This window comes from Strigops habroptila, chromosome 6 (genome assembly GCF_004027225.2).
Source record: "Strigops habroptila isolate Jane chromosome 6, bStrHab1.2.pri, whole genome shotgun sequence".
Classification (NCBI taxonomy): Eukaryota; Metazoa; Chordata; class Aves; order Psittaciformes; family Psittacidae; genus Strigops; species Strigops habroptila.
This window is the reverse complement of record NC_044282.2, coordinates 12,680,007-12,968,364: the sequence shown is the minus strand read 5'-3', so window position 1 is coordinate 12,968,364 and position 288,358 is coordinate 12,680,007. Positions and strand designations below refer to the sequence as shown.

The 288,358-nt window shown below is 38.7% G+C and overlaps 2 protein-coding genes across 4 annotated transcripts; both read right to left on the bottom strand.

The window, feature by feature from the left end:
• Nucleotides 1–10,311: 10,311 nt before the first annotated feature.
• Nucleotides 10,312–33,735, bottom strand: HDAC2 (histone deacetylase 2). 2 transcript variants are annotated; one of them, XM_030489638.1, is made up of 14 exons: nucleotides 33,498–33,735; nucleotides 25,909–26,021; nucleotides 25,342–25,459; nucleotides 24,343–24,417; nucleotides 23,893–24,031; nucleotides 21,801–21,942; nucleotides 18,321–18,413; nucleotides 18,091–18,199; nucleotides 16,479–16,619; nucleotides 14,895–15,003; nucleotides 12,623–12,753; nucleotides 11,651–11,806; nucleotides 10,851–10,908; nucleotides 10,312–10,640 (listed from the first exon to the last, which is right to left on the bottom strand). In XM_030489638.1, the coding sequence occupies exons 1-14, from the start codon at nucleotides 33,703–33,705 to the stop codon at nucleotides 10,610–10,612; spliced, it is 1,623 nt and encodes a 540-aa protein (XP_030345498.1). In that variant the 5' UTR covers nucleotides 33,706–33,735; the 3' UTR covers nucleotides 10,312–10,609. The 2 variants fall into 2 exon arrangements, with proteins under 2 accessions (XP_030345498.1, XP_030345499.1); XM_030489639.1 differs by lacking the exon at nucleotides 16,479–16,619 and having other exon boundaries at nucleotides 33,498–33,714.
• Nucleotides 33,736–82,716: 48,981 nt separating this feature from the next.
• Nucleotides 82,717–280,588, bottom strand: HS3ST5 (heparan sulfate-glucosamine 3-sulfotransferase 5). Of its 2 annotated transcripts, none has more exons than XM_030489640.1 (4): nucleotides 279,969–280,588; nucleotides 176,549–176,756; nucleotides 89,093–89,231; nucleotides 82,717–84,449 (listed from the first exon to the last, which is right to left on the bottom strand). In XM_030489640.1, the coding sequence occupies exons 3-4, from the start codon at nucleotides 89,197–89,199 to the stop codon at nucleotides 83,519–83,521; spliced, it is 1,038 nt and encodes a 345-aa protein (XP_030345500.1). In that variant the 5' UTR covers nucleotides 89,200–89,231; nucleotides 176,549–176,756; nucleotides 279,969–280,588; the 3' UTR covers nucleotides 82,717–83,518. The 2 variants fall into 2 exon arrangements, with proteins under 2 accessions (XP_030345500.1, XP_030345501.1); XM_030489641.1 differs by lacking the exon at nucleotides 279,969–280,588 and adding an exon at nucleotides 279,692–279,809.
• Nucleotides 280,589–288,358: the final 7,770 nt, after the last annotated feature.

The following is a 288,358-nucleotide window of genomic DNA, read 5'->3' as shown; positions in this document are numbered from 1 at the left end:
TCATGTCTGCAGCTATTTTCACTAGAATCTTTATCTATTGTCTGCTTCAGACCATAAAAAGGACACTCGGTGGTGATATACAAACTTAAAAAGATGGGAGGGGAGATGAAAAAAAAAGAGAAAAACTAAGTAAAAGACTGTCTTCATTTTGCACTGGGTTAGGACTTGCTAATTACTGCCTCCTTGTCCAATCAACAGAAGGAAGCAATAGAACTCACCTAACTTACAATGGCTCTCACAGAAGTACATGCCAGGTCATCCCATCAAGTTTTATAAAGAAAAACTTGTTTAAGAAGGGACTTTACATTGGTAAGTAAATAATTCTGCAGAGTTTCCAGGACTGTTAAATTTGGATTCTGTGATGAATCAGAAAAAACAGTCAGCAGTAAAATTAGGGATAGTAATTAAAAAAAAAAAAAAAAATCACAAAGCAGCTGCAAGAAGCTTAAGACAATAGAACGTTTGAGAGACATGTCCAAGTATTTTTGGCAGAGAAATAACATACCGAACCCCCATCCCCTACAGACCTCACCAAGCTGAGAAACTCTGAAGGAATTTACAAACAAACCCTTCGTCCATAACAAAACTTCAGGCAGAAGTGAAACAATAAACAGGACTACGCATAGTAGCAGCACCACAACAGCAGTTTGTAACAGGTCTTCGGTGCTCCACAGGTAACACACACCAGCATTTCACTGGCTTTGTCACCTGGGTTTGGAGAATGTGGACAAAGGGAAAGAAAGCTGAAATAGTGAAAAGATCAAACAAGACAAAACATTTTGCAGATACTTCACTTTGGTTTTTTTAACGTAGTATGTAAGGTTTTACCCTGGAAAAGTAGTCAAGTTTTTATCACCAGACTTAACAAGTTGTCCTTACTAGAACAGCAGCCTGGCAATTCAACAGGAGTTAAGCATCAAATGCTCAAGATTGCTTTAAACTGGGAGCTGTTCTCCTTTTAAAAATCAGATAACATTTTCCACTTGTCTTACTAAGCAAGGTCTCATTTACTCACTACTTGAATATTAATACTGAAAAGGCTGGGCACCTTCAATATGGAATACTTCAGTAATACTGCTTTTAAATGAAGGTAATTTGTACCCTGAAAAAATGAATCTTATAAGTAAGAGGAGAAAGAACACCAAAGAAAACCTGCTTGATAAAGCCTTTCTTTTAGTACTGGTACCACATTAAGTGACCTCTGCCTTTTCCTGCCTACTGTCCACATCAGCCTCATAGCAGTGCCAGTCCCCGAGAGAACAAGAGTGCGGAACCTATTTGCTGGGTTATTCCAGGTCCCAGATCAACTCCCCAACCCCCAGCCTTGTTATGTTACCTTTGGCTGGGTTATGGCACAGGCTAAGGAGGTGTGAGGGGAAGAGAAAAAGGAGAAGTAAAGAAAGCAGTGCTTGAGCTGACACTATAGAGAGCCAAAGCTCATCCAGGGCTCTCAGTTGCTGGGACTTGCCTTATTCCACCAGGGTGAGATGGGAATACTCTGAAGGCAGTTTAGCCTTAAGAAACACATTTCAAATTCCTTCAACAGGGCAACAGTGATTTTAATGACCATTCAGGAGTTCAGGAGAAAGGCTTCAGTAGTTCACTAGGTATTTTCTGAGCTTCTTTTCAAAGAAATCAGAAGCATGTTGGTTAAGTGCTTGCTAATGAGGTTTTTGGCTTCAATGTTTTGCTGAACGGTTTCTCGAGGGCCTTGCACATCTTTTGTATTAGCTGTGTTTAGATTAATGAGAACTATCACATGCAGGCAGCCCTTGTTTACAACACTTCATTGCAAAGGAGCAGAGCTGAGTGAGGTCATACTCCTCTGTTTGTCCTGGAGTCAGTATCCTGTGTCCTAGCGAGGGTGACAGCCTAACAAACTCCCACATAACTTCCTGCATGGGGAAGAGGGAAGAGGGGGAGACCCCGATGCCTCTTTTGCTGGCTCCCACTCCCTCAGAGCCACAGATTTGTCCTTCCCAGAAATGACTCCGGGTTCTGCTTGGGCACAAAAAACTTGGTCATGCCCACCAGCTCATACAGCACATGGATCAAATGCAGAACTAAGCTGCATGCTGCCCTGGAAACAGAAGTGATCTGTCGAAAGAAAGGGAACGGAAGAGTGCAGCCTAGGTAACCTTGCAACATCGGGAACGCCATAACAACCTTACCCAAAGGCCCTTCATGCATGGTTCAGTACTCTTGGTAGCTCCCATATCCTCTCGTTGGAGAGCTTGTTCTCAAATAGGAAATGCCATAGTTGGGACAGCACAGGTAGGACCTGCTTGGTTGGGAGAGGAGGCAGCTCTGGTGGAGCAAGGTCTCCAGGACTAACAGTGAGAGTGCTATTGTTACACCCTCTGATGTGACCAGCAGCAACAAATTTCCCTTTTATCTATTTCCTTTTTATCACACATCTTAGTTTCAGTCTTAACATTAGGGTTCAGCTCCTGGCTGCTGGGATGCATTCCACCAATCCCTCAAAAGCATTGCTTCATTTATACACAAGCTCAGCCTACCCGAGACCTAATTTTACATAAACCTGAGCTGAACTCTCTCTTGGTGAGACTGCTACTGAAAGATGAGCAAGGTCGTTTCAAGCCAGCGCGTTAGAAGAGACGCGCCTTTAGTTGCGATCTGTCTCAAAACTTGTCCCTGCAGGAGCTATCCCAACCATTTTTCCAGGTTTGTATCACTCTGGGCTTCAAAGAGCCAAACCAGTCCCGGTATCATGCACTGTTGTTCCTTTGTAACATGCCTAAACATGCTTACCACACACTAACAATGAACACAATAGGGACATGCCAAGACCTGCATTACAATTCTCCTAGCTTGCTTTCAGAAGACAATTTAGCAATCTGAGAAAAGAAAACAAACAATGAACCCATATCAAAGTGAATTTGTAACAGTACTGGACATCCTTGTAATATTAAAAATAGAAATTAATTTGAAACTTTTCATGTCATCATGTAGCACAGTGAAACCAGAAGAAGCATGTGTGCAGTAAGTAACCATTGTTGCTGTCACATAAACACTTAACTCATGTTCCAAAATTTCAGTTCATCAATTTAGAAACTACAAGATGTTCAGGCTCTCCATAGCAACTTTCATTTGGAGGTGCTGATTTGCAGAACTGCTGTTGATCTGCCTCTCAACATCAAATCCCAAATGGTTCTTTCAGATTAGGCACTCAAAATAGCTCATATCTTAAATTTAACCCACCAAGACTTAAAGCACCAACCATCTGGGAACAGAAAACATCTAGCAAGGTAAACAACAGAAAACACTTTTGTCAAATTTTACAGATATCAGGGGTTGAATTTTTTTCTTCCTCCACGCCTGCTTCCCCCTAATATAGCAAACACTGCTTTAGGCAGAGGCATGAAGAATGAAGTGGGTTTCCAAACAAAATGAGTTTAGGAGCTTATGGGAGCCTTAGATCTGACCCTTGCATGCAGTTCAGGCTAAGAAACACACCCTGTGAGGGGTAAATAAGAGAAAGTTTAAATTAGGCCAAACAGAGACCCATATTGTCCCACATGGACTGCTGCTGAAAGCTGAGCAAGCCTTTTTAAAGGTACCAGAGAGACCTTCACTAGGGTCTGCTGAGCAGAACAGCCTTTGTAGTGGTGCTGCTTCTTCATCCAGTACGTGCAGCAGAAGTCCTTACTTCTGCAAAACACAAAGCCGTGATCTCAGCACCAGTGACCAAGGCACTGTTTCGTCATGCCCTTTGTGCACACAGAGTCATGGGCTCTTGCTGGTTGTGGATAGAGCGAGCAGTTATTAACGTATCATTCCCATGTCATCAGTGGTTTAGACCAATATCTGGTCTGATGGGAACGCGCCACCTTTACTGGTTTAATGTTTCCCTTTGGATGGAAGAAGCATGTAAGATTCTGCAGGGCAATTTCAGCAATACCCAGCTTTTTTAGTTTCTTCATTAAAAAAAAAAAAAAAAAAAAAGAAAGAAAGGAGAGTGTTGAGGTTTTTGATGTTCAGGTGCACAGCGCAATTTTTTAGGCTGGTAACATATGTATCTGCAGTTACAGCAGCACAGTCTATTCATGCATTCCTTCAGTATGTTACCACTCACTGACCATGGAATGAAAACATGCTGCCGAAAAAATGCTGCCAAAAAAATAGGAAAAAAAAAAGGGAGGGAAGGGAAACAACCAAGAAACCCTGCACAGTGATGCAAGTAGGGAAGCATGCCCCTTTCATTCACATAATTAAAAGGTTAAAGTGAGGACTGTCAGCACAGAAAAAGAATCCATTTAAAAATTCATGGCGTTTAAGTCTTTTTCTTCCAATCTGAGCTGTCAGAAGTCTCCCTCATAATTTTGGTCTCCACAGAAAGGTACTAAGTAGAAACTTTAAAGCAATGTTGCTATTGTGTTTAGAAACCTTCCGGACCAAAAGAGGTCTCAGTCAGCCACACAACAGCGTGGTTTTCTGACTCAGAACTCTTCTCGCTCGCTCTGATTTTCCCTTCACTTCAAGCCCAAATGCAGATTTATCTGTCTTCAATTGCTTGCTAGCCAGAAAAAGAAAAGAAAAAAGTAACTGCTTTTAAAATACTGAGTCAATTTTGTTCTAAGCTTAATACAGCAGCATGATACAATCTGCAATGATATAGAATTTTTTCCTCCACCAGCTAAGTCTCTGGGGCATTTTATGGAATCAAATATTGTTAAAAGCACCATCATATAAAGTTTTTAAAATAGATTTAAAAAACAAAGAGCAATTCAGCACATGCATTATCCATGTGGAGCTGGTTTGGCAACTGCAACATGAAATTACTTAAAGCTTGCCCACAGCCTTTTCCTTTCCCCCTTTTCTCCCCCCACCCCCACTTCTGGCAGCATGATCATGGAAAACATTAGGCCTAGACTATTATTAATACAAGTTTCTAACCTAGGAAGTTATTCTTTATTTCTGCCTGCTGCTATCCAGCTTCAATAGCTAGTTTTGCCAGGTCATCTGTTCACAACAAACGCCGTTTTAAAAAGATAACGTATGCTCTAAGGTAAGCTGAAAAGCATTAAATACTTCAGTAATTTACTGCTGACTGTGGTATATAACCTCTTTTAAAACAAGCTGATATAATTCCCTGTTCCATTTGCATATACTCTTACAGAGGTGATATGACTAAACAGAATGGCACAAATGAGACAAAAAAAAGTAGATTTTTAAGGATTCTTTTACCAGCAAAAAGTGGCAACACTGTCACTTAGAAGACAACATTTTCAAATGGCTGTCTCCATTCATAGCTTTAGTGAGCTAAAGAACAATTTTCAGGTGTGAAATTCTCACCTAAAAGAAACCAAAACCAAACCAACCAACCAACCAAAACCCCTCCACAAAACCAAAGACTCAAAGAGAGCTGGTTAAATCAAGGTACAGCAATAGAAGGGGGAATAAACTGAAGCTACTCTTTTGCTGTGGGATGGGGAACAAATAATGTATTTGGAGGTGCTGAGGAAATGGCAACAGAAGGAATAAAGGCAATGCCTGTAGCTTACCTAATTCCCTCTCTCTGCACATCTATCATTCCTGTCAGTGCTTCAGCCATACCCCAGAACAGATGTATACTTTTGCATTCACAATTATATTTATTGAAGTCAACTTTCAATCATTTGGAGTGAATTATAATATGACCAAATAAGAACATACATTAGTCTCCATGTTTGATGTCTTCACCGCATAAATAATTATTATGTTTTTGGACCCCCCTTACCCTCCAAAAAAACCCAAACCACCCCATGGTTGGTAACTGTATTGATAAAAGGTGCTATTTATGTTGCCATGTTCTGAATAGTATTTTACAGATCGTATGTTTGCAATGTCTATTAACCATATATAATAATCCTTTCTAATATGGTTCAATTTACAGATTCCTAAATCCCACTGAAAAGTTGGCTAAAAAGAGCCACATCATCTGTCTTAAACCACTAGCTTATATGTGAACAGCAATAGGCAATTCTAGGCTCTGGGCAAAATAAATTCTGGACTCTGACTTCTCTTTCAGGTTTTTTTTACCCTCCCCACACACAAACTCATGTTCCCAAAACACTACTTACTGAAAGAACAGAAAGCTGCGAGTACATGAAATGTATTTTCAGTAGGGCTTGCAAACACATAAATGCAAACCACGTTATAAATTCAAGTTTTTTGCCACAATTTCAAGTGCATTTTGAAGTAGCTCTTCTGCTAAAAGGGCTACTCCTCTCCAGCTACTTCTGTCCTCCCAGAAAGACCAGCCAAACATTGCACAGTTGCTTGGGGAACAGAACAGAAGACGGAATACATATTAAAAGTAAAAAAATCCTACCCCTTCTCTTGTCCCTCTCCAAGAAATACCTGTTGATAGTAATTCATATTTATATTCCTGTTGAACAAAGAAATCAACAATACAAAATTGTTTCTGCCTGTACACAGACCTACAGCGTTTCAAAAAATGTCTTGGTATGGGTACTGCAGTTCATGAAATAGCAAAAACTTATATTTCTGAGCAGAAAGTATCTGTTTACACCAAAAAGCAGCCTGCAAAATACCTGACCACTGCATTTTGGAAATACTCCCAAGTATCCTGAGCTCTTCCCAAGACAAAACATTCACAAATTCCTCATGAAGTGACAATATTCATGTTTTATAAGAGCCTTCATAAAATAGAGGGTCATAATAAATGAAATACAAGAAAAAATTACTAAAAAACCCCTTCAGCATGAACATTTATAAAAAAAAAAAAATCTATTGTTATTCTTAGCTTTCAGGTTTTTAAAATTGGATTGTGACCACCACTGTTAGGAATAAGCAAAAAAATCTTTTCTTGGATAAAGCTAAAAGCAAAATATGCTTGAAACATGGATCAGTTCTTTAGAGAAACTTCCCTCCTCCAGGCACAAACACTAAGCATAAACTAACTTTACACAAGGCATTAGAGATGGTCAGATCTTATGGAGCAAGTCTGCATGAGCAGTAGAAGTATGAGCAACAGCTTTTCTTCAAGAGGGAAGAATGAAATGCTTGTGCCGAGAGAACTTGCATAGTTAATTCAAGGAAAGTTGACCGAGTAGTGAAGCTATGTAAAAAAATAAGGTTATATATTTTAGTATTACATCCCCCTTTAATGATAGAAGAGAGATTCATCAAACTTCACGATATGAGTAGCACTATCATTTTCAATAGATGATTGAGGATGAGGCAAAACAGTTAACATTTTTGCTTCTCTTGAGTGAGTTGAGGGTATCACTCACAGATACTCCTGGATTTCATTCATACGTTACGGTCTCTAGATTTTGCTGCTTTGTGCTGCAGTGAGCCAAGTCACAAGCTTGGATCTTTTCAATACCTTTTTCCAGGAAATCCAGCTCGCGAAGAACAGTTCTTGATCTACTTGTAATGGTGGCAGAAATTACAAGGTACTTGACCAAGAACCCTGTAATAGACATGAAAAAGGTGTATAACAACTTTTTAAAAATACTAACACCCTGCAAATATAGACATATATGTTCAGTTCTATAAAGTGAAAACTTCTGTAACAAAATGTGGAGTGCCAAACTCCTTACAAATACCAGTGCACTTACGGTGTCACTGACCTTTCTCCACCCTCTTGGTACAATCGTACAGCTTTCCTACAACTTCTACAAATCCAGCTTTTATCCTGTTTGGCCTAGAGAGCTGGCAGGTATCAGATTTACTTGGAAGACTGCAGACCTGCTCCCAGATGTTGTCTCCAAATCCATAGTTCAATTGAGAAAAGAAAAATGCAGCAAGTTCTTCCCAAGCCTGTTAGGTCACAAAAAGCATCTCTGAAATTCCAGATGCTCTAGGAGGTGTCCAGAGAGAGTGTATGATCTGCTGAAAGATTAAATAAGTTAATTTTCACAGCAACCTCCCACCCCTCTCCAAGTACTCTTCCCCATTCTTTTTGAAGTCAGCGGCGATCAAGACTCTTACAATACACTAAAGCTGCAGAAGGGCTATCTGATGTTAGAAATGTTAAGTGAAACAGCTTTTTTCTTCTTATCAAAATTTAAAAAGAGGGAAAAAAAAGAATAGTGAGCTGATCCAATTTGGGAAGAGGTAACATGAGACCAGAGCAAGGCAAACACACCATTAGGCCAGAGCGTGGTCCCAGAGCATTTTGTACCTTAACTATCCCACTCAAATAAAACAAAAGCAGCAACACTTCATTCCAGTATGTGGAATTCACCCATGTGGTGAAGAGGTACTCAGTCTGCCAAAACCAAACTGATATGTCAAAGAATTTACTGACAGCAACAGACTATTTCACAATAAAACCCCCCACTAATTTATCCCTGTAAATACTTTATTTCAGTCTGCTAATTCTACTCACATACTTGGTCTTCATGCCCAATGGAACCAGCAATTAATCCACAACCTCCTTAAAATTAACAGCATCTTAAACTACAGAGAATCACTATCTTCCTGCTAAATTTCAGGCTCTAAAAGGCAGCAAAGACTTGAAACAGGTAGTGATGAGTTCATACAACTCTATAAAACTGAATTGTAAGGCTTTTCTGTAGTCATATATAGGAACAAGTTAGCATAGTACTTAAATCACTGGGCAAATATACTATTAAAAGATTACTATGCAAATATCAGGGAAGCACTGGCCAGCTTAACTGAACTGCAGCAAAAAAATTAAAACTGACTTTCTAATCAGCATCAGACAAACCCTAATGGGAGTCTTACAGGTACTTTCCTGGAAAGAACACAGCACTAGTACATGGGTGTTGAAAAATCCCATGTTTAAGAATCTAACCCTTATTAAGTTTACCTGAGAGTCCAAATGGAAGAGAAGACTTAAAGATGAAGTGCTCAGAAAGATTTTAAAAAAACAAAAAACCAAAACCAAACAAAAAACCCCACAAAAACCAACCAACCAACCAACCAAATCAAAACCAAACAACTAAAAAGCCCCAGCTATATATCAAAAAGGCATTAACAAAACTTTTCCCCTCCTACATATTCAAGCAGTCCTAGCTTTAGTGAAAGTTATTCACATTGTGGGGGGAAGAGGGGGAAAAGCCAAATTACTCAACACATGACATGCCTTCAGAAGAGACTTCAGTGAATATACCATTTGGACAGAACTGATGTGGTTATGTTTGGCATGACGTGCTGTGGTATGGAATAGCCCTTTGGCTAGTTTGGGTCAGGTGTCCTGTCTCTGCTCCCTCCTGGCTTCCTGTGCCCCTTCTCACTGGCAGAGCATGAGACTGAAAAGTCCTTGATCAGAGTAAACATTACTTAGCAACAACTAAAACATTGGTGTGTTATCAGCATTGTTCCCAGACTAAAGCCAAAACACAGCACTGCACCAGCTACTAAGAAAGAGAAAAATAACTGCTACAGCTGAACCCAGGACAAGAACAAATGCACAAATAATTTAAATTACTGCACTGGAATTTTCACATGAATTAAATCAATGAAGCCACAGACTACAACCCCAGAATTTAATGGAGAATCGGTTAAAAAAGTAGTAAGATTAACTTTTAATTTAAAGAGGGAAAAAGATTGGGTAGCAATGTAGTTCTGTGAGCTTCTGTGCTCACTGCTCTGAAATCTTGATACCAAAGCTTGTGCATTTCATTAAATGCCAACCTATAAGACAACTGTTGTAGACTGAGAAACAAAAAAAAGGGATGTGTGGACTCAGGTCTCTGTTTCAATTCAGGCACTAGAACTAACTAATGAATCAAAGACTGCAGCAGGTAATAAACCCCTTTTTAAAGAGGAAAAGTTTTATGTTGCTCATAGTTTCAAAAATCAGAATGGGTTTTAAGATAAACAGCAACTTTCACTTCCTATCTTGCAAGCTTTGAAAGGTGATCATACACAAATTTCATGAACAGCAAATGAATCAGTCTTCTGGGTAGATTGTGATGGTGGGAGAGGTTCTTGGAAAGTACAAGGCATGTGACCGCAGAGTTTTAAATCTTTAAATTAAAATGCAAGTTCATTCAAGCACCTTATGCCAACATCTCTTCACCCATTTATTCAGCCTGTTCAAATCTCATGTACTCATATTCCCATACATTTGTTTGCACCCCATGCAGAAGGCAGTGAAATGTGTGGAGTCGATGAAAGCACCACAGTTCAATTTGTGTGCTTGCCAGCTGTCCACTTAACTCCACTACTTACTCATAGGCAAGTATAAGTCTGCTTATTTATATATAGTTTTTCCTCTTTGTGATTCATTGAAAGACAAAGGACAACCAAGTACAATTTTTTTTTTTTTTTTTTTAATAAAGATAAAATTACAAAAAAGGTAAAATCAGCTCAGGAAAGGCAAATTACTTTAATAGATCAGTTTAGACATTTAACATAATAACTCACATCCATTTTTAAATACTATTACATAAAGCATGGTGAAGAAAAGAATTTCTGCCTCATAATTAAAAAACTCACAATACAACTTGCCAAAAACCAGAACAAAGCCGTTTGAAAATAAATACGGTCCATGCCAAATAGTACAAAATGAAATCAGCAGTCTCTCTCTGTATGAAAACTTTTCTTCTTTTAGGTATTCTCCAACTCTAGTATTATGTTCTGCGACTGATGAGAGGCTATCTTTTGTTCAAGGATTGCTGAGCTGTTCTGACTTTGCTCTATAAAAAGGCAAAAATAAGCTATTAAGTTGTTTCATTTTTCAATGAACTGCTTTAGAAACACTATTTTAATTACTACTGTCATGAGTCTAAAATATTTAGTACTATGAGGAACTGAAAGTGATCTTTTCAGAATTTAAGATACTATAAATTAATGATTTAAACAAACACTCTTCAAAAAGGTGACATTCATTATTAATTAGTGTTTACCCTTTGGCATCTGTCTTTTCACCACTGCTGTCCTTGGATTTATCCTCCTCCTTAACATCTGAAAAATAACAAGATTTAAAATATTTCAAAAGATGCAAGAAAACCTGAAAATACTTTGGATTAAAAAAGTGACCTTTTTTCTTTTATTCTTTTTTCCTTTTGCATATACTCCTAGCCAGAGTGAACTAGCTTTTAAAAGAAGCCACTGGTTACATATTAACATAGAGCATGAACTGAATCCGTCCAAAGGAGTGACCAGGGCACAATGCCAAGTGATTCAAAATACCTCGAAGGCAAGGTTTCTCTTGACTAGCCATAATCATGGTATGCAATAAGGAGACCTGGATTTCCCCCGTGGTCCTTGTGGTAGTCTTTCAGCCCTAAAACGCAGCCTGTTCTTGGACAAGTCAAGAGTCCTTCAAATTACACTATCTCCAGAACCCCATCCCGCTTCTGTTTCAGAGAAAATCAGTTGGGACCACCCCACAATAGCAAACAGGAACAAACCCTTTGTCTAATGTATTTAAAGCAAGAACTTTAATCCCCATTGTCATTAAACTATACAAATCCCTGGCTCAAAGATTTAAAGCTCATGGGGAAGCAATAACCCTTGGCAGAAAATACTATTCTAGTCTGAATAGCTGTATGTTGAAACTTACTTATTTAAAATAGATGCTTTAAAGATGATGTAAAAAATAAATCATCTCAACAGCTAATTAACTATTAAAAAATGCATCTTTCTCCTGTAAGAACTGACGTGCAGTTCTAAAATACAGGATGAAATCACACCAGAGTCCTACCTGCTTTTTTGTCCTCTGTCTCTTTTTTGTCTTCCTCTATCCTGGCTTTCTTTGCTCCTTTCTTATGATCTGCAACATTTCGTCGTCCACCTTCCCCTTCATCTTCAGAATCTGAAAATTCTTCATCACAGGCTATGCGCTTATCAGATGCTCGAACTAGAATTCAGAGTTAAATTAATTGAGTACAAAACCAATTACAACAGGTCTAATAAAAAAGAACTATCAAATTAAGAATGAGTAATAATAAAATCATTTAATGCTGATGAACCAAATTATGGATACAAATACTACCTTTCAAGATACTCTGGGACTCTCACAATGACTTATGAAAATAGCTTTATAGAGACACAGGGGGAGATTGGGAGTATTTTAACATGTAACAAATTAATTTCAAATATTGAAAACTAAATCACAAAAGAAAATATTGTTTAAACAGTTCAGAAAACAGTGCACCAATAAGTAGTTAAGATGGTTCCAACCACAATCAAAAAAAAAAGGTTAAATGTAGCAAGAAACCTTAACTATAGCTGAAGAACAACTCATTATCCATACAAAGGCTGACAGTAATGAAATGAAGGGTAGTGTTGCAAGTGTGGAAAACCTCTTAACAAAAAAGCAATTCCTATTTTTTGTGAATAGCAGAAGACAGAGGCTAAGTCCTGTATTCCTTTAGTTAAAATTCATCTGAGACTTCTGGAGTATCTATTTTAGATTTGCAATAGCCAGAGTGTTTTGTAAGATGCAAACCCCCGTGTTCTGTCAGCACTTCTTTTGACCCCTTTAACAGGTTCAGATTTGTGCACAGATACCACCTTAAGACCAGGAAAACTGGCAGACCAGTGGCAAATTTTTTTACTCAGGAAACAAAACTGCCAGTCTTCTGATACTGCACTGCTAGGACTAAGATTCTGACCAATTAAATCTAAAAAGACACTACTTGGTCATGCTCTATCATGAAAAGGTATTTCTTACTAGAAATGCGTTTGTCTGGATCTTCGCCATCCTCATCACCACTGTCTTCGTGAACAGCATCTTCAGGAATGGCCTGCATCTGTACACCAGGTGCATGAGGTAGCATACGCAAGTTTTCAAATAAGCGTTGCCTACAAGTAACAAGCAAGGGAAGTTATTGCTACACAAAAGTAGCTTCTCCTTGGATGTTGTATTAAATTCTGAAAATTCTGTGTTCAAAGTTCACCTGCTTTGCTATACAGTCACTGTTTAATTTTTCAGTTAAAAAAAGGCATGCCAATTTCAGAAAGTTTCCATCCTTAAGAGATCATTAGTATCCACAGTGTACTTGAGCATCAATTTCTTTGATCTTTTTAAACACTTATTTCAATCAACTTCTATCTTTAGCTCCCCCCAGGGTCTGCCTAAGTCCTGCCACTTGGGCTGAACCAAGTGACAGTATTACTCTGTTTATAAGAAGCTAAAGTAGCAAGTTAGATAATAAGCTACCCTCTAGTTTCTCAGAAAGTCAGACTCTTCAAGCATAAAGACCTCCCAACCATGTGTAGCAATGATATCAGGGTCAAAAGCAATCCATCTGTATAAAATTTCTTATTGGCTGTTTCAGGGAGAACAGAGAGGCATACTCTCCATCCAAGCAGCCTTATGCAATGGACTCCACACTCCAAAGCACAATGTGCAGGAACAAGAAGGACATTGGGCTTCTCTTGGAACTGAAGACTATCATTCTGAAGAAGCCCAAGTAGGGAGAAAGGTTTGGCAAGTATCAAATATCGGCATTTGTAACAACTATCTTAGTATCCTTCTGCACAATTTGAAGAGCCAAAGTGTAACCGGTGTTTTTTTGGAATCCTTGCAGTCTTTGCCTCTGTTCAAATCACATGATCTGGCAAAGGAGTTTTGCCAATCCAGGGAGTCCCTAATGCTAGGTCTCTAAGAAAGCATACAGCTAACTGAAGGAGGATTCTCCGAAATTACGGGTCATTGCTCTTCTTGTGGGTGCCAATATGAGGATATGAGATCATATCTCTGTCAACAGAAAACACACAATCTGTGCCCAGGAATGTGTTAAAAAACAAGTTTTGCACCCTACTCACACCACAAAAGCTCAACAATACACAAATACACAGCAGGCAGCCTGGCACATCATCAGCTGGAGCACTTACACTACTACAGAGAAATTTTGCAGAATTACATCAATGAATAGGTGGGTGTGTCCCCCTGCCCCTGCACATTATTAAAAACTAAACTTCCTTCATTTGATTGTGATTTATACATTTGCATTATGAATACCAATATATGAAGTGGTTGGTCTATGTACCAACCACTTCAAAAATTACTATTTTAACTAATTTGGTGAATTTTGCAACTTGACAGTTTTACAGGTTATAGTAGTACTGGCAAACCTATACAGCTAGTTTCACATCTTCATTCAGCTATTTTTAATAACCAGAATTCCTGTACACCATTAACAGCCTGCTAAAACTTGGGGCAGGTTGGGGCTTTATTCTTTTAAACCTAAAGCAGGAACAAGCCACAGAAAGCAAAGAGTACTTCAGGCTAACCAATTATCTCTTATCAGTTGAGTATGGAATTGATTGTATGTATGCATTACTCCACCCTCAAGTAAAATATTTGTTTACAATCAAAACTTCAGGATGTGAGGAGGAATAAATGAAGTATCAAAAGTGGTATGGGCTAAAACACATACCTGCTACAGCTTGGCAATGAGCACTTCTCAAACCATGTGGATTTGTCAAACCACAGCCACTCAATTGCCTGCACACATATCACTATCTTTCCATAGTTTTGGATGTCCAAGCTCACATATGACTTTTTATTTTTACAGCTGACAGCTACAAAGAATGACAATCTCAGTTTGTGTTTTGACATGGAGCCGAGAATTAGAAATCCTAATCATCACAGCATACCAGCCTCTTTCCTGGTGGGATAAACTTTCTACAAAGTTATAAGGGGAAGCCAAGTAAAACAGTCATGTCTCTAGATGGTGGAAAAAGTAAAAATCCAAGCTGGGTCTTAAATTTTCATATTTATAGACATAGGACTTCATAAGCATATCTACCGTTATAGGAACAGACTGCTAAAAAGTTCCTCTTACAGAAGTGAAAAATATATGTAAAATCTATTCAGCATTTATTTTTAGAGTGTAACAGAGAAAAGCATGCAGTTTTAAAAAACAGCCTAACAATTAAACCTCTAGACAAATGCGATCCACATGACCTACTTGACAGATAAGATAATCACTACTTACTTGATCTTCTCCATATATTCTGGTGTATTCTGATTAGTCATATTCGAAGGACTAATATGAAGCTTGAAGTCTGGTCCAAAATACTCAAAGTAGTCATTGTATGGCAACTCTATAAACCAAGACACAAAAGGCATCTTTGTGACCCAAAAGATTTTAAACATTTTAAATGCAACAACTGTTCTGACAGGATTTTAGTTGGAGAACAATCAAACCTGAAGCATTCACGTAAGCAATACTTCAGTACTGCCTGAACTGTTCGGTGTTTTTCCTCAGTGTTATTCAATAGATGAACTCAAATTTGTTAGCAAAATATAACGAGCAAGTTCTACTGTAATCATGTTAGAACGTACACTGGAACAACACACAGATTTGATAAAATAATTAAAAATGCTACTTCTGCAGAAAAAAGAAGATCAACTGATGATTTCTTATAGCTGTTTTCAAAGTTAATCCAGTTCAACAGGTTTAAGTGAGCCATTCAAAATATTCCTTCAGTAAAACCTGTAATACGCATTACTAAGCTGACAATCACAGCTAGCTCAGCATCCATGGTAAGCAAATGCTGTACAGCGATTCGGTGATGCCTTTGTCTGTTAATTTCCCCCTTTCCCTTCCCTCGCTTTTTATGTTTGCACAGATAACTGTCCCCTGACTGGAACACCTCATCACTAAAATTAAAGACTCTCTTCAAAAGCTTTGACTGACAAAGAATATAAATTTACATGCACAATGGAAAATATACATCTTGAAAGGTACTGTCCAAATACTCTTTTCTCACTGACAGCAGCATTCCACTGAAGTCAGATGGAAACACTATGAATCCAGCAAGAGATAAATGAACAGCAAAAGGTTATCAGGAAAAGCTGTAGTCCAACATGAAAAATACTGGTGACCGATGTGCAACAAACCAGTCCAAATAATTTTGCAAAAAGACATTCCAAAAACATGTCCAGAAATATATTTGGCCAGAAGTAAAGGGAGTGCAGGACCTTTGGGGATCTTCCTTAGAGAAACTACTTCATTATTCAACTATGCAAAAGGAGTCCACAATTGCTTTTTTGGTTTTTAAATTGTTTTACAATAGCTTGTATAGGCAAAATTGAGTCAAATGGACAAGCAAAGTCAATATACTTTCACAGTTACTTTTAAGTCATGGATACAATGAAACGGTTGTTTTACATAGTAAAATAGACACCTGCATACTCATTAATTTCTTTTGAATAGTATGTCTGTGGTGCCCAACTTACTCAAATCTACACCGTTACGATCAAAATGCAGTATATATTCTATCATACTGATGACATTCATATTAAAAATAGTTATAAGTAAGGTTCCATAAGTTTTAGATGTTTTGACTTTTCCAAAAATGATCCAACCATTTAAAACTTGCTAAGGCATAAAAGAAGCCCCAAATTCTTAAGTTTATTTAGTGCATAAGCTACTGAAATTTTATTGTTTAAATTTTAACAATAACTTTCTACATAGTTAATTCTAAACTGATGCTTAGAAATATGTTATCTGTTCACTTAAACACTCTCATGATTATTCTTTTAAGAAAATATTAACTTGGGTATTAATATTTACCATTAGGAATTTCACAATCTAAGGCAACAGCAGTTTCATATGTCCAGCATCGAGCAACATTACGAATCGTATATCCTCCTCCTCCCAACATCAGCAATGGCAAGTTAAAAGTCTTTACCACTTCCACACATTTAGCATGACCTGTCAAACACAAAAAGAGTTGACAATATATGCAAAATATCTATTAAAGAGAAAAATATAATTAACTATTTAATAAGATATATGCAGTTGCACTTATCACCTAAGAACTGAATTGATTCAAGTAAAACAGAACTGTCTCCCCCTAGAGCTAAGTACAACCTCACAAGAAGTTGAAACCTAAATATAAGAAATGTACAAAATACATCAAACATTAATTATTCACCCCAGTCTTCAGAGACTTTGCATGATGATCTATAGCTGCTCTTCTGAAATGCTCTTAGGAAGTTTAGCATTTTGTCTTTTCATAACTGAAGTCAACACACAGTGACAAATCTAGGGACAATTTCTCAGGTCAAATGCAATGGGTAAAGAAGGGAAAGCAGTAAATCAGTACTCTGTCCTTTCTACTTCTAAATTTGACCTTGTATTAGAGGTTGCTAAGTCTTGCTTACAGAGTGAACTGGTGCAAAGACAGTACACACTCCAGGGACATACAGCATACTGAAAGGCATCTGTAGGAGGCAGCAGCTCTCTTGGTTTCCAAGATATGTAAGATGGAAAAAAATCTGAGCTGTGTGGGCAACTGAAGTAGCTTTGCCACCGGAAAAAAATCTGAGCTGTGTGGGCAACTGAAGTAGCTTTGCCACCTGGTGCAAATCAAGAAAAGAACCCTGAAACACTGCACACCCGACAGATACTATACTGCATTTTGTTGCCTATAAAACTCTAATTGCCTCATTAAGAAAACACAAAACCAAGAAAACCCAGAAAATGAATGATTCAAACAGGCTGGATTCAAGGCTTAGCAAAAGTTCAGCATACATGTAATGTATTATTAATTACAATCAATAATAATAGTAATACTTATGTTGTTTGCTAAATTAGCATCTCAGCCCAATTTTGAGAATCACTTTTTTTTGATAGAAGTGTAAGTAATACTGAAGTAAATTAATTCTATAAAAGTTCATAAAAATGTTAACATAAGGCTCAGTGTAACAATAAATACCACTACAAATTTAACAATAGTATTTTCATTTCAGGAATACCTATTTTACACCCAACAGTGTTTGATGTTTAGTATCTGTAGACCTGTTAAGTGAACCACTAGTTTTTATTATTCGCCCATCATAATAAGTGTTGCAGTAGGACAACTCTTGTTGTCCTGTCATTTCAGAACATTGCTTTAAAGCTACAGAAAGCCTGTGCATAGAAGAAAGGGAATCACTTGAGTGGCTAGGAAGAACATAGAAAACCAAGCTTAACTTTTTTAGATGGACAGAACGAAAGAGGCAACTTCTGGGTTTCTTTTGGCCATCCCTGTATAGCAAAGAAAGAGGTGACTAATCATAGTAATGAACAAAATCTTTGTGACTCCAGTCCTCATCATGTAAGTGTCTTGAAAAACAGTATGAAGGGTAGAGGTCTCTATTAAATAAAAAGTTACAGATGACACACACACTTTTCTGCTTACCTTTAACAGTAAGATTAAAACATCCCAGCCTGTCACCAGACAGTGAATCTGCTCCACACTGTAAAACCACAGCACTGGGCTGGTACATCTCCATTACTTTGGATATAATCTATAATCAGGATAAAACACCAATTAATTCATTCATTAATTCATGTTATGGAAATATATTTACAAAATTGAACAATAATCCTTCTAGAGAGCTTAAAAAAAGAAAAAAAAAAAGTGCTTACTGGTTTGAATATCTGTCCATATGATTCATCATCTATACCATCCCTCATTGGAAAGTTGACAGCATAGTATTTGCCTTTTCCAGCACCAATGTCCTATATAAGCAAAGATGACAAAATGCTTTATTACAAACACAGAAGCACATGATGGTATCATGGAAAAACACCTACACAAGTCCACTGAGCCATTTTGTACCATTATTCATGTCTGCGAGATAAAAGAGGTGAAGTATCTTACTTGATTCCCATTCTCCCATAAAATCATTTTGTAGTATAGGAGTTGTACACCAAGACCAAGTTTACAGTCAGTACACCTGATTTTTTAATTCAAAGATTTAAGACAAAAAAAGGCAAAATGTAACTCATCAGTTTCAGACAGTAAAAATAGTTAAGCAGAAACAGCTTAAAACCTAAAGATCCCTGCTTGCTGCTCATTCCTATTTCTTCCCTTTAGCTCATCACTAAGACAGACAGAAACTGATCCAGTACACAGAGCAGTTCTCTGCCACTAATAAAGATGCAGTGGGGAAGATACTAAGATTTAACCTGTTCAGTTTGGCTGTAAACTACCATCAAACACCAGCTTTGCAGAAAGAGCACACTTCAGTCCAACATCATTGAAAAACTACAAGGCACCAATATGACGGCCCAGCAATACAAATACTGAACTTCTCAACACTAGCTATTAAAAGAGTCATGGACTTTTTCCTCTTCCTGAACGAAGCCTCCTTAGCAGTGAAGGCAAGAGTAACATTTCACTTCCAGTAACTACCTTTTACTGGGGAGGGGGCGGGGGGTGGCGGGAAGACACAGACAACATGGGATGGGACATAGACATGAGGACAGGGACAAATGGCACAATGAAGCATAAACACAATGTTAGCAGTTGACTTTTTTTTCTTCTAGCACGTTATTATTTCATAGTATTGGAAGATTAGTGACACTGAAGACCTCTGCTGAACTAAAAACTCTTGCTGATTTGGAGTATAACAGTGACCCAGAATCTCCCAAAATGAATTACCTAGGCTTTCAGGTGCTGATTTTTCTGAGGTGACAATGCCTTCCTTTCCAGACTAAAAACAGCAAGAAAAAAAACCCTTTACCCAGACAACACAAAAAACAACCAAAAAAAGAAGTCATTTAGGATTTTATCCTAAAACATAAAACAGCCAAACGTTCACAAATTTCCCACCAAACTAGGTAATTGTTTTCCAGCCTGAGCTACTCAAGGGATGTTTTCTCTGATACTTCCATTGGTTGTAAACACTAAAGAAACAATACAGCATTATGGTAGTTGCCCATTCACCAACAGATCAAATTTCCAGAAAGAACCTGGGCCTCTGTGTAGCACTACAGTCTCAACTGACTTATCTACGTATGTATAAGATTAATGCTATTATCTAAGATATGTAGAAAGTCAAATAACTTAAAGACATTGAAAGTTCAGACTGACCAATACCTTCAGAAGAAAAATGAATGAATGCAGCTGAACTAGACAACCTCTGTGAGCTACACTGATGGAGCTGCAATCACAAAACCATCAGCTGATGCGTGATTTGTTCCTGCATCAAATAAACGTAACCTGATAAGCAAACTAAACCAACTAACTAAAGAATTACAGAAACAAGCTTGAATGGAGCCCACTGACAAAAAGCAAAGCTAAGATTTGGCTGTTAAAGTTGATGCAAATAATCAGGAACAGTAGATCAAGTTGAGCAGAAGCAAGCAGTGCAACACCAGTTTCCAGAAGGAACACTGACTTTTCAGAGAATTAGTTCTCCCTTTAGTTCAATTAGTTTAGCAAGTTCTGGAGATAGGAAAAAGCTAATGTTTTTTTTCCTATGGGGATATAATAATTGCAATAAAGCCTGCTGGTCTGTATGCAGGCAATGCTCATTTCAAAATATTAGCTAGCAGCACAGAATAAAAGTTACTATGCCTGAAGTACTGTTTGTCACTGACACCATACTGAAAAAAATCCCAGTAACACACAATATTCATCTATTTATTTCAACTGTGTTATCTTTAAATTCTTTGTCCTGGGTGTGGTGAGGCGACGAGTCCATAAACTTCTGTGTCAACGGGAAGTGCCGTTTCTAAAAAGCCAAGATATCTAACCCCGCCCCCCCCACCCCCCAAAAAAAAAAAAATCTAGCCAAATTCAGCAACAACAGCTTGCCGTGATAAACATCCTGGTCTGAGCTGCTTTTTGTTTGAAGCACCACTACCACCTTGTGGCCAGAGAAGTTAAACCACACGGATAAAACAATGCCTTATCTGATTTCTACCTAAATCAATTTAGAACACACTTTAACAGAATCTAACCATCATAATAACATTCGGCTCCAACAACCACACTGAAATGAAGGCTTAGCACCCCACTGATTTAAAGCTCAACTTTCATTTACTTCTGGGTCCTCTGGGTACCATCAGCACACTGGGAAGCACACATTTCATGAATATTAACACAAACATTAATATCTACATCACTTGAATCAATTTAAAGGTAGTAGGAAAACAGTGAATTCTTTCCCAACATAGCAGTTTTGTAGGTCAACTTTTCATAAGTGTTTACAATTAAAATAAAAATTACTAACTGTATGCACAAACTAATGTACAAACTTGCTGGTACCAGAGGACTGACTTACCCATGGAGAGCCTCTGGTAAGAGGTTTAATCTAAGAGTTTAAAGCTAGGCTTAATTATATATCAATCCTAATACTTGAAATACTCTTTCAAGTTGTGAAGTGGAACAATTTCCTGTTCTAACAGACAAGAGTCTAACATGAGAAACGACTAACAAATTTAATACAAAGGGCCAGGAAAACTGGTTTCCATTCTTAGCTTTGCCAGAGATTTTACAGCATCTTAAATGACAATTCTTCACAGGCCAATGCTAAAAGGCTCAATACACAATTGTATGTGGGGCATGCTAATGCGAGCATCATGAGAACTCAAAACACACTTTGACATAAGAAATACTCCAAAAATGAGTCAACTATATTACTAGGCAAATAGAACACAAGCAAATTCAAGTTGCAACTAAAGCTTTGGGACTCTAGCATGAAGTTATTCTAAGATTTGAAACAACTTTTGAAGCCATGTGATCTCGAAACAGCTACTTTTCACTGCATATGCAGAACTGAAATGCAGATGGGCATTATAAATATACCACACTGTCTTCCTAGAGACATTTCCAAAATCTGAGTGAACTAATCATACATTTGAACTAAGATTTCAGACAATTTATCCAGAAGTGAAGGTGTCAATTTCACGTAGAAGTAATTTACTTCCCCGCTACCGTGTATTTTTTCCCCCTAAGGTTCTTCAAGTCTATCACTTTTGATTAACATACTTTCTGAAAAGTTGCTGCTGTATGTTATTACTGGACACAGTTACTGTAACCTAGTATGAAAACAGTATCTATGAGCAAAAGCATAAGGAGGAATTTATCACCTAATGAAATTTCATATTCAACCTTACCCTAAGGTCCCCTGTGCCTGGAAAATATTCACCATACTTATGGAATGATACTGTCATGACACGATCTGTGGTATAAAATGCTTCTTCAACACCATCACCATGATGGATATCAATATCAATGTACAACACTCTTTGGTGATACCTAAAAAGAAAATATTGTATGAGAAATCATCATTATCTGTTATGTTCATAATACACCCTTACCTAATAAGGAAAAACCCAATGATAAAAAACAAACAATAAAACCCAAGATTATGATCACTTTGGTGACTTTGGTAGAAGTGACAATATGGTCTCAATATAGTTTATTGAATTCTCAATATAGTTTAGATAATAATGAAAGTAAGTTCATCTTCATCAAAATAATTTAAGTATGCAATTATATTAGTATTTACCCCAAGTTGTATCACCTCATAGAAGCTATACCTTGTGTTTCTGTCCACACCACTTTCTGTTGGTCACATCTGCTGAATTCATCCCTTTCACAGGGCATTTCTTTCTGCCTTCTCAATAATTATCAACACAGCCTACACTAAAACATCTCTTACCACATGCTTCAAACAGCATAGTGTCAGGAGCAGGAATAACCCATGATCCATAAGCCCACAAAATATTAAATTTAAGTACTTATTTTCTATTGAGTTTTCTTCTTCACCTTTGCTACTTGTACAGATGTGCGCATTCTTATTTCCAAGTGTATCACCCTTACTATTAGCATGAAATTATTACACTACTGCTTAGTAGAAACCAGTTGTTTGAAGCCTCAAAGCACTGGAAACAACAGTAAGTATCCCTTAAATTCTATCAACATCAAAAGATATATTTCCATTATGCTTTGCATAGTGCTAGAGAATGTTAATCTGAGCAACCATAATTTCAGGTGGGCTAATATTTTTCACTTCACATGACACTGAGCAGGGCAGTTCCCTATGGATACATAACCCATAATTATTTGAAAGTTTCCTTCCTTCACAAGCACATTAAACTAAAAACTTTGAGACTGGACCACAGAAAATCATATAGCTTTTCTCAGACTACAGAGACAGACCCTGAATACATGCCGTACATTAAAATTATGTTTAACTATTTGTTAGTGTATTTAGAAACTTTTTCCATCTTTAAAAAACACTTCCAGATTACAGCTGCTTCCCCCATCCCTCACCAGCAGACTCAGCTGTTACATTCAGAAGAGTCAAGTATCTCAAATATTTTTTGTAATAAATGAGATTTATGTGTTATTAGAAGAGATACAGTCCCCTGAAGCAGTACAAGTAACACTTAGGATTTGAAATTTTAGTGAAGTATTACTGCTTGAAGTTAATTATATGACCACTTTTTCATTACTACTCATTTTTTTATTTTGCAGTCAAAGCAGCACAGCTGTTATTTCATTATTTATTCATAACAGCCACATCAATTCACGTAACAATCCAAACAAGCTTAGTGCATGATCTTCCTTGAATATTCCTGTTTGGTTTAGCAGTGACTCAAATGATAGGGAACAAGCAGGCATATTGAGAAACCAAATGGGTGTATGATTGTGAACATAACGATTGCCCTAAGGGGCCAGGGTAGCGATCCATCTAGCCCACTATTCTGTCCCCATGAGTAGCAACAGATTAACATTTACAGAACGCATGTAAGCCTGTCGATTTTCTGCAGTCTGCTACCCTCATACTTCCCCCACCATCTAGAATTACAGCATATGGCATTTTAGAGGGTGCATCATTGCTTGGATGTTTAACATCCATTTACAGACCTCTTGTCCATGATTATGTTTAATCTCTTTTTTGAATCTGTTGTTGCTGTCTGCTTCCTCCAGCCTCCTGTAGCAGCAGGCTCTGGAAGTTTAGTATCCTCTGTGTAAAGAAGTACTTCTAAATACCTGTTTTAAGCCTATTTCCTATTAGTTATCTTTTCAGCTTGTCTGTATCTTCTTGCTGAAACCCAATTTGGCAAAGCTTGAAGTTTTCTTAATTGAAACTGTACAACATGGGCTATGAAAGCTCACTGAAATAATATTACAATCCATATCTTCAGATACTTAAATACTTGAATTTGACACTTTATCTTGTACCCATTGTACGCTTACTTCAGTAACTCAAGGATAGCAAGCACAATATCATTGACATAACAGAAACCAGATGCCTCCGATTTCTTGGCATGGTGAAGTCCTCCAGCCCAATTAACAGCCATGTCTGTCTGTTGTCTGTTCAATTTTACTGCCCCAGCTGTAAAAAGACAAACACAAAAATTAAAGGAAATGCAATTAGAAACTTCTAACGGCCTTTAAATCTGTTACATAAAATAGTATATTAATTTTTAAATAAATTGATCCTAGATCTGATCTCTTACCAATACAGAGATACTTGATACATTTCACATTTGAGCCTGTAACTGACTTAAATAAAGAGATTATTATCTTTTTCTTTAAAAAGAGACACTTATCTTTGCTTCAGTTTTAAATATGGTATCAAAGTTTTAGGTTGCTGACATAAATGTAATAAAGCTGTAAAATAGCTGGCAAACAACCTGTACTTACCAACAGAGCCTCCAGTTGACAGCTGACAAAACTCAAACAGGCCATCAAATACAGGACAATCTTCTCCAACATTAACTGTGTAAGAAATGTATTACTTTTCAAAAACACCATTCCAAAGCCATTTGTATATGCATGGATAACACAGATGCAAGCGTAATTCATTCAGCATTTCAACTACTTCTGCTGGCACCTCATTTTTGTCAAATTTTATCACCGAAAACAACGTAAAGTCTTTTTAATCAATGATGAGATGACTTTAAACTATTTTTATTTTCAGTTTCCATGGGAAGCTTTGTCTCCTTGTTAACAAGAAGTTAGATCATTTTTAGATTTTGGAAGAAGTCTGATTAACATAGGTCACATTAAGAAATGCACAATTACTTGGAAAAATAATTTGCTGAGATTAAGGCATCATAAAGAGGTTACAATACTGCCTTTTAAATTGATGTAATAGCTGTCAAACTGCATTCCTAACAGTACTTTGAGCCTATTCCTATAATTAAAGGAATAAATTAACAGAAAGCGTGAACAGTGAATAACTACAATTTTTACTATCTCATTCCAAGAGGAATATCTCCTTTTCTTGATGTAAAACATTTTCATACATAGATTTTTACTTCTCTTCTAAAAGCCATTCTTTTTTTCAGAAAGATTTTGTATTAGAACAGATTTTAAGACACTTTCACAAACTTAAGTTTAATCTGTGCATTAAGCCTGCTGAAATTATTACTTCACATCTAGAATACACCCTGTGAAAGGGGAAGCAAAAATCATTCTATATACTTAAAAGAACATTTTTGCCAAGATGGCTGCTTTTAATAGAAAAGTCCCCAAATTAGTGTAGCTAAAGGTAGGCATGTGTTAGTCTTGCTACAGCATTTCTCTAACCCACCGACATCATTAAGCCATGTTCATACCTCTGTATTGGTAAATACTGAGTTTTAAACCATGCTAACCATCAAAATATGTACACAGACTTAAGCTAATGTTGACACTTACATCTCTGCATCTGCTTGCTGTACTCAGACATATTGTCAGGCCTTATTGATCGGAGAAATTTGATGTATTCATCACTATGGTACTTGGTCATTTCCTCCGCAGTAGCTTTGTGGGGTCGCTGATGACAAGAACAAGTTAGAGAAATAATCAAGAATGCTCTGCAAAATCAGTTAACTTGCTAAAACAGACAGTTCAAAAGAAATCTAATTTGAAGGGAGAACAGTTAAATTGATAGTACTGCTGTTTTACACAAAGCATATTCTGTTGTTAGTATACAACTTGATTAATCACCCTAATGTCTTCCTAACACCCCACCCCCCAATCACAGAAATACTGGCGAAAATTTTCTCTACTGGGGCTCTAGACTTCTTCCAGACATGGACAACAATCTGCAGTCCTCACCAATTACAAAAATACTGCTCCACTTCTAACAGAGAGCACCGAACACACTATTTAAGTATATTCTATTTCCACTTCCACTTTTCTCCATTTATTTGTGTGAGAATACTTGAAGCCCTTTAAAATAATTTAAAACGCATCAGTGGACATTCTATTGCTTATACTCACATAAATTTCCATCTTTCTGTATAAGCCATAATTTAGCAGCAAGTTGTGGGTCATTCGGATCCTATGAGGTTTCATCGGATGCCCTTGTCCATAGTAATAGTTTCCGATATCACCTGTCAATATCACACAATAGCTATTCATATTACAAAGCAACTTTTAATTGCTACTTACAAGAACCATTCTCAGAAGATAAGCAAGCAGGTGTAATTCCAGAAAAAAAACCCACAACAAACCATCCAATAAAAAACCCCAAACAACAAAGGGACTGCTGTCTATTTCAAAAAGGCTATGAGAAAAAGGAAGCCAAATCTAACAGTTTTACTACAAGCAGACAGTAATGGGAGGGCAAAGATACCTACAGGATGTGGTTTCCAATCAAAAGTGAAGAAAATAGTGGGACAGAACTGAAGAATAAATTATGGGAAACAGAACTGGAATTAAGAGGGGAGGAGAAACTACTGATGACATAGCCATATTACACCACAACAGAGGCTGTAGCAAAGCCTACCATTTGCAGGAGCTGATTTGAAGACACCATCCTCAGCCTGCCCTTAATTACTAGCCCTGGCAGTTACATTCCAGAAGCTAGCTTCAGATACATCACTGCAATCACATGCACAAACATTCCCCAAAACACCTGCTGCTAGGAATCCACAGTAGTTTATTAACAGAACCTGTAATCCAGATTAGCCCAGCTCTGTCAAATTGGAGAGCAATTAGACACACAACTAAGATAACAAATTTGACACTTATATCCAAGAAAAGAATGGCTACTATCAAGGGCTAGTAAGTTTTCCCCCAGCTCGACTACTGTTAGAACATACACACCTCTCTCCACTTTGAACACTGACATTACTGAGACATGATCCTCTTTAAACAGAACTAGCAACCCATACATTTCTGGAAACTTAGAGAAGCCCAAAAGGTATGTCCAACTGTCAATGGCCTTCAGCTGGAGAATTCTTCCATAACAACTATTTGCAATAGCACCTCTTTTTTTTTGACCGAATTTCCTTGTAGGAGTAGTGAACTTCTACTTTTGTGAATTTACATAGCGAATTTTTACTTTTCTTTCACATCCTTTAACATGCTCTGCCTTGTCCACTGGGAATGAAAGAAACACTGTTTTCACAACGTCATACTATTTTACAAATTTTGTTCATCAGAGGTAAGAAGTAGCACTGCTACAGAACAACTTTAGTTTCATCTCTTCAACATAAGCTTCAGTCCAGGAAGAAGGGAAAATGCCAGCTTGCAGTAGCATCAGCAACTACCAAGAAAAGCAAGCATTACAGTCAGATTGTAAATCTCTAAGCTCCCTAAAATTCAGCTTTCAAAGTGACAAGGAGAGTAAGGACACTTAGGAAAATAGATATAATCTAATGTAATGTAAGGTGAAGTTATCTAGAAAAACAGTCACTCAACACCTAGCTCTCAGTTGTCCCATAACAACAGAAAAATCAAGTTTTAGCATTAAGAACTTTGAAGAACTTGGTCCTACTCCTAATTTAGGAATTGAAGTGGATGATTAGAACTTCCTGTCAGTTATTAAGATCTGGCATCTTGCAGATACTTCTTGCAAGCTTGCAGTTTTGGTCACATGCAGGTCAAGAGCAAAAGGTATTAAAAGCATAACCACCTTCCTTCCTGCCAGTAAAAAGACATTTCCAAGCATCTCACAAAACAGTACAAATTTGGAGTTAAGGAAAGATCTACCACAGCTCTTTGAAACTAATGACTACAAGATATAAACCAACCATTTACTAGGCCTGTTTTTCTTTGTGAAGTTACTGTTAAGTCTCAGATTTACAAAACTTCAAGCTATTAACAGCTTAAAATTTTGAAATGTTTAAGACAATAGTGACTTCCAATAACATGATGCTTTTGAGGAAACTGAATTCCAAATGCATTTGTGGTTTAAAGAATGTGTATGTATTTCATACCTTTTTTTTTTTTCTTAAACCGGTCATTTTAATTTTAAGTTCAGCTTATATAGTCACTGACATTTTACTCAGAACATTGATGGATAAATAAGCAGACCATGAAGAATGATTTTCTGTCTTATGTAAAACATAAGATCTGTTATTCTCCCTTATGTAAAATAAAAAAAAAAAAGTAACAAGCTTCCAAAATATACTTGCAACCCATCCTTTGATATACTGCAATTGATCAATTAAACAAATTCAAAGTTAAGCATATTATGCCATACTCTGCAGTATATGTACACTTAAAAATATAATCAATCGATTAAGCATACCTTTTAACCTTCACTTTATTTTTTACCAAAAAGGAGAACTTTTAAAATAATTTGCAAGTTGGTAAATTAAATGGGAGCTTATTTAATCAAGTAGACCTGTGGGTGAGTATCTAGCAGAAGCATATTAATCTTTCCGTATTAGATATCATCAGTAATGACTAACAATAGATATTAATATTATACATGTCAGCAACAGGCAATACCATTTACACCTTTCAGGTCTTAGCATCACCAGCAAAAAAACCCCAATGTTTTGGCATTAGCCTCATAAAAAAATAAATTCAAACGTATGGACAAAAAGCCCATGAAGTTTCAAGGGACTGTTGCAATGTGCATGTTAATAGGGGTGGGGAAGGAAAAGGTAGAGGAGGTTCCTCTTTCTTCATTAGCACCTTGATTTCCACCATATCACAAAAGGGAGCCATCATTCTGTGGTGAAAGCAAAGATGTCAGAAGTCTCTCCTCCTTTACTCAGTGAAGGAGAAGGTGCCCTTCCTAGTACAAACACTTCATCCACAATTGAGCTAAAGTTCTGCACATAGAGCCAGATGAACTTTGACTAGAGTATGAGTATATATGAGTGAGACCAAGTGCACAAGACTAGTATTGCAGATAGCATGAGTATTTGATCTTACACTTGTCAATACAAAGGTAAAAATCATACAGAAGTGTTACGAGCATGTTTTGTATCACTCACCAATATGGGTGCACACTGGAAGTGCAAAAGAACATAACTGAAAGAGGAAGCGGAGGGAAAACATGCAAAGTAGTATATGCAGAAAGTTGGCAAACCTATTAACCTTTCACAGAAAGGCTTCAAAGACTCGAATTTACTGGTTTATACCCGTAAAAATATCAGCTAAATGGCTCTCATTAAGAAGTAACAATAATCTCCAAGAAGTTGAATCCTTAACTAAAAAGAAACAAACCAAGTGCCAATTTAATTCTAGCATGAGTTTACTGTCCTGCAGTGTTCACCACATGATTCAAAATATGATACCCACGAATGACCAGAAGAGTTACCTGAAAACTCGGTTGTTGCATACACCATCACGTTCTAGGTTCAGATATAATAAAAAAATATAAAAAATATTACTTCTCAACTCATACAAGTCACTTGCCTAAATTCTGAAGAGAGCTATCAAATACACTTACATGATTCATTTGATGAACATAAGTTTTAGACTAGTTTTAGAACTTCTCTATCCAAGACTTCAGCAAGGTCTACAGATGTCAGATACTTTAATACATAGAAAAATACAAGAGGCTACATGCCCTAAAGTAACTTCAGTTATGCCTGACAAGCACACAACCAATTAACAAAAGCTGCTATGCCCCACAAAAAGTATGTTAGTCTCTCTAGTTATGCAAGCTACATAGAAAAACAGCCCCTTTAAATTAACTATTACAGAACAGTCTTAATGGCCTGAACAAAGAGGCAAGATAGGACACTTACTTATATTTTCTGATACTTTGTAACTCATAAGTTATATTACTTTGTAACTTTGATACGGATAGATTGTTATATACACTGACCATATCTCTGCTTATTTTGAGTTACTATAAAATCATGAGGTATTTAGAACTGCACCAACTGCAGAGAAACCTACCTGTTGCAATAGAAACCACATGAAAAAAAAAAAGCACAAAGAAATCTTAATAGCAGTAGTTATATTTGGACTGACTTCAGCAATACTAACGGGTGAACTCATGTAACAATGAAAGTAAAAAGGATCATTAATGCCTGATCAGTCCAACAAACAGCTACTCAAATAGGCCTAAAATTACTGCACCAGCATCTGAACAGTTGGTTTGTTTTGGGTTGGGCGTTTTTTTTTTCCTCCCTAGTTTTTAAATTCAAGCAGACAGCAGAAGACTAGCAAAGTTCTGACTTTTGATCTCTGAGCAGAGGTTGGACATCTTCAATGCGTTTGGAAGCCACTGTGCAAAGCACTGATGAATTTCTGTGAAACCATTTTAAGTTCCTTTTATCTGCAGACATAAGCTTTAACTAGAAGTGCTAGAAGTACTTAAACAATGTCTGAATATAGTAGCATTCTGCCCTATTAAAACAGGTTTAGTCTTGTTTTTATGGGTGGGACCAACCACATTCTGAAGCAGACCTCAAAGTTTTATGAAGGTAGAGCCTTTTGAACACCCACATTAAATTATGCACAAGCAGCAATTCGAACAATACTGCTAGTGCACTGGCATGGAATAAATACGCTTATTAACTGTAACCATGTTAGTTGTGCGATTCCCTAGAACTGTGCTTTGCTGTGCAAAAGCAGAGTTGGAAAGACCATCCAGGTCCTGTCCTCATTGCTACAGGCAACTGTACAACACAGACCTATCTTAGAAGAGGCCACTGAACTACCTGAGCCAAATGCTGCAAGACAGTGGCAATACCCTAAAGACATATGGTAAGAGGCTAAAATAAAATACAATATCCTTCCCTACTAGCATGCTTCTAAGCAGCGTGAAGAACAGACTTCGCTAAGCTATGGCCATATGCATATTCAGACTAGAAGCATCTATTAAGCATATTTCAGACAAGATGACTAAAGTATTTTAATCTGCACATTTTTAGTTCTTTCCATAGTATACTGGCTCAAACTTTAACAAAATTCTTGACGTGAGCACGCTCACAAGCAATGCTTCTACAAACTGGATGTGGCTGACAGTCTATTACAAACTGCAGAAAATTAAATTAAGCTTCACCCACCCTAAGTTTTATTTTTTCCAGGTACAGTGTGAAGGCTATTAAAATTGTTAATTATCAGAAAGAGTTAACACACTCTGAGAAAACTTGGTGACAGGCTTATTTAAAAAAGCAATTTTAGATGACAACACTGAGTTTCACTAAAGTATGTAGGAATTTATTGCATCTTAGGAGATATGCATATACGCTTCCAGTACTTTTCAACACTTTCTAGTGTATGCTTTTAAAGAAAGAGAGTGCAAGTATGCGTGGAGGGACTATTATGACCAAAAAATACTCGTTTACTTCAGTTATGACAACCTTGGAGATATATCACTACCTCAGCATTGTGCTTGAGGTATCTTTGGGTTCTTTTGGTTTTAGGTTATTAAGGCTTCTGATGTTCCTCGTGCTTTGATTCAAGACTTTGCTGGTACAACACAGTTACAAAATACTCAGAATTGCCAGATGAGCAACAAATTAGCATCAAAAATACTTAGTGCAGGTATTAACTCAAAATAGAGTTATTAGGAGAAATTTTAGTGTTCAAAAACAGTGTAGATGCCCTCAGTGAGATGCTTTAGCAGTGGACTTGGTAGTCCTGGGTTAGTAGTTGGACTTGATGATCTTAAAGGTCTTTTCCAACCTAGTTGATTCTATGATTCTGCTTCCAAAAGAAGTGTAAGATAACTATTGGCTTTGGCAGTAAATAATATCAAAAACATTCCAAAGCTGTACCGTTCTGTCACACAGAAAGCATTTTATTTTATTTTTTTTATCATTTTTACAACAGACACTATTATTGTTAAACCTAACTATTCTATGATTCTATTTGTCCTGGTCTACATACTTCGGCAAGATATGAGCTTCAACTGCTTTAAGTCGCCATTATCCTGCCACCTTCAAACTTCTTCCTTCTCCAGTTTCTCTCCCCTCTTCAGTAGTATAGCTTTTTGGTTGCTAAGAGAGTCTGATGCTCGCACCGAGTACCAAAATCCAGGGATAACAGAAAAACTGAAGCTATCAAGAACTAGTAAACTACATCCACCTGACTTTAACACTAAAAAAAAAAAAAAAGAAAAAAACAAGAAAAAAGCATACTGATTAAAAAAAAACAAACCTCAAACCACAAAACAAACTAAAACCAAACCATACAAACATTTGCAGAGAGAAAGCTTCTAAACTATCACTGCAGTCTTCCTTTCAACAAGAAAGGCAAAAAGAGATTTCTCTTCCCCAGGCAAAGTAAGATCCTAGCCTCACCAAAATTATCCCTAACAGGGGCCTCCTTTCCCCTTTAGGCTGAACAAAGAACCAGAGCTAGCAACAAAGAGAAGGGGGCGGCAACCATCACTCTGCCTCCTTTAGTGTGTTAAAAAAAAAAAAAAAAAAAGGAAAGAGACAGGCCCCACAAGGTCTGCCATTTCTAAAGAACGGCAGATTTGCTACAGCAACAGACACCTTTGATATCTCAGTGGGTTTAGCCATTCATCTTCAGTTCCAAAATGGTCAAAACACCAAAGCAACCTTAACCTCCGCTTCCTGGCTACTACCAACACCAGTCTCAGGCGCCAACGTAAAGGACTGTTATAATAGAAGGCAATTTAAAAAAAAATAAATAAAAAAAATAAAACTCTCAGCTAATTTGACCGACTTTGCCCTCCTAGTACGAAAAAAAAAAGGAAAACCAAATGCAAACTCAAGAAGCAAACGAAAAGTTCTCGCTGCTGTGGCCAGACTTAACCACAACCAAGTTGCTGCAAATAGCTAAAACTAAGCAGAAGCTTCATGTGCTTTTCCGACGTGACTGACAGTGCAGATCAGAAGCCACTGCGTCCTCACCAGACAAGCGTGCAAACTTAGAAGGCCTCCAAGCAACTCCAATTTCACTATTATTAAACACCTACGCACGCAACTTTCATGTTTGGCTAGAAGAGAGGCCCGCGGAAGCCAGAACTCCACCAAACCTCCACTCCAACGCATATTCGCTTGGGGAGGTTGTGCAGGGAGGCAGAACCCCCACTGCCCCCTCCGCACAACCGACCTCTTCTGTACGAAAGCCGAAGGAAGGGAAAGGCCTCAGCGCAGGAATCACCAGGTGCCGGAGCTACACATGGCCTAGACTTTTTTTGCAGGGGAGGAGCTAGACACGGCAGCGACTCCAACGCCTCTGTGCTTAGCGGATGAAGGGGAGTGTCCCAACTTTTCCTCTTTTTTTTGGGAGGGGGAGTACGTGGTGGGGGAGGAAACAATAGGCACAGCGTTCACGGCTGGGCCTGGGAGCCGCTGCGCGGCAGGACAGGCAGCCCCACGATCCACACTTTGCCCTGCTCCAATCCTTTCCCCCCTCCTCGCCGCCCTTTCCCCCTCGCCCGGCGGCACCCGGGACTCAGCCCCGCGGCGGGTCCGAGTGCGCAGGGCCGATGGCGGGAGCGGGGCGCGGCGGCGCAGGTGGAGGCGGCGGGGACCCCCGTTCGGGGCCGCTATGGAGCCGGGAGGGGTGCTGGCTCCGCGGGGGAAGGGGCGCTCACAATAGTGGGGTACGGGGGCAGGCAGCCCGCCCCAGGCGGCCGTTGGAGGGGTTCCCCCTATCCTCACGCATACACGCGCTCCCGCGCCGGCCCCGCTCACCGTCATAGTAGTAGCAGACTTTCTTCTTGCCGCCGCCCTGACTGTACGCCATAGGGCCGCCGCGCCGGGGCCGGGGGGAGGGAGCGGGAGGCCGAGGCGAGCGCCGAGCCGGCACGGAGGGAGGGCGGGAGGGGGCGGGAGAAGGCGGACGCGGGAGAGCGCGAACTCGCGACGCCGGGCCGCGGGCAGCGCAAGCGGACCCGACCATCGGCAGCGGGCGGGGGGAAGCAAGCGGGGCGCGCCCAAGCAGCAGCCGCCGGGGGAGGAAAGGAGAAGAAGGAGGCGGAGAGAACACGTGCGAGCGAGCGAGGGCTCTCCCTGCTTGTCCTTGACCTTGTGGCTTAGTCAGACACACAGCCACGGAAGGAGCTAGCGGGGTGTACTCATAGGCGAATTCTTGGAGGAAACTCTTTCCTCACTCAGCCCCGCGCCGCGCAGTGGTGCGGTCCGCCGGCGGGCTCTGTCCCCGCCCCTCAGCGGCTCTCCCCCCTGGCGCATGCGCTGAGTGGCCGCCCCATGTGGCGCGGCAGGGGCCGGGCAGCCCATGGCGGCCGCGGCGGGGAGCGGGAAACGTGCACGGCGGCGAATAGCGGGGTCTTCTCCTCCTCAGCGGTAGAATCATGGCGACTCCCTCAGCCACCCCACCTGGGAACGAGCGTGTGGGAGTGCGGGGCGGGTGGTCGATATACTGCTGTGGAGGTGGGGGAAGGTCGTGTGGTGTCTCCCCTCTCCCCGAAGTGAGAGGTCACGAAGTCTGCCGTTTTCCACGACAAAACTGTTTATGTTGGGGTGGGTTGGTTTGTTTGCTTCAGTACTGGAGTTGTGTGCGACTTCTTTTTTGCCTTTTTTTTGTGTTTTGTTGACTAGCAAAGTCGGGAAGGGGGTTGAAGAAGCTGCTATTTTACCCTTGTCCGGAAAGAGCCCATTTGCCCCCTCATCCGTCTGCGAGGCGCCTGAGGCAACAGGCGGCTGCAGCCAGGCTTCAGGCTGAGGCGATGCTAGGAGTGAGTACTCTGACCAGTAGTATCTGGGCCCTGTTGACACTGTTGCTGTTCAGTATCCCTATTCTAGAAGGAGTTCAAAGCATACTTCACAGTATGCATAGCATACTTCTTCCAAAATTAATTACTTCTTCCAAAATTAATTACTTCTTCCAAAATTAAGGCATGCTACACAAGATGAAAGTAGTTGTGGTTTTGTAAAAAGGGCTTCAGAAGTGAATCAAGTATCAGAGGTCTACCAGTGGTATACAGTACAAACACAGGAGGAAGAAACACAGAAAGTTAACATGATTGCATTTGGTCTTAGCCAGTAACTACAGCTTTCTTGTATTTGCATTTATATAGGGGTTCACACTTGCTAGAACTTGAGTCTGGGAATGTGCATCAGTTACACAAAAGCCTACTGTCAGCTGAGTTGAAAATGCAATGTCGAGGGACTTGCACTCATTGTAGAAGTCTTGTCCAAGGTTCCTTGATTTATTTGAGTCTAAAAGTACCTAGAAACCCTGATTGTTGCCACACGTACCTTTATATTAGATTATATAAATGCCTACATGTTATCGATGTCATTCATCAAAACCGGTACATGACAAACACAGGATAGATCTTTGTTTCCAAAACTAAGTTATTTTCACTCCGATACATGTGTTATTTTCATGCCGGCAGTGTGTGCTTGCAGCCCAGAAAGCCAATTGTATCCTGGGCTGCATCAAAAGAAGCGTGACCAGCAAGTCAAAGGAGGTGATCCTGCCCCTCTACTCTGCTCTCGTGAGACCTCACTTGGAGTATTGTGTACAGTTCTGGTGTCCTCAACATAAAAAGGGCATGGAACTGTTGGAGCAAGTCCAGAGGAGGGCCACGAGGATGATAAGAGGGCTGGAGCACCTCCCATATGAAGGCAGGCTGAGAGAGTTGGGGCTGTTCAGCCTGGAGAAGAGAAGGCTGTGTGGAGACCTCATAGCAGCCTTCCAGTATCTGAAGGGGACCTATAAGGATGCTGGGGAGGGACTCTTCCTTAGGGACTGTAGTGGTAGGACAAGGGGGAATGGGTTCAAAGTTAAACAGGGGAAGTTTAGATTAGATATAAGGAAGAAGTTCTTTAAAGTGAGGGTGGTGAGGCACTGGAATGGGTTGCCCAAGGAAGTTGTGGATGCTCCATCCCTGGCGGTGTTCAAGGCTGGGTTGGACGGAGCCTCGGGCGATGTGGTTTAGCGTGAAGAGTCCCTGCCCACGGCAGGGAGGTTGGAACTAGGTGATCTTAAGGTCTTTTCCAACCGTAACCATTCTGTGAGTCTATGTATACACACAAAACCCTGAGGGTAAACTTAGGACACACTGAAATAAAAACGGGCTCTGGATTCCACCCGCCCCTTGCATGCTGTAACAAAGGGACACTATTTTGTCACATAGCCAGGTGGTGTAGCATGTTTAAAAAGTGTTTGCCATATTCCATTTGGAAATTTCTCTCTTGGAAATAAGAGAGAATTGGTTTATGCAGCTTATCATACAGCTGATAAGTGCTTCTTGCTGCAAACTGCAGCAAAATACCTGCATGACATTATAAGCTATAATAAGCATGTTATTCACTTACCACTAACTTACCACTAACTTCTCAGCTTGCTTTATGCTGCTACTGCTTCAACAGTTAGATTGGACTCCAGAAGCTCCATGCATTGGTTACTTAATACAAAATAAAGTATTATACACTTCGACCACTGAAGTTCAATGTTTGTGAAGTTACTGCATATTTTGTGTTTGCCTGATAAACACTTGCATCTAAGCAGTGTTAGCTGAAGTTAGCTGGCTCAATATGAGGAATACTTTCACTTGTCAAAATTCTTCTTGAGGACTTTATCTAAAGTTCATAATTACACTAATAAGTTACACAGTTGGTTTCAGATGGGTATTCAACCTCATATAAAAATAACTTATTTTGGTGTAAATGAAACTGAAGTGACATTAACTAAATCAAGAGAAGCTTCTTTGCTTTCAGGGTAAAAATGACTACATGTGTTCTTCTAACACCTGAATTTATGTAACTGTAGTTCCCATTTAGAGAAGATCCTAGAATAGTAACTCATACCTGAATTAAGGAAGTGCAAACAAGCATACAGAATTATCCTGTAGTCTGAGAGATAAGAATTAGTTCACTAATAATTCAGTATTACAGTAAGGACACCATTAGATTTAACAGGTCAGAAAAAATTAAATACCAATTTTCAAAGGTATATATACAAGGGTGATTTCCTATGCCAGTCTCACTTTCAGAAATGCAAGTTCTGCAGATATGTTCAAACCTGGTTGTTAAGGAAACAGCCTGGGAGCTGTGCTACACAAAAGCTAATAATACGGAAGAAACTCTGGAGCAGTCACTCCCCACGGTAAGCACACATGAACATCAGCTATTTGAGTCCCAGGCCAGTTCTGAGACAGAAAAGAGTATATAACAAAGCATCAGTTGGAAAGGTGACTATTCAGTTTTAATAGGTAGCTGCATACAGATACGATTTTACAACATAATGGGGATATTTTTATACCTTCCTGTAGTTGCTTGTGCAACTACAAGTTGCAAAAGTGGATTAGTTTTAGCTTTATGTCACCCTTTCTCTGCATCATTGTACTAGCACTAGCTTGTTCTTTCACACAGTATTTGTTGTACCTTAGATTGTGTTTATTTAGTAAGTAAGTGACATGAAAAAAGGAGCAATAAGGGTCTTTTAAGCAGAAGAATAACTTTCAGCTTCAGCATTTGCAGCCAGCATTACAATAGGAACTATTACTGTTTATTAAATATCTGTCCTAAAGCACATCTACTGTGGAAGCTTAGTGAATGCTTATGTAAACAGTGAATGAGAAATCCTCTATAGCTAAAAGTTTAAATTTTAATTTTTCTCCTCAAGAAGTGATCAATATGGCATTCTCAAAACCAGAGGACTCTCCCAGTAAAAGCCAAGCAGGCCAAGATATTTTAAAACAGAGGGCTTCAGTGAAGGCTCTATACCACCTTTATTTCTCCTTCTAGCAGCTGCTGTAGAAAAGTGGATTACTCATATACCACAGAAATCATCACCTGATGACCTTCATTCTCTTTCCTTGTGGAATCTAGAAGCAGAAAGATACAGTTAGAAAGCTTGCCATCACCTAGCTCACTACTTACCCCAACCGTGCAACCCCATGCACACTTGCATACATACAGCCACCTCAGCTCACTTGAGCAGAACTGAAATAATCAAGTTGACCAAAAAAAAAAAAACCCAAACCACCCCTCAACAGAAAAATTAAAACTACACCAAAAAAAAGAAAACCACCCCCAAGAAAATTTAAAGAACAAAGGAAATTGTTCACCTAACAATTAATGAGCCTCCTCATTATCAAGGGACAGAAAGAGACTTCCAAACTACCTCACTCTAGACCATACACTCACCACCCCCCCAAACTAATTTAACCTAGAGATTCAAACCCTTCTTTAACTCATAGCCATATTCCTCCTCATTCCCCCACCCCCTTTTTTATCTGTGAAAAGTAAGCATTTTCAGGTGCTACCTGCTAATGCAGCATTTACAGCCGCAGACTTGTAATCACACATACGTAAATGGAAGGAGAAAGTCACAACACCGTTGACTTGTCCCAATATCTAGTAATGCTAACAGTCTCTTGACAGCACAGAAGAGCGCTACCATGGAAGAAGTAGTTTTCTCAGGCTGTTTGTAGACCTTACAAGAGTTCTAGAAAGCATAAGAGTAAATAAGGATTTGGGGCTGTTTTCCTGAGAAGGAAACACAGGTTTCATCATGCAGATACCTTGCTAATGAAACCACTTAATGAGGACTATCGGAGTCATTAAAGAACAAATGGATAAAGAGAGCTAAATAGAAAATTAACTATGAGGTTCAGATTTTTTTTTCCTTTGCTTATTTGTGCAATAAGCACTGGTAATAGTGCTATATACTAATTGCTTTTGAATTTCAAGAGGGTAGACTGCTGAATATTCTTCCTTAATCATTGCTGGAAAGTGCTAGGAATCAGAGTGGTTTTGTTCTAATGCTGTACTATAGTGGTTACTGTCTGTGAGCTATGGGAACTCGCCCTACTCCTGAATGCTCATGTCAATAGTAAAACACGGCAGTGATTTCAGTTTCAATGGTAGGCCAGTATATTGTCTTACATGCCCATAATTTCTCTGTGTAGTGTCTTCATCTCTATGTGATATGTGTAAACGTAATACATCAGTAGTATATTCTGCCTGGGGCTGCTGTACCCACCCACTGAATCTCTTCTGTAATTGCCTGAAACTGGTTCCCTGTGCAGTTGTGCACCTGGCAGTCTGATGGCCAGGAAAACTCTGTCTTCAGTGCTCAGTATATAAACACAGATGCAGTTTTTATGCAAAGCAGCATGATATAATGCAATAGCTCTAATGCTTGTCTGTTAAAAAAATGGCTATGTAAACATTTTAAAGCACATAATCATTAATGTTCAAATATTTCCTTTTAAAAACTTGCTTTTAAAAAAGTTGTTAGGAGTAGGAAGGTGGATTGCAAGAAACCTGCAATGCTAGGTATAGTATAATGAGAGTAATCTAATTAGCCTTTCCTATTTATATCGAAAACTCTCAAAACCCTAAAGAAAATGGTACACGTTCACCTTTATAAGAACTTAGATGTGTGTCTCTAGCTTTTGCAGTTAAAATACTTTTTCTTGGTGACTGCTAGAGTGCCCAATATGTACAGTCTTCCAGAGTTCATTGTTTGCAAAGAAAAGATCAGTTTAAATTATGCTAGCTTTCGGTGAGACGGCTGAATGATATTCCCTGTATCTGGTAATGCCTGAAGAAAGATAGACATCTTTTTAAAGGAAAATCTGACAGATAGTTATGACGTTGAGAAAATACAGATTAAAAAAGTAACCTTCCATCACAGTATATTTCCTAGAGCCACAGACCTCTGTATCAAGCACAGTACTTGTGACTTAACCGGTTTCTGCTTTGCTGTATCCTAGCTGCTTCTGAGCTAAATATTGGAGTTGGGTGGAAAGTAAAACTTGTGTAAAGTAGCAAACAGGCCTTCTCAACCTGTAAATGACATTTTAATAGCTCTGTATGCTTACAGACTGCTAGGGTTAAATGTTTCTGTTTGTAGCAGCAGTCCAATTTACAGAAATTGGTATGAAAAACTCAGATAAGTTTTTGTTTTCAGTAAGTAGTGGGGTACTTGTATCCTGCTAGTGGGAAACAGTCTGCTAGCAGGAAGTCCCTGGATGAGGAGTGTATCAGGACACAGATGAGCAGTGTGCTGAGTATCACTGTTCTCTGGCAACTCCTGAAGAGTGAGTCTTGAACTGCTATAACCTATAAGTCACTTCCTTATTTCTTCTCTGTCTAGGGGCTGAACAGGTCAGAGCTGATAAGACATTCTGGTCCCTGCACTCTCCTTCCTGATTCCTTAATTAACCCTTGATATCTCAAGCAAACAAAAAAAAGTGAGCCACTGGCCATCTATGCAAACACCCTGCCAGTGCTAGTTTTTGCCTATCAGGTGTACCATATGAAATGTTATTAAAATAAAGCTGTATTTGCATAAGGAAATGCACCAATATATTTTAAATAAAATTTAAAACCAATTTATACTGTAGTGAGGCACTATATAAACACTATTTCAATTCCACAGTGGTGGATTAGCTTCAATATAAACTGATTCTAATCTTTGGCAACTAATCTGTTATAAAGCAGTGTCCACATAGTTATTTGTATCAATTAGAAAACAATTTAAGGTAAGCAGGGACAAGCGTCTCATGTAACTGGTGCCTATCAGTTTGAATTTCCTATCTGTCTGAGTCTTGCCAATGAATAAATTGCCAATGAATACAAAAACTAAATGGAATTCTGGAGTCTGTAGACAGCTTGTTGCTTGGAGGACAAGACCACTCGCCACTTCATTAGCCATACCATTGCAAAGTTAAAAAACAAAAAGGGCAATCCGAGGATGGATGTGTCTGAGGAGACATGCACTTTTCAGCATGCAAATGAGATCCTTGGCAATTCTCTTCGGTTTTGTTTCCGCTGTGCAGGAATTACCAGCAGACTGTGGATCAGCAATCTCATTATTGCAAACTCATGAATGTTCCTTCTCTCCTCATCTGTTCTTAGCGTGGATATATCAAAAGTGCAATGTACCATAGCCTTTCTTTGCAGCACAGCAAACCCGAGTGTCAAAGAACAGAAACAAAGGTGAGCAAAAGCATTTTTACAAAATGGGTCCTGAAGAAATATTTGCTTGTTACTGCTCACAAATCTAGTAAAAAATGGCTGGTGTTCAGACATTTTTAAGCAACTGTGATATTTTTCAGGAGCCCACTGAAAAAAAAAATAATTAAAAATTATCTCTTCCAAATACTGAAATACCCATTCTACCCCACTGACACATCTTAATATTATATTCTAGAAACGGTATTAATTTCACATTTTAGGACCTGTGATTTATTGGTAGCTGTCTGTATTAATCTATCGTATTGTACCAAGATGAAAATAGTGCATTGTATATACTGTACATATTCTGTCCTTTACCAGCGACACTGACTTTAGTAAAGGAAACAAGTTCCTCTCTACACCTTTCTGTCATCATTTTTCCTGGAGCCACTGATGTTGATGTGCTGGCTATATACTCACCTCTCTGCCAAAATTCCTGTTTCCTCACGTCATCCTACTTGATATGCAGATTTCTTCAGGACTATCACATTCATGCAGGTGGTGGTTAGGAGATCAAAGCATTTAAAGGGCAGGCTGAAACCTGCTTCTTTGCACTGAAGTGATTGAAGAGCAAACTGAAACAGAGCTTTTAGGTTCTTGCAAAAGAAAAAAAATAAGAAAGTCCCTGTTGTATTTTTATTCCCCATTAAATTGCCCATGCCATTTTATTTGCTTTGTAATCAGTTTTAGCCCTTCACATATTCAATATGAGGGTTAAATAACATATCTTAGAAGGCTGTCTAAGAGCTGGCATGGCCACATCTGTCTTACTGGCAGCACTTTCCTGTTTCCAGATTTGGCTGTGCATCCCAACAGTAGGCCAGCTGGACCAAGAAAAGTATTTCCTTCATGCACCTCCTCAGCTCCTCAGGCCCTTCCTTGGTTACTGTGCAGGCTAGTGGGTCCCTTGGCACATCTGTCAGAATGCCATTCTGGCAAAGATCTGCAAAGACAGGCAGCAGCATTGGGAAGTGCCGCAGGGTGTTTAACTGGTGAGAAGACTATAGGGACCAGCGTTCTCCAAAGGGAAGAGCAATATGGTCAGTCTGATCTGCTGAGTGGTCATATGATATTACAATAATATGTGGTGTCCATTAGGCTGAAAGCTAAGAAAAAAAGAAATATGAAATGTAATGGTGTAAGACAGCATAATAGAGGGGTTGTCCTCTAAAATGACCAGAAGGAATGACGAGGAAGCAGTCTGCTTTTGCGAGATTATAGCTGAGAGGCTATGACTAGTTGCATTTTACATATACCCTGACTCTAAATCTAGCCTGATTCTTTCATATCTCCAAACCCAAGTGGGGTCTCTCACTTTTCCCAGTATCACAGATTCCAAAGTCTCCTGGCAGGAAGTCACTTCTGTAGTGTAGGTTTTCCATGGTACTTCTTACCTGAAAAGATGAGGCAAGTTAAAAAGATGCATCGATCTGATGAAAGATGCAGAGGAAGAAAGCTGGTTCAGAGCCTGAGAATGAATTCTTAAATTCTAAGCTTTAGCTAGCTTCTATCAAGCATTTCTTTTTTTTTTCTCCTTTTCTTCAGATGTGATTTACTTAAGCCTAAATGTCTACACAAACAGCTGATTTAGCACCTAAGCTATTTATACCAGCTGAGGATCTGGACAAGTTATATTCCAATGATTCCCAAACTACCTACTTTCACTGCAGTTTACTTAAATAGCCAAACCTATTTTGAGAATACTGAGTACTCATTTCTGCTACTGTATTTATGTCAAAAGTTTTAACACTTCTAAATATATCTTCAGTCTCCCAAGAGACCTAGATTTTAAAAGCAAAATATAGCAGGAACCAAAGGCTCTAGTTCGGACATGAAAAGCAAATAACAGAACTAAATCTCATATCTTTTTTCAACTCAGGTATTTAACACTCTGTCATAGACAATATGAAAAATTGAGGTTACTCTGTCATACATAACCTAATGGCCTAATTCTCCTCTACTTTAATCTTTACGGAGTCCTGAATTAAAGCAGGATTTAATACTGTCCATGAAGTGTCCCTTGATTCAGACTTTTAGGTGACAATGATTAAACATCTTGAGATACTGATATGCAGCCTTCGCAATGTTGTGATCTGTATTTTTGAACTATAGAATAAACATATGAAGCTGCATCTGCCTACCTTCTATTCCAGGGGTGGAAAAGAAGTAGTTACAGATTTGTTTAGCAAAAAGCTAAGGAAAGAAGTATTTTTCAGATTCAGCACTTAAAAAGAGGTGATAGTGAATTTACCAGTTAGGAGAATCCAGCCAATTACAGTTACTGCATTATGGACAACTGGCAGATTCTCTACCTTGTCTAATGTTCAAGGACTTTCCAAAGACTGATAAGGACTTATGACAAAACCTGACAATTTTTCAAGAGAACAAAAACAAATTGAGTCACATTTCTTGGTGCTTTTTTAGAAGAAAAATATTGACTTTCATTGCATCTGAAGGCAAGTCCAGTCTCATTTTAAGCTGTTACTCTAAGCTTTAAAGTGACTTTCTCAGGGGCTGTGTTTCACAGCAAGTGGATATATATGTAACTGAAACTTTAGTGGTGGGAAGTGTTGGGTTTTTTAATTATTGTGCTGGTTTTAGCCATGGCGAAGTCTGTTTCAGTGCTCAGTGTGCATTCTGGAGTACAAGGAAGAACTTGCTGTACTTCTGTCCCTGCTGACTCTTGAAACAGTATAGACAACTAGCTGAATCATCTTCCAAAAAAGAGAAAATTGGTTGCTACTAAACAAATCTGATAGATGTTCTCCCCAAGTCTGCAGCTGAATAAGCAGAGAGAAGGAAACCACTGGTAGAGACTATTATAGTTTCTCAAAGTCAGAAGATAGGATGAAAGGCCAATAGGTTTCATGAAGATTATCCACTCCACTAACCTTCTTTCTAGTTAGGGACATTTGGAAAATTGTATTTGCTGTTAGAATTTTCCCATGGAGCAAAGTGAACAATGAATTAATTTTTTCAGACCCCTGCCTTACGGCTCTGATGAGTAAGAAGTGGTGATTGTAATAGAATCACAGAATCATAGAATGGTTAGGGTTGGAAAGGACCTTAAGATCATCTAGTTCCAACACCCCTGCCATGGGCAGGGGCACCACACACTAAACCATGTCACCCAAGAGTCCGTCCAACCTGGCTTTGAACACTGCCAGGGATGGAGCATTCACAACTTCCTTGGGCAACCCATTCCAATGCCTCACCACCCTCGCGGTAAAGAACTTCTTCCTTTTATCTAACCTGAACTTCCCCTGTCTAAGTTTGAACCCATTACTCCTTGTCCTAGCACTACAGTCCCTAATGAAGAGTCCTTCTCCAGCACCCTTGTAGGCTCCCTTCAGATACTGGAAGACTGCTATATCATCTCTACAAATTATGTTTCCTTTTTCTTATTACCATAGGATCGTAAGCAGATAAAATGCTGATACATTTGGACTCCTTTGCTAGATTACACCTGGGGTATGTCCAAATGAGAGGGCTACAGGCCATAAACCCTTGTTCATGTCCATGTTCTAGCCCAAGGGATTATACAAACCATTTCATTTATGAACAGGTAAGTTAGCATACAGGGTATCCTTAAGGAGGAGCTGTATCACTGTGCCTGTAAAGACTTTCCTCAGCCCTTTTTTTGTTTTACCGTGCATGCTCTGTGTCCCCTCTATTCAGTGCCACCCACTCATGCAGCTCCTCAGCACCTACTCCGATCTCAGTGCATCAACATCTTCTAGCAAGCACACCAATATGATATATGTGGTAGCACATCATGGTGGGAGAGATGAGAAAGAACAAAATATTTCAAAAGCCTCAAAGGAGGGTGCAGCATACTCACATCCAAACCACTTTAGCTCATTTCGAGGTCCATGTCATCTTGTCTGGTGCCAGCCGTAATCTCAGGTCAACTGCTCTGACATAACAAGACTGTAATCGAGTCCTTGCTGTCAAGACTTGGTTCACCATCTTTGACATTTCCGGAAGTATGTATTGTGTGATGACTAACAAGAGTTAATTTCCAGATGGTTGCGACTCACTGCTAAGTGAAGTCGCCTGGCTGGTGAGATGGTGGAGGACAGCTGCTGGCAGGAGGCAGTGTTGCCTGCTGACTCTTACGGAGAAGAGCCTGGGGGACTGGACTCTCTGGGGAACGGGATCCCACTGCTTGCTCCCTGTTGTCATCTTTAGAGTTTCTTTGGCCAAGGCCATGGCTGGGGAAGGTCCCTGCTGCACAAGTTTAGTGCCTCATCCGCTGCTTTGTGGATACTTTTAATTTCTCTGCCACCCAGCCCAGGGTTTATCAGTGGCTTTTTTGTTTGTTTTTTTTTGATTTTTCCCTGCTCCCACACTCGCACAGAGGCTGCACAAATTGCCCTCTGCTGTGGATCTCCTGAAACACTTCATCTGAAGTAGGAAAGCTCCCTGACCCTGAGGAGTTATTTTTGTCCTTAGTCTGATTTACAGCCTTTTTCTCCTTCCATGAGCACTGCCTCCATGTTGGTGTATACGTGGCTGAGACATCTATGCATTAATAAACTCAGGAATATTTGGCAAATATTTGTCAAACTACAACTCAGGTTTACCTTGGCAAAGCTAGGACCTTAACAAAAATCTCCTCTAGAAAGAGGCTTTTGTTATAGCTTTAGTCTGAGTTGCAGGCTGAAGACTTCCCACATATGGCTCGATACCAAGTGAACTGAGGGTTTAGAACAGTGTCTCATGCTCGCAGTGGACCTTGGTGTGAAGCTTCAGTGACCATATTACAATGCCTTGTGAGATGTGTAATGGTGAATTTGAGCCCCTTCTGGAGAAGGAGACTACACTTTCAGAACATATCTAGGGGTTTCTGGAAGCACTCTGAGGACTAGGTAAAGAACAACTCTACAATGTTCCCAAATAGCTTTCCTAAAGTTGGGACTTTATTTAGTCTTGAAGCCATCATAAGGCACATCATTACATTAACCACCACAACTCTCCTAACATAGTTTCTTGATTTAGATAATGTCCTTGTATTAGGAAGGAAAAACTCTGAAAGAAGCTATTGCAAGAGAGTCTTTGAAGTACACTTCTGGCAGTACTTTTGCTGTTGACAGATATGTAGAATAGAAACAAAGGGCTTTTGTTTGTGTTTCATACAAATCCTGAGGTTACAAACTTTTATTAGATTAGTAGTTCTTCAGAGAGACAGAAAGAAGGAAGAAAAAAGGAAGTAGAAAAACCTCCCAAATTAAAAAAAAAAAAAACACAAAAAAACAAAAAACCCAAGCCAACTTGGTATTTTTAATTTCACCCTTAACAACAGTTGCTAAATACTTGCCTCCACAGATCTGCTTGAGAGAATTTGTCCTTATGTGAGAAGTAGCTATGTTAATAATTGATAGCATTTGTTATTTATAACATAAAAAAACCTCTCATAAAAAATATCTCTTCAGACACAGAAGCGTCATATGATCAGATGACCTGGCATGGGAATGACCTCCAAATTAATGTTTGGATTCCTGAGCCCAGTCCTGCTATCTGAGCTTCATATGTCCTTGGCTCAACCTTGGCTTGCAAAGGCAGAATATCACTGGTAAGTATGTTAGGGTTCATTTTGGACTGGCTGCTGGGGAAATTTAATGGTATATTGTAGTCATTCCTCTTCTGTCTCTGATAAGCAGTGATAGAAAGTTGTTGACATTTAAAGCATTACCAATGGGTGGCTAAGTTGGTGCTCACTGAGAAAGATGCAGGAAATTGTTTCTCAGAACATTTTTACTTAAGGTTCTGAAAGTGCAAGCAGATGCCACTACATCTGTTAAATCCTCTTCCCGTGCCTGAGTGCATCTCTCCGACCATGTTAGCTAGAGATTTCATTCTGAGCAAAACAGCAACAAACATAGATATTTCTCCTCACCTTCTAAGCCTTTAGGATCTGGAGAACAAAGAAATAACATTTAAAAGATGCCAATATATCTTACAGCTTACTTGCCAAATCTAAACTGTACATATATTAACTATTAATATTTATGCATGTGACGCAAGAGAAACTTATTTTAATATATTTTGGTTAAATGGCTAAAAATGTGTGTGCTAACAAGAATGTGGCTGAGAGACCTTGGAATCTAGGGAAATAGCTTTTTTCTTACATGAGAAACACAAGGGACAAAATGCATTACATAGTTTATATAGACAGTTTCACAAAGAGAATAGCAAAGAAAACAAGCAGTAAATGACTAAGTAGGAAGTAGCTTTTCTTCATAATACTGCTTGCAATTATGGAATAGTTATAGGTCATTCATAACAAAAAATGAAATATGTGCTTTGTTATTTTGTAGATGTAACCCAAGCATTTTTAAATATATATTTGTTTAGCATGTTGAATTAGTTTTCCTGGCTTTGAATTATTTCTGTGTATCTCTTAGTAGCATTGTTCTCATCATCACATGCTTAGAACACACACATGCTTAGAACATGTGATGTTCTCATCATCACATGCTAAGAGCTGTGAATCATAATTTAAAATACTATTTAGGTTCTACTGCTAATGTTGATTTATCAAGGCAATAATTTTCAATGGCAGCACAAGTTCTGTTTTTTATTATTTTTTTTTAATCTTCCATAGCATTGATAACTACAGTAGATCCCAATGGAACAAATTCTGTTTTGCAACCAACATAACAAAACCAGCACAGTGTTTACAGACGGTTATTTAAGTGCCCGATATGAGAGAATATGTTATTAAAGTCCCCAAGAAGCTCTGCTAGGCGTCAGGAGCATAGACACATGATAAAGGAGAGCCTGGGGAAGGGAACACTTATTTCATAGTTATGCACTGAGCAATACCTTCCTGTTTAATTCCTTTAAAGCAAAGTATGCACACCAAGAAAACAAACCACTGAGTCTGAAAAGGAAGGTTGGACTACAGAGACAAGAATAGGCTCCTCTTTATACTTGCTCTTTCAGTTTCAGGAAATCCTGAGTCTCTTTCTGCAGAGCTGCAACAAAAGACTTGAACAATATTACTTTTCTCTCCTCCAGACTCTTCCTGTGTCTATAATTTAGGTGGCTTCTAGTGGCTGGGAGGAAGTGGGAGACTGTCTGAGGAAAAGGAAGTAAGCCTTTGCTTCCTACAGGTGCAGTTCCAAAGACAGATAACCCCCACCAAAGGCTGCAGCCATCACCTCCTTGCAGCCTTGGGGCATGCTGATTGTCTGGAGCTGCCACTGTACTCCTCCACCAGCCGATTCAAATCGCTTAGCAGAAAAGTGAGCCTGCCGAGGCACCAGGTAATTTTGTGTTGGATTTGTGACTTGAACTGGGTCATAGGAGAATCTGGTTGGAGAATTGACGCAAAAACATGATGTGCCTGGGAATGGGGAGAGGAGCATGCTCAGGTAGCATGAGGAGAACAGAGTAATGGAAGAGATCAGGGGACAGAGGAACAGGGAAGGGGAAAGGAGAGGAGAAGAGGAGGGGTCATGAGATGCAGTGACAAGCAGCTGTTAGTGTGTTAACTACTAAGCAGGTCACCACAGGTGAGAAGACCATGAGGATCATGAGAAATATGACTTTACTACCTTTGCTATTCAGTGTCTCCAGTATCCCAAGTGCTCCCTCACCTTTACTAATTTCAGGACTGGTCACACACCTGTATTTGTCTTGCACAGGAGTTTTATGTCTCAGTATTTAGAATCATAGAATCATAGAATAGTTAGGATTGGAAAGGACCTTAAGATCATCTAGTTCCAACCTCCCTGCCGTGGGCAGGGACACCTTGCACTAAACCATGTGGTCCAAGGCTCTGTCCAACCTGGCCTTGAACACCGCCAGGGATGGAGCATCCACAACCTGCCTGGGCAACCCATTCCAGTGCTTCACCACCCTCACTGTAAAGAACTTCTTCCTTATATTTAATCTAAACTTCCCCTGTTTAACTTTGAACCCATTCCCCCTTGTCCTACCACTACAGTCCCTAAGGAAGAGTCCCTCCCCAGCATCCTTATAGGTCCCCTTCAGATACTGGAAGGCTGCTATGAGGTCTCCATGCAGCCTTCTCTTCTCCAGGCTGAACAGCCCCAACTCTCTCAGCCTGTCTTCATACGGGAGGTGCTCCAGCCCTCTTATCATCCTCGTGGCCCTCCTCTGGACTCGCTCCAACAGCTCCATGTCCTTTTTATGTTGAGGACACCAGAACTGTACGCAGTACTCCAAGTGAGGTCTCACAAGAGCAGAGTAGAGGGGCAGGATCACCTCCTTGGACCTGCTCGTCACGCTTCTTTTGATGCAGCCCAGAATACGGTTGGCTTTCTGGGCTGCAAGCGCACACTGCCGGCTCATGTTAAGCTTCTCGTCAACCAACACCCCCAAGTCCTTCTCTGCAGGGCTGCTCTGAATCAATTCTCCGCCCAACCTGTAGCAGTGCCTGGGATTGCCCTGACCCAGGTGCAGGACCTTGCACTTGACTTGGTTAAACTTCATAAGGCTGGCATTGGCCCACCTCACAAGCGTGCCAAGGTCCCTCTGGATGGCATCCCTTCCCTCCAGCGTATCAACCGAACCACACAGCTTGGTGTCGTCGGCAAACTTGCTGAGGGCGCGCTCAATCCCGCTGTCCATGTCGCCGACAAAGATGTTGAACAGGACCGGTCCCAACACCGATCCCTGAGGGACACCACTCGTTACAGGTTTCCAACTGGACATCGAGCCATTTACCACAACTCTTTGCGTGCGGCCATTGAGCCAGTTCTTTATCCACCGAGTGGTCCATCTATCAAACTGATGTCTCTCCAATTTAGAGACAAGGATGTCATGCAGGACAGTGTCAAACGCTTTGCACAAGTCCAGGTAGATGACGTCAACTGCTCTGCCCCTGTCTATCAGTTCCGTGGCTCCATCATAGAAGGCCACCAAATTGGTCAGGCAGGATTTCCCCTTGGTGAAGCCACGTTGGCTGTCACCAACCACCTTGTTGTTTTTCATGTGCCTTAGCATGTTTTCCAGGAGAAACTGTTCCAAGATTTTGCCAGGCGCAGAGGTGAGGCTGACTGGTCTGTAGTTTCCCGGGTCTTCCACCTTCCCTTTCTTGAAAATGAGGGTTATATTACCCTTCTTTGAGACAGGCACCCTCTCCAGTGATTTTTGGTGGCATTAGAGCCTTCTCTGCCTGTCCACATGCAGTGAATTATAGCTGACCAGTGAGGAGATTAATACCCTGTGGCACAGATCACCACCAACCATGACTGGCTGCTGCAGAATCTGCTTTTAATTTCACCACTTCTAGGACTAAAGAAGAAATTGTGAAGCTTAACTCTGGCAGGAAGCATTGTAGAGAACAACAGTCAGGGACAAAATCTGCTTACATTTCCATTGCCATCAGAAATTTTCTCCCCCGTAAGTGTTCTACCTGTTAAGCTATCATACTGGTGAAGAAAGGCATCTCCAGACATGACTTAGAGAAAAGGCTCAGGAAAAATTGCAATCAGCAGCAGCTTTTAAGAGAAGGCTGTGGCTGTGGGTTCCAACCAGACAGAGGCTTTTTTTTGGATATCCTTGTGAGCATAAGGTCATATTTCAGGCAAAGCTCTTTCCTTGGTGTTTCTTACTAGCTGGCTGTAGTGGCTTCCCATCAAGCTGGTTTTCTGCAAACAGCCCCTATTCACCATACAACCTGATACTAATCCCAGTCGCAGCTACCTTATTTCCCTGTCAGTGAAGGAAGTCTTACTCAAGGTTCTGGTTTTCAGAATCTTTTCTGAGCCTCTGAGCTGTGTCGTAAACTCACCAAGACTACATGGCAAGCCTTTTGTGCTTGCTGAAAGGACAGTGTCTGCAGGCTGCAGCTACAGTAGCAAACCAATCAGTTCCAGCGTGTGTACCCAAATCCTGCAGCTCAAGTGTCTGCTGTACAACTGCTTGTACAACAGTTGTTTGTTTTGAGCCAGACTGGTCATCAGTCTTCTAAACATAGGCCTTGTGTATGGGTCAGAAGTTAGTATGGTTATGGGCCAGTTCCAATAGGCAGTTTGGATAAAGTCATTTAGTTTTGAAGGGTAAGGTAAATTTATGTTATGAACATGGGCTGTACTGTTCCGGTTGACTTCAATGCCACAGGCCTGTCCTGAGCTTGATGAACTTACTAGCAGAAACACAAGAAAAAAATTGATTGTATTTTGGGCTTCCTGTGTTAATATGGAGTATTTAGTATCAGCGCTTGTTTGGACAAGTCTAAATAAAGTTCCTTCATACGTAAAGTATATATCTTTGCAGGTTTTGTTTCAGAAGAGGCACGCCAGGAGTTTATTATGTTGCTTCCCCATGCATTGTAAGAGACATCTTTCGATTGACATGACAACACAATTAAGCAAAAAGTTTCATGCCAGTGGGGAGGGAACAAGTGGTGTATTTTTATGTATTTTTTTTTTAAGCCATTCAAAACAGAAGTTGCTAAAGCTCTACTTTCTTTTTCATCAGGAGGAAGAAACTTATTTCATTATTTTTATTCTCTTCATTGTCCTTAGTGTCAATTCTGACTTTAAAGTCAATGTCTTCCCAAGACTTCGCTAATGATTTTTTTCCCTAGACCATGCAACTGCTTCTTTAGACTGCACTTCTTTTTAATTGTCTTGCTAAGTTTTCTTCCTTAAGCTTCTTTTCTTTTCTTCTCCCTTTCTTTTGGAATTCAGAGAAGGCAATTTGAACTGATTTCAGTCTCTTATAGATTTTGGAAAGATTCCAGAGGCAAAGATAGGACTAAAACAAACTGGCAAAAATCGATTATTTTAAAGTTTTAGCTTTTAGTTTAGACAATTTTGACAATAATGCTGAAAAGATGTTGGAAAGTGTCAAGAGTCTGGTCAGGAAACAGCACTATAGTGTTTGGTGAATAAAATAACACACCAAGTGACACTGATAAAGGAGTTCTGGGGAAAATGATATCCTCAAAATGTTTTCAAATTATTACACCCCCATTTCTGCTCTCACATCAAAATAAGTCTGCAGCAATTTCACTGACTTAATGTCAAAACTGGGTTCTTTATTCCCATACACATTTTTTTTTCATGTATGGGGAGCCTCATTAGAGTTATTTCAGTAAGAAATTGAGATAGCTCAAGCTTTTAGTGAAGGAAGGGACACCAGAAGCTGAGTGATCGCTGTGACCGCATTTTGCCCAAGCAGTGGGTGCATGGCACAGACTGCTGGCACATCTGCTCTCCTGTCAGCCAGCAGCGTGATCCCAGGTATTGGAGATCTGGATGTCCAGGCTTCTTCCCTATGAGAGCAATAGGGAGAGGAGAAAGTGGGCTGAGACATTTCAACATCCCCTGCTACCGATATATTTACTAGTAAATATATCTGCTAGTGCTTTAAAAGATATAAAAGTAATTCATCAGCTCAGACTAAGAACTTCACATGCATATTGCATGAAAAGAAAAGGGTTCAAATATGACCCTTAATCATGAGGGTTTGGATGTAGTTCTGAGATTACCACTTTTTCTGCAACTTATATCATCACAGTTCTCTGCCACTGTAATATCTTTAGCTTCATAAGCTGATGTGCAGCTGTGAATCAGGTGCAATGTTCTCCCATCACCCAGCTATTCACTGGGACAACAGGTATGTACAAGCAGTCCCACATCAGTCCTCATGGGAGGGAGGCTGAGTTAGTACCCATCAAAGACAATGATGTTCAAAGGCTGTCCTATTCAGCAGTATTGGGGATAATTAAAATCCATAAAATTACATTTTAACAGACTTTCTGTAAAGAGGGCTGTGGTAGAGGTTCACTTACATGCATGCTTCCCAAGAGACATGTCATTTCTTCTTACCTGTGACTCTGCTGTGAATTTCTTCAAGCACCACCTCCCAGTCAAACAAAGAAAACCCCAGGCCTCTTAGGAATTTTTTGTTCCTTAATGCATGAATACACTAGAATACATAGCTGGACATTTGTAAAGCCAGGAAAACAGAAATAATATGGCTTACATTAATCTCAGGTGAAATGTTGTTGGCTCTCATGAGAACTGAGTTTCGTTAAAGGCAAACAGTGAACCAACACAATAAATTACTGAATATTCCTATCCAGCCAATTTCATAGCAGAAATATGTCATTACTTTGTAATAAACCTAATTTGATCATACTTGAATCCTTTTCTTTCCATGCAAGGTGTACGTAAAATGCTCGGTCTGAGCTGATGAGTTACTTTTATCTTTTGCAGCACTAATAAATGCAGCAGCTCTTTTTTGTTCTGTGTTCGCCCCCTAAAAGGTTGCCTATCACTACACACTTTATTCTCAGAAGATGAAACAAATATTTGATTCACACTGTCTGAAGCAGCAATCCTAAGCCTAACATTTTTCCCCAATATAGGTTAACCATGCATTTATTTTAGTAAGTGTATTGTGTTTGCATGGCAGTGTTTTGGTAGCGGGGAAACTACAGGAGTGACTTCCGTGAGAACCTGCTAGAAGCTTCCCCTATGTCTGATAGAGCCAATGCCAGCCTGCTCCAAGACAAGACCCACTGCTGGCCAGGGCCGAGCCCATCAGCAACAGTGGTAGCCCCCCTGGGATAACACAGTTAAGAAGGGGGAAAACCCCCTGTGCAACAGCAACTGCAGCCAGAGAAGAGAGGAGTGAGAATATGTGAAACAGCCCTGCAGACTCCAAGGTGAGTGCAGAAGGAGGGCAGGAGGTGCTCCAGGTGCGGGAGCAGAGATTCCCCTGCAGCCCATGGTGCAGACCATGGTGAGGCAGGCTGTGCCCCTGCAGCTCATGGAGGTCCATGGTGGGGCAGATCTCCACCTGCAGCCCATGGAGGACGCCATGCTGGAGCAGGGGGATGCCGAAAGGAGGCTGTGACCCAGTAAGAAGCCCGTGCTGGAGCAGGCTCCTGGCAGGACCTGTGGCCTCGTGGGGGACCCATGCTGGAGCAGGGGAAGAGTGGGAGTAGTCCTCTCCTGAGGAGGAAGGAGCAGCAGAGACAACCTGTGATGAACTGGCTGCAACCCCCATTCTATCTGCAGGGGAGGAGGTAGAGAGATTGGGAATTAAGTTGAGCCTGAGAAAAAGGGGATGGGTGGGGGAAGGTGTTTTCAAGATTTAATTTTTGTTTCTCATTACCCTACTCTGATTTGACTGGTAATAATTAAATTGATTTCCCCAGATCAAGTCTATTTTGCCTGTGACGATAATTGGTGAGTGATCTCTCCCTGTCCTTATCTCAACCTATGAGTTATATTATATTTATATTTTTTTTATATTTTTGTTATATTTTCTCTCCCCTGTCGAGCTGATGAGGGGAGTGACAGAGCAGCCAGGGTCAACCCAGCATACTGAGTAACAAAAAACTCCAATAGCATAAAGTGCAGACAGCAAAAAATGGTAAAGGCAATGCTTCCTCCCCTGCTTTTGAGGAGGGAAGTGGGTGCTATTTTCTTACCTTTATCTCCTCATTGTTTACAAGCTCCGAGTTTGTCGCCTGTCATCTTTCACTGGGAAGAAGCTTGGCAGAGTCCAAATGCCACACACTGCTATTTTTGCCAGCAGGAGAACTCCTGGGTCCCTGAATGGATGTCTAGAAAAATTGCTTTTTATGATATTTTGTTTTAGCTAGCTCTGCAGTGGAGGCCTGCTGCAATTGTTTGAACAGTTTCCAATGAAGAGGGCATAAGGAATAAATGTTCACTGTCTCCCTTGGGAATATAAGGAATGCATCTGCCTGTTAAATGTCTCAGAGTTTAATTCAAAGAGTGAACTGATCCACCCAATAGTATGCACCTTATTCTCAGAATTTAAAATACATAGTCCCTTAGGTTGTTCAGGTTATGCGTTTACTTTAGCTTGTTGTCCGCTTTTGACTCTCCAAGGATTTTTCACCATCAAAATGAACTCCTGTAGTGGATGTAATATAATATCCCCTTCTCTTTTCCTGGTAAGTGGTTTGTACTGCTTATGAGTAGATTAGCCTTCCAGCACCACTGGGATTCTGGTTGAGATAGCTGAGTTGAGCTACAGAGGGCTAAGGGAGCCTGTTGGATTATTTCAAGTGACTTCAGCGTTCACATGGCCGTTTGGTTAGCTCGAGCAGCTCCAGTACTTTTCTGCTTGGGTTATGGCTTGGAATTCTAACAGAGCAATGAGCCAAATCCTTGACTGATCCTTAACTGGCGCAGCCCCCTTGATTTTAGTAAAATAATGGTAAAGTGACAAACTGTCCAATACTTACCTTACCTTGAAGCTGCCTGTGTAACTCCAAATTGCATTTTCTCAGTCTATCAATATTCCAATCTAATGGATTGGAAAGAACTAAGCACAATTCTAGTGCTAAGCACAAAACTGATTTTTCAAGGTTTTTTTTAATTAATGGCTATTTGGATGTAAAGTGTTACAACTACATCTCTGCAACTTCTTGCTAGAACAGGCAAAATTAATAGGCCAGGCATTTAGACCTAGAATAAAATGCCATTCTGTATCCAAAATAAAACACTGTTACCTGTGGCAACCTCATTGGCTCTTTCAGCAGACTGAGTGCTGGAGAAGGGGGAGCAAACCATTCTCTCAACATGGGAGACGATTCTTCTTTGTCAGGACAATGTAGGAAGGATGCTCAAACTATACTTGCTTTGTGTAAAATGGCAGAGCCAGAGCTTCTAACGTGAGTTATTCTATAGTAAATTACTTTTAGAGCAGGCCAGAAATAATCAGAACAAAGCAGGTGCTTTCACACTCCATGGGAATCTAATTCACTAAAATGGTCTGTAAGAAATAGCAGGGGTGACTCTGTTCCTTTTCACCTACATCTGAATAGCTGGCTTCACCCTTCAGGTGGGTTCAGGAAAATTAGGCTGTTGAGGGCAATAGCCGTCTTCCATTCAGGCTGCTCGGAAAAAAAATTTAAATCCCTTTTGTTTAGAAGCAGTGAAAGCTGCAGAGGCCATTCACTGCCACAGCAGTTCTGTGGGGGCTAAAGGGCTGGGAAATAGGCTAAGAAGTGATAAGAGCAAGGCATTGTCCAGTGGAATTCTTTTTATGCCCAAAATGCTTCTGGCCTGAATTCAGAAGAAGGAAATGCTGGATGTCGTGAGTGCAGGCCTCTGGGTTCACCTGGGTGCTAGCAGAGGGGATAAAGCGCACCGGATGGAGATGCGTGTGTTCGTGCCACGTACACTAGTGCAACACGCACAACAGCCAGGCTGTGAGCTGAGATATGCAAAGGAAAGGGGCAGCAGCACTAGGCTGGAGGTCTGCAGGTTCATCAGGACCCTCTGAACCGGCCAGTAGCCAATACTAGAGCAGGAGGCTTTAGGTATCAGGTATGGAGCATTGCATGAAGCTGAGGAGAAGCCAGGCACTGCAGCTACAACAGGGATCATGGGGGCAAAAGCAGGAGCACCACAGCAATGAACCCTGAGAAGTCAATATGTCACCACAGCCATCGCACATCTGCCCAGCCCAGTCTGGGATGGACTTCGCCTTTTCTGGCAGCACAGCCTGCAGTATGGATTTGTGCTGGTTGTCAGGAGACCAACAGCCACAGGATACCTGCCATTGCTGCAGCTGCTCCTCCCTCAACACCCCTCTTCACCCACCACAGGCACAATAACCCTGAGTAGCCCCAAGCCTTCAGGCATCTGCTTGTGCTACATGCACTCAGGCAGAGATTCTTGGCCATTACCACTATTACTGTCTTTCCATTCTTGTCCACCTCTGGTCTGACATGTGAGCCAAAATCTGTGCACGCTTCCTGCAGCAATCATTCCATATATATTTTTTTTTTAAGTTTCTTTCTTTGGTCTTTGCCACTGGAAAGAATGGCAAATTTCTCCTCAACAACATTATTGCTACACTCTGTATACAATTGTCTGTATTTACGGCCTGTATTTCATCTTTTCTCTGCTGTGTCTCAGAAGCACATGCCTGAGAGGTCATAATTTACTCAAGACAGTAACAAAATAGTTTATTGTGTTTTATTTTAAAATTATAATGAAGAAATGGTGCCTCAGGCCAGAGGTGCTGGAAGTTTAGCCATGGATTATTTAGTGAAGTAGTTGATATGGGAAATTATTTACCTCTGAAGATTACAGAACAGATGAGGGATCGTTTTCTGGATTTATAGTAGGATGGCATCAATCAATGGAAAAAAGTCATTCCATTGACAAGCAATTACTTAGCAAGTCTTAAAGTAAAAGGCAAAAAGTTACAGGGTGAGTGAGGAAAGATAACAGGATATTTGTTCCACTGAGGAGGCTTATTCACATGAAAACATTTCAGGCAAAATAATGGGATTGGCACATAGGTAGGATGCTCACCTGTCATGTGCATAGCCACTCTTGTCCAAGACAACTGACCTTCAAGTACTGAACCACATACCGACCAGACCCAAAGTCTTTTTTAAGTATTCTGTACTTGCTACAATCACAGTTGTTCAGGAATTGTACAAAAGAAGGACATTTATTCAAAGTGTTTGCTAATGTTACATATTCTTGTACCTGCAGACATTGCTCAATCTGCAAACTTGATTTTGAATAAATTATTTAGCAGTAATCAGTCACATTCAATCAAGAATAAATCACTGGTTACATATTTAATTTTACTGTCATGGTTCATCTTGGATTATAGATAATCCAAAGGATGAGACATACTCACATTTCCACCTCAACGGAAGCAAAGACAACTTCGCTGCATTTAATATTCATAAGAGAGCACAATTCTCTCACTTTTGTGGAAATTTCACTCATAATGTAAAAAAAGACTAATGGCAGCTCTCATCACCTGACAATGCTATAACTAGGGAGCAATCTCTGAAATTAGAAGATTGTTTTAAAACAAGTAAAAGAAGTATTTTTTACATACTGGGTATAAAAAATATAAAAGGAAGGCTGACAAACTGGAGTGAGGAAAAGGAAATGGGAGAAATTCTAGTTAGAAAAATATTTTTCACAATGAGCATGGTTAAATCCAGGAACGTGTTGCCCAGAGAGGCTGCAGAATCTCCATCCTTGGAGATTTCCAAAGCTCAGGTGCAAAAGGGCCTGAGCAACCTGATCTAACATTGAAGTTAACCTTACAAAGAGCAAGATATTGGACTAGGTGACCTCTGGAGATCTTGTCCAACTTGCAATAGTCTATGATTCTGCATACTTCTGGAATTTGTTGCTGAAGTGGCTGGAGGGATGAAGACCATATCAGCAAACTCAAAAAGGGATTAGACAAATCCATTGACAACGTGTCCATAAACAGATAGTAAAGATGGTAAAGAAACAGGCAGAGATGTGCCCTCTAACATCCCAGATGATTAAGGATGCTGGGGGTGGAGAAAGGGAGCAGTGGATAATATTAGGCTCATGATGTCTCCCTAAGTAGCACCCTCTATTGACATAGCCAAGGGGAAAATACTTGGCAAATAAAGAGCTGTTCTGATCCACAGAACATATCTTTTTATCGTTAGTTCTTCTTATCTAACATATTTCTTGGCTGCAGTGCTGTTGCTGTGTCTCTTGATACACTTACTTCCACTCATATGACCTATCTTGAGTCCTTTGATGCATGTGTTTCCCAAGTCTTTTCTGGTTTTCCCAAAAACCTCTAATGAAAACTACACTCAAGTGTCTTAAAAAGCCTGTCAAGTCTGACTATACTGAGTATACAATGAAATTTGTAACTGAAAAAGGAGAGCTGATGGATTCACCTGTGTTGTCTTTGGTCTCATGATAATCAAGCTTTTTTTTTAACCAGCCTCTCCTTGCATTGAATAACTACTACTTACTGTCCTCTGCTAGTGCCTTGGAAATAGTATAGGTTGTGACTCTGAGAATGATTTTGAATCATGGTCTCATCTGACATCACATCAAAGTATCCAAGGTACTTCAGTATGGGCCTCTGCTGGTTATTAGTGTACTCAGATATGGAGCTGCCAGAAAGCTACATGTATGCTGTTTGAATGCAGGAATGGAGGGGCCCTATGCAAAAAAGAGCTGCAATATGAAGTCACTACATACAGAATTACAAATTATGTCCAGTGAAGAAGGTGTGAGCATGGATATACAGGCTCTGGTGGGCTGGAATTTACTGGAGGACATCAGAGCTCTGTATTTTGGGATTAAGCCTGTTTCCATTTTACGAAGAGATTAGTTTCTCAGTTGAGATTAGTTTCTGGGCTCTACATCAGGAAATAGGATCAATGGATGTTCAATGGACATTTAAAACTTTGCAAAAGATTTTTCATGCTTTGATGGTTTGAGCTAAAATCTGAATGAAAATCTTAGGTAGCAAAGAAATATCTATAAGCATACCATCTCTGCATACATTTATTAAGAAAAGGCTATTGCCAATGCTTATATTTAAAGTTGTGTGTTAGTCAAGCTGACTTAACAATACGACAGGTCTTAAGTGCCCTCCTTAAAAGGCATTCTTTCTTGAGCTGGGATCTAAAGCCTCCACTCTTTAAAAGAGTTTGGTCATACTCAGGTTCCTCCAGCCCCACCAGAGACATTGCAGTTATTGAAGCTATGAATGCCTCCTGGAACTTCTGCTAGGCTAGCATGAAATCACAGCCTCTCTGGAGTAGTCCCATCTGTCTATAGCATAATGATTCACACATTATTCCTTAGTAAAGGGTAGGGAAAGTCATCACTCTGGGAATTTACAATCCCCTTTGGTCATCCACTATGCGAGAACCATAACAACAGCTTTCATTATTGTGCTCTAGTTTTAATGGATTATCCTTTTTATTGCTGGCTACAGTTGCAGTTCTCAGAAATAAACCAAAAATTATTCATTATATTAAAAAATTCTCCAATCTTCATTAATGTTGCTCTCTTTAGTGTTATTTATTGAATGATTAAATTACCATTAGCAGATGGTAACTGAAGTATATAAAATGCAAATGCCTACAATATCAAGCAAGCATATTTTACTGACAAAATTTAATACAAGTGCACATCATGATTGCTCTTTTTTGTGCACAGAATGGAAGATAATGGAGATGCTTACCATGTCTCTCTTAGATTAATTAATCTATTTATTCAACAAATCAAGCTGATGCCAGTAGTTTAGTTAACAATATGGAAAGATAGGTGATATTGGAGCATATGGTCTGCAGTTAAAATGAACTTTGTTGCTCTAAAATGGAACTTTTTCCTAGCATTTCTTAATTTTAATGGTACACCACCAGAGGCTTAAGGCATATTAGAGAACAAGGTTGTAAATTGTTTCTCAGTTTTATTCTGGAGCCTAGATAATCCCATTTTATAGATGAGACTCAAAGCACTGAGATATGGACTCTAAATACTTGAATAATACAGAAAATGTTCTTTTTCCAGTCACCAGGGTCCTCTGCATTCCCCATGCAGTTTGTTTGAACTTGTACCCTAAACTCCCATTGAATTCAGTGGGAATTGGACAAGTAACATGTATTCAGAACTGTAGCCTTTGCAGACTATAATATAAAGGTAATGGGAATCATACAGAATATCCCCATTGTCTCATTTCCTGATTCAGCAGGATTAGTTCTTCCTTTATGCATTTAATTCAGTGGAAGCCATCTGAAGAGTCCTGAAAACATTAGGATAACTGCACAGTGGGGGCTCCCCATGTACACATTCTTTCTTAATGTACCTGGGACTTAGGAAGGCTCCCTTTCATTACGCAGACAAATGAAAAGTGCTTGCTTTGGCAGGGGTAGCAGTAGCAAAACCAACTGCATTTTCTGCATTCTTTTCTAATCAGCCTGTGATACTGCAGCCTTTGCAAACCACAAAGCCAACTGACAAAGGGCACAGAATTATTCCTTCTTGTGTGAATAGAAATTTGTCATGCAGCCTGGATGTTACCAGCTTGCGTTTGCTTAGTTGCACATTGCTTGTGACAAATCAGAGGCTAGCAATAATGAGGATATGGGGTATAAATATAATGATAGCATAACTGAACTCTTTGCAAAGTCTACATGTTGCATATCCATGGGAATAAAGCTGTGGGTAAGGAAGGAAAGGTTTTAGTTAGCTAGCACAAAGACAGTAAGAAGAATCAGGCATACATTCTCTGGAAAAAAACCCCAATCTATATATAGTGTTACTGTCTATAGGCTATTTCTATGTTTTAAGGCCAGACATGGATCCCTTTACTTAAGGAAATTAATTTACATTAAAAAAATAATCCTACTTCAATGGCACTGCTTTCAAACTGTGAAGTATGCCTTCATGTGGCTGTGACTAGAGACATGCCTGGCTGCTGAGCATTCCCTCCAGCTCTCCTTGTGCAGGCTGAAGCATTTGGACTTCTTAGATCATATCCCAGAGGCCATAGCGTAGAGAAGAGATTGGCAGCACTGATTTTTTCCTAGAAAAGTGTGGGTGGGCAGAAAAGGACTATCAGCTGTGGAAAAGTATAGTTTCTGCTGTCCCCTCAAAGTGTTGTATTTGCTACTTGAAATGCAGCCAAGAGCCTGAGGGTCCATACTGCCACAAGGAAAAAGAGCTGTTGAAGAACTGGGGGAGAATTTCTTGTGCTGGGTGGTTATAGAAAAGGGGTAACATTACAGCTGGAAAGTAGGCTGAGGCCTTGCTTTGGTGAAGAGTCATATTAAGCATTAAGGTAGCTCTTGAGAGAATTGGGAAATGTGGGTATTTAAGTTCTACAGAGTTTGTTGTAGCACGATAGAACCATAACTTTCCACTAGGTGAACAATAATTACTGAAATTTGACGTAATTATGTCAATTAAACCCCTTCTGTCCATTTAACTGCAGCATATTTCACTTTCAAACAGTTGCTACTCATTTTTTTAAACTGAGCAAAAGCAACTTTTCTGTCTCAGCAGACTCTACAGCTGTATCATACAGGGTTGGTTGGTATAGCGGTTCCCAGGAAACCCTCAGGTTACACTGGCCCTGTCCTCCTGCAGTTTCAGTTGAATAAATAAACATAATTTACAAAGATTAACGATTAGATCTCTGACAACCTGGCTCCTGAATGACTGAATATTCACTCTGATGGCTTAGGAGGACTAAGGGGCAATACCCTACAGCCAAGGTTCCATATTGAGCAACCGGTACAGGGGCAGGCAGTTACCTCTCTCACAGCGTCGCTCTATGTGCAGCACCTCCTGTTGGCTGCAGCAAAGCTGAGAGGGCCTGCAAAATACAAAATACAATTATTGTGCAAGAAAGATAACGTGCAACTTTTGGCTTTTAAGGGTTTTGCTGAATGAATGGCAGAGTAACATTACTGGGGCCAGTAGTGTGTGTGTTTTGCTATCTACCGTACAACATTAAAAAGAAAACCAAGTGATAGATACTGTCTCAGGTTAAGCTTTGTGACTTCGTCCACCTTCTGGAAGAAGTGAAATTAAAACCAGGTTCTGGAGCAGCTAATCATGCCATGCTGAGCTGTACCACAAAGTGTTAAGAATAGGATCAGCTCCCTAGAGAACCTGAAAAATTGTATTTCCCAAGGTGTTGTCGTAGACCTGGGGACTCCAGGTGCATCATAATGCACAGGTCAGACATAAGCTTTATTAACTATGATCAGAGTCAGCTAGCATTCAGCCAGCATCTCCCCCTCTCTGTCTCTGCCAAGTGATTGCAGAGACTCAGCCTATATGATGTTTCAGAAGGAAAAAAGAAAAGAAAAAAATTTGAGGAAAACCAATCATTTCAATGTTAACAAAACTAGGTATCCATCCCTGGGAGGGATGGACTCCTTAAGTGTCTTGCTAACTGCCACAAGAAATGAAACAGTAAATACTGTGACAATATGGAGAGACAGCTGTGGGTGAAGCCTATAGGGGTGACACACTCAGTATTAGCTCAGCTCAGAGTGGGGAGGTAGAAACCGTCACACTGTTAGCTTTTAGTAAATAGGAATGTTCTTTTATTTAGGATAAAATTCTTAGCCAGACCTCTCAAAATCTTAAATATTAATAATTTTGCCACCACAGTGTGACTGAGCGTGAACAGGCAGAGAAAGCTCTAGTGCTACCAAAACTATTGCAGAGAGTGTCTTGGTCATATCCTAAGAGCCATGGACAGCTTCTCCCGTCTAAGATAGTTTCATAGGTGTGTGACTGGCCCTATGACAAGCCAAGGTGAAGAAGCACTGAGGATACTAGAGGCACTGAGAAGGAAACAAATTAAAGTCCCATTCCTGCTGATGTTGATGATTTCTCTCACGCTCATCTGCTCAGTAGTAAAGACACTAGTAGCTGTTTGGTACTGAGTATTCATCCTTCTCTCCCTGTATTTAACTAACACCATTGCCTAGACCTCCCTGACATGGTGCAGGTGTCTCATCCTGCTGTGTCCTCCCTTTTTGCCACTGGAGATTTTCTAGCCGATCATCTCTCTTGCATGTGCTTCCTTGGCAGACAGTGGTCAATGGGGCTGCTGGAGAGGTGTTCTGCTAAGAGCTCCATGCAGTGACCCATCTAGCAGCTCTCATTAAAGTTTCGCTGAAGTGTGAGGGACAGTTCTTGAACAAAGGCTTTTTGTAATATAGCAGTGTGGGTATCAGCCATTTTATGGTACAAGTATTGTAGTTTGAGTAAAATCATACTTAAAGTCCCCAAAGTCACTTAACTCAATGTTCTAATCTTTTCTGACCTAGGTCTCTTTATTTAAGAACAGCCTCACTTCTACATGAAATTGCTTAGCAAACTATGTATCACCCATAAGCAAGGCAATATGCTGAAGAAAATCTCTAAGATTTTGTAGGTTAGGATATAGGGATTGTTTTAGTCAAAATGAGAAATCTGTCTCTTTTATTGCAAAACTGGTTTCCCATTGTATTCCTTGAGGGGGAGCTCCAGTTAATGAAAAGAACTCAAGATGAAATCCACTGAAGAAAAACCTACAAAGTAAAAGAATGTTTTCAAGAGATGCTAGTAAGCAAACTGATGGAACGAATCTCTCACTCGTATGTAACAAGCTTAATTTTCTAGCTGACACACTCTTTTTCCGGCTGTCTCTTTTCGATTAGTACACAGTAAAGTTTTGTAACCAGGATTTCTGTGTCATCTTCAGGGGGGCACAATGGTCCAACCGTCTCCTGTGCTCTCAGCTCGTGCTCCTTATGTGCACAGAATCTCTCAGCCTCTCCCAGCTCAGAGTGAATATATCACTTTCGGTGAGTTCCCAGATACTCTCCAGGGAATAAAAGTTTCCATTAAGTTAAATTAAAAAAAATAAATAAAATTGTGACACACAAAGATAAATCAGTTAAATCTTTTATATTTTAAGGAATGTTATTCATCTCAACCTTTGAGAAAAAGGTACAAAAGTGCTACAAATTCTGTATAGAGTATTTACCATGGTCTTTTTGAATGTAGTACTGCATTGTAAGCTGCAGATTTAGCAGTTCTCATAGTGAGATAGAATCTTCTAGATGCAATTTTTCTTCTTGGAACATCTTTCTCTTTTTATTGAGAGAGATTTTTCCCTTACTCCTTTTTTTTTGTTTGTTTGTTTGTTTTCTTTTTGTGAGTGTGTTTTTTGTTTTTGTTTTTGTTTTCGTTTTTGTTTTTTGTTTTTGTTTGTAATTTAAGGTTCATTTTAACATGGAATTATAATTGCACTCTAAGAGTTAACTGCTACAAAATTATTGACATTATTAAATTATTAAAAAGAAATTGACATTATGGAAATTATTAAAAAGAAAAACAACTTACTGCCTTTGAAATGGAAATCGATTACCCACATAGGTGTGCCTGGGCATCACTTTTGCCTTTTATGCTTAGGAAAAGGCTAATTTGCTAAAAATGGAGACCTCAGGGATTGCTGTCCTCATTATCCTGTATTTCAAAATAACAAAAAAATCCTAGTATTTGGATAAGAAAGCCATGAATCATCATACCATTGACTTGCCTCTACATCCTCTGCAATGCGTCAGAAACAGCAAATATTTAAATAATTTTATGCTCTTTGTTAATCACATGGTTGCTGTAATACTGTTTTGGAGAGGCTTTAGGCATCAATGAGCTTCAGTAAAGCTGGAAAGAATCTTTACTTCTTTAAGATATACCTATTACTATGTGAAAAAAAGCAACAAAATTAATTTACCTTATAGCAACCTGAATATGATGTATTACTCTTTTATTCCTTTTCACTTGCTTTCCATATACAAACATAAGAGAACTGAGCAGTGATAAGGCAGTCATTTGTCCAAAGATGAGCTTTGCCACCATTCTTCTATTGTGGAGGATATAGTCACAGTCATTGTTCATCGTGATGAGGAAGGCTTTATCACGAAGGAAAGTTGCTGGGCTGAAACAGGCCAGGCTTAACAGGACTTCCTTAAACTGTATTTAGATGGTACTTAGTCTATTTTAGTTATTTTTCACCTTTTTCTGCATGACTTCTTCTGATTTCTTCCCCTTACCTCACACAAGGATAGGACATTGCCTGTAAAGGATGTATCTTGCTGAACCTGGTGCTCTTCCACATTTGTCAGTATTTCCTGACATCAGTTATTTCCTTGATGAGCAACTCAGAAATGATAAATTGCTTGTCTAGCTTGCTCTATAACTATCATCTTAAGTAGGTGTGTGATCCAACTCTTGAAGACTTTATTAACAGTAACTGAAACTTTTTGTGTTCCTCTCCCATGAATATCTCTGAGACTTTTCATTTGGCTACTAGGCTGTAAAAAATGGCAAGTTAGTCTTCCCTAACCTCAAAATCCTGAATGTCTTTTTTGTAGGTTATTGGGAAAGTAATATGAGCTCTTTTTAATGTGTCAAGTTTTAATGAAAGATCTTGACAACCATGCCATTGAGCGCAGTGTACATTTTACAGGACACTCCACAGCTGTAACAGAGCATAAAGGTTTCCTGACAACTCTCTGTAAGTAAAAACATGAAACGATTCTGTGATGACAGCATTACAGTTCTTGCAACACAAAGCCAAACAGTCTCGTCCTGGCTGTTTGTGGTGAAAGCTGAAAGATAGAATAGCTTCTTAATAGTGACTAAGTGCTCACACTAGTATGGCTGGCTACAACATTCAGAAATCTGTGACCTTTTAGCCTATGGTACATATGCAGCATGGACAAGATTTCAGCTTCATTTCCATGGTTCTGTATAATTATACCTTCATAACTCCATCTGTGAGACCTTTGAGCACCTTCAGTCCAGAGTGCTAGGCATATCTAGGGTCTGGCCCTACCTCCTTGGTACTTCACTGACTTTGATGAAGAAGGTGCCTGTGTATAGTTCCCACTGCACAGTTAGTAAAAATCTCTGGACTATGAATTCTTATATGTATGTAGAGCCCAATAATAGTAAAAATCAATAAACAATAAACCTAGCAATTGGGAATCTAGTATCACTTACAAACAAACATAAATCAAATGGAAACAGAAGGCAGCAGCCAGAGCTGAATTGTTCCTTTTCTCTGCAGACGTATGGTTCATTAGGCATGCTGTACAAATTAGATTCAAATGTGAAAATATGAAAAACATAAATATTTCTTTGCTTTTAGTTTCAGTATAAATGTATATTCTTTCTGTGTATCGATGCTTTCCTTATGAAATATTCACTGGCCACATTGCAAAAGATCCCTAAAAATTATTTGAGCTGTTTTTCCAAGTGTTACAACTGCTGCCAATCTTCAGGTTTGGCTATTAGCATACTGTTCTAAAATGAGCAGGAACAGCTGGTTGCATAATGGTACATAGAACAGAGTGAAACCATTTAGCTTGATTTTCCTATGATTTTCCTTGATTTTCCGATAATTCTGCATGTGGTGGTGTGGTTCAGGTAGGTGATGCCCAAGCCTTTGGTATCCCAAATAATTTGTAAGGTCTTAGTTGCAAACACAAAAACTTTATATTCTCATTTTTACTGTCTTTACATTCTTTATCTTTACTGATGTGGTGGTAGAGTTATCATAGGAAGAAACTCTGTTGAATTTGCAATTACACGTGGAAAAGGAGCCTGATGGGAAAGAGGCCCTTAAGCAAACTTAAGCATTGAGCCATGGAGTCTCTCTCGATCCTGATGCTCTTCAAATCTGATTCTTCAAAGGCACTGACCACTGTGACTGAGAATACAAGAATACGATCCCAAATTCTTGAAGTAGAACCCCCTGCAGAGGGGATCATGACACTTGTGTAGTTTATGGCATGCTACCACGGGGAAGCCAGATATGTTTGTTAAACAAGTGATGAGATTAAAAGTTGACATTGCTAAAACAAGCTAATGAGAAGGAAAGCTGAGATTTCTACAGAGGAATCTCAACTAAATATAAAAGTGTTATCTTCTTCATTCTGAGGTACAACCTGTCCCAGTCAGTCACACTCACTAGCTGAGTCAATGCTATTGACTAGAGCCAGTTGTGATCTGGGACCTCTAGGGCCAGAAAGCAGAAGATGGATCATTTTCTCTCTCCTATTCCTTTTGCAAAGTAGCAGAAATACTACTGTGGTGACACTTACTGACCTAATGTGACATTTTGGCATTTCAACCGTATGTCTGTTCGACCTTATGAACTTTTCAGTTTATAATATTTCACCATCTGGCTCCAATTCACTTACACAAACATGAGCTTGCTGTTGTTGCTTCATCCACCAGCTTCTTGGGGGAAAAAACATTGTATCTGTGAATCTATAGATTCACACAGAAACAGATGCGCACACACTTGTAGACACGTGCACCAATTTCATTGAGGAGCTATACTTCTCTTCAGATTCTTTCAGGACACTCTCACTGCCTCTATGAGTAGCTCAAGAAGTTGACAGAGGTAATGGTTTGACTTTTATGGATTACATATCTAGGTTGCTTTGCACATAATTACCTAATGCAGGCATAGTGCAAAACAGGTGCCTTCTCTCATGTGGCATCTGCTACCTTATCAGGCTGAAGCTAAGCTACTGAAGCTTGAAGGCATTTTGCAGTTTGGTAAAAGTCTAGAAACTCTAAATGTCAAGGGAAAAAGAATTATAAAACATGTTTGTGAAACTGGTTTTCTGTCACACTAACACAGATTTTTGTAGCCACCAACTTCTCTGATACATGTCTAATTTATTAGCTCCTTACTGCTGTGCAGTCAGGCTTAGATGTTAATGAATTTACCTAGTATAACCTCTACACAGCACAGAAACATGATTCCCTTGTTGAGAAGAAACCAAGACACAAGTGACCTGCCAAAGGTCACTCAGGGAGGGTGAGGCAGAGCCAAAAATTCAACCCACAGTGCCTGCATTTTCAGGAGGAGCCTTAATAGTAAGATGAGCCTTCATTTATATTGGATCATATATGTTTCTTAAAAGCCAATAATTTCTAGCTTGAATGCCTAAGCTTGGAAACATACATCAATATTTTTTGTACTTTCATAAATATCTTGCTTTTCAGCTGCTTCTTCAGCTGCTCACTTGCTGCTTCTTTTGAGATTTTTGTTGATGTTTTCTCCAAGTTGTGAAATAAACTCTTGAAAGTGGGAAAGCCACCTGTAAAAATAGTCTTCCTATATTTTAATTCACAATTTAGAAACTGGCACTGATGTTAATCGTGTGGAGCAGTTTGTTTTCAAGTTTTAGATAGACAAACTCATACAGATAGTCATGGAAGTATCATTGTTGCCAAAAGCTTGTACTACATTAATACCAGACAAATTTCTTCCATTTTTCTCACAACTTTTAGCCCTTCATAACCACTGTGAAACTTTATTATGCACTCACTGAAATTTTTATTATGCTATCAGTGTCCTTCTGATCTACTCAAGATTAATGGGAGTCAACTGCCTCTTATTACCTTTCTAAGTGAAACATGGCTATGATTCTCTTCAGGAAGGCTGCCTGTCCTTAAATCAAGACATTTTTTATTTTTTAAAGTGTTACCATTTGATGTCTGAAAAATGGTACCTAATGCTTTACTAAAAAAGAAGTTAGAATAACTGTTCTATAATCTCTGGCATACTCATGGGATTTTGTCTTAATTATGACATTAAACTAGTCCATTTTCAGTCTTCAGGGGTCTCTGTTGAACTTCTATTCAGTGATCTTTTATTAAAAACTACCACTAAGATTTTCACCAGTTAATAACTACTATTACACTTAGAAACCTTGGCTATGAGAGCTTATGCCCTTATTCCTGGCTCATTTTACTGTAATAAAATGTTTGAGAATCGAAAGTCTTATTCTTTATGAACAGGAGACCTTGTCACATGAAACAGCTGAAAAGCAAAGGACTGAAAAAGGAATGAAGACTAGATCAGTCTCTCTCCTCTAGTCCTGCTTTGTCCTGCAGTTATTGTAACTATAGTGAAATTCACACTGCTCTTGGCTATTTGGTGCTCTTCACAGCAGCTTTCAGTCAACGGGGCTGTCAAACAAACCTCTTTCATGTGCTTTGTGGGATAAGTTCTGAGGCTTCTTCATGAAACAGATGAACTAACTATTCTCCTAGAGCATGTGCACTTTTTTTTTGACCCAGAAATTTCAACCCAGTACAAACAGTTTTGACCCAGCCATGATTTAAGGTCCATTGGGTTGGGGTTTCTACATATCCAGCATGTGAAGTGAAGCTGTTGTGCCTGAGCCAGTTGAGCCACCAGATGTTTGGAAATCCTAGCCTTGTCAGCATAACTGGTGTGCACAATGGAGATATCTCATATGCTGAAGACATTTGCTAAAGAACAGAAATATAGTAACCCCCAGAGATCTATGAAAACTACCTTGCATCCTGATAACTCATCCTGCAGATGACGCAGAAGGGACTTGTGCGCTATCGGATAACAAAATTGGAAGGAGAGATAGTGATACTGAAGGAGGCATAATGTAAATGGTCTTGACACTGATGGAGCAATTCTGCATAAAACCTGATCTTGATCTTTTTTTGTCAGGTTCAATAAACCAATGATGTATTTTTGGTCAAAATGACAAAAAAGGCAATCATTGGGTAACAGTATCTGACTTCCTGATTATTTATTCTCTCGCCAATTTTTATGTTATCTGGAAATGGCTGGGAAAAGACTTTTATGCTCATCAGTGTTGGTAAAATATTAAATAGAACCATTGAACTTTCTGTTTAAAAATGTAATTAATTATTTAATAATAATGTATTTAAAATAACATATTAAAAAGATGCACCACTGAAGTTATTTTCAATTTGTTGAGCTTTCCAGCAGAAATGCCCTTGTACAAAATCATGAGCTGTGGTGTTACTTTGCCTTATAATTTTTGGACAGATTGCTAACTTCTCTGCTTCTTAATGATGAGCAGAGAGGTCTCTCCACTTGCTCTGTTGAAAAATCCAGCTCATTATTATGACTATTATTGTTGTTATTATTATTAGAATTACAGCTGTGTTAGTTCTTCAGAATTAGGACTACCTGGCTTTGTAACATCTTAAAAGTGACCTAATTGTTAATCCAGTTCGGCAGGCACTTCAAGAGCAGACAAGCAAGAGGCAGGTGCTATTCCAAAGAGACCTGTGTTCAGCACCGTTGTGCTTTCCTTTGCTATGAAACCCTGGTGATGGTGAGAGCTGCAGGTGGAGACCAAGACTTCAGATTCCACAAGCTGAGGAAATTCAAGCCTAAATATCCAGCTGCTGGCAGATGCTTTTTGGTCTCTCTGCTGGAGGTGACCTGAGGGCAGGAAGGTTTGGAGGGTTGCTGGGATCAGGGGGGAAGCCCAAATCCCACAGCTGAACTGGGGCACTCAGCTGAACAAGTGGATCCCTTGAAATTTTGGCTTATAGAAAGAAAATAGAAAAAATATCTGGTATTACACTGAATGTGTCCACTTCAGGTAGGTCGTTCTTATTTGCGCTAAGAAGGAATAAGACTTTTGTAGACTCCTATATTCCTTACTGGAAAGCAGAATAGTTGTGCTGGTGGACCTCTGCCCTCATTCACACAAATACAAGGGCGCAGAATTCAGTCAGTCTCATCAGATAGCACAAACCTTGCACAGGTGCTCATGATTATGTAGGGATGCATAACCTACATGGCAAAGGTATATATCTAGAGAAAAAGATACCAGAAAACGCAAGGTACCATATGTGTCTTCAGTTTATTTCAGTTCTTATTTTTTGAGTTAAATTTCATTTTCAAATCTTTCTTTGGTATTTTTTCAATTCATTGGGGAATATATGTCCTAGTTTATTTATCAAGTTATTTTCTCTATAATTTTCTTGCTCCAATATACCTGTAAAAGCCTTTTTGATTCCTCTTAAATACTTTGACTAGCATGAAATGGTTTTGCTTTTTTCCATCTCTTATATTGTGCTCTCACATATGGCAACTGATTTGTTTTATTTTCTTTCTCTATGCTAAATATAATTCTTTTCATAATTGCAGCCACAGATTTTTATTCCTATTTCTTGTCAGATTACATCTGTGCTTGCTTCTATGCATTCTTTCCTTCCGAAGTAACTAGTGCCTTTTGTCTATCACTTTTATTTTCTCCAAGTTTTTTCCTGTGGCTTTTATTCTGAGATACAGTAGCTGTTTATCCTTCCAAGATGCAAGCTGCAGGGTTATAGCAATGATTCATTTAGACAATTCAAGTTGGCCAGCTCAATACATAAAATTTCTCATCTTTTTCGTCAACTTTTGCAGATTCCCTTGCATCCTGCAGCCTAATGGCTTTCCAGGTGTTTGAGAAATAACATAATCCTTGCCTGAAAGGCATGCATGAACTGTCCCTGAGTAAAATTCATGTGGGTCAGGAGTCACAGCTTGGCAATGCCTGCTTTAGAGTAGCTCAAAACATATGCAGACATCTCCCTTCATCTGCAACATTGAGCTGACAACTCGAATTAGCTCCTTTTTAAGTGGTTAATTTCTCCTATATTTTGATTAGGAGAGAAATAACCTTTGTCAGTCATGCTCATGGTACCTTTGGCTTGACATAAAGAGCTGCCCTTTCTGCCCCCCTGGAAATTTGTTGAGTTACCAAGCAAGAAACCCAGCAAAAGGGCAAGATTATTCTCATGTGAGAAATCTGAGCAATTACGTATCTACTGCTTTACAAAAGGAGAGCACGCAAAAGTCATGGAGTCCCTTCCGTAATGCAAACCCACAACAATATATGTGAACAAACAAACAAACAAATAAAATCTTACCGAAACAAGAGATTTTTTAAACAGCCTCAGGGAAAGACTGAGAGAAGACCCATAGCAGGTGTCTATCTCCCAAGCGGAAAGAGCTTAGATGTGATGGAGGTGAGCTCTGGAGACTATGAAAAAGCAGATGTATATGAAAGATTTAAAATAAGACTAGCTCTGCATGTACATATACAGAAAGGTTATGTAGCAAGGGAGAGACCTGCATTATATCCCTAAGCAGAAGATGAGAGCAGCCCACCCCAAGAAGCACACCTCTTTACTGAGTGATGGGACAGGGTGCATCAGTAAACGAATCCTCTTTGCTCCTGCTCTCCCACCACTGAAGATTTGGGTTCCCACAGCAAAGCCAAGCTTCTCTGCTGGCTGGGAAGCATAGCTCAACCCTGTGAGCTGCACTGAGGACAGGAGCTTCCCTGTTTTCATCCGCTTGTTGTCAGTCAGCACCACCCACAACAACCTTCATGGGAGACATTGGATTAGTCATTATTCTGGATTTGTGTTTCCTTTCTGGTAGAGATTATGGGGACCCTAATGATGCAGATTCAGATCAGGAAGGTGGTGGGATAGGTAAAGCAGAGGAGAAGGAGAATGGGTGCACACATGCTCCCAGGGGTTGTATGTAAGTCCTCCAGAGAGGCTTCTGTCCATTACCTGACTATACTCAGGGCATGTCAGTGTAACACCAGTGGAGTTTCCCAATTTGGGTGCAAGCAGAAAATATGCTGGGATACACTGGCTGGATATGATAGGACCAAAATCAATATAGACAAAGTGTATTTATTACACATCCCTGACCTGTCTTTGAGAATACATTCTTTCAAATAATGGCTCCAGCAGCTGTCATGCTCCCCGCTTTTTCACACCTGAAACTTCCTTCTTGTCTCTACAGGATCATAAAGTTTGGTTTAAAAGCACTATCTCCCACTGATTTTGCTATAGACATGGCAGATAGCATCTCTTAAATTAAGGCAGAGGTGTTTCATTCCTGTCGGCTCTTCTGTCTTGGATTTGGCTTCTATTTCTGTGGGAGAAAATGAGCTCCTTCTAGATTCTCAGACTGCACTTCCATAAAGCTGCAGCAGAAAAACTGGAATTAATGGAATATAAAGTGCTACTACACCTTCGGCTTGATTACACAAAAAGCTGTGCAAGTTAAAAGGACATCAGATCTGCTGAATTGTAACTAATAAAAAGCCATAAAAGAAAAGAAATGAGATCACCAGTGTTACTCATACGAATTCTAATGCTATTTTCATAATGCATTACTAGGTTTGAAGATTGCTTGGTGGCTAATAGAGCAATTCTACCACTTAACCATTTGACCAAAACAGTTAGAGTATTTAGGTTTCCCCATAGCATGTGAAGCCTATAATGTCAGCCGTGAAATTCAGAGATGAAATATTGCAGAGTATCTGGTCTCAGCTCTCTTCTGGAAACAGTGATAACACTGGTTTCACTGTGCAGGCTGCTACAGTGTTCATAAGCTTAGATGGTTTTAACTGCTAACTTTCAGACCTAAAGCATGGTTTCTCACATAAGATTTTCTAGCTCAAGCGTGTCACTCCAAGACATTTGTGGTACTGGGGATCACTTTTGCAATGCCTAAACTTTGCAATCACCTTGTAGAATTTGTAACCCGGGAATAGGTGCTAATTACCCTTACTGTGAGTAAGGACAGTGCCTTTAGTGATTCAGTAACCAATACAGTCTCCACCAGAAATATCAGTACAGCCTTTTGTGTCTCTGTGACTTCATGGCATTTGTCCATTAGACTTCCTGAGGAGGCTGTACAAGATCAGCTGGTGCTGAGCAAGCCTAGCAAACATTCATAGCACACAACTTTGCTTCACCAGCAGTTCTGTTTTGTACTCGCCCAAAAAACTGGCTATCTTACATCACAGAATTTTCTCAGCTTGGGGGAATTTGAATACTTGTCTCATATATTCAAAGCATATCTTAGCCACAGTGTAAGTATAAACAGCCTTTGGAATTAGCTCAGTGCATTTTTGGTGCTGAACAAGAAAGCTGGGATGAAGAGTAGGATAACACTTAGGAACAACAGGAAAAGAAGGTACCTCCAATTTTAACCTACTCCTATGATTATTTCTACTCTTTTATGCAATATAAAAATGCATTGCTACTACTTTTATTTATTGAATAACTCAGCATTTTATGTCGTTGCTATTCCAATCCATTAAAATTGAGTAAAAGTAGAAATTTGGAGTGTTAAGTAGCTCCAAGGCTTGATCTTGATAAGATGTCTGAATAGCTATATTCTGGATTTCTTTTAACATCTAAGTGTCAAAAGTGAAAGTGAACATGACAACTGTGAAATATTTAACGTCAATTTACAACATTTTAGGATAAAGCCTTTGTGGCTTTGCAAAAAGAGATTTTACTGGATCTTAAATATAAATGAACTTGTGTAAGTAGCTGTACTTGTTCCCCTTTCGTTATCAGTGGATAGAATGGTAGTCCACTGTACCAGGGCAGACCATGTGTATGCAGGTGGCAATTTTAGACTTCAGGATGGAAACATAGTCAGACTTTTTCCTTAATCAGCACTGAGTGCAAGTTTCTCCTGTTAATCCTATCGGCCTTCAGAGCAAATTGGTCCAAATGAGCCTGAAGGTGTAACGTTAACTGCTGGATATGCGTTGCTAATTATACTGATGGCAGTGATAATTAAACATGGCTACCTCTTGCAAGACTGGCCTTACCGTTCACTTAAAAAACCAAACCAAAACGAAACATTATTTTGTTTATCTCCTTGATAGAGGCTGGCCCTTTCAATGCATAGCAAATGCAGTGCTTTTCTTTTTTTAAGACAAATGATGGTTTTGCTTCACCAATCCTATAGGTTTGGGCTGCTGCTTTGCAAAGCACTGTAGTGCACCACAGCCATTCAAAGTAAAAAGGCTTTTTTCTGCTCCTTTAAAGTGGAGCTACACTGAGGAGCTTGTAACAGCTGGAACAATTTTCTGAAGATGAAGTTAGTAATAGTGCTGCTGCTAGTCCCACCTCTTATGAAATGCCTATCACTTTTTTCATATAGTAGGGAATTGTAAATTAATTCTTCTGTCTCCATGGGTTTGGAGTAGAAATGATGCCTTCACAGTTCAATGAAGTGGAAAGTCTTTCATCAGTAGAAAATCAACCAAGGAATTGGATGGCAAAGGCCTCATACATTACAAAACAGTTGTTTGCAATTAAGGCCAGGAGTAAGATGTGCATGAGTCTGTCATGTTTCTTTTTGTTTATTTAATCAGCCTGCAGCATAACATTAAATAGTTTGAAGTGGCATTGTTTCCTTGCCATGTCTTATGATTTGCTTTGTATTATGTGTACAGTGTATGTACTGTATCAAAGGACTGCAATCTGTTCAAAATACAGATGTTTAATATTTTGCCCAAATCCTGATCAATAATCAGGATGTTTTCATAGAAGCATTAGCCTTCTAAAGTAGTGATCACTGCTGCTGTGGGGAGATTATTTTGGAAGTTTAGAGAATCAGCTAGAAAACGCAAGGACGTCAGCAGAGTTAAATTCATTGTGCTGCAATGTTTCTCTGCAGTCATAGTGGCAAAGATGGTGTCAGCCTCTGCTGATGTTTCTTTTTCAGTCTCACGAAGCATACATTTCAGGGACAGTGCACCATGAGAGAGACCTTTGTAACTGACTTGAAGTTGAATAGAGTCAAATCTGAACTGAAAGTAAGCTAGAAAAAGAGTCATGTAGCTTGGTCAACATCAGCCCCTAAAGTCATGCTATTGCCAGTTTTAATAGGGATCTCAGAACAGCAGGTAATCTTATTTACCATATGCTAAGCACGGTGCAGCAGATGGACGATGGCATTCTAGTGTTTTCTGTGCTTTCCTTGCACTTGTCAATTCAAACCCTGGGAAAAAGGCTGGTATCCAGATTGATAACACATGGATGTTCTCTAAGGGCTTGACTCTTTCATCGGTGCAGTATTGCAGAAAGAATTGAAAATCCTTTCTCTATAAATGTAAATGCAGTTAGTGATAGCTGGTAGTTCTGAAGACGAGTTTATTATGTCTGTCTCAAAGTTGTCAGAAGGTAAATCAGGCTTTAAAGAACAGATTAGCCAGAGCTGATCAGCTGGTAGAAGAGTGCTATGGAAAATCACACATAAAGCATCTCCTCAGAGAAACTCATAAACGAAGGAAAAATCAATTTATACGTAGTAATGATGATTAGCCAGGGCACATCACTTTTTCAGTAACATGCATGAGCCTTCAGTAACAAAATTAAATTCTTATAAGGCAATCTGAGACTGAACAGATCTATGCTGTTAATGTTTTTAAATATTTTTTTTTCTACTTCATGACGTAAATCTTATACAATAGACTCTGAACACTGTCACTGAATTAGAAGACTAAGTGCTGTAGCCCAGTAGCCAGTTGGTGTCCTTGGAGTTTACAGGTACAATAACAAAAATTGTTGGAGATTATAAAAATATCTTTATCTATAAAAATATATTTAAAGCATTTATCATAAGTCCTTTTCTCTGCAAAAAAGCCCTTTAAAAAGTAAAATTTATCATAACTTATTCTGTTTCTGCAGTCATTTACAAATCTGAGAACCACGTCTGCTCAGGGATCTCCAATGAGTCTAAAGTAGTGTGGTAAGTATTTTTAAGAAACTAATAAAACAAGTCATAGCATTTTCAAAGTGAATTAGGAAGGAAAATAAAACTTCTATTACCATATCATATTCATTATCAGATTTTGAAGGTACTACTCAATCTTCTCTGTTTCATTTTATACATCCAGTCTTGCAAAACGGTAAGAGGGGAGGATATAGAGTATAGCTCAGGAACACCTTGTCAGTGGGTTCAAGGGGTTTCTAGCTACATAGAAGAGGAAGGCACTCAGTGCTGCTACATCTGAAGACCCCGCTCTCCCAGAGGAGACATCCGATGACTGCAAACTGTTGGAGTTTGGAAATGTCTTCATGCTTTCCTTGTCTTTATGTCTTTCCTGAAGCATTAGCTGTTGGCCGTTTCTAGTGACAGGTCATGACTTGAACATACCTTTCTTTGACCCAGGATATTTTTAGTGATGTTACTCACCTTTTTAGGATAAGTTCATATATCGTCCATCCTATTCGAAAAATCCTGGCAGTCAGGTGAAGTTCCCGATGACTAGAAGAAGGGTAATATAACCCTCATTTTCAAGAAGGGGAAGGTGGAAGACCCGGGGAACTACAGACCAGTCAGCCTCACCTCTGCGCCTGGCAAAATCTTGGAACAGTTTCTCCTGGAAAGCATTCTAAGGCACATGAAAAACAACGAGGTGGTTGGTGACAGCCAACATGGCTTCACCAAGGGGAAATCCTGCCTGACCAATTTGGTGGCCTTCTATGATGGAGCCACGGAACTGATGGACAGGGACAGAGCAGTTGACGTCATCTACCTGGACTTGTGCAAAGCGTTTGACACTGTCCTGCATGACATCCTTGTCTCTAAACTGGAGAAACATCAATTTGATAGATGGACCACTCGGTGGATAAAGAACTGGCTCGATGGCCGCACGCAAAGAGTTGTGGTAAATGGTTCGATGTCCAGTTGGAAACCTGTAATGAGTGGTGTCCCTCAGGGATCGGTGTTGGGACCGGTCCTGTTCAACATCTTTGCCGGCGACATAGACAGTGGGATTGAGCGCGCCCTCAGCAAGTTTGCCGACGACACCAAGCTGTGTGGTTCGGTTGATACGCTGGAGGGAAGGGATGCCATCCAGAGGGACCTTGGCACGCTTGTGAGGTGGGCCGATGCCAACCTTATGAAGTTTAACCAAGCCAAGTGTAAGGTCCTACACCTGGGTCAGGGCAATCCCAGGCACTGCTACAGGTTGGGCGGAGAAGAGATTCAGAGCAGCCCTGCGGAGAAGGACTTGGAGGTGTTGGTTGACGAGAAGCTTAACATGAGCCAGCAGTGTGCGCTTGCAGCCCAGAAAGCCAACCGTATCCTGGGCTGCATCAAAAGAAGCGTGACGAGCAGGTCGAAGGAGGTGGTCCTGCCCCTCTACTCTGCTCTTGTGAGACCTCACTTGGAGTACTGCGTACAGTTCTGGTGTCCTCAACATAAAAAGGACATGGAGCTGTTGGAGCGAGTCCAGAGGAGGGCCACGAGGATGATAAGAGGGCTGGAGCACCTCCCGTATGAAGACAGGCTGAGAGAGTTGGGGCTTTTCAGCCTGGAGAAGAGAAGGCTGCATGGAGACCTCATAGCAGCCTTCCAGTATCTGAAGGGGACCTATAAGGATGCTGGGGAGGGACCCTTCCTTAGGGACTGTAGTGGTACGACAAGGGGGAATGGGTTCAAACTTCAACAGGGGAAGTTTAGATTAGATATAAGGAAGAAGTTCTTTACAGTGAGGGTGGTGAAGCACTGGAATGGGTTGCCCAGGGAGGTTGTGGATGCTCCATCCCTGGCAGTGTTCAAGGCCAGGTTGGACAGAGCCTTGGACCATGTGGTTTAGGGCAAGGTGTCCCTGCCCATGGCAGGGGGGTTGGAACTAGATGATCTTAAGGTCCTTTCCAACCCTTACTATTCTAGGATTCTATGATTCTATGATAGGTTAGTCTTCTGCTTGCATAGTGGACTGAAGCAGCTCCATGTGGAAGAAGCAGCTAAGCATGAGAGTCAGTGCAAAGGAGAGGGAAAGAGTACATCATGTGGGCAGGGAGGTTGGGACCTTGGCAGGCATCAGTGGGTTGATTTAAACTGCCATGGGATTGTAGGCTTTTTCTACAAACCTGGTTTCTAATGTTTTTACACAGAAAAGAAATAACATTTTATCCTATTTAAATGAAAGCAGAAATACTACTACCTATAACATTCAACTCCTGACCCTTTCTTCATGAAGAAGGGTTATTCAAGAACTTCCTGGTCACTCAGTCATTATACCAAAACCAACAGCAGTGATTTGTAAGATGTCATTAACAAACAAGGCTTCTGGATAATCCTTGCTCCAGTACTAACAGCTTTAGGAGAAGCTAGGCCTGGAACTTTTTCGAGTGGGTATTCAAAATCCCTTCCAAGGATGGCTCTGTCTTTGGCCTTTTCCAAGGAAGCGTATAATTTATTTCAGACATATGCTATTTCTGGAACATTCTCCAGCACTGCTAAAACTTCAGTGAGATATATCAGTTAAACTGCAAGCACACTCCTTTTGCTAGAACACTCTACTGCATGGGAGATGAACCAGTTGCATGTGTGAAATCATCTGCAAAATAACTGTATTCAATGGCTTCAGCATGGGATTTAGGTACTGCAGTTTAATAATCAGTTTATTCCATCAAACTGAAAAAGTCTGGAAACAGAATTGTAGAATTCAGAAAAACCTCAAAAACTCATGAAATTTCTGAACTAGCACCTTAGACAGGTGTATGAGCATTTAAGTAGAAAAGTCTCATCTGTTACAAAAGCATCATTTGAAAGCTTCACACGGTAATTTCATAGGAGCTTTATTCTTTCACTGTTGTTAACATTTGATTGTTTAGAATAAAATAGATATAACTTGCTAAATAATGATTTCAACAAGTCTCATCATTATCAAGGAGCCTACACTGAGGACAGGGAAATGAAGTTTCTCTAAAACTTCATTGTCATGTGTTTGTGGGTTGATTGAACTTTTGCTTCTATTTTCTTCAAATTAAGATCTACACTTTGATCTTACATATTACTAAAATCAAAAAGGAGAAGCAATATAAGTTAAATCTTTAGTACATACATTCAGACGTGAATCTTTTGCATTCACTCAGCAGTCTGGATATATCCCTAAGGCATGTGTCCAGTATAAGTAGCTGCTAATATAATTAGGTATTGCAGAAAATTTAAATAATAGACAGCTGTGAAACAAATTTTAATGGTTCTATTGCCCAAGTTTCTGAGTATACCTCAGTGTCTTGCTGTACAGAATTCCATGCATGGCTCACTGTTGGCTTCTTGAAAAGAACTTTTTTTCTGGAAGTTTACCTGCTGTGGACCTTGTATTATGGTATCCTCTGCCACTCAACATCACTGCTGAGGTCATCCAGGGTGGGAAAAAGGAAGATTTCTAAAAGTTACTTCCTCATCTTTTCCAGTTGGATGGTTCCAATAAGTTGCATAGGCTCCCAGTATGAATTACATCAGCTCACCAGGGAGTAAACATGTGCACAGTAGTGTTTTCATAGCTTGGGTTTGAATGGTGATTGGACTGGCTTGTGACATTGGGCTTGGACCTTCTCTGTGGTCTGTGTGATGCTGAACTAATGGACAATACTTAAGATGAATGTTAATGGTGGGAGAGATCTTCACAGTGCCACAGAATGGTTGAGGCTGGAAAGGGGCTCCTTCCCCTTGCTCAAGCAGGGACACCCAGAGCCAGTTGCCCAGGACCGGATGGTTTTTGAATATCTCCAATGATGGAGACTCTGCAACCAATCTGCGCAGCTCGTGTCAGTGCTTAGTCAGCCTCATAGTGAAAAAGATTTTCCTGATATTCAGACATGCCTTCTGTGTTTCAGTTTGTGCCCATTGCCCCTCTTGAACTACTGTAATTTGTTGCTAAAAATGTTGTCTCTCCTGTATTGTTAGACATCATGGCAAATAAAAAAACCCCAAACATTAAAATAGGGCAAATACATTTTAATTATGCTTATTTTTCTTTGTTTAAGAAAAGGCAGTATAGTGGGCTAACTGAATCACTGATCTCCAAATATCAGTCCTTTATCTACCTATATACTAATTTCTGAAAATACAATTTCAAATTCATCTCAGATATTCTTTTGTGCTGCAAATTATGGTTCTATGTAGTTTAAATAGCAGCTGGGAAAATTTGATAAAAATGCACAGAAATATTAGCAGTTTTAATCCAAACATTTATCAGAGCTGGGAAGCCTGCAATTTTATGGTACAGAAAATATGAAAGATGCAAAGTGTTTAGAGAACTTGAATGCCATAAGTTAACAGCTGCAACTTCATATAGCTGTGCATCAGTCTGCAATCATAAACTCAAGCTAAGAGTGCTCTTTCCAGTCTGAACACTCATGATCAATTTGAATAGAAATGATTCACTCAGGATTTGGAAAGCAAAGCATAGATGCTGAAATGAATTATTAACAAATTGCTCCTGAAGAGGTAAATACCATAAGGTCAGAACTTCTCAAACTCGTTATGAATACTGCAGCAAAATCCCCATTAACCTAAGTGTGTGCTTTGGGTGGTGTGTTGAATCTATGTATTAAGATTCAGTTTTGAAATTTTCTTTTCACTAGGTCATGTCAAAAAGACTCGAGGACATTGCATTGCAGGCTCAGTGAAAGTGAATGTCTCTCCTGCTCTTTTAGGTTACTTGATACATTGCAGTGCCTCTGAATCCTCTTTCCTCCCCTGCTATTCCTGACTATTCCTCTGTGCTTTCTGAACCAGATTTGTATAAGATATCACCTAAATTTATCCATGTGTCTCCAAAATTGCAAATGATAAACTGGAGTTAAGCCAGCTGACTTTAACGGGAATGTGTGTAGTCGTGCCTGTTAGATCACAGTCTCTGTAATTTTTCTGATCAATGCAGAGAGATATTCATTTCAAATGGATATTTTATGCTTAGAGGTAGCTTTGGCCTCATTTGTCCCTTTCATTGAATATACTTCTCAGCCTTCAGCCATAATTTGTAGTCAGGGCTATATGAAGCCAGTAAGTATCACCCAAAGCCACTCGGAATCTGTCTGCTTACCTGAAAAGCATAAAAATGTTAAATTGGGTAAAATCTCCTCACTGAATACTATTAGATGAGTTAAATATCTCAGCTTTTATATCTGGACATGGGCAGGATAAAGGACTCTCATCCAGGAAAACAGTAAGTAGTATTGTAGCTACTGGGAAAAAATTCACATATGTTCTACCATGTTTTGTTGGCAAGGCTTTGAAGCAGCATGTAGAAAGGGCACGTTGCTCACAGTGCTAGCATGTATGATTAAAGATATAGCAAGACAAGTAGCAATCTCTCATAAGAGTTTTAAAAATCACTTATTTAGAAAACTGATGCTTCCAAATCACTGAGCAAGATAAACAGCCCACAGGAAAAACGTGATCTTATTATAATCTGAACTACCAGCTACTCTGCTACCATAGCTCAGAATATTCACGTTCTGGATACTTTCCAAAATGTGTGTCCTCATCAATCTTTAGATGTTGATTTTGAAGTGGTTGGTGCTTTGTTTTTGGGTTTGGATTTGTGGGGGGTTTTTTTGGTTTCTTTTCCTCTTTTCATTCTTTTTTCTTCTTTTAAAAGACATTTTCCACTTGCTTTTATTCTTTTGCTTATGAATCTTTAAGAGCCATACAATGTATAAAGCATGAAAATATTGATTTCCTGAACTAATTTCTTGACACTTACTGAATGGAAACATGAGCTGTACGTTTATACCAGTAATAACAACACTGTGGTTGGTTGTTTGGAGCAGGTGCATATGTTACCAGATAAAAGCAGAGGTATGACAACTGTTTTCTTTGACTTCTGAAACATCACCAGCTTTCGGTGCTGAAATCTCTCTAACTCTTCTTCTAATCTTTTTTTTTTTTCTGTCTGTCGTTTTGGTTTTAATAGTGTCTCTGTTTTTTTTGGTACACCTGGTTACAGTAAGCTTCTACAGTCATTCTTTAGCTCACAGGCTACGGCAACTGAATTAATTATAGCAAAGTGCTGCAGCAGAACATCAATGATGTTCTTTGAGGTGTGTGTTAAACCAGATTCCCAGGTGGATGAGTTTTTTAATAAACTCAGCTTAACCATGTGTATCAGTTTTCTCAATCATGTAGAAACCAAGTTTACATGTGCAGTGCTCCCTCACACACATACACATGATCTGTCTGGGCTAAGAGACCACACTGATGTACATCGAGTAAAGGTGAAAAGCCATTGCACGTATAGGTAATTTTAATCCATTCCATTTTTAAATACCACAATAAATTTAATTTTCACAATAAATTAAATAGCCATATTCAGTTTACAAAATAGAATTACTTAGTGTGAAACCAGTATTTACAAACATTGTACACTATGTACATGATGTTGACACACAAGCATAGAAGAAAAAATTATTTGACCTTTTTTTGACACGATTGACATGCTACAAGTGACACTATGGTCCATACAATAAAACAATAGTGCAAACTCACCACAGGAACTCTGAAACAATGTAGTTTTTATGAGATAAGATATTAATTTCAAATAATAAGAAAATAGTACTATCCACTCTCATTGTAAAAATTCAGCACTGTGTTTAAAGTGTCAGTATTCCTTTAGCAATATACATACCAAATATAGCCTGAAGATTATGCTTTCTCACAGCTTTACAGACTTCTGACATGAATTTTTATGGCATAAACTAACGTTCTGCTTAGATCAATAAGTATGTCACATAAACACTTCACTAAACGAGAGGAACACTGACCCTTTTAACGGTGTCTGATTTTATTTCCCTAAATACCTCCTTTCCCTTTGTTATTATATCTTAAAAGATGCAACTATGCTGACAGTAAATTTATGTTAGTTACTACTCTGTAGAAAAAATTGTTCCCACATATATTTGGTCACACACTGCATATGTATACATGAAAAAAAGTTACTTTGACAGCCGTGTCTATGAAAAGTGCATATTTTAGCAGAGACATTTATTGCATGTCTCGGGTGCAACAGAATGTGTTGTATGAAGTTTAGTTTAGGGCCAGTTAAATGTCCTCCCAGTGATCTGGTAAAATTTTTGATTAAAAGGATGAAAGAACTTGCGCAATTTGGTAATGACAGAGGTGTCCACCTCTGGATGGATGCGTCCCTTGCTACCCGCCAGGCACTTGTTAAAGACAATGTTAAATCGTAAGCAGTAAAACCCTCTGGTGGCATTGAAGTATAAATTGTACTGACTTATCCTTGGAGGAAGATTTAGGAACTTCTCAACCAGCTGGAGTTCTGGCAGTGGTTCTGTGATGAGCCGGTCTCCATCCACAATATGAAACTGCTCGATTGGGAAGTATTTTAACCATCTCTCCAGATGTTTTGTGTAGATGCTGGTTCTCACCGCCTTATACTTAGTGTTCACTTCGCACGTATTAGGATCAATAGCCAGCTTCTCAAATTTGTAGTAAGTTTTGTTCTTTCTTTCCTTACCTTCCAGCACCTGAGTGTAATCAGAAATAGCTCTTGTGGTAGGTTCCCTGACAATGATCAGTAATTTGATAGATGAGTTCATTTTGTAAATCCTTTCAGGTACTTCCTCGGTGATAAAATACGCAGGGCTTTTCTCAATTGTTATTTGATGTGGGTAAGAAAAAGGCATTTTTTTCCTGTACCACTCAATCCCCTTGGCATAGTTCTCATCATTGTCAAAGAAATGAATCTCTTGAGAAGCTTTGACCACTGCGGGGTGAAGGTTCAGCATCTCCAGTAGTGCTCGGGTGCCTCCTTTCCTCACCCCAATGATAATGGCCTTGGGAAGCTGCTGGACAAGATTGTGCAGTCGTATTTGCTCCTTGGTGGCATTGCCTTTTCGGAATTCATGGAGCAGCCCCCGCTTAAACTGCAGAGCTCGCAGTGGGATTTCGTCCTGGCTGCGGAGTCCAAATCGACCATCAATGGGGCAGAGGGGCTGCAGTCTGCAAGCAAAATAAGAGGTATTTGTAAAAAGAGGCTATCTCTTAAGGCATGTTTTCTGTATAAGGCAATCATGCTCTTGGAAACCTTTTACAATGCAATGTCATAAGCCCGGCTTTCAACTTTTATTTAATTCTGCCAGTGATTAAATTGCTTGAAAATCATTTGATTATTTATTCTGATATTTCGCTGTGATTTGGCTGAGTAACTCCTGACTCCACCCTCCTGCTCTTTGCAAACATAGGCACTATGATTACAGTTCTCAGGGCTTCTTGAACCTTGCCTAACCTCCCACATTCCTCATTAGTTTGTGATTGCCTTGGCAGTTCTTGAAGCAGTCTAAGATGAATTTTATTTGGCCATTTTGATCTAAAAATCCAGTTCATTTAAGTTGTTTCTTTTCAACGTTTTTCCTATTCTAGCCTGAATTCTTTCCTGTACTTCCCATTGTGTAATCTTTATTAGCTGCTTATCCAGAGTTGGCCTCTTTATTGAAGAGAAGCAAACAGGATGAAAAACAGCTTTCTAGGCATCACCTTTCAATATTTTCCTTCCTCTTTGGAAGTTGCCCAGTGTTTTCCCTGTGAATCAGAAAGACCAAGGTTCTGAATCAGACATGATTAGCAAGGCACAGAAAGAATGGCAAGAAAAGTTTTTCAAAATGCACTTATGGCATCATTATATCAACGATTTTCTTATCATCACAAATGTTTCCTCCTACAAAACCTAATTTTCTTTTCTTCTATGGAGCTTCTTTTGCCCCACATTTTTGTGCTATTCTTTCATATATATATAAAATACTCTGCAATTATTTCACCTATTTTCCACTTTTCTAATGCTTCCTTCTTGTATTTGATGTCACTGAATGCAAGAAATGACTCAGTAAGAAAAATGTTCAAATTTTGCTACCACAGAACCTTGAATAAGCCTTCACCTCCACTCCTGTATCAGCGCTTTAGTCATTATACAGGCCAATATTGCACTCAAGATGAAATTGATGTGGAGAGACAGCTTCTAAAGTCCTAAAAAAAAATTATTAAGAAGTTTGCACAGCTATGCTCTCCAAAATTAAGGATATGTAAGAACAAAGGATGCATAGGCAATTTTAATAGGAGCTTGCTCTGCATATATATTATGATAAGGTTCTTAAATTACACAGCCACAAGCTATTATTTTTCACAGGACCCCTGTCTCAGCCAGTATACCAGATGGGCAATGCTCATTAATAGCTGTTTAGGTATTCAGTATTTATTCTGGTGTCTCAGCATGTGGCCTCTCACTCATTTACTATATATTATTCAAACCCTGCTTTCAGGACAGAATTATTTATTTCTTTATGGCTTTTCCATCCATCACTGCTTGTTGAGGTCTCTAATTTGACACTGATGCTAGGACAATGGATGGTTGGGACAAAAAAAGTTTGATCCCCCCTAGCTGTTTTCCTTGATTATCCAGATGCTGAGAGATACAGACTGTCCAGACAGAACCGAAGAACAGCCCAGATGACATTGTTAGGTTCACATGTGCTCCAGCTAAGTCCTGCAGATTAATTAGAAAGTGTGATGAGGAGTGAGTTCTTGTTATTTCTTTTCTCAAGAACTAGGCTCTTTTCCTTTGCTCTCTGCTGTCCACTGAATAAGAGCCTGACTTGGTGAGAAAGACTGAATCATTGAAATGTTGCTGCAAACCTGCCAATTAAAAAAACCCCGCAAACAAACCAAAAAGCAACAACAAAACCACAAAAAAGACCAAGCAGAAAGCAATATCTTGACTTAACAGTGATACAATTTGGTCAGATTGTGGTGTGGCTGGTAGGATAGCCTTTCTGCAGCAGCAAGGTGGCAGTTAAAAGCATAAGAAACAGAAGCTGTAATTGCTTTCTCTGTTCTCCTCTTCCCTCTCCTTCTGTGTATTTGTTATTTGTTTTCAAGCAAAGAGGATTCCACAACAGCAGTTCCAGACCCATCTCAACTAATTTTATCTCTTTTGCTCAAAAAGACACTTATCACTGCCTTCAGTGTAACACAACAGCTTGTCAAACAGGGTGGTTTCCTTTAAAAGTAAATAAATACCCAAGATATCCTCTAGTCTAAGATTGGATGTTGTTAAAAGTCCTTCCTCAATGCATTACTTTTCAGGTTTTTTAATCTTTCCCCTTTCTTCTTCTTTTTCTAAACAATAAAAAATATCCTTTAAAAGATCTTGGCAGTGTTGGTAGCAATCAGGCTGTCCGACCGTGGTCCGATCTTGAATCCCCAGATGTAACTATTTACTGTTATACTGCAAGATGTTAATTTTTTTTTAATCCTCTGAGTAATTTTTTTCATTGAAAGAGCAGTCCTTTGCAAAGAAATAGTGTATGACATTTATTATATCACTGTGTTGCTCTCCCAAAACAGTGAATTTTTCAAACTACTACAGTAAAACTCCACAAATACTCTTTTTGGTGAGAAAACCTACCGTAAAACAATTCATCTCAGGGAACTTCATTTTTGACAAATTTCAAAACAGCTAAAATAAACCTGGGCAATCTTAGTGACAAGTAGCAGTGCTGTCTCTCCTTATCCAGAATACTTGCTAATTATCTTCCAATGGAGGTGTCACAGTGGCAAAAGATCATAAGCCTGGTGCCAGCAGGAGCAGTTGGGAGCATGGAAATTGGGTGTGGAGGCTCCCTGTACTTCCAGTGAGGGAGTAGAGCAACTTAAAGACTGATCCATGTCTTCTCAAAATTGCTAGACACTTCCACATGTGAAGCAGCTCCATACACTCAGGATCTGAAGGACAGTGGCCTCCCCGGGAGGGAAGTGCTCAGCTTATTGGACTTTATGACTCAATGAATCAGATAAACTAGTGGTAATTTCCCTTCAGGCCTAAGAAAACTCAAAACATTCCTGTTGAAGAGCCTAATATGAGGCTATTAAACGTGGGCCACCCCCAGCTCTCTTGTTCAAATTAGATCAGCATAAATTAAACATAAATGAATCTGGATTTCTTCCTGAACAATTAGCTATTCCAAAGTCTATTGAAGCCACTCAGCATCATTTTACTGACAGATTCAACAACTTTGGATTGTGCCCTAGTGCTGAGTCAGAAAAACATTTCCAATTAATTCATGTGTGTCTCACCCTTTCTAGTGGTTCTTTCTCTCTCTCTTTCATGACAAATAAAAAAAAAAAAAAGGGGGGGCTGCTTTTTATCAGTGTGGTATTTTTCACACTGGGTAGTGCAAGAGAATGAAACTGAATTTTACTGCCATTGGCAACATTATACATGAAACCAGTGGAATTCACTGCCGCAGGAGGTCAGCAAGTCAAATACCATGGCGAGATAATTTTATAGTCATCAGTAAATTCTGTAGATGTGCAAGCATAGATAATAGCATAAGGTTAATTAGATTTCATGCCTCTGAGCATAAAATATACTTTTGCAGGACCAGTAAGGATTTCTGCCTCCATTTACAGCATCACATTAGACTCTGTGAAGTTTTCACCTCTGAAGCATCAGAGGTGCTTTGACCACCAGGGGAAAGAAGATGTAAATTCTGGGGCTTAATTTCCAATGCACTTGGTCCTAGCTGAGTACATGGTCTCCCTCCTCTGGATTGGATTTAAGCAGCTGAAGAAGGTACCCAGTGACCTCAGGTGGATCTCAACATTATGTAGCAATGGACACTAGGTATCTGTTTTCAATTCGCTTTCCAGGCACTGCATATTCTCACAGGATTGTGTCACAATTTGGATCTCTACTAATATTTTCCATAATTTAAAAGAGGGACACTAATAGAGCATTAGCACTGACAAGCTGTCTACCAACTTCTGGAAATCCTGAAGCCTTGTTTCATTCATCCTTTTGAAATAGCTTTTTTCTTTTTTTTCCCTTTTGTCTTTGAGTAGCACCTACCAGAGCCATCCCAGGCCATTTTGAAGGTGACACAAACAGCAGCGTCAGTGCAAGCAGCACTACTGCTGCACTGTCAATAACCAGTCAAAACTCAGCTTGGTCAAAAGTGCCAAATACTCTTTGATTTCTTCTGCTGGATTTTCTACTGCTCTCTAGGAAATCACTTGCAGAGAAAACCCACTTACTTAGCACATTCAGCTTCAGAAAATACTGGCTAATTAAGATAGTTAAAATTCTCAAACCCTAAAGCAATCTCTCAAGTGAAATAGTATTCAAAACTTGATGAGCTACTCTGCAGGCTCATACTTAATTTTAACTACCACTGTAGCACATTAATTGCTTGCTCATAAATTTAGAAAAGATGGTATATAAATACATCATAACTGTTTTGCTGAAACTAGACATCAACACACATATGCACACAGACAAAAATGACCTACTGTAATGACATTTTTACTGTATGCTGGTTTATTTCTTCTCCAAAAACAAGTGCCAATGTGCTTAGAATACAAATGGACAGACAGAAATACTTTGACAGGGATGACCTGTGACTCTATTTTCCTACTCTCTTCTCCAAAGGCAAGGAAAGAACAATGAAAACCACTACTAGAATAGACAGTCTTTCTGTCTTTCTATACATGAGTAGACACTAAAAAAAAAATAATAAAATAATCAGATCCTTGAAGCAAAATCTCAGTCTTAGCCTACTTAAAATTAAGAGAGCAGGTACTTAACGACTTACCTATCCAAGCTCCCAACTCTGGCAACTAGATATAGGAGACTTCCAATAGCCAGGCTGCCTAGCACAAAGAGCTTCTGTCTCAGCAACGCCTGCTGTTTGAATAGCATGGCCCTCCATCAATCTTCAGGACTTCTTCAGTCTGCAGAGACAAGAACACATAAAACACTCATCAGAAAGCAATATGCAGGGTAATGTTTAATCAGTTGTTGCAAGTGATTAAGCCACGCTTGCAAAATCTTTTAAAACTGTAAAATAAGTAGTTAAAACTTTTTTTTTTGCTACTGCTTTTCTGTCCCACATGGTAACTCCAGTCAATGTATCTGGAATAGGGTGATAATTCTGGAAGTGACAGTTCAGCTACACTCACTATTACTAGGGCTGTTTGATAGCCATATTCTGGGTCTTGATGGCATATGGGCTTGTATTGTAATAGGATCTCTTGTTAGGTAAATGTTATTAGACTTTAAGCCCTTCAGAATCAGCCTGGGCTAGACTTCAACAGAGATTTAAAATGCTTTGCTGCCAAGTGAGGCAGCAGTAACCAGGAGTTAGGCTTGCAGCTCCTATGCACATATTATATGGGGGCATGTTTGCTCTGTCTCTATTATTATTAGAGTGTAAGCTGGAAAGAAATCTAAACCAGTGTATTTCCTGATCTGTGCCAGCAAGCCCATGATGACAGAGCCAAGAAGGATGTAGCTGGGGTGGGTACAATGATGATTTTTCAACACCAGCACATCCTATCAGCTTTCCCTGTGCTAGCCATCAGCTGCGCCTGTTCTGTGGAGAACATCTTAGGCACCTCATCTGCCTGATGCCAGCCTTGGCTGTCACCTCAATACCTAATGGGACACAAATTAGCATCCTTGAACTGAGCATGCCTGTATCCCCAGATTTCAGCAACATCAAAGCACAGACTTAAATTTCCTTTTCTGATGTGCTCCAGAGACCATCAAAAGCCCACAAATGAGCTTTGTTTCAAATACTTTAAATATGAGGCAGGCAAGAGTCAAAAGATACAACCTTGTGCTAGATATAACCTTGTCCTGGTTATATCTGTCCAGAATAACCAGGAGCTCCCTAGGTAAGTCAGAAAGAAGTGCTGAGTAAGACTGTCTTTAGCTTGAATCTTCCGTAGGCATGAGATTTGTGTTCAGGACTGTGGACCTGTTCAGGAAACTCAGAGCTGCATGCGTAATACCTTTTATGAGAACTGACGAGAAAGATAAGCTCCTCCTTTAATAGCACAGTCAAAGATGATGTGGTTCTTCACTCTGTACTAGTCCTGGGTTTTCTTATATGTACACAAGAGAACTAAGTTCAAATCCTCTCACTTGGATCCATCTCACTCAGGGAATGTAAACCCTTATTGCCTATCTACCAAATGAATGCTTTAATCACCAAATCGATCCTTTTGTTACGAAAAACATAAACATAAACTTAAATCATCTGAACTACTCATCCATAGTTTCACTCCCTCAACCAAATAATTTTTGATGTATTATGGAGTAGTCTCAACAGAAACTGCTTTTAGTTCTAGCAAAGCTCATTTTGCAGCTCACTTCTTTTCCAGCCTTAGGATTTACATCAAGCAAGACTGGGATAAATTATTATAAGCACATAGCTATATACAGAAGCAGAACGGGTAATGAGAGTGCAAGGCTTGACTGGCCACTGTTAAAAAAAGTCTGCAAATTTAGAACTGGTGCTGATAATAATAGTAATTCTGTATACAGCTAGGTCATAGCTCAAGATAACCTATCATACAGGACAACTCATCATATAGAATATATTGCTTTTTATATAGTAAAAACAACTCCATAATAAGAATTCTTAGATAAGATCCTTATTGCAACAAGAATCATATAAAACCCGGTGTAAAAGGAGTTTGCAATGTAAATACAGAGACAGAAGAAATATTATCATCCTTTAAAAAATAAATGAGGAGCAGAAGTACAGAGAGATTAAGTGATTTGCTCAAGGTCACAGAGAAAACCTGTAGCACCAGTGGGATTCATTGTGAAATGTCTGACTTCCTATCTATGTAGTGCCTTAACTACATGATACACTTTTGCGTTTTTTATAGTATATATTTTCTTAACATTGAAAAATAAACATAAAAATGAGATATAAATGAGGAATTCTGATTACTGAGGAAGGCAGAAGACGCATAGCTGAAGCTTAATTGTTAAGAAAAATTGCAGAGATATTATATCTCTATGTTGATATGTTATTGCTAATTACTCTTTTAATTAAGTTATTTATTTAAAGAAGAGGAAAGAGGACATGATGATGATGATGATAGCAAATTTTCATAGATTTACAGTTTTAAATCTTTCAGTGCTGCTCCCTCTGAGTAAAACTGTCACTTCAGCATTACAACAATTAGTTTTGATTTTTATTTCTCAGAAAACACATACATATGCATCCCTCTGTACATGAAATTAAAGTGCTCTCCACATGTTCTCCCTTATACAGGCTCTTGGACCTCAGCTAAGTCCTACCTGCAGGCCTCGCTAAAGCTATGGAGTTCATCAGGTCATAACGAAATCAAATTAATGACGAGCTATTTCCTGAAGGAAGGTCTCATGACCTTGACATTGATGTTTGCAATAAGATTCAAATAAAAAAATCAAACTAACCAACCAAAAAAAAACCTGAAACCCAAACCAGTTCCATTTGCTCTGTGTTTGCACGTACCTGAGTACAGAAAATCTTCCACAGAATAACAAGTATTAAACACCCACTAGAAATGCAAATAAAACATTATTTGTTTGTTTCATTTCGGTTATTACTTTCAGCATCTAATTTAAAGTCCATGGAAGGAGTTTTATTCCAGAGATGTTGTGACCTTTACAATACTTTCCTCAGATGTTAGATTTTTCTTTTTAAAAGAAATTGTAGATAAATAATACCTCAGCTTCAGAAAAGGCTACATCTTGCAATGGATGTACTGAGATAGGTCTACGTGACAGAGAAGAGGACTGAAAAAAAAACATTTCTGTTTAAGCCACAGAGTTAATACAACCAGAATGTGATTAAGGTGAAGGTCTCTAAGGCATAAATGTTGCTGGAGACTAACATGGCAACACTTAAATGAAATGGAAAGAAGAAATGAAAAGGAAGAAATGAAAATTCCAGGACATATTATAAGCTGTACAAAGTTTTCTGTAAGGAACGCATACTTTTAAACTTAACAAGAAGCTGGAAGGCAAGATAAAATGTAATCCAAAGTGACAACATTTTAGCAGTTATTTGAGGCAAATAAGGGGTTTTTTGTTGGTTTTTTTTTTTAAATTTGCTCCCTGTTAGGGTTGACAGCTGAACTCGCACACAAGCTACTGACCAGTAGGAGGAGGGTAGGGAAAGCCACAGGCAGAACTTTCCCAGCTGCTGGATGCTGGATGTGGAACTTTCCACCAAAAGAGATGAGAGTTAAACATCTCCAGCGGGCGTACGTCAGAAATACCTAGTTAAATATGCATACAAGGCAAGTTCCTTCTGGGTATCCAAGATAGTCGCGATGCACAAAGAACACAAAAAATTCAGAGTGTGGAATGCATAATATCTAGAAATGAAAGTGTGTGCAACATCATGTAGAGAAAAAAGTGTAATGTGTTTTGTGATTTCAGATGCACAGCTGATCTAATTTGTTAGGTTGACATGGTAAAGTTAAATAAAGAAGCTTCATTTAGCACTAAAAAGCAGCCTTCTCAATGTATTGACATGAATGCCTCACCCAACCCCATTCCTCATGTTCCCGTACTTGCTGGTAAGAGGATTGGGGTTATTGAGTGAATTGCCAAGAAAAGACAGTACAACTATGTAGAACTCTGTTGAAAATACCAATTGAAAAACAGCTGAACTCTTCCTAAGAAGATGAAGTGATCATGGATAAAGGAACATATTGTATGTCCTGGATAAATAATGTGAATTTTCAGTGAACTCCCGTAAAAGTTAGTTTTAGGTTCAAGTCAAGTCAAAGTCAAATGAGTAAGTGAAAACAGAAAAAAACATACAAGTGATGGTACTACTGATGAAAGTCTGAATTTGGTAACACTGCAAATTGTGCAGAAGCACTGAAAACAGAAACTATTGCTATAATAACCTATTCTGAATAAACACACAATGAAACAAGAAGTTCACAAGGAGCTTGTTTGAAAATAATCAGACGGAAATTTTTGGACACATGGAGCCAAGATGAGAAGATGCTATAGATAAATGAATAGCATGTGGTTGGTTATGAATAGAAGTGTAAGAAAGAAAGGCAACATATAATCCTTTCACAAACATACTGAAGAGATACAGTTTTGATGGACTGATGTGATTAATCAAAGAGAAGTACAAACCACAGGCAAATATGCACAAAGGATGCTGAAAAAAATAATAAAGAGGAGGTGGGTTTTTAGTTGAATTTATCAATCAGTTGGCATCGATTTTTTTTGCTTTTGCACACCAGCAAGGGTCATCTGTTGACCAACAAATATTTGTCTTCATACACTGCAGGAAGATCTTTGAGTTAATGTGGGATTTAAACACAGTGACTGAGAAAACAACTCGGGACTGATCACTTGGCACATTTCCATTTCTCTTGATTTTGCATTATGTTTCTAGAATGTTAACTACAGTTTCCTGCATTTGTCACTGTGAGTAAAGTTCATACAAATCAAGCATTTAGACTTTTTCTGGTGTAGGAAATCGCATGGTTTGGGAAAGGAGGGAATTTATCCCTCAAATTGTGTGCATCATCTCATCAGCTCATGATCTTCTTTTGGTCTGGCTAGAACAGCTGGTCATGCTCCTGCTCCTTCTTTAGCCTCCTCCAAGTCCTCCCTTTCCCTTTGTGTTATCTCACCAGTGAAGGAGGCCTAGACCAGTCACAAGAAAAAGATACAGTCCCACTGTACTTTTTCCCCAGTGCTCTTAGCTTCGGTGGCTAAATTACACCAGTACTACTTCACCTTGTGGACTGTATTAAAGAATTAGAATAATCATGATAAAGTAGAACATGATTTTTCATTAGAGAGAGGATTTTTCATTCTTAATAACATTGAATAGCCTAAGAACAGACAAAATTCCTCCCATTTTTGACACAGTAAAATGAAATGGATAATGGGAACTGAAAGCTTTGAAAATGCTATTTTTTCTGAGGGAATGGTTAAGTGCTGAGCCTGCAAAAATAGAATTTGGATTTTTTCTTTTCTTGATGGCTCATATTTTTAATATCAAAAAGAAATTTTATTCTGATGAGTAATAAGAGTGTTTCAATTTTTTCTCTTTAGCATAAGAATGAGATAGGATGTGAAATAAGGTTAACACACACTTGCTTGATTCAGATTATTAAGGAAAAAAAGGAAATAGGTCTACAACATGGAACAAGTTCACAGTTTCAGGTAAATGTTACTGCGTACTAAACATGTCCTTTTCTCCTCATGACTCATATTGACTGAAACAGTGGAGAAGAAAATGTCAACAAAGTTGATGGAAAATCGTAAATGATGCAGATAAACTCTGACATAAAGATTTCCTATAATCGTATGCCCCAGCTGTGACAATAATTTAAAAATACCTTTTTTTGTCTGCTATTGTAAAGCTTTGACATCTAGGACTGCCTTTAAGCTGCCCTTGACACCAGTTCTTTGTGTTAAGAAGCGGTAAGATGCTTTCTCCAGAAAGGCTGCTATACTCTAGGAGACCATCCACAAAATCAGCATCTGTATGTGGATAATAGATAAGAAAGCATATGTTTGTTTCACAGAAGTTACACACTATCAGTGCTGAAAGAGTATTTGTGATTTGTAATCCCAAACTCATCACCTTAATATCTGTGTTCTCTCAAGCCTATAGGGAATGGTAATGGCTATTTATTTAGTCCACTGCCCACATGACATTTAACACCAGACACCTTCAAGACTCATGTATCCATAAGTTGTATTATCTCTAGGTAGCTGCTGTGTCAAGTGACAACAGCACAGAAGGCCATAACCAGCTCTTTATCCCATTGTTTTCTCAGCCTGACCCCTTCTTGCTTTTTGCATCTTATTGAAAGACATTGAGCAAGATGGTGCTGGGAAGAGAGAAACAACTCCAAAGATTGCTATTGCCTTTGTGGTGCCCTGTGCCAAACAGATCTGCTGCCAGATTGTCAGAGTAGTTTGGAATCTCGGACGCTTTGATGCCCTTGAGGTCTCAGACACATCTGTGTAGGAAAACTGCCTCATTGCATCTGAGCTGGAGAGGCAGGCAGCCGGGTTCTGCTGTATGATGACTAGGTTGCCATGATCCACGCTTAGCTACAGTGTTCCAGGAATACTTCCAAGCACATAGATCTTAATCGGACTTCATTAGTCCAAAATATAGATGCCTGTCTCCTTGCCAGCATCCTGAGTGTATTACCCTGCACTGCTCTTCATAAAGCACAAGATTAATCTCATAGGGTTGGACCTTTTCTTTGAATTAATGGCGTTTCCCTAGATACTTCCCTCCTTTTCTTCTGAAATGATCACCTTATTTGTCTGCTCCATTTCTCAGGAATGGTGAAGCTGACGACACTAAGATAGAAAATCTGAAACCTGTGGAACTGCAATTCTGACTGTAGAAAGTTTATAATAGATATTAATTTCAGAGTCTTCAAAATAGAACACCAGCCTCGTTTCTTCCAGCTGGCATTACAGCTGCAAACAAAAAAAGCAATCAAAAAGGAAAAAGGAGATTGAGGAGGAAATGCAGTGAAATGGAAGAGAGTAGAGGAATGACTGCAAAAGTCAAAAGAGAAATCATAAAGGGGGGCCAATAGCACTGTCACATTAAGAGTAAGCAGGGTTTTTTTCTCAGAGAGAAAGGTAAGCAGGTAGATATGCAGAGCTTTCTTCTGCCCTTCATTTAGAATCCAGTCTTCATCATGAACAGTTTCACTGAGTTGAGTAGGATATGATGGCATGGAGGTATTGTCTAATATGATTCAATGTGAGATAAAATTACAGCTTTTAACATACTTGTCATTTTAAAACGTTCTTTGCCACTACTTTGCATCATGCTTGCAGACCATTGCTCCTGTTTTTTTTTCTTCCTGGAAAAAATTGCCCTTTCCCACATAATACCCTACCTGAAATAAGACATATGAAAAACTGTTTGAAGGTTCTTTAATTAATTAAAATTGGCAGACAATTTAGGTTAATTCTCCTCTTAGCTGTTACGATGGCAAAATCTAGATGGCTTCATGTAGCTCCTTACAGCTCTGTTTTCTGTCTCTGTTTTCTGTGACTTTCCTTTAGAAAAGAAGCAAAAGTGACTTGAATGCAAAACATTACTAGGAGTCAAAAGCATTGATAGGAAAACTAACAGCAACAACTTAACCAAACTGCAAATATATTTTGCTGGTACACTGCATTTACAGTAAGAAACACCAAAGTAGATTTTTGCCCATGGCTTTTACTTCCCAGTGAGAAAAAAATCCAGTCTGAGATAACACACCCACCCACCCTTCTGTGCAAATATGGATATATTATTAAAAAATAGTTTGGGTGAGTCTGAACACTTTTTTGCAGCCTAATCTTAGTCCTTGCTCCTCAGGCCAGGTACACTGGCCTAGCTAGACTGCTGCCAACCTCCATATTATGTGTTCTGCAGTAATACCTACCACCTGCACAGCTATGTCTTGCTCTGGCTGCTAAAAGAGTTAAGTAGCAGTGATAAAAGCAGTGAGATAATACTGCAAGATACTGCAAGACACCTAAGTATAATGACATCTTCTCATGGTCTTGTTCTCCTTCAGCTTCTGTGACTCTGTGATTTGCTTCTTACACAGCCTCAGCTTCCTCTGGGTGTTGTGTGGAGCAGGCTGTTCTCTCTTGCCTGTCTGTGCATCTTTATGCAGTACACTTGCTCGTCTCTTTTCTCTTGTCCAAACTCATATTCTGGACTGCCCCATTACTGATGAATAGACCTCACACTGTCTGATATGGAACACCTACATTCATTCTGGATCAGCAGCATCTTTGGCTCTTACTCAGACCCCTAATCTGAGGCATACCGAGCTCAGATTACTCTCTGAAACCTCATATATATGCTAAATTTCACAGCTTTTTTTCTTCATAAGCGTCTCAAAGATAGAGTCTGTTACATACCTAAATATTTAAATTTTCCCATGGGTTCCCTTCACCATTTTATCCTCACTACTACAGTGGTCTTTTCTCTGGCTTCGGCCAATAAAACTGTGGTCCATTCACATCCATTCTGAACAGCACTGCAAAGGGCATTCATCGAGCCCATATCTCTGACTACACCACATCTGTCTAGGCACCCTTTATTATCTTCCCACTTTCTCTGTCATACCTTTCTGCATATTTCTGTGTCTAGGTATTCCATGGGATTTCTACTGGAGGAAGGTGAAGAAAGGGAGTTTAAAAACTTGACCCTAGAGACCACTCAGTTATTTTCGAGAAAGTCTAAGTGCTTCGCCTGTATGTCCTGACCACAACACTTCCCTAAGTAGTGCTGCCTATTTTTAACATGGAAATCTAAGTGAAAATATCAATAGCAGTTTAACCAGGAACTTGTTACAATGCCTCTGTGAGAGTGGGAGACCTGTTAACAGTTTGCTCTGAAAATGAAAGAGCTGTGATTTTCTGCTGTGCATGTGCTTTAAAGGCCAGTATTATGCTGCTATATTGGCCTGCGTGACACCTCACAGCCTCCATCTGGGTGGAAAAGAAAAAGGAAACAAGGAGAAACAGCTCATGTCTGCAACAGCCAGGTGTTACAAAGCTGCATGGTGCTGGAGAGTTCCCCATAAATGAGCTCTGCTCGCTAAGCAGTCCTGCTTCCCTTGCACAGCCCATTCATCTTCCTCCCATTGGGCAGTGTGAGCTGTAGACGTAACTGCTGTCTTGGGGCTGTATTCACTCTCTTACATGTACCTAGCCTGGCAAATATGCATGCTCCATGGTTTTAAATTAAAAAAATAAAACCACAAAAAGTTAACCGAAACCTCTTTGCAAATGTTTTACTGCTGGGTCTCGGGGGCAAGAAAGATGCCAGTAGAGAGACGTATGTGCTTCTGATCCTCACTGGCAAACAGCTGAAAAATTACAGAAGCTCCTCCATTGGCATGAGATGCCTTTTTTCTCTGTCTCTTTTAGAGCAACTTTTTAGAGAATACATTTCAGTGTATTGTTCATGGTCCTTATACTGATTTCACGCTTATACATCTTGATTGACTTGGTTGACTCACTCTAACTTGAGCTCCATGGAATAGAGAGGATTTAGTCCTTTCTCTATGGGTGCTTATGACTTAGTATCACTTTCCTACAGATCTATTTTTTTTTTCCACTGACCCATAATAATGACAGTCACCTCATGGACTGTCCATTTTTTTGGATACAGACACATTTTTTTCCGTATGGTAAAATATGCTAGAAATGATGCCACTAGAAGAGGCTGTCACTTGTCTGCCACATAGTTAGTTGTGAATCGATAAAGGAAGAGAGAGAAGCAATGGAACTAGTGCACATACTTTACCCAGGAACTTGAAATAACCTCTGGCCTATGCAGTCACATTTGTAGTGTCCATTAGTCAAGGTATCTGTCTGGTTTGGCTTTGCTCCTGATGCTTATTTACAGAACCTGCATCCTGACTTGATGATCTTAAAGGTCTTTTCCAACCTAAATGATTCTGTGATTCTAATATCTTTTAGGATCATGGGCTGGCTGCAGCCACAGCACTGACTATTGTGTACAAACGTAGAAAACTGCAAAATAACCTGCACAATTAAAAATATATTGGTTGGGTGAGAATTAACCTCAGAATATCTGTGTTTTTCTTAATGGGCTTTAAAATATAAAAAAACCACCTCCTCATGTTCTGAAGGACCTCATATTTAAAGCAACCACCATGTAAATATACAATAAAGTTAAATTAGTTCTGTTTGTCTATGAAAACATAAGTCCTAAAGGGTTCTGCTTACAAATCGTGTAGCTGTCAGAGTGAGTGGCATCTTATAAATGTCTCAATAGGTGGAAGAGTTGATCTAATAATGAAAAAAAGGATACTCACAAATAATTTATTGGTTATTTGGTGGGGGAAAAGAAGAGTGAATAATTTATTTGGTCAATATTATTCAATCATCAATAGAACTGGTAGAATAATTTATAAATTTACGTATGAATAATTTATGCACCAGTTGATGGTAGGAGGAAATTAATGAAGTAAACAATATTCAAATAACACTCAAGAGGCTCTCAGAGGCAGGCAGGACACTAGAGAGGAACAAAGGGAATGGATCCCTGTTGTTAGCCTCATAACAGCCTGTGCACAAGCACAGGGGATCACCAATGGGCAGCTGACTTGTAGCCACTTCTGTAGCTGCTGATAGTAGTCTCCATCTTCCCTATCTACCCATCCAGGACAACAGATCTGCAAAGCGCCCTGAGAGCACTGTGTGATTTCTTTGTGGTTTTCATGCTGATAGGAAGCTGTTTGGAGGTTCCTTCTCCGATATTCCACTGGCTTCTGCTGTGATCACTCAAGCCAGATGCTGCTGCTCGCTCTGACATGTGGCAGCAGAGGCTGTGGGTGCTGTCACAGCTGTTCAGCAGCTTGAAACTTGTCATGCAGCTGAGAAGTGCGCTGTGCTCTGCTTTCCAAAGTAGGAAGCAGAGGGTTTCCTCAGAAAGACACAGGACACTGTCCTCTGTTTCCAAATAGACTGCAAAAATAAAAATTAAAAATCCAAGGCATCTGAGAAATCTTAACAACCTAAAGTATTTAATGTTGCATCCTTAAAAGGCAAATCATCAAGCTTCTCAGATCCACACTAGATAACAAAAGTCTGGTTGTGCAACTGAATTGTACTGTGCCTGAAATCAAGCACCAAATTGCTGATGTGTGAAGAGCTAAAAATAACCCTCTTGCATTTGTTTTCAGAATATGACTTCACAGGTTTGTCAATATGACCACCAAAACAATTTCAAGACAAATCTTATCTGAACATAATCTTTAGATTTGTTTAATTTTTCCAATGTGGTTGTGTAAGGGAGAAGTTTCTTCCTATGTAATGCATTCAGAAACAACCCCCTACCTTCAGACAGCATCTACTGGTTTGTTCTACTACTGCTCTACTGCCATTGAATGAATCCATAACAAATCCAGTCTGAACATTAACTAAGAACCATAGCAGAATACTGTCAATAAAAATCATCCTGAAATGGCTTTTTTATATTATAATCTCACATTGTAATAGCTGTCATAAGAATACATATGTAAAAAAGGCATGAGGATTTGAGCAGAAGGGATTGGGTTTTATTTGTTTTCAATGTGCCAAGTTTAATGGTGGATATATGTTCAGTTTTGGGATGAAAACAGTAGCCTTTTAGGAATAGACTAAGTGGAGGAATCAGCTGGCATTCTTTGTTCCTTTGTTAACTATAAACTGTAAGCACTGAAAATCAAAAAAATGAGGGAAAGTTTATGAATTATACACGGTCACAGAGTATATTAGTGCTCGGTGCTCATCCTCTTGGGAATCACTGGAGGAAAAGCTTTGAGCAATTTCCAAATTTTCAAATGGGTTCTCCATTTCTTTATCTCATTTGGCTTTTGAAATGGTGCATAAATTATTTATCAGGACTACCATTATTTTGTTAGTTTGCATTGTCCTCTGGCACCATGTCTGCCAAATGATATTCATTCTGCATTTGCAATTACTAAACTTAAAAGAAATCAGTTAATTCTTCCTCTATTCAGTTCTCTCATTTTGCAGAATCGTGTGTGAAGGACTGAGATGTGAACAGAATTTCATTTTGACCTTGAACCTAATTACTCTTTTCATCCTGCCATTTCACCAGAAGATGTAACTAAAGTTTATGTAAGAAATACTTCTATTTTCCTTTCTCTCTCTTTTTTTTTTTAATTTTTTAGGTGGGAAGATGGGATAGGAAGTAAATTTTTCCACATCATAAATTCACCATTAAAGCTTAGTGAATTACGTGCTATGCTGGTTAAGTTCAGAGAAGGATCCTCTTTTATATACTTTAAGTTTGTCTCCTTGAAGTTAATTTTTGAGGCAGTTCATCTCATAGCTTCCCGGTTACAACAGCATCTGAATGGAACGGCTTCATCTCTCAGAGTGTAAAAGAAACACTAATCTTTTTCCATGCCAGAATGTACAATATATTTTTAAAGAAAATGTTTGTTATGATTGACTTCTTCCTGTTTTATACCCATAACGTGCTTATGTTCCTTCCTGCCATCTCTCACCCTCCTCTGCTGATGCAATTACCAAGTAGCAGGCTACGAGACAGATTTCCGTGTAAAGATATATACAGGTAGCTTTACACCTGAAACAATATGCTAACAGAGTGGAGCCAGATCACAGCTTAGCTGGCAGAAAACTTTATCGTCACTGTTTGGTACAATGGCAGACTTGGTTACTCTTGTCCAGAATAATTTTCCCTCTGCTGGAAAGAACCTGTGCAGCACATCTGTTTCCTGCCCCTTCCCAGGGCTCCTCAGCTGAAGCCCTGTTATAAAAGAGAAGGAAGAAGGAGAAGGTCTAGTGGGAGACGGCTTGTGGCATTTCCGTCCAGCTGTGGTTCCCCTTATACAAAGAAGACCTGGTGCTATCTGCTTAAAAATCCATGTCTGTGAGGTGGCAACAGTACTGGACAGCTGGCTGTGAGAGACTGTGATGGAGCTGCCTGTGCTGCAGAGCAGTGGCACATCCCCACCTGAGGCCCCTGTCAGGATGGAGGATGGATGGCAGTGCCACACTCCTTCCCCTGTGCTGACAGCCACTCAGGCGAACAGTTTGCCTCCTGGCATCTCTGCAACAGCCCACGTTTTCTGCAAATGCAAGATCACAGCCTAGAATAAGGGAACAATGCTACAATATTACCTAAGATTATTTTGCTAGTACCAGCTATGGATTAATTCCCTGATTCCTTTCTAGCAGCACTCTTTCCTATCTGCAGGTTCACTTTAATCCTTCAGTCTTTGAAGGTGCTTCTGTCATGACACTGAGCATTCTTGCTGCTAACTAACCACCTTATTTTTCCTCTAGAATTATCTGTGGGTTTTGTGTGCATAAATATACTAACGTCCTCTATTACTTCCTTGATCACTTCTCATACTTGAGAATGGCAGGACTTTTACTCTTCTAAGAGCACTAAATATATTCTGTTTGATTAAATTTAATGCATTTAGTAGTTTTGTGGAACTGATCACAAATAAGAGTCCAACTGAGTGGGATGATGTCAGTGGCCATATTATTATCAACAAAATCAGTCTTCTGGAGGGTGGGGTATGAGATAGGGCACCTCTTACCACCTCCAATTTATTGGTCCTAGTGCTGTCTATTTAACAGTTGCCTGACAGTCTATGCAGTTGTAGAGATGTCTTTATGTTGTGTCAGGTGAGCTAAGGAAGTTGCTAAATTCTATTTGGTAAAACACAGACATGTAGTAGGTAGAAAGGTACCATGGAGTTGAAGTTTAATATATGCAGAGAACCTCGCTTTTTATTGCACCGCATGATTCTGTCCTTCCCTTTTGTATTTGTAAGTATATTTTTTTTGTCTCTGAAATGTGCTGGCTCAGTGCCCTCACCAGCTAAATTTACCTGCAGAAAATATGCCAAAATAGCCTCAGCAATAGTAGGATTCTCAAACTACCTCACATCAGAGGAACCACTCCATGGTCCTGCTGGGACTCCAGTAACAAAGTTTTTGTGCAAGCACACAGGTCCTAGGCAAAGAGCGATTCCCTGCTGTGGGGCAGCTGCTCCCTGTTCTTCCCTGCTGATCACAGTTGCCTGTTGGTAGGAAGCCTGTCCCATGTAGAAGGTGTCAGGCTCCTGCCCAATTTGCCCTCACTCCCAGGCTGCCAGGGACAAGCCATGTAGCTGGTCCCCTGCTGCCTAGTCCAGCCTAGCAAGAAGCAGTGAGAGGGCACTTTCCTGCACCTGGACACTTTGAGGTCCCACGGGGCTCCCTGTGCTATTTATATATGCAGGTCGTGGATCTCTGCACAGATCCTTAGGCTAGTACTACATAATAACTGTCACTAAGCATCATTCTGCCTAACTTACCCCTAAAGGTGCCATTCCACATCAGTTTTCACAGTACTCAGCTTCAGGCTTTATTCACACTGCTGTGTGAAGAACAGAGCTGATTAAAAAGAAGCCAACACTCCATGCACATTCACACTCCTTTCCTAAATCCTCACAGCTCTACCAGGGTACGTTGGATAAAATATGAACGTATTTGTACCCTTTGATGCACCAGGCAAAAAAAGGAAAAAAACCCACAACCTTTTTTATCTCTTAGAGTACTAATGGCTTCTTCCCATCGATGAAAATAACAAATACTTGCTTTGAAATTAAGTCAGTCAGCTGAGTATTAACGGAAACAGTTCTGCAATATTTAGTCTGTAGTGTAAAGGTAAAAAAGAGAATTCAATCATCTCCTGTCAGCAGGAGACTGTTCTGCACAGAGCTGTACATCCTGCTTCTTCCAAGGTCACTGAAGGGGCCAGCCCCTGCACATGGAGCTTCCCTTGTTATTGCAGCCTTTGTAAAGATATAAGCGTTACACAACAAGAACAGCAGCTAGGCTTATCCCTTGAACAAACAGAAGATAATGAAGTTGAGTTTGCTTTTGGACAAGGAAGGTCTGCCCTAATGCTTTAGATAAAAATGTCGATCAGATTGTTTGACACCAGTTTAATACCTGGAATTCTAGAGCAGCCTCTAGCTGCTACCTTACTGCATTCCTACACATTTCCCTGAAGGGCCCCAGCATCTAAGCCTTGATGGCTGCAATGCCGTGAGAATGCTGCAGCCCCTCCTGCCTGTAGCTGTCTCTCAGGTTATAGCTTGGAAAATATAAGCTCGTTCCACTGACAACTTCTTCTGTGCAGGGTTACCATTTTTTGCCACTAAACCCCTCCCTTGCCAGCTAATAGAAGTAATGGAGCTGAGACCTCTGCTGTGTCTGAGAGTGCTTTGAGCTGTACCGAACATCTGCCTTATAGGAAAGCAGATCTGTTTGAAATTCCTGTGGAAGAACAATACTATGATTATAGCTAATTAATAATAGGTAAGGGCACAAACCCATTAAGTTCCAATCAAAAAATGCAACTATGATTTCTAAGTGGTTGCGTTTTAAAATCAGTCAGGTTGTGTATGTTTTTTTCCTCACAAGATCCAACAGCTTAGTGATGCTTGTCTTTCTAGTGAGACTGAGATTGAAGCAGAACTGTGGAGATTTTTGGTTTTGGGTTTTGTTTCATTTTTGTTTGGTTTTGTTTTTATTTTTTAATGGAATTGACTTTTTTAAAGGAAGATCTATTTTAATTAGAATGGAACAGCTAGATTTGTCAAGCTCATGTTCCTCTCTGGAAGTTTATTATGAAGCAATGTGGAAAGAAAGATACTCTAGGTGTTTACTCTCTCCCAAAGGGCCATCTGAAGTTAAAATGAACCTCTGTGCCTGCTAGCACATACAGACCCCATGGGCCTCCTAAATTCCTGCTCAGCAAAGGCTGCTTCACCCTGAGAAAAGAAAATATCATTGCCTTTCTTCATAATGGCAAATTAAGGTTTCCCTGGCTCCCCCTTTCTGAGGATCAGACTCCAACATAACATACATGGATGCTAAAGAGCCCAGATGGCTGGTTCAGCTTTAAATTAATAACATCAGTACTCCAGTCAAATGGGACAAGATACAGTTGTTAAATTTGTTCACCCCCACCCTTTCTGTGTGTTACACTAATAGTTTAATTTTAAGTTTAATGCTTCTGGCTTTCCTCTTGCCCAGGTTTCAGGAAACTGTTGTTGAATAGCAGGTGCTTGCATTTGTCCATGAACAATCAGAATTAGAAGGAGGGACATTCTGCATTGCACCTCTGTTCAGACTGTGACACTTAAACTCTTGGGAAGTTGTAATAGTATAACTAATGATATTGGAGTTTAGTCTTTTGATGTTACACAGGAGAGCTATGGCAAAAGTCTGAGTCTCCAAATTCTTGGGTTCTGGGTAGTTCATGATTGTGTTTCAAAGAGAGGTTAGTAAAGAAAAAACACAGTAAGGGCCAATCACTCCATATTATCCAGGACAGATGAAGGAATCCCAAATAATAATGATCATGAATCAGTCAAAATCAATATCATGAAACAGTGATACAGGTAAATCTGTAGATAAGTAAGTCTTTGTAAAAACAAATAAGCATTAAACCAGTCATTCATCAGTAAGGAATAACCATCAAAATGATGGGGTTTCTGTATCAGAATATAAAAACTTTGGATAAAGACACACTATATTCTCAGTAAAAAAACAACTCTACATTTTATTGAGACAGGATAATCCAATTTATGTTTTGGGTAGAACCAACATCAAACCCTTTGGGACTTACCTAGTGGAAAGAGTGACTTACGCTGCTACGTACAGTAACAGGAAGGTCTTGCATTACCTGGGACCCTGGGTAATTGTCACTCTTTACAATATATATTAATTTTTCTCCCATTATTTCTTCATGTTCCCAAAAGATAGTTAAAGTTGCTTGGGAATTAATATATATCTCTTCCTTGTTATTTCCTTCTAAATATGAAGGAGGACAGAAACTGGCTTTTGTTTCCAACGTTCCTGATCAGGTAATCTCTCTACTGCAAGTCAAAGGCTATGCTCCTGCTGGCCGGTACAGTGCAGGGCAGTCTGTAACTTCAGCACAGCTTCAAGACCCACCCTCCAGAACACATTTTTCCTCTCTCAAGAACATACCTGTTAGTCAAGAACTGCTCTTCTCAGTCCTTGCTTTTAGGAGAGTTGGAAAACTCATTATATTCTTTTTGCACTCTGTTTTCTTTAACTAAATTATATTTGCCACTGTAAAAGACCTATTGATTAATTTAATAGATCTTTTGTTCTTTCTACGGATAAATGTCTTAGTTTTTGTCTTATTTTCTTGTGCAATCTTCACTTCAGTCTATTTAAGCATTCTGGAAGCTTTATAGCCTTTTTTAAACTCTTCAATCTTTTGCCCCTTATATAGCAGCCTGGGCAGGGGTGAAATCACACAGGCACTCAGCAACTAACCAGCCACAAACAGGTCCCTTGCCCTCTACGGTGGTGTCTGGTGCAAAGATGACAAGTGCCAAAAGTATTTGTCACTCAGAAAGCTGACATCGGAATTGCTGGGCTAAAAGTTGACTCCAATCCCCAACAGGTCTGGGTAGGACTATGTATAATTTTCCTCTGTCTTTAGCAGAAAAAATTCTGACACCTCTTCTTGATTCTTATGTCTTCTCTGGCTAGAGCCTAGGGAAGTCAGTCTGGGTGTGAAGTTGCAATAAATCCTGAGGACTCCAGCAGAGGCAACAAGAAGGCAACTAATATACCAGTGTGATAATGTGGTGGGTACAGTAATGGGGTAGGAGAAGCAGGATGTAATGCTTAATGATACAAGTTCTCCATGGTCAGGGCACTAAATGTCAAAATTCTCACCAGACAATTTAATAGAGATAGCAATCTGTCTTCAGAGCCGCACTGTGGAAAGTCACATTCCCCTAGATACTAGTCCTAAATCATGAGCTCGCAATGTGCAGTGTTCACACTGTACTGAATATCTAGGCTTTTTTACAAATTTCCCATCTGCACACAGCAATTTGCTTGTTGATGTTTAGGCATGATTGACATAATTCGACAATCTGGCTTATTAGTTTGCTTTGTAACTATGTAAAATGCTGACAATGATTATCCCAGTTGACTGAGGACATGCTTCCTGTGACACAGTAAACAAATGTAGCAAAGGAGGCTTTTTCCAAATGATTGCTCCAACCCCCTAATGAGAATGTTAACTTATTTCATCAGGGCTGCACTACACCAAGTGTCTTAATGAATCCTCAAGTCACACAGCTCCGTTGCTTGAGCCTGGGGTACTGTAGCTAGAATTGTATGCCTACAGACTTTTCTCCCATCTTTAGCTGTATGCTGCATTATAATGAACTCATTTATTATACTGCCTGCAAAAAGACATTTCTTTGAAAAAGAAAGTATTTCTGAGATTTGGTTTGAAAACCTACCAAATTCCTTAGAGGAGTGCTTCTTCCTATAAATCAGTGCCTCTTAATGGAAAGAACCTGATGAAAGAATGAGTAATGATAGGTAAAAAAATAAGAATAAATCAACCTGCTCATTAACCTGCTTGAACAGTAAATTCTCTGTGCTCTGAAGGCTGGGATTTAAGACAGTTCCTCTAAATCAAAGGATTCTTATGAATCCTGTCCTCCAGCTCCCTTCTATAAGTTATGTTTGGGTGGTCAATGACCATTTGTAGGGGAAAAACCATGGTTTTCAGGTGTTCGCAAACATCGACACTGGTTTATTTGGAGCAAATAACACATGGCGTTCCCAGGGGAAAAAATCATTACCTTAGTTTTGGTGCCTCTAATTACAAGAAGTCTCTATCATACTCACCATCTACCCTAATTATCCAGGGAATTGGCAGTGTTTAACAGTGAAGGAAAGACTGCTCCAGTGTCCAATTGAGGTTTTCTTTGAGGATTAATAAATCTTGTCCCATCAACCCCACTGACCCAGAGATGTTAATCTTCACCTTATCACTCTAATCTTAAAGCAAAGTTCTGAAGATCAAGAGCAACAGAACAGTTGAGTTAATTGTTCCATTAGGCTGACGAAGTCTTTATACCTATGTCCAATAGCACACAATTCTGTGAGCGTCTTTACATGCTCTGCTACAGAGCAGAAAACAAACAGTAAAAAGACTGCCACAGTTATTCGACCTGGGTGACCGGTAGCTTGAACTCTGCTCCATACTCAGCAGTTTTGATATAACACTGTTGCATTTACATACTGGAGCAAGGCACTGAGAAGATTATAAACAGTCAAGAGAGGTTTTAGGACATCTAAATGCAGTTGAAAAATGAAATAAATCATGTAGTCAATAATGGAAAGAAGACTTAACAGTTATCCACCCTGTAAACAATATCCTTGACTAGAAGGCATAAACAATACTGTTTTATTTAAGGGCAAGAATTCAGATATTTCACTGGGAAGTTTTTCTCATTGACAGGCCTACAGTAATCATGGAGATCATGGCAAATTGAGTTAAAATATGTTCTTAACCACTATAATAAATTACAAATCTCAATTTTACTGAGTTCCCAATCTATTCGTATTTGCTTCTGTTTCGAAGTCATCAGGCAGGTTAAATTCTTTTGGCATGAACGTTCACAAAAAGTACTGAGATCACATCAAAAATCTGTTTGATAACCACTGCTTTTCAAACAGTTTGTCCTCCTGGTCTGAGTTCAGCAGGAAAGGAAATGGGAACTGATACCTTTCAGGGCATGGGTCACATACTTGTGTGTCACTGAACAAAGGGAAAGAAAGAGTGATGGGATCAAAGCTAGAATTATTTCATGGAGTGGGTAGAGGGAAAAAGGAGGAGAGCTGATTTTCTGAAAGGCTTCTGAATGAATACTCTGTATTCCTATTCCCACAATATTTCCTTCTCCATGTCTGTCTCCTTTCTTTCTAAACAGAACATAAAACTCTGTTTTCCGTCTCCCTACTCCATCACACCCCCAAAGCAATGGGGCTCAGACAGAATCTTCCCTCTTCCAGGGGTGATAGACTAAGGACTGTGCGTTGGATTCAAGAGGACAGAGAATGTGCTTGAAATAAGTCGAGTGTTAAAAGAAGGTTAAAGAATTGTGTTAGAGGAGGGAAAAATGAGTAACGTTTTTTTCCCCTCCTCTTTTCTCCAAAATGTGAGTCACATATTACGCTATTTTCTGAAACGCAGGCACAGCCTCTTCTTTTACATTCTGAATTCACTCCTGAATGTAACACATGAATAAGCAAAGAAAACATTAAACAACACAATTGTTTATGTTGTTTTTCATAAAGATTTCTCAGAGAAAGTGAAGCTCTTGGACAGCTGCTAGTTCATCTATATTATTATTTCTCTCTTTGCTTCTTGAAGATATTTCAAATAGATTCTTTTTAAAATAAAAACAGATAAGCTGTTATCATGTCTACCCTCTGTGTACTGTGCTGAGAAATGGGACATATCATTACACTGACTTCAAAGCATTTTGTCTGTAAAAAAGACAAGTGACTTACATATAAAAGTGTGCATCTTATAAAGCACCCAGATTGGATCATTTAAATGATTAATTTAACCCATACAGTTTTGAGATGAATTGATTTGCCTCCTTTCCCCTACTTATCGCCCTCTCTCCCTTTCAACAATTTAGCATTCAACCCAATACTACAGGCATACAACCTTCCCAAGGTCATTCTACTGTCTTCCTTCAAGCCCCCCATTAAAACTTTCTTCTAGTATAAGACTGGGAACAAAACAAAATTAATCCTTTCTTGCCCTCCAGCCTAAAAGGATTCAAACTCACATATCTCACCTCTCAAGAGAATTGCAACCTGTCCTTCTGTGGGCTGGTGTCTTTATACATGCACGTGCATGCACAAATACCCAGAGACAGAGAGATGGACAGAACGCTGTGCTGCTCATATGAAACCTGTTTTATTTTACATGAAATAATTAAAGATTCCTTGGTCCAGACAGCAGGATAGAGCAGGATCATAGGGCAGCAATTAGGGCACTCAGCTGTGAAAGAGACCTGTTTTATGCTCTTTGCTTCAAAGACTACTTGCTATTTAGACCGCTCTCAATAAAAGACATAACTGAGTCCTTCCCTCTGCCCTGGGTGGTGAAGCATGTGAGCCCTCACCTTCCAGGTGACTGGTTAGGTGCAGCAGGAGGAATCCCATCTGCTCAGACCCCTGCCTCACTGAGTACCCTCAAAAGTCAAACAGTGTCTCAGAAAGCTCAGGACTCAGCTACAACTGTGTTGCTTTTATACTGTACTGGTGTTAGACTGGCTTCTCTTCCTGTAGGGTAGAGGAGAGGCTAGGACTGCATCAGTACCTCTTTTGGAGCAGGCTTAAAGAAAAGTGATGACCCCCCAGGTAATTTTCCTGGGCAAACCAAAGATCCAGAGTCCCTACAGCTGAATTCTCAAACAAGGCAATTCTGCACCCATTTTTCTAGCCATGCCAGACCACAGAGGTACCTTCAGAACATGACTAAGGCCAGTGTTAAGAGTCACAGGAGTTAAGTATTGCCAACAGCTAGGTCACTCAGCTGGGCCATCAAAATTCAAGTTCCTGTTCCAGAAGAGAGAATTAATCACAAGTGTCTGTTTCACACTGGGTGAATGAAGGAATGAATGGATGGATGATGGCAGAATTTGCAACCAAGAATATAAAGAGAAAGGAGAGTTCTGTCTGGCCAGAGGCAGATGCTTCTTTCGCCTTCATTGTATTCCTGGTTAGTCGAGGTGGCTTCCTTTTCAGTTCCAAGGCAGAGCACCCCACCAGGGATTGAGGAGTCCAGGAGATACTAGTTAAATCCTCTACATGTCAGTACCTGTCTTCTATATGCCTGGGTATCTAAGTGGGTCTAACTTGCAGCATTTCTCCTGTTTAGTTCTTAAGATGTACAGAAGAAAGAAGTGTTTCCAAAGTTGGATGAAATCACTCATATATTCAGTTGTGTCCAGAAAAGAAACATGTGAGACAGCACTGGAAATTGTACTGTTGACAAAATAAAATCATTTATGCAAAGAACATTATTATGAGACAAGTGTTTGGGAAGTAGTTAATGCCACATCATTCCCATTCATACATTTTTAAAACAGATTTATAAAATGCATCCAATTCATAAATGTTTTGCCTTTCATATTTCTTGTTAATTTCTTTTATAGTAGAACTCCACTGAGTGAATATCTCTGCACATTTTGTACAGAACATAGCAGTGGAATAAGTTTATATCTTCTTCTGCCTCTATCTGCCTGAATTTTAATAATAATAAGTCTGAATGGTCACAACACAAAATTGAAAGCAACCTGCTTGACAAACCAGGCAGAATGCATGAACAATCTCAGTATTGCCTTGTTTTCCAGATTTGTGACAGATTACATCTAGTTTATGCAGGAGATGTTATTATCCTTATGTTTCTTCTCTTAAAAAAAATAATTACCACATTTATGGTTCTTACTCTGTTCAAAACAAAACCAAAAAAAAAAAAAAAAAAGAGAAAATAAAATATCAAAAATCTGTCTGAGATGACGAAAAATAAAAAGGCAGCCATATGTACATCTCTCATTCAACTGTTTTCAGTTCATCAGCCAGGAATCCATTTATAACTCAGTGGCCGCCTTTAATAGAAGGCCAAATTCAATTTGCTGGAGTCTTATAAATGAACTTTTATTTTAATCAGCTGGAACCTGAACTTCATCAACATGAAATCAATAGGAGTATGTCTACACACTTAATATGTTTGGGGTTGCACTTTTGATATGCCACAGCATCTTCCTAGTTTGGGACACCATTTTCTGCCAGTAGCTGGAAGACTGCCAGTTTACTGCTATGGTACTTGTTCTGGTTCCCTATACAATTTAAGATTTAATTTCTCCATTTATTAATTTTCAGTTTGAAATAGTTCTTTGGTCACCCTAGGAAAACTAAAGTTGAGGTGAGGATTTCTTGGGGGTCAGGGGAAATGTTTTTCTTTCATGGAGAGAGGCCATAGAGATGGATGAATAGGGAGAAAGAAGCCACCACCATAGGTTGGAGCAGTGTTTCTTCTGTCCAGGAGGCAAAGCTAGGATCTGTGGAAGTATCCAAAACCTTAAGAAGTGCCAGTAAAGTAAAAAGCATCTCTCACAAGTCCGCCTCCATGCTAAATACAACCCTTCCTTTTGGGTCTTTGTTCATTCTGAGAAGATCAGAGCTGCAATGGGCTGTCTGCCATATCCTGTTGTTACCTCTAAGTGAGGTGTAGACAATTAGTTGCCAGATTTGATGGCACAGATTGATAAGAGCTTAATTGGCTACAGAGAATAAGTCTTTGTCAAAGACAAAGAATGTTACTTGCTAAGCGGTAGCAAAGTAAAAATTTTGGTTAAAAGAACCTAGTTACAGTTAGTTTGTAATCTAATCGAAAAAGCTGTAACAGTGATTTTGAGCATAGTGTTTTTTTCAATTTGCATATGATTCTTCAGGGGAAAACCCCAGGAAAATGCTAGCTGTATTTTCTTAAACTGCTTTTTATATCCCTAGCTGAGGATGGTGCAAATTCAACAAATTTGGATTACCCTTCAGGTAATTTCTCTTCTTCTAGCCTTCATTCAAAAGAGAGACTCTTGTAGGTCTTTTGCTATGGCCTCCATCTTTCTGAAAGAAAACTCTGTCCAGGTCTATTCCAGCTGTGTGCACACATCTCTAGGGACAGCAGGACTCATTTTCTACCCTTTCCTTGTCCTTGGCTCTTGCTGAGTATAATTTATATTGTTACACAAATTTATTGTGTAATGAGCAAAGATTTTTTAAAAATTTGGTTTGCTCTGCGAGTATCAGACTGCAAGCTCAGCCCACAAATTTATTTTCTCAAACAGCTGATCTCTTCACCATTTCTTTTTCTTCACCTAACAATTTTCTCAAGAAAGGAAAATTTGTCAACATAGCTGCTCTCAGCATGCTGTCCATATTACCTCCGTAAAAGAGGGACATATGTAGTCTTGTGGAAAAGGGTCTTACTTCACTCACTGACAAGCCTAGCAGTATAGCTAACAGTATTTCCCAAGGGGGGTGGCCTTGCTTTAAAAAAAAAGAGAAGAAGAAAAAGAAAAAAAATCAATATTGACTCTTGACACATTTTCATTTACATCACTGCATGGCTTTCAGTCTGGGCACAAATCAATAGGCAGCTTTTAACACTGCTGAACTAGTTTGTTCTATGTAAAAGAAGAGAGATTTGCCTCAAGTGGCTTGTTTTTCCTGTTGGGCTCCAGGCAGACTCTCCACCGTTAACAGTGTGTGATTCTTCGAAATGAAGTTGAGTTTATTTGACTGTTCTTTCTGTGACTGATCAGAAGAGCCTGAACTGTAATATTAATCACACAATGTTTTCTTCATCACCACTTACAGTCAATTGACTTTGTACTTAGTGAAAGCATCTCAAACAGCCAACTCAACGTACCACAGGGCAAGAAGTCAATAGGAGGAAGAAAGATTTAGTTTCAAAACGCACAGCCTGTGGAGCTGCTGCCACACACACACACCGGCCACTTTATCACACTGCAGGTGTGCTACTATTACATGTTTTTATTTGCGTGATGGAGGCATCCACACCAGCTCAATTGTCTTTGTTGAGCAAGTCTCCTTAGTCAACTGCAGCTTTTCTTTCCATCTCAGGTTTATATGGGAGATATAGGGACCACGTAGTTTCTTCAAATTGTACTGGGTTCACAACTATTTAGTTTCAATTCAAGTCTCTACAGATTTCAGCAGAGAAGTGACCCGTGAAACAGGGACCTTCTGTTTCAGATATACTGATGACTGTTACTCAAATGCCAGGCATATGTCGTGCTAATAATACCACCCATATGTTTAACAAATGCCAATTTGTCCAAGATACCTTTAATACAGGCTTAATAGCCACTTGCATACGGTGGGCTTTCTAAAACCACATCTTTGTTTTACATTGATTTTTGAATTTAGAAGAGCAGGAGTACAGATGCCTAGAGGTACAGCATTATCAGTTTTGTTTCCTAGAGTTTCAGCACCTCACCTCACAGAAGTTTTCACACCAAAGAAATGCATGCAGTATTGAAATCTAGAGCCTGGTGAATTCACTTATTGCATGCAATGCCTTAGAAATGTTCTTTGCTAGAAGCAGACACTGTGCGAAATCCAACATGCCATAAAATGGGCAACCATGTCTTTTTCTATGGCACATTTTAGACCTGCATGACCAGAATCTTCTTACTTGTGTGAAGCAGCCTGTTGATTGCCTTCATTGTTTTCATGGGGATTCCCCATAAATGTCAACTGTCCCTCTCTGGGCTTTTCTGGATTAGGCCTCTAATTATCTGCATACATAGATACATGTAATAATAGAATAATGTACATGAATGAGTACATGCTCATTCTAAACAAGTTTACTATCACTTTACTAAGCAACAGCGTTGGTTTCTTTTCTGTGAATGAACAAAGGTTTATTCAAGGCTATTTTCAGGGAATAAAATTAGTATCATTTCAATGGAACACACTGAACATATTTCACTTGAGACAGATTTTGCTGGTTATTAATTTTTCAAAATTTTCATAGACTGGCCCAAAATGTATGAAACAGCTGTCAGTCTCAGACCATGCAAATCAATTTTTATTTAACCATCCAAATTTTCTTGACATTCGTCTTTTATGAGTTTAGAGTTATAGGACAACATGTGTTTCCCAGTAGAAAAGAATGGAGTTGTAACAAGAATAAAGAAGGACTTCCAAGGACACTCACAGAGATCAGTCAGCCAAGACTTCCGTTAAATCCGTATTCTTATTCTGGTGGGGGGACTCAAATCAAGTTATATCAAATCAGTGAAGAAAAAAGTAAAGTTAACTATCTATTCAAATGCATCCAAACTTTAATCTGGAAGTCAAGTCCACGTACTATCAGTTTTGCGCAATTCTTTAGCCCTCAGTGTCTGATGCAAATACAGCATGCATTTGTTCTCAGCTTTGTCCCCTAACATTTGCCAAAGAGTAGGCAAAATCCAAATTAATTGCTTAATTAGGAAGCATAAAATCATATTTCCTGTGGAACAGATCAATTTCAATACAGCTTGTACACCATGTACCAGTACCAGATACACAAGGCTTGTACCACTACTCACCAAAAGCCCATTAAATGCCAAGTCCATAAGCACAGTCCAGCTGTTTCATACCACTTTACCAACAGAAGACAAGGTAAATTACCCCTGTACAGCATGATAGGCTGTCACCCAGGGGTTACAAAGGCAGGCAGTGCGCAGCCATAGTGGGCAGCGTTATGCGACAGCGACAGTGACAGCAGGAGAGTGAAGGATGAGGGCAGGACGGCTGGGCAGTCAGCTCTGTTCCTATCAGGTGACAAACAGCGAGTACACCAGAAAGGTTGCAGTCAGGCTGCCCAGCTCCCCCAACACCCCTTCTGAAATTCACCAGCTACTTAGCTGCAAAATGTGAGCGGTACTTCAATCCCCAAATTTATAGCAGATATGAAATTTCACACCTACTATAAAAATACTCACAGCTCCTGTGATTTCTTTTATAGATCTCTGATACTATGTACTTTCAAAATTCATTCTGAATACCTATTATACCAAGTAACAAATGGGCATTATATAGCTGTTGATACAAACATAAGAAAATCCAAGGTGTAAGGTGTAAGATCACCTGAGTAATTTTAAATTTGGCTTTCCTGTCGGTTGAATAGGCTCACCCTAATTACTGAGAAATAGACTACCTTTGAAGATCTTTCACCAGGATAAAAACTAAATACAGAGACCTCACCACTATAATTTCCCTGTTTTATAGAGGCTAAGTGGGAAAGAGAGGGAGTTGAAGCATCTTGTTTGAAGTCATCCATCAGGCCAATGACCAAGAGATCATAGAGCCAGACACACATCATTTTCCACTGGATCAACGAGCAGATCCCACTAACTCTGCAGCTGAAAGATCACTGGAATTGCTGAGGGAAGTGACAGGCACATGTTGCTGGATTTAGGAGACAGGGAGAGACTGGAATTGTCTTTTTGAAGCTTGCAGTTCTATTGGATTAAACACAGCATGACAGACTGTGTTTCAGCTCTGACTGTCCTGTTAGTCATATAGTCTAGCAGAGATAATATTAAGCAAAGTTTCAGTGCCTAATCTCTCTCCCAGAGGCTAAAAATCTCTCCCAGATACCACACCACTGAAGTGCAGCATACATTTAAGTGGACAGTCAGAGTTCAAACATATGCAGTTATACTGATATTTCACAGAGGACTCCATTTGGAATGAAAAAGAACATGAGGATACGGCCATGGGAATTTTTCACCATCTGTGATAACAATTCAGAAAAAGCCTGGCACACAATCTGCAAAAGAAAATTCTCTCTTGGGCTTGCAATTCCAGGATTTACTTCCAGGATTCAAGTATTACATTTTTTTAATGCCTTATGGTCGCTCAAGGAGGCAGATGATTTCCATGCATTGTACAAGTGTTGGAATGAGTTGCTATTCGGTGTAAAACATTTGACACAATGTATTTGGCAAAATACATGCAAATTACCAGACCCAATGCCATACTTCGGCTGATTTCCAATACAATAATCGACTATAGGTTGTCTGGTTCTTTCACACCACATTTCCTGAAATGAGAGATTAAAGGCTGATGTAACAAAAAAATTTACTTCAGTGGGTTTTCTCAGCCATTTGAGGTTTTTTACATCTGTTTACATGCACAAAAGTTTAAAAACTGTTAAAAAACAAATCTTTTCAGGTACACATGAATTAGGATTATCAAAATTCATTAGATTGTTTAAAATCCCAGAAATTGCTGTTAGGGAAAGGGATATTGCCAGACTAAAAGTCAGACTGACAGCTTGCCTAGGTAGTGCTCGGGGTAGGGCTGTGCTGTGAACAGGTTGGAGACTTCAGCCCAAGCAGCTGCCAGCACCCCAACCAGTGTCCAAACTGCCCAACAGAAACTGTCTCTGGTAAATCCTGCTCCCTGATGCCATTGTGCATTCACGGGGTGTGCATGAGGCAGCACTGGCTCTGCTGCTGTTGCCGGGCATGCAGGGGTGGACCCTGATTTTCAGGACTATTATTTCTCCCTATATTGGGGCAATCTGAACAAGTTATTCTTAGCAGTTTCCAATCGAGTCCAAAGTCTGATGGCTTTTTCCTTTGTACTCCTTTTCCCTCTCCCTGTAACATAATGGTACAAAATGGATAAGAAACAACATAGTGAAATATAATCAAAATATACATTTATAGAAGAACCTGCTTAATGGGGAAGTTAACCCTCTCAGTCAGTGACTGGGTTATACTTTTATTATATGATACTTTTCTGCTTACGTGTTTTAAAATTCTGATGTCAAATGTATTTAATCCTATTCAGTTCATGTCCTCAATCATTTCTTTTGACAGCAAGCTCCATTGGCTAATCATTTATTCCTGAATCAGTTGAGGTTTGCAACACACTGGTTATTAATCAAATCAGGCTTTGCATTCATTAATGGTGAAATGCAACTGAAAAAAACCACCCTGTCTCAACCGGTCTGATCCCAGTACAAATGTGAATGTAGGTTGAAGTGAAATCTTCAAAAAGCTGAACACTTCTGGCCTCAGTGGGAACATCAGAGAACCCAGGACAAAATCCTGCTCATGACTTGTTCTCCGGTTTGGCTTTTTCTGAAGTTCAGAATCGCAACAGCTCCCATCCTGAGACCACGGAATCCAAAAGCAATCAAGACACAGCTAAAAGGAAAGTATTTGGAGAGCATCTTCTTTTTCCTTTCTTTAGTATTATTAAACAAATCTTAGCTTTCAAACTTTTGCAGTTGACTACATTATGTTATATTGGTGCTAGAAACAGAAAAGTTTTGTGTGAAGCCATGAGCACTTTAAGGCTTAGGCAATTCTGGACGTTGTCCTGAGTGTCCGGTTGCCATCACTGACACTTGCCACCTTTTCCTCTGAAAACAGGTTTGCACATCACCCTTTCACAGCACTGTGCTGCTGCTCCTCCCTTGTTTTGTGGCCCCAAATGTCAGGGTGGTCCTCATGTACCAACAAACTGTTTAACACATAGTGTCCCAGAGCAGGAGAAAGGCTGCTGTCCTTTGCTGCTCAGAGGCACACGCTCACAGCAGGCCTGCTAGTCAGCAGCATCTCCCTCTTCCACCTGTGAATAGTGTGGCCCTCCATGAGACATTTCTGCCTTGTGCATGGAAAAGGCAGACAGAAGGGGGTCTGCATTTGAAAAGCTAAGCGAGTGCCTGCCTGTTCATATTTATAATCCTGGCCCAGACACATGATGGTAAGCAGGGCATTATAAGTGTTTATAGGTAGGGACATAAATAGATAAGTAGATGCAAAGGTACAAATGAATGTTGCATGTCCTGTGTCTGCCAAGATATATATGTCTTTTTATTTCAAGTAAAACTTACTTAGAAAGCAAAATAAAGATAACAGACATGTCTACCCGGTAACATACGCGTCTAAAAGGGGGAAAATACTAAGCTAATATTTTAACCTATTTTTATGCAGAAATGGAGTTTTTAAAAGACACATAATTAACTGAAATCTGGATTAGTTTGGAACAATTAAAAATCTGATGCTGGTGAACAGGCCTCTGTAGAGTAGTGACAAAATTGGAATGGCATCTCTTCAGAGTCTAGGCACTAATACCAATGGCTTTATTTCTCTTAATGCTTCTCAGGAGTAAAGGATTAGGAGAACACTTTTCCTGCCACAAACAGTCCTGAGAATTAGTGAGCATAATATTCCATCTTTATGCTGATAAAAACATTTTAAATAGCTCTCTAGAGATACAAGATTAGAGAGATGGATTTTCCACTATAAAGTGTGCATGCTTACTCGTTCTACATGAACATTTCTCTCAGCATATCCATAGTGGTCACACACACAACACATGTGGCTGGATGCACAATTCTTTCATGTTAAAGGCAGATATTTCACCATGTAGTAGCAGTACAAAGCTGAATGTATATGTACTGAAAAGATGTTAAAGCTGTGAAATGTCACCACTATTGTGGTATCTATTACTACATTTGGAATAGTCAAAAAAGCAGTCCACAGCCCGCTGTCTGACCTTAGAAGCAGTTTGCACCCAGACAGCTAAATTATCTTTAAAATAAGGGTGACCACATCTATTTTGTTTACAGCCTCCTGAACGGTGCTGGAGCATTGGCTTAGGGAGTGCTATCTGGCATGTACCCAAGTGCCTGTCAGAGAGCACACTAGCATTAGTGAACAACTGCAGGATAGCATTTAAGCCTGTATCCTGGCACTCTCTTGCTGGTGTGGGTGCAGTCTGTAGCAGCTGTGTGCCTGAGGCTATTCTGCTCCATACAGCCCAATGCTCCCACTGGTGCTGCCTGCTCTCAGGGTAGCTCTGGTTTAATCTCTTGCAAGGCTTTCTTGCAAGGTTGGGATGCTGCAAATCAGCACTTCCCAGACAGAATCTTTCTTTTCTCTCCCCAGCAAAGCTGGTTTTGGAGCAGGAATGTTGGGGGTGTGCAGGTGCTGGGAGTGGGGTAGGAAGGAAAATATACCAAGATAGGAAAACTTATATGCTGGAGAAAAGCATTCCCTCAATGATATTGTGCTAAAGATCTTCCAAAGAGCTAAAAACCTTGGTCCTTTACTGAGATCAGATTATCCAGGGGCTGGGCAGGTGGGAAGAAGAAATGGACTCTCCATCCACCTCTCCACCCATTTCTTGCCCGAAGAAGTTACACTACAATTACCAAGTACTACAATAGTTTCATCAATTTTTGGCATTGATTTAGTGCAAAATTTCTATTGTGTTGTCTAACTTTTATGCAGATGGTTGCTTGGTTTATGGGCATCGGGTATTTACATTTATCAGATAAGCATAAATATACATAAACCAGATCCTTTTGAAGAAACAAAGCTTAGGTTTTGCAGTATTACTGCTCCACAAAATAAAAATTCTCTTGTGTCTACCAGGCCTAGAAACAAACTTGCTGAAGATAATTGTTTATGTTCCTATACGAAAAAAATTGTGAAAGTCAAGGATAATTGTAGTTCAATTACTGAGCCATTCTCTAGGAGGGAAAGATTAAAGCCACATGTTAGTTTGTGTTTTTCCCACACAGGCTTTCTCCTAAGAGTCACTTGATGAAGTATCCAATCTTCTCTGCACAGAAGAATTACCCAGCTGTTTGTGAGAAAGGTATGGTCATGTGAGAATAACCTGTTCTTCATTTCTTGCCACTGTCTCTATCCAGAGATGGATAATTTTTAAAAGTAAAGTTAACGTAAACTAGCTGTTTCATTTGGTATACCTTAGTGCTTCTGCAACTACTGTTGTATCTGTAGTTGTCACCGTTCATGCAGTGGTGGACTTGGCAGTCCTGTGGTAATGATTGGACTTGATGATCTTAAAGGTCTTTTCCAACCTAGTTGATTTTATGCAGCCACCGACCATTTCAGACAAAGATTATTTTGCTCTTCGTATTATGATTAGCTATTCACAGAGTTCTGTGAATGTAGCCTAGTTGTAGAAAACATACAAGATATGGTCCTTGTCTGTAGAAGGGTACATGAGGCATCTTTCCTTTCATATTGGTATTAACTTTGAAACTGATCTCATTATCCTGAAGTTACCAAATACAAGATATATGTAGAACAGACTGAGATGTATGGGGCCATCATGATAAACTGCTGCAGAGGCTGCTGAGTGGAGGCTGGTTGGTAGAGCAGCAGCCTCCATTTCTCTCGACAGCCTTTACTGAGAGCAGTGTGTAGACTGCAAGCCAGCAGAAGGAGCACCACTGGCGGCACCCTGTGCTCTGTCTCTGTAGTTTTGTACTTTGCTATTCCTCCCGTGCACAAGGATGCTGCTTTCTTTTATTTCTTGCAAGGAAAACAGCTCGTCCAAACAGGCTTACCACACTCGTCTTCCACCATTAGTGTTCTTTCTTTCTCCCCCAGCTCCCAAAATTGCAGCTGTGGCCAGAATTTGGAAATTTGCTGTAAATAAATCAGGTATCCAGTTTCAACTGTTGTTTGTGTGTTCTTTAAGGCTCTGACCCTCTGTGAAACCAAATGCTGCCCTGTCCTGCTATGGTCAGTATTTCAGTGAGTCCTGTGCTACGCTTGCCCTGCAGCCTTCCTTAAAGGCAACTGAAATAGGCAGACCTGTGTGTGAGCTCAGAATGTAGCCCGCAGCTTTGAATTTTCAAAAGACAGCTGTTTTCTAGGAAAAATGTTTTGATAAACTAGTGTGTGGTGGGAGGGTGAGATTAGGATTTGTAATGGGTCAAATTCCGAGAGTTTTTTCTCTGGGAAAAGTAGGGAGGTCACAAAGGACTTTATATATGTACATATACACGCACATATGGAAAGAAAGATTTGTATATATTGTATATATGTATGTCTGCTGCTCTTAAATTCTGGAGATACCTCATTCCTATTTCATAGTAAGATCTGCTGTAATGGTGTCATTTAATCTGGATATTTAATAACTTTTTTCTTAGCAGGTAGCAGTACATAGGAACATAAGAAAAGGCCTCTTACATTTAGTTTTAAGTGAATAGCTCTACTGAATTCCTGCTTAAAGTTTTCAACCTGTGCTGTTTTCCTTTTAATCTCTCACGCAATTTGAAATGCTGTATCTTTAAATGAATGGATCTTAATAGAAAATAATGTAGCAGAGTTCGCTTAGGCTAACACAACGACAAGACAGGTATTCTGTTTTCTCCTGTCAGTCTTCAGGTTTGCAGTTACTGCCCACCTTTTTTCTTCTCCCCCACCTTGTAATTATTTTCCCCCGTACTTCCTGACACTATGTGTGCTTACACTAATTGGACATCTAAATCACAGTGAAAAATTTTCATGCTGTAGGCTCTAGCTTTAAAAAATGCCAAAGGTTACTAGTCGAAACGACAAAGGATATAAAGGCAAGGGAGAAAAAAGGTGTTTTAACAACAGGACATAGAAACCTTGTTCTGGTCTGTTAGTACTGTGATCATTTGGATGGAACAGATTAATGATATTTGGGTAAAATAAAAAAAAAAATTCTGCAGGAAAAGATATTCTTGAAGGTACAGCTCCATTTGAAACACAACTGCTGCCCTTACAAGCATAAAATTCCTGTTTCTCTCAGGAAGGGATGTTTTTCCTCTCTGTATCCCACCTTCATCTTTTTATGGTACACCTGATAATATAATAATATAAATATATTTATATTATTATAATATTATTATAATATATTATATATTACAACATATTATAATAATATTTATATTATTATAGTAATATAACAAGTGATTTACTTTTTTTTTAAATAAAGCTTCATTTCCTAGATCCATGTGATTAAAGAGGGGAAACAATTAAAGAAACCCACTGAATGTATCAGCAGCCAATTAGCCAGCTTTAATGGCCATAGAGAATAGCTTGCAAACATTATTGAAGTGTTGTCTGAAAGCTAAGCTCTAGGTTTAAAAGCCATTTTTTTCAATAATTTTTAGCAATATCATGATTTTTAGGGGCCTAACTAGATATTCTGATTGCCCATGCTGAGTCTAAGTAAATCCAGTGTCAGAAGGCAGCTATTCAGCAGGGCATGACAGTGAAAGGCTGGTGGTGGTGTGGTTCTGGACAAAGGAGAAGGCTGTAAAGCCTCTTCTTTGGTCCTGGTGCCTGAGGGTACCTCTCCAATGCACATCTCAGAGACCAACAGGACAGGAGAGACAGAGCAGGACACTAGAAAGGATCCCACAAAACACAAATCTGCCGAGCACTGGCGTTGTGAAGATGCTCAGAAACAGCTCTTTAACCTTTGTGCAATGATCTTTTGGGGTATGACTCAGGGAAATATAAATTCCCTTTTAGTTTTCAGTTGACAGATCTGCAGTTTTAAATAAATAAATAGGTAGCAACATCTGACATCGTCAGTTTGTTAATGGAAGTTTTATCCTCTGACATCAATATTATCCTTGACCAGTATATCCTCTGTCTGAAAAAGGAAAAACAGCACTGTGTAAAATAAGATAAAAAGGAGAATAACAAAATAGGATGGATATTAGCAAGGAGGGATGGTCATTGAATTTAAGATACTTCATTAGGAATCAGGATGTCCAAGTCTAGTTTCCCCTTCACCTAATGACGATCAAGTGACTGAGGAAGTGATTAAATATATCTGTGTCTCGGTATCATATCCTAAAATATTTCCTTTCTCCATTTCACCTAATTAGATTCAAATTGTTTAAGTTAGGGAATTTCTCTAGCTATGTACATACAAAGATGTGTTGTACTGAGTGAATTGCCCACATATGCACTAGTAAATTAGTGATGCCTATATATCTTTAATAACATTAACCTCTAATAGTGGTCACCTATACCTTTAAATAATACTTAACATAAAACAATATTGTTACAGTGCACATAAATCTTATGAGATATTTTCATATGCCTGCATCCTATACTCATACTTTTTTGTGCATTGCCTATAACTACATATTATACATATGTATAAAATTCTATTTTAAATTAAGAATATGAAGCAATAGACTTTACACATAGCCCCTTTTTTCTGTTTCAAGATACAGAACTAGCTGTGTAGCTATTATGCTTTTGGTTTTGTGAGACAGTGCCAGTTTAACTCACTCCAGAATGTAAGCCAGGGTAGTTAACTGCATGTTGCAAATATTACATATGTTCTTTTAATTTGTAATGTCTGATTAGTACCATATGTTACCTTCTAGTATTTATTAATCTAGTAAAAAAAATCCTGTAAATAAGATAGGGCTGAACGTAAAAAGAATATGTTTCTCATTTTTGTTAAATAAGGCTTTGACTTACACACAATTACATGAATTCTCTCTCTGTTGTAAATAAGCCCATAGTGTTTCCAAGGAAGGTATTGTAGGAGCTCCATATCGAATTTTGTGCAGTCATTTGGGGAAAAAATTGAAGTGATTTTCTGCCCTGTAAAAACAACTTCTGTTCTAGCTACTTCTGGAAAAGGCTGGGTAGTGGTATGGATTTGATTAGCTCATCTCTTTTCTTTTGACTCAGGGACAGGGAAAATAATGAATGACTAATCACTTCTGGTTACTGTTTTTAACACTAAAGCTATTACAGAACCAATTAAAAAAGTCACATGCAAAGCTATATAGATGTGATTAGGTTATAATGGTAATGCAGGGAATTGTGGATAGATAATTATTCTGCAGTACAGATAATTCCAACAAAGACTAATCAGAAGACATATCAAACACCTAAGAATCATAATTCTGTCTGAATTCCTTTTAAATCTAATTTAAAGAACTGCAGCTACATTGTGACTTTTTGAACAATAGAGGGGGAAAATTACCCTGGGCTCTTTCCTTCCTTGCCTTGCACAACATTGCCCTGCAGGTTTTACAGAAGCTTACTTTGCGCAATGTTCCTGCATTAATCATAGCTGAGGTGTAATTCAAAGCAGCTTTGGACCTTCTTTAAATTCCACTGGCTGGTAATAGTTTCCTAGGGACTAACCCACAACTGCGAACTATGACAGCACAGCACTCGCCATAGCTCAGCTGACAGAGGGGATTACACCTCTGCACCAGGAGCTGCTGAATTAGACTTAGAGGCCATCAGTAATAATACACTTTCAGCAGCCCAGCTGCAAAATATGACAGACAGTAAATCAAGGTATTGCTGTGCCACCCTTTGTGTCTAATTTCTAGGAATGGGGAGAGGGCAGGAAAAGTCTTGGTTTTATTTTTATTTTCAAATATGGCTGCTGTGCTAACGTCACATTTTGAAATGCAGAAGAAAAGTGCCTGTCATGAGTATGCAACAATTCCTCCTGACCTCCTGTACCATTATCTCCTTCTCCCCTCCCTCGTTACCTCTCTCATCTGAGTCCTCTCCTCTGCAGCTGTGCTCAGAATAGGTCGTGCATGTCCCTGCCAGCAGCTTGTATCTTATCTCAAAACACATGACTCAGTACGATGTCTCCTCTTTTTTATTATTTATACCATGTGCCCTACACAAAGTTGTGTTACTCAGCTCTGAAAAATCCGGTGCAATTCAATTCACATCAAAGCAGCCAGTTTGTCAGCTTCTCCGTCACCTAAAACCTCAGTATTCACTGCCCGACCTCCCTGAGTATATCTGCTTCTTTCCTGCCTACTGCCACGTAAAAAGCCCCAACACTTCTACCATACTACTTGCAGGGAAATGACTGATTTGATATATAAATTGTCTTCCATCTTCCCTTTTTCAGTGTCTGCTGACTATTTAGCTGTCTTCTCTTAGTGTGTTTGTTCCTCAGTGCAGAAACATTGCTCAGAAAGCATTTGGCATGCACCTAGCAGCGTTGAAGTAATAATTACTAATTTCATTGTGTACCTCACTGCACAGGCCACCACCTATAGTTCCTGCTTTATTACAAAATGCATTTTTATATCAGTCCTTGAAATGTTTCAAACAACAACATCTTCCCAGCAAATTATGCTCTGTATATGAAATAAAACCTTTGAAATAAAACCTTTTAAGAACTGCTCATTGAGATCCATTAATCAAACTATGTAAGAACAATTCTGAAAAGCTTCTCAGCACCAGCCAAGCCCCTGTGAGTTCAGCCATGTTACCACATCCTGTTTCTTGAAGTGTTCAAGTGGAAATCTGTTTCTGGATGAGCACAAGATGTAGTCTGAATGGATTCTGAGGGTGATAGGAGTTGCAGCATGAAGTACAGTAGCAACCTAATAAAATCTTAGAAAATTGCAGTCTTACATCTTCCTAAGGTTGCTTAAAAAGATAAATTCTAAATATAATTCAGCCTTGTTTTGTTCTGTTTCATGGACTTTATCTTTCCATAATTTTTTAAAATCTTAATTAGTCTTTAGCATTTATGCAAGTCTGTGTGATTTAAGATGCTGAATGATATATGAGTTCAACAGAGTCCTCAGCTGAAGGACAAGTATTTTAGTGAATGTGAGACCTGACCCAAAGGCTATTTCCAGCAGTTTGTCATTTAGTACAGGGAAGGTTAGGTAGGTTACAGTGATATATGATCTTTCATGCTCTGAACCTAACAGCACAGTTGAACTGCTCCTGTGACTTTCATTAACTGTATGCAGCTCTTTTGTTTCATAAAGTAAACTGAAAATGTGGCAACCTTTCTACCTGTGACTGAAAGAAAAGTGAAAACTTGTGGTAAGTTCGGTCAATCCACCAAAAATTCCACGCTCAGTCCGTGAAAGCCTGAATGCAAATTTCTGCTGAATTTATTTTGCAGTCATTCATATACCACGGGGGAGAGAAGGGAAATCTTGGTGAGTGCTCCATTTGGAGCCCTGCCCGCATGCTGCATTAAGCAGTCACCCTCATGCGGGAGCAGCCTGGGGAACACCCGTGAAAAACAGCACCTGCAAGTGTTCTGCAAATGGCACGGGGCTACAGAGCAGGTGGAGAGAGGATGTAAGTGGGCAAAACACGATGAAAAATGGCTTAGAGCCATGAGCAAGCAAGATATATGGGCAAGCTTTTCTGCTTAAGGGGACAAGTTAGTAGAACAATTCTTCTCTTCCTTTCATGTATATATAAGAAATAGAGCTGTTAAAATTTCAAGGAGTGAGAAATAGGCATTTTTTCTAAACAAACAGTATTTTGAAAAATGCTGCTTTGTTCCACATTGTTTCCACATTTTCCATCCGAAGACTGACAAAAAATAGAAAGAAAATCTGAAAGATACTTGTTTTTCTCTAGCCAGCTGGACAGATACCAGAAAAACAAATAATCATTTCAAGAGGCAGCTCATAATGTAGTTTATAATCACAACCATTTTCATCAATAATGCTTTTTTTTTTTTTTTTTTAATTGAAAATCCTTTCAGGTGAAAGATTTCCAGCAAACTTTAAGTATAATATTGATGGCCTGATTCTGCCTGTAGGCTGGGGAAACAGTTAGGTTGAACTCAAGTTGCTTCACATACGACTAATCTGAGCGGAGAGCTGGGAGTCTGTTGTGTACTCCTACATCAGCTTGGGAGTTAGTACATGAAATTCCTCACTAGTGATAGCCCTTTTAAAAAGTCTTCCAATGTACAGCTACGAGTCAAATAAAAGTTCAGGTACATATGGATATGAGTGAAAAATGAAGCAAGCTTATACTAATCTTTCTTTCAAGGTAATTTTAGAACCACCTCCCCTGGTAAAAGTTGAAGAGAGAGACCAGTTTTCAGTAATAAACAAACCCGGTCCCCAAGGCAGAAAACTTCTAAGAGGTAGAAATTTTGAAAATCAACAACTGGTTTATATAAAACCAAGATGTGTGCAAACAAAACTTGTGTCCTTGCTTTCCATTTGGTCTATGGAGAGAGGGGGCTGCCTCTATCTGTCCCTTGCCCAGCTAAATTCCATTTCCATAGCATGGCTGGGAGGAATTCAGGGGGAAAGACATAAGGCGTCTCCCATCCACGCCTACTATAATGTTTTCTCCAAGGCAAGACCAAGAGTAGCATGCTAGAAACAAGTGGTGGAAGATCCCTTTCTCTCCTACATGAATGTACAGGCAGTTCAACAGCGGGCATACTGTCTGTAATATGTTCACCATGGTCTGGTATCACCACCAGCATCAATGTGTGTGGTGGAGGCCTGGAGGGCACGCATAGAGCAGCACTGCTTGTTTCATTCAGGCAAGCCATGGCAGTGAGAGTATGATTCAAGCGCAATGTTGAGGAACACATCTCAGCACACAATCTCTTTCCATTGCTTGACATTAATTTGGTAATAAGAATGTGCAGAATCCCTTTAGATCTGTATGATCTTTTTCCATAATGACTTTGCTAAAGTGACTAAAACAAGCTGGGCTCCCTTCTTAGTACTAGAAGGCTGATTGTCACTAGTTGCATATGACTTTGCTGCATGCAATTCTTTCTTCGCTCTAGGACACTGACTCAGTGCCAAGTACAGGATGAGTCAAGTGCATTATTGCAGGCGCCTTAACTTCTGTAGTTTTGGAAAGCATCTATTACGCATTGCCTTCCACCCCCTCATGACAGACATCTGCATTTCTTCTACATATAGATCAAAAAGAAAGCCTTTAAAGGAAGGAATAGACACGGCATAGAGAGCAGGTGCAGGAACTCATGCTGGGAAGCTCCCTTCTGCATCACTGATTAATCCCGATGTTTGCAGGGGGTTCCTGGCTCTTTTCTGATGGCAGCAGGGATCACCTTAACACTGACCATACCTCTTGTTTTCCAAGAAGTTGATGCTTGCAGCCAGCAGTGACCTGAGGGGTATTGCCTTTCACTTGCCTTGCATCAAGGTAAAGTTTGTGTTTCTTGGTTTTGTTTTTTTCGTTTGTTCTTTTTTTTTTTTTCTTTTAAATGTAATTTTAAAATACATTAGACAGCATGATTTCTTACTTTCTTTCCCGGCTCTGCTAATTATCTTATTGTTGCTTGGGGTATATGATGCCCTGCTTAAAAAGGGGGAATTTCTTTCATACAAGGCAAGTCTAGATCCTACAAAGACTTCAGCATGAGATTTTCCATAAAAAAAACACACATGCAATTCCCTGCATACTGGATAAGAATCTTAGATGAGAAATGACATTGGGCCAAACAACTTGTAACTGTGATTATCCTCATTGTTGCATGCAATGTGCTATTCAGCATGGTCAGGTCCTGTCTTCATCCTTCTGGGAGGTCCAAGATGTTTTGTTAAGGGAAAAGCAGTTACACTCATGGAAATATAACTGGGATGTTACATATTAGATTCCATGAGAAAAGGTATTGTGTGAAGATTTAAAGGGCCATGGTCTCATCAGTCTATCCAAGGAAGTTTTAAAACATTTGATTGACAAAGCATTCCCTTAAGAATAATACCAGTAACCCAAACCAGTGAAAACACTTTTGACGTCTCTGGAAATTAAAATCTATCTCTGCTTTACTGCATCAGTCCTCCACATTGCTTTTAACATTCAAGAATCCTCTGAATTTCCTCTACCAATTTGTGATATTTTTACTATCTGTATGATATATTTGTTATTTTTAACCTAAAGCTTCAAGGCAGTTGTGCTAAGAACATTCTAGCAAACAGAACAGCATCATGAAATTAGAATGGCCTTCAGGAAATAACAAATCTGCAAGGCTTTAAATAATGTATGAAACTTTCTGTTTCAAGTTGCCTTTTACAGCTGAGTGATAAGACAAACCATTTGGGGATTTAAGCTACTAAATATTTTTCAAAATTTCAGCTACTGAAGAACATGCAAACCTAAAATATTTTCTTTCTTTTTTTTTGTCTTCACAAAAAGAATGTGATTTAGTGCTTGCAGAATACAAAGTAGCTCATGTTTCCTGCTAGATAGAAGGGAAAAATAGTCTGAATTAATCAGAGAAATTAATCCAGTGAATTATATTGCAGAAAGGGCACTCATTATCTGAGGCCTTCTCAGGTGCACACACAAAATGACACACCTGCATCCATCAGACCTGTTAAGCTGCATTCACTCTAGACACCTGAGCATGAAGCCTGGTGTCTCTGTCCTGTCTCGTGGCACGCATTCCCACAGAGCATCAAATCACTCCAGGTGCCACCTAGGTGGTGCATTACAAGGTGGCAGTGCTGAGTGCTGCAGAAGGGGATGGGTGTGTAGTGCTCTAGAAGAGACCAGGGATGGCTTCTAAGGAAACACACCGCTCAGACTCAGGCAAGGGACCTAGACTTTTGTCTGCCAGAAGCACTCCTCTGTTCCCACCTGGTGAGGTGGGTTTTCGTAGAAAAGGGCTCATGAAGGTGGTGGGGAGAAGAGGCTGGATTGGTTTTGTCCTTTCTTCAGTTTTGGGGAGTGGGAGCTAGAGAGGTATGCGGCAGGATTGAGAGGCAGTCCTCAGCATCTAGGTAGCTCTCTACAACTACTTGAAAGGAGGTTGTACTGAGGCGGGGGTCAGTCTCTTCTCCCAAGTCACAAGTGAGAGGACAAGAGGTAACGGCCTCAAGTTGCACCAGGGGAGGTTTAGATTGGATATTAGGAAAATTTTTTTTGCAGAGAGGGTGCTCAGGCATTGGAACAGGCTGCCCAGGGAAGTGGTGGAGTCACTGTCCCTGGAAATGTTCAAAAACTGTGTAGATGTGTCTGTCCCTCAGTGATATGGTTTAGTGGTGGTCTTGGCAGTCCTGGGGTAATGGTTGGACTTGATGATCTTAAAGGTCTTTTCCAACCTAGTTGATTCTATGATTCTATGATCTAGAGCAACAACTGACGAGGGCAAAACTACTCCAAGCCCCACAGCCGGCCTGACACCAACACTTGTGCTTACAAAGTCGTTTTCAGCTTTCAGTTACAGCTGTTTTCCAGTGTGCCAACACTGAGGCAAACCTTTCTACCCAGGGAGTTGGATACCTTGCCTAGAGGGATTTCTCCTGCAGGTCCTATCTCTGCCTGGACAACTTATTATTAATTCTCACTTGTGGAAGGCGCTGAAAGTTGTTAACTCCTTTTGAACTCAGTATGAATAAAAATAATTCAGCATCACAATGCCTGGCATTAGTCAGGCAATGAAGTGAATGGGTTAATTTTTGATCTTGGTCAGATGCACATTTTTACCACCTGAACATGACCCTTCTCCCACCTCTTTAGGCACATCCCCTGCTCCACTAGAAAGGAAGGACTTATAGGTGAGATAAATAATGCTGACCTTACTAAAATTCTTGTGATATTTCTTAGCACTAGAGCATGCTTTTTGTGGCTTCAAACTTTCTTGCATTTTGAAGAAGGTGGCTTGAGTTTTCTATGACTGGTATCTTTTTCATCCTTTTTGTTTTGGGCATGGAAATTTCATAGTCAAAATGATTTGATTTTTTCAGTGAACAACAAGAGAACTAGTATTGAATTGTGCCTCTGAAAAAAAAAAAATTGGAAAAAGCACAGGGAAGTTATGCTGGAAAGAACAAAGAAAGGGGAAGAAGTATAGAAACCAGCAAGGAAAGTAAGTGACAGAGTGAGTATGAGAGAAATAAGTATGCACAGAGGCAGAGGATAGGATCTGATTTGAGTGCTAGGATGATCATAAAATGGAAATTAATCGTGTTATCATTTTCAGAGTGTGGTATGTGTCTAAGAGTTATTTCATGCAGTCTTTCATCAAACTTATGCAAGGTGACTTGCATCCGCAAATGGGTAGGCAATAAGGCAATGTTGTCTCATTGTCACCTCTTCCTGATTATGTTTAAGAGAACATTAAAGAATTGTTTCTTTTGCTAGGAAGACATGTCTGTGCCCTAACTGTATTCAATTTACCATGTCTTTTGAAGTGGGAATGATTACTTGCTTTTTGAAAATAAAAATCATTATAGGTGTGCAAACCATTTATTTGGTTTCAGCATGACTTCAGACATCTTGGGGACAACTCCAAATATGTAGACTACCTCCAACCTTCAAACCATGAACTGACTTTCCGATATTAAGGTTTGAAAAATAGGGAACAATCACATGGAAGACTGAAATATTCTGTTTAAAGAGTGTTTAAAGAGAAATTTTATTTATTTTTTTCTTTTTTTTTACTGGAGAAAAACTTATGTTGATTTTTGAATTATTTGAAGTTACCCCAAATATTTAGCTCAAAATTTTCACCTGAAATATCTTATCCTATTTTACTCCATAATGTAATCTTGCCAACTGTCAATTGCAGTTTTTAGATGAATATTCTTTTCTTAAAATTTTTTTTTTACTACTATACTGTATGTGTGACCTTCAAATTAAAAAGCTACACTTATATTTGCACAGGTAGGGAAAGTTGAGTCCCTTCCCTCATCACAGACTGAATTCTCCTTGTTTATATTCATCAGATTTTACTTGCATCAGAGTGTTTTCCTGACTTCATTCGTTAGCACAAAGTCGTTTCTCTGAGCATGAAGCAAACTCCTTTTTCAATCTCACATGGCACTGAGCAAAGTCATTTCCTTCAGTGTGAGGTTTTTGAAAGAAAATTACCTTAATATTTTCTTTCAAAGAAAAGCATTTTAAAAGAACAAAGGTTGTCTGAAAGAATATCTGAAAGGTTTGTTGTGAAAACATCTGCAAAAACACCTGTGAAAGCAGAGTTATTTAGTGGTTATTGTAAACTATGCCATTAATGTGCTCTGTTGTGGGCAGCACATCTACATACCTATCATAAGAAAACTTTTCCTTCACTTTGTCATTGTTTCTATGTTAGCCAGTCATCCTACAATTATAAATCTGCTTTTCTTGTGTAAAGCATGTACTGACAACACTTTCAGGATTTCTGTCGATATGGAGCTACATCGAAGAAATAGAAGAAACATGGAGGCACAGAAATTGCCTAGGTAGATTAAATCGGAGGTCTATGTAATTCATTGTCGGCAAGAAAACTACCAGTAGGTAATCTACAATCTTCAGGTAACTTTTCCTCTATGAAAAGTTGATGTCTGACATGAAGCTTGTGAAGCAAATTGAGTCATTAGAATCGTTACCTCTTTCCTTGAAATGACAACTAACATGAATAACCATTATTCTTTGGGGGGATATTATAATGTACACATTTTAAAATATGCCAATATCTAGCCTCTTTAAAGAAAGTTTTCCTTTTTTAAACACAAATTCACACATATCATGTTAAGTACTATAAAGAAAATGACAGCTCTTTCTGCTGACATGTAGTATGTTAATTGTGTTTCACACTTTACATGAAAGGAAATTCAAAATATGCCCTGATCTACCAGGAAATGCAGTATTCAGTTGATAGTATTTCAGACAATATGTGGAAACCTTTAATAAAGGCTGTTCTTAAATGCAGGCTATGTTACAGTTCTGCCAATTTGAAACATTTTTCTTTTTTTTTTTTTTTTTTTTTTGTGGCTGTTGCTGCTTGTGCCTGTAAGCTGGAGTTTACAGTACAATCTTGTAATTTGTTGGAGAGAAGGATAAACTAACCCAAAGGAAATGCTACAACACCACACTTGGGACATCTAGCTGTTCTTTAGATGTAAAAATTTCAGAGATACTACAGAACATGCAGCCTGCATTGTGCTGTCCGTGTTCACCTCCCTGTACAGAGGCACTCTAAATATCATTCTATAGCAGGTAATGAATAGGTAACAAAATTGAATTAAACCTTGATATTTTCATTGTAACTATGACTTCTAGCACATTACATTTTAATACAGGCACACAACCCTTCCACACAGTAGGAGCAAATCTAATGAAAATAGCCATTTTATATACCCAAGTTATTTTCTTTTCATATCTATTACTGAGACTTACACTTTCTGTCAAGTTTGGTTAATGGGTTCAAAAATTAATAGGAAGACATAAAAACCTGCCAGACAAATATGGATAGAATATTTAAGTAAACCAAAATTTCTTCAGAAAAGGAGAGGATACAAAACCAGATTATTTCATTCACCTCATCAAGTAATTCACATAGCCTGACATGTTTGGTATCAGTTCTTGCTCAAGAGACATATTCACATACAAGATGTTTTTTGACTCAAGATGTATACCACTTCCAAATTTCGCATGCATATATAAACTAAAAAAAAAAGCCTCATAACTTTTAGACTTTGGTCCATCCCTGGGAAAAAGATGTTTCTCATCTGCTGGCAAGGCATATTTGTCACATTTCAGGCAAGAGCATCTGAGCGTGTTTTAGTTATCTATTTATTTGCTTGCCAGAAAGAACAGATGATGTTAATCACAGCAATGATGGAAGAGAGCATCCAAAAGGTCCACATGGCTTTTGATTAAAGCATGTTAGACAGTATTTTAACTTCAAGGGGCTTGTTGTTGTCACAGCTCCCTGCAGGGATGCACCTAATATATCTCTGCTTTTTCACCAAGTAATGCATACAGTATGCTAGCTCTCTTGCTGTTACTTTTCATATATCTTTTTTCTATTTAAATCCCTTGATGATTTGGTATTCACATCTAAAGCTTTATCCAAGACTTTAAAATGTTTTGGAAAGCCCCAGCACTGAGTTTGCATACTGCTTGTTCCCTAACTCTTTGACTTAAGAGATTCAGCTCCACAGTTCCTTCTGGAATACAGAGAAATCCTTCATGCACAGCAAGATTCTCTCACCTTTCCCCCTGATTACTATTTCCTGTACTGACCTATGCCATTTTCCTTTACACACCTATTTTATTCTGTGAGCTTCCATATGGCCTTTGTTAGGAACTATTTAGACAGTTCTGTAGATAGATGCATAAAAGTTGTTGTGCCACGGCTATGCATGTAACTTTTAGCCTTTGCCTACTTACACAAGGAAAATATTCTTGTATAATCCAAGTTTTGATCTGAAACAAATACCCTTGTATACAAACTCATATGAGCACTTACAGATCTAGTGCAGGAAAGGCTTTTATACAAAAAGGTTATGAGAAATAGTTTTGCAGGAACCCCAAAATGTGCCACCCAGACTAGAACCTGTCAAATGCCTTCCTCAGGCAAGCTCTGTTGCTAGTAATAATCGAGCTTCCAGAGGCACTAGAATCTGCATGGTCAGTGCAGAGAATAGAGTCCAGCTTCACTGGAGGATGGGACTGTGGCCACTTGGTTGGCTTGGTGTAAGAGTGGTTGGACTGGCTTGAGGGCATCACCCCTGAATGCCCACAATTGCCACTGAAAGAAGTAAACACTGGTTTGTTTAATCCCAAATTGAAAATGTGAAGGCATATTCACCTGCCTTGGGTGAGGGAATAGTGAAGATGTATCAGAGAAAGAAAATTTTGAGGAGCTGGGATTCACGCAGAGACCCATCTCAGAGGATGCATTTTCACAGATGGGTGGGTAGCCAGAACACTAAAAATTTAGCCCTAGGACTACATCAAAATTCTGGTTCTTTCTGTTGAAAAAAATGTGATCACTAATGAGCAATAACCATCTCTCTAAAAAGTCTCTGTTTTGATTTGTCATTACACATAGACAAAACTGACTTGGAAACTGAGTTGAACAGTGAAGCTGAACAGTGAAGCAGTTGGCATGATAAAAATTTCATGCTAGTCAAAAAAAAACCCCTTGATTGAGAAAACTTACAGAAGGAATTTCGTGGTACCAAATGACAGGAAAATGAGATGGCAGACAAAATTCAATGTTGAAAAAGGCAAACTAATTTGTGTTGGTAGGAACAATCTTAAGTATACACGCATACTAAAGTGTGATCATGAAATCAGCTCTTGGCCATCAGCTTTCTGCCAAATGTCAGCTTGGTGCTCAGGGTAGTTGAAATAAGAATGAAATGGTGGAAAGGGAAGAGATAATAAGAGAGGAAACATAATCATGTCACTGTGTCTGTTCCTGGTGTGCCTACATCTTGAATCCTGCAGATCTGGTTGTGTCACTTTGAAAGGGACCAAGTAGAATTACAAAGTCTTCAAAGAAGAGTAATAAGGTTGGGCAATGACCTCCCTGTGACAGGTAATTACAAAACCTGGAACTCTTCATGTTGAAAAAAGAATATTGGTAGAAGGAAAATATAATTTAAGTCTATAAAATTATGAATTGCATAGAGATACTGAACGAGAGACTGATTTACCATTATTTTTCAGGATGTAAGAACTAGGAAAAACCAAATGAGATTATCATTAGGAGGTTTAAAATAAATAAAAGGAAGTACTTTTTGCAAATAAGGCATAATTCAGTTATGGAACTCTTTGTTAATGTCAAAAGTATAAGTGGATTCAAACGCAGATTGGAGACTTCCAATAAAAAAAACATCAAAAGCTGTTAAATGCAGTGAAGTGATTACAACATACAGCTCACAAAGTCTCTAAAATGCAGATTACTGGAGTAGCAAGGGTACAAGTTAACGTATCATTCTGTATTTGCCCTATTTGTTAGACTTCTTCCATAGGCACACTATATTTACTTTTGTCAGAAATGGAATACTGGAGTAAATGCCCTTTTGAGCTGATCCTGCACAGATGTTCTGTGTGTAGTATATAACTCAGCTTTCACTTAAGCCAACAAGCCAATTTCATTGACTTTAATGAGAGCTGAATTAAGCCATCAGAGAAATTCAGCCTCCCAATATGTTTTGCTAAGGATATGAAAGCTAACCTTGTTAGATTGGTAAACATAAGTTCAAAGGAAATTATAAAGTTGCCCAAACCACGTCGTGCCTGCACTGTAGCTGCAAAGCAAAACCTCTGTAGGGATTTCTTTTAAAACTATGTGCAAAATCTATAGGCTTATGTTTTATCCATTCTTGAAGTCACTGGTCTGCTTTTTCTCTCTGGAGTGGTAGCTGATCTCTTTGCCTTACTGTTTCTCTGAGCTTATAAATTGCATTGTCAATTCAAGGTTAGTCTATGCTTTTATGAAATTAAGATGATAATAGATATGGTCAAACTACAAACATGTCACCTCCTTTTCCCAAATTATTTGCCTTCCTGAGACACTCATTAGTAAGTGCACAATTAGATCAATATTATTTGATTTTCTTTTCTTTCAGAGAAAGATGAACTCTTTTAGAAAACAAGTCATGTGTTTGCAGACAGAACATGTTCTTAAAAAAGAAAGAAAACAAAACCAGACCAGAGTAATTAGAGTGTAAACCACAGAATCATTGCTTTAGTCCTACTACCATGACTAAGTTTGTTACCTAAGACAAGCTAAATACCAGTGGCATATTAGGGTGGATAACTGTAAAATTGACTGATAAAAAGTATTTATTTATATGTATGAACAGTATTTTTAATTTCAAGGAAATATTGCTTTTGATGTAAAAACATGTTCTCAGGACATCTCTTGTTCGAGCGCTATAATGTAACACCTATGTGTAAGACTCACTGCATGCTATATGGGGAGAAGGAAGAATTTCTTCAACTGCAGTGTCCTAAAACTTTGAAGAATAATTCAGGTACCAGGCATTTAATGCCAATTGAGGTGCTCTGTGTTAATTCAAAATATATGCATGGTGCTACCAGACATGACACAGGTGCAATGGAGGACTCCCACCTTTCAGAGTTGTGATACTTTGGGACACCTCAAAATGTATGAGGGACATATATTCAGATACTTTATTAATTCCCTAGGTTTAAAATTTAAGCAAGCTATGGAGGCTCTCTGAATGTTGTGCCATTTCAACAGGTACGCCCCAAAGGCAATTCATCTCAGCCTATGATAACTTCTTGAGATAGTACCTGTCACTTGTGGAAGGTTGCCTTTCTCTCTATAAAGCAGATCTTAATGGCTAAACCAGCTAACTCACTGATTCTGACTCCTAGTTCTTCAGCCAGTGCCAAATGAGATGAATTCCACCTAGTCATTCTACTGGGGGACCATTTCAATATTACAACACAAATATTAAAAATGCATATGGGGTTTGTTCCCCAGAGCTCAGAAAAAGCTCTAAGGACTTAATGTTAAATGTTTTTCCTTCTTCATGAGTAAGGAGAGTGAAATGAGTTAACTCGGTTCACTTGGCAGGCGATCAGCAGAGCTAGCAATGCAGTCCTTGCTTATGGATGGCTTAATATGGTATGCAAAAGCTACTTTATCCTAATAATGAATTGTTAATAACCTGGCTGGAAACAAGGATGGAACTAATTAGATTTGTTTCATGTTTCATGGTGATTCAAATATTAAATATAACTAATATAGGTGAACAAATTAGTATTGTAAGAACATTAAGCTTAACAAGGATGTTTACTGATAGACAAATGTAGGAAACTGAATGGGAAATAAGAGCAGTAGGCTTTACCTTTAGTGTCTGGACTTACTGGGGAGGTGTGAATATGTATCACCTCACCTAAATCACACGACAAAGAGAAAGGAAATTAATTACTGTCAGACAGGAATATATTAACTTTACTGCAACCTTCCACCACTCAGTAGAATATCTCTCTAGGGAGGAGTTGAAAAGGTTCTGCATACTGGGAACACCTTGATGGCCTAGGTATAAAGGAAACATCTTTTTTTAAAAAAAATTACATCCAGTTAAGAGGAAGGCTGAGAGCATGAGAATTTGTAAGTAGGTAGGAACAGTATTTCCACCTTTTTCTGGGTAGTAAAAACATATTCTTCAGTTTTATATTGATTAATGGTTGCTTTGTCTTTAACTTTTTTAGTACACAGTAAGAATGTTGTTTTCAAAAGTTTTTTTTTTTAATTAAAGAAAGAGAAGGATGTATTGGAAAATATCATTCTTTTAAACGGCGTATAAGATACAAAACCATACAATGTCTGTGAGAGAAAAAAATTACTTACTATGCATAAAAGTCTCAATATGAATATGCATGGAGGTGCTATGTACATGACAAAAGTGTTAACACTTCCATCTGAAGTTCCAAAAGGTGTCAGTATGATAGCTAAAAGCAGTATGTGCCATATTTTTACCAGTTTGATGTTCACAAAATATATGGCTGGAATATATTCATACATTGTTCAAAACGGCCAGTATAATCTAGTTTTTCATATCTCCTTGTATGTTTTTGTTTACCTACGAACACACACACACAAACTTATATCTTACAGAGGCTCAAAAAAAGAAAATATTATCAAAATTAAAGCATAAAGAGAGGGAAATACGTGGTTTTCCTTTCCCTAGTCTCTCTTCTTTTCAGAAAAAAAAAAAAAAAAAAATCCTGTCTATAAATATTTTCATTTTCAAGAAAAAGGCCAATTAACACAAAATATTTAGGCAAAAAATTTTTTAAAACTGTTGCAAAAACCAAATTATGTCTTAATTTCTCTTAATTAAAATCAAAACTAGCAACAATTTCTCCATTTCTAAAAGCTGAATTCAAATGTGACCTGACACAGAAACTTTGAATTCAAAATCTGAAGGCTAGAGTCACTCTAGAGTTCTTAGCAGGCTGGCAAAACCTGGACAGCAAGTGTTGGCTCTCCTTTAATTCTTGAGTTTTCCAGCTGTTAAGCTCTTCTGGATCCATCTGTCCTTCTTGGCAAAATTTTGGCTAGATGCCTCCCTGGGCAATAAATCCAACGTGGTCTTTTATGTATTTGCTCTTGAGTGTCTCTGAGACAATGATGCAATATCTCTCTATTTTAAAAATAAACTTGTGTTTATACATGTGCATCTATAAAAACAAACAGTTCTTCATTTCAGTTTTTCTGCAAGCCCAGAAACTCATACTGCTTCACACCAGCTTTGCCAGCTATGAAGACAGAGTGGAGCTCCTCTGCTGTTCTGATGTATCAATATGTAAGTAAGTACTCAATTGGCAGCTGGGTTATTGCACAGCATGCATTTTCCTCTTTTTTTTTTTTTAATTCAAGGGTAAATGTCAAAACAATGCTGTAAAACCAATTAAGGGGAAAGAAAACAAGATTAGAGGTGCTACCTGAATTATTTATTGTTGTTCACTGTTGCCAAGTCTTTAAATAAGTACTTAATAGACCTTACTGTAACTCTCTGAGCAATACAGTAATTTATTTAAGGCACAGTTCAGCAGTTTATTAATATTAAACTGAAATAGTCCATACAGTATGTTGTGAGCCTTTTTGAAGGCTCCCAAATTTGGACTGTTCACAATTTATGAAAATTTTCATGCAGAGCCAAATTTATTAATTTTGTTCAATAATCTGATGTATTAAACAGGTATTGATTTCTGTGGAAGGGAATACCAAGATTTATTGACCAGAAAGATTAGTTCTGACCAATTTAAAGCCAAGGTCAATATTTATCTTGAGGGGAAGTAAATCTTGATATTCAGAAAAACAAGAGGATGCTATGTATATATATTGTTACTTATAGTCTCAGTGTTTAAACCAAAAATATCTGGAAATCGCTCCATGGATTTGAATTTCAGGTATGGGACCTTTTCCATTGATATTAATATGATAAAGTGGAAAAACTATTTATAGGAGTGGGGAAAACCATCTTTCCTAACTCATCTCCACCAGCATTTCTAGGGAATATACTGATTAGAGTCAGGAAGCATTTACTTTTAAGAATGAACAGATTGGTCAACATAGCCACAGATTTACTGATTTGTGGTCTGGTGAAAGCAGGAACCTGTTGATGTACACACAGTTCAGCACTGTTTATTAACATCCTACAAATATTCACAAAGGCCATATCCAAACCATGTGGAGGGTGAAGGGGGTGGTGCACTCCAGAGTCTCTTGCAGAGGGGTCTGGTTGAGGCCCAGAAGTAGATCAGCCTCATGGTCTCACACACAGCACTGACAGCTTGTCCCAGCTAAGCCAAGAAACATGCCCTGTTCTCCTTCAATATAATCTGTTTCTTATCCATAAAACCATACTGTCTTTAGTGACTATTGCATTATGTAGGGCCTGTGGTGAAGGAATGAAGCAGGAATACAAACATTACATATTGTAAACTTAAATTATTTCTCTACATCACACAGAAGATAAATTCGTCATGTCCTTACCCTCCGTGCTGTCATGCAAATCAGTCTAATGAAATGGAGGGTGAAAATCAGTAATATCTGTGAGGTGCTCAGATTGTACAGTTTGTTGCCCTTTACACAGCCAATTGAAGAAGGGTTCCTGACGATGAAGGGGAAAAAACTCTGATTTTGAGGAAAGACCATTTTTGGTGCCATTATCTGACTATTTGAGCTCTAGTTGTCTTACTTTCTAAACATTTGGGCTGAGTTCCAAATCTTTATCTGTACATGTGCTTGCTTGAAAAATAGTGTCAGACACTCATTAGCAGTAACCTACAACTTTTGAAATTGACACCATTTACCTACAGGAAATTGTCTTTTTGAAATAGTACTTCGTACTAAACCATTCTGAGATAATTGTTCCAATTAAAAAATACATGAGGCATTGCTGTGCACCTCAGTATGGAAACTTTATTGTGCTGTGAAAGAAGTCAATGGGAGTTCAAAGTATTCAGCCACCTGCAGAACTGATGATAGAAAGCCAAAAATTTGTAATTCATGCTGGAAAAAGAAACTGTCATACATGCAGATACAGTGTTGAAAAGGATGAGTGCTTTAGCTTTGCTCCTTCTCCTCCCCCATCCTGGCTCCCCCTCTCCCAGCTTCCAAAAAGGAAAATGAAACGATGAATTTCTTATGTCTTTGAGTATTGCTGAGCTCTACATAAATAGGAATATGCTCACTGTAGGGAAAACAGTGAGATTCAACTATTCCCATGAAAATGTTAATTACTGTCCTTTTATAGATCAGTTGGAGAGGATTTGGGGAACAAAAATAGCACCCAGAGATTATCACAGAAAGAAAAAAATCAAAGAAAAAACATGACATTAAAAAACCTTGCTTCTAAATTTAGAAGCCCACTAAAGTGAGGCTAAACATTTATTCTCCCTGGAGCTGCTCCATATATTAAACTGATATCGAGAAGTCATGAATTGCTATGCTTCCAACCACAGTTCACAATTTGTATTATTTTAGTTTCGTGTATTTTGTGTCCTGTCCAAGCTATCACTGACATCTTGAAAGGGAGTCCTCCACTCCTTGCTGCATAGAAATAAATAATGCCAGACAAAAGCATTAAGAAATATAATAATAAAATTACCTGTTATTAAAAGCAGAGCACAATTTTTTTAGAGGAAATGCTTTATTCAGATGTTAAATAATATGTTTGCCATTCACTCTAGTGTTTCAACATTATGATTCAATCTTCTAAAAAGCTGACATGGAAAATAATGGCATAATAAACCAATTCATCATAATGCGTAAAAGAAAATACTGGAATAAATTGTAATAACCTTTCAAAAACTAGCAGCTTTTAAAAGTATTAATTTCTACTCCAGATAATTGGAAAAGACACCTGGGTAGCCAGGCAATATTTTTTATGGGATTGCCCTGTCAGGGACTCAGATTGTCTTCAGAGTCAGGAGCGATCGTTTAGCACTAAGTGACAGTGAATCTTGCAAATAGGTCTTCCTGGATGCTGTTTGCCATAAATTACCAAACTGAACTCTCTTTCAAGGTCAACTATAAAAGAAGGTAGATATCAAACAGCCTTCACAGAGAACCAAAATACTCTTCAGGCCTCATGGAAGCAGGCGATAGCTGCGCTGTAAAATTGACTTAATAGACCGACAACATAAATTATTATCAAACTTTGAAGATATTCTTGGGACCTAAATAGCTGAAGAACGTAACTGGGAGTTATAGTTCACAGAAGCAAGGACTAACACAAGTTGCTTCCCATTATGGAACTGTATGTGCAGTGATACTAAATTAATAGCATTAGAATTGAAGATATCAATATGTTTCAAGGCACACATGCAAAACAACTTCCTAAAGAAAAGACATTCTAAGTCTGTCAACTTATTTTACCTTTTCCTTTCATAAAATCTCTTGGCTTTTTTTCTTCAAATGAATACCAAGGCTATCTGTGTTTATGTAAGCATTGTTCCTGTGTTTCTGCTTTGAAATCATAGGATTGGATTAATGAAGTTTAGTCAGTGATGCTTATAAAATCAGCTAGCGGTGACATAAACCTGCACTACAGAAGTGATTTTAGTACTTCTTCTGAGAAACAAGGAAGGGTTGTAAACAATCTGAACTCTGATGTCTTGAAATCATAGAATCATAGAATGGTTTGGGTTGGAAGGGACCTTAAAGATCATCTAGTTCCAACCACCCTGTCATGGGCAGGGACACCTTCCACTAGACCAGATTGCTCCAAGCCCCACCCAACCTGGACTTGAACACTGCCAGGGATGGGGCAGCCACAGCTTCTCTGGGCAACCCCTGCCAATGTCTCACCACCTTCACAGTGATGTCTAATAGATGCAGATGTCTAATCTACATCTACCCTCTGTCAGCTTGATGCCATTCCCCCTTTTGGGTGGGTGCCTTAGACATAGGTCATCACCTGTGTTATGGTTTAAGCCCAGCTGGTAACTCAGAACCATGCAGCCGCTTGCTCACTCCCTACCTTCTTCCCTGCCACTCCTGGAGGCATGGGGAGGAGAATTGAAACAGTGTAAATCCCATGGGTTGAGATAAGAACAGTCCAGTAACTAAGGTATAATACAAAACCACTACTGCTACTATCAATAGTTATAATGATAAGGGAAATAACAAGGGGAGAGAATATAAAACTAAAAGGGGAAAAGAAAAAAAACAACAAACACAAGTGATGCTCAATATGATAGCTCACCACCTGCCGACTGATACCCAGCCCGACCCAAGCAGCGATCTGGGCCTTCCAGGTAACTCCCCCCAGTTTATATACTGAGCGTGATGTGCTGTGGTATGGAATAGCCCTTTGGCTAGTTTGGGTCAGGTGTCCTGTCTCTGCTCTCTCCCATCTTCCTGTGCCCCTCCTCACTGGCAGAGCATGAGACTGAAAAGTCCTTGATGAGGGTAAGTGCTACTTAGCAACAACTAAAACATTGGTGTGTTATCAGCATTGTTCCCAGACTAAAGCCAAAACACAGCACTGCACCAGCTACTAGGAAGGAGAAAAATAACTGTGACAGCTGAACCCAGGACAACTTGTAATGCAGAGTTGCAGACATGACATAGCATAACCTATACCATTCCTATTCTAACCTAGTCTAGTCCATTCCGTTCCATTCCATTCCCTTGTTCACCCTGCACTGAATGAGACTGTTATTTCCCTGCAATGCCAGCTCCAAAAACACTTTCAAGGGCACAAATCACAAAGCTTACAAGTGGAAACAGGATTTTATTTTATGATTCCATTTGATTTTGGTTTTGTTACTTTTAACTTTATGTTATTTTATGTTACAGGCCAAGCAGTTCCTGTCTCCCGAAGAGTGAGAATGTAAAGAATGAGCATCAGGACCGACCACACCAAAATGTTCAAAAAGGAGGAGATGTGTGGTACCATGGGATATTTCCCAAAGCATGACACCTACCAAAGACAAGCACACTACTGACTTCCAACACTTGCTCAGCCGCTGTGCTTCCTGGCCAGGGATGAATGAAAAGTGCTCTCGTGCTTGCCTGGCGCTGGTGTTGCTCTCAGGGAGAGCTGGAAAGTGGCAGCTGCTGATGAGGCAGCAAGACTGAAGCCCTTCCAAGCACAGGCTGCTGTGCTCAAGCAAGAGCCCCCAGAGGAATGGAGCCAAGGGAAGAGCAGAACTCACTCCCACTCTGAGTTTGCACTGGGCAATGGAGCCAAAGAGAGCCAGGGTACGAGTGGTGCCTTGGAGGTGCAAGAGCAGTGAGCAAGAGCAAAGCCCAAAGGACCCAGGGGATCCCTGACAAGAGGCTGTGCTTAGTGCTACAGAGGACAAGCAGCAAACCCTAGGGGCTACCCTGGAAGTCTAGAAAGCTTCCTCTCCCCGGATGTGGAGCACAAGGGCCACCTGGGTGAAGCAGGAGCAACAGCCTTTGGACCACAATAGCCCAAAGGAGCCCTGTCAAGACGCTGTGCTCAGTGGTGCAGAGGAAGGCCAAAAAGGGGAAAAAAAGCCTTCCCCCACAGCTGCAGGACACGTGGAGCCACCTTTGTGGTGCATGAGCAGCAGGCAGTAACCCAGCCCGGTTGAACCAGAGGAGCTCTGAAAAGTGGTCCTGCTCAGTGCTGCAGAGGAAGGCAAAAAAACCCTGGGAACTGGTGCCCATCTGCCCTGGAGAAAATTCCTTTCTGACCCCAGCACTGGTGATCGGCTATCCCTGAGTATGTGAGCAAGACCAGCTCCTGGTCCACAGGCTGGTCACGGCTCCCAGGAGATGCACAAGCCCAATTCTCCCTCAAACTGGAGCCACTTCAGGTGTTCAGAGAGTGGCCCATGGCCTGATTGATCTTGGGGGCAAGAATCCTTCCTACCACTGCAGGGCACCAGTGGCTGCTCCAAAGCACTGGGATCTCTGGAAAAATCTCTGCATCCCATTGCTTACCACTGCTGCCCCAGGCTCCATGGGGGATGAGGATGGTGAGCTTTGCAGTGCTCCTCAAGAAGGCACTCCTATGGTCTGGCCACAGTTATCCAGCTGAAAAAATTGCTATCCCTCCAATGGGCTAAGAAGCTGGTCCTGCCAGAAGCTGGCCTTGCAACAGAGAGCCTCCAGCAATCTCGACCAGCCACTGGTCTTCCTGCCCCAACCCCAGTAAATCCAGCAGCTCAACGACTTCCTCTCAGATGTCTTTGGGCTGCCCCAGGCCATCTCTGCCCAGGGACACTGGGCTGCTTCCTTTAATCCTGTCCTGGGGCATTGTGACTGCTACATTGCTAGGTGGTGGCATGGAATGGAGTGGAATGCAATACAGTGCAGTACGAATCGCTAGTGGCAGAAAGTTATTTATTGCCATCCCTCTGCTCCAGTATGGAAGCTGTGTTCCAGAGGTAACAAATCACATTAAAAAAAGAGAAAAAAAAAAGTGTAGGCAAATTTTGTGACCTGGCCTGTTTCGTGGCATCTGCATTGAAGCAGAGCTCCCTGTCACTTCCCGTTGAAAAGCCTGCGTATGGACTGATGGTGCGTTACAGAGCACCATCCTAAAGGCTGCTCACTTGAGCTTCCATCGCCATACAGGCAGAGGAAAAATCATGTTCAGTACAGTGCATGTTTGCAAAGGAAGGGAAAGCAGCAGGGTGAGAGGAGCTACGGTGCAGACAGCACCTGCTGCAGAAACACCAGCGAGCCCATGGGACCATGGTGTGGGATGGAGTCATGAGGATGTTTCAACCTTTGATGGTGTTGGTTCAGGTCATGCATGGGAATGTCACAATCCTATTGTAACCCCTCCTGGCCCCTTTCCACTCCACTGAATTGTATGTTCATGCCTATGTGCTTTTAAAAAATTCTGTAGCGAAGTATTGGCATGAAGCAGCTTATTGGAAATCTTTAAGGAGTTGCGGCAATGCACAGAGCAAAGTTTCAGCTAAGGCAAAGTGCTGATATGTTTTTCAGAAGCCACTCAAAATGATAAATTTCTCTTTGAATATGTTGTACTGTTTAGCCTTAAAGCAGCAACAGATTTTATGTTAAAAATAGGTCAAAATAAAGGCTTGGGGATTTATAGATTGAACTCCAGCTTAACTACATCACCTCAGCCAAATATCCTCAACAGCACCCCTGTTATAACTGTGCAGTATAATGTGTAATATGAAAACAGGGCTTTTTTAAAATCAAACTTTTGATAGTTTTACAATAGTTCTGCAAGAGCCCATGAAAGGATAGAAACTTTACTGGACAAAGCAAAGGCTTTTGAATTCCTGTGGTTACCCATATGAATAAAATGACTTATAAAGTCTCATACTGCGTATGTATCTTTCTTTGCTCTGCAGTGCTGCTTTCTGCCTTCCCTCCCTGTATGGTGAACCACTTCTTTTTCTGCTATGATGATACTTTTGTGTCTGCTATGACCTCTAGAACTGAATAGCTGTTTCATATAATTGCAAAGTTACCCCACTCTTTCCCACTAGCTTCACCTCAATTGTGAGAAATGAAACAAAGAGAGATTCTCCTTACAGCCGCTCTTCAGTGAGCTCAGATGTCTAAGTAACAGCCCAAACTAGGTCAAACAGCCTGTTTCCACACCACATACTGACCCCTTAACAATTTTGCTCCATGATATTCCTAGTGGGTCTTAGCATAGATATTTACAAGAAACGAGAGGAATAAAATCCTCTCCAACACTTTCTCTAATTTCAAAATAAATTGGTGACATATTTTGAAGTTCAGACTAAAGATGTGCTAATTATACAGGGAAAAATCTAATTAAACGAAGCAGGAAACCCATAGCAACTATTGTCACAGTCTTGTATGACAGAAGCATCAATCTGGCAGTCACTGGAGCATACGCTCAATAACTGCCTGAATTCAGATCCTTTTTCATCAAGATCTGCAAAGTTAAAATGAGATACCAGCTATGACAACAGTTCAGCTTCACAGACATACTGCATGAAGCAGCATTTCCTTCTCTCCTCTTCTCCTACATCTACAAAATAAATAAATATGCAAGAAACCTCCCAAACAAAATACACTTAGTATACTTGTACGTTGAAAATGTTGAAATGTTATGAAAATGACATTTCCATAAGTGAAGGGGGATGAGGTTGTAATATATATTTTTTTTCTTCCTGCAGCACTGAATATTCCACTAAAAAACCATGGAATTCCTGGTAGGAAGAAAATGGGGGATTAAGAGAGAGAGTGAGAAAGTGCCAGAAAGACAAAATCCCATGTCTGTAGGAGAGATGAAACTGCACCACTGATAAAAACTATTACTTCTGCTGGAATTCAGCTTTTCCAGAATTCATTACTCTGACTACAGGAAGAAGTTAAAATATTATGGTCGTTTTGAAGGCACTTGCATCTCCAAAAGTATCACTAAAAATCAAAAGAAAAATGCTAGTCTCAAAGGCAAGGAAAGATACAAAACTTGTAATACTGTGAAGATGTAGGACTTATTTAAATAGGTTTGGTACACACGTCTTCCCAAAGCTTTAGCAGTTGAAAGGTTCATGCAAACAATCTCTGGCATAATTAGCATTGCTGGTTAAAGACCAGGGGAGGTTTTCAGGGAGAGTAAGATCTTTTTTTAAACCAGCTGATATAGCTAGAAGGAATAGAAGAACTTTCAGACATAAAAGTAAGTCAATACACTTAATGGTATAAAAGAATGATATAGGGTAACACAGCATTTGAGAGAAACCAAAACTCCCTGCAAGGGTGATGTATGTGTTGCTGATATCTATGAATTAGGGAGATCAGATATAAGATACATGTAAAGAAGAGACTATCAATGAAGCAGTAAATTCTCAGCATCTTTTTACCAAAGAACTAATAAAAATCCTAGCCTAGAACATTGTTACATCCAGAGGGGAAAAGAGTGATCTGAAAGAAGGGTCAGTCTGTGGCAAGGAGCGCACAAGGTGTAGTGTAGGAGATGAGAAGTGCAAATGAGGACCGGGCAGAATTTTGCAAAGAAAAGCAATTAAAGGACACACTGGCTAGCCAAGATTTTTTTAGATATAATGGTAAATGGGAACAGTTTGCTACACAAGGAGAAGAACTGTATTAAGCTTTGCCTGAGCAGCCACATCCTTCCATGGGACATGGCATTCATGATGTGCATCTTCTGTTTAGCAAAATTGCTCTTATGTTATTCTCCAGAAAACTCACCCATACTTTCTATGAAGAAGCTGAAGTGGGATACCCTGGTTACTCATGTACAAGACTTTACTTAAAGACAGTAGGATAAAAGGACTATAAATCAATTTCTGAGCATGTCTAGGTCATAAATTCATTAAACAAGTAATGCAGAGATGGATTTCTGTATCCCATTTCCACTAAGACATAGTAAGCAAACCACCACGATAAAAGGGCACATATATATATTTCATAGATTAGGGCATTTTGCTGGATAATATATTATAGAAGATACTATCAGAGACTCAGTAGATTCAGTAGTACTTGCTGCACTTTAAATCCCCCATGTATTATCAACTCAACTAAAAAGAATTTTAACTTAAAAGGCATTAGGTGCACTTTATAGATGGTCTTAGAGAATAATGAAGCAGAGAATACAGAACTAAGACTGTCTTGCTGTTCTATAGTTAGACAGATTTTATTTTATCTCCATGTGATACAGAAACTTACTGCAAAGTGTAGCTTCCAAAATTTGGCCCATAATTAGCTGCTGCCCTGTTTTTTGGTGTCTTGGATAAGGCAAGTGAGTGACCCACCATATAAAAAAGAATGCAAGGTATTTTTTAATTGATATTTACCTTTAATACTTAACAAAAGAGAATATAGTCACTCATGGTACTACTTAACATAGATTCAGCCCAAGAACTATTTCCAAAGAAAGTGAAGAAAGCCCGTGCTTGCAATCAAGTGAGTAGAAAATTGTGTAAGAACGTGTTGCTAATCCATGTACCATGCTCCAGAGGAAGAAGTCAAACAAATCTAAATGCATTAGCATACTGCAATAAAAATTAGGAGGTAGCAATTCCACATGAGTTCATGTAAGTATAAGCATGGAACTCGGTGCATGAAAGGGAGAGGGTCATTTACATATTACTGTTTCTCAGCGATATCAAATCTTGAAAATCTGTTGCAAGGAGTACTTATGTCAGTACATAAAATGGAAGAAAGACACTGAGAGGTCTCTGAAGTCAATCAGAAAGAAAAATATTTGTAGCGGTCATCATTCAGCAAAGTCATCAAGAATAGTCTTGTGCTAGTAGAAATCCAAGATTGTCAAAGGCAAACCAGAAAAGTTGTAGCAGTTCCCAATACTAGACACAGATTTTCTCTAGCAGAGATGACAATATGCTACAATCTTCAAAAGTATGAGTTAATCTAGAAGTAGACACTCTGTATGTGTCAAACAAGTAGGTAAAAGCACTAAGCTGTCTTTTAACTGAGGACATACTGAGATCTTTATGCAACGCACTAAATTCATTGAGCTTTTAAAATATTTATTTATGGTTTTTTCCAAGGTTGATGCCTATAGGAAGACATTGATGATCAAACACTCATATGCATGATACTGGAATATATGCAACAGCTGTTCTTTCAAAGGAACTGAGAGATCATTAGAAGACTGGAAGCAATGACCAACTGAAGTAATACTTCACTGTGATGTGCAAAATTATCAATCATAATTTTGCAGGATGTGAAGGTGGGCTGGGTGTTGTGCTTCAGTGGTTCTCACCAAAAAATACGTTTTAAACCAGAAGGTGCCATATGACAGGCCTTAAGGAAGAACTTTTAGCCATAGTGTGGCCACATCAGCTCTGGAGGCACTTCCAGGGCACACAGTAACTCAGCACAATAGATCAAAAATTGATATAAAGGACCACTGGGAGCAATAATTTGGGTACTGTGAGAAATTCCCACTGTGGGCCACTGTGAGAAATTCCCACAGAGCTGCCAGAGCAGCACAGAACTACAGAGGCACATCCTCACGGCACCCACCACTCCCACACAGGAAAACCCTTCAGATCTTCATACTGAAACATTCTTCTTCCTCAAAACAGGCAACAGTTTTGTTTCTGTCCTGATTCTTGTCGAGAAGTAGACACTAAGATTAGATTTGGGTTTGAGGAAAAATTATTTGTTTAACTGTCCTTTGGTTCATGCTTGATGTTACTATTACAAGTATGTTAATAATAAATGTGTAATCAATTTAAAATGGCTTCAGCCCAAAGGACTTGTTTTAGACACCACTCTCAGAGTGATCATAAGAAAATGTTCAGAATTTTCTTGGCCCTGAGGTAACAGACTGGAGTCAATCAACACCTTTCTGCTCTGTTGCAGCAAACACCTGATATTTAAAACCTTTTTGCCATAGCTGGTTTGCTAACACATAAACAGGCTGCTAATACAGACTCATTGCTGGTAATACCTATAACACGCTGGGCACTGTCTGAGCAGTAGAAGGCACTTGACCTGCCTTGTGGAGCACTTGGGAAGGTGCTGAGAAATCAGGAGACAAGTGTGTCCAGCGCAGTAGTGTGGTGCTCTGGCAGACAACTGCTACATCTTTCACATTTGCTGACCCATATTTTGTAAAGAATTTGTGTAGCCTTAGATATAGGAAGCTGAAAGGCACTGCCTATTCTCTAAAACCTTCCTGTGATAAACTGGTAAGTATGTTATCTACTCCTGTAGATAATTTTGCTTAGCAAAGTCCTGACAAAAAGCAGCAAGGAAGTATTAAATGAAGAGATAAAATTATATATGCAAACAATGAGGGGAATCCTGGTATTTCATTTCTCTGCAAGGACTGAGAGAAGGAATAGCAAGCATAAGCATTTTCAGGTGTTGAATTTGAATGAAACAATGTAGACATTGCACGGGACAGTGATAGGTAAGTTGTGGAATCCTAAAAGGGAAACAAGTGGGAAGGGAACAATAGTTCCAACGATAAAAATAGAAAGTAAATGAAAATGGATTTTAAATTAGTGCTTAAATTGATTTCCTTAAATCGTCAAAGTTCATACATGTAAGCTGTTTCTTAATTTTACCTAAGGAAAACCTATAAATGTTTTAAGTTAAAATCTGAATCGGCTACAATGAAAAGAAATCAGGAAATTAATTATTTTTGGATGAAGGATGTTTCTGTCATATACTAACAGCATGGGTAGTTCCCATATTGTCTAAAGAAAAGGTAAAGTAATTAACATTGTCATTCAGCTGAAGGCATTAGATCAATATTAGCTTGAGAGCTCCCATAATTCTTGCAGGTTTAAGGTTTAAATGACATTGTTGAATATAAAGTGTATCAAATGTAGATGATTAGAGTATTAATTCCTCATTATTGTGGAAAGGATGATTAACTTTACTGAACCTTCACCTGAATTTCTTTGGCAGGACACTGAAAATTTAGTGTAATTTTCTTCCAGTTTTCTTTAAAAGTCCATGTAAGATAATACAAGCAAGTTGCACGTTCAAACTTAGATGTTGTTTATTTGTATAGTCTATAGAAATAAGGATGCCTATTCTGTGATGTGAGGTAATAAATAATTTTATGTATTACAGTTTGAATGGTTAGTCTCACTGGTGCTAATAAAGTCCTTTTAGTTCACAGAAGATGGTAAGCTATTTAAACAAGACCAGCAAAATACATAAATCAGCATTTTGTATGAAACAAAAAGGGGAAAATAAATCCTGGTGCTGGCATGTTTCCTTCTGAAGCTCTGAACAAATTAGAAATAATTCCAAAGAAAGGGTTATCTTTTACTAGATGACACTTTTATGAAATTGTTTAAGCTTTTCTCTTTAGTGCAGGAAAGGAATCATTACAAATAGGATACAAGTGACCTACAGATAATAAATCTCCTAGCTATTTCTTTGTGTTTGGCTCTTTCAGTTTTATATTTAATAAATACGGTAATTTAAAATATGTTTACTTATGTTTGATTTTGAAATAATTACTATAAAAATATGTAAGCCTTGATGTTACTGCCACAACCATTTCACATTCATTATTTATGAAACAGCAAAAAAAGCATATTAAAGCTTTGATCATCAGAAGGCCTAGATATAATCTGGCCTCTGTTGTTTTTGGCTGGTAATTGTCTACAATAATCTGTTTATATTTGACAATATCACAGTGCTCTAAGATACTAATATACAGCAGTATTAGATAACTACAATGACTGTGGGATGGAAATTTCCATTTGCTCCAGAAAATTTTCATCAACTCTACTATGACAAAAAACATGATCACTGTAATTAGGTTGTTCTATGTACAATGAATTTTGACTCATCATTCTTAGCTAGATTTTCTCCATTTCCCCCTACTCTAACTGAAATGTATTTCTTTTTTGTCTTTTACAGAGTCTTTGTTATTTCAGTGATTCTGTGAGATGCTTTGGAAATAACTGCTAGTCATACACAAAACCCTAGATATTCTAATATCAAAAGTCCACTGATTCTTAATATCATTACAACTACTTCACTATTGTGATTTAAATATCCATATAGCTTCATGGGTTTGGTGGATTAGAAGATGCTTATTCTGGTTGCCTCATATGGCATTCAGAGTTTTTTCTAGAATAACTTTCACCGACATTAATAAGCTTTGGATCAGGAATTTTGGGCTGTTAGTTCATTGTCTTTAAGAATAGCCTGAAGATATCTGGATTGATTTACTAGTAATGTCTACACTTGGGAAATATACTTACGGGGCAAGAAGAGAAAGAAATGGAGAATTTTTTGTAGAATTTACTTTTTTGAAAAAATTAGTGCTCAGATGCCATAGTCCCAAGGTCATGGTAAGGGCAGTGGCACAAGAAGTCAGGCAGAATAGAAATTTAGGAGGTACAGGAGAGAGTCTTGTGGGGAAGAAATGAACGCCCATACGAGGGCAGGCAGTGTGGCCTGGGCAGCACATGCTCCTGGGCTGAGTGGCAGATTCGGAAAGGTGTAAATAAAAAAAAAAAACCCAACAAAAAACCAAAAAAAACCCCCAAAAAACCAAAAAAAACCCCCAACCAACTAACCAACCAAAAAACCAACAACAAGAAAAAAGAAAAAAACCCCAACAAAACAACAAAAAACCACCAAACCCCCAACAGAAAAACAACCTCCTTTGGATTAATAGACTAAACCAACTCAGCTTAAATTTTAATTCTCTGCTTCATCTTCAGCACAGTGAAATGTGGTTAACAGGAGCAAGTGTTCGTACTAGATAAGGGAATTGTTGTTAGTCATATAATTATGCTGTTTCTATAGCTGAGTCTGGCAGTGAGACAGAGCAAGACATAGCATCAAACTATTAGGACAGTTGGCGCCTTTGACAAGAATCCATTTTCCAGTGATCAGAGATGCAGTTTCTATTACTTCTTCTGTGCAAGCTCAAACATCAATGAAACAAACATTTTCCAGAAGACAGGTTGCTTTCAAAACCTTTTTTGCAATTCTGATGTTTTTAATGTGTTTTTATAAAACTCCAACAAAGAAGACAAGTGTGAAGATCAAGTAGGGGTGCATACCAATAGAACCTTTAATCTGTATCTGTAATAGGAACTGAGCTTTCTCAGTACTGCAGATACATTTTTCTAATGACTCAGATTCTTTCCTAAATATATTCATTAGTTTGGGGTTCTTTTCCTTTTTCATTACATAGCATAATGTCTTCATAAATCTAGATTTTCAGAGTGATGTTCAGAAGTTGTGCACAGTAAGCAACCTGGGGTACTCAGGAAAGTTTTGTTGTTTCAAAACTCTCCCCCCGTGTGAGAGAAACACCGCTGTGGACTCATGTGTGCCATCTGCTGGCACTTTCTAAATATCTTATAAGCACATTCCTGCTTCGTGGCCTCTGGGGTTTCTGCCAGTGACATGAAGCACCCCAGAGTCAACCATAGTTGCAGGCGTCCCTAAAAGGCAGCAACTCCTCAGCTGGGCACCCAGCTTCTGACCTATCCAAATTTAATTGGCACTTTCAAAAAGATTTCTTTGCCTAATTTTCTTTCTCTTTGAAACATGTTATATATGTTTAATAATGCTGGTATAACTATTTCTTGTGTTAGAAGAAAAGCATTTGAAAAATACTGGTTAGTATTTACATGTTCTTTCATGAAAAATATTTCATTACAGTGTGCTTCAGTGTCATACACATACATCTGTGTAGATACGTAAACAGTTTTTGGTACATAGAACATGCACCCTTCATGCCAGTGATTTATATCTTGTGATAGGAAAAAAAATGTTGAAAAAGGCATGCTGACATAATGGAGAACTGCATTTGCAGACAGTAGTTGTTTCAAGACTATATTTTATGTCTTTCCAACCACTTTAATAATACAACAGTTAATTACAATTTTAAATGTATGCATTTGTAGTTAAAAACATTTTTGTGAATATGTACAGAAATATGTGTCTATGCATGAATATGAAGATGCATGGATTTATATAAAGATAGATGAAGATGTTTGCATGTGTGTGTGTAAGCAAGTAAACCAGCAATACCTGAACAACTTTGAGCACCACTAGAATTTTATTTTATTTAAGGGTGTGAGCATACACACATGCACACACATATATACACATGCATTCATATAATATCCCTTCCTGTGTTGGTAGGCTGAACAGTAAGCAGCTGGGTCCTGTATAATAGCAGGTAAGCTGAACTTCTTGCTGCTCTTTCACATGTACCCAACCATCGTTCCTCAGGAGAAGTCTGAAACTTGCCTGATATTCTTGTTCAATAGTGACAGCAATTACTGGCAGGGAAATTATTAAGAGGCTAAAGTGATAAGAGAAGCACTTCAAAACAAGTTCCCTTTGGATGAGGAAAATGTATCATGGTGAGAATGACAAAATGAATGGGCTCCTCCATCCTGTTTGTACAAATCAGCTGCTATGTCCTGGGGATAGGGATGAGGGCTTGTGCTCTCAGCTCCTATGCAAATGTATCAATTTTATATAAACCATTTACTATATATTAATTTCTGGCTCATCAGAAATGGTATCAAAATAACAGGGACTCAGAAAGACTTTGGTTCACTCTGCAACTGGACATGAGTTAAAGCAATAAAACATCTGTGTATCCTCTCCTGTGTCTCTTCATTGTAACATCTCTTCTTTGCATCTGTTTTATGGACTCTTTGAAGGAGGAACTATGCTTTTTAGAAGGGGCTGATGAAGTTGCTAGTGCTAAACACGGAGAAAATGAAAAGGCAAGCAAACATGTAAGTGTAATTCTGTATAAAGAAAACTTTGTCATACTCAAAGCAATGCCAGGAGGTCTGAATCGTGTTTCTTGAAATATAAGATAGAGCCAGTCACTCTACCTCTAAGCATGTCATTCTGTGAAAATTCAAAGCTTAAATGACAGACATTCCAGTTTAGAAGATGTAATAGTGGTTAAGCAGATCAAAAATAATCTCTTAAAATGATAGCATATGAAAATTAAACAATTGATAATTCTATAACACGCACTGAAGAAATAGGGCAAAAGCATAAGTCTTCTAATCTCTGCCCCTCACTCTTCCTCCCACACTATTCCAACAATTAAAGTCTTACTTTTTGGATTGGCTTCTTACACTTATTTCTGAAATGTAAAAATCGTACACATTGAACTTACATTGGTTTCTGAACATGACTATATCACATGTTTTTAAGAATTGGTTTGATATGCTTAGGAAACATTAAAGTTAAGACTTCTAAGACCATATTTAGAAAAATTTCATAGTGACATATTTCTGGGAATCATAATTAAGAGAAAAGAGACTGACAGAGAAGACAATAATCTTCTAGAGGAAAATTTCTCCTAGGGGAGTAGGAGAAATAACACAAAATAATTTTTCTGTTACTTATATAAATCATTTGGTGCAATTATAATGGTGTTGGAGGATTAATATTGGAATGTTAGAATAATAACATTTAAAATAATTGCTTTTGTTCCTTTAATCTCCTAGTTTCATGGTTCTTTCATCTTCTGCTTAAATCCAAATGTCTGCATTTGAAAACTTTTAAAAACATTTCACCAGAAAAGCTCATGGAGATATATTATCTCACTTTCATTTCTGTCCTGAGGCTATCATGTTTGACAGTGACAGAAAATAGTTTCAAGGACAATATAATGATGGAGATGGAATAAATTAAAGGAAAGTATAAACTACCTAGCTGCAGAAATAATTTGCTCTTGTTCTAAAACTGTAGTATGGAATAAACATTTTAGACTGAAAGAATGCCTTTAAACCATGACCAGGCTTTTTAAAAGCTGCTACTATTTAATTCACTGATGGCCATGTTTTGAAGGAACATTCCTAACATTATTCAATTACCACTTTCTCTGTAAACTATAAAATTTGAGTGAAAAGTTGATTGTGTATATATTCTGAAAGTATTTAATCATACCATCAACAGTGTCTTTCTGATCAGGCATAAATCCAAGGGATTAGTTAAAATACGGTGGTTGTTTTCTCAGTGCTGAAATACTGCAGATAATCCTGCAGTTGCTACTTCTACAGGGTCTAAAGCTGCTTCTACACGCCACGGTGGAGCTGGGGGCAGCAGACTTTTGCCTCAATAGCTGCAGGCCTTTTTCACACCCTTTTTCTCTTCCCTTCATACTGCATGCCATGATCTTCTCCTAAAGTAGTCCATACAGTTTTTAGGTGATGGAATCTTCTCCCGGTTGAAGGATGTGCCACTTGATTGTCATTGGGTTGACTGACACACCTCTGCACCACAGCCAGGGCTCTTTCTGGCACTTTCTAGGTTTTGCCCTTGCGCTAAATATGCCTGTTAATGACTTCTTTGTGGCCCAAGAGACACCTGAATGAGGATTTAACCTGGAAAACCTTTAGGTGTACGTAGGATTTGCAAAAGCCGTAGCTTCAGTGTCTTGGGACTTCAGATGCTGAGAGAGATAGACTGCAAGTTCTTCTGAGGTAGGTTTAGTTCTTGCTTCACCAGCTCAGGTTGGTGTTTTGAGGATTTCCTCAACTGTGTCACCACTGTCATAGGCAAAGTCTTGCTTCAGTAAGGAATTTCAATGCTGGGCCCATAATATAGTCAGAAACATCATTTATGATTTAATGTGTAGTGAAACACAGAGACAGAGCTGTGTCCCTGTGGGTGATCTGCTAGAGCCAAACAGAAGAAAACACCAAGCACAGGGGTACGTGAAAAATCCCAGCCCCAGCCCAGAGTGAGGAACCTAGCTCATGTGATGGGCAGGTACCTCCATGACCCTCGGACTGAGAAAACAAAGCGAAGAAATATGACTCAGGAGTTAATGAAGTAGGTGTAGATAGCCAATGTGTATCAATTAAGTCTGAACTCACTAGTAGCTTTGAAAGGTGCTGCTTTATTTCAGACCTGAAGGTTGTTTTTTGTAAATTTAGTGCTTAAACTGCTGCTGACTTTGTTGTGGCTACAGCAAAATAAAACTAGAGGTTTATGGTTAATACACTTTCCTGCATAGAGGAAATACTTAAATACCCTAAGTCCAAAGGCCTTTGGTGCCTCTGCAGAAAGAAAAAAAAAAAATGGATCAAGAACTTTAAAAACTGAAATAAACAACTACTGAAAGCCTTTCAGCACATCAGAAATGGCAACATAAATGTGGATATTCTTTTTCTAGAAAACACTGGTGTGGAAGTCCCCATGCCTACTTTCTGAAATGCATTCCAAGTCCTTTATTGTTCCCAGCTGTCATGACTGGGCTGATTTAACCCAGGGTGTCTATTATCTTTTAGCACTTTTGAAAGTCTCAACCATAATTAATATCTTGTATGGTAACAGCAGATGTGATTGTTTATTACTTTAAAAACAAATGTAAATATTTATGGCCTAATATACCAAAATTGATTAATGATGTCAGGTAGCTAAGTTTACACACTTAAGGAAACCTGATATTAAATGCTGATTTAATACTCACTGTTTTCTTTCTATGCATATCAAATGGACCACTCAGTGTGAATTACTGGCTGCTTTTGAAAATGTGAACCTATATGTCTTTCAACTCTCTGATTAATATACATAAAGGTAGCAGTACGCAATTCTTTTCAAACTGGCTATGCTTGCAATGCCTAGATTAAATCAGTTTGAAGATGTTATGAAGAAAAAAAAAAGACAACAAAACCAAAGCAAAGCAAACTCTGAACCTGGAAGAGAGTTTTAGAAATAGTTATTAATTTCTTTATGTTTATTATTATAAATAATATATAAATATTATATATTCTATAAATAATTATAAAAATGTCTTTATTATTACATATTAGATTTATTCTGCTTCAATAAAACACCAGGTAGAAAAGATAACGGATAAAGAAACAAACTTTCATGAAGACAAGTTTATTTTGGAGAATCATGGCATAACTTTTAACTACTATATGACTAGTACGTCTCTGTAATAATTACATAAATGAATCCTACTTTCTTTCATACTATATTCCCACAATGCCTTGCCATTTCCTCAAGTGCCATACCCTTTCTATTTTTCTTAATACTTCTCCAGTAGCAGCCCACTAAAAGGGTTTTAAACAGCTTATGCAAGCCTTTTTTTCCTTTCCACTTTCTTTTTCTTTTTTTTTTTTTGGAATTAATCACCTATAAAACTGCATATTCTCTAGATAATATGAGATGAGGATTGCCCCCATTTTGCATAAATTGCTTTTTTGTTATTATTACAAGGCTTATAAGCTGAGCTTCTTGTTAACATGGCTCAAAATAAAATTAAGTTTGCTCAGGTCACACTAGAGACTAACACTTGCCCAAAGATATTTCTGTGCTTATTGCCTTTTATCCCCTAGAAATCCTCCTCACTGAGCAATAACATTGTTAGATTTGCATCCAGTTCACCTGGGTTTGCAATCAGGGGGCATTTCTAATGTACTTTCTTCTCTTAGTTTCGCATGGGCCATAACTTCCTAATTTCTTTTGGCTGACTAACAGCTCAGCAGTGGAGGAAAAAGAGGAAGCTTTTCTCCATTCATTCATTCACCCATCTGATGAACTCTTCAGCACCTTCAGGCTTTTTTCCTTTTAACTCCTCCTGTAATTTTGTTATGATTGTCTTTCCTGAGCAATGACAAAGGTTGAAATGAAACCACTGGCAGGGGTAAAGCTAGGTCGGATTCTGATTAGGGGAAATCTGCCTCCACACGTGCTGGTTGGAGGGTGGCAGCAGGATCAGAGGGGCTGACCTTTCCTTCCCAAAGCTTGAGGTATCTCTGTGGCTTGTGCCCCACCCTCAGAATCAAAAATACAGAATGTCAGCTAAAGAAGGGCCTAAACATTCCTCCACATGTGACCACGTACAAAGTATGTTTCCTAATTTGCTTTTCTGTTTATATTGAAACAAGAAGGGCTGCAATTCTTGCAGAAATCAGGTCTTTTGATTTCACTGGCTTGTTATTCTGTTTTCTAAGCAGTATTCTGGTTTAAACAACTATCCTTCAATTCTGGAACAATTCGTTTATGCTGACAGTTCAGACATGCTTAATACCAAGTGTATGCTTTTATCAACTCTCCCCTTATTTACAAAATGCACCACATTAAAAAATTATAGATTCTTAATTTTAATATGCACAACACTAAAATTCCCACCTCTCACCCTCCTTGAGACATGAGGTAAGTTCTAATCTTTTTCTGAACCAATACTTACTACAAGAAGAAAGTACAGTCAAGTGAGAAAAAAAATAATTCATTGCTCAAATAAACAAGATATGTATATTCATACATTCACAAAGAAATTCAGCAATGTTTTTAAAATGAGAGAATTCTGGAGCTTTTCCAGCTTGCTTCTGGCACTATCTGTAGGGCATATTTTAAACTGCTATTTCTTCATTACAAATGCAGAGTCACTATTTAGCAGCACCCAGGAAGATAACTGAGCTGATGAGTCTTGTTTGGCTCACTGTATGATGATCAGATCATAGGAATGTAAACAATTGTTACATCTAGGGGTGATAAAAGGCAAATTTCCAGAAAATAAATCAACTCTGCTTTTTACTACACTAACAGCTTAACTGGTATTGAGAAAACTTGTCTAGTGGGCTGAAATAAACACATGAAAGATAGCTTGTTAGTAACCATATCAATTTCCTAATCAACACTACTACAAGCTGACAGAATAATGCTAACCAATGCAGAAAACAGGGCACACACAGGAAGGTACACTGTAATATTGGGAAAGAATGCGCTCTACACTCAAAGAAGAAAAAGCAGACAAGTGTCTCTATGCATTATTTCACTCACGCATTGCAAGTGTGAAAAGGATATCCAAGCATCATTTGCCACATGCTCTGAAGAGCAATTTAAAAAAAAATAAAAATTGTCTTTTTTTTTTTTTTTGGTCACATTCAAGAGTTTTGCAAGTATGAGAGAAAAAGCTGAAATCGAACAGCGGTACACAACAGATGGGCTGAATTTCACTCTATACCTCTAATAGGAATTGCAGTTTCATTAAACAAAGGCTTTCTGTAATGAAGTTCTTTACAAAACCCAATAAATATGTCTTAATAATGCCCACGTGAGATGAGAGTATTGCTAGTGTTTCCACAAGGGAAGCAACCTTCAGGGATTCAAGATGAATCAAAAGTATCAGCTAGCTTGAATATCAGTCAGAGAAGCCTGCAACCTGGCCCTATTCTTCTGGTGTCCTTAGAGGAGGACATCCACGAAATTCAGCCACAGTTGAGTGTTCTTCACCATTTCTGTCAATTAGACCCCCAGTATTTCCTTATGCTTAGCCCAATGGGGTGAATTGGGAGTTAAATGCACTTAGTGGACAACTGTGAAAATTTAAAATTTAGTCGCCTGCTCACCACCATCAGGAAGCCTGTGGCAGAGGCCAGGAGAAACCCAAGGTAAAATGTTTTCTCAAGGTACATCTTCTTTGGGATAGAGTTGAAACAATTTAAGAAGTTGCCGTTCCCTGCTGTTACAATTTCCACAGATACACTGTTTTAATGCTCTTATCGAGCGTTGGAGTCTGCTTCAGCATAAAGTCAGTGGACTTGTTTTAAACTGTCAGCAGAGAATGCAACTCAGTTCTGGAGGCAAAAACCTCCAGCTAAAGGATAGTAATGAACAGCTGGTGGGTAGTAACTGCTAAAATTGCTGCAAATGACTTCTGAAGCCTCAGGTGCTTTAATTTTTTCTTCCTGAAATTTTCTGCCTTAGCTGTCATATAACTTCCATTTTTACCACATATAATCCTATAGATGCATCCGACAGAGATTAGCAATCATTTTTCTGTGTGTTTCTGATTTGTTCTCAATGCTTAGTCCCTCCTGTGCAGTGAATGAAGCAAAGGTCTGAAAAAAATAGTATGTATTCATGAACTAAAAACTATGCTATAGTGGATACACCCAAGGGGAGTAAATGAGTGCTACATTAAGCTACCCTAATCCCTGGGGGTTTACCTTGGATACAGTTCAGGGCAAAACCCTGTCATTTCTCCACACATGCTTCTTTCCATGGAAGGAAGCTTGGACTTGTAGGTAAGAAGTGTGCTGTAGAGTTCTTCCCTCTGCATGGGAGTGCTGAGAGTTGCACTGGAGCACACAGCAGCATCTCTGGGTCACTGCAGCCAAGGAGCATCCAGACTGGTTCTCGACGTGGCATAAGTCTTTTCTCCTCACTCTAAGAGTATAATTGAAACGAGACTGTGCACAACTTCATGGAGGTCCCATCAGGGAAGAGAGAGCAAACACTTCACTAGATGGAATGAACAATTTAACTACAAAAAAATGCTGGACTAAAAAATCCTGGCTTTAGTTCTTGCTGATTGTCCTTTTGCTGCTACCCTACAGTTGCCTTCAGCAAGCCCTTGCTTCACTCTGCATCAATTCTCCCATGGGCTTCATCACTTCCGCCATTTTGAAAATCTACCCTTTTCACTCTCCCCTGCCCATCATGGCCCAGATTTTATTCCTTGTAAAAGCTTCTTTGTGCGCTTCCCCAACATTCATCTCTGTTCCAAATAATTCTTCACAATCTGTAGTAAATAATAGAAGGAAGAATGCCCTGTAAGCAGATGCCCATTCTACTTATGTTTTCATATAATTCAATCACAGTCCTTTTGTGCCTTGCAACTTGAAAAATTCACATTAATAACACATCTGTAGGGTTACAGAAGTACATCTGAAAGTGCCATTTCACTTTTATTTGCACACTATACTGGAGAAGCAAAAGGCCAGAGGCAATAGAACTAGGAAGACTGAAATGTTGTTTACAGTTCAGTCTGCCCTTGTCTTTTCAAGAGGCCAAAATTATTATTATTCTCTCACACAGTAGCCCTATGGATTTGTTTGTGTCTTAAATTGTGAGCTTCCTATTTATGGCTTTTCCTGAGTTTTGTCATTTGGCTTGCTTGAGGAGTCCAACTGCAAAAGCTGCAACACGCTTCCTCTGTGGAGCAATTGCAAGAGTTGCTAAATATTATGAACATGATCCCACAACACATCTGGCAGTGCGCTACACTACATAATCTTGTTACCTCCTTGCATGGGGGAGGCCCCGAGGAAATCACTACAACAGTGCTAAAAGAATATCTACCAATGACATCTGGAAAAAAAAAAAAACCTTTAATGAAACTGGGACAACTGAGAGGCACACTGAATGGAAGCAAAGGTCTTCATGCAATAAGCAGTTCCAGCAGCTGGAGTGTTAAGAAACCCATCAAGTATCATGGGACTGAAGATAATATTGTGGGGATGGCAGAAATGAGCAATGGATGAGTTGAAATGACTCATGTTTGGAAGCCCCATTCCCTGTTATCAGTGTACTTACTCATACAGAGTTTATCTTACGTATTCTTTGTTACTTTCACTCATTTTAACCTCCAGGCTGTAAACACATTTGTTATGAAAAGAATAAAATTACACAAACTCTGTGTGAAGCCCCTGAAATCTGGCTACAGAACTATTCATTACCTTCCCATTCTTATCACAAAGGGACCGCACCATTTGTTATTATTATATAACATAAGAAAGAGAGGAAAATGGGGGCAAAAGAGAGAGGCAACGTAGAATGGAGTTGGGAATATGGACAAAAGGCAGAAGAGACATGGTGGTGGTGCTGGAGGACAAAGGAAAAAAGGAGACATGGGCACGACACAGCAATGAAACTCAATTCAACAATAGGCTTCTTTTATAAAAATATGTTTTCTCTTGTCTCACTACTTTTCCTGTTGTGATAAGGCGAGACTTTTGAGTCGTTTTGAATGGTGCCATGGCAGTGATTATGAGAACAGTCTCGTGAGTACTTTCAGCCAAATAGTCTTCAGAAGTTCCTAAGTCCATTTTGTCAATTCAATGGGAGTTTTAATTGACTATTACAATACAGCACTACACAATAAAGACATTACTGCACTGCTGCAAAAATACCAGCAAATGTGCCATCAACAGAAAAGGAGATTCTCTTCTGTGGGCTTATCGGAACTGCTACAACAGCATAAATAGCCTGGAGCAGCAGTTATTGAAGACAGCTTTCCAAATATGCTTTTCCCCCAAATGTAAGCAAAACAAAGCAGAAGTCCAATCATTAAAGCATTAATTTTACAAGATTGAGCAGTTTCTCCCTTCCCATTACTGCATATGTAACAGGTCATATTTTGCTATTTGATATAGAATGAAGGGCTGCACATCTATACAACAAAGGGTAAAAATTTCATGATTAAGCAAAATTTCCTCATGATGACACTGCACAGAACCCAGCTTCTTTGAGCATATTTACTCTCTTTCTGATTTCCAGAACAAACGTCACAAAATTGTACCAATTTAAGACACAAGGATTTTTGTGCCCTCAGCTCTGCAAGCTCACAGGGGTGGGCTGAACCTCAATTTCACCAGAGCCCTGTCTCACCTAATAGTTCCTTTCATAGCAAGCAGGTTCCTCTGAACACCACCATAGGCAAGAACATGCCTCACCATTCCCTGTGAGCTCTCTTACATGCATTGCACAGGGAGATATGACAGTGCACCAGGCATTAATGTCAGTGACAGTCTGCACCAAAATCAGCTTATGGCTGAGGCCAGCAAGGCTTACCATGGCTCTGCCATCCTCAGTGAAAGAGGTATACCACTGTCGAATCAGCGCAAGTTGTAAATAGACAACTTGCATTTTGAAGAAATGATGTGTTCACAGGAATGTGCGTATCACAAAATCACATTAAGCAGCTGGAATTGTATATGCTGAAATCAAATAAATGAAACAGCATTTCTCCATGCTGTGTTTCTACTGAAGTTGTGCAAAGAAACAAGTGACCTTCCATTTAGTCATGGCTTTGCTCATTAGACACCAAACAATCTAGAAGAAAGTGTTGTAGGCTCTGTCGATGAGCAGCATAAAGACCATACACAGACTAAAAGCAGGATGAATATTACACACTGCTGCTGGCCTCAAAGGGCTTTATTAAAAACAAAAGCATATAAAGCAGTTCCTGAACAGGATGATTTTAATTGTGTCTCCTTGGGAATGCTGTACAAGGCAGACTTGCTTGCCTCCCTTGTAGTCTAGAGGAACCTAACAAGCTCTCAACAGATTCCTTCTGGTCTAACGCAAGTTACTGCTGAGTTTTTGGACTCTAGTTAAGTCTTAGTGACAATTTATGTTTAGCTGGTTCTGAAACAAATACAATTTTATAAACATCTTTTTTACATAGAAAGAAAAAAAAATTAAATATATAAAGGGTTCCATGTGACAGCTTCTTCTCAATCTGTAAGCCTGAGCACACACAAACAGCAGTGTAAAACTAGCAAATAGAGCAATTAAAGCAACAGTGCCGGCAACTGCAGTAGGACTGGTGACCAGCCTGCATTGCCTTATGGCTCTCAGGAAGCCAAGTTACCAGTTTTCTTTGACCTTTGTATAGTCCATGGCTTCTTGAGGCAGATCCAGAGCAGGTAGTTGGGCACAGCACTGCAATGCCATCCTTTACACCCCTTCCTTGTCTACACTCTGTCTTCTGCATATAACATAGGCAATGCATGAGAAAGGTCAGGAAGAGGAAAATCCATAATAACTGTGGTAGCTGAAGATGGGGTGAAAAGACCCCAAATCCTGTAGGAGAAACCCTTTGCAGTTAACCAAACTAAACAATAGAAAGCATCAATGGAAAGGATGTGGCTTAAATTTTGGTCCTGGGTCTTTGTTATTTTAGATTTTTTCCTGGGCTAGCAGGGGGTACTTCCCTCCCATTGGAATTTAAAGACTAACATCTGTAGCAAGATCAGTTATTTATCACAGAAGATTACCAGAGGAGAAAGAGCAGAGCCCTCCTCTACCATCCCTGGCTTACTTCACAGCTTTATAGCTAGTGCCAGACAAGAAACATGCACCAGACAAGCAGGACTTTTTCTCTGATGATTAGGCATCCACTTGGAAAGAGGCAAACCAGGCTCCAGTGGCTCCTTGGCACAAAATGGGAGAAAGCACTACAGTGGGGGGGCTGGCACTCTTTGGTTTATGTTACCAAAATCTCTATGCCAAAAGGTCTCAGTGTGACAGCCTGCAGAACCAGCCAGCTTCTACCGAAACTGGGAGAGATCTGCTCACAGACACCAGCTGAGGGTCTTTCCCCCCAGTTATCTATGTTTGCTGTGATATGGTAACGATATGGTATGTTCCACTACCACCCCATTGCCTTACATTGATCTCTCAGATGTTGTGAAAGATGATGAAAGTAGCAAGATGAAAGAAAAAGGAAAAGCTCAAAACAAGCTTACATTAAATATTCATGACTGGTAGTAATTATAAACAGAAAATAGGAAATAATGCAGTAGTGATTATGCAGTGTCCAAATCATCTATCTGCAACTCCCTTCAGGATGTTTTGTCCATAGATTTCTGTTGCTGGTGTTGCAAAGTGGGCCAGTCTTTATAGGCTGCATCTTTGGTCATATTTTGCTATTTTGTTTATCTAATACATAAATGTAGGCTAGTGTGTTGAATTGTGAGTAAAAGTAAGGCTCTGCATCTCACTTCTACTCTCCACTAAAACATACAATGAAAACCTTCATTGTAAAAATAAGACAGCCACTCAGATCAAGGGTGAAAAAGTTTGTTGAACTCCAGTATTAGTTTCCTGAGGCATAGTAGTCCTCTCAAATTACAGAAAAATCACATGTAAATCACCCTGTTACTACTTTGAATCATTCTAATGTTCCCATGAAGAAGGCTCCCACTCTGATACAAAACATCGGTTCATAGAAAGAAGCATTAATTCTACTTCCATGGTGAACTTGTCAGTTTTTGCCATCTGAGCACTCCACTCAGCTTTGGAGACCACAGTAGCCTTGTTAGGTTTCTAAGGCGCCCTAATTACATACATTTGAGATTGCAGAATGCTTTAATTTAAGCCAGCACACAATCAGATGCTGTGCTTTCACAAATATTCAGAAACATCATCTGCCAGGATCAAGAGTAATTGAACTGATATCTACTGGGTTTTATCTGCAGCTTTGCTGCATAATTTTTCATTTTCTTCTGAAGGCTTTAACACAAAAAGAGAACATGCCTAGAGTCCCACAGAGGTGTTTTGACATTAGGCTTAATAAAGCATGAAGAACTCATTAATAAATAATGTTCTGCTAGGTTAACAAGTAAAGCTGAATGCATTCATGAGACCCAGAAGTAAATCACATCATGCATGCAGCCAAATAACTTGTTAAAATGATTGCAGTGGTTCCATTTCTTCAGTGTGTTTGGCACAGCCCAACACAACATCGCACAAATAAAGAACACTGCAACATATATGCATGCACCTTCAATTATAATGTTACCTGTCAATTTTTGTTTGCACTCTGTGGGCTTGTGGGGCTTGTAAACAAGCATGCATGACAGTGACAAAGAGATATTTACGTATTGTTAAGCTTTGCTGAGAGAGCACTTCTCTCTGGAGTTTCAAAGGAAAAGACTTCTTGTATTCATCGAGTTATGCATCATCCCATTCCTGTGTCAAAGCTACAAGCTTGTTACATTTTATGGCAGATACATTTGAGTTACAGCTTTCAAGGCTGTGTCAATATTTCCATATGTCCTTATTTTCCAAGGTTAAACACTCTGGCAAGTTTTGAATCAAGGTCTGAGGAGAGCTTCTAGCTGCCTGGGGTCAACAGCACAACTCCTGTCAGCTTCAACTACGCCAGGATTTTACATAGAATCTGGAGTAGGATTGTGGCAACGTTAGGGCCTGGATCCACCTTCCTTTATGAAGACTTTCTTAGTTAAGTGCCTAAATTGAGAGCTGAAGTCACCTTAAATTCTCCCTATAATCAATGCCAAGAGATAAACGTTTCCAGAATGTGATTCAGATCTGGGCTGCTGATTACAGAATCAGCTTAAAATGAGCAAGTTCTCGATTTAGAGATTTCTGCTATATGCTTATGCTTCTAGGCAGGAAAACTCCTCAGTCCCTCCAATGAGGCCAAGGAACAGATTGTACAATTCAAGTTTGGGCCTGTGAGAAATATGCAATTTGTCGGGGGGGGGGGGGGGGGGGGGAGGGGGGAAGGAAAATGTTTCCTTATTTTATTTTTAGTTTGTATTTGAGATATAGTCATATTCTAAATAAGGAGTCATGATATTCAGAAACAGAGACAAAGAGTCCAAATGCATATCTTGAAGTCTCCACCACGGTTTCCATAAGCACAGAAATGCTGCATTCCTCTAAGTTAGTTCACTGCCATTTGTAAATAATGCAACTATCATGAAATGAATATTGATTGAAAGAAAGAAAACTATTTCATGTCATCTGTTTACTGAAAACCCAAATTCCAGCATATTTAGAATGATTATAAAAATGAGATTATTTTTCACACCAGACTGAGCTACCAGGTTCCAAGAGTTACTATGAATAAGAGGATCATATATAAGCTATAATATCTTCTGAAAATGACTTAAAATCTCTGATATATTTGATAAAAGAAATACCTGTTTAGGTGGGGCAAAGCCATCTTTCTGGTTTTGTTTTGCTTTGTTTTTTAAGATAAGATTAAGAAAACAAACTTCAGATCCATGCCATTTTTAGAACATGGAATTGAAAAGAACCAAACCTTTTTACCACAAATGGGGTAATTTTGCAAAACAGGGCAAAAGTAGAAAAACTTCTCCTTTTTTTTTTTTTTTTAACCATCCACAGATTTAAGCTTCTCAGGGATCTGAAATGTTAAATAAGCATCTGTGGTATGGTACAGTAAGTCAACATGGATAAAGTGGATAGTCCATTTCTTTTGCACATTTTTCTTCCATTTACCATTGAATATAATTTCTATCCATGATAACATAAAAATACAAATGCATGAGCACAAGTGAGTGAATATTGAAACAGTGAAGTATTTTAGTAAATACGCTTTCTGTATGTTATCTTAGGGCTTCACAATCCCTGCTGACTTGGTGTTGGGAAGCAGACTTGGTTACCTCTGAAAATGAGAGAGATGCAAATTGTAGAATTCAGTCTCTGTTTGCTATTTTTTATCTAAGTAAAGCCTAAGTACTCAAACTAGGAAACACTTGCCCATGATCTCAGGTAGGAAGCATGAGATTGCTGAGAAACTTTCAGTGTCTGGTCAATGCAGAACCCAAGTTTTTGAAGGTGCCTTTCTTGCGATATCTGAACTGCCTGCGGAATATGAGTTAGCTGAATGCACAGCACAGCCAATACAGCAATGCTTCTGGGTTGTGTGATCACAGAATTTGAAGTGACAATCTTTCTTGCAAGCTGAGATACTTGTGAATCCTCAAACACTAAATGGGCACTGTAGACTTTGGGGTTATTTTTGTAATCGTGCTGGTAGGTTTCTGTATCCAAATTCTGCTCACATTATACTTCAGCTATTTAAATCCTTCTAGGACCATGCCAGTAATCCAGGAACATATATGAGGACACTGACTTTTGTTCTTAAGGATATAACTTAAGAATAACTTAGTGTTACATGACATTAGACAGCAAAATTACATCAGAAAATTCTATCCATTGTATGCATTTACACAGTTTTATAATGCTACATGTACAAGATGTTAAAAAAACTAATATCCAAGACTTGTTTATGGTAAGCCTTATGACTATGTGATGGTGCAGCTGCAACAGATATTCACATGGCAGTATGTGTATGATACCATGTGATGGAATCACACAATCCATACAGCTGTAAAAGGAAGTGTTTTATGGAATGAAAATACTATTGCTACCTCATATCAATGCACATTAATCTGCAAGGAGAAAAAAAATCAGAGATTGGTATTTGTGCCACACAATATAAAAGCCAGCTAGAACAATCAATCAAAAACAAGATGGAAAACTATTTTAATTTTTTTCCCTTCTGCATTAATAATTTAAAAAGAAACTTGCAATTACATTTTGTAAACAATGTTTACTTAGTTTTGGTATATTTGAAATATTTAAAGATATTTGAAGCACTATGCACTAGCTGTTAAAGCAGAGACCACTTTGTCAGGCCCATTAAGACAGTAGCTTTCTTGGTCTCAATCAAGATACTGGCGTATTAATAGAGGAGTGAAAATGCCACCCTCTATCAGAATAATGAGGAAGGGCACTAAAAGCATTCGACACCCTTTAGTATACACATCTTGCAGTTAAGTTTGTAATTCAGTTTTAGGGAAGGAAGGAGGATTTAGGCTTAAGAGTAACAGTTAAAAATCTACACCATCAAGCCAACAAGCATAAATTCCCCAAGTACTTTTAATGCAGTATTTCCTGTGAGTCTCCCTACACATCAAATCACATCAACTCTCATTAGACCCCTTCAAGAGAAAAACATTCACATCCCAGCCTCTGGTTTGCAGAGTCTCCAGGAGGTAGAGGTTGACCAGGAAAGTGTTTTAGGGTGTTAACTGTCCCTGGCTCTGCTGGGACTCCCTGCAGTGACAGGGCATTTTTGGGGGGGACGATACAAGTAGACCCTGAAGTGCATTGGTTGGCTGTTCACTCCTCAGAGGAGCTAAGTTACTCAAACACTCAAGGAAATGAAATTCCTTGATTTCTAGAGGAGTCCCCTGTGCCTTTTTAGCTGGTCAGACTGCGGTCAGGATTTATGATTATACCTTATGAATTGAGTACTGAAACTGGAGAAATTCTGCGTTGTTTTCATGCCTTTCCTAACAAGCTCTAAGTACCCCACTAGGAATATACACACAATTTAGAAAAACAAATGCTTTATTCATGACAGCAATAAGTACAGCATGGCTGTACACATACCAATTGAATAGTAGTTTTACATTTTTTATTTTATTCCTCCCAATAACTACATGTTCTCACAAGTGCCTCACAAACATGCACTGAGTTTTCTACACAGCTTTTAATGGAGAACATTTTAAATAGTTTTCATAAAATGAATAAAGCTGTGATAAGCAGCACAGCTGGTGAGCTAGTGAGGAGACTGCAAGGAAGGAATTACCAGGAGGAAAATGTTCTAGGAATGTATTTCCCTTATGAGGCCCAAAGATTAACCAATTAAGATTAGTGCTCCAGTTCATCTATGCAAAATATATAGAGAACGGGGTGACTCAAATACTGCTTTTGAGACAGATGTCAAAAATTAAAAGCACGCAATCACCAGTAAGAAAAGCAAGCTAAAAATCATTTATCATTTTATCTTGTTTATCATGTTATCATTTTATTCTTGCTTACTCTAGAATGTGAACTGGAGGAAACACGAGAAGTATTTAGAGGAGAATGTCTTACTTGGGTCATGTTATGGTCCCAGACAAACCCAGGGGAATAAACTGCTTACACCAATGAAAATCCTCATGAGTGAGACCCCAGGATGCCCCTTTTCTGCTCCCTCTTGAAGAAAGCTAGTAAAGCAAAGATAATGCTGTCAGGGAGAACGTTCAGGATTTTGACAGTGAATACGAACAGTTTTTTCTCCTCCATAAAGATGCTTGTAACTTTTCATTAATATTTTTGCCCAGGCTTGAAGAACTGTTCCATCCTGAAACGGGACTCCAGCTTCTCACAGAGTATTGTGTGCAGCTTCTCTGACTGTGTGCTTTCATGGGTTATTGTTTGCTTGAAGCTTTCATGTATATTTTCACCTCTACCCACCAGTTATTAATTCCTACAGGCTGATACTGTTGCGACCTGACACTTCACAGATATGGGATGTTTGTTTGTATGAATTCCCAGATTTTAAATCACCTGTCTTTCACCTTTCATCTACCAAGAATAGAACGCTTAATTTTAGTAGATGCACAGAACTTCTGAAAGTCAAATTCTCCACTGAAAGCACTCTGCAGTGTGTACAGACCCTAAAAGCTCACTGCATAACAAGAAGAGATGAGCCATGCCTCTCTCAGGATCTCTCTTTACTCAGAAGGTTTTAAAGTTTTATGCAGAAGCTGTCCATTTGTGGAAAATGAGAAAGTAATCATGGATATCAAGAGATCCAAAATGACCATACCTTTGAGAACAAGATTAGTGCTTTATATCCAAATGTAAATGTGAGCTTCAGAGGCACCGTGGTTCAGAAGCAATGTTCTCTTATTATGAAGAGTGAAACAACCATGGATGCAATGAGTTATAGCAATCCCTTAAAAAGTATGCAGATATGTCTGTGTCCAGGCCTTTGCCTTCGAGACATGGAAGAGTTTTCTAGACTTCGTTATTTTTGCTACCTCATTTTTTAAGCTTGGTGAAAAACTAAGAAATACTGGAAAAGCCTGTGTTGCAGATTCTTCTAGTTGGAGTGGGAGGAGTTCTTGGTTCATTCTCTGGGGTCACAGCTGAGCAACATGCTTACCCCTGCTGTTATCCAAGGATGTGAACAGCCTCATTGCAAACTAATGCTTAAAAGCATACATCTAGAAACCTTGCTTAACTGGCTGTCTGGATTGTTTCTGTCTGTCAACCAGTATTGTCAGGATCTCACCCAAGTTCAATCTCAGCCAGATGCTCTTCTCCAGGAGCCACTTTCCTCTAAGCAGTGCAACATCTTTGTGATGGCTTTGGTTACATCTGTAGAAAATGAGATATACACTTGGATGTCATCTGCAAAGCCTGTAGCAACTTAGCAGCTCAGCCCACCTCTGAACAGTTTTATGGAAGTATTGGAAAGGGATGTAAGGGGAGGATTTATAGCGCTATGGTTAGGCTGCAGGTGCAGGATACTGGGAAAAAAACCACGATTTTACCAGTGTTGTTTTCGGGTCTTATTGAAACCAGATTCTGTGTCTGCAAGGTATACAAGATTGGGATATATTCACTTAGCATTTAAAGGAAGAAGAAAAACAAATAATTCCTTATCCACATCTGAAATTAAAAAGGCCTTGCAAATTCCTACAGCCACAGGAAACTGGATTAATAATATTAGCAAATGGAAACATGTTGCAGAATATAAAACTCTCTAGATAAAACGGAATAAAAACTATTGTTTCTTACTGCAATTTATTTTAGCCACTGTGTATTTTACATATAATTTTATGGTGCAGAAAACATTGCTGAAAGAACAGTTTTACTAGATAATTTTCTTGTTTGGTAGAGCTGGTGTATTAAAAAGGTTAATGTATTAAATTTACATTTTTCTAGGCTGAGTATTTCTTACTCCAATCTCTCCTTCCTCATTCTTAACCTCTTTAATACAAAACGATATAAAATAGGACTTCTTTTTGACAGTTTAAGTCAGAAAACCTTACTTTCCCTGCCAATTTTCATGCTCTGCAAGCTTTGCCATCATAAACCACTTTGCATGTATTAAGAAGGAGTATTATATTAGATGAGGCAATTTAAGTGTATCCCATCTCACTTGGTGAAACTAAGCAGCTTTGCATTATAACTAAGTTGAGCTAATGAGAATATGCTTGAAGCGTGTGTTACCTGGAACTGAAGTTAGCTAGTCATTCAATACTGCAACCTGTGAGTTTGCAAAACGATGGCAGGAATCCTGCTGTGAGGGAGATAGGAAAATTATTATAATCTGCATTCCTAAATTGAATGAGTATTTTGCTCAGCAGAGGCCTCTTGACTGCAAATAGTCTGAAATTATATCCTGCTGTTTAAAATGCTTTTTTTTCAAAGTGAGTAAAAATGCCCACATTTTCTTATATCAAATATTTGTGAAATCTTATGTGAGTAAAATTATTGAGAAAGTCATATATCTTTCACTTCCTTTTGTAAAAGCTGTTTGATAGTCAAAGCTGTTCGATAGGGACAAAGTGTCAAGAATTCATGTTTTTATACTTCTATCTTAATTATTTAATTATTATATTGACAAAGCTTAGCATTATATCTCCCTCACCACTTTATTACTGAAAAAAACGCATGTTTACAAGTTTCTTATTTTGTTCAAAAGAAAATTGTAATATAGATATTTCAGCAGAATCAGTTGATGTGATGCTTAACATGCTAGCAAGCTAAAACTCACAGGCAGTATCCACAAAAGACTGTACAAACACAAGCAAAAGAGCATGAACTAGCAAGCAGACACAGGGAATGAATTTCCCCCACAAGCATGGAAAACATAACTTCATTCGTGCAAATTCTTATCTCATTAAAGCTAGAAATGACACCAAAAAAAGAAAGAGAAGGGCCTGTGGATAAATGTTATAGGTCACCATAGTTGTATGAACAATTGTGTTCTACTGTGTAAAAGCAACAAATACTGCAAATACTTTGCATTGCATCCTGCCTGAGAGTCCAAAATGGAAGAGGGGGCAGCTCAGATTATCCTCCTCAAATTCTCTGTCCTTTAATTAGTGACCAGTGAGAAGGTTTAAGATAAAGCAAGATGATGGAACAACTTATATGGTCATCAGTGCCTCACAGCTAGAGTCAGAGGAGGCCTCAGCTTTGCAACACTTGGCTGTGTGCATATGTGTAAGTTAACCAGACCAGGGCTAATTCTCTTGCCCAGAGTGTGGGTGACTCAGTCTCTCCACCCCAAAACAAGGCGGCCATATACTTAGCTGCTTCCTGGAAATTGTTCCTACCCCATGTTGCTCCCTGAACTCTACCCTGACATTGTGTGAGATTGTGGGGTAAAAGGGAACACATGGACAGATGGGATCGATGAGCAGGAGCCAGGAATCAAATTCATGCCCAAATCCTACTTTGCTGATGGGGCATAATGGTTGAGAGGAAGGTACGGTTACTCTTCTGTGAAAGATGGTTCTCAGGAGAGTCAGCAAGTCAGGAAAAGGTGATGACAAGGGCAAAGACATACCTTAAGCACAACCAGTTTTTCTGGAACTTAAAGTGCCTCATGCTGTTTTGCAGTCATGTTGCTTTGGATTAGGATTCACAGCTCTGACCTGCTTCTGAAGTGGTAGATAGATTGCTTCTGTTTTTCCTTCTCACAAAATATATCTGACAGAAGACATCTTTTTTCCGCACATTAAGTCAACCTCTCAAGACATGGAAGGGCAGAATTCAGTCTTCCCCATGTCAGGGGACTCTCCTCCCAATGTCTGGGAGGAAGCTGTAACCACAAAGGACTTATTCTGTATGCTGTAGCCTTAGCAGACAATCTCCAGGATCAGTTTTAAATCTGGAGTCATGCCAAACTTTCCCACATCATAAGCCATTATTTCTTTTTTTTTTCTGGTGTGCTTCTTCATTAAATGTGCAATGTTTCTTTTGACTTATAAGCTAGGTACTCAATTCAGTATAACCATCATTTACATCATTCATTTACATCTGGGTAATTTCTTACTTTTACTATCTAAGTTTCTGCAGGACGTGTGGATAAACCTAGCTGCACTTGTGTTCTTGCAAAAGGTAAAAGTCAGCCAGTAGTGAAACTAATCATGGAAAATTTGGACAGGTGAAACTCCACTGGATTTGCAGCCAGTCAGATAATTTAGCTCATTCTTTTTGATTTTCACTGTTTAAATTAACATATCCATTGCATATCAAAGAAAGTTTATTTTCCAGTCTATCAAGTAACGTGTGTAATATTTGTTGCAGCATGCTCTATGAAATCAACAGAAGTGAAGAATAAAGCTTTTTTTTTTTTGCATAATTTTCCATCCAAATTTATATATATTGTTGTTAATGAGTGCTTTAGTAGCAATACTGTAAGCAAAATAAAAGATACATAGGATCTTCCAGAATTACCTATCCTAACACAAGACTCTGTCAACAACTGTACTGAGTTTGCAGAACCTATAATCCTATATATTACATATATCTAACAGTCCACTCAAATACATATTACACAAATCCCCCAGGAAGTACTAACATGCATGCAGTGCAAGGAGGTAGAGTTCTCAACACTTTTGACATTTGAGCTTTGCAAGTCTGTGAGTTATTCATCCCTTTGTACACACACATGTATAAAAGACGTAGTATTATAAACAAAACTCTATACATTAAAGCTACAATATATGTACTATATGAATTTTATTTTCTTGGACAATATTTAAGTTTTACAGTGAAGTCACCTTGAAGAACTAATATACCTCTCCCCCACAAGGAAATCTTTGCAGAATTTGCAACTCCTCTAACCTTCTGCTTTTAAATGGAAACTGTACTTTTATATCCATGTTCTTCTTCCTGCTGAACTCAATTACAAAAACTCTCAGGACCTTCAATAGAACTTAGATAAAACAAAACTGCATTGTTACTTTTTTTTCTTCTCCTCTTCTCCTATCTTGAATAGACATTTGGTGCCAAAGGGAAACAATTCCTTTTGATGAGGGATGATATTTTTGTCTTCTCTTTACTTTATAAAGGGAGTAAGCATTTAAAATGCAAACAGAAATGCTAGCTAGAGTAGCAGACAGAAAAAGATTTATTAGAAAGCTATTATTCATATGATATCACAAGAATCCCTCCACAAAAATGAGAAAGCAGAATTCAGTTCATGTAGTTCTAATTGCATCAAGTTTGAGGTCCCGCTATTTTAGCCAGTAAGTTTCCTGAAACATTTTAATAGGTTATGGAGATGTTAAAAAGAATAAATTGTATTTGTAAAACTAGTTATATTTTAAAAATTGAAATTTCAAATAAGATGAGGTTGACAGAGTAAAACTGAAAAGAATTTTACCTTCTCCTCCCCAAACCTAGATAGAGCAATAATCCTGAAGAATATTTATAATATATGAAAAACAGATCTCAATAATAGAAAATCAAGGTTGCGTGACTGTTCACTTTTCTTCTTTACAGCACATAGCATTATCCAAATCATTATAAACATTTTTATAATGTTATGATTGCTGCTGAAATCCTTATGTGTCTTTATGATCTTGCTACTTTCCTTGTCAGTTATGTGTTTGAGACATGACTTGATGTGCACATATGCCCACACACATTCCACAACCTTTCTAAGCATGTATCTGTTCGTAAGAATGGTTTGTTGTACATTTTTGATCACACCACAGAAAAATGATGTCAGTGAATTGTCCTGATCAAGGGTGATTTCCTGTGGTGACAGACTAATGTTCATAGACTATGTAATATTTTAACAGAAACCAAGGGATAGAGAAAACATTTTGTTAAAATTTCACAGCTTCCAGGAAGTGAATAGTTACTATTAGGAAGAAATTATTTTTTTCCAACATGTTGTATACAACTTTGACATTACCCTGAAGCCCACATGCCACCTAGAACAACTAAGCACACAGGTGGACAAGCATCTACCCCTTATTCCCACTGACTGTAAACAAGGACCGTCTTGTGAACAGAGCTAAGCAGAATACTCTTCTCATTCCCTTTTTTCCAGTGGTAAATCAGATGCGTATGATTGCAATGTGCTAAACCAAAGCTTAGAAGAAATATCACAAAAATGGCTAATGGCAATCATGCTCAGAACATGGGTAGAGCTTGCTCATGTTGTCTAGCAAGTCATTCATAGGGCTTTAAGCTGCACCAGCTCACTAAGTACATTTATTCAATGGCAGTTAAAAGCATGATCTCAACTATATATGTAATGTCAATACCATTTTATCCACCTGTGCCTATGTGTAAGCAATAAACTGAAACACAGTCTGCTTTGTTAATGGTTAGATGAAACAGTCCTAAAAATTTCATTCAAGCTTTTAAAGAATACACTAACCTTTGTGTCCTTAGGCACATCCAGAAAGTCCAGTACATCTACTTTCAATGAAGAGCATTCAGGAAGAATTTAACTCATCTGTTCTAGTGTTCAGTCTCAAGGAGTCTTTAGTGGTTACTGAAAAGACCAGTCAAGAGATAAAGCAACTCCAGGTACGCAGATAGAAAGATCAGACATCTCTGCTGAAATGGTGTACAACTCGCTGAGCCTGTATGAAAAGAGAAGACATTTGATGCATATTTGAAAAAAACACAACAAAACCCCAATGATAAAACACCCCGTTTCCCTCTTTAAGACTGAAAAGAAATTTTGTGCAGTAGGGCATCAGTGGAAGTACTTGCCAGCTCAAGTTTTTGCAAGTACCGTGTCTGTCTTGTAAACATTGGCAGCCTGGAATCTGGAGTGCACGTTAGGGAGGAAGGGGAAAGGGAAAAGAAAATTACACCAAATGTGCTTCACAATAGTAAAAGCCAAACAAAAAACAATCCCAAGAACAGAAAACTGCTAATTACATGTATATTAAGAAGGCTACAGGAAAAAAAAAAGTTAGATCTATATTGGCAAGAGGCAATACACCATGCTTGCTGCTGTTACTCTGCTACCTTTTACCCTTGACATTGACCAGAAATATATTTTACAGCCATTTGTAAATCACTGAAAAAATTACTTTTATACTAAGAGCAATGCTAGACCCATTTGGAGAAAATGTTAATAGTAATTAGCGAGAATTGTTTGACTATTCTTATCTTTTTTCTGTTGTCTGTTTATAATCTATCTATGCTTCCATGTTGAAGAAATGGGACACAGACACAAGAGTGAATATGCCATTTAATCGCAAACCTTGTACTGCAATTTTTAGCTTTCAGCATGAACATATCTACTTTCTTTCAAAGTAAATTAAGCCCTAAGGAATTTGGAATACAGTTAAGCCCTCAAAATCATCAATGCCAATGTGACCCGCCAAAAGACATTAACTCTGTAATTATTCTGTTAGTCAGGAAAAAATACTTCTGAGTGGAGAAGCAGAATTAAATCAAAAGGTTTCTACAGAAATATTACAAAGAATGACTAGTTTGAGCACCTTACAGTATGGTCAGAATCTAACAAGAGCAGATGCACACTTGAAACTAAATTTTGTTGGATGTTTGACGTACCAGTGTAGAAATGTACGATGCAGAAACTGCATAACCGGGCATAAGTCTCAGAAAATAACAGCTTCCCTTTCTTTGCAGTTAAGTGTTTATTTCACTACATAATTTCCATTACAATACATAAACTACTTACTTACCTTGAGAGCAGTTTACTTCTGACTGCTTTTACCTGTATGATATATGATTTACAATGATGAATTATTTGTTTTTCCATCAGAAACATTTATTTGTTAATAATTTATTAGATAAATGGCTTCTGATTGAGCAATTTAAAAAATGTAAGCAAATCAATGGCAAAAGAAACCAAGCAGCATATTATAACGATACAATAATTTGAGCTCATACATTAGACTGAACTGATAAAGTCCCAAAAGCCCTTTTTTGATAGCTCAGTTTCATAGAGTAAATGTTCAGCTGAAATAACTAACAAAACATCTCAACTACTGCTTTGTGAAATCATGCCAGTGTCATGAACAGTATCTTTGAAAACTAATAGGTTGGCTCCAGGAAAAAAACAAACCCTACGAAACCTCTCTGCAAGTATACAAGCTCTCTCTGGAAATGAGATTAATAGTCATATGAAGAAGAGAAATGAACTCCTCTCTCAGATGTGTGAATGGGACTTTGGAAATCAGAAGAGTCTGATTCCTTTGATATCAGTGATATTTATACTATAGTACCATTAGATCCAAAGAGTGTTTGTCATCACTCGTATGTGCGGCTAAGACAATGAGGGAAGCAAATGTGATAAACCCCTTAAGAAGGAGCTCTCAAGGGCTCTTGACATATCACAAATAAGTCATGCTCTGAGTTACAGGATTTTCAGCTAAGTTGATCACAAGGAAAATAAAATGTATTCTCAGGACTGTGCTTTGACAATCTTTGCTACGTTAGAGGTTTTAGAGAAAAAGATGGAGATTTGAAAATGCTTTTGGAGGAAAGCTGCATATATATATTTCTTCTCTTTCTTATAAGTGTATTACATGAATTAAATAACTTAAAATTTTCCAAGGCAGTAGTCAAACTTCCTAAGAATAATGTTGCTGAAAGTCCTATTATTTTATAGGCATTCTATAATTGCAGAATGGACTGTTTTCCCATCAGGCTTAAGGAGACTAGTCAATAATGTGCTGACACTATGCAGACACACTTTATTTATAAAACGGATACTGTTCAGTTTAAATGAACACACATATTCTGCCAAGAACATATTGTTTTCAAACTTAGATAGGATTTCTCTTCTGTTATTTGATGAAATCTCATATTGATTATAAACAATAAGTTCCAGGAATAACAGATTTACCAATAAAAGCCACAACTCAACATGGAATATATGCAAATATCAATATATGTAATTATATATAATGATCACAAATGTCATCAATTTATTTAAGGTAAACTACTTAAATGAATACATATGAAGCGAAAAATCAAATTAAGTGGGGTAATATGTTTTTTTTCCTTCTTATTTGGTTTCTAATTGTACTCTTTGTGCTAATGAGAACACTACAGATTTTTGTTTAGTCGCTGTCCATTTGATGTGCATTTACCTGCTCTGCTTAAGACTAGATTCTTTCACCAATGTGTCCTTTCAGACTTCATGCCAATGATCCATATGGGTCTCCATGCCCCACAAGAGGACAAAAGGATCTCTTTTAGTTCTTTCCCACAAAAGTCTTTTAACAGACTGACTGCTGTTCTTGTAAGGGTGCTAGTGTTCATGTCGACACTATTAACCAGTTAGCCATCTCATTTTTTTTGCACAAAAACCTTCTATCTGCTTTCTTTATAAGCTAGATACACTCAGACATATCCAGGGGCTTTATAAATAGAGAAGAAGAAAAATTTTTAGGGATACAAGCAGTTCCTGAATGCAGTCTTAGCTGCTGTTTTGGTCCTTGAATTGCTTCTAGGTCCTAGACCTTTTTTCCCACTTGCCTCATGTCTCTTTGCTCCTGGGCTTCCTCCTAAAACAAGCTGGTCCTGGGCATCGCGCTGGTCATAGAGTCAGTGGACATCACTCCCCAGAGGTGGTAGGGACTAGACCTTGCCAGGCTTGACATGTCTTGTCCAAAACAGTTGTTCAACTGTAATCCAGCCAGCTGTGGTCCTCACATACTCCCACAAGCCCTTATGATGCGTCTTCTGCCTTTCCTCCATTCATTTAGTAGAAAGACAGGAGGAGAGCAGGACTAAACAATAAGGAAATAATCAATTGATGTAGATATATCATTCCCCTCCATTAAGAGAGCAAACCCCTTACTCAGCCACTTGATGACTTAAAAGCATTTCAAAAGCTCATTGAATTCAAAGCAAAGGATATTGTCTCGCATTAGAATCTATTCAAGAGGAGTCACCTGCATTGCATAAAGGTTTGCACTGTTCCAGGCTGAACTGGTTTCCGCTCCTGCCAAGGGCGGCTAGATGCTGCATAGGTGTATGGCTGCACCAGTGTCCAGTACTGTGGACTCCAACCATTAAAAAATGTAAGTCGAGGCACACCAAAAAAGTAAGATCTGCTGAAGATTGTGTTTATTTGGTTTTAATAATGAACTTGAGTTGATTTACTTGTTTCCTTGTCTGAAACTTCTAGACACATTTGTTTTGTATGTTTCAAGTATAAGAAAGCACTCTGCAGAACTTAAGAAGAAATTTTTTTTTTTTTTTTAAGTTCAAAAATCAGCAATCAGCTAAACACTTCCGCATTTTAAGAAGTGACCTCCTCTTTATTCACACATGAAAGCTACTCTCCCTCAAATATTACACAAAAAATGGTCATGGGCACACACCTAGTCCATTGTAATTTAAAATAAAATAGGTTATATTGATTAAACCATGACAGCTGAATCATACCTGCTGCTTCAACAGAGTGAGACAGAAGGTACTAAGTTTCAAAGGGTAGATGCTTTTTCTCTTTTATTTATCACTATGATCTCTTGCAGCAGTAAGTACCTGAGGTAAGTCTAAACACCAAAGGTCATTCAGACTAAGATCTGAGGAAAAATTCAGTGTTTGGTTTTACCGCTATTTTGAGCCCACACCCACATACTATAATTTAATAATATAATAGTTAATGTCTGCCCTTCTAACGCATTTCACATCCCAGTATTTTTACTGAAACCTATGTAAAAGTTAAGGTAAATAAGAAGCAGTCAACTGGCTACATTTCCTTCTAGACACTGCTGTGCTGAGCTGAAAACAGCACAGAGAGCAGCTATATCTGCTTCCATGGCAGTGAAGATGCTGTCCTGGCAGCAAGTGTGAGGGCTGCTCTGGCAGGTTCAAGTCACAGTCAGAGCTGGTTCCTACAAAAACAATGAATTTGCCATTTATGCCATGAAAACACATAAAGACAACCATAATTATATGACTGGGGACAAGTAAAAAAAACCCAAACAAAATCAAACAAACCTGAATATTTGGGATTCTCACATAGATTTTTTACCTCTTGGCTTCCCTCTGCTCCATGAAAATAATTTTCAAAATAATCCAAAATTTCTGAGCCCATGGCACCTGTCCAACCTTGACAATCAGACTGCTCCAACTTCCAGGAAGCCAGAGCTGCTAGTATTTATATCTCTGAGGTAAACCTTTCTGACTGTATGCCTTGGGGCAGCAGCACTGGGAAGCCCTCCAGCACAGACCTGCAGAGCTGACCATACATAGTCCAGAAATTCTTAATGAAATCTGGGAGGAATTTCTATATATTGCTTCTTCCATCTGCCACATATGTAGGAAGCGCAATTACTCTCAGGAAAACAATCCTCCATTCTTGCAAATTTTGACATGTCACATATTACCTATTCAGTTATTCAAAAAGTTTTAGAGACATGGGAAGCAATGGCATGTCATCATGACCACCACACCACTGTGTTCATTACCAGATTTTCAGTTTCAAGTGAAATTTTGGATGCATGATGGAATTAATTTTAAGCAGCTCAATAAGTTGCCACCAAAATGCAGAATGCTAACAACCTGCTTTTTTAAAAAGATACTTCTCCTTCTGAACTCAAATTTTAATGTAATAAAACAAGACTTGGACTATTTGCATCCATGTGTAATAGAGGTTGGTAAACACACAGTGCTAAGCTTGTCCAAATTTCAAAATACTCACAAACCTTCTGTTTCTCCAGTTTAACTGTCAGGCAAAAGTGACATCAGAATTCCATGAGAGTAATGTGTTACTATGGTGTAAACCTAGTGCAGTGTGTCTACATTATGACAGTTACAAATTAAAAAAAAAAACCAAAAACCAAAGTAAAATTGCATTATAAAGAAAAGGTTGTGAAATGTGCGGTGAATCTCTTGAGGCAATAGTTTAATAACAAAAACAAGAATAAAATAATCATAGACAAACATTCTTGAAGAACCCTTCAGCAGTGGTATGTACAACAGCCAAAATCTCATTTGTACCTGCATACTATTTAAAGTATCACAAAAGAGCATATATATACCTTTAATCCACCATATTCCATATTATACACCATATATGCAATATATGTAGCACGTACAATTTATGTGGGCTCTTGTGCACCAGGTCTGCAAGAGCTGTTCAATACAAATTGCTACCTGAGACAAGAGGAGCTCTTTGTTAATGTAAATTCAGCACATTAGCACAACTGTACAGCCAATTACAGTAGCTGAAGCTCTGGCACATGATCTACAGAGATCGTTCATTTTTATGAGGAAATCACTAGTTCTTGGATGAAATAAATAGTGAACTTCCTCTTGGAGGGGAGACTCTCCTGCAGACATAAGGCCAACATGAATTTTCTTAGCATAAAATTTGTTTTCTGTGAGAATCAGAAAAAGGAACAGCCAGTGACCTCGCATCCATGCCATGTGCAGAGAGATGCCTTCCTATCACACTAACATGAGAAACAATGCAAAAGGGTACAAGGAGTGGATGGAACTGTGACACCATTCATGTCACAACCGTGGCAGCAGGGGTGCACCATGCCTGCTGGGAAGGGAAGATAGCAACACATACTGACCCTGGGCAGCTTTGTGTGACAGCGTGAAGATGAGGAGAGCCAGTGAAACTCACACATGCTCATCAGCACACTACAAACTGACAACCCTGTCCTGAGATTTCATGAATGCTGTTAAAATATCTATATTTAAAAAGGAAACATTTATTCTGAAGATATTTCTAATAATATATGTATTTCTATGTTCGCATGTATTTAAATACATGTACTCATAACACTATTTTTGGACAAAAGGAAGAGGGCAAATCAGCATATATTATATTAGTACTACAAAAGTTTTTCCCTTCAAAACCTGAATACACGTGAATATCCTGCTCCACTTCTCCAGAGCTACTTACTACATCTTACCATATGCCTAATACAATCTGTAAGTGGGAGAGAACAGCTGAAAAACCACCATATTAAATTCTTCACTCTGTTTCCTAATCCATAGGCTCAAGTCCACAGTAAAGCTCACAGGAAAGCTTTTCTTTATTTTAATGTTAGGCAGTGTGAGGGTAACTATATATTTGGTTTGGTGTCCTATCCTCTTAACTGCAGCTTCCAAATATTTCAGTTATCTGGATTTTTTAAAAAGAGGCAAGAAAGACACCAGAAGACCCATTACTGGATCATATGACACACAAAGTGAGGGTGTGAGAACTGGGTTTGTTCAGCCTTAAGAAGAGAAGTCTAATGAGAGACCTTGCTGTGGTCTGCAGTCACATAGGAGGAGGATGTGGAGACAATGGAACCAGAGTGTCCTCAAAGATGCGCAGTGGGAGAGTGAGAAGTGCTGATCACAACATGCAACACAGGAAATTCTGACCAAATAAAAAGAAGAAAATTTTCACCATGAAGGCCAGCAGCTGTAGCATGGTGCCCAGAGAGGTTGTGGAATCTCCATCCTTGGAGATACTCAAAACTCAACAGGACAAGGTTGAGCTACCTGCTGTGTGATTGGCTTGCTTTTAGTGGGAGGTTGGACAACAGGCACCCCCAGGCCCCTTACCCCCCCAGATGACTCTGATGAGCAGAAGTCCTGGCTCCTATGATAGATCAACCACTGCTTGCAGACCCACTTCCCAAAAATTCTGGGTATTGCTACGAGAAAAGTGTTTCTTATGTTTTTGAGTGAAAGCCACATAGTAGTACTCTGAATCCCAAACCAGATCATATACATGTGACCCAAAGAGTCTCAGCTCTGTCAGCTTCCCAGAGGAAGTGCAGCCGCATGCAAACAACTTCACAGACCTGAGCTGACTTACAAAGATACAGACTGCAGAGAGCAGTAAATACGTTCTCAACTTAAGTGTCACGATGGCTTATCTTTTCACTACCTTTGCCCATTAAGGTAAGGTTTTTTTTCTGATTTGGGAATGAAGCACAGGCCAATTATAAAATAGGTCAAATGCCTTTCCTTGACCACCTTCTCTCCTTAAGCTGAAAAACATATAAATTAGACAAATTATTACTTTCCAGTTCTAATTTCTCTGACTGGACAGCTTATTTGTTTCATCTGTGTTCTCAGCAGTTTCACATTTTCTCAATGTGGAGGGTTTCCGTATGTTTCTAGGCAGCCACTGAAAGCAGTGTAATGCTGTACCAAACCTCCTGGGATCTGGTTTAACCCCCATCCCTTAAAGGCAGCATCCTTTGATTTCGGTATGCTGCCTACGGACCTCTCCTCCCTCCTGGCTGTTGAGCAGCAGCTTGCTATGTCTGCAGCTGGTTGGGAAACCGGTTTTCCATGGACACTCCAAGGGACAGCTGCCAGGTGCATAAGGCAGTGCTGTGGGTATGGATGCACTGTGTATCTATCTGTACAGCCCATAAAAGCAGCCTATCCCTACCAAGTCAGTTGTTTAAACAGTCTAAATGGCCACTTTTTCAGAAATCAGCTCTGTGCTTTGAGCAAAGACACTGCCAGCCATGAGGAATGCAAAAAAGTTGCCTGTACTAACAAAATTATCTCTGCTTCCTGGTTTCCTTCAAAAACACACACAGAAAGAATTGCTCTGCACCGCATAACAGCCACGTTTGAGACAGAGCAGCAGTCTTTGTTTCCAATTTGCTTTTATTTCTGTTCCCACCCTGCCCAAATGCTGCCAACTATTATCATATTAACAGCAGATTTGAAAAACACTCTTGCTTTCCAGAACAGAGGTATTCAAGTCCAGTCTCAGATGACATGGTTAAAGTTTCACAGTATTCTCCAGTCACGTGTCAGAGTAATTAACTCAGACCTGATTAATTAAAAATAGAAGTTTCTTTTATTCAACCATCTAAAAAACCAAATTCCACTGATTTCATGCAGAGATATACACAGGCACAACAATTCCCACTGCAATCTTTCATTATTCTTTACAGAGATACTGTGCCATATTCCATATTCCCACTAGAATTTTACTGATGTGGCTGTACCGACATTGGTAGAATTATTCTTGATTTACTTTGGCACAGAAGAGATCAGCATCAGGCCTATTGGGATAAGATAGTTCCTCCCTATGGTCATCTTTACTTAAGACTACAAAAAAAAAAAAAAAAAACCCAAACATTGATCAGACAGCTTCAGTATACCATCGTTTTTCATGAGGAAAAGAAAATTAAAAAGAAAAAGAGAATTACACTCTGTTCTAAGGAGATCTGCTGCTCTTTGTGATTACCTGGAAGAATGAGAGCATCATCAACCCAGCAAAATACAGAGTTAACTCTGATGTTTCATTTTACATGTATATATGATCTTCTTTATCCAATGCTGCTTAAGAACTAGACAGTTCTGATAAAAAAGAATAAATAAAAATCATTCTTCAAAAAAGGGGGGCATCTTTCATTAAAAATTGAGAAAGCAATCAAAAAGAAAACAGGGTCGCTCTAAGATGTTCGCACTTTCTGTATTATTTCTATGCATGTATTTACCAGCTCTGGTAAAAAACAGGAGATCCTCTAGAACAGACCACCGAGAATCGCTGTGATTGTCTTCTGGTGTTTCATCAGCTGAAACTGATAGGAAGGCTGGGGAAAATGACCAAAAAAGAGGCATGTGATAAATGAAGATTGTCAAGGATAGGCAAGTGAGTGACAGAAGCTGCTTCACTGAGAAAGGAAGACGAATGCTTGAAAAGACTTTCTTTTCATTTTGGTGAATATTTTCCTCTCTGTTAAACTATCAAGACCAGTACTATCTGAAAAAAATTTTGTTTGGGGTTTTTTTTTTTTTTTTTGAGGCCAATTAGCACTAGCAAGTAAGCACATAACTTCTCATGCATGTCAGTTTTGGAAATTAAGTGTACGTCTTTAGGGTGCTCATGCCTGGTGTGCTAAGAGCAACAGATGAACTTGAAATAAGCAGAAGCTGTAAACATATTGAAATAATGCCACTTGTGATAATGTTTCAGCAGCCTGTTCAGAAGAGCGGTGGAACTTCTCTGCATACATAGAAAGTTTGTTTAGCCGTGAGGCTTGGCCAGCAGATCTGCTCCTTCAGCTCTAGTCTGCACCCATAACACCTCCAAATTAATCTATAAAACTACAAGTTACATGATAGAGTCAAGAAGCCTCAAAGGCTACCAGGCCTTTCCCAGTAAAAGACTTCGACTAACATTAGTATGAATTCTTTGCACAGAGAGATTGCAAATGGTGTGCAAGAAGTTAAGCAGAGACTCTGTTAGCCCCTCATCCTAGTATAGCACGACGGACATGAGGAGCACTGATTTAGCTCCGCATGAGTATTATGCCACCCACAAGCTTTAAAGACAGGCAGAACATAAATTTTCTTAGGAGTTCTCACCACTGATGTAGCACAAAAAAAACCATCTGCAGCTGAAAATCCTTTGAATTAAAATAAGAAAAGAGGATTCTCCCCGCACACACTTATCACACTTGTGATAAAAGAAGCATTATTTTCTAACCTTTGCTGGTGACCAAGCTTTCCCTGTGCAACCAGGGCACGCTTTCTAGGTTTTATTTTTTCTACAACATGAGGCCTATTTTAATTCATTCTTCAATGAAAAATGAGGTTCTTATGTGCTGACTTGACTCCGGGCTTTACAAAAGACCACAAAATATCATTGTGATTACAGTCAAATCAAGAGCACTGGCAACACTAGAAAAAGCACAAACCAAAATATTCATCAGCAAAACACCATCTTTTCAAAGCAGGTGCTTATGGAGAGAGAGTTCTCTTGTTTTCTTAGAATTCCCCCTTAGGTGAATTTTGCATTATACACCATTTATGGATTATTGCCAGATTAGGTTGATCTGGCACAACCTGTGACCCAAGAAGATCATCAAAGGCTATTCCCCAGATCCTAAGGCTCACTCTGCCTACAGCAGCAGAGACTACAATGGATGTCAGAGCCAGCTCGATGCCAGAAAATGGAAATAGTTGTGTGGGCCTACCAAAATGCTAATGCCAGCTGTGTTTCTTATACTCCCTTTCACTGAAGCGAAAGTGACACTACTGACGTTCAGCGAATATTCCTCTTCTACCTCTGGTTTTCTTGCAGGATCAAGATAAAGGCAATGGGAAAGGCAACAGGCAGAGTTGAATTAAGCACTGACTAGTCATAGACATATTTGCAGCTGTGTCCTCTAACCGTGCCCTGAGGTCTCAGTGCAGGCAGAACTAATAGATGTTTGAGAAAATAGTTTAATCTACCAAGTTTATTTCATTTAGGAGGACTACTTTCAGGAATACACAGAAAGAATCATTCTTAAATCAATGTCTGAGAAGATTCGTGTCCAGAAAATGCTACTCCTTTTTTCATACTCTTCTCTAGAGACCTGTGGGACAGACAATTCAAAGGACCTGAACCTTATTTCTCTGGAATAGAACCTGTGCCTTTGGGCTTGCTGCTGTCACAGCATGCATATAACCTCCACTTCTGTTTTTCTGAAGCCTCCACTTGTGTTTTTCTGAAGCTTGACCACAAGTTGTAAGTCCCGTGGTAACTCATATGGACAATGATGATTTGCCATCAATTAAGCTTAAAATTAGAGATAGTAAAAAAAATTATAGCAATTTAGGAGAAACATTTTCCTGTATTTTGGGGGATCAAAATTTTTAACTTTCAAACAGGCGTCACAGAAAGGTAAAAGAATAATCTAATTTGCAAATATATTTATGCAAATTAATTATATTTCTGTCCTGGTTTCGGCTGGGGTAGAGTTAATTTTCCTCCCAGTAGCTGGCACAGTGCTGTGTTTTGGCTTTAGTCTGAGAACAATGCTGATTGATAACACACCGATGTTTTAGTCCTTGCTAAGTAATGCTTACCCTGATCAAGGACTTTTCAGTCTCTCATGTTCTGCCAGTGTGGAGGGGCACAAGAAGCTGGGAGGGAGAAGAGGCAGGACAAACCCAAACTAGCAAAGGTATTCCATATCACAGCACATCATGCTCAGTATATAAACTAGGGGGAGTCACCTGGAAGGGACCAATCACTGCTTAGGTCGGGCTGCGTATCTGTCAGTAGGTGGTGAGCAATTGTATTGTGAATCACTTGTGTTTATGGTTGTTTTCTTTCCTTTTCCCCTTTAATTTTATGTGTCTCTCGTTGTTATTTCCATTATTATTATTATTATTGTTGTTATTATTACTATTATTATTATTTTGTATGTTAGATATTAAACTGTTCTTATCTCAACCCTTGGGGTTTACATTCTTCTGATTCTCCTCCCCATCCCACCTCAGGGGGGGAAAGGAGAGGGGTGAGCAAGGGGCTATATGGTGCTGAGTTACTGGCTGGGCTTAAACCATGACAGCTTCTCAAATGAGTGCTTACACAGACAAACTTTCAGGTTCAAGAACTCAGGTGTAACAGCTGCCATCATTTAGTTAATTTCTATAGAAACATTTCTGATCAAACAGATTAATTTTAAAATGTGCAAAATTGACAGAGGTGCAGCAGTTCTTACTATATTCAAAACAATTCCTGCTCAGCATTGCTAATTAGGAAATCCCAGCTGAACAAGTAATATACTTTATTGCACTATTGAAAATCTGAAAACCTGCAAATTCCAAAGACTCCAAAAAGAGAACTCAAGAACTCCCAGTGAAAAAATCTATTCCATATGAAAGCCTTACAGATCTTGTTCAAAGCTTCAACAAATGCAAATATCATCACTGCATGTAGACTTTGAGCTGATGTAATTTGCCATGGCTCCATGGAAGTCAATGATGATACATTGATTTCCACTAATGAGGGTCTGACCTAAAAAATGCTGCATTCATTTACCGATGAAATATTCCCCCCTCCCTCCACCTTTCAAACTTTATTTAGCTTTTCTTAAGGGGAGCAGAAGTGCTGAATTAGTACATTCAGCATCTGCACCCTGAGCCATGCAGAGCATAAGTGCAAGAAGTTCACCACTGTGCCTTAACTTACTGTAGATTGAGATAATCACTGCAATAGAGATAAAGAAAGGGCAATGCATAAAGTGTTCTGGAAAAGTCTTCAGTTGTCTAGAAAACCCATGGCAGTAATTGGGAAACAAGTTAGGTGGTTTCATGACTCCAGATACAACTAAAGTTACCAGCATTTAGGAAGAAAGAATATTAGAAAAGTTTACTTGGTTCATTCCTCAAAAAAGTTTTCCAGAAGAAAACTTCAGAGAAACAAGGTGGACTGGTATAATAAAAATAATTTGAAACCTATCTTGCTGTTTTAGCAGTGTTTTTTTACTCCTGTCAAAGTACTATGTTTTTCCTGATATACTGTAAGAATGGAATATAACTTTTCATAAAAAGAGTGACGAGTGACCCAGTTTTTGAGGTAGCATTCATATCATTATCTGCTGGGTATTATGTTTAAAAGATTATCTTGACATTAAGAAAAAAGCTTTTCTGTATTCTTTATCTAGTTAAATTTTGAATCCTATGCTTATAGAGAAAACTAAGCTGATAAGAGACGAAAAAAGGTTTCAAACAAATGTTTTGTTAAACCAAAACAACTTTAAAGATACAAATATCTGAAATTTCCTTTTGGGTTCCATTTCCCAAAGCAAGCACTTGTTGGATGACTTATTTGACATTATTCCCCATCTAAGACTCAAAAGTTACACACAGTGAGGTTCCTTAGGTTGCAGTAATTTTAAGTAGGACACTCATTTTCCCCACTGAATACAGCAAAGCCCCAGGCACCTAGTATACTTGCCTGCCACTTGTCAGAAGTGTTCATTTTGGTTTAGAAGCTGGGAATCTAACATGGCTGGGAGTCACAGGTATGACTGTTTAAAGAAAGCATCTTGATAGTACTGGAACCCACAGCATGGTCAGGTCAAAGAGTACTTTTAATTAAAAAAATTCTTTCACCAGCGTCACAGGTGAAAAACTTTTATTATGCAAGAAAGCAATCTATGAAAGTAATTAACACAAGAAAAACTAATTTGCCTGTCAAGGCAACAGTTACAAATATACACATACCAAATTTACTCACATGCTTTCATTTCTTGATCAAAATACAAAGAAGATCCTTGTTTGAATTTGTCAGTGATCAAAATCTACCTGGAGATGAGATTTGAATGAGGTGTTGGTTGCCAGACCAGCTAAATAAGGTCAGCCTTATTTCAGTGTCTCAAAGGTTCTAGGTGTTTTCTAATTTCATACCTTTTATACAAGGATGACATATTCCAAAGCTGTTTTTCTTTTATTCCTATTAAGTCCCTATACCATCCACTGTGCTCATCATGTAGGCTTTTGAAGGGCTTACTACAGTGGTTACAACCTACAGAGGTTAACCTGAAATATATCACAAACAGCCTGATTTAAGGCCAGAAGGAAACTTGTACCCTTTACTTTTCTATGAGAGTAACTCAGATATGCAATATAAAAATAATATTTGTATAATTTTGAGATGTAAAAAGCTGACCATATAATCATCACTTTTTTCTATATAATTATAGTCATTTTGTAACATATCCAAAATATAAACAAAATGAAAATGTAATTGTCGTTTTCTGCAACAGCTAGTAAAAACACCGTTTTTAAATTAAACTCATGAAACTGTTGTCATTCCTTATGCTAGAGGTGCCTGGAACTGCAGAAAACAATCCTAAAGCATTGTTGTTTTATAAAATATATTCATTAAATAGATGACTGAATTTAAAAATTTCAAAGTTCAAATAGTGGAACATCCCAAGTGATACAAGAAGGGTTTTGCATATTGTCAGTGGAACAAAGGAGCAAAGAGCATTTGCACAAAGTGGTTTTGATATCAATACGCAGAATTGTCACAGTTATGAATCATCATAAAAAAGCGGCTGTAACAAGTAAGACAAGACTTCATAAGATGTTGTTTAGTGAATCATAGGTTTAAAAAACCCAACCACCAAACCCAAAACTATTTAACTCCTTTTAACTGTTTTTACCCTATCAGAATAATATATAACAACACACAGAACACTAACTTTTACATTTTAGCGTCCTATTGTATGTGACCTCAAAAGAATAATAATTGTTCTCTTTTCCTTTAAGGTTGCTATGAATCTTTGAGAATTTATGAAGACTAAAAAAACTCCAGCATTTCTGTCAATACTGTTGCTGGATTGGTTAAAGATTAGCATTCACTGGATTGTTTCTCCCTTTTTGTGGTTATAGTTCCATAATATCACTTGCATTTCATCTGCCTTTTTCGTACATTCTCTGAACATGTTTTCATATCTTCTGAGGGCAGATAAATACTAGGGAAACAGTATTCTAGTCATTTCAGCTTTTCTCATCAGGAAGAAAACTGACACTTAGAATAAGAGGTGTGGAATAGGTAGACTCCAGAAATACAGCATATCAAGCTTACCATGGTGAAATGAAATGCATCTTGTACAGATAAATTAGATAAATTCTACTCTACGTACTCATATGCAATATTCTGCTTTGTCCACCGCTCAAGCTGCACCAAACAGAGAACTGTTTTATATATATTTGTGATTTCAAAAAGGAGATGAGTCTCCAAAGAGGCGAGGTGACATGAAACAGAGCTGCATGGTGTCATACACACACACCCCATGGACCAGGGGAGCCCAGCTGATCCAGCAGGTGCATCTATAATAGCATGCAAGACTCCAAGGATTTCATCCCCATTGTCCCAAGGGAAACCTCAGTTCCAAGACCAGCTGCTAGAAAAACACAGATTTGCAAGTTTGATTGTTTTGCTAATATGACACTTGCATATGGGACAGAACTGAATGATGAAACTAAGTAATTAAAAGTTTTCTGTTATTTAATTTTTCTTATTTTAATAAACTATGATATATTTTCTCATAAAAAGTGCAGAAGCTTTGCAGCAGTAAATAGTATATAAGTCAAAATATGTTTCTTATTCATGGATCTGCTGGGAGTTCTTGCATGATCTGATTTAACTCTACAAAGCAGGCATTTAAACAGTGAATACAGACTACATGAGATTAGTTGGCATATAGCTGCTTCTTTCCCTTATTCTGGACCCTGTTATCAGAAATTCATAGGAAGGAATCCGTAACCTGACGGCTTTTAAAGACAGAAGGTAACGTTACAGGTTTCCAATGTTATCTGAAAACATATTAAGATGAATTCTTGAAAGAATTTCCATGGAGCTCGGAATATGATAAGTGTAAAAACTCAAAATCTGTGATGACAGTTAACCATCTAAAACAAGCGAATCTATTTCTAAACAAGGCACCTCCCTGAATGGAACTGCTTCATCAAGCTTTAAGCTTAGAGCTCTAAAGACTAATTTAAAAAATCACCTTAGTGAAAGATGATTTTGATGAGACCGACACATCTTTAAGGTCCCTCATGCCTTCTTATGCAATACTTGGCAAGTATTATTGCATATTTACAAAACAATAAATACAGTATGAAAAGCCAGCTGTGAGGGGCTAGAAGTACACTGAAGTCAGTGATACCCATTTTCAGAATGTATGACAATATTCTTACACCAAAGCTTAAACAGAGAAAAAGAAAGCCTAGATCTTCAGCACTGCTCACTGGTGAAAAAAAAATGTTTAGAGTCAAAGTATTAACTGTGTGCCTAAGTCTTTGGCCCACATCTGTACTGAGTAGCTCCTGGGCTGCGCACAGGCATGTATGCAAAGCTCAGTCATATGAGCAATAAACTACATTTTACCCACAAGGGAGTGAGCGCTGAGAAGGAAGGAAAATGAAGCCAACAAGGTGTGATCAAACAAAAACAGGCTGGAAAAATTAATCAAGATCAGAAAAACAAATCTAAAAATGAGACTGACATCTGCATAGGGCAGGGTGTTAAAATTAATTTTACAATAATTTCTGCCACAAGCATCAGATGATATGAGTATTTTTTCTTGATCCTCCTACCTAAAAAAGAACTAGTCTCTTCTATCTGCGAAACACATATTTTCCCACCATATCCAGCTGGACCCTTGTGCTTTCTTTGTAATGTAGGTCCTCAACTTGGCGAGGGAAGGCTGAACCTCGGCTGAGGTTCCACATCACATTCAGGGAATGCAGAAATGAATGCTGCCCTAGGAGGTGTGGGAGGACCACTCTTTGCAATCTGACAGACTCTGGTGCTTGTAGAACACTCCGGTCAGCAGAAAGCAGTCTCAATTTTTCAGACTTAAAAATGCAGTGTTGATAGTGATGGGACCATTATTAGTCCCTCATGGTCTTTCTCTGACTTTCTAAGGACTTCTAGCCGATTCTGTTGCCATATCCCTCCAGGATGGAGCAACCAGTAAAATGCTTCCAGGAAGCAAAACCTGCATAAAGCTAAGGAACTTGTTTAAGCAAATGGGTACAGATAGGTATCTCCTTTGCTCCACTTTCCGCCTAAAGAAAATTTTAGAGTTGTATATGTTGGACAACATGATGTAGAAACATTTGAACTGGCTCAAGGAGCCGCGCTTTTAGGCTTTCTCAGAAGAAATTTTGCCTGCTCATTTAGGCACAAATATGCTGTTCCACCCAAGTCCTCAAAATTGCTGAAAGTGAATGCACTGTCTCAAGTCAAGGATGTCACCTTCACATATAAGTTCTGCAGGGTCTTTTTTCCTTCTTCACTGTCTTTCAGCATGGTCTTAGGCACTTGAGATCAGAATTAAGACAAACAGAAGAGGACATTCTTGGTAAAAGTAATAGGCAGCCTTTTGACCATCTTTCCTATCATGTCTCTCCTTTCCTTCATCTAGTTCATTCCAGAAACATAGGCAGCAGGCACACTTTTGTCCCAGTGCTCTTGCTGGGACACAAATACTGAATGACATGATATCCGACTTCTTCGAAGGCTAAGTGTTGAAGATTTGCAGACCAGTGAACTCTCAAACCTCACAAAACATGGTCAGAACCTTATGAGCAGTTAAATAATTTTTAATATGGACAAAAATGCGTTTTTGTACTAGACAAGCTTATTTAGAATAAACTTATTTTTCTTGAGCCCTTACAGTTAATTTTTCTTTTTTTTTTTTTTACTTGCAGCAGCATATCTCAATTGTTCTCACAAACTGACACCTATAGCTTCTGTTTAAAAAGGTTGAGTTTTATTAGTAATTTCTATTGGCTCTGGCAAAAATACCCTTGTAGCCCTAAAAAAACCAAGGGTTAGTCCCTCTAGCCTTTGGTACCAGGTGAAGTCTTGCTGGAAATCTTTAATAAGCATATTAAAAGAGGCTAAGCAGCCAGGAATGGGGATATTTTTACACCAGTGCTGATGCTTTTGAGTGCTGTAAACACCTACTGGTAGCTCTATAGGATAACTGTATTAAGCCTTTGACTAATGAACTACTGACAATAATGAGAGTTTAGGCACTTAGTTCATCTAGACACCTACATGTGAATGCCTAAATTTATTTTCTTGAAACATGATCTGAATCTTTTTCCAAAGTAGCAGTATGAATGTCTAAATGCTATATAGAGCTTTCAGTCTCACCTGAAGCCTACATTCACTCATAATCATCAACTTTGTTTTGGAAATGAAAATGAAAAAAACCAAACCCTAAAAGGCTTAACTTTTTCCTTGCTATCTAATCTTTGGTTAGTATAAATGCATCAAGGTGTATAATCTGAAGGGAGTAAAGTCCCAGGCTATAAGGATTTGGAAAGATAGGGCAAACAAACAGGGCTAGAAAGACAGGGTGCTCTGGTTTAAGCAAGTGAAGCAATTGCAAGAACACTCATACCAATTGCATCATGTTACTGAGTAAAACGACAGGTCTGTTCAGCTTCGTGTCTCTTTCTTGCTTGATATTTTAAATACAGAGCTAACAATTTCACTTTTTTTAATTACACGTATTTGTTCAGTAACAATCCACTATTTAAAAAATATTAATGAATCCCATGCTAGCAAGTCTTATGCTCTTATCCAGTAAAGAACTTACCTTTTTCTTGAATCTTTAACTCAGGGCACTAGATTCTGCAGGAAGCTGGAGCTGCTTTTAGTTATACCGCAACAGATGTTGCTCCCTAAAGCCAGCACAGCTTGAAAAAGAAAATTATCCTGGGTAAGGGAGAACACTCTATGGTGCAAAGTCAGGATGACTGCTATCCTCCCAGCTCACAAACAGAAAGCAGACCATGCCCAGAAAAAAGTGATACAATGAGGTGCCAGCACCACATCTCCAGGTGCCCCATCAAGAAGATTGACGGACACCAATGCTGTCACCTTTAACTGTTGCTACACACATGTCCTGGTTTTGACTGGGATAGAGTTAATTTTCTTCCCAGTAGCTGGTGCAGTGTTGTGTATTGGCTTTAGTCTGAGAACAATGCTGATAACACACCGATGTTTTAGTTGTTGCTAAGTAGCACTTACCCTCATCAAGGGTTTTTCAGTCTCTCATGCTCTGCCAGTGAGGAGGGGCACAGGAAGATGGGAGGGAGCAGAGACAGGACATCTGACCCAAACTAGCCAAAAGAGTATTCCATACCACAGCACGTCATGTCCAGTATACAAACCATGGGGAGTCATCCAGAGGGGCAGATCACTGCTCAGGCTGGGCTGGGTATCAGTCAGTGGGTGGTAAGCAGTTTTATTGTGCATCATTTGTCTGTCTTGGGGTTTATTCCTCTCCCTCTCTTTACTTAATTTTATTATTATTTTAATTATAATATTATTGTTATTATTAATATAATATTTTACTTTATTTAAATTATTAAACTATTTTTTAAACCCTCAGGATTTACCTTTCTTCCCTGATTCTCCCCTTCAACCCACTGCAAGGAAGGGGAAACTGAGTGAGTGGCTGCATAGTACTTAGTTGCCAGCTGGTGTTAAACCACGATAACACACAACCCTACTTTCTCTGCAGAGCACAGGGTGCATCCATGCACCTGGTCATTTCCTCCTTGCACAGGACACACATTTTTCCTAACACTGTCTGACTGTCTTTGTGTAGCTTTTTCAGGGAAAGTGCTGATGCAGCAGTTCTGCTTGTGGACCTGTTCAAACTGCCAAAAATAAAATGAGGGATGTGTATATTTCAAACTAACTCACAGAGAAATCTCTTACTTGACAGGTAACACTGATTTCAAATCTGCACTTTTCTTTGCTGCTGCTCCCATAGACAACATATGACAAGCTCTGTGACAGTGATTGCAATCCCTGATGAAAACAGTGGGATTGTTATCTGCCCTTCAGCAGCATGCTGCCATCAAAAGCCTATTTAAGCTTATGAAACATGGAAGGTCATTCACTCCCATCACACTTTTGTTTTCAAACTTCTCTGTGTTTTCCTCACTTCTATTATTATTCCCCTGATGTTTTAATTCAGTCATGAAACTTCTCCAGACAAAGGAAGAAATGTGGCAATTTTAATTTTAGCATATTAACTACATATATTACTTCTACCTTATCAACAAATATCTATTATTTTGCCCAGTCATGCGTTAATCTATGTAGCAGCCAGCACGGGAGGTTATACAGCCATCTCTAGCACTCCACAGATATGTGTTTTCTATTATTACTTTACTCAGAAAGCTTTTCTCCCTGGGGGGCCCTCTAATGTGATATTTAGCTTGAATCCTAATGCAACTAAGCTCCCTTAAAACCATGCATATGGACTCAAGGGCAACTGTAAATAATGCAAAAATAGATCAATACTAATCTTGAATTGTTTATGTGTAATTCTCATGGAGCTCTTATATTTATGACTCCAGCCACCACTCATGTCATAGGTTCTGGCTGGTTGCTCCTTCACAGTCGTGGCAGGGACTTCAGGAGTGTGTAACATCAGCAGCACTCTTATGGATCATATACAAAATATAAGGAGAATTACCTTCTCTCTATAAATATATTTAAGGGTATATAGAGGATATAGTCTCTAGAATATATTCTTCTCCAGAGAAGAATAAAGTTAAAGATGGAAAATAAATAACGTACCTTCAGTGTTGCTCACTCTCGTGGGGCTTAACTTTCTGATCCAAAGAGGTGATTTTGTTTTATTTATCCAGCCTTTCAAGCATAAACAGACTATGAAAAAAACTGTGATTTATTCCAAATCTTAAAAGAAGGAAACTGCATTTCTATATTTTACCTGTTATGTCAATAGACTGCATTTGTGCATGAATATTCCATGCTAGAAAAAAGTCAATCATTCATAACCATTTATTGAAAAAAATATTTGAATCCACTTTTGGACCTCAAAATTACAAGCATTAAGTTATAATAAATATTTCATTCTCAAAGCATATATTTTTCTTTTAAAGCTAGATTCCTATGAACAAAGCTCTTTCTAAATGTGTTCTATTGAGACATTGTTCTGAATTATGTAGCTTCCTGGACAGCAAAATGCCTTCCTTCTCCTCCCCTTTGCCCCAATTCTGTTTATCTTGTTGTGATTTTTCTTGTTTTGTTTTTCTCCTCACCAACATATTTTGCAATACCAACCAAAAAAAGCTACTTTTTCAAACAGCAAATTAAATATAATTTTGAGGAAAACAGCTCCTTTCAGGGTTCTAGCTGTATATTTTGCTCATTAAAAAGTAGCATACAGATTGCTGATGGAAATTCTAATAACTAATATTAAAGCATTAATACCATGAGCTCAGGGTTTTGTAGAACATAGCAAACCGTATGCTGCAGGGCTTAGGATCTCTTTCCAGCTGTCAGCTGACAGTATCCCTGGGTTCCTGCTAATTGGCAACACACCAAGGCAAACAAGTGAGCTAATTCCAGAACAGTGAACTGATTAACTTCAGGTGTATATACATATTTATAAAAAGAGTGTTGCTTTTGTCTCAATAATCAAAAATAGGTTTGGTTTTCAATTTTGAAAATTATGGACTATGAAATTATTAATGACATAACCCCTACCCCCACCCCCCCCGGACTAATTCTTTCAACTAAATGTTTCACAGCTGTGTAATGTCAAAAAGAGAGAATACACGTGTATGTAGAACACTGGAAATAATCACTATATCGTTCCTCTTTACTCATAAAAGCATCACAATTACCTTTCAACTATATCTGATAAAGAAAATGCAGACATTTTTCAAGAATATAACATTTTAGTACTGAGAAATTACATTAAAATAGACTAGTTTTATTTTCACTCTTTTACTCTTTAAGTTCATACGTGTTTACCATAAAGCCATGAACTGATAAAATCACATCTTTTTAGATCTATAACAATGTAAAGTATTTTCTTTGATTTTTTTTTAGTGTAAATAAAAAGATCAGGTCAGCAGGTGCCACTCTCCACTGCTGTGTACATTAGGCAGTCTCTTGGTTCCACAATTTCAAACCTAATGCCTGGAGGGTTCAAGATCCTATTGAGCAGTCAGGAAAGCAGTTCTACTTTATGACTAGAATTTTGCGAATCTTCTTTTTGTGACAAAAACTAAAGAAATGAAAGACCTGGGAAAATTAAGCAATCTTGATAGGCATGCTGCAGCATGGCTGCATTAGAAAACTGTAGATGGAGAAGACAAATGGTGGCCTAAAGCAACTTCTGATTCTATTTTGCTCCTATGCATGCCTGATTCCCTTACAAACTAGAATGTGCAATTTTTGATAGGCCCATGTAAGGTTCATTCTTTTTTATGACCATGCTTTACCATGGTCATAAAATATATACCATGGTATATTTTTAATGCAACAATATTGAATACAGAGGCATAAAGAGCAGAGGCTGGAACCCCATTTCTGGCTAATAGAAATAGCGTCTTAAATTTTATTCAAGAAGTGAGTATCTTGTACTTGTTCTTCTAGGCCCACCACTTTAGCATTCTCAGTTTCCGTGTGGCTCAATTACAAGAGAGAGATGAAAGATGCTTTTGCAAAAAAGTCCATTAGTCTGACAGTGTTTTCCTGGTGAAGGGAGCTGTGATTTTAAACTCCCTGAAGGTGGGACTGGCCTTGAGATTTGGCCTCCCACTTCCTAGCCCAAATCAATAGTACACATCTGTGGTTACAAGTAGAATTAATGTGCTGACACATGGTTAACTATCATTAGGTTTTTTATTTCTGAGAAAAAAAACCATTATCAGACCCTATCTTCTGCTCAAAGATGGGCAATAGCGTGTTAATCCATAGTTTACCTTGTGTTCGATGGTCAGGTTCTCTACATCTATTAGTATGACTTACCAACAGAAAATGAATCAGCTTGACCACAAGTAAGTTCAGCTAGCAGAGAAGACAGGGCATTATGCTTCATTGTTCTTATTATAGGACTGAAGACTTTATTCTAGGACTATCTCTCCACCATCTGTTTTATAATTTAGAGCAACTCCACAGTAAGAAACAAAACTTTCTGAACCAAGTCCTTGCTACTGTGAGCTGTCAACCACCTTTCCTTCTAACAGGTTTTCTTATTGGTAAAATTATGTATCTGGCAATTATTTTTAAGTGTTTTGGATATTTTTCCCCCCAAATCAAGTCTTAAGTTTCTATGAAGAGTTCTCTCCCTGAAGATCATTATGTCCCTTCTGAACACTGTCCACACTTATTAAATTGAGCCATTATATAGCACAGTGTGCAGCTATGGCTGCAGGCAGCAGCAGGAATCCTAAAACACACGTATTCAAATATCAAGAGATGATATGCAATATTTTCTGGTTCCTGAATTAGCAAATCAACAGAGAAAAGGCTTATGCTTATACAAAGTATTTCAACTTGAGTGTGACAACATTAATTATCCACTGTAACATGCTGATTTATAATTATGAAATAGGTAATTTAATTGGCATCTAATGCAGTAAAAACATTCCTGCCAGTGTTATTATCTAAGCGCCAGTGCTTGATGCTTTCAAACTTAGTTAAGCTGCCAAAAAACATTATTGTTATATGCTTATACCTGCAAAACTAATAATTATTTTACGAAAGTGTTTTAAAAAGTGCCACTACATGACTGCTGAAGACACTATCTACACATTTCAGCCAGACAAGCAAAGCTCACTGCTGGTCATCAAGCATATTTCTTACTGTTGGTAGAAACAGTGATTATCTATACTTCTTGGGAAGAGAAGCTGTCACCGAATCACATGATATGTGGATTCCTGATTATGTCAATCTGACTGTCTGAGCTTCATTCCTGGATGCAACTGCTTGTTGGCATCTGTATGTTTGTAGGTTTGTGGTTGCTTAATATGAATTACAGATTAATGTAGCACCCACCAAAAGATGAAAGTAGCCACTTCAGTGAGGCAGAGATGAGTAATACAAAAGCTGGGATCAGATAAGTCAGTTCACTATACTTGAGGTACTGTATGTTAAAGAGCCTGGGGACTAGTTTTATTCCTGCTAGTCCTTTCACTCGTGAACTAAAGATGATAGCTATAACAGCAGGCAGTTCTTCAACCTTGTAGGCTTGGGTGAAGAGCCTGATCTTCAGAGAGGGAGTCGCACAAAGGGAATATATCAGAATAACCTTAACAGGATAGTGATCTGCATGAGTGATGTTCTGTCAAAGGAAGAATCCAACTTAAAAACTGGATACAGCAGGTGGTAGAAGACAGGGAAGAGAATAAAAAACCCAGTGCTGCAGTCGGTAAATCATCCTACAATGGTTTCTTAGCCCTGCTCTACATGACATATTGTGCCTGTGTAACTATTCCTGTGATGGAAGGGGTTCCTTCCACTGAAATTGTTTTACCTCTCCAGCTGCTAATGGGACTGAAGTACTACCATTCTAAGCAGTTCATTAAAACCTATGGGAATAAGCCTGGATAAGCAAGATATAACTGATGACATAACAACCTGATCTGTTGAAATATTTAGGCATAATTTTCAGTTATTGCGTACTGGCCTTTTCAGCTTCCTGGTACACAGTTGAAGTGCTGCAGCTGCTGAGTGTGGACATAGCCATTTTATCAGATCATTTTAGAAGACTGTCAATTCCTTATAGTATATGTAAATTTGATATAAATAAAAGTATTCTACTAAAAGCTGCTAAGATAAAGAGAGCTATAAGCAGACCAAAAAAAATATAATATTACTAGGAGCATGGCCTATGAGGATTGCTGAAGGCAGATATATATAACTTCATATTAAAAGTATCATGCTGTCAGATGTGTGCATATGGAGTAGGATTCAACTTGCACCAACTAAAATCTACGCAACAAACTTCAGTGGGAATCCATCTGCAGCCAGTGGAGACAGGCATCCCTCTGGGGTGGTCCATCCCTTCCCAAGATAGTGTTGCACAGTGTCTTTGTGTTTTCTATCACCAAGGGCCTTCTACTTGCAACTCTGAAGCCTGCCTTTCTCTCACAGCTCAAATCTCTTATCAAAGTCACCACAGCAGTGTTTTCCCAAAGCTTTATGGCAGTATTTTCCCATTGTTATTCTTACATCCTTGCATCTGCAAGCCTAAAAGTTGTTATGGTTCATTCTTACGGGAAATGACTGCTGTGGATGTGAGTCACTCTGCTTCCATCCTTTCCCTACATTTTGGTTACTCAGTGGACCAAATAAAATGCATGCATTGCAGCACCTGCCCCCAAAGTGTGCTTCTATCAGTACTAACAGCATCATGCCCATAAGCAACTGACAATTTGAGCAGGTCTTGAAGAAATTCATGTAGTTACTACAGAAGTTTTGTGGTTATGGGTTGGTAAAACCACCTGCTGCTTATGGGAGCAGGGCCAGGGAGTGCTCAGCTGCAGACTCTGTCACTTCTTCCCACTGATTGCCAACAGGGACAGTTTTCCCTTTCCCTTTTCCCTCTCTCCTTTTCTGTTTTTATCTTTCCCCAAAAGCTATTTTGACTGTCAATGTATGCTGCCAGCTATGAACCTCACTGATAAATCTGTGTGCATGTGAACCTCTCTCCTTTGTGCCACAATAGGTGACTGATATTTTTTAGACACCTAATTTTCTGACAGTTGGAGTTAGGTCAAACAAATCCCACCCTCAGGCAGTGCTGAGATGGGGAGAGCTGGCAGAAGCCCTTTTCTAACATCTGACTTTTAAATACTTAGCTTATGTGCAGTCCTGAAGACTCTAACCAATACACAGTAGGAATATGATTATAGCCTATGCTGGTGGAATAACTTAATTGTTCATGCTCAGTCTTTCCAATGTTTCCCACAGCTTCCATTGCGTTTGAAATAAGCCTCAGCCTCAGAAGCACTTTTAAGTCTTTGGTAACATTAATAGACCATAATCACAGAAGAATCGGAACTGTGAGAAGTAAACTCTCTAGTTTAGAACTTGTAAATCAAGATTCCTAGGCTTCTTTGATCATTATAAAAGTAATTAACCACAACACGAAAGAGAAATAAATAAAAAAAATATGTTATTGAAAAACTAAGCTATTATTTACACAATTGAAAAAACAGGATATGCAAAAAAATGTGGAATACTTAAATTCCATTTCTTTGTGTATTTTCATTATTGATTGTCATTACTAAGAAGATTCACAATGGGAAACATCATCCCAATTTTTAATCACTTTAAATACAGATTTGTGAAGCATCACATAATTACCTTTTATTCTCTCTTTTGTACCACAAGGATGATATGAATAGAGCTGTTTTTAAAGTACCATACTGTGATACATAATGGCCATGTATTTATAAAACATTAACTGTTAGGGAGACTCCTCAGCATAGTGATTTGTTACCCATTGTCTAATGAAAATGAAGCCAATTCAAAGCAGTCAGTGCTGCAAAAATACCAACTGCAGCATAGGGTACAGATTTTAATGAGAAACAGAACATCTTCAAAATAATAGGAAAGAAATGTGAAATACAAAAAGTTTCAGATTAAGTATACAAAACACAAAAGCTTTCAGTTATAGCATTTTAGAGAGGGCTGATCCACCAGCCTCCCAAACCAGGAAGACAGTGAGACATGGCAGAGCAAATTAGCAACACACAGACATAGTTATGTAGTTTCTGGACCAAAGCTGATTCACATCCAGCTTAAGAGAAGCCTGGGAAAAAATCTAGCCTGGCAGAAGTAGTCTGTTAAAACATTTGCTTACTCATTTTGCTATTAGATGTAATCCATAATTCAGCATTCAGTAGTTTGTTCGAGGCAACTCAATGTCGAGAGTGCCTATAATTTTTCGTGAGAGTCTTGATGTGTTTTCCTTAAAGAACTAGCTTCTAGGAGTTATTTTTACTTAATTGTTGTTATAATTGTCAAGCATATTGCTGGTCTCAATAGCTGTGCTAAAATTTGAAAATATTATCTGAATATATAAAAACAGAAGGCAAATAAAAACAAGTGCAAATGTTGTTTGCTTGTTTTGACTTATTTTTACATTTTGATTTTTTAACAGCAAAGCTTAAACACATGCTTATATGCTTTGCTAAACTTGAGCTGAAATCTGGTGTAAACCAGGGAAGTGAAACGGAGTGAATTGTACATAAGTATGATTTAAGGACTGAAAACTTAGGACATTCTCAAGAATTTTCTGGAACTGGGATTTGGTCTGTCTTTTGCACAAGCTAGTTTAGATTCTACTTCTCTAAAATACAACTCACCTACATATTAATTTATTCAACTTGTTCAGAAGTAATTACTGAATAAGTCAGGAAATAAAATGAATAAATATTTCAATATAGCAAAATACAAATACAATATGTCCAAAAAATAAAAAAAAGGTCCAAAGTATATAAGGAAAAGTGGCTTTTATATATATTAAAGAAAAGTTACTTCACATAAATAATAAAAGCAGGTTAAAGCCAAGGGAAATCCTGTACCATGTTCAACACAATTAAAGCTGATATAATATGAATGATTGTTAAAAACTGATGGGATATGGCAATGTCAAGAAATATTAAATCGGCATGAGATTTTTTTTTTTATATAATGTTTTACCATTTTTGACAGTTTATGTACCTAGAACGAGGGCTTATTAATAGTTACAAAATGCAACCTATTCAGTTCTGTTTTATATTCTCTAATGAACTTCGCCAGCAATGAAAAGATGATTTGGACTCAAGTAAAGGCTTCTGTAATAGCTGTCAACTTGGTCAAATACTGTTTTGAGCAAACTGGACAAGAAGTTTGACAGTATTATTTAATTCAATACAAAATTAATAAAAGCAATTCAAGGCAAAAGCTTTTTTTAAGGGGGGGGAAGAAGGAGAGAAAGAATCTGCTATTTCCACAGTTTTGTCTTTTTTTCTTTTCTGTTAAGAACTCAAGAATTCATTCATTTTGATCTACAAGTTACATTCGGATGAATGGCTGCCTCCAGGAATTAGCCTGTGTCTGAGACACGAGTTTCTGAAATGAAAAACAAAGTCTTTGATACTGAGTCATTCATTGACTAGGGGTTATGTGAATACAGCATTTACAAGTTTGTTCTTTTCCATTTATGTTTAATAAAATATGGTTGATTGTCACTTCCTGCTTTAGCCAAGTGAGGCACAGTTTTTGTTTCCCAAACCCACTCCTGCTTCTTTATTCCACCACTGCCATCTTCCCCTCATTTGCTATTTTCTATTCTACAAGAAGAATGACATTCAGGAAGGAAACAGTGGCATCAAAACTCCAACACTGAAGTTGTTAAATTAATTGATTGGAGTTGTTAAATTACTTGATTAGTTCTTAAATTAGATGATATGATTTTTATTTGACTATTAGAACCAATATTGCCTTAATATTTATGACAGGTAAAAACCTAGTTGAAAAAAAACCTGTGACCTGCATAAAAGAAGACTAGAATTATAACGTCCCAAAATTCTCTCCCCCTGCTCTTTGTAGAATATAGAAGCTTTGGAAGACTATAAAAAGTAAAATATGGTATTAACCACAGAAGCTTTTATACTTTAGCAAGAAAGAGATGAACAGAAAATGTTGCTGTATTGCCTGAAGTTGCACTTGAACTCCAAAACAGAAATGCTCAAGAATATACACACTGTAAATATACAGACTGGAGCATGAAAAAAAGAAAATTAAATCCATAAGGCCATGCAGAACGACTGCTTCTGCTGTCAACATTAATGGCTTTTCCTTTCTTCCCTAAAAGCTGCTTGCTAACACTTGCTACACCACTAGTAGCTTCCGTTGATATAGTGAAAAAAGGAAGCTATTCCAAGGCCCAAAACTTACTCTGCCCCATTCAGAGGTGTGTTTGTATCCACAAGATCACACTCTTCAGATTAATTGTTTTCTCATAAGTTTTACAATACAGAAATTATTCCAAAATACAATAATCTGGACACCAACAACCCCTGAAAGGAACACAAATATAATCACATCATTTTAATAACTGCATGAAAAAAGCATACACAAAATGCCAGCCATTGAAGAGTAAAGAAAAAGGCAAAGTCAAAGCAGCCGGAGTTTTAAGAATGTGACCAGAGTGTCTCCCATCAAAGACGTATTTGTGTAATGTTGTGCTGCTCCAGTCAGGTACCCGAACTAAGGAAAACCTAGACCTCTGGAACAGAGATGTAGTTGAGTCTGTGCAGCAAGAGGCCAAAGGCAGCTGGCCCTACATCTTTCTGTGCTGCTCAGGTGCAGATATACTGCCCCTGGATTACAACCCTGCACAGAGCTATAGAGACACCTCAGCTCATCTGGGGTTTGATGCATCTTAATAGCTTTTGATGAAAAGGCAGCTCAGTCTACACCTTCACATGTGGCTTTTTCCTTCCATTTGTCTCCATTCAGAACATTTCATCCAAATCTGCTGGTGTTTAAGCCTCTGCTATCTGGATGGTTAAAATCTAGAGAGTTTCATTTGGGCAAGCACCTCTCCCATTTTGCAGTAAGAACACATGATAAATCACATGTGAAACCAGTTGCATGTGGAATTGCAATATAACACCTCTTGCAATTCCACAGTTTTCCCCAACTTCCATTTCTGGAGGCCAGAACAAGGGAGTGTTGTCACAAGTCACCACAGTATCTCATATTTACCACATTACAAGAAGCCACAGAAATACTCTTCTAGAAAATGTACAAGTGCATGCAGAGAGCTGTCAACATTGCTTATTTCTGCTCAGCAAAGTGGCCTCTCTTACCCTAAAGAGGGTACCCTGAAACTGCAGCAAAGTTGGCAAAGGGTTTTGAGGAGAGGTTGCATATGCAGGGTCTCCAAACTAAGTGAGTCTTGTCCTAGGCTTAATTAATAAACAACGGTTATATGGGCAGACAGGGAAGACAAAAGTGCTGCCAACATCACCTATCTCAGCAAGAGGTAGAATTTTTAGGCAATGTGCTCTAATGGGATCTGGCTGACATGCACCTCTTCAGTTACATAATGACAGCCTTTAGTTATCTGACTCACATCCTACCTCTCAGTGTTAAGTATGAATCAAAGCCATCTCTGGTCAGAATGCGATATCCTTTGCCACTGAAACGCTATCTGATGGAACAAGAATTGTATAAACTCTCAGAGGTTATGTTTTAGGCAGTAACACATTTTCCCTCAGTGGCAAAAAAATAGTCTTGAAAAGTTGAAAGTAGAATTAATTATGAATTTACTTGTTCATGTAGAATAATCTGTCTTTAAAATAGCTCAGCATTGAAATTGCCTCAAAGGCAGAAACATCTGCTGTAGAGCGCAAGTACATACACCCTGGCTAAAAACAGAAACCTGAGATTTTGCTGTTGATCAGCTCTGATTTCATTTGTAGTTAATATTGCTGCCCAATTGCATTAAAACACTACAGAAGTTTAGTGATTACTCTGAGTGGCACATAAAACATAAAATGCAGTTAGGATGAGTATGTGGATGCAGAAAAGTAGCTTCAAAATTCATTTACATAAAACGATACAGTTCTAAGAAACCTGCCTCTTCAGCACAAAAAGCTCATACACACATAGATCTCAGAAGGATTGTATTCAAGAAACAGATGGAAGTTCACATATTTTTCAAAATGAAAAGTGAAGCAGTAAGAAATAGCCTGCAGAGTCAGACAATCCAGATAGTGCACCAGTAGTTTATCACTCTGGGAGGAGAAGGGCAGTGAAAAAAACCCAACAGCGTGCAAAATCTGACGTGATCACGATACATTGCAATATTTAACATCGAGTTTGCTTTTTTTTCTTTACAAGAAGGAAGGAAAGATCATTGTGATAGGGGGAGAGACAGTAACTGTGCAACTGAATATTTCTTGAAGTAATGACTAATCACTTAAAAGGAGCCTGCGGCAGGTAGCGAGCTTGTTATGCACCCTCTTGCCATGAAACAGCAGCTGTGTTTATTTTGACATTGTAGAACTTCAGCAGAGTCTTTTATACAATGTGAAAATGCAGAGGAACAGGTAAACATACAGATATGCCACCTATGGTCATTCCTTGCTGCTTGGAGGTCTACTGGCCACTGTGGGTCCACACGAAGCTCTGCAGCTTTGCCTGTGTACCACTGTAAGCCAGTAGCTCCTCATGAATGGAGCCATGGGAACATGATCTCCTCGTAGAGATCTCTGCCTTTCATGGTTTCTAACCCTCCTCACAGTAACATGAGGTGAGGGCAGTTTCACTAGGCAAATGTTTGTATATTGGACAGACTCACCGGAAATTTGTTACTGTTTGCTGTTCTAACCTTGTGCAAGAACATACCTATTAAAAGCCTATTACTGTTTTCAGTACACATGCACAGACTTGTTATAGTCATCTCTTGACATTCTGGAGGATCTCAGACAATACAAAAAACCATGGATAACACAGAGCATATATAATTGTAAGGATATATAATTAAAATGGAAGTTAGAAAACTTAACACACTATTGACTGCAGACCACAGATGTCTTAAGTGATATGGAAATGGCAACTCGCTTTGAAAGCATTACAATACAGAGCATCACCTTACCCTCGGTACAGTTAACTTGCCAGCCAGATAACTTCCCTATTCAAAAGTAAATGCATGGAGTTTAAATTATTGACTTACAATCAGGGTAACATAACATGTCTTTCCTGATAGCTGTAAAGAATTGCAGCTATCCTCCTCTCTCACTGTACATAATGAAAGAAAGAAAAGAAGAGAAAAACCACCTTTATATACCTGAATATCAGAGTCCCATTTTGCCTCTGATAACAAACAGGAAAATCCATACAAAATTAGTCTTTTTGTGTTGTGCACCTGAGATGCAGACAGCAGAATTTTTTAGCATAATAACTCACTGTTACGTTACTGCTTCCCATGAACCCTTGACAAGGACAAGAAGAAGCAACATCTGTGCTTTCTAAATAGCTGCAAACTTAGAAAAATCCTTCTAGAAATGTGGAGAGCCAAGGTCCCAGTAGGGCAGAGTAGAATAGAGCTTGTATGAAGCACTTTTAACCACTCATTTAGGTCTGGCTGTGTTAACAGCTGACTATTAAATCAGACCGAATGACCACTAGTATAGTCATACCCCCTCACCGGTTAAGGATAGAGACCTGGCTGTCCCTAGCTCTTCAGCCTGCAAAAGGGCTCTTTAGCTTTAAAATGGGAATGAGTGCAGTACGTGCAAGTGAAAAGGAGTAGGGAATGATCAAATTTAGCAGTAGATTTACACAATCTGCTGCCTGATGAATTGGAAATCAAGTGCAATTCAAGTGCAACCATTTTGGAATTCAGAAAACTAAGTCTTGGGAAAAATCACACATAAAGGATTTAAACAGCAATCTTTTCACAGGCTATGGTACTGAGACCATAATGGAATCTTATTTATTGGCAAAACAAACAGCATAGAAGAAGCAAACTGAAAATGACATTAGCATATGAAATGCTAAGGAAAATATTGTCAGGCTAAGAACAAAGGAGAAACTTATTTGCAGCTTTGCAATACTATTTGCAATACTATTGCACCATAGTTCTGGCGATGATGATAACTTAAATATGATCAAGAAGATGCAGAGATATAGTCGCTGACACACTTTTTTTTTATTGTTTGTTTGGGTTTTTTTTCCATTACATCTTCTGGACAAAGGAAGAGGAAAGCCCCAGCCGAGGAGTTCCCCTGTGACATAGTTAGCTCAAGTACTTTCCCAAAGTCCCACTGGTGTAAAGGAACATATTGGCAGGGAAGGGACATGGTTATACTGTTCTGGCAACCTCCATCTGGCATATTTGTCCCAGGGGTTCTACAGACAGCTGGCATTAGCTTCAATAGGCAGATTCAAATCTTTCTCTGGATCAATGTGTACAAATCAGACCTGTAACTGTTGGTTGCTGTGCTACTGCACCAGGAAAACTTTACCGTGGAAAACACAGGGGTTTGTCTTGTTTGTTCACTTTTAAACCTAAAATATTATCTGTTGTTACACCAGTCACCCAGCATCTTCTTTCCATCTTCATTGTTTTCCTAGCAAAAGAAAACTGAGTTTAAAGCCCTTCAAAAAGGATCTGTCTTAACCTGCCCTAATCTGCTGAAAAAGAAAACCATTAAAAATTTAGCCCAATCCTTACAAACTCAGGATATCTGAACTTTCCTATCAAAAAGACTGAGTCAGTTAAACTGAACCTCTTCTTCCACTGGCAGTACTGAATGCTGACAATTCTCCATGAACAAGATCTAGCTGAAATCATACCTGAAGTACCTGTGTGCTACCTTGTCCTGGTTTCAGCTGTAATTCAGTTATTTTTTTTCTCCTTTGTAGTAGCTGGTGCAGTGCTGTGTTTTGGCTATAGTTTGAGAACAATGCTGATAACACACCGATATTTTAGTTGTTGCTAAATAATGCCTACCTCGACCAAGGACTTTTCAGTCTCATGCAATGCCAGTGAGGAGGGGCACAGGAAGCCGGGAGAAAGCAGAGAGAGGACACCTGACCCAAACTAGCCAAAGGGGTATTCCATATCATAGAACATCATGCCCAGTATATAAACTATGGGGAGTAACCCAGAAGGGACCAATTGCTGCTTGGGATGGGCTGCATATCAGTCAGCAGGTGGTGAGCAATTGTATTGTGCATCACTTATGTTTACTGTTTTCTTTCCCTTTTCCCTTTTAGTTTTATATTCTCTCCCCTTGTTATTTCCCTTACCATTATTATTATTAGTAGTAGTAGTTTTGTATTATACTTTAGTTATTAGACTGTCCTTATCTCAATAGGTGGGGTTTACATTCTTTTGGTTCTCCACCCCATCCTGCCTGGAGTGGGAAAGAAAGGGGAGAGATGAGTGAGTGGCTGTGTGGTTCTGAGTTTCCGACTGGGCTTACACCACAACATACCTTAGAAGTTTTAATGAAGTAAATTTTCAAAAAAAGCAAAAATGGTAACTTCCTTCTTTCTCCCATTCTGAATTCATACTTTTGTTAATTAATTTAATTAATAGTTTACATATACATCTATATTAGAGTAAGAAGTTAAATGACATATATGAAAATAACATTATATCTCATATATATTACAAACTATCATTATCCAAGACTTTAGTGGAATACTACAGAAACACAGACAACACAATTAGCCAATAATAAGAGTAATCACAATAATAATAAAATATATACCTATTATCTATTGCAGTGGAATTTTACTGTCAGGAAGAAGTCTAGCAGCCAAGAGACTCCTTCACAGTTCTACATTGGGGCTAATAATTGCCACCTCAGTGCTGCAAATATTAGTCCTTGAGAATAGTCCTATTGAAACTAAAAAGCTTCAAATGTTCTTTTTACATTATGCTTAAAGAGGTCTTTTTTAGCAAAAAAACTTTGAAATCATTCCAATATCTAAAGCCATTGTAGATGGCTGAATTGCTGATTCCATGTGAGATTTCTACTAACAGAGAAGGGAATTCAAAAGCTGTATTTTGAAGTTTAAAAAATACCTTAGTTTATGTAAAATTTGCTAATAGTATGAATAATGATACAGAACTAGATAGCAAAAATATTTCTTAAATGTCAGGTTTCCCCTCATGCTGTTTTATGTGCCTATCATTTTCTTAAAAGTTACACATCAGCAGAGCACCAATTGAGCAGAAATTCCAATTCTTTCATGACTCAGCTAATACGAAATTAGTGTCAAATGTTTATTTTATACTGGAAAAATAAGAATTTGCTTGAGAAGCTTCTATATGGCATATCCAAATTCCATGTGACAGTTTTATTATTTAACATTTTAAATTTTTATAATCATAAGGGTAATTGGTCTTCAAAAATCAAAAAACCTGAATTACTCTCTCTTCTCCAATCCCATTCTTCCTTCACTTATGGCTACCTGGGAAGCTGTTCAATAAGCTTTGATAAAAAAAAAAAAAGGAAAGAAATGAGATAGGCATTTAGATCTATTCGCCGTAGCATGACAAGAGATGTACAGATCTTTACAGTGTGTTCCTTCCATTATCCATACACAAACCATGATGGCTTCTCTAACAGAACCTTATTTTCTCCCTTTCTGAGACACTGCTTGCAGTGAGACTCTTGAATTCCCTCTCAGCTACCAATATGCCACTTTTCTGATAACCTTGCCGTCAAAAGATACGTCCATTAGAACTTCACTGAAGAAAATGGTCTTTAAGATAGGGACATGTGTGTGTGTGTGTGTGTGTGCAAACCTTAAAGGGGGCTTGAGATATTGGCATAATGTAACCAAAAGAGGAAAAAAATATATCTTCCATAAAAATTATTTCCAGAAAACATCAAAGCTTGACTAATGACATCTCATTCTTTAGGTTGCAAAGGCATTTGAATCAATCTTAACATGAATTTCTTTCATTAATCTATATTAAAATAATTTCTCTGCATATACCAGAGTTCCTGATTCTCCTTTCCGCCACCCGTCCGTCCCCCCCCCCCCCCCCAATAGAACGAGTCATTTTGACAGAACTGAGGTAACAATTTCAAAGCAAGTAACTTAAATGTAATAGATCTGATCAAAAGGCCATTGCCTTTGCTGGGAACATTTTAGTTGACCTCAGTGAGCTTTGGCTGAGATCCAGAGGAGATTATTAAAGTGTTTTGATTCAAAATCTAACTAAAATGTGGGAAATTAAGACTTGGAAGGGAGAGGTTTGTAGCTGCTGTAAATTTTCATAGCTATATTGACTTCAAGAATGTTTAAATAATTTATACTAGCAGATGATTTGCCTTAAAGTTTTGCGAAAAACTTTCAGTCCTCTACTATTACTCTTTCACACTGCACATACCACATTTTGGACAGTAAATATGAATGTATGGTCATTACTTTGGCTTCTTTTGATTATTATTATCAGCTCCTAGAAGATTAATAAGTTGTGTGCACATTGACTTCCCGCTGTTCTGTATGTGGAGCAGATAATAAATCCATATCACATCAGGTGTGCTTTAGAAAAAGATGCACTTTGGATTTTAGAGCATACAATTAGGTCGAAAAGGCAGCCTGGATAGCTGGCTTGTCTGGAATCAAAGAGCTTTTCTATAAACAAATTGAATACAGCTTGCAGACATTTTCATTGACAAGAAAAGATGGTTGAGAATTTCAATTTTATATATATTTTAATAAGTAGGTAGTAAAGAAAGTAGTTTGGTGATCTTTTCTCAAGAGGTTAGAAGCAACACGTTCGATTGCTATGAGTTACTGTGGTAGGAAACAAAGAGGTCTTCCACAAATCTACGGGGAAGAAAGATTTGAAGGCACTGATAGGCAAAGATTACAAAGTTGTGAAGCACGCATTTTATATCAGAATCATAGGATGATTTTGATTTGAAGGGACCTATGGAGGTCATCTGGTTCAACTCTCTGCTCAAAGCAGGGCCAGTTTTAAAGTTAGATCTTACATTGAATTTAAATAAGGTTACTGAGGGTAATATGTACTCAAGTTTTAAATATTTCCAAAAAAGAATCATTCCCCAGCCTGCTTGGGCAACCTTTGCAGTGTTTGATTTCCCTTTCTTTGAAAGGATCAAAAGAACGTTTCCCCCAATATTTAACTGGAATATCAATCTTTGTAACTCATGCTCTTTTGCTTTGCCCTTTCAGAGTTGCCTTGCTCCACCTTTGCTGTTATCAGCCTTTCCATACACCTCATGTGCTTCATCCCCTTTGTCATTTGGGTGGCCATCCTCTGGACTTGCTCTACCATGCCAATATCTTTTATATATTGGGGGCTCAAACTGGACATATTTCTCCAGATGAAGTCTCATAAGTGCCAGTATTAGGGAAACAGTCACTTTACTTGAACGACTGCAAATGACAATGCAGTCCGGTCTGTAGCTGGCCTTCATTGCTGCAAAAGCACACAGGTGGCGCAAGTAGCACAATGCTGACCATGCTCAGATGTAACCCAGGTCTAGTCTCTTCAGTGTTAGGGACTGAATTTTAGGGTGCTCCTTGCAGGCTTTGTACACGTAGCTGAGAAAATGCCTGATTTCCATGCCTGTTGCTTCAAGGGAACAGTGGAAAGATGTCTATTACTGAGTTTGCTTAGCTGAGTTTTTAGCTTTTGTTGTGAATGTAAAAGAAAAACATGGGTATTCAACTGACTGAGGTACAGCTATGTTTTAAAGGCTGTGGAAAGTTAAACTTTAAGATAACTACAAATTGTTAATTCTGCAACAAATTGATTTCCTATCCATCATACATAACACGAGGTTTCTCAAAAGGATAGGAAAAAAGGAATGTATTGTATGTAATATGTGCAGGATACTCATATGGACACTGGAACTTGGATGAGTGTTGATATTAATAAAGAGAAAGAAGCAAGTTGGAAATGTAGATAGCTAAGTAACAGTGAGTTCTTCCAGCTTTGTATGGTGAGATACAATCATCTTTCTGATGGGAGCGCTGCTTCATTTATCTGTGCCTCTGTTACCTTGAGACAAGACTGCCAAAATACAACCTGTGTGAAATCATGTATCTGCGTGATCATTTCAAAGCTAAAGCAAGTTATGAATTCTGTTTCCTAAATATTATGAGGCAAATCCTATTGTGAACACACAGATACAACAGTTCAGAAACTACTTTGCCTGTTTTAAGAGATGCATTTGAACTTCTAACTCTCAAATTATTTAGATGCAGACAAACTGCCTTTTTGTCTGTAAACTGTGAGTAGATCTAGGACTCAAGCCAGTTTAAACTGAGTTAAAGACACAATTTATGGCAGACCTAGAAAAATTGTAAGGAAGCCAACCTGTATGATGCTGAGATGACCTATCCACTTGCCTTCTAAGTTTTTCAAACAATTAATTACTTTAAAAAAAAAAGAGTCTTTGTAAGCCTACAAAAGTGATTAGATTCTAAATGGTATTAGGAGTGATCTAATCATGTCAGAAACACCTCTGGTGGCATCACAAACATTTACATAATTCTGGTGGGTAGACCTGGCAGGTAGTCCAAATCAGTTGATAATGGAAAGCGGGGTGAAATTCATAACCTGATATGAAGCTCACTGAACTTTTGAATCTTTGAAGCCTTTGATACTCAGTTTGAGAGGGTTTAGATTGGCCTTATAAAAGACTTTTTTTAAAAACCACAACCTTTGTACTGAGGTATTTGTAATATGAAACAGAGTATCTGAGAAATTAATGGTATACTTTTTTAATGCGTCCCAACCACTTGAGTTATGATAAATGTCAGTAGAAGGCTATCTATAACATAATTTACTTTGTTGGAGTATTTTAGTGTTACTAGATTCAGTTTGGACTCTCCATGCAGAAAGGTTACTGTTATAGGAGGGTCTCAGGGAACAAGCATCCCTTCTGACAGCTCCCAGGAGACAGGTGTTCAAAAGACAGGGAAAAACGTGGGAAGGAAAGCACTTTGACTCCAACAGGCTACTCCATACATTGTTATAAATTATTAAAACTGGAGGTGGGCCTTAAGACTTGGACGACTATAACCGGGTTTCTGAAAGCTCCCACTCTTTCATTTCCCGAAGGAGAAACAGGAGATATTAATGAATCTCATTATCACCACCAGTGGAAATTTTTGCTGCATTAGTCTTTTTACCTGTACTGGTAAATTAGTACCTTCTACAAATACCTCCACATTCAAGAAAATCATATAAAAATCAGGTGTGGCAGTAGCTGAAAGGCAGCTTTCATAAGGAAGTACAAATCTAGTCTATTTTAAAAGCTTTCTATGCTCAAGACTATGTTGCTATATTATATAGATCATCTTAAAGAGAATGACTTACCTTGTAAATCTTTCTTCCTCTTTTTACTGAGATCCATGACTTATGCAAGTACACAGTAATTAAGCATCAGCAGTATCCATTCTGCTTAGCTGACAACAACACACCTGGTCTAAAATCTGTAAATCCAGTCACCCACCCCATGGTCTCGCCTGAGCTGAATCAACAGATTTTAAACTTGTCCTTTTTTTTTTTTTGCAGCAGCAGCAGACAGACTATTATTGGTGGAAACAAGCAGCTGTTGATTTGTCACTGACCCCAGGGAGAGTACACAGAAATTTGATTCAGTCTCTATAGTCTCCTGACTCTGAAACCTTGTTAAAGGTTTGCACAGATGTATAATATTCCATAATCACTAGGGTAGGGCATGGGTTTGTAAGATCCTTTTCAAAATGTTCTGAGCTTTGGCCAAAGATTAAACATACTGGGGAGGTCTGTTCTGTAACTTCAAATTAGTAATTAGTGTTGTTTATAAACACTACATGCATGGTGTTTTATAAAACACCAGAAGGGAAAGCTATGAAAACAGGAGCTGGTGAGAAGGATACTGGACTGAACGCACTATCTACTGTATTCTAGACTTTATAAAAACATTTTAAAATATAAAAATGCTCTTTTTACTCTTTTTCAAGCTGCTTTAAATGTAATTTTAAATTAAATAAGGAACTAATTGCTCCTGTTAGAGACTGACGCATAGGCCAACACCAGTATTATTTGACTCCTTAATTTATTATTTCTGCCTTAGTCAGTGTTCTCTGGTTTGATGCCATTCTAAGCTGTGAAATTTTCAGACATCCAACAGATCTCACAACACCTAAAATTCAATGTATCCAGAAAACAAACATACTAGAAAATAAAGCCCTTACAGTGTAGAATTTTACAGAATTTCTTTCCAGTGTTACACTTGGATACAGTTGGAAATTTCTAATTATTTAATGGGGGAAACTTTCAACGTTGCTTTTCCTCCTAAATGTGGTTGGATAATCTATCTATGTTTTGTTTAAAGACTGACAGGATAATTTTTTTCCTATGGACAGTTGGCTAGTTTTCAAAAATATCTTATAACAACAATTACACAAAATTACCAGAACAAGAAGACTGAAAATCAGTTTGGATTTCCGTTTCTTCAATGATTCGGAAAAAAATTATTCATCAAAGTAGTATCAGGCATATAAGGCATACTGCCAATACTTTCAAGGCAGAAAAATTGATTGAATATTTCTTTCCAACTAGTACTGATGACCTTGCTAAGATGAAAAATCCTTTCTCTTATTGCTATTTCAACATTATATGCACTAGGATAAGAAAAGTTCTATAACAGTAGGAATATTGGTGGTTTAAGAACAGGGAGTACAAAAGAAGACAGCCTGGTTATGCAAGCACTACAGTGGCTGGTGGAATTTCATGAACCATTCAGTTGCTTCTAAAAGTTTATCCATCTGCTGGATGCTGCAAGTATTGTTCAATTCTGTGCAATAAAGGTCATCTTCTAGCCATTTACAAATTTCAGAGCAACATTTTCACTCATGTTTGGAGTGTCTGAATGAAAGATTTCACAAAATTACACTACTTATCAAATTGCTTTAGCACACAATGTTTTTGCTTTTCATTTGTCTTAAAATGTTTTTTAAGCTTCCCTCTTATTTTCTATGCTGTATTTCCCTTCTGGATGATTCAAGTGTATTACAATTGCATGGTTCCTGGTGCATTAGGATCCTGCTGAACTTTTCAATAGTTTTTCTATTACAAAAATGTAGTGTAAATATTATGAGAACCATCATATCCTTGTTCTGAATACAGAGCGCTAATCATAGAGACCACCAACAGCTCTCCATGGTCTTAGCAGAAACCAAGAACCTACAACAATCTCTGCAATGCACCATTGGCTCTACTCTTCTGTCACTGGAAGAAAATGCAATTTTCTTCAGAATTAGTAACTCTTTGTTTGTAACTGTTTTATTACCTTCTATTCCAAAAAGAAGTAAAATATGCCTAAATCATTTTTGTGAGTAGAATATAAATCCAGAATACTGACATTTGCAAAAAAGACATCCTTTGTGTAATTGTAGCTATCCTGTAGAAACTAAATTGCCAAACAAATCAATGGGTAATTTTCCAGATGCAGCTAGAAAATGGAAATTTATGCTTTAAGCCCTAGACTAGATTTTGAACATGCACTGTATTTTGATGAAAAGATTAAAAGATTATTATTCTTTTATATGTGTTCCTTTCAGAGGAGTGGAATGTTGAAGAAGAATAGAAGTAGACAGAATTCTTTCTGTAGTCAACGTTTACCAAAAAATTAGATAACACAGAACTAAGCAGACAGCAAAATATGGTTTACCCTTTTACAAATTAAAATAAATGCTTATTGCTTTAGGCTACAGGTAATATAATTTAAATCTCATTTGTATATACCAAATTAAATAAGTTGTAACAAGTGAACAAAATGAACAGGAAAGTCAGATATTTTCTCATGGGATTTAGTTTACTTTTCTGCTGCATTTTTTTCCTGTTATTCCTTCTGATATAACCACAGCACAGAACAGTCTTTCTTTCACATGCTACTGTGAATTTAAAAGTTTTCATTTAGTGTGATTAATTTTAATGTTTGTTATGAGTTTGATGAGCAAATAGTGCTAGTGTGAATACAGTGTGCTAATGAGTGTCCAACTGACAAATACATAAAAAAAGGAATTAAATTTTTGTTTGCTCACTTGATCCTAAAGTTAAGGAGAAACTATAAAACAAAAGAAAAATCCCAACCAGAGTTATCTATTAGATGATGAAAGAAATTCTCTACTGTAACCAATACCTTGGCTCAACTTATGATTCTGTCTTGTCTTTTTTGTCATCAAAGACATCAAGATATTGGTGTAATGACTTCAAAGACCAGACTGAAAAAAAGCGGGGGGAAGTTTGTCAAGATTTTGGTGTGTCTGGACTTTGATTGTATCAACAATAAATCAACCACATGGTCCAATGCAGACCTAAAGTCTGAAAAACCTTGATTTCACTTACTTGCGTCTCACCTCTGGAGAATGGGATGTGAATCCGAGTCACAAAAAAAAAGAGATTGAGTGGTTTGCCTGTGGAACATGCTATAGGCTACTTGAGTTTGGAGCTATATTATTTTAGACAAGTCCCAGACAGTAGCAGCTACCTCTGATACCAGACAAGAGAAATGATGTTTTGGCTCTCCCAAAATAGAAAAATCTCAGTATTTGGAATTTCTCTATCCTATACAGTATTGCTCAGCAAGTTCACACAAACACTAGAAAATTTCATTCCAGTCCATCCAGTTCAAAGTGTCTGCTTGATTGATGGGACCAGATTAATTAAAAAGAACAGAGGTTTCCAATAGTGATCAATCTCAGGTATTATGGAGGATTGCAATCCACTTCAGTACATATTCACACACCTCCATGTATATGTGATAAAGCAAAAGAACGTTTCTTCTATGTTCTCAATTTAAATCGGATAACCTCTAAAATTATGCAAGTGATAAACTAATTTTATCTAGCTATATTGTTTTGTTTGAATCTGACACAAATTTGGAAAGAAGTCTTCGATTTTGTTTGGTTTTTTGTTTGCTTGTTTGTCTGTTTTAATATTGCATTTTCAAAGTATTTACTTTACATTTTCCTACAAAAGGGAAATAGAAATATCCAGATATACTCATATATTTCATGTAACTTTATTATGGCTTTAAAAAAAAATCTCTCATTTTTTAAAACATTGTATGAGATCATGTCATGAAATTTACTAAAGCATTTCCCCCTCTCCATAGGGCTCAGTGTTCTGCATGAATAAAATTAAATGCAGTGTCTTCTTCAGATGTCTGTGCTGGTTTCTGTTCTGGTCTGGCATTATATCAGTAATATTTTTGTGTCAATATTAAACTTTTTTGTCCTTCCCAGAATCATTTACTAGTAGTTTTGTCTCCTTTTTAATATCAAGTATTTCTTGTTAATCTTGTTTCAAATGTACTTTTTTTTCTGAGAGAAAAAGGCTTTGGTGTCTCTCCTAACTGTAGCTTTGTGTACTATATGTCTGTGGTCTTTTGCTTTGTTCCTACACTTTTTTCATGGTAATCCAATCTATTTTTCTCCTTCCTTAGTTTTTCCACTTGTCTGACAATCATTAAACAGGTTGCGATTTAGACATATTGGTAACTTTCTACCTTTCCTTAAGAATGGAACAATTTGAACCTCTACTTTTAAAATTGCTTGTTAAAGGAACTGCCCATTCTGCTTAAATCCTTTCCCCTTAATCTTGCTTCCCAAATCTTAGTGTTTGCTGAATTTTCCTCTTTTCCTCTTTTTTTTTTTTTTTTTTTTTTGCTATTCTGCTCCCTAGGCTCTCTTCTGAAAAGCTGTGAACTCTGTCAATTTACTGTCGTTCTAACCCAAGTTGTCTTCAGCCTTCATCATATCAATGCCTATCTTTCTGTTGGCTGGAATCGGTCCAGAAAAATGTCTCGCTCTAGATCCTTTCTTGAAGTTGCGTACTCAAATCTTCTCACAGTCATGTTCTTAGAAACTCTTAGACTTCATATCCCTGCAGTATTCTCTATCCACAGTCAAAATCCACAACTGCCATTGGGTAATTCTGCCACATATTAATTAAAAATATTCACAGAAAGTCTCATCCACCTGATCTGTATTGGGTCTATTGTCTTCTAGTGATCCAAGTCTGAAGTCAAAAGGAAGCATTTGTGATATACCAGCCAAATAACATTTCCCTTATTACACTGTCTGTCCTTGGACAAACTGTAACATTTATATGGTAATGTTTATGTCACATGAATTAAGAAGGGGTTTTGGTATGTATTTCTCATGCAAGTGAAATCATATTTTGATCTTGTAGTGAGGCATCCAGTTCTTTTTCTTTATGTTTTCTGCATTAGTATATTTTCATGTGTTAGATTTTCAGTAGACTGAACTATTATCATTCTTCACGTTCCTCATATGACCCTATTCTCATTAAAATTTGTTTTCTATTTTTTTGGTTTTATGCAGATTTCTGCTGTTGATCATTGCCTTTGGGCTTCTTTTCCTCAGGCCTCTATTTCCTTCACCTGTAAAACCCTTTTCACAAGTTTTGTAAAGATATTAATTTCTTCTTTTTCATCCCTGCCCCACTATTCGCAGAACTTATCTCAGATATGGCAAACTGAAGTCCTCTTAGTAGCATCGTCTGCGTAGCCACATACCTATCTCCAGGAAACATTCATTCTGTAGGTGGCTACCTGGAGGCTGAACACCATCCACCAAATATAGTTAGATTATATATCAGTTTTCACATCTTTTCAACAGGTCTAGATTTTTGTACCTCCTTATATGAGAGCATATCACTTTCCCTTACAGGTTTCTTCTATTAGTTAGCTTTTCTCAGAAAAAATTTAGTTTTCTGCCCTGCTGCAATATTTCATTTATGAAATAAGATAATCAAAATGCAATAACTTAGAGTTTGATTTTAATATATTCAATAGTCAGAGTGCTCTTATATTTTACACACTAGACAAACATTTCAGCCACTTTTACATCATCAGGCTTTCATGACCTTTAAATTTGACTACATTTATATTTGTTTAACATTCTCACAGTCTTCCGAACTCAGATAATCACAATACATTTATCAAAAGATCCAAAGTCAACTGATCAGTCACCAAATCATCAGTTAAAAAGAATAATAATGACTGGGCTTACTAATGATTGTTTGAAATGCTAAAATATATGCACATTCTAAAACTGACCAGTTCTATGTAGTCATCATAAATTAGGATGAGAATTCCCAGAAAAAGTTGTAAATTTTGGTGATTTTAATGTGATTTATTCATACCCGAGCAAGATGTCAGTAATAATTGCAGCCCCAATCAAATATAGACAAAATTCTAAAGTCTTAACTTGGTTTTAAAGAGAGATACTGAGTTCAAAACCTGTTCCAACGGTAGATTTGTGATATTAGATACAGTATACCTGTGAGACTTGTTCTGTCACATAGAATTTTAACAGAAGAACCTAGAATGGAGAATTAAGTGTTAAGTTATTGTGTGAATCTTTGGAATAGATATTAATAATTAGCAGAATACACTTTTTTCCTTCTACCTGCAAAACCTCTGAAATGTCTTAATTGTCTAGGTATCCCTATATGTATCCTTCACTTTCAGATTGCTGTGACTTATTTTTATTTCAGCTGTACTGGAAAGTATTTGTAAAGACCAAAGAGATCATGCAGTTTGAACAGTAAATTAAACTTACATTTGATTCAAATTAAATTCTCTGACAAAAATCGTAACTTTTTTTTCTATGAGGCTTTACCTTTAGACGATTTTGAAAATTTGACTAGTAGAAAGAGTTTCTGACAAGTTACAGTGTACTTTCTACCAGAAGTTTATCCCTACCCTCCTCCTTCTAAAGAGGGCAGTAGCCTGTGCATTGCCTAGCTCAACAAATATGTGCAGCGCAGTGATTGTCACTAGCAAAAGGCCATCTCCTTGATTTAAATACAGAAGAAAAAGAGCAAGATGTTCTTGAAGAGGGACACTTAGTCTCAGAATGGCCTTCCTATCTCGTTCAACATAGTAGAGTCTTTTTTCAGATCTCATCAGGGTATCCTAAAATGAACTCCTTTTTGTAAGTCTCTGTGTTATTCTGAATACAAAAAGTATTAAGTTAAAATGGATTACAAACAGAATCTACAGATATTTTCTACAGATTTCAACCCTTTTTCAATGTTCAAAATGTATCTACTCCTCCGCTTTCAACATTTTTTCTATTCAGAACTAATCTTGGCTTTCAGTTTAAAGTAGCAAGGATCAACTTCTGTTAAAAAATATAAATGGCACACTTCTTGACAGTCTTTATAAGTTTATAAATTACTGAAGCTTCTCTGTGGTGTTTCAGCTTTCCAGTTTAATTTTATTTGTTAGTAAAATCCAGTAGGCAATTGCAAATCAAGCTTGTCTTTAACCTTCCTTCTCTTCCCTCTTTCATACATGTGTACAGTGTCAACATGATGACGTAAGAGATACGTAAATTGTCTCCTGTAGTTAGCTATTGCTATTGCAACTTCAGATTTGAACTAATTGACATTCAAAAAGCAGTCTAGAAAGATGTGTTACACACTGCATGAATCAGTTTTTAAAAGTCTTCGCTGTACCAAAACCAATAACTGCTGTATATTGTGCTGGGGGCTTAAAATGAAAAATACTTTGTTACTGTTCTTTTCGTAGGTTTGGAATAATTAGCAGTTGATTAGACTTAGAAAGGAAGATTCAAAGATTTCTTCCAGATACAATTATGCGAACATCATTAAAGGAATAAAGTACAATTCTAAATGCCCTCTGCAAACTACGCTTTTTACCTTATACTTTACATAAAGCTGGGCCTGCATAAAGAAGAATCTAATCAAGCAATACAGCAAAATAAAGAGAAATAATAAATGTTTTAACCAACCTTTTATGTACTGATACACAGTCAACCCTCATAAAACCTGCTTAACCAAGAAAATACATATGTTGTATATCAGTGCAGTATTTAAAGAAGTTTATATTGTCACTTGATACGTATTTTACAGCATAACAAGCTAAATTTGAAACAATGTATTAGTGTCCTTTGGTTGCACACGTTAAGTAGGAATATTATTAGCAAGAAATCACTAATACTGCTTATTCCTGTACTTTTTTCAACAGCCCTATAGCAGCAACTGGGAATAAGGAATCCTTGTTACTGCTCTGCAACAGGGGAAGTAACATTTCTCTTCAAACTTACCATGGAAGGTAGTTTGAAGAATCAACAGTGGTGTACACTTGTATAATGAAGGACAAATCTTGGAAATTTATGGATAATCATTATAAATAAAAACATAAAATAAAGCATTTTAGTAGGAATGATCTTCCATTGATAAATATTTTAGGACATTTAAAAGTAATTAAGTCATTGGAACAGTTCATTTTTTGATGAAGGAGTTATTATAAGGGTAAAATTCAATCTTTGAATTTTGTCAGAACATTAGGAGAATCCTAAGCAGAATTGGACTTTGAATCTTAAAACTGAAAGCTGACAGAGGGATGCTAAATGAACAATTCTTCACTACCAAAATGATTTTTTCTTTCATTATAAAGCCTACTAGAAGTAATACTATAAGAATGTATATCTGGATTTGAAACTGATTTTTTTTCTTCTTATTACACAATGCAACATTGCTATAGCAAAATACAATGCAAGTACAGATTCTTTTTTGTCAATTCAGCAAAAAAATTCTAACACCCTTAATATTTCAACATGCTAGACATTTTTTTAATCTTATTGTATGTATAATCAGTCTTAGAGAAAGCAGTAACTCTGTAAGATGAGCTAACCATAATACCAATCCCATTTTAACAAAAGCTTCAAAGGAGAGAAACAGAAAATCAGTGACTGTGGCTAGCTATTGCTTTATATATGTACGATCCACTTTCCCTAGGCAACCCAGACTTGAGGACAAATGTGAAATATCAGCCATATAAATAATGATCATAACCTTTAGCTGTTGAGATTACCATCAAAATGAAGCCAAATAATAATGAAAAAAAGAGCTCTTCATTAATCATTCATTCAAGATTATACCTAATATGAAGTTATATGTATCTTCTGATATATGCATTTGTTGTATTTTGACTAAAATTAAGTAGTCTAGACACCAGGACAAATACTAGGCTTTCAGATGGTTAGGAATACAAGAATTAAAACTTTAGATGAAAAGTGGAGAAAAGAAAGACAATGTTTACAATAAAAACTGGAATTGAGGGGAAAAGAGGATTTCAGGTGCTGGTCTCTTCAATCTTATTTCTATTTCTAGTACAACGAACTGGATAAAAGTGCCAACATCATAGTCCAAGTCTACCCTGTTAAGGCACACACAGTAGGATACCCTAATTACACTGTGGATGAGGATTTCTTCTTGGTGGTTGCCCTTCCCGAATGGCTTGTGTTGCTCTCCTCAAAGCTGAATAAGTCTAACAGGATGAGGGAGGCCACCCACCTACCAAGACCCTAAGGGGAAAGTCAGGGCATGCTGACCCTTATCTCAGGGAGAGACCTGGCCTCAAGCTGGAATGTCTTGCTGCCTTCAGGGAAAGAAAGAAGGCAAGATTTGCCCAATATTTTGCTTAAGACACTGCTGTGCATGCCTTATGTTTCCTCTTTCATTTTTTTCCCCCCTTGTTTTTCAGTCAGTGTGTTTCTGTTATAGTTAAGGAAAATTAAGTTCATTCTATAGATTAAAATAAAGACTCTTTCTCTAGTAATTTTTTCCAAACTGTGCTGAGTTTACTTGAAGTCAATGGGCCTAGTCATACAAATGAGCATGAAGCATGACTGAACTATACTGCAACCCGAGCAGTCACAGCTGTACAAGTCTTCAGGTTTTGCTCATAAAAGGCCCTACAGATAAGACAGCACCATTGGCACATGCTTTATTTAGTACAAGGAATAAATAACATCTTAATATTGCTTATGATATAAGGGAGCTCAAGACCCCTTTGATGGGGCAGCTGCACACAGTGACAGTGCAGCTTCCCATTCCTGCTCCCCCCCTGCCACTTCCCTGCTGCTGCTCATATGACAGTTTGCTGAACCAGTGCAGCTCATTAGTCCAGCAGAAAAAGCAAGTAAATTTCTGCCAGGTTAGTGAGCTGAATAAGAGTGCTGTGAGGCTGGAGGTGCACCAGAGCTTGCACAAGGGAGGGAGCAAGACAAGTGGAAAAGGGGGCAGGGACTAGTTCAGAGGCAGGGCAAGAAAGAGGAACAGAGCAGGCTCATAGTCTAGGAATCACATCTTTCATGATATCTGTGCAGTTAAATTGGTTCAGCCCCATCATCTTTCTGCCATCTGTCATCCATCATATTGTGACCTCCTGACTACTCTCTATTTGAAATTTAACTTCTGATCAGGAGCCCACTGGGAACAGGAACCTATTGGGAACTGCGAAACAAGTAAGTGTCTGATCCTGTGATGAGGGACCTGCAGACTGTTTTTTAACATTAACAGTGCCATTTATAATAGTTCAAACACCATTCACCTTCTCCACATTCTCTACATTTAACCACTTGTTCCAGTTCCCCCTTGGGTGTTTCTCTCCCCTCAGTTATGCTGATTCAGCTGTATATATGGCTGTGCTCTAAACTGGACCTGTGAAATGCAGCACTCAAAAAGAAAAAAATGAAAAAAAGAAAGAAAAAGTCCTGCCTAACAGTCAGGGGAAACTGCTGAATTGGCACAAATAAACTTCAGGGTTTAAAGGGAGGAAGGAATGTGTGGCCACTTATGGGGAGGGCCACATTTTACATGTGATATGCTTCTGACAGAATAGGAGCATGAAGAAACTACAGGCTTAGTTCAGGCATTAGTTTAGACTTCTGAACAGTGTAGACAGGCAGCAGATTAGACTGCTTAGGGAGGTTGTGAAGCCTTCTTCAGTGTAAGTTTCTAAGAACAGATTAGACACAAGTCTGTCAGGATATGCATAGCTTATCCGAGCTTGGGATTTGGGGCGCAATAGCCTTGTTTTGTACCAGTTGGTTGGGGAAAAAGAAAAAAAAAGAAGTTTATTTATGTAGTTTTGTCTGAAGTAGCAAAAATGTGCTAGAATATTGTGCTATTTTATGGGTCCATAAAGATTCCTTTTAGCAAAGGGATAGTAAAGCCATAAAGCAATAGCTAGTTCATTTTAAAACAAAACCATCTAAAACACTTTGAACTTGAATATCCACATTTATGTGTACTTCGCTTATGTCAATATATGTAGTATTAAATTGTAGAAATTGATTATGATTAAACAGGCAATTTGGTATACACTGTCAAAAAGCCAGTTTTACAGACCTGACTGCACTGCAGTTGTTAAGTCTGATACTTGGTGTTCATTTCAGGTGGCTTGGAGCTGAATTGCAAACTCCAAGTGGAGATGAGCAGTTCTTGAAAACTTATGCTACTTTTGAGATTCCCTGCTATCCATACTTGAAATACTTGAAATAACCAAAATAGAATAGGACAGAGTTAACCATTTCAGTGTTTCACCTAAAGAAGTTTGAGCTAATTTGGACATACATTCACATTTCACAACTCTGATGTAGGATTTTATGAAGCATGGAAAAGTGCCTTGTTTGACAAGATAACCCTTTTCCAGCCTGATTGTTTCTCTAGAGACCAAATCTTTACATAATCAATATGGTTTTTTTGGTTTTTTGGTTTTTTTTTTTTTAATGGGACTTATCTGGACATGTGGAAATGGTACGAATCTGGGGAAGTTCAGATTGGACATGAAGAAAAGGTTCTTCATTAAGAGGGTGGTCAGTCCTAGGGAAGTGGTTACTGCAAAGCCTGTCAAAGTTCAAAGAGCATTTGAAAGACACTTTTTGTCCTATGTTTTAGTTTTAGGCAGTCCTGTGAGGAGCAGGGAGTTGGACTTGATGATCTTTATGTGATCCTTCCAACTTGAGATATTGAATGATTCTATGATTATTTTGCAAGGGAAACAGATCTGGTCACTTGAGGCTCCTTTGAATTCTTCAGACACAGTTCAGAAGTGCTAGATATTTAAGAGCAATATATGAATGCTAAATCAGCCAGCCGTAAAGTTTGGACTTCTTGCATATAAATAATAGATGCAATTTCATATCCTTTTTAGATATTAAGATAGTTGGCACAAAAAGAAATTGAATAATATTGATAAATTGAAGAAAAAATAAACAGTCTCTAGATTTTAGAACTGTGTAAGCTTCCTTGTGCCTCATTTTTTACACTACTGATATCTTACCTAAAAATACAAATTTGCAGTATAATATTCTTGTTTACTGAAACAGTTTGTACTAAGATAAGAGGCTGAAAGAATGAAAGCCAAAAGGAAACAGATTCATAAAGCCAAAGAGCCTGAATACCACTCTTGAGGCACTAGATGCCAAGGGGAAAAAAAAAAAAAAAAGAGAGAAAGAAAGAGAATAAACAATATCATAAGTGGGGTGGGATCATTGCCCCTGTCTTCTCTCCATGTGTACAGCATTTCAAAAAGCATATTACAAATTTGTGCCAAAGCTACTAAGCCATCCAAAAGAATGCATAGAGTTGATCAATTCTTTTTATGTCTTCTACATACTCATTGACTCTATAGCTATTAATCAGGTGATAGTCTGAACTTTGCTTCAGTCACAGAAAAGGTAAAGTTGTCTAATATTTTCCATCATAAAATCTTAATTTGAGTTGTTTGTAACCTTTCCAAATTTGAAGAATAGTGGCTTAGTGCATTCATCCTAAGTATCTGTCTCAGCCATTTCAAAGAAAAAGACTTGGGAAAAAATAATGCTAAAACAAATTAAAAAAACAAAAACAAAAACAAAAACCAAAACAGCACAACACCTGTGGGGACAACTCATTTCATAGATTTCAGAGTACCTAGTGCTTTGGGAGCAAGAGTCCCAAATCTTGCACAAATATGACCTTGTGCCAAAGATATGTCTTTTACCTTTTCTTACATCCAAACATATATTTTCATGGAGAAAAAAAAAAATCAATACTTTTATACTTAGTAGGTTAAGTTTTCGTAGCTGATTTTTTTCTTGAAGATCCTGTTCTTGGTAAACAGATACCAGCTCCGGGCTGTTGTGTGGCCACCCCAAGAGCCAGTCTGAGCCTGTGAAGTGAGCACAGGGAAGTGGCATACCAGCCAATACTGTGGGGGAAAGCCACCTAGATCAAGTGGCAAGTGTACAAGAGCTAGGTCCACCATATGCATGTGCATGTGCTGGTAGAGTATAAAGCAAGAAGAAGGTTTAGAGGTGAGGAAGGAGACTGAACAAGAGGTGTGGACATGGAACAAGAGGCTGTCAGCAAGACAGTTCAGCCAAAAGGGTAGGAGATGGGGACAGGATGAGGAGAGGGTTTCAAGTCTGGATCCATTAAATGACTAGCATTTCCTGAGCATCAATGAGCTTTGGAGGTATGCTCATCAGGAATACCTGGAAAGTCAAAGATGAAGCAGATCTGGGGCCAGGAGTCTGAGAATTTAAGAGATGGAACAGGATAAAAAAGCTGGAATGAGATGGCCAAGACAACCCAAGAGCTGCAGATGCTGAGAAGAAAGAGAGAAAGGACAAAATGAGGTAAGAAATAAAGAGACTAGATGGGTGAAGAGGTGGCTAAAAGGCAAGCGGTCAGGGAAACTGCTCCTGGAGGGGGTCTGAAAAAGACATTTCACAATATGATAAGACACGGGAATAAAATCAAAATAAGAGATACTAACAAATTGGATGAGGAGCAAGCAACTGACATGGTCTAGGGAAGTCTGGGGTCATGGGGAATTCTGGGGTCATGGGGAAGTCTGGGGGAAGAGCCTGAAATGGCTGTCAAAGTATCTGAAATCACTTGGCAATCTGTGCTTGTTTCTTCTCTAATGCTGATCCATACTGATCATAACTTTCATGTTATGATCATCATCACTTTCACTATAAGTTGTATAGTACTACAGTGATCTCACTATCTGATATATATAACTATTTCCTCAAGAAAGAAAAACACCACTATATTCGGAACAGGCATAGCTAGTACACATTTAATACTGGGTAAAGACATATCAAACTACAAGGACAAAGAACTACACTATACAGCTGCATATGATGCTCGTCTGTGCACTGGAAGAGTGCATGGAAAGTAGGCTGTGACTGTGTGATGATCCCAGTGTCCTGATATGCACCCTGGGGAACTAAATTAAGATGTCATAAACACCCTAATTTTGGCATTTCCTGGAATACCACTCCTCTGAGTTGGGCTGTTTTGTGTATGTGTATTTGTGTGTACATGTTTCTGTACAATGTGACTGTATGTTTAAATGTCTGAGTTGGTATTTATTTACAAGTGCAATGACTGAGATGAATACATTTCTAGTTTCCTCTTCAGACTTTAGTAACAGGAAAAATCACATGTCAGAACAGTATCTGAAAAGAGACTGTTACTATGTGCTATTTAAATCCATCTCATCCATTAAAAGAAATGTATTTCGAATATTTGGTGGTTCTCATGGACTTCATTATTAATCATCTTCGCTCTACTGTTAAATATTTTCCAGCAGAGAGCAAAACCACCTAGCAACCTAGAGATTAATTTTGAAGTTATTTTAGGATATGATAAGAGGAATGGGGATTCACTGTGTGCAATGGCCACCGTGCAAAGTGGTACTATCAAAATCCTAACTAGAAATTAAGTGATTGACTCTTACTGTAGAAGAACTACAGGAACTTTCAGCTGGCATATATGAGAAGACAAGTAGCCATCAAATTGAGTTCATTTATTAACTGAAGACTATCTTGTGGCTTTTGAGAAGCTCTGGTGAGGCTCCCATGCCAAGCGTATACTGCATGACAGCAGTAACATTGCTATCATAGTGACAGGTCCCCATTATGGCAAAAAACAAGCTAAGCTTGCTGAGGCTTAAAGCATGAGGACACTTAAACTCATCTACAAGTTAATTTCTGCCCTTCATCTGAATAGAAGTATGCATAAGAAAGCACTGTCTTCTTTTGTCTTTTAACTATTCGTTTTGTTCAGTGCGCTTTTCTTGAATTCATTGAGCAATATGAACTTTACAGTAGAGTAGGGAGGTAGCTTAAAAACTACCTGCAGCTTCAGAAAAAAATAGATGTTGGGTAATTTATTCAAACATTTTGGAGCTCAAAATAGGTTGATCTTCTCTATAAAACAAAAAAAGAGTTTCCTTTCAATTAAGCATACCATAATAATGACCCTAACATGCATATAGGATTTGATAAAGTTCTAGTTATCTGATCTCTGATCTCTATGCAATATCTTCAGGTTTGTAATTCACAAAAAGCTGTCCTTCTTTTGGGCAGGTTGTATTATTACTTTATTTTCATACATTTGCTTTCAGTCACAACTGGGAGACATCGGCTTAAAAGGACTCCAAAGGCTGATCTTACAGACAGTCAGTATGTTCAGAAAAAATTAGGTTTTTTCCCCAGTTAATGTAGCCTGCCGTAATTCTATCTGTCAGTGGCATCTTGGCTTTTTACAATACTAATATCACAGTGACCTATAATTAAAGGGTATTTAGATCTCCACATTGCCATTAGCATAAAATTGACTTGTATGGCCAAAAACATGTTAAGCATTTGTTTGAGCAAAAATAGCTGAGGGAAACTGATATAATTAAGCTTTCTGGACTGTTAAAAACATTCTGAAGAGATAAACGGTATGTTTTACCTTTAACTGTGCTCACATATAGTCTGCTGCAGTTTAATTCTATGGAACTTCAACTGAAAATAACACCATTTAATTCTCACATAAGTTTTACGTAGCTTATATTTTCTCTCCTTCAACCGAGGGATTCTGGACAAAGCATGAGACTTCTGCATTATTTTATGGAAAATATCTTTAACTCACTTTAACATCTTGCTCATGTGCCTCATTGATTTCAGACAATTTAATGCCAGAAAGAACATTTGATCATTGAGTCTGACCTCCTGAATACCACATTTCATTAAATGTCATCCACTGGCCAGTTTAGAATGTAATATTTAACTGGACTGATTTTTTTTTTTTTTATTATCTTCAGGTGATTAACCTGTTGTAGACAAGACAAGAAACTAGGCTGTCACATTTTATCAAATCCCTAGCAGTAACTGAGAGCCAAATGAAAAAGTATGACATGCCCAGTGCTACAGGACTTCTACCACACCAGGCAGAGCAGTCTAATAATATCTACTGACCTGTGGTGCGAAAGCATTCCTTCTTGGTCTCATAAACAGAGACCCCACTTGGAGTATTGTGTGCAGTTCTGGTGTCCTCAACATAAAAAGGACATGGAGCTGTTGGAGCAAGTCCAGAGGAGGGCCACGAGGATGATAAGAGGGCTGGAGCACCTCCTATATGAAGACAGGCTGAGAAAGTTGGGGCTGTTCATCTTGGAGAAGAGAAGGCGGTGTGGAGACCTCATAGCAGCCTTCCAGTATCTGAAGGGGGCCTAGAAAGATGCTGGAGAGGGGCTCTTCGTTAGGGACTGTAGTGATAGGACAAGGGGTAATGGCTTCAAACTTAAACAGGGGAAGTTTAGGTTAGATATGAGGAAGAAGTTCTTTACTGTGAGGGTGGTGAGGTAAGGATGCAAAATCTCTTTGGATGAGATTCTATAAAATCACTGGCTAAAATTTCTTTATTTAAAAAACCCCATATAACCGAAATCAACAAAACAAACAAACAAAAAAACCCAATGAAAAAAAGGAGAAGAAAAATAAAAACAGAAGAGAAAGAAAAAGAGACCACACTTCCCATCACAGTATTTTGAATAAAAATTAAAAGAGTATTGGCTAAATTTTGATGAATGGTATTAGCTGTTGTCAATGAGCTCATTCTGCCACATTTTCTATGTTTCCTTCCAGGATAAAAGGCTACCCACTCAACAGAAAACTTTAATGAAGACAAGTTGTGTAAGAAATGTTTGTTATCTGTAAATATTTCTTTAGAATATCACAGCACAGTACAAATAGTTCCTGAATTTATCAAAAATCTTAAATTTATCCTGGTTGTGATCCTATTAGCATCATGTGAACAATATTAATCTGTATTACAAAATGCCCAAGCAACAGTGGCAGGCAACTACTGCATTTTCATGTATCTGAAAAGAAAACAAGGGAAAAAAGAGGAAAAGAACAAGGCTACTACTGAGTCCTCCCTCTTTCCAAAAAGTACCCCACCTGCACTTCTAATTTTGTACAGGCTATTCACAGGTAAGCATCACTTTAATTGCTGATGCTCTTCTTGAAGCGTAGTTTTTCTGAGATATGGGACATACACAAAAATACAGTAAATCTTCAATGTTACACAGTCAATTACGAATACATCCCAGGTATGAACTAGAAATGTCAAGATCAGAGCATCATTTTATTAGATTATTATTTTCAGCAAGGTAGAATAACTACAGAGCCCTAACTGTCTGTTCCATTGTGATGACCAAAGATGTCTCAGTTACTTGGAGTAATAAAATTATTACTTTAATCTAGAAGACTACAGCACAGGAAAAAACAGTGAAGAGCAGGACTCCTGAGAAGACATGCTGATGAAAGCAGTAGCTGATAAATCTTGAATAGAAATGAAATACACACAAGTGCAAGTTCTTCCTAAAATCCCAACTTAAATATGTGTCTGAAGAGATAGGTTTGCTTTGAGCATTTTCTTCAACCAATGCAAATAGATTAAGCCTGTAGATTACTCCTAAAAAAAAAAGTTTAAAAAAATCCGACTAATTTCAGAGTTTTCTCTGTCCCATTCCTATATCTGTCAATAGATCTATGTGAAACTTGTCTTGCAGAGAATTTGAATATAAATTTGAAATTCTCAGGATGCAGCACATGAGTATGACCTCAGGCAAAGTAGGTCACAGCAGAAGAGATCAAAAGCTCAGGTGTCATCAAAATAAGAACTTTATTTATTCCAGTAAAAAACAAGTTACAAATAGCCTCTATGAGATGGGAAGTTAACCATTGGGACAAAAGCAGAACACTGAAGTCTTAATCTGCAAAAAAGTTCAGCCACAAATTCCAAAGAAAAACATTTGTAGCCTAAATATTGGTCTACACAGGGATTTTTCTTCATACAAGTTTACATAGCCACTGCTGTTATTACTTTAACTTTTTTAGAGAGAGCGATATATTACTATAAACCCTGCTAAGATCACTTATACAGTAAAAACTTTTCTAAGGTCAGGCCCACTATAAGAGCACTTTGTGCTGGAATATGGCAAACAAAATGCTTCTCTTGAGAAGGCAACTTAAATCAGATAAACTCTACTCCAGCCAGTATACTTTACTCCAGCACACCTTTCCTCTTCCTATGATAAATAAGTTAACTTGAGAGGCTGTCTGCACTTAACAGGTTTGGTGATAACAGCCTCACTGATAGAATTACAACAGCCACTCCTTTGTAGTACAGAAATAGATCACTGATAAAATAGGTTTCTTTGTAGGTACAGCTTAAGCCAGCTCCTTAAACAGAATGACATATTATCAAAATATATTTTTTCTGACTTTTGAGCTAGCACTTCTGCCTTCGTTATTGTTTTGCTTAAGATTGCTATATCTAGAGTGACCAGAAATGTAGCAGGTTTAAATGTAAACTGCTGCTGGCAAAAACTTAATATTCTTGGCTTAACTGCTTCTTTACATGCTTTTAGGTGCTTTTACTCCTATAGTTGTGTTAACCAAAGCACTGTTAGGATTTTGGCTAATATAGTTATGCCAGTAAAACCTGTAATGCAAATTTGGCCTTAGACCAATGTGACTTATTCTCTTTTCCACATGCAATTGAACCAATAAATGCCCACTTACACTGGGTGACTGTTTAAATCATAGATCGTACCAATATAGCTTTTAGTGTGTACTAATGCACTAATCTTAATGTCCCACCTGCAGGGCAGAATTGCACTGGTTTAACTTAAGTTGAATTTCAACCTGCATAAATCTTTAACACACAAATATAGTCCTGGGAACCAGCTGCTCCGATGTTCTTACACGTTATCTTGTTCTGCAGCATCCTCTGTACATGTCAAGAGGCTTTCCCTGCTTACGAAGGGTAACACGTAGCAAACACCTCACATTTATCATGAGGAAATGGAGCATGCACAATGCAGTTATCATGGAGTCGCTGATGCCTGGTAACATATTGTCACCTGGTCACTTGCTAATATGTCAAAGCTGATAGTATACTGTGATAGACACCTGCGTGGACATTAAAACAGAGTATGTCTAAATACTTCGCACAAGGAAGTTAAATTACTCTATCCCAAGTTTTATGTTGCCACTACCAATACAATTTAAAAGTAGTAGTACAATTTAATCCTAGATCTGTGTCTCTAAGTTACACTGAAATTGCCTCCATAGCTGCTCTATGGACATATCCTTTAATCTTAAAGCATACGAATACATTAAGTTTTGACAAGGGATCATATCCTCACTCTGAAGAGCTTCAAACTCTTTAGAGACATGAAGCAGCTTCCCGAAGACTCAAGCATCCACACTGCCCTAATTGAGGGTTAATATGGTGGTTTTTTTCTTCCATGAACATGAAGTTACTGTGGAGTGATTTGGTTTATGCCTTGACCTCTGTACCTGTGTTCGTTTGTCTATGGCTTTATTTCAGTGAAAGGGTTATTTCATGCATAAATCTGGTCCCAGCTGACCAATAAAATACACTGTTAAAATGAAAACAGCATCCAGGCAAATTTTCACCTATTTAGCAAGGTCATTTTAATTAATCTTTTGGGTTTATATCTACGTAATTTTTCTGTGTGGCCAAGGCTAGAGAAGGAAGTGCAGGTTGTAGAAAGAATTTTTTTTCCTTTTTTGTTGCTGTGTTCTTATTTTAAAGAGATAAGTGGGAAGAAGGAATTTGCATTTTTATTTGAAGCAACAAAAGTGAATTTGCATTTTTCCAAGAACTGCAGTTTTTTTCTCAATGCCTAATAAAATATTGATATTAAAATAAACAATGAAGGAACTGAACAAACAAAAATTTTAATTAGTTTTGCTAAATGATGAATTCAATTTTCTTTTAATATTTAGAACCCTTTCAGATATTGCCCATTGCTCATTTTGGATTCAGGAAAATTTAGGTTTTTAACTACTGCATCTAAAACAGAGACATAGCTTGAAAAACTGCAAATGAAAAAATAAATTAGTTAGCTCTCTGCTGTCATGAGCTAGAACTTCAAAGATCACATCTGGGCTGCAAAGAGTGACTAGAAAGAATATCAGTGTGCTAGAGAAGGCTCAATGGGAAGATGAGCAAAAAGCATGGGTGGCTCTGGGAAGGACTTGGGGAAGATTTAAGGAAAGGTCCTGACGGGTAGAAGATGAGAATACAATACCTACTTGCTCTTCTCTTCTTCTGAAGTGAAGGATTGGTCTTGGATGAAGGTGGCTGGTTTTTGCTTGGAGTCCTACTATTTATTTAATAATCACAAAGGGACTAAATGAAGCCTTTCTTCTCCTCCAGTTTTTGTAGACTGACTTTCTACTAACTGTTTTACCATAATTCCTTGGCTTGTGCTAAAACAAGAATCTCATGTTTCCCATCTCAGTGCTAAATGGGCCCAGCCATGCTTTGCTTCCAAGAGCAAATAGCAGTGTACAGTCAACCCAGCAAGGCAAAGGGTCTTGATTTTAATATACTTTGCACTACTGATTCTTTATTTCCAGATCAGTAAAAGCACAGGGACAGCTCTCCTCCAGAAAAAAAAAAATAAAAATGAATACAACAGATGATAGATGAGGAATGAATTCATGGAAGACAACAAGGAGCCCAAAGCAGTAGAGCAGGTTTAAAAAATGGAGTGTGCAGAAGCTTCTGCTGGGATACTAAAAGAACACTTGCAATGCATACATGGAAGCACTTTAAATTAATAAAGACCATTATAAAAATAAGACATTTGCATCAATAAATAAATGAATAAAGCAAGTATTTTAAAGGCATATTATACGCATTTAATGCCCCCTCGGATTATGGACTGTACACTTCATGTAATCCACTTACTGTATATGTTCAAGAACAAAGATGGCATCAGCATTCATGTTAGTGGTGATGCTCTTAGAAAACTATTCCAGATTATAACATACTTAATATTTCAGAAATATCTACTTGCAGATTTTCAAACCCTAGCAATTTACGTACCTGAAAGATTCTTTGCACAAACTGGAACACATCAAGGTATTGATTCTAAAGGGCCTATGCTCAGAAAAATTCGCAAAAATTCAACTTTTAGGGATACTTCAAGCTGGGCATGCAGAAGACAGCAGTTATTCAGGTGTTGTTTGTCCAGATTCTTTCAACAGTTTTGACATTCTCAATGTGGGAAAAAAATTTGTATGGTTGACACATATGTTTGAGACAAACATTCCTTTGAACGTTTAGTGGATTTCAGTTTGTATTGAACGATATTGCAACTTGTGACCTTCTTTTATTGCCTGTACCTTGTGTTATTAAGGAGAATGCTTGTCAACATGCTTAAGAGAAGCTAAATAACTTGGAGACTGTTCATTTTCTTTTCTACTGAGAATCCTGCACACTTAACAGTCATCATCCGATAAAAGCATATATTAACTACCAAGCCTACTGTTTGGACAATGTGAGGACATCATAAGCGTAAATATTTTCTCCAGTAAGACTGCACCTGACCCTTTAACAGGCAATCACTGCTTTGTCTCTCTCATTGCTACATAATGATACAAATATTTCTGAATATTTACAGATAAAACCCTTGCCTGTTCCCCAAAAACAACACCTGGTAATCTCAAACCTTGATTAAATTTTGACAGTGCACAGGCTACCCAGTTGGACAGGCAAACATGAAAGGATCATATTACTCACAGCTTCAAAAATATCCCCAAAAGCTGAGGAGTAGAAAGATTAAAAATAAAGAAGCAAAATCAAAGATGAGAAGAGTACTGTAGACAAAAAAGCAGTAACAGAAAGGGAGGCTAGGATGAAAAATCTATTCTTTGATCCCTGTAAAAATTAGCTTCAAATAAAAGGCATATACATGTTCAGTGATTGTATTCAATGTGAAAGAACTTCAGGTTCTGCCTTTCCAGTGTGTCTTTTTATTTTAACTTTCCCTCTTTATCATTGCCTTTTTGGTGTACCTTACAATTCTTGTAACTTATTTATGTCCTTGATTACTGCATGCAAGTTCAACTATTATCACAGCATCCTCCCAAATCCTCCTACTCTCTACTTCACCAAAGTCTGGGAACACTGTATAAATGGGACACACTATCTGAATATCTTTGCCGAACAGGGCATTATGCAGAGAGCCAAGTAAGCTATACAGGGGTCTGAACTCCAGCAGCAATATGCTGAGAGTGCAGGTACATGATGGTTTTGTATTCAGATTTACATGGTCATAGTGAAAGCCAAACTCTGAAGAAAGGCTAAAGAAAGGAGCTTCACAAAGAGGTTTTGTAAATTTGAGAATTAATTTTTAAAGTTGTTCATAAACAGGCTTGTAGTCAATTAAAAAATAGACACACAGAGAGGCTTTAGGGATTTTTTTTTTTTTTTGTAGTTTTTGTATTTGTATTGGTTCGGTTTTTTTAACGGTTTTCATTTGGTTTGGTTTTGTTGGGTTTTTTTAATTCTTTTTCTGAATTATGCTGTGGAGTTGAGATTTTTCCACTTTCATCTTAGTGCAAAGTTAAAGAGATCTCCCTGGATGGTAATAGGGCTAGCAGAAGGTGGCACTTCAACTGCAAGATAGACTGTCAGCAATTAAGCGCAGATCTCAGGGCACTTATCCATATTATCCTTAGTGGTGTTAAACTGAGGAGCAGGAAGCTAGGAGACTGAATACAACTCTCAGAGCTTTATGTATGTATGCATGTATGTTTGTGTGTATGTGTGTATTTATTTTTAAGGAGCAATCAGTATATGGTGCCTGACTTCTCCTTGTCTCTTTAGATGCTAGTATGACCTAAGAATTGAAGGGAACCTGCAAATTTCAGCCTTCTGGATTTGCTAAGACATTTGTGCAGAAAATCTACATTCTATTCCCTGAAAATCTCACAAGAGAGCTGTCTGGGGAGAAGTATTCCCCCGAGTAGTATAAAATCATATGCCTTGAATACTTATTTCAGGAAAGGGAAAATGTACTAACCATGTAACAGTACAAGTCAGGCACGACTAGCTAGATCCCTCGGATACTAAAGGGAAAATAAATGACCTATAAAAATTATTTGATAATTATCTAATTGCTGTTATTTGCTGAAAACTTTAACATACAGGACCCTGACTAGGATAGCACTCCACAGACCAATTACTTTTATTAAAAGCTGATCACACACCTGTTAAATTCTCCAGCAGTCTGTTGGAAGAGAAAGGGGACCATCCACTGCTCCAGCCTACAAGAGGGCCATGACAGGGTTGCTGTGGTCAGGAAATGCTGCTGACCTGGTGAAGTGAGAGAGCTTGGAATTTCAGTTGACAAAGCACAGTTATGCTTCCTTCCATACAGTTTTCCAATTGCCCTCACACAGAGACTGTAATGAGGTCTAGCAGAATAAAACCAACGTTGTCTCATGCTGCAGTGAGACAGTACTTTTCCCTAGCTCTTGAAAGATGCTGAACCCCAACAACTCCTCTGATTTTTCAAGATAACAGTGGTTCCTGAGGACCTCTGAAAAACTCCATGCTTGGCCAATCAATACTCTATGAACCCCCACTACCAGAGAAAAAGTGAAGTTTTTGCCACCTTGAGGAATGCACTCTGACATTTACAAATGAATATATGCTGTATGGATTATATTATTATTTCTTCTGCAAAGAGAAACATGTCTAAATGGCATTAGAACCAGGAAAATGCACAAGGACAGAAGAAGATATAACTCCTTTCCCCAAATAAAAGTCATCAATATTCTCTTTTCCTTTAAAACTGTGTAAGCACTTGTATGTCATCCATGGACAGAAAGAAAAAGAAAGCATTGTCTGCACTTGAAGTGACTTTTGTTACAGTTGTGTTGCTAGAACAAATGAAAATACAACTTTTTCTGTGTCAGCAGGACACAACAAACAGGCCTACAAAATCTATTTCTGAAGCATTCTTAAGTTATGTTTGAAGTAAGGACTGGAACTTGCAGCACTAGCTAGTTAGTTCCCACACTAAGGTTGGCACCCCACAGGGTACCCACCTGTGAAGTAACACCCACACAATAAAGAAAGGGATCTCATGAAGTGTATTTTAACACTGAATAATATATTTCTAAGCATTGTAGCTTAAATCTGTGGAAAATTGTTAGAGATTAGTCTGGGCTCTTTATCAGTTTGTAAATAATCACTAATTTATGAGAACTTTGCTTGGCTGATTTTAAGTCTGACTTTTTCTTTCTTATCCTCAGAAATAGCCATTGACATTAATGGGAATTTTGGGTATACAGCAGTGCAGGATTGGGTCCACAATATTCACTTATAATTGAAATATTAAAAGGTTATTCCAGATGTGTAGTGCTCTTGACTGCAAAATTTTGTGACTAGAAGTACTTGGAAAGCGTTTTGATTGTAGCAAATTTACTACTTGCAGCCAGTGATTTATTTCATGCCCTAATGCACTAAAAGGTCAGTAGCCTAAATTTATCTCAGTGCTTTTCAACAGATTATGGCTTCTACAGTGTGTTCATACATCAAATATCTTTGGATGCTAATGTCCAATCTCATCTCCAAATTCTTCAAGTTAATGGGAATTCCTTTAGATCTGAACTTTGCTTTTTTTGCACATAAAATCAGCTTGCAACAAGATGTTATAGTCTCACTTTTTGCCTTGTTTTGAGCTGCTACTAACAGCTTTTAATTTGGAAAGACTATCTCTGAGTTTACTGCGCCTGACTGGTTTCAGCTCGTTTCCCTAGCCAACAGAGTATTTCATTTCTCCTGAAGGTCACAGCAAACTCCCAAGGCACTGAAAGACACTGGCTTTTCATTCATGCTGCAATCTAATGTTGCAGTACCATTAAGATAAATGGAAGTAGGCATGTGTGTCTGACTTTCTCTATCAACAATTACCAAATTTATTATAATACAAAATAAATTAGGCCATCAGTGAATGAGCAACTGTTAATAACCTACCTTCTTTGACTCCAACACTTCCTTCAAGTCACTAGAAATTAATCCTTTCATTACAGTGGTTTGACTGCATGCTGATAATTATTTGTATAAATTTCACCATCATGTCATCTGCTTGTGGAAGTGGCTATTCCAACTGTAGCACAACTAGTCGCAATAAGCCAGTAATGCAGTAAGCTGCACGGACTCAAACTATCCCATAAAACAAACACAGTGGCCATCTGTTGGAGGAGGGCAGCCATCAACTGTTTTAAGGGCCTGGATGTGGTCCAAATATTGTTCATTCTGCCACCAAAATTAAATGACCATTCTAATCAACAATATGTGTTTTAAAACTGGGTTATCATGTGTCTCTAATGCCCATGTTGTTTGGAATCAATACATGCAGTGCTGACTCACACTGTTAAAAGGCAAACTACTCAGTCTGTTTTCAAGCTGAACAATTTTCAAGCTTGTGTGCTCTTGAGTTTGCAGAATTCCTTTAACCTGAGAAATCGTTTAAAAATTTGCTAAGACTCAAATTCAAATTAAAACCATGAGACTAAATAGTCTGCCAAAGTAGACAATTTCTTAACAGCTCTACTGGACGTTTCACTGAAATAGTAAAATACAGTGGTCAATAATGACCATAAGAATAAAGAACATGTAAGAATCCACAATAACGCTCATATTTAAAAAAAAAAAATCTTAGAAAAGAGTCAAATTCTAGAGTCCGCACAATAGTCTAGTTTATTTTAAAAAGTTATTATATTTTATTTAAAAGACAAGAAAAGGAAGGAATTTATTTCCTTGACCTTCCATCTTTCAAGCTGTATATTCTCTTTAAAGTTGGACTTCTGAATGAATTTGGACATTTTTTAAGGAGTTCTTGGATCTCCTGTGGTAGTAGTGGGAAACCCATTAAACAGATGTAAGATTAGTGTAATGAGAAAAACATGGAACATTTCTTCACAAAAGCCTGCCAAAAGGCATTAAATGGGTCTATCAACGCCTTTGCTGTTTTACAAGTGCTACCTTGGAAAGCTTTGTGAATTATACATAAGTCTCTGATAGCCTTGTTGTGCAGATAAATACTTACTATAATGAAAATCAATTAAATTTATTTTATTAACATTTTCAATCAAAACTAAGAGCAAATTTAAAGCAGTGAATAGCTAACACATTACATGCAGCCCAAAATGGAAAATCTTGGCTGATAATTACTGATACAAGGTAAAGAAGGATGTCTTGTTTCTCACAAATACTTTCCTTGAATTTATTCCTTATGTAAAATTCTAGCTAATTAAATGTTAGACAAATATTAGAATAACTAAATATTGCTTGCACTTGAAATTCAGCACAGAAGCCTGGAGCAAGCTTCCATGTCAGAACACTGGTACTAATGTATTTATAAAGTAAATATTTAAGAAAAAAAATTAGCCTTTTACAGGGTTTTGATCTATCAAAGCAACCATATTACCAATGCATTACTTGCTGTAAAGATCTAATTAAATAATTCACTAGTGGAACTGGTCTGGTCCTTATCCAACAGTAAGGTCACCTTTCTTATCTGACTGAAGTTCTGAAAAGGAAAAGAAAACCCAATTGTATATAATCGCTTTGGGTTAAATCATTCTCAAAGCATGAAGAAACCTTGCTCAAGTACACCAAGCCCAAAGAAAAACTCCAGATCGTTCTTTTAGCTGTTTCTGCAGAGAATATATTTTTTGGTTAAGTATGCTGAGAGAACAGCAATATTTTTTAGTCTTGTCCTTCCAAAGGAGTGAGCTAAGGCTGAAGCCCTTGAACTTGCAGGAGAGCTGAATGGTTTCTGATCCTCCAAGAGGGAAACTTCTTGGCCATAGGCACTGAAATCCTATTTTAAAGATGAAAGTTATCCAAAGGGGGATTTTGAAGTCACGCTGCCTCAGGCACAGAGATCTTCTGTAGAGCTGAGTTGCAAGTATGTATTGGAGAAGAAATTATCTGAACAGCACTGTTTTATCTAAGCTATATGGCTAGGATGCACAGAGTAGATGTGCAGCTAAAGTACCTGTAGGTTTTTTTACTCACAGTTAGGCTCACTCTGGTGTCCCTACTCTGTGTTTCATTCATGCTGCATACAATTATTTTTACTGGGACAGTGGCTGAAAAATATATCATTATAGTATTTTACAAGCCCTTTTGCTTTTAGTTTGTGTAACTTGAATTGCTGTCTAAATATGACGTGAATCCAGAATAGGGAGAAAACGTGCATTTTTTTTCAACAACTTCACTGTTTTATGAAAAGGGATGAAAGGAGAGGAATAGAGAGACACTGTTCTCACTAGCTATTTCATTTCTGTGTGTGAAATAGCTGGAAGGGGCAATCATTCAGTAATACATTTAGATCTTCTCAGAAAAGAAGTGAGCCAATTTTAAGTAATCTCATAGTGGACACCTTAATGTCAGTGTGGACATTTGATTGCTATCAAACAAAAAGGAGCAATTACAGTAGCTGGAACAAACTCAGCACCAATATAGTTCTAAATCCAGCTTAACCAGTGTCTGATCTGCGCTGCTAAGATATTTCAGCTGCACTCCTTCTATAATCTCTCTGAAAAAAAAGCAGTACGAATGAGTATATGATTCACTGGGATTGCTAGTTAAGTGGTTGCCTAAGGCGGTGACTCAGATTAGAAATCTAACTTGGAGGAGCTGCTAGAAGATTGCTCTGCCTCTTCCACTCACTGTAGACCAGCTTGCTGGTGGCTGAAATTAGCCTTTTTTTAATACTTCCCAAAATGACTGGCTTATTTGGGACTGGCTCTTCTTCTCACACGTATTTTGGATGTGTCATGTTTACTGAGTGCTAACCAAAGGAGACAAAACTATTCTACAACTCAGCCATAAAGCATACTAGGAGGAAAAGTTACCTGATGGGCTCTGTAGAGCCACCCAAATGCCCTGTTTCTTTTTGCTGCTTTTTCAACTTTGGCCAAAGGTTCTGCTCCTGCTATAGAGCCAACAACACAGTTAATACAACTGCATCCTAATCCACTGACAATAAACCCATCTTAGTTCAGCCTACCAGTCTAAGCTGTTTAAATAGGCTGTTTCACTCTGCCCTGGAAGCTGGTGAGGGACTTCTCACACGCACACCACTTGGCAAGGCAGTGGCAAACATGGAGCAGCGAGTGCTGCAAAATTTTCACCCCTGTACCAGGAGGAACCTGGCTGATGTCCCATTTCCCTCTGGCCTAAAGGTGCCACACAGATAACAGCAAAAAGAAAGAAAACAAAAAAATTGTTCCTATTGTTATGGAAAAATCCCAAGCTCCTATCCGAACTTCTAACTCATACTATCTTTTATTCACAATATTCTTGCTCAACAAGAGACAAGAAAAATCAGAAAGCTTTCTCCTCTAGTGATTTGTTCTCATTAGAGTTCAGTCTCCTGGCTAATTAAAGAGCCTCAGGTACCAGACAGAACCTTATTTGCAATAACTTATCTTATTTTGGTCAGTTCCTCAGCTCTTCTAGCCAACAGCAACACAGCAGATACTTCTTTCCATTGCTGTTCAACAAAACAAAATTAGGGATAATTAAACCTTCCATTTGAATCAGCATAAGTGGCATGGCATATCTCTAGTGCCTGCCATTTTCATTGCCTAAAGAAACCCTCAATATGTGCAGGAACTTGTTCTCTCTTTGGACCCTGGTTTGTAACAATAATAATGTGGATTGCACTCTTTGGCATAAATAGCACAGCACTTGACAGATATCAGTAACCTAACATGATAACAGTGTAATAAATTTGTTTCTCCTGATATGCTGCTGGCTATGAAAGAGTTAACTCAGAGAGCAAATATAAGGTAAAAGAACAGGGCAGCAAGTTATGAGGAATCTCCAGGATAATGCATGTGATGTTATGTTGGTTATGTATTAGAGATCCCCCAAAGGAATTTTGCAATATTTAGCAATAAGAGCAAACACCATTAAGGGCTTGGCAGAAGATGAGATTTTCTGCACATCTCTCATAAAAAAGTCTATTAGACACACTGAATGAGATTCTCATTTGGTTTTTACTAGGCTACACTCTCATCTCACTGAGTTTGTGCTCTGCCTCATGTTGTGGTCCACCAAAAGTAACTTCTCACTTAAATGCATGAATCCTAGGGAAAGCTGAGGTCAGCTGGAATAGTGTCATGTTTTTGCCCCACAGAACCACATCCCTTGCTCTGACTTTAGCTTGGATCACTTTTATAGATTTAATATAAAGCAGTAAAATGGTCGTGCTGGAGTAATTGAGGAGACAGTGTAATCTGTTGGAAGAGAAAGTTTAAGCAGCTGGGAGCAGACTTACTGTTTTGTTACAGGCAGCCTGTAAATAAGTTAAAAGTAGGGAGGTTGTTTTAGCAGCAGAGATATTTGTTGTACTGACAGAATAAAGGCAATCATTGAAACAACTTCATGCACAAGAAATCCTGGTATAACTACATCTCCGAGAGAACATTATGCTAATACAGGGTACAAATCAGGATCCCCCTAAGCACAGCAGCACAGTTTTGCCACACTTTGAAGAGCAGGAGAGGCTTGGTGAGCTATATAATATTCCTTTCTAAGGGCTTGTCTAAACATGGATGTTTTTACTTACAAGATACAAGTCATGTAGGTATAACTCCTCAGATGAATACTCTTATGGTGGAGCAAGAATGGTTCTTTTGGGTTTTTCTTGTAGTTTTCTATTTTCTGTTTAAACTGGGGGAAAAAAAAACAAACAAAAAACCCCCCACAACACAAAAAACAACCCCACACAAAAATCCCAAAGCTATTAAATTGAGGGAATTTACAGATTGGATGTAGACCTGTAGACTTACATCATTTAAAACCCCATCCTTGCTTACACCAGTTTGCTTTCCCTAAGATGAAAAGAACATAATGCTCAACAACCCCACTGTGCTCTGACTCTAGCAAAAACTGATGTACTCAAAACAGTGTGAGAAATTTTCTGCTGTGAGAGATGCTGACCCACCTCTTCTCTAGTGCACAGAGCAGCATACGCCTTCCTCCCTCAATACTACAAAGAATTTCTGTGAACTTAACAGAAGGTTACAGAATCAGGTATTGCCAGGATATCATAAAATTAATATGTCTTGCATATGTAAACCCTACTGCATTTTGGAACTAAATGCCCTCAAGAATTAAACAAGGCAGTTTCCTGATAAGTAATTGACTTTCTACCACCCACTGAAAAGAAAGAGATAAAGGCTCTATATAACATGTGTCTGGACACATTCAGGTTGTACATAGTGGCAAAAAACAATATGCCAGAAATGGTTAATTATTTCAAAGTGTTTGGCAGAAATGAAGAGGGAAAGTCATAGTATTTTGGCACACATTCATCTAGACAGCACATCTTTATTGAATGAATATACATATCTGATAAGTGACCACTTAGGAGGCCAGTATAAATTAGCTGTATAGCAGAAAAGATCCTCAATGAAAGGTTAAACGAACTTGTTCCAAAGATGAGACTGGGATATTTTTGTGTGGTCACTTAAGGAGAAATTTGTTCATTGGAGGCAATTCATAAGGTTATCAAAAAGCGAGAATTTAAGGACTTAGACTTCTGAAGGGCAGAAGGCCTTCTTCAGGTTTACAAGGGTTTGCTGAAAAAGCTTTACACTATGGTTATGTTCATAAATCCTAACCATGGAGATAGAACACCAGCAAAGGGTTTTCATTCTGGGAATAGAATATGCTGTACTTGCAAAATGGCTTTTTAGCTCTTTTAGAAGCATTTCTACATCCAGGGAGTTGCTATCATACTTATGTCACTCAGGATGAAGAAAACATCTCACCCCTCCCCAGCCTAGCTACGTCAGCAAATTTTTTAAGGGCAAACATGGTCTAAGTAAAAAACTGTCAGAGACCTTTTATTTTTAAGGTCTGCTTGTTTTAGTAAGAAACACCGGAGATTATTTCAGCTTTGTTGTAGTAGATTTTGTTTGCAAGATCTAATTATGAATTATACTTCGAATTTTAAGCAATTCCTACAACTGTTCTTCCACTTTATTCTGACATTCTTTTTCTATCTTTTTCCCCACCCTCTCCATAACAATGTGCTAACTCTGAAGGTGGGGTTCATTTGTGGGAAAAGATACAAGTAACAATGTTCAACATTATACAAGAAAGCCAACTGTATTCTGGGCTGCATGAAAATATTTGAGACCAGGAGGCTGATGGAGTTGATTCTGCCCCTCTATTTCGCTTTTGTGAGGCCCTACCTGGAGTACTGTGTTCAGCTCTTGGGCCCTCCGGCACAATAAAGATATGGACCTGCTAGAGCAGGTCTAGAGGAAGGCCATGAAGATGATCAGAGGGCTGGAGCACCTCTCCTATGGAGACAGGCTGAGAAAGCTGGGATTGTTCAGTCTAAAGAAGAGTCCAGGGACACTTTATTGTGGCCATTCAATATTTAAAGGGGGCCTATAAGAAAGACAGAGAAAGACTTTTAACCAAGGCTTGTAGTGACAGGACAAAGGGCAATGGTTTAAAATTGAAAGAGGGTAGATTTCGATTGGCTATAAGAAAGAAATTTCTTTACAACAAGGGTGGTGAGGCACTGGCACAGGTTTCACAGAAAAGTTGTGGATGCCCCATCCCTGGAAGTATTCAAGGCCAGCTGGATGGGAATTTGAGAAATCCAATCTAGTGAATGATGTCCTTGTCTGTGGCAGGGGGATTGGTCAAGATGGTCTTTAAAGGTCCCTTCCAGCTAAACCAAAAAAGAAAAAAAATGTTCTCAAGTTAAAGCTTACATGACAAAAATTGCTTGTATACTAACTCTGTAAAGAAGTGGGTTTCATTAATTAATTCCAATCACTAAATTGAGATTCCTAACTTGAATAAATGTAAACACGATGATAAAAGTTTTGCATTTGATCTAATCTCTTTAGGTTTCCTTTGTAGTTAGTGGAGGTACTTGTATGGCATGTTTTTTCTGTTCCTAAAGTAGACATTTGAAACAGGTCAAATGAATCATACCCTAAAAACATCTCTTTCTTTTCTTCAACTATAAATAAAGGCCATCTAACTGAAATACTCTAGTGGGTGAAAGTCAGGTGAAATGAATTCAAATCCTACTATATATAAGCAACACAAGGTAACATACAACAATACATGGAGAGACTTGCTCATGGAAATTGAAAAGATAATCTGAGCAAGCTTTATAAATCCATCTGTGAGAACTTCAGTGGATAACCATAATTTTAAGAACTAAGGAGAACAACATCCTAATTCTTTACTCACTTGCTTACTCATGAATGGAGAAATGCAGACAGCAAGATTTACTTTTGCTTACTGGCCAACCATGTTTATAAGGCCTTTGGTTGAACCTGATACATTTCTTTGTCCATAACACTGCATACTGCATGTGAATCAGTGTTCCGAATTCCAGAAAATATTCAATAGGCAGAAATGTATTGATTTTTCAGAGAAAAAAGAAGCAAGAAACATGAACCCCCCCCCCCAATATATCACATATTAAGCCTCTGACATCTATTTACCTAAGCAGCTACAAGCACCTTTCCAATTATCTGCAGCTCAAAGAATAGGGCTGATGACATAAATTAATACCTTACAGCAAAACAATGCTTCCATCTTGGCTCTAACCATATTCCCAATAGATTTTTATAGGCTAATGCTCTAAATGATGTATCGTTCAGAGAGGAGAATAAGATTAAAAAGGAGAGAGGGAGAAGAGGCTTCCAGAGCCATAGAAGAGAGGAGAATATTTAGGCACAGGTAGAAATTGCACTTTCCATGAAACTGAGAAAAAGGGGACCCAGCATGGCTGGCCATGGGGACCCAAAGCTCTAGGTAAATGAGAAGAGGGATGATGGATCTTCATGTGAGGAAAGCAAAAAAACAGAGACACACTGGGTAAAAGGAAACTGGTGATATTAGTATCGGGAAAGAGAGTCTGAGAAGAAAAAGGTGCGATAGAATGTATAGGGTATCACATCAAACAGTGGAAAGGTGAGACCTGGGATGAGAAACAATAAGCAAAGTACAATCAATGTCTATAGGTAAACAAAACGAACAAGTGATGAGTAGACTACAAGAATCCTTGAAACAGAAAGGAGAGGTCAGCCAGTGCACAGGACTCATACAGATTAGGAACAGAATATGAAGAAGTCAATAGTGGAAGTGCTTTACAAATTGGTAAAGTTTGAGGGCATGTACTTTTCCTGTCTTGTGTCAGAGCTTCCATAGCACACATCTACTGTTTAGAGGGATATCAAGAGGTTAATTTAACTGTAGCATATATACCTTTACAAATCTTAATGAACACCATGAGGTTGAGCATAAGTTTCTTCAGAAGACTGGTGACAGTGCAAGCAGTTAGGCATTTTGTTTTCAGGACAGTCGACCAACTTTTTGTTGTTTGTATTCTTTAAGGGGATCTATGAGGCTCTAATTACACCTATCGACACCAACTGCAGCATCCTCTCAGTAGCTAAGGGAGTTATAAAAGTGGACATAATATGCTGATCCAACCTCAGTAGAGTAGAATTTCAGCTTTAGTATGAGGATTGCTAATTTTCTTCGGAAAATTAATACATCTCTTGTTAGAAAGCCTGTCACAAATTATTCATTGTGGATCTAATTCTCAGTCAAGATCTTACCACTGAGTTCAGTGGGGAATGATGTAATACTTGGTGCATCTTGCTTTGTTTAATATGACCTAGCTGTTTGCAACCATAAACTTTTTTAGCTTAAGGCATGTAATAGGTATTTTATAATCACTTTGCAACACAAACTCTGCAGCACCTACAACTTAAACAGGTTACATTCTAAAATGGAATAATTTATATTTTATTGTTTTCTAGGGACTTACACATCATCTGTGACCAGTTTTCAAAAGCTTTGTTTGTTATTGTTCTTAAGTATCAGCCAAACAAACTCATCCTGGCTTCTGAATGCCACGCTGTGCTCTTTCCTTTTCACACATCATCACCAGTAATAAAGATTCCAAAGGCAAAATTAAACCCCAAGATAATGCTGGGCTACCCCACTGTCTTTAGATTAAGCCTGCAATGGAATTACATAGATGCAATTGACTGGAACTTAAGTAAATAATTCTGTTAGGGAAGAAAGAGGAGATAGACTCAGCACACTCCGTATTACCTAAATTGGTCTATAGTACTACCACAATTAAGATAAACCTAGATTTTAATTCTTCAAATGTTTTCTTTAATTATTAAGGCTTCTTTATTGGACTATTCCTATTAAATTTCATTGTATACAACCACATTGAAATAATTTCTGGAAGAATTTCATTTTCCAGAAGTAAAGAATGCATCCATCCATACATATGTCCATGATCTATAGTAAGTCTGAAGATTCATTGTGAAATGTTCTTTTTTTTTTGGTAATTACTGTGATAAAGAGAAATTATCACTCAATTTTAAACACCAATTTTAAATGAGTCTAACTTATCAGTTCTTGCGGAAATGTCCTCAAATAAACCAATAAAGGAAAAAGAAAACCACCTTTCCCAATAACCCAGTGCTAGAAAAAATGTTAGTTTGCCACTTTTTCACATAGAAATGTGAGGAAAAAACACAGTTTTCTGGAACTCTACAAAAAAATTGCACTACATTGAATGAAGATATTGACTTCAGTGCTGAACAGCACAAGCTATAGTACACACTCCACCCATCCTTCGCTCCCCCCAAAAAAGTATATGTTTCTGTCTAAGTGTAGCTGTGTTATCAGCACTGTGAGGAGTGTGTGAGGAATCCTGTCTAAGACAATGGGTGCAGGTTCTAAGATAAGAAAGGACAGAAGACACAAAGCATTGGGAGACAGGAAGCTATAATCTCTTTGACACATGTGGCTTCTGCATGGCACTGGGGATGAAGGCATGAAAGAAAGCAAGGATCCCTGCAGTTTATATAACCTCATTTTCAAAGTCACTGAACCCAGACATCTCCTATTCATCTTAATAGAGCAACACTGGTGTTAGCAAAGTCATAGCTCCAGGATGACTCCTGATTCCTTCCTTTCAGAAAACTGTCCACAACTCAGTCCCCCTGCCCCTCTCTCTGTGAATGTCTGGGCATTTCCACCAAAATTAGCATCTTTCTAGCCTTGGCACAATAGTACAATGGTGCTGAAGTGCAATTTAAAAAAGAAAACCTGTTGCTAAGGCATTATTGCACTTCTGTGCACTTCAACATTATTTTGTTCCTGAAGATTTTAGTAGGTACATGGTACTAATTGAAGAAGACAGGGAAGAAGAAGGAGAATTACACAGAGATGTTAAAGTCCAAAGAGCAGTACAAGGCAGTAGAGATTGAAGGACATTTTTGTTTTTTCCAACTAGGCTCTTCCATTTTGCATTTCACACCTTATTGCGGCTCCTCCTAATACAGTGTAATGTTTGTGGGGTTCCAAAGTAATTAGGAAATTTTCAGTGAATGTATTACAATATTCACTTTATAAAATGAACTATTGAGCCTAGTACAATTTATTCTATAATGGTGGAAGAAACATGCATCTAATCCTTTACTAATCTTCTGATACCTGTGGATGATAAAACAGGTGAAAACAAGTTGAGAGCTTCCATCTATTTTTGATAATGACCATTTAAAAAAAGCTCCAAGAGTTAACAACCAAATCTGAGAAATTAAGTGAAAATGTAGATATGCCAAACACATGTGTTTGGACGTCACACTTCAAGTAATATTCATGTCAGCATCAAGTATCAGTCACATACATGCTGTCACTGCCTCTAGATATGCAAGGCAGACATTGAAAAGACGTGTCAAAAGATATTGAAAGGTTTTAATTTATTTATTTTGTGACGAACTACAGACTTACTTAGTTCATTTATGAACAAAATCGCTATTGAATTTTAGGCTGGCACCTTGGTCACAAAAGTGTCATGTTCATAAATATTTTGGTTATCTGTTGACAGATTTAGATTAAAGTGTCAAAAATCTACCTTATGCATTCAGAAAGAGAAGAAAGCAGTCTCTCCACTCATAAAATCCATATCTGGGAGGAGACATCCATGTGTAGAAGTTTATTTCCTATTTCCTCAGGGATTTTTGAGATGCTACCCAGTACTGGGGGGGGGGGGGGGGGGGGGAGGGCAGGGGGAAGAGGAGGACGAGGGAACTGAGGGGTGATATTTCTTGGGGGGAGGGCGGGGGGAATGTTAGCAAGTTCCTATAGGCATACAAGCTGTTGCCTCACAGCGGAGTGACCTGAGAGAGGCAGCAGCTCCCAGCCCCTGCTGAGTTCCTCTGGAGCAGGCAGCCTCACACTGTGACAAATTATCACTCTATGAATAACATCATTAAGCAAACTCAGAGGGAAAAAATAAATTGCCATTCAGAAAGCAGCTATTTGCCTAAAAGAAGCAGCAGCATGGTGCACCACCTCATGACAGTTTCTACATTCACTTGGAAAAGTTTTCTTGAAAAAACCCCAATGCATAAAACTCAAGACATTGCTACTTAAAATTAGGATGAACTGAGGCAACATATTTAATTTTGTCTAATAACTTAGAATGCTCTATAAGATAATTTGTCATAGCTAAATCCAAAAGAGTACATAATAAAAGCATATGCAATTGTGTTTGCCTCAGATTATGTACTTTCACAATGCATTTGTGGACTGCATAAATTCCAGCTTCCAGTTATTCAGACTAACACATACTATTCTGCTACTGTTACCGAATACATAATGTAATACAATGATCACAGTTATCATTAAAACAACATGCAAAATTCTTACAGTTAGCATAATTCAAAAAAAGTATGTGAATTACTTTTATGAAACTTTCAAAATTATTGTAGATTTTTTTTTTTTTACATCTTCATAAAACATTAGCCTATAGAGCTTTCATAATGATAACAAAGAAGTTTTATGTAGGAAATTGTAATATGAAAATCTGATATTTTTCCAGCTTAAGTTCATTTGCTTCATTGTCAAAGAATACACTCTTTTTCTTTTTTCTTCTTTATGAACAGTCATATATCTATGGAGACTTTAGAAAATGGGGCACTGGTAATGGATGGCAGAAGAGCAAAGTTAGCCCGTGAAAGTTTTAGAGAATGATACTCTTCTTCAGTGTTTATTTACAAACATTTCTGATACTGTAAACTTTAAAAAGACTATTTGAAATTAATTGGTGTTACAAAGTTATAAACTAATAGCTATGCCATCTAAAAATATTGACTGCCCCTTCTTGTTCCGGTCTGAAGGAGACAGCCTGACCCACAGCAGTGTCATTCACCTACCACAACCTCTATATAAAGAGTGAAGAATTAAAAATGAAATGAAAAATGCTCAAAACCCTAAATAGGGTCAGATACTGGGTATGTAAAAGAAAAATCTAACTATCACAGCTCATTTTCTGTACCTGATGGTAACATATGACCCAGATAATTATATTCTCTTCTAAACAGACGGGAGGGGAGTGAGGTGTGTCAGAGCACTGGAACCAGACCTTTTGAATGTTATACCTTGTGACAGGTGTCCCTAAATTGTGCATCTGGCTTCAGACCTACCATGGACTCCAGCAGAGCCAGATTCTGGTGGCAGACTCCTGCTCTGGTAGATTATTTCTCATGTCAGTCATACAGGCTCTGTGACCCAAATGAGAGGCCCCCGGGCAGCCACCACACTCCTGCATATCTGAGCTTCCCTGGGCACCGCCTTCTGCAGCAGGGCTTCACAGAGTCTCAACTGGATTGGACCAGACCCTTCACAGGAATTACTCCTGCCAAGAAGCTGGAGTTTTTAAGAGACTCAGTAACAGTGACACAAGGATCTTGATGACACAGGATCCTTGTGCGTGTGTTGGAGGAATATATTGCTCCCTCTGTTGTTATCCTGACAGTGCAAGGCTAGAGCAAGATAAAGATCCATGGCACTTGCACTGAATGAATGACTCTTGCAAAGGACAACATACGCAGTAAATACTTTTTTGGTTTTTCTGTTTCTGAGCATTGCTTTGTGGACTTTCAGTCAGCAGGCGTGACTGATGGATAATAATGATTTGTAATGCACCTGAGTGTGTCAGAACCCTGATATTAAAAAAGGTGCAGTATCATCAGGGATCATGATGCTAATAAAATTTTTGGACAAGTGTCATTAGAGTTTAGGGAGATCATGTGTAGAAGCAGGGGTCTCCCCTTGCCCCATTAATCCTGACAATAATCCTGCCTTGCTGTAGGCTAGGACTGGACTTGGCTGCAGCATGGTGTGTCATCAGACCCCTTATTTTATCTTCAACCACCAGGGGTTTACACCTACTTACCTTTTGGCCAAAACACCACTAGCAGCCCAGACAAGTGCTGTTTTATCTGAATGGTTTTATTTCCTGCTTGATTTCATTCACCAAAGAGAGAAACAATTAGCTCGTGGTGAGCTGTACTACCCTGCCACATAATGGCCTCCTACCTTTCTTACATTACCCTTTTTTCTTATAACAAGGCTTTCTTCAAACCCTTTCCTTCAGTGAGATTTTGTCCTCAAATCACCATCTAATCAGAGTGCTCTGTGAAGGGGAGGCAACACATGAAGAACAAGCCATCTAATCATCTGTGCTAAAGAAGAAAAGGCATGGAGATTCCCCAGGATTATGTGATGCTGATTTAACATTAGCCTTTGCCATTTGGAGACTGACTCAGATAAAATGAGTGTATGAGTAGCTCTAAAAATTCAGAAGCCAATGAGCTGGCAGCCTGAGTCACCAGGAACGTTTTTCAGATCTCTCATAATAATTGATCCCTCTGGCTTCAGTATGACCAGGAAGGCTACAGCAGCCTTGTCTGAATAAAGAATAGCAGCACAGCAGGGTGGAGGAACAAAATCTCCTACAGAGACCATCTGAAAACTCAGGCAATGCTCTTTCAGAAATCAGAAGTAGTCGAGGCCTCAGCCTCTGTTTTCAAGTTATCTCTAGTTACCTTGATTTGAGTAACTATGTAATTCAGAAATATATGGTATGCCCACAGGTTGTCCTGGTTGGCATTTTACAGTCCTGAGACATACCAGAAGCACTTTTTCTCCAAATCACACCACAAGAACTAAAGCCAAGTGTACACATCACTTCTTTGGCTAAGGACCCCTGGGTTCTTCCACAAATTCCTTCTTCCTACTCATACCATGGCAAAAGACTCAACAACTCTGAATATAAAGGTATTGATGTTAAGCATCTCTTACAGCTAGATTACTGTTAGAATTTTTATTTTGTAAGATAAAAGAGAGAGAGAGAGAACCGGTGCATTGACAGTACACGTATCCTTTGTTGTCTCCTAAAACACGAGATGAAATACATCTGCATTAGGGTATTTTTAGTTCCAGCTCTATTTATACAATGATATTGTTGGATTTCATAACTGTAAATTTGCTGTTATAGATTGCATCATGCAGTTTCTGTATTGTACTGGGGTCATTCTCAGTTATGTTATCCAAGTGGCAAGTATGGGAATCAAGCAGAATGCAGAGCTTGTAGTAAGGGGACTGCAGCAGCAGCGTTTCAGAGGGAGCAGCAGATGCTCTGATCTGCACAGGCCAGCTGTGCCGTTCAATAGAAAGGAAAGTGTGTGCAACACTCCATCTCCCTGCAAGTCAAGAGCACCGCTTAACAACACTGAGCACATCTGTGCTCAAGGACTCTGATTGCTCTTGTCCTCACAGGGATCAGTAAGGTCACAGGAATGGTCAAATCCATCTTGGTCCATCTTTATGTGATAACACTGCCGTGTTACTGTCCCATACGTACCACCAATGCCTCATTTAAATCTTGGTGTTTTACATTAATATGAATTTACCTTTACATTAAGATGATATCCCACAACAGCTTAGCATTGCTTTGAATAGCCAACCTTAGTTTCTTGTGACATACTAACATTTCTATAGAGTAGCTAATGTGTTGTATGTGGAAACAATGGAATTAAAAATGATTATTGAAAAACTGTATTATATTCATCCAGCATATTGACGAAATACACCTTCAAATATACAGAAAAACCACCAGCATTTTAATTACAAACATCTTGAAATTATAATCTTAGATCAACCTCTAGATCTTTTCTTGTTTAGGACTTTCATGGACTACAGTAAAACATATAATTAAACGAGTTGATCTATATTAAAAAAAAAATAGACTACCATTTTAGTAGTGTAACATATTGCCCAACCACAGCCCCATCTACTCTCATATATTTTTTGAGTTGGTTACTACTTCATAGATTAGAGGTACCATTGCACTCTCCCAACAGCTCTCTCCCAACACACACAGAATTCCTTATTTCAAAAAGAAGAGATCTCTCACTTTTTGGTTTGGTTTGGGGTTTTTTGGGTTTGGGGTTTTGGTTTTGGGTTTTTTTTTTGAAATAAAAGTCAGTTCTTTGGTTTGGGTTCTAATCATGAGAACTGATTCATATTCTGGAACTGAACATTTGAACAGATAGTATGTTCCTTTGGGAGATTTATTTTCTTATATGAAATAAACCAGCCATCTTCTCCACGTCCTCCTTGCTTTTTCTCTTTGAGCTCTTCATACCTATGTTGCAGAATTTCTATTTGAACAGCAAAAATGAGTTCATATCCTAACATTCATTTGAGTTTCAATTCTGAACAGTGAAAACGGACTAATGATGATCTGTTTCTTCTTCAGGATTTATGAAAACTAATAATTACATTAGTGACTTTTGCTAATTACAACAATGAATACTGGAAAAAGCCAATGAGAAATTCAGGATTTCTGTCTCCAAAATAAGGCCTTGACAGCATGAAGTGAATGAGGTTCACTCAGCAAACAAAAAAAAAAAAAAAAAAAAAAAATTAAATGTTGCTCATTAAGGAGCCCATTCTAATCATCATACCAAATGAGGCAAGATTCCTTCAGAAAAAGTACTACCAGCTCATGTAATTGAAGTCTGAACCATAATGCATCCATATAAGAGGGCTGAAAGCAAAGTACTCTGGTTGTGACATTTCCTTCCTTTGAGCTCTTGATTTCAAAACCTTCATAGTGTTTTTAACTGTTTGCCACTTCATATATGGCTGTCTATTTGCTTACAGCTTGATTAAAAGGCACGTTACTGGTTAGATGTCACGATCCCAAATTTTGTTTTCTTCTGGTTTTGGATGACTAAGTAAGGTTTCTTATACTGCACAACTGAAAGCAGTGGCTATTTTTGAAATCTGTTCTCCTTTTATACAGACAATCTGCTAGTGCAACCAACAATTATATACATTCCCCATCATTTTAAGATTGTATAAGATTACACAATACAAAAAGGATTATTAAAAGAGCCAAAATTAGTATAATAATGATTCAATTTGACAGTTTCATTATGTATAATGTGGATAAAACTGATAGAAAACTCCTTCTAAATTACTCCTGCCATGTTCTGAACAAGACCGCTAAACCAAGCTAGAATAGACTAGCTTATGTCCTTTTGTAATAAATTTATCATAATTGTGCATATGTAAGCAGCTATATATTTTTTCCTTTTATACCAGGTGTTCAGGACAGAATTTTGATCTAATTATATTTCATCTAATTATAGTTCATCATGGCTAAAATATCAGATTTAATGGTATGTCACGGATTAACAGAATAATTTGATTTCTACACTGTTAAGTAGAATGTACGTTTACATGACTATGGAAAGTTATATATGAATTGCAAAATTAATTCTCAATGTTAAAAAACCCCTTCTGCCTGTTTCTAAGGCAATCTGTAGATAAATGAAATTATTCAAAAATATGTTTAGATATCCAAAGTCAGCTAATGGGTTTCTTGGGGAACTATGCGCTACTACAGACATTATAAGAGTAAAAAATTAGTTTAGAAAAAATTAGTCATTCATGTGTAACAAGCTCAAACATAAACTTGAAACACCACAAGGATTCTCCAACTAATTAACTCTCTCATCTTTCTCTCCTGGTACACATCCACCGCCACTGAGACAGTCCAGAGTAGAACCAAGAGCATCTGGATGTGTGCAGGATAAACCTGCTTCCAGGCTCCTGCAGTGAAAACCCACATGTATTCCATCACACCATCATCTTACAAGTGTGGAATAATTGGCGAGGACTCTACAGCTAAAGAAGAGAGATATTGTCAGGATTTCCTGGGACAGATAAGTGAACAAGGCCATTCCAATCCAGAAAAATATTTATAACTATATGGAAATGGATTATTCTGGCCTGCTAAAGACCCCAGTAGATGAGTTTATGGTGTCTAGTCAGATGAAAATGTTGTGGTGCTGGTGGTTGGATAGACAAGTTATTTTGTGCTGGAGGATTAGGTGACTTGTGCTGTCTTGCATTGACATCTGCCCTCAATATTTGGCCAGGAGATTTTTCCTCTCTTAACTGCTGAGCTGGAAAAATTATCAGGTCTCCTAGTTATAATGCAGCTAGTATACACTTTCCATGCCAGAAAGAGTGAGTATGTCAACAACATATTGGTGACAGTCATTTTGCAGGCTGCAGCTGGTCATAGGGGCAGTGGCATACGACACTATGAATCGTGCAGGAACATGCAAAATGCTGAAGAGATGCAGCATTCATCTATAAGGACAAGCAGGGATTTCATTCCTTCCCAGTGACATAGCCATCAGCCCTGTTTGCAGGAAGCAAGAAAGTTCAGCAATTATTAAAGTGGGTGAGGAAGACCAGCAAGAGAAAGAAAGTATATCATATGTATTTCTTTAAATGTATGGCAGATTTAAATAAATGACAGCCCACTGTCCCACGAGAATGCCACAGTGGCATAGCTGCTGACTATAAGAAACACCCCCATTGTGGGAATGGTTTGATTTTGCATCATTTTAGAGTACTTTAACATATCACAAAAGCAATTTCCTGTCTTTTCCTCCACCTTGTTTTTTTCTCTCACAAACACAAGTACTACCTTCCTATGCAAGCCTATTTACTGCCAGACTTTTGCAGGAATATCAGTTACTTGTGTACAGTTGTTGAAGAGCTATAAATATGCAAAGGAAATTTAAGTCCAAAACTTTGCAAAGCAAGAAAGGACTCAGCTGGACACATGGCCATCATGGCCATTTTCTAAGTTCAAGATGTCATAGTAACAACCTAGTGTATAAATAACATCAAGAGAATGAGAAACATATAAACTTCCCTAGTCCATTTATTTTCATTTTCTTTTCCTGTATTTTTTTTAAGAAGAAATACAGAATATCTCCTCTTTATATTAATAGAATAGTAGAATCATAGAATAGTAAGGGTTGGAAAGGACCTTAAGATCATCTAGTTCCAACCCCCCTGCCATGGTCAGGGACACCTTGCCCTAAACCATGTGGTCCAAGGCTCTGTCCAACCTGGCCTTGAACACTGTCACGGATGGAGCATCCACAACCTGCCTGGGCAACCCATTCCAGTGCTTCACCACCCTCACTGTAAAGAACTTCTTCCTTATATCTAATCTAAACTTCCCCTGTTTAAGTTTGAAGCCATTACCCCTTGTCCTACCACTACAGCCCCTAAGGAAGAGTCCCTCCCCAGCATCCTTATAGACCCCCTTCAGATTCTGGAAGGCTGCTATGAGGTCTCCATGCAGCCTTCTCTTCTCCAGGCTGAACAGCCCCAACTCTCTCAGCCTGTCTTCATACGGGAGGTGCTCCAGCCCTCTTATCATCCTCGTGGCCCTCCTCTGGACTCGCTCCAACAGCTCCATGTCCTTTTTATGTTGAGGACACCAGAACTGTACGCAGTACTCCAAGTGAGGTCTCACAAGAGCAGAGTAGAGGGGCAGGATCACCTCCTTCGACCTGCTCGTCACGCTTCTTTTGATGCAGCCCAGGATACGGTTGGCTTTCTGGGCTGCAAGCGCACACTGCTGGCTCATGTTAAGCTTCTCATCAACCAATATCCCCAAGTCCTTCTCTGCAGGGCTGCTCTGAATCTCTTCTCCGCCCAACCTGTAACTGTGCCTGGGATTGCCCCGACCCAGGTGTAGGACCTTGCACTTGGCTTGGTTAAACTTCATAAGGTTGGCATCAGCCCACCTCACAAGCGTGTCAGGGTCCCTCTGGATGGCATCCCTTCCCTCCAGCGTATCAACCGAACCACACAGGTTGGTGTCTTCGGCAAACTTGCTGAGGGCGCACTCCATGCCACTGTCCATGTCGCCAACAAAGATGTTGAACAGGACAGGTCCCAACACCGATCCCTGAGGGACACCACTTGTTACTGTTTTCCAACTGGACACCGAGCCGTTTACCACAACTCTTTGCGTGCAGCCGTCCAGCCAGTTCTTTATCCACTGAGTGGTCCATCTATCAAATTGATGTCTCTCCAATTTAGAGACAAGGGTTTCATGTGGGACAGTGTCGAACGCTTTGCACAAGTCCAGGTAGATGATGTCAGCTGCTCTGCCCCTGTCCATCAGTTCCGTGGCTCCATCATAGAAGGCCACCAAATTGGTCAGGCAGGATTTCCCCTTGGTGAAGCCATGTTGGCTGTCACCAACCACCTCGTTGCTTTTCATGTGCCTTAGCATGCTTTCCAGGAGAAACTGCTCCAAGATTTTGCCAGCACAGAGGTGAGGCTGACTGGTCTGTAGTTCCCCGGGTCTTCCACTTTCCCCTTCTTGAAAATGGGGGTTATATTACCCTTCTTCCAGTCATCGGGAACTTCACCTGACTGCCACGATTTTTCAAATATGATGGACAGTGGTTTAGCAACTTCGTTCGCCAGCTCCCTCAGGACCCATGAATGGATTTCATCAGGTCCCATGGACTTGTGCACGTTCAGGTTCCTAAGATGGTCTTGAACCTGATCCTCTCCTACAGTGGACCTAAGGTCTTCATTCTCACAGTCCCTGCATCTGCTTTCCAAGACTTGGGTGGTGTGGTCAGAGCATTTGCTGGTGAAGACTGAGGCAAAGAAGTCATTAAGGACCTCAGTGTTCTCCAAATCCATCGTAGCCAGTTCTCCTGATAGCTTCCAGAGAGGGCCCATGTGCCCCTAGTCTGTCTTTTATTTGCTACATACCTGTAGAATCCTTTCCTGTTATCTTTCACATCCCTTGCCAGATTAAATATATTCAATGATATTCAATGTCAACACAAAGGAAAAGTCATTTCCATCAGGCTGATATGTTTTTATTTCTCCTTCTGTTGCACTGCACTACTCTGAATTCCTCCTGGGAAAGAAGATTCAAGGAAAAGCAAGATTAAACTTAATACAGTTAAAAAATAAAAAATTGGGAGGCATCTGGTTTGGGTCTTAATAGTATAAAATTGGAGTCCTTTAAATAGTACTGGTTCAAACACACTATCACTCTGGGAAAACTTGGCATTATATTACACTTTCAGAAAGCCTGGGCTGTTAGAAAAACAGGCTACAGGTGGAAAATATGTAAATAAGACTTTTCATCATGTAGTGACTGAACCACATATCAAAGCATGTATATGGCTAATTAGCTACTAAGGCAGCTGTTGAAAATTTGTCCTACCTGAGAATCTCAAAGGGATGTCTACACTGCAGTCACGCTAGAAGAGCCGCTTTTGTCGCATTGGTTCATGTACAGGAGAGCCGCCACTGCAGAGAGCCCGCTGTCTTCCCCTGTTTCCACTGAAGGTGGGACCTATCTCAGCTCAAGTACACTGAGTTCAACAGGCAGAGAGACGCCTGTCATCAAAAGTAGTTGTAATATCTTGTATGGGATATATTACAGTCTTGAGGTGTGTTTACTGCCTGGTTGCACATTTAAACTCCTTCCCTGTTATGCCACAAGTGTAATCAAACTTAAAACCTTAATACAAGATCAGATTTTTCCAAAAACTTATAAAGAAGCCTATACATCTTGCCCTAGACTTCACCTTTACTTATACATGGAATTACTGTTACTGATGCTGCAGAAGCTGTAATTAACTTTTTATATGATAGATTAAATCTTTAGATCTCAGTGTCCTCCAGAAGCAAGGCAAAGGTTCTACGTTTAGCAATAGCTATGCTCTGATCATGGGACCATGATCCTCTTACCACGCTGGTAATGGGATTTGCAGCATTCTGTCTTTTACCCCCTGTAAAAAACAAATACCGTGGAATACTCTTACTCTAGCTGCAGGAAATACATGAAGACTCCTTAGGTTGCATATGGTAAAGTTGGGGGTTTTTTGCCCTAAGTTTTTCTTTTTTAAAGTTCATGTTGTGAAAGAATATCCTGAAGAGCAAGTTCCTTGGTTTGGAAGGAGTTATAATTTGGTCTAATTATACGATAATGTACAATAAAATTACTTTGTTCCAGTCATTGGTCACATATTCAACTGGTAGGTATGTGAGCTAAAAGATGAGAGAGTTTTATGAAATAGTGTCTGTCTTACCAGAGAGAAGCCTGTGGTTTCAATCATATTAAAATATGACAGGAGCTGTTGACCATTTCTAGTACATTTCTCCCTCCTGCTAGTGGAGTAGTGTCCTTTTTTTACTGAGTAGTTGAACACTTTCAGACCCATTAGGTATCTTATGTCTCTCTATAAATTATCTGGAATACCACATTTTGACAAAAGAAAATGCACAGATATATAAAAGAAAGGAAAATAAATTCAATAACTGGGCTAGATGAAAACCTAATTTGCTCAAATGTACATTCCATGGAAATGTATAAAATAATGGGTTTTAATGATAGCATAGTCTAAAACAAATTCCAATTTATATACTGGAAATACTTCAAGATATAGTTTTTAAACTAGTATTAAATATCAAAGTAGTAGTTCAACATCTTTCCAAAACTTAATCCATGATGAAATATATTATTTGCCTGTGCATACCTAGGTAAAGAAAGGAAAGGACTGAAATATGCGATAAACATTTAATGTCATGTATGGATGTTCACACCTGCAGAGCCCATGGATGTGTTCCTACAAAAAACACAGATGGGATAATTTCCTGAATACATGATCAAAAAGAAGTGCAGATAGTATTATAAGTTGACAGTGAAGAACACTTTGTGCAGGTGCAGTTTGGAGACAGTCTCACTTTTTCCCCTGTTCTGATACTGCACCAAACATTGCAATAGGATTTGGTAATCTATAGAATAATTAAACTAAAATATAAAGCTTATAAAAAAAAAAAAAAAAAAGAGGTCCTGGAATATGGCAGACAAATCAACTGCAATAGTTTCTGCAATCATTTTGTGAATGTATTTTATTAATGAATTCCCTACTTATTTCTCTGAAATGAATGCAATGAAGAAGATTAATTTTTTAGGAATAATTCCTTAGCTCATATTTTATTTTACTGTAGATCTAGCTTTGGGAAATTCAATGAGTATACTATAGAAATATGCTGGGTATTAAAGTAATTCAGAGATTATATTGAAAGTCACACCAGGATTTTATGAATTTCTATCACCAGGAAAATTATTGGAATGATGGGATAGTGATTATTTTCAAAATCTCTCCTTACTTCAATTATCTTTCTTTATGTCATATTTCCTCAGAAAATCTCTTACAGCACAGAAGTACTTTCTTAATAAACTAGAAAAAGTACGTGATGGCTGAGTTTTCTAACAGTGTTCAGGCAGTGGAAATGGAGCCAGAATTCTTGCACATCACAAAAGAGAATTCAGGCCACTGCAGACAGAAAGAGCTTTGCAACATGACTATTAAAGCCTAAAATTAGGCTATGTCAGGTAGTAAAATCCAAGTGCCAATTGCTTTCTCTGCAAAAAAGACAAAATCTTAACTTTCTTCTTTTTTCTTTTTTTAGTTTTCTTTTCATGGTCACAGCTAGATCCTTATGCCTTTTTTGGTTGTGGTTTTTTTTTTTTTTCTTCTTTCCTCCAGAGTTTCTGCTTGTATTTCAAAATAAAAGCACCAGAGAAGCACCAGAGAAATGCCAGTGCCATGTTCCAATAAAAAAGAAAATGTGCTGACACAGATTCTAAGGTCGTGAGGAAACAAAATGATAATTTAGTCTGACCTTTTTCAAAATACAGGGTACAGAAAATTGGGAGATAATACCTGCAATAAAAGTTATTTTTACTAAGTTTACTTTTTTTCTTGCATAATGACAGCTTTAATTTTCTCTCACTAGATGGACTCAGGATTTTTCTAAGGTTATCTGGTTATGTTGTTTTAAAGGAAAACATGAGAGGAAGTTAAAAAAAGAAAAAGATTTCTCAGTTTGAACTGTGCTGACTGTGTATTACACAATGTCATTTGACTGCCTGTCTCAGATACAGACTCTCCCATTTTCTTTAAGCAATCCACAGGACAGCATTCTTCAATGAAAAGCTGAATTTGTGCATTATGACACCCTTCATGCCAAATACAGAGGACAAGATATCTCTCTCATTTCTTTGAATGCTGAGAATATTTCAAATAGTTACAAATATATATATAGAACTACACTTATTTATAAGTCTAGAAAAAAACCCTTTGCACTATATACTATTTGAAATCTGGAGCTCAGTCAATGGAATGACGAAATTCATTTTAAGAAAGATTTATTTGGGCCATGGTTTGGGATTTAACTTTTTCAATTTTCAGCCCTGGAAGTTTCAGTTTTCACAGGCATTAAAATTATTCAAGTTTTTTGCTTCTTAAGGATTAACATGATTGTGGAGTTTTCCTTAAAGGTAAAACCATAAAGAGAAAACATTTTCCTTGAACTTTCCAGATATCAACATCATTAGGTTCATCTTGGAAATTTCAGTTCAGAGACATTTTCAGCAACTTATAACCCCTTCAAAGCTGAGCATTGACTCCTCAAACTTATTAAACATAACTAAGGTAGTTAGAACCGCCCCAATGATGATGTTTTTATGGTAGGTATCACCAAGTGGTGCTATTACATACAGTGTTTCTCTTCTCTGTGTGCATACAAGTGGTCAACTTTGGCTATACCAGGGTCTATGTAAAAGGATTCACCTTTCTCCAGTACCTTTTCATGAGTAACTTAGGAGATTGTTAACTGCAGGGTCACTTTTTATTGTAAAGCTACCACATATGAACTAAGAAGGAATTTTGGGCTGTCTCTCAGAGACAGTGCTGAATGTTTTTTGCCCAGGAGAGACATATATTAATTCAGGAAGGAGTTACACATTGAATAGATCTAGATTGTCTGTCGTTCACTTATTTTCAGCTAGGGAAGCAACCACAAGGATCCAAATAGTTTTAATTCTTCATAAGCAACTGTCACATCAGCATGCATTCTCCCAGTCTGCTTACACGTGCAAGAGCTGTATATGTTATACCCAGTGACATGTTACATACATAAAGTTTGAGAGGATTTAAGATAATTTAAAAAGGTAGTCAGGATCTGTTAGATTTATAATGAAATCTTTAGAGTGACAATGCAAAATCCTTTTGCAGTAATCCCAAGACCTCCACATAAATTAACTCAGTTGATAATGTTTATTGGAGGAACAGTGGTATAATCTCATTAATATTTGCAAATTTCAATTGCAGGGAGGGCATGAGCATGTGAAGTAGCCACAGTTCTCCATTATGATTGGAAAAAACAACAATTTATGAATTTGCCATCTAATTTTGAAAAAGATGGAAGTGTGATGCTACTGAGAATGATATATGATAAAGTGGATTATTTTTGCATAGATGTTACTTTATTTTCTTACTGTGATATTGAAATTCTGGGTCAAACTCTGGGAAAGAGGAAAGGATAAGAAAGGACAGGTCATTCTTCATATAAGAGAGGAATTGACATGGATCACTTAGAATGCCAAAAGCAAGTAACACAGTATTTAGTTATTCGAGACCTGAACCTGTTGGATAACAATCACAATTACAGTTCACAAAAAGAAGGCCAACTCTATGTGCATTTCCCAAGAGGAAGAAAAAGGCAATGGAATGCCATTTTGATGATTTTTTTTTTTTTCCAGCAAATATATCCCCAAATCAGAAAATGGACAACTAATCAAGCAGAATAGTTTGATGTGAGGCCTCTGTCCTCACAAGGAGCTCTATCAGAACTGCCAGAACCCTTAAAAGAGGTGTCTAAACATGAAAAAACAGAAGGATTTCTTGATATACTTTTACATCTTCTATACAACTGCAGGCTTACAGATAGTACCAGAACAATTTGTATAGTCAAGTAATGGATTATTTGTGAAGTTGTGTAATTTTATTTTTCCATCTATCTATCTGTTTTGTTTTTTAAATAATTTTAATACTAATAAATAAGAAAAAAATAAAGAATAAATAAATAATTTTGTGACTAAAACATTATCATTACTTTCTTATTTGCATTATTTAGATCAAAAAACTTTAATGGAGAATCATCAGAATCATTATCTACCTCAACAAACAAACAAACAAACCCACCTGGTTCCTAAGGAAGCAATGATTTTAGACCAGGACAAGGATAAAATAAAACCTCTGAAGCAAATCCTGCCCTCCTTCTACTCAAAGAGCATCACACATCTAGCACAAAAGCAACCATTCAGCCCCAGAAAGAATAGCTTGCAGATGTCACTGCCAGGCACAGTTTGCTATCAATCTAAAAATAAGACACACAATCTTAGAAGGAGCTGAAGAAGCATTCTAGAAATTCTTTCCTAACTAGCAAAGGGCTAGACACATTCAGAAGTTAATAAGCCTTTTCCAACACAGGGTAGATGAGCAGTTGTTAAACCTTCTTCCTAGAGCTTGCTGGAGCTCTCAGAAAAGACGATGGCTCATCTGGGAAGCCGAAGAACCTTTTTTTCTCACAGTCCAGATACACGGCATGCTGCAAGATTTAACTGTAGCTGCCATTATAGGTTTTTACTTCATTCTGCTCCACAAAACACAACAGTGAAACACATCTGTTTTGGCACTCTTCATTAGTTGTGATAAAAAAAAAAAAAAAAAAAAGGAAAAACTAGGTTGGGACCACAGCCTCATCACCTATCATGGAAGATGTCACTCTCTCATCAGGTTGCACAGCAGGAATGGATCTGGACTCACAGTTCCTCAGAGGGAATACATTTGGCGGCAGCTGGTAGAATAAGGAATATATTGAGCTCATCCTTCCTTTCCCGCTGGCTCAAAAAGACCTCTGCCCAAAGGACAGCAACTCCAGTCAAGCTGAGTAAGAAGATGTGCTGTGAGCTGGGAACCGTTTTCAGTTCTTCAAAATTTTATTTCAATATGGAGAAGGTTAGACCTAGCATGCCTCTGTAAGCAAGAAAGGGTTCAGATAAACCAGAAAGGTATACTTGTTCAAGGTGTTGCTAAAAACTACCTCTGGGTAGCTTTTATACTTAATGATCAGGCAGAACAGATGGCTAACGGGTGGCAGCCCCTGCCTGGAAGCAGTGGGGTTTATTTTGTGCCCAAAAGCTGGTCCCGTTCCATGGCTGGATGCCCACTGCAATCTGTGGTTTGGAAAGAATCTGAGGGTGAGGGCAGGGTCAAACCAAAGGGGTTAGATGGTAGAGAACCAGAGGAGATCAATGGGTTGGGCTGGACAAGCAAGAGCCATTGGATTCAATTTTGCAATAAAAGAGGCCACAGCAGAAAAAGAAGCTGTAAAACACGGGCTGGTGGCATGAGGGTTGTTCCATGATGAGAATCAGTAACAATACAAGTAGAGCACTGAGCGAAGCAAGAATACTACATATGAAATACTTACATAAATATTTCTCAAGACAAAAAGCTGGTAATCTTATTTTTTCTTTATATACATGCAAGGGAATGGATTAAGGAGTGCCATTGTTTGTAAAATATACCTGTATCTTTCACCTTGTCTAATTCCAGATTATAAAAGGATCATTTTCTATATAGGTTTCAAAATAAATCACATTTTTGAATAGGCAGTCAACTACAAAACTGACAACACAGAACAGTTAATTCAGATGCAAATATTAACAATTACAGTAACACAGAACTCGTATATTTAGCAATCTATGGGCCAGATACTCAGACATTGAAAACTGAAATAAATGTTGGTATCTATAAATTCAGAGATTCTTACCCTGCATTTTCATATATTTCAGTCTGCATGTCAGTGTGCTATTAACTGAACTAAGCTTAAAATTCTGTGTGCAGTCTTAAAGATAATTTTTGAAAAGGGTGGCCTTCTGAGGATAGTTATTTAAAATTCAGAAGGCTGCCCAGAATATCAGAGTAAGTTCGGCATTAGTGTAATTTTTCAACCTGACCCCAGAGGCCTACGAACTAAAATGCCAGCAGATTAAAATGCCTTTTAAGAACCATATTGCACTAAGCATATGTATGACAGAGTTATACTTTGAGTTATAAGCAGACAGTATCACTTTTGAAGCAGCAGTTGACACAGTCAGGCTAGAACAATTTTTCTCTAGTGCGTGCCAAACAGTTGCAGGACCAGGCTAATAAAGGGGCCTCCATTACCATAACAACAGCTTCACGGTTAGTTCTGGGGGGTCAGAGTCAGGCCTGCCACCCGTTGAAAGCAGTCAAGAGAAAGATACAGTTTTGGCCAGAGTAACACCTGTTTTTTCACAGTTTATAGGAAGCTATTGGCACCAGTACGACATTGTCACAAAATGTGTCATGATCTTTCTCCCTGGATGCCTCAACCTAACATCTGTTCAAAGTACCTTTCTAACTTAGGCTGAAATATTTAATAGACACACTTATTGCCACAAATGACCACTTTCAGATATCAAGATAGTCTGCAAAGAGATTTGCAGAGCTAGCTTATAATTTTGGAGCTTTATCCAAGAAATAGGCTGGACAAAAAGCCTCATATTTGAAAGAAAGACACCTAAAGAAATCTCAAACTTGTGGTAAATTCTGTGTCTGCCCTGGATTTCAGACTGGCTACTAGTTCACTGTCCCTTAACAACTGTTTTGTAAGAGCTCCTCTTCTTCTTTTGGACTGCATGACTTGTATTCATACACGGAGACCTACCATCCCTGTAGAAAAAACCTAAGGGAGAGAAGAGGTAAGGGCAGAGGCAACAGAGGTTTTGCATCACAGCAAGATGTAAGGAGCACCATGCTCTTCAGGATATTGATTACAGTTGTAGTTAGTAGACATTCTTCAGTCAAACCCTAAAGAAGCTCCAGAACGGCTTTAGATCTACTTATTTAACTAATACTTTTTAACAATCACTGATAAAGAAGTTAAACTTTTTAGAATGCACTCAGTTCTCCTTAATCATTGCACCCCATACCTAGTGATAAAATGAATATATATTTTGCTAAGAGTGTGTGCAATACCTATTTAATAATCAATTAAAAATCAGTATCTACAGGTGCATCATAATCATACGCCCCCTTTCCAGATTTTTACCAGGGGTCTATAAATATCTGTTTCAATCCTATTATTTTTTAATATATTTATGGAGTTTCATATTACACATAATTTTCCAAGCATGAAGAATTATAGAGAACTCAGTAATTTCACTAGGAAAGCAAAGTAAGTGATTCGTATATCATCCCAACTTCCAAACAAAAGCTGAGCTCAAAATCCTGGTACGCTTCACTGAGTTTCAATTTTCTACAAAAATCTTCACTTCTTCTTTGGTCAAGCCAAATAGCTCCTACTGGATAATGAAACTGATATTTGGTTTTTGTCTGTTTATCAGATTCAGATCTTTTTTTCTTTTTTTTTTTTTTTTTGTAGGTTGGGTCCATCAGGTTCATTTTATATGTACTCACGCAATAGTTAAATTAGACTCCTTAAGACTCCCCTGAGAGATATCCTAAAAGCATCACTTAGTGGAAGAAATGGCTAAAAGATTTAGGTTTGTTCTTTCTCCCATTAAATCAATGCAGCTTGCCAGATCCCTAACTGAAAGCATTGTCCAGAGAAGGCAATGGAACCTCATGACCTTCCCTCTGAGATTCAGTCCTACTGCACACCTGGGGTCACAGCATTTGGAGGCAATTATTTTACCATTGGTAGGAAAGTATTATCTCTCTGCTAGGTAACTTTCCCCCAAGAGCACTGTAATTTATATCTGCAAACCATGAACCACAAAACTGGTACTGAAGGATTACAGTGAGAAGTAGAATTTCTCCTAGGCAACATTTTTATTTACCCACACCCAGATTAATTTTCACTATTTTTGAAGGGTTTTTTATCCTGCATTGGTAAAAGAGTCATAAAATCTGAAAAAGCAGAAAAAGATGAAGAAAGAGTAGAGAAGATGACTTGCAGATATTGCAAAGAATGCAACAGTGGTGCTAAATAACAAGAAATAAAAACCTGTGATAATAACCACTATAATATATTTTTCCTCCATAACTAAATGAAGGAATTAGTCCACTGTCATACAATTGGTTATGAAAATTGTTTCCAACTATCCTGTGCAAGGGTAATTTTCATTTAGCTGAGAAGGTCTGTATTTTAAAGCTTAAAGGAGTTTGATCTCTGAGACTACACCCTAAAAGATTTGTCATGATTTTTTTCTGACGGACAGAATACTGAATGCTCTACCCAATTGAGATTTTTGTCTCCATTTGCATTCTCTGACAAAAGTTCGTAATGCATCTTCAAGAAGAAATGCTTGTACCCTCACTTCTCTAAACCAGATTTTTCAATACTTTACAAAATTCTGTCAACAAATGCACTTCAAATAGGTAATAGTTTTCCTATGGCAGCAATTTCTGGATAAACTGACCCCAGCATTCGATGAGAAATGTAACTATAAATAATGAAAAGTATGCAGAAAAGTAGCTCCCATTTTCTAAAACATTTTACCAGGTTTAAATCTTCCACTACTTTCATAACATTATTGCATTAACCACAGTTAATGACTTTTTACAAACGAGTGTTAAGCCCCTTTTACACTATCTGTAAAAACGTCATGCTGTGCTGTAGTAACACCACTTAAATCAGTGGAGTTCATTCCTAACAAGAAAAGTGAGTAAACACTGTCTATGTATTTGGAGTCATACTGACCTAAATAAGACTACATCTATGCAAATGAATTAAATAGTGCTAGGGCATGAATCCATGCCCTGGAACTATTATTTTTTCCTGAAACATCAAATATCAGGGCAGTCGCTAACACTATTTTGATCCTGGCTACTTGACCAGTAGTGTCCCAAGGGGTTCCTGGGCGCAGCTAGGGTACTAGCCTAGCCTGGGGACTGTTCCCAAGAGGCAATCTAACTGCAGCTTGTGCTCAGGAGGCTAAGGGAATTTAACCATGTGGAAGTGGTGATGCTTTTCTGACCTCCAGGCTAGAGGGAGGCCTTGCATCATTCAGTTTATTCATAAAAAATACAAGCAAGGAGCAGAAATGTAGCTGTAACAGAGAAAAATTAAATAAAAAAAAATCTAAGCAACAAACACTCCCAATTAGTATCTCAACAGTAAATATTCCCAATTAATCTCTCATTATTACTGGAATAAAAGAGACAAACCCTGAGAAATCTGTTCTCTTGTGTCCCTGGGGATAAACAGAAGTGAGTGGCCAGCTTCTGTCTACCACCGTGCTGGGGATTTACACTGTATCTCCATGCTGTGCTTGCCATATTGATGCAGTGTACTGGCGCTGATATACATCCGAGTCTAGAGGCAAGCTGCCTCATTCATAAGCACTACTTACTGATACATGTCAAGTCACATAAACAACACATATTCAACTTAAATTCCTGAAACAGTAGACTAAGTAAATTAGTTTTCTTTCCAGCTGGCCACTAAATGTCTTTTAAACCTACATCCTGAGCCGAAGTACAGTTCAGTCAGAGAACATTTTCCTCTTAAAGTTGTTAAAAAGACACACATGATTTCACACTCACTATTTTCCTTGAGTTATAGCAAAGAGGCAATTCCTTCCCTCTTTCTGTTCTCACCTTAAGTCTGCCTCAATGTACGAGCTATATTCAGGAATAAAATAATAAACAAACTTTCCAAGAAAACACCTTTCCAATATTCCCACTTTACCCATTAGACCAAAACCATGATCTACCCAATGGTGTGTGCTCTAGAACTGGGCAAGAAGTATTCTCTCCATCATGAAAAATGTTTGGAGCTTTCAAAATTCCTTTTGGAAGTTGTAAAAGGAAGGTAAAAATGTTAAAAGATTAAAAAGAAACATTCTGTTTAGGGCAAAATCAAGAGTCTTGTGTCAATATTTTGGGGACATTTTTTTCAGGTTTTGATTTTTCCTTATTTTTACAAAAATCACTTTAGAGATAAAAAAAATATTTTAATTGATATATGATCACAGCACACAGAAAATTTATGAAAATCTGTCTTTTCTACAGACAGTGTTGGTTTCAAGGAAATTCTATGTCTAAAAAACCTAAATTTCAAAGACATTTCAACCAGCTTCAGGTTTTTCATGAGAGCTGACTGAAATATCTTCAAAGACAAGATTTTTGTAATGAAAATGTTTTATCTATTCTGAAATGACATTAAAAATATGGAATTTTCAAGAATTTTTTCATTATTTCAAGGTGACGAATGATACAGAGACATTAATCAGATATATTTACTTTGTGTAAAAGAGAAATATATTTGAAAGTTTAAAAATGTTTTTCTTGCTTTTTCTTTCTCTTTTCCCCTCTTTTTCTCAGTGAAATTCTTCCCCACTTCCCAAAAAAGGCAGAAAAGCAAAATGACGTACATATTTTTAAGGAACTTATATGTTATTTGGTTCTGAAACAAAAAAAATAACTCACAAATTTTGCTTTGTTAAGAAGTAGGAAGATGGCAAATCTGAATGATAGATAAATCTTTTTCAATCCATTTTTGTTAAAGAAAATAACTTCTATTCAAGGATAATGCTGGTAAGTGAAGTTTCTGTCATGAAATTCATCCCTTGTTGTTTCTTGCTTTTAAATCGTGTAAGGTAGAGGTATACAAAAAAGTCTCTAAAGCATCTGCACTGTAAATACTATCTTTACCACACCAGGAGAGAAGAAAAGTCAGTTACAACACTGTAGGTCCAATATAAAAAGAAAGAAAGAGCTGTTGATTCATGCTCACCTGGATCTATCTCACTAGAAGCCTGGGAGCAGCCCTGAAGGAACTGCTGGGAAAGCAACCACAGGAATTGAACATGCTTCACAGAAATTAAACATGCTTTTAGGTAGATCTGAACGAAAGACTGGGTTTCCTTCTTCTTCAGTTGCTTTTTGAAGCACAGGTTGTTTGGCTATGCCTGAAGGAAGTGAATTTCATTTGTAGGTCAGAAGCCATTGAATATAGGATACCGCAAAAGGGGCTAGCAATGTCAGTTGTAACTAGAATTGTTTGGTGTATGCAGACTGAAAACTTCTAATCCTAGAACAAATTTTCACTAATTCTCCTCAAATCTTTTCTACCTCTGTGGTTGGTAAAAGTTTATCAGTCGTATTTTCTTTTTTGAATTATTTACCAAAAGATTATAATAGATTATTTTAGCCAGATTGTGCATCACCATTCAGGAATGTAATTTTCCACTAGAAGACAAATAAGGGTGTGTTGTTTGACTATACTGATAGACTCTACACTGATAGGCTTTTTTGCTACTGCAAATCTGATTTCTTTACATTGGAGATTAATCCTTTCACAAGAAGCAGGAATGTGAAATTATAAATAGGAAGGATTTGCTGCCACCTCTGACGTTATTTATACTTACACAGCAGTTACAAAGGTGAGGACATGCAGCAACAAATTACCTAAAATAATTTTCCCCAAATCTTTCTTCTGACATTATACCAAATTTAACTATACTCCATCCAATCAACTGTCTTTTCAGCGTGAAAAGTTTATGTTAAAATATTGTATATCTATTTACTGTATTAAATACAATGCTGTATTAAATGCTCCTCTGCTCTACTGTCATCTTCTATTTTCCTAAAGCTCCACATTACATTCACAGATAATATTTCCTGGTTCTTCAATGTAAGACTGTAGTTGCTTTTTCAAGTCTTTACAGGGAGAGCTTGACTGTGATTGTAGATGACACTAGCCTGTAGTTGGCAAAATATCTTTCAGATTCGTGTTTTTCAGGACATAACATAACATTGGCTTCAGACACTGAAAAGAAGATGCATTTTGTTTTCTCCTCTTTCAGGATTCAGTTACCTTTTTTTTTTTTTTTTTTTTTTTTTTTTTTTGGCAGCACTGGCTATTATTTATAGCCTTAGGTTTAAAACATTCTGCAGGAGAACCATTGGACCCTGCTGTTTTACCTTCAGGAAACAGTTTAACCACTCTCAGCTATATATCGTGCTGTCATATCTTCCTCAGCAGCTTCATGGTCAGAAAGGAAGAACAATCAGCAAATCCCTGCTGGGGTGAGGAAACCAGGCAGTAACAAAGTAGGGCATTATACAGATTTTGATATTAAAAGGAAAAAAATATGTAGATGTGTGTGTGCACATGTATACAGACAGACAAATGTGTATACAAACACACACAAAATCTGCTCAGGCCATCTGGATTTCTAACATGGGAAATGGTTATTTTCTAGCTTTTGTCTACTTTTGAAGCCCCCATCCTATTGGCACATCAGCTTTAGTTACTTCTCCCATGGCCAGAACAAGTGAGGTAACTCAACTTTAGTAATTTTGGTTTTAACCTCAATTGCATTTATTTTTATGTTCTACTTCTGTCTTAAGGATCTTTCATCAAAGAGCACTTATTTTCCCCTCTTAAAAAAAAAAACCAACAAAGCACATCCTTACACATTTTTACTTCACTTTTCCATGTCTCCACCATTTCTAACTTTGTTTCTAGGTTCGTTTAGGGGTTAGCCAAACTCAGTTGTGTCTGTATGCCTGGCAAAAGTCATACCTTCTATAATAGTACCTGGTAAGAGAAAAAAAAAAACCAAACCTGTCACATAGAATCCAGGATGCAGTGTAATCCATTTCCACTGATGTAAACTGACTTGTCTCCCATGAGATGCCAGTTTTCTAGTGCTGTCATCATAGCAGCAATGCCAGGTTGCAAAGGGAGGTTTTGATGTAGGTTGAAAGTCCATCAGTTAGTGCAGAAAGTTTACATGCTGCTGAGCAAGCTTAAGTACCTGTTGTAGAGGACAAATCCCTTATCCATTGGCTTAGATTCCACTTAATCTTATATAGGATTAATCTATTAATATGAATATTTCCTTTACGTACTTTTAAGGAAGAAATAACATATATGTATTGATTATAAATTGGCTCATGAAATCTTTCTACCAGTCATTTTTGGTATTCGCAGAGATTTTTTAACGATTCGTTCTATAATGTAAAAACCTGACATCCCCTGGTAGACTCTGAATATGTGTCTGTTATAATACAGTCTAATAGTTTTATTTATGACAGCCCTTTGGAGACTCCAGCAACTGTATGCAGTCAAGATTGTTCAAGCCATTATAATACAAGATTGTATTACAGTGATTTGAATGGATAAAAGTTCTTTCGTCTCCAAAAGAGAAATGGATTGATAGACACTGTTCTGTAACATATCAGGACAAATGTGTTACTTTAATCCTCCAGACAGAGAGCTGTGTTTTCTAAAGCAACACTGTTAACGAGCACTAGGATGCATAAAGACTAAGAGTGCTAGTGCACAAAAAGTACAGCAATTACAATTACTCTTTTTTTTGTAGTGTGAAATATTTTATGTCAACTTGGGTACCTTAAAAAGCCTTAAAAAAGGTTTGAGGGTATTCAATGGTTTAAACATGGAGGCATGCCTTTGATTTGCCTCCTTGAAAAATGGCTGGATCTTACAAAATCGGCTATTAAAGTCTACCTTATGCAGTATCAGTTCCTGATACCATATCTAGAGTTGACTCTGTGGTAGTCCTTCATTATAAACTTCATCCTTCATGTCTTATCTACATAAATTCATTTCAATTAGAAATATTAAAGAGTACAGCTGTGCAACTCTTTTTAAAACAGGTAATAGCTTGCAGTACTTCTAAAGTATTAAAAAAAAAAAAAAAGAAAAAAGTAGAAGTATTTAAAACTTTTCCCCTGGAAGTTAAAAATTAAAGTTGTCTGATGCTCACAATATTTTAAAACCAGAGATTTAGACACTTGAATAAACTTGGGAAAACTATTACTTTTCATTGATCACGAAAGCATCTTTGTTCAACAAAACATATGATTAGGTCCCTTTGAGGTCAGCACATGCTTAAAGATTAATATTTATTTAACAGCTTTGCTGATGTGAATCTTTCTGCAATTACCATTTCATCTGATTGTGTTAACAATGCACAGTGATGCTTGTTTGTTCAGGAAGAAATTTTGTGCTTACAGACATGTAATACTTGAGAGAGGGTGTGTGGAGCTAATGCAGTATTTATGCAACAGGACAGAAGTGCTCTTAAGTGCTATTGCCGGGCCGAGCAAACCAAATGCATAAATAATATAGAAAAACACAATTTTGGTAGCAAATGGTGTCTAGGTGTTTTCCTTAAAGATTAAAAGTTCTGTTCTTGATTATTTTTTTAATTTGCATGCATTTGTATTCTGAACTCAAACTAAACTCAACCAGTTTTTTTTGTATATCCATTTTTATTTCATTTAGCCAGTAGCGTATCATTTCAATCTGCATACTTTTCTAGGAAAGATTATATTATCAAGGAAATATCCTGATTGAAGTAAGAGAAAATTGAACGTGCGCACACAAATACATTAAAACAAAGTGCACTTGAGACTAGACACAGGCCAGTAATTGATATTTTAAGTTGCATGTGACACTCTTTCCTTGTTCTGTTGCACTGCATTTAGATATTGTATGGCTCTCCAGACATGTTATGCATAATTTTACATACCATCTGCTTTACATGCCAGGTTCCATATGTATAACGTATAACCTAAAAGCAATATTTTGATTGATTTGAGCTACAGTGGAGGCTTTTGTTCTTAAATTGCTGGATAAAAGAATATAGTCCTAAACAAATTATCTGACAAATATGTTCTAGGACTAACAAACAATCAAATTTATTTTGAAAAAGTTTTTAAACGTGTAATAATTACAAAATTCAGGTGACTTTCAACAATCCCACTAATATTGCTTCCTAGATTCAGATGCTAATAGACCTGTAAATACTTGCTACCATTCACTGAACAACCATAGAAATACAATGGTATAAACATGTTTCAGTCAGGCCAGGCAAAGGACAGCAGATACAGTCTAGAAAAAGATATATCTAAATAAAGATGAACAGCACTTACTCCTAAAAACAGAATGGGGTTTATAAAGATGCTAAAAGTGACTAATGCATATTCAGAACCATGTCCTGGAGATTCCCAGCACTTCATTATCTGGCTTCTTTCAACCCTGTTTTAAACACTCAAAGCTTACCTAGTCTTCAGTTACAGGTAAGCCTAAAAAAATAACTTTCTATTTTGGACATGCTGTCCACAAGAAACATCTGGCTGCATTTCTATATGCACATATGAATAACAAGTATTGGAAGACCAAAATGAAAAGAAAACAGAATTTCAGATTATGGCTCTTGGGACAAAACTGAAGATTTATGCAAATATATGTCCTCATTTTTAGAACTGCTGACTCTTTTCATCCAAGCAAGCAAAGAGGATTAAGCATTGGTTTGGACCTTTAAAAAAACACCAACACCCCTCCTCAAAAACAAAATAAAACAAAACAAAAACAGTCCAAACCTCTTAACCTGGAAATAATCACCATATTTTTAACATTTGACTTGAAATTGAAGCATTATCAACAAAAAACCTAACACTGCAGCATTACAATATATCCGTAAACAGCAGATAAAGTGAAGAATATAGGAAGCAACAAAGCAGCTCAAAGAAAATTTTTCTTCATGCAATGTCCCATTAAATATGCACCCTTCCCCTCCATAGATGGCACGTGATAAAAGAAACATTTGAACAGGAAAATTAGAAAGGAACTTGTAAGAAGGAGGTTTCTGTCTTCCCAATGTAATTGCAAGGAGAGAAGAGATAATCAGTGAAGCATTTGTCCATTTTACAGGGTTTTTGCCATTGTAACATGAACATCTTAATCTGTTCACAGTTAAGCATTAGTTCAGTTCAGTACCAGGCATGTTCAGTTCAACTCAATGGCAATTCTACCAGAAGCCTACAAATAAAGATGAACAAGAGATACAACTGCTCAAACTTTTTTTATACTTGCCTATTAACACAAACTTGTGCTTAGAAGGGAAACATTATTATTTGGCCATAACTGAGACAGGTTATTTTTCTTATTGTATTGGTTTTGCATGGCAAGATTTTGGTAGTGGGGGGGACTACTGGGGTGGCTTCTGTGAGAAGCTGCTAGAAGCTTCCCCCATGTCTGACAGAGCCAATGCCAGCGAGCTCCAAGACAGACCCACTGCTGGCCAAATCCGAGCCCATCAGAGATTGTGGTAGCACCTCAGAGATAACATAGTTAAGAAGGGGGAAAAACTGCTGTTCGACAACAGCTGGAATAGAGGAGTGAAAATACATAAGAGAAATATCTCTGCATACCCGAAGGACAGTATAGAAGGAGAGGAGGACATGCTCCGGGTGCCGGAGCAGAGATTCCCCTGCAGCCCATGGTGCAGACCGGGGTGAGGCAGGCTGTGCCCCTGCAGCCCATGGAGGTCCATGATGGGGCAGATCTCCACCTGCAGCCCATGGAGGACCCCATGCTGAAGCAGGGGGATGCCTGAACGAGGCTGTGACCTTGTGGGAAGCCCATGCTGGAGCAGGCTCTTGGCAGGACCTGTGGCCCAAGGGGGAGAGGAGCCCACGCTGGAGCAGGTTTGCTGCAGGAATCGTGACACCACAGGGGGCCCATGCTGGAGCAGCCTGTTCCTGAAGGACTGCACCCATGGAAGGGACCCACGCTGGAGCAGTTCATGAAGAACTTCAGCCCATGGGAAGGACTCATGTTGGAAAAGTTCCTGAAGGACTGTCTCCCGTGGGAGGGACCCCACACTGGAGCAGGGGAAGAGTGTGAAGAGTAGTCCCCATGAGGAGGAAGGAGCAGCAGAAACAACGCGTGATGAACTGATCCCAAGTCCCACTCCCCCTCCCCCTGCACCACTGTGGGAGAAGAGGTAGAGAAATTGGAAATGAAGTTAAGCCTGGGAAGAAAGGTGGGGAGAAGGTGTTTTAGGGTTTGGTTTTATTTCTCATTTTCCTACTCTGATCGGATTGGTACAAATTTAACTAAATTTCCCAGGTCAAGTCTATTTTGCCCATGTCAGTAACTGGTGAGTGATCTCCCTCAGTTCTTACCTTGACCCAGGAGCCTTTTGTAATATTCTGTCTCCCCTGCCCAGTGAAGGAGGGGAGTGACAGAGCAGCTTTGGTGGGCACCTAGTGTCCAGTCAGGATCACCCACCACACATATCAATGTAATAGTCACATTCTTCATGGTGTATGGGCATAATTCTGATACTTGACAAGTTGCCGACAACATGCAGCATTTTTGGGGTTCTTTCAACACTCAGATTTGAAAAACAAAAACCCAAAAAACAGATTGTATTCTTCATATTTTCCCTTTTAAGGCATTCCAAGCAATTGAAAGTGGTTACTCAGGTTACAGGAATAAGGCTAGCTTTTGTCTTGAATATGGATATTTTTATTTGGTGTTTCATTATATATCTGACTGCTCCTAATCTAAACACTGCACTGAAAAGAGGATGTTCTGTGAACTAGAACTTCCATCTGCTAATGGATTTTTTTTTTTTTTGTATAAAATCTTCTTTGTAGTCCATATGAATATGGGCCTTTTAATTATTAATCAGAAGCATTCTTTCTTATTTGTTTCTGTGCTGTGAAAGAGTTCTTTAAAACAGGATAAAAAATTAATGTACATTTAAATTTTTCTCCTCCCTAGAGGGAGGCTGTTCATGAGTTAAATGCTTATGCAACACCTTTCCTTACAAACTGTACTACATTTCTCTTCTTACTTCTCTGTTGAGGATTTCTGGGCCTGATCCGCAGGCCACAGAAGTCAGTGGGAGCCCATTCAGTTGCCTTTTCCTGCCTCTAACTTTTTAGTGGGGGGGAAAAAAAAAAAAAAAATACAGCACGGGAAAACTATAAGGTACTAACCTAGGAATACTTTATAACATTCATAGATAAAACGACAGACTTCAGTCCATCTTGAAACGTGACAAGAAAACACTCTTACATTTCTCCACTGCAAAGTGGGAATGAAAATCCAGAAGCTGTTTCTGACACAGTGCAGCTAAATCTCTTTGGTTAAAAAGCTGGCTTTTAAAAAATGGAGTTTCTTTTATACAGCTGTATAACTTTGTCATCCCTCAGCCTTCTGACCAGTCCCTTTTGCTTGGTATTGGCCAGAACCTTCTTCCTCCGAACTCCTTTGGGACTTTTGCCATTGACTTCAATGGGAGAGTTACCATACCCAGGATGCAAAACACTGAGAAAAGATACCATTGTCAAAGCAGAGATTGTCGAAGTAAGAAAATATAAATGACTTTTCAAAATGCACTTTAAAATCTCCAGCAGTAGTCAGCTTTCATATATGTTCCCCACAAATCGCACCAGACAGTCTAGAACAAAAAGCCCCCTGCCCTGAGTCCCTGGCATTTCGTAGCCGGAGCTGAACCCCAGCCTGAGCGGAGTTACCCGTGCGCAAACCCGAGCTAAGCAGAGCCGCGCACTAATTGATAGCAAACATTCTGCAAACATTAAGCTTTCCCTTAGGGACGAGCGTTTTGCCACCGGAGCCCACTGAGGCGCACGGGTGGAGCAGCCGGGACGGTGAGCTGCCGGCACCTCCTCGCCGTGCTGCCGGGCACCGGCCGGGGCTCTGCTGCCCACCGCACCTGGGTGCTCCCCTCCAAAGGTGAGGCGCCTGGCGGAGCTTCCTCTTTGCCCGGACGGCGGCACCACGGCTCTCGAAACACCGACCGCTTTGGCAGCCCCCGGAGACATCGCCGAAACCGAGGTGGGGAGAAGCGGGGCACCGTCCCCGGCGCGCGCCGGGGGCACCGTGCCCTTCGCGCCCCGTCCTCAGCGAGGCGCGGAGCGGAGCCGCCGGGAAGGGAGCCCTCAGCAAGGCAGGGCACCTTCCACACCTTTCCCGTCCCTGGGGTACCCCGGCGCGGCGCAGAGCCCCGTACTCACCGCGGTGCTGCAGGCAGCAGCCCGCAGCGCAGGCGGAGCGCCCCCGCCCCGGCCGGTGCCCGTTGCGGTGCGCGGACCCCGTTCCTCAGTGCCCACATCCAAGCCCCGGCCGCGCAGCTAAAAGTCCTTCTGAGGAGCACCCGGCGAGCCCCGCCGCCTCCTGCCTCGGATCGCTGTCACCTCCCCTCCCCGCGCCCCCCCCCGGCGGGCGGCACCATTATAAAGCGGTCCCTAAGATCACGCACCGGCAGAGATGCCGGTCCTCGCCGCTACTTACCGGGCATCCTTCAGAGCGGCAGGCGGGAGCGAGGGAGGAGGAGGAGGGAGGGAGGGACAGAGCGGGGTGGGGGCTGTTCCTGGCGGGCTGCGCGGCGCGGCGCTGCTCGGCAGCCTGGGCAGCTCGGCAGAGTGCTGCGAGTCAGTGAGTGAGTGCCTCCGTGCGTGTGTGCGCGTCTCTGGACACAAGCGAGAGGAGACTCAAGCACCGAGAGGCGGCGGGAGGCGGCGGGGGAGCTCAGGGGCGCAGCTTGCGCGGCGCGGCGCGGCCCGGTGAGGCCCAGCGCGGCCCCGGCCCCGCGGTCCCCTGCGGCTCCCCGCGGCTCCCCGTGGCCCCCCGCCGCCGCGGAGGGAGCTGCCGGAGAAGGGGTTGGGGGAGGCGTGCATCCTCCCCGGTGGCACACGCACCGCGGGCGGGGAGCAGGGGAGAGCGGGAGGAGGGATTAAATATAACGATAATAAAAAAGCCCAATCGCCAGGAAAGAAAAGGATAAAAAGGCAAAACTCTGTATCTACTACTCGGCCGAGGATTGAGCCCCTCGCCCCAAAGCCGGGGGTTTGAGCTCCGCGCCGGGGGCAGCCACCGCCCGCGGTGCAGCACGGCAGCAGCTGCCGCTGCCGGTAGCGCCCAGCCAAGAGCTGGAGCCTCTCCCCGCGCACGGAGGAGCCTCCCTCTTTCCTTCCTTCCCTCCTTCCATCCCTCCCTTCTTCCCTCCCTCCCAGTCCGCTAAGGCGGGCAGCGCGGGCAGGTGCTGCCGGTCGGCTTGCCCGGCGGCCGAGGGCAGAGCAGGGCCCTCCGCCGGCAGCGGCCGGGCTCCCCCGGTGGCGCCGGGACCGGGACACGGCTGAAGGGGTTAAGCAAGGGGCAAGAGGAGGGGAGCCGGCTGTCCCCGGCAGCCGCCGGCGGGCCGCAGGAGCGGCGGCCGAGGAATGAAGAAGCAGTGGGGAGGAACCGCCTCCGCCGGGCAGCGGGACAGAGCCCCCTCTCATGCTGCTTCCCTCGTCCGGCTCACCTTCTGCCCGAGCGGAATGATCCGCTGGAGAGGAGCAGGGACAGTGCATCATCACCGCCTGGTTTCTGGGGGGAGAAGGAAGCGGGGGGAGCAAGCGGAGAAGGGAGGGACGGCATAATTATAAGAATCACACGGAAACGGAAAAAAAAAAAAAAAAAGGAAAAAAAGCAACACGCACACCAAAAAAGCCCGTTCTCGGGAGAGAAATCAAAAATAGCCCCAACAGCACTGAAAGTTGCTTGCTTTGTGATTTGCATTATAACGCTGCTGCCGCTGCTGCCTGTCTCCTCCAACAGCGTACCCAAGAAACGTGCAAGATGAGAGAGAGGGAGCTATATACTTGATGTGGCTTTTCCTTCCTGACGGTGGTTCTACCTCAATTTCTCTCTCTGTGTCTCTCAAAAAAAAAACCCCAAACAAAACCCAAACCCCCTTGCTGGCGAGGTGGCTCCAGGTGGTGGTTCCTGAGTTGCAAGTGAAGTTTGCCGGGGCGGGGAGGGGGTAGGAAGGTAGATGACCCCTCGGCGCGCTCCCCCGGGGTTGGGCCCTCGGGGTTTGGCAGGCCGGGGAAGGAGGGAGCGGGCACTGCTGCCCCCCGCCCGGGAGGTAGCCAGGTAGGGCCCGTCGGACGTGGCCCCGGGCCTCGGTACGTGGGAGACACCCGCGGAGGCCCGGGGTGAGCCGCGCAGTTCGCTCCCCACCCCGCCAAACGGGCACGCCGAGACTCCGCGCAGGTTGCGCCGGCGGCGGCGGAGGACAGCGCGGCCGCTGAGCGCAGTGCCCGAGTGCGGGGACTCAGAGGGCGCTTGGGAGCGCGGGAGGCCGGTGCCTGCTTTCCGTCCCTCCTCCCGCCGTGGAAATCAAGATCAGTGATAAGTGGTGTTGTTTTCGGGGAAAAAGATTGGATACAATCTAACTTTTATTTACCAACAATTCATGCCCTGACTTAAAAAAAATAGCACCAAACCTTAACCCAGATTACACAGTTAAATGTATCGACCCGGAGGTAGCGTGGCTGTTTGCCAGACCTGTGATCCATTAACCTCTTTAGCTCATTGTTGGCAGGCAACAAAAGCACACAATCAAATTCTTAAACCTAAAGACAAGCCATTTTCTTTTCATTGTAAACTCTCCTCTTCTATGTTGCAATTAAAAAGGGTCTCCTTAAAAATAAAAGTAATGACAGACATATACTGGGGGGGTTTTGCTACTTTGTGTTCATTTTATGAGGAACAAAAAAGTGCTATGCTTAAGTTAATATGCACAGAGGTGGACAGCTGCATGTGAAAAATTCTTGCCTTGTAACAAGGATTTTGCATAATTTTACCTTCACCATTAAATTGCATATTTTTTAGACTCTATTTTTTAGACTCAAAATTTTAGTTCCAGTTCTTTTACAGAAAGAAACCTAGTAAACCCCAACAAAATCAGACTGAAAATAGGATACCCTTTTTTCCCTTCTATATATGTTATAGATGTTTATACACATATATACCCTTTAATTCAAATACATTCTATCTGAAGTTATATATTTATAAGTAAATGTGTGTGCACATGTACATGCTGTATATATATACACTCATTATATAAATAACATACTTCAAAATAATTTAAAAGATTAGTATAGAAAAGAAGCAAAGCTAAAAACACAACCCCCTGCTGAGTGCTATAAAAATATCCTACCACTTGGAGGAGAAGTCACAGAATCAGATACAGAAAGAATACGAAAGTTATACCTTCCACTTTATTCTTCACAAAAGCTACTTACTTAATGGAAATACATCTGTGGAAAATGGTAGTACAATGTTTTATGGGTTTTCTTCAGTGTAGGACATTTTAACTTTAGGCTGTGGTCCTAACTGCCATGTGCAAATACTTGTTTTGGAAAGTCTGCATCCAGAGAAGTTGAATTTGTCACTGCTAAACTGAGCTGTCTGGTCTGGGAGTGGAAGAGAACATGTGCAAAAAAAGACAACTGATCCCATGAGGATCTAGGGGAAAGGAAAGGAAAAGGTGGTGGGGATGTGGAGTAGGGATAGCTGAGTGACAACAGTGGATGCAAGAAACTGGTATGCTATGGGGGAAACTGGGCCTGGAGACAAATGCCATCTCACATGGAGGATGTGGCAGGAAAGAACTTCATCTCCTTTCTCATGGTCAGGCTGTGCTGTAAAGGCATCCCATTGCTCATTAGGGGATGAGGAGTGTAGGATAATATGCACATCCTCTAAGGACCTCCATGTATTGCTTTTAAATCCTCCATGGCTTAGTAAAAGTCCTCCCCAAAAAATAACTAAACATGAAAATCTGGGAAATGCTAAAAAATCTAAGTTCATGTGACTCACCCACTTCCTAGAGGATCTTAAATTGTTTACTCCAAGGAGGAAGGTATTAGGTTGTTTTTTTTTGTCACCCTAGCCAACTCCTCAGACTTAGTCAGCTGACAGTATGATGTCTTAGCCTGAAGAAGGAAAGGGTCTTCATTGGCTATTTTATGGTTTTAATCTGACAAAATGAAGTCTTGATCCCATTTTCGCTGAGATCAGTATCAAAATCAAGAAGTGACTAATACATTAACAGAATGTTTTGAGTGCATGAGACTGCCAGCTGTCAAGACTAGATGTTTGGGATGGGAAAGAGATGTAAATCTATACTGTATAGTGTTAAATTTAGGCTATATTTCAAACTGTTGTGGCAAGAAGAGTCATTATACCTCAAAAAATGAATGAGTGCTTGTTGCTGCTGTAGGTAGCCTGTTAAGTATTTAAAGTAGGTACATTTCAGCTGGCCACTTTTTCACTGTGTTTTCTTCACTAAGTCCAAAGTGTTTTCTCCTTACTTAAGAGTTGCCTGCTGTCATATGAGAAAGGTGTAAGGCACCACACACTGGTCCCTCTTTGCCTATGTTGTATAGGATAATCACATTGATATTAGCTGATGCAAAACTGTGAAGTTCCTGGCTACACAAGCTTCCCACTTTTCACGTGATAAAAAAAACCTGATATTTGGTAGCCATTATTTTAAGGAAATACAAAGTTGAGTCCTCTGTTCTTTAAAAAAGTTCCTTTTTTTTCTTTTTTATTACAAAGCATAGCATCCAACAGCTTTATTGTATTAATTTTCAGTACTGTAACTTGAAGAAGTATGTATGATTTATTACAAACAGGTTCTGATAATAAAATAGTAAGCAAAACCTGTTGTTCTCTGCAAAAAAAAAAACCAAAAAAACAAAACCCAACGAATCCAGAAACAGTAGATAAGAATGGTTACATTTGAATGCCCAGCCTTTATTACACATGCTATATAGCTGCATTGGTTTGTAATCTCATTGAACCCTTTAAACCAAGTGAGCTTTTTGATACACAAGAGGGTTTTCTAAGAAAGTCAAAATGATTGAGAGAGTGACATTGATTGGTATAGGATGGTTACTTGGCTGCTCTTCCTTATATAACAGTAAGGAACAGAGATGGTAGCTTGAAACTTGGAGTTTTGACAAAATATGAAATTCAGTTCACAAGCCAACAGCGGACCATTCAAACCCATGCTGTTTTGTCACACTCAGTGTGTCACAACTGTAGTGATGCACTTCACTCGTAAGAGAAAAGTGGCAATATGTTTATTAATGTAAAACAATGATTTAACAAAGTTTGATAGGAAATGTGACAGTGATTTAACAAGATTCAGTAGTGAGGTACACTTCAATATTTACTGCATAGAGGACAGGGTCAGACAAAACTGCCAGGGAGACCCTTCTGTTTGAGTCATGAGGTTCAGAAAAGACCCCCTTGCTTTCTAAACTCCTCCTCAGAGAGTAGTCTACATGCAGCTGGTCCAGACTTAGTCTCAGGCTTGGTCAGTGGTTTATTTCTAAAGGATAATATATGTGTAACTGAGCCTTTATATCACTTAGCTAATATTTCAAAGTTTAACATGCTATTAATCACTTACCGAGAATCTGTTGCGGCAAGGTATCTCTCAACCTTGAAGAGTAACCTTGAGAGGCGTCCCTACTCAAGGGGAGATCCCATTGTGCAGGCCGCTGCTGTGCATGAGATCTCAGTGCACCCTGGTCTGTCCACTATTTATGGACTAAGATGATTGACTCATAGTCAGATTCACATACCAACTACAGAGTTAGGGTTTTTTCAGACTTGGCTGGAGTCAGACCTTGACCAGCAGTACAGTTAAGGGGGGGTGCACACTGCTCAGATTAGCCCTTGGCTATCATCTTGTTACCTGTCTCCCCTGAATCCACTTTGAGTGGGATGCAGCCATCATGACCAGATGCACCCATTGCCACCACCATTGGTAGTTATCCCTTGAGCAGGGTTATGGGAAATAAAGGTCACATTGAGGCAGGGGGTGGGGGGAAAAGCACACCACCACACGTAGATACATGATCTCAGTTGTTAAAAAATAATGTAGCTCATGGTAATAGGAACATATTCTGCCTGCATTTTCAATTTAAAATTCAAGTTTCAGTAATAGTTCTGGCGATTAGAATAGAGCGTTGTTTTATTTGTTAAACATCTGGTCTGTCGTAAAGGTATGTTTTATCTAATTCTATCCTAATTTTTCAAACTTGCATTCTGTTCCATGTGAAGTGTTTTATATCCCAACTTTTTATTCATTTATTGTAGGTTGCCTCATTTTTTGGAAAAAAAATTTGTGCTTTTCAAGAACTTCATAAAAAGTTAAGGTTAAGGCTCTTACACAATTATGTAAACTCATGTATTACAAGAATAGGTACCTTTATCAGAAATCTAACCAATATACTTGTATTAGATCAGAACTTGCCATCATAACCCACTAAAAACATGCTTCACTGAATCAGTAAATACCATATTTTTGAGCTGTCTGCATATTATTGACTTTTCTGCTTTCTGCAAAGCATTACATCTGAAATCCCTTCCCCCCGTTGTTTTCATGCCAGAAAAATTGATTCAAATTTTAGATATACAAAGCAACAAAGGTAATATAACCTTTATATATTCCGGAATTTATACCATTTCCTTCGTTATTTTGTTGAAGCTCTGCTTTGCAGGCTTATCTGCAGCATCTGAGAGTTTTGACAACTCTTTCTAAATACACGGAGTAAACCATAATAGGCTGAGAGGCAGCTTATTTAAAATTGTAGTGAAATGTGACTAGTATGTTAAAGAAAGACTTTCCTTTTGGGGAAAAAAAAAAACCAAAAACCAAACCTCCAAAGATACTAGGCTTTGAATCAAATTCAAATGTCCATGCATGACTCACTTGAGGAAGAAAAAAATTTTATGCAAAGAACCAACATTAATTTTAATGGAAGATCAATGTCTAAGTGCAGAGTTATTTGGTCACTGGACACCCATTCCAGTCATAATTTTTACAGGTTTATGATGGTTTTACTGCTCTGTTCAGTTCCAAACTAACATGCGAGACCTACTGACTTTCGTTTTTCATTCAGATAAGCATTGACAATATAGCAGAGGTTTGCATGTAGGATGAATAACTCTCAGCTATTTTAGTGCCCCTTTCACCCTTCCAAGTTTCTTCCTGACAGTGTGGTTATCTTACACTGCTTTTAGCTTTTAAGTTTGCTAAACTTCAATGATCCAACCTGAAATTCTGTATGCTGGAGTTCTGCTTCAGAACTACATTGTTTTATTCCTTGCTAATATATTCTTTGTAAGACTTATTTTTTTAAGAACTCCAAAAACTGAAGGTAATGGACTTTTAAGTTGGCAGAGTGGTAAGTATTAGTGGTAAGTATTAGTTTAGTTGAGGACCACTTGGAATCCTCCTAAAAATGAATCCAATTTTTTTCAGTTCATGAACATTCGGAATTTCCGTCCACGCATGCTAAATAGCAGTTTGTTAGAGTTATGCAACTAAATGCATATGTTGAACTATTCTCCAGCCAGGTATATTCAGATGTTGCCTGATCTTGCCTCTCCCAGTGCTGTTGTTCTTAAGCAAGAGGGTCTGTCTTTCCTCTGTTCTTCATTTGGTTTGAGCCAAAGCTGTATTGAGAAGAAGGATGCTTCATCTGAGTACAGGAGCACAAGAAGTCTTCCCTGGATTTCTTGGGACTGAGAGCTGGCAAAGATGAAGAGACAGGGATTTCAATGTTAAAAAGTATGGGAGAAAGATCTGAGACCTGAGAGGAACTGGTGAGGAAGAGACTGAACTCAGATAACTAACTGCTATGTGCAAGAAAGAAGCCTGGGAAGAGACAATGAATCTGTCTGTGTGGCAGTCAGATGGGAAAACTGTGTGAGAAATTTATAATTTTGGATATGCTGATAAGGAAAAAGAAGAAATCTAAATACTGAAGACCGTAGCTGGCTAAGTGAAAAAAGTCAGGTGGAAACAAGCCACTGAACATGTGAAGATGAGAATGAAGTCCCACAAGTGGGGGAGAGAGAGAACTGGAATAAGACATGAAGGCAGAAAAAGAAACAGAGAAGTCTGTAATACTAAACCATACTGCCATGCAGAGCTTGGAAACCAACCATCCCAAACCTCAGCATTTTGCTGTTATCAATAAATATCTGTGAAACCTGGTGGCAAAGTTTAGCTTGCCACCATTTCAAAATTAGTTTGAAATATTAGCTAAATGATATAACTCTCCTCTGGTGCTGTTCTACACAAGGGGTGACCATCTGTTACCATTGTGAAGCCTGAACTTATATGTGACAGAAACATATCCTGTGGGTCTAACTTCCTGACCTCAGTGATGAATACTGTTGGTATCAGGCACTTTTGGAAATATTTATGTTCATTCATCTTTGAAGAATAGAAAATGTATGGAAGACAGAAAGGAATAGAGAGAGGAAGGAGAAAAGAAAGAAAAGGACCCTCTAATCCTTACTACAATAAAGTGTTGCTGTCATGTATTAGGCAACATTAGAACTAAAGTTGCCTTTACTAACTCTATTCATCTTCCCCTTCCCTACTTGTGCCTATACAGTATAACACAGTTTAAAACGATAAAACCATGTACGATTTTTTGTCTTCCATCGGCATAGGACATCTACTACTGCAACGATGAGTTCTGCTCAATGACTACACAGCTGTGTAATGTTTTATTTTTCTACCGATTTATTCAAACTTTACTGAAAAAATATTAATTGCATCTTCAGAGGAATTTTCTTTTATACCAGTCAATATGGCATCTGCATACGTCACAAATTAATATCCATTTACTTTCACAGCGCTTCCACCATTCCCATTGTACAGATGAGAACTGAGACACAGCAAATTAAAGCAATTTTGACTGTAAATGTAAATTATCTAGGAATTAATATTTTACTTTTTGAAAGGCTGTTTGTGTGCTTACTTCATCTGAGAGGTGAGCACTTCTACAAATGACACCCAGGCTTTTAAGTAGGGCATC

Excerpts from the sequence above, each read along its gene's own strand:
- HDAC2 (XM_030489638.1), bottom strand. The coding sequence starts at position 33,705 with ATGGTCGGGTCCGCTTGCGCTGCCCGCGGCCCGGCGTCGCGAGTTCGC. Across the intron at positions 18,414-21,800 it reads CAGGCACAGGGGACCTTAGG|GACATTGGTGCTGGAAAAGG; the intron begins GTAAGGTTGAAT and ends TTGCTTATATAG. Across the intron at positions 18,200-18,320 it reads ATGGACAGATATTCAAACCA|ATTATATCCAAAGTAATGGA; the intron begins GTAAGCACTTTT and ends TCCTGATTATAG.
- HS3ST5 (XM_030489640.1), bottom strand. The coding sequence starts at position 89,199 with ATGCTATTCAAACAGCAGGCGTTGCTGAGACAGAAGCTCTTTGTGCTA. Across the intron at positions 84,450-89,092 it reads AGAGTTGGGAGCTTGGATAG|ACTGCAGCCCCTCTGCCCCA; the intron begins GTAAGTCGTTAA and ends TTTTGCTTGCAG.